The sequence below is a fragment of the Synchiropus splendidus genome, chromosome 7, assembly GCF_027744825.2.
Source record: "Synchiropus splendidus isolate RoL2022-P1 chromosome 7, RoL_Sspl_1.0, whole genome shotgun sequence".
Taxonomy (NCBI): domain Eukaryota; kingdom Metazoa; phylum Chordata; class Actinopteri; order Syngnathiformes; family Callionymidae; genus Synchiropus; species Synchiropus splendidus.
In genome coordinates this window covers 10,198,139-10,486,496 of record NC_071340.1, presented here as the reverse complement: position 1 = coordinate 10,486,496, position 288,358 = coordinate 10,198,139, and the positions used below count along the sequence as shown (strand labels likewise).

The following is a 288,358-nucleotide window of genomic DNA, read 5'->3' as shown; positions in this document are numbered from 1 at the left end:
AATGGGTTTCCTGAAGATGACAGTCTTGCCCATAGGTCAGTCTGAGATGGACTCAGCACATGTTCCACACCACCTCCTACCGACCGTCGCTAGTGGTCGGTTATAAATGTGGGAGCTTTCGCAGTTGAAGTGATGTTTGATTCGAGTTAACGTGTCCTCGTGTCAGGCGCAATACTTCACCATGGACGCCAGATGAGGGCTGGACTCCAAGTGAACCCTTGAATAAATATATGTTAAATAAATTGTGTGTTTCAGGACGAACAAAATCTGTCCCCGTGGTCTCAGAAAACGTTTATTAAGAAGATACATTTGACACAATTTACAGCTTCAATTCTCATCACGTCAGAGTTCCTGTGGGAAAGGCTCACAAAAGGGAAAATAAGCAGATGTCTTCATTATGGGTAAATCATGACTTCATCTGGATGAAGTGAAAAGCAAAGGACAGGAATGTGTAAAAAATGAAATGGGACGGGAGACAGAATTGCGGAGGGAGCGGCACGTCCTCCTCCCCCTCCGTCAGACGTCCAACTGACAGAAATACATTAAGTGCGACGCACTCGCCTTGAAGTTCCTCCCTCAGCAGCTGCTGCCTCAGACACTTTATTGAGTTATCGAACAGAGAATATATATGACAAATGGAGTCAACAGTCTGGGCTTTGCTTTACATCCTTATCCAAACACTTTGTGTTTGCCGGCGGAAATCAAAGTATCAATCTGTTCCCGACTCATGCCTGGATCAATAGCCTGATTTCAGACGCCTTCAGGTGTCCGTCAACACAAAGATTCCGCCGCTTGTTACCAGAGTGAAACTTGCTGTAATTAATCGGGGGACTTGTTTATCATTTGCACATGCACGAGTGATAACACTGTTGATAAGCCGCTCTTCCTGAGATAAACCTCTGAAGGGGCGAACAGAAGGTCAATGGGCTCCAGGGGACACCACAAATAAACAAGATTAAATCCAAAATAATGTGTGGATAATATCAAACGTCCAGGGAATTCACTAGGCCACAATTGTGACATTTCATCAACACGCCCTCATTGATTGGAGGCAGCCTGCATTTGTTTGACGCCTCTGTCTTGAGGGAGCTTTTTTTTGTTTATTATACATTATTACATATAATACAGGTGATAAGCAGTTAGACGGAAAGTCATAAGTGAATGACAGATGTTAAATAACTGGAAGTTGGTTTTATTTAAAAAATAAGTTGTCTGTGTATGTGTTTAAACGTATCTATCCTATGTCTTTGTGGGAACCTTTTGCCGGACCCCCCCATGGTTTAGCTCTGATTTGAGGTTGAAGACTTGAAAATAACTGGGTCATTGTAATTCAGAGTCCTGGTTAAGGTTAGCCATTTTTTTTTTGGATGGTTAGGTTAAGGGTGAGGGGCTGGGGAAAGGGTTATGATAATGAGCGGACCCCACAAGATCATGCGACAAACCAGTGTATGTGTGCTCTGTTTTTAAGTTTTGTGTGGACATTCCATTGACATAATTCTTTCCCGAGCCTCAGGAACCTAACTATCCAAAACAAATGGCTGACCTTAACCAGGACCTAAGCCAAACTTAAATTCAATTCAATAGCCCTGTTATTTTGAAGTTTTAGTCCTGAAATTGAGGCTTAACCTTTCAGGGACCGGCAAAAGGTTACATTTAAAGGTTAAAACACATGCACAGATGAATGTAGAAAATATTTTCGGTAGAACTAGATTTGATATTTTAAATACACACATACATATTTTAAATGTCTTATGATTATTACTATTGTTACAATCATTATTATTATTGTCATTAGTAGTAGTAGTAGTGGTAGAATTTAAAAAAAGTAAAGAAAATTAAAATAAAAAATAAATAGATATTCCATATTTGATGGTTTTCAATGACAATGAAATTATATATATATATATATATATATATATATATATATATATATATATATATATATATATATATATATATATATATATATATATATATATATAAATCGATTTTTCCCATGACAATGAATGGAAAAAGAAATAATGCCTACCCAGCCTTAAAATGGGCTTTTGTAGGAGTGAATGTAGAGTGTCTGCTGCAGGTGCGCTGTTCCTCTATGTGTGTGGCCGCTGCATGTGGGAGGGGTTGCCGAGTGAGTGACGTCTCTCCAGAAGGGAAGAGGTGCCCGGTGCGTGTCCAGCTCTGAATGTGCGCTTCTGTGCAGTTTGGCTGTGACAAAGTCATGAACCAAGTAACGCTCTGTCCCAGACTCGCCTCATCCCTGTCCCAGCTCCAGCCCACAACAGGACATCAAACCCTGGAGTGTGTGCTCCAGCCTCAGAGGTGTGGAGATCGAGCACCTCCCCTGTGACACTCTACCACGGTCCAGTGCGGAGAAAGGAAAGGTTTTACACCTCAATATGAAGAAAAAACAGTCAGTAAATGTTATACACAATGACGCAAAGCGCGTCGTGGGTCAGGTGATCGGTCCGTTCGAAAACCGAGGTGCCACTGTGTATGTATGTACACACACACATATATATATATATATATATATATATATATATATAATCTAAGAAAAACCGCTAAATTTGTCCCTGCTTTACAGTCATTATATAGTGTGACTTCTGTATAAAAATGTTTTTGGAATTCAATTAAATTCTGTCAAGATCAGAGCAATACTGACCTCAACAAAAAACGTCCATAAAGATAAAAATAAATCATTCCTTCGGAATGGTACTGGCTACAGGTATAATTTGACAACATCTAAAATGGTTGGGAATGTTCTATTGGGATTTTGGGATGGTTGGTAGTGCCTCAAAAATGACTCCAACTATCATTCCCCCTCTCTGTGACATCACATTAAATGGAAATGCAGCAAGATATTCGCTCCTAAATGATATTTCCCAAACCATCCTGGGACTGTGTGTTTGTCTCTGCCGTTGTCAGAGCTTTTCCGTTCAGACCAGAAAGATCAGATGAGTCAGCGTGTTGTTTACTGAAGTTGTCGGTGCAACAAGCCTTAGCCTCCGAGTCCCAATGTGCCTCATTAGCCGCTGCCATTTCGGCTCATGTTTCCTTTGTTAATCACCTCAGTCGATCGCCCCGATGCAATCAGCTCAATTTAGTGATCAAGTGAAGAAAGCAGACAAACGGAACTCGGCGGAGTCGTAGACAAGGAACATGCCGGCGACCCAAACTGCCGCTGTGAGTAAATAAACAGAAGGAAAATGGGATCAACAGATGTTTTGTTGGAGCTGTGGTTCCTTGATCTTGTTGAAATGATTTCAGCTGATATCACCTCTTTGAAATGGCGCGGCGAGACAAGAACACGCTGTACATACAGATGGGGCCCTCGAAAGAGTTCTTGCTAAACTGACTGAACAAATGGTTCTCTCATCAAGGTCACTTTTCTTTTATCGCTAACATCGCACCTACAATAACTTTTTTCATCCAGCACAGAATTTTTAAACAGCCGGTTCACAAAACTAGTCTATAACACATTTTTATGGTTTGAAATTCCACATAAAGCAATTTGAGAGTAAGATGTAAAACGTGACATTTTGTATTGGTCCTCAATGGTAGACTCATCTGGGCATGAGCTTCTTTGAAAAGTGTGTCTGACTTTTAAGTCCAGTACAATTACAATTACAATTGGGTCACATCAGAAGTTGGCGCTGGCCAAATTTGACCAAACTGGAAGTACTGTAACCGAGTCGCATGCTGTAACAGTTAGCTGGAATTTCATACTTTCATTTTCAATTGAATTAAGACAGAAAAATCAGCCAAGTGGAAAATGTGCGCCATTTTAAAGAAACCACTTAAGAGGAAGCCACTTAAAGCAAGCGACGACAGTGTCGGTAATGAGTTACATTTCAACTGTGGTCACAATCAGACCGCTAAAATTGTCTTTCGTCAAGTCATTTAAACCACATCTGAGGTCCAGGGCCCTCGAACTCCCCCGAAATATGAGAGTCACAATGCATATTTCCATCTTGATAAATAATGACAGGGCCAGTCCAGTTCAAGTTTCATCTGCTCCATCTCATTCACCAGCAGTTTTCGATCGATCTTTCCATCCCTCCCTCTCCCTGAATGCTATTCGGGGAGTCCATTAAATTCAGTCATTCCAACTTTTTAATGTCATTTATTTTCATTACTGGTCTTGCCGCCAAGTCATCAAACGCAGGAGGGCAACTGATTGCGGTCCGTAATGCGAAGGAGGGTCGGCTTTTGTTGGTTGACCCAGACGAATAAATCCCCAGTTCGGCTTTTACCTGCGAGCTGGTCTCAGTGGCTCATAAGAGTTAAATGCCAAGCTGATGCTGTGTTGTGGAGGCGCAGCAGTCTGTTGGAGGAGGATGCTGAGGACAGCATGAAGAGATGCTGATAACCGCCGAGCCGTTCTTATTGGTGGACGCTTTTATTCTAGAGACAGAACTTTCTTGTATTGGGAAAATGTTCAACAATAGAAATGTTGTGAGTGATCAAAAAGCGAGGAAGTCGCATGACGGAGAGAGTCTGTAAAGAACACAACTTTGTTTTCCTATTGTTTGATCTATCTATCTATCTATCTATCCATCTATCTATCCATCTATCTATCCATCTATCTATCCATCTATCCGTATGTCTGTCTGTCTGTCTGTCTGTCTGTCTGTCTGTCTATCTATCCATCCATCCATCCATCTATCTATACAAGAAGATGAAACACAAGTAGAAAACAATGAAAACATGGAAGAACAGATCTATCTATCTGTCTGTCTGTCTGTCTGTCTGTCTGTCTGTCTGCCTGTCTGTCCGTCCATCCATCCATCCATCCATCCATCCATCTATCTATGTATCAAGCTGCTAGCTTGATAGGAGCTCGCATGCGATCTAGATATCTATGTTGCTAGCTACCTAGCTAGGTAGACCATCCAAGAGTGTGGCCTATCCTGTCCTTCAGGGCATGTGATGTACAAAAAGCGACGCATCCATCTGAGTTCTGAAGTTGAGAGAGTAGTAGGGACATTTTTAGATCTAAAATAGATATATGACAAATCTACAGAGCCTTCTTCATATTGTGCTTTTCACTCACCATTGACAATTTGGGCTGCAGCTCTGAACGTAGCTCCAGTTTATCTCCATGTACACCATCATCCAGCTTGACAACTCAGTGGACCAACTGGTTGTCAGTCAGGCCAACTCGTATCTTTCCACCGTAACTATACCTGTGCAGAGCCAAACACTGGATCTGCTGCCTCCGCTCCACCATAAATCATTCCCTTGTTTTCACCAAAGGTCACCAGACGGGGGGATGTCACCCGCACATGTGATGGACCTCCAGAGGAATCTTAAAGTAAATGTTAATGAGATCCTGAACAACAAATCCAATAGGGTGAAGCATCAGCCAATACTTGACAACAACCCTCCATCATTGGACGCCAACAAGCAAAAAGTTGAAATGCACTACTCTAGGCATTTGTCTCAAAAGTGTGTTCAACCTCCGGATGCACTGTCATTAAACAGTATATTTGTTACAGAGAGATGTTCAGCAGAATTTATTTACCGCGGTCCAAATGAGGAGGAACATCCTGGCACGGGTGCCAAGTCATGTCTGCCCACGGCTGCTGGATTAATGCCTGTCCCTGCCGCCTCAACCCCCGATAAAAACACTTCCACATGAATCACCGTAACAGCTTTAATCAAAAGCCAACAGCCATGAGGTTCGATAAATCCCAACAGAACGCTCCCGAACCCGCTGGTTTTCATAAAGGTGTCTTTCCGTGACAAGAGGACCACAAATCAGCTCGGTGTTTTAGGAACTTTAATTGATAAATCGGCGGGTTATTTGTGTGTGAAATGGTGGCATGACAGAGAATGGTATAACTGGATTTCAACTCTGTTTCACTTGTGAAAAAATATCTGTATGTGACTTCAAGCAGATGTTAGTATTTAAGTCGTGCTGTCAATAGAAGAAAAGAAGAAAAATGCATCTCAATCAATTGCGCTAAAGCTGAGTTTTGCAATTAATGGCAAATTTGTCGCACATTTTGCATCTGTTCTGAAGCTTAAAGGAAGATGTCATCAGCACAAGAGTGGCCACTAATGCCATTTTTTACATTTTTAACATTGTTTACTCCAACAACCCAACATTGCAGATAAGATCATTCTATAGAATAAGCTCAGAGGAAACTAAACAGCATACTGAATGTATAACATTCTGAGCATTAATGGTCCCTCTGGTGTGAATAAAATGGGAAAAATTACCAGTTTAAGTGTAAATACAACTTGCTGAAGTTCGTAGTTAGTGTATCTGATCCCTCAAATTGGAAAAAAAAACATCTTCATGTTGAGTCCTTGTTGAGTTTGTCTCATATTAATAGATAATGGTCTCTCTAGTGTGAATAAAATGGGGGGGAAGGCTAATTTAGAATTTAGAAGAGATACAAAATGTGAGATTATTTGCTATTAACCCTGAGCTAACTCATCTTAAGTGCGATTAATTCAGATTGAAATGTTAAATTATAACAATATACTGTATTAGCAATGCAATGCAGTTGTAAAGTCAAAGAATAAGAGAGGAAAAGTACATAAAGAGAGCGGACAGTTGAAGATGCAATCATCTGCTGAAGTTCCCAGGAAGCCGCGAGATTGTTTACGTTTCTTGGTCACTCGTCCATTTATCCGTTCATTCTTCGTCCACATCAACCTCCCAAAACTTTTGCTAACCATCCCCTTGTTCCAGAGTGACTGGTCTTTCATTAACATTTTGAGCAGTTCTGTTTCAAAATAGACATCAATGTTCAAATCTTATTACTAAAAAAGTCTGGTCTCTGTTCATTACTTATAAGGAGGGGCTGAGGACCAGGGCGGAGTGCGGCCCAGGGCCACACCCGGCTCTTTCACTGTATTTAACCGGCCCTCTAACGGATCATCTAGCTAACTAGCAATTGTATCATTTCACTATTCATTACCAGTTTAAGTGTAAATATTACTTAGGAAAGTATCTCTGATCCCTCAACATGAACTGACAAATCGGAAAAAAGATCTACATGTTAAGTCCATGTTGAGTCTGAGTAACAGCAACCACTACTGCCTCCAGGTGGCCAACAGGAGACGTGACACACTGAGACTTACTAAACTTCTGCCATGTAGTTTAAAAAAAGCAAAAAAGTAAAATAATAATAAAAATAATGGGGCATTATATTATATAAATCTTTGTTTTGTTTTTCATACTTTTTGTGCGTGATTTTCCCTCCAATGTGTAAGAGTGTGTCAAAGCAAAATAGTGACTGCACATTCATATAACTGAGATTGTGCTAAAAAAAAAAAATGGCCCCAAACACGGAAAAACACTTGGACCCCCAAGAACTCCAACCTCAACATTGACATAAAAGATATTGCTTAGGCAAAGAGAGCTGTAGTCAAACTTTAAATTCAAGTCATCGGTAAAGTAACTAAGTTACTTTTTGAGGGGGAATCAGTGAACAGTGGTCGGATTACTTTTTCAAAGTAACTGTGGCAACACTGCGAATCACAACTATGAAGTGACAACGCTCAAGAGAGAGAGACAGAGCTACATTGTACCAAAACACTTTGGCCATGCTGACAACGACTCAACTCTCAGATGTGGTTTCCAAAAGTTGCGGCATATGTGAGAGTCATTTAACCCAAGTACTCCTCCGGCCTTCAACTTACCCTGCTGCAATTGAACCACTCGCTGCTTTTCTTTATTTGGCCCCATATCTGCTTTTGTAGAGACAATTTACTCTTTATTACTGACAACGATATGAGATCATTTAGAGGAAACCATTAACTGTGTTTCTCCTTCATTATGAGGCTTGAAACGCAGACACTGGAATAAATGCGTGCTATTTAAAATGTATTCATGGTGACGTGTGTTGACCTCTCTAGTGATGTGCGTTTGTCTGGCGGTAATGATCTTCTGTAAATGCTTTTCTGGGACACAGGCTCATCGATATGGAGTCAAGCGGCACTCTGTTTGGAAACGTCCTTGTTGCTTTAATAGCAATATTATTTTATAAATTACATTTCGCTGACATGCGAGGAAAAGGAAAGACGCACAGATTCGGTGACACAGTCATTGTCACTGCTGTCACACAGATCCATCAGCACTATTTGTCATTACAGGCATGTTTATGGTAATTGGCTTCGCTCGCCAACCTTGCCGCCATCAAGGCGCCGTGACATGGAACCGCCGATGCCCAGATAGCTTTTTTATGCAAATCGCTCTTCTCCCGTGAGAAATAAGTAAGCATTAGTGACACCAGTTTAAAGGTGAAGCAAATTATTGCCAAGATTCCAAATGATTCTGTCATCTCTCATATTGTCATCACAGACGGGCCGGAGTACGGTGGGATTCAGGAAATTGTGGGAAACAATGTGCTATTAGGACTCTGAAATGTATGACATGCCATTTTCAAAATCAATTTAATGGAACGCTTATTTATGATGTACTAGTTGTTGTCCACGCCTCCCAAAACATTTTTCATTTTCAGGTGGCTGATAACAGCTCAATGTTCACGAAAATAAACAGCTACATTATTCCCATGCGTGAGTCACAGGTGAGTTCACAGACTCTGGAAATGAAATGTGCTCTTAATACTATTGCTGTGCAAGTCAATGTTGACTTGGACTCTAAAAATCTAGCAGTTGATATACATTTGACAAACACTCTTCTTCTTCTTCTTGAGTCTTCAATTATCCTGTGTGTTTTTGGATGGTGAGAGAAAAACAGGGCACTGCAAACCTGGTTCGCTCCTGGTGTCACACTAGAATGACACACAATACAGCAGTGTTTTTCAATCTTTTTCAAGCCACGACACCCTGGGTTCATTGAAAAAATCCCGAGGCACACCACCAAAGGAACCTCGGCCAAAGCGCACTTAAAGTCCTATAGAAAATCCCTATTCATTTGTGAAAAACTATAGCTACTGACACTCGGTTGTTATTTTGCCAGGCTATTTGCAGAAACAAAGTGCAGAGAATGTATTTGTTTCAAATGTGGCCAGAAATGTGTGGGCAATGTGGCAAAATATATCATGATTCATCTATGTATTTACTTGCTTTAAATAACTGTTTTGATTTCATCACTTCTCTTTTGCAGGATTTTATTGTAGTTTTGAGTTTCCAGACAAAACCTTTAGCATTCATTGCCTGAACTTGCTTCATAACAACAATGAATCCTTCGCTCTTCACATTTTGGAGCGCATTTATTTTGTTGTGCATTTAGTTTTTCGCCAACTTTTAAACCACGAAGCAAAGTTTTGAAGTGAGACGTCACGTTAGCTCTGTTAGCTCTGTAAGCTCTGCAGTGTAGACAGTCTTTGGCGTTGCGGGTCCAATAAGGATCACTCCCTCCATGGTTCTGTGGTGAAAGTGTGTGGTCAAGTTAAAGGCGCATCAGGTTTAAAAACAGCAGGAAGTTGTGCATGTGAGCGGCTTCTTCTCTGTGAGTGTGTGCGCAGCACAGCAGCGCTGCTTTGACTGACGGACAGATCAGCACATCAACACACTGCAGCTCTGCAGTCGAGTGTATAGAAAGAATATGAGCGAATCCATGTGATCTCCTCACCTTGGTTTGTCATGATTTAATGTCATCAACTCTATCTCCAGACAAATGAGGTGAAACTGGATCTTTTTCACACCTGACAGTCCCTCACGGCGCACTAGTGTGCCGCGGCACCCCGGTTGAAAAACACTGCAGTACAGTATAGACGTATATAGAATAGGAAATGCTTGATCATTCCCTCAGGCTGATTCACTGCCAGACAAGAACACACAAACTCCACACAGAAAGGACGCAGCCTACAACCCATGAGTTGGCACAAGCAGGAGTCAATGCTGCTGAATGATGTTAATGATGGAGATGACAGAATAGAAGCAGAAGAGAAAGACATTCATGGATGACAAGATAGGATAATGTCGATTGCTGAGGATTCTGACTTGCCATGACTAATACAGGACAAAACCTCTGAGAAAAGCTACAATTATCATAAAATTATAACAAGAATAGCAGTCAGTTCTTGAGCTTCAAGAGACACACATTTCTATTGTTTGCCATGGAACAGAACAGAAGGAAATCCCTCAAATATAGTGAAATATAGTCTGCAAACAAACTCATATTTCGCCATGGCATTGTTATTACAACTCTTCCAACTGAACATTTTGAAAAGTCAATGGACATTATGGTGAATGTACAGGAGGTATGGGAAACTTTGACTGTTCAGGATGTCATTTTTTAACTGTGGTTCATGGAATTCTGAATTTTTGAAGTGTGAATAGCACCATTGGGACTCAGGAACTCTAATGTGTGATTCATGCTATAGCACTGTAAACAATAATAGTAATATTAATGTAACTTTACTTATATAGCCCTTTTAGAAAGCTGTTCACGAAGTGCAGAGCAGCAAAGAATACTGAAGGTGGACAGATAGATTGTCTGTTTTAATCCGAGAGAGCTTCTAATTACGTTGACTGACTTCAGTAAGAACAACATACTGCACTGTTTTGAGCCTGTACAGTATTGTTAAAAAGTAATATGGTACCGTCATCTACGTCCTTAAAGACTTTTAAATCTAGTCACTGCTAAAGTAGGTAAACTGTTCATAACATATTTGAACATCCCTCCTTTTATCTTCTGTTTGACCTCTGCGATCATTATGCCATATGCTGCCTGGTTCAAGGGCGGCTCACTCACCTGCAGCTCATCCTTGATCATGGATTCCACCAAGCCAGTGGAGCTGACCTCAGTGCACATGATCACGTACTGGATGCCAGTTTGAGAGCAGGACCTTTGATTCATCTGGTCCAAAGACAAGAGGTCATCTTTTTTTCTCTCTGTCCAGGAAGTGTGTTTTTGGAGCTCCCTCTGGTGCAGAGTGACTCATTTGAAACAGCAGTCACAGAACTGTGTGACAGAGCCGTCCTCAGGCAGCAGGTCTGCCGACTGATATTGATGAAACACTGACAAGTGCAAGACTTTACAAGCCAAACACCTTATTTTCAAGCAGATATAGAGTTCATTTGGATACCAGCCAGGGGCCTTGCTTCTGGCATGTCAACAGCGTGTTACTGGAGGCAAATTTACGTTCACATAGGCAAAGTTAGGGGGACTGTACAGGGTGCAAAGCGTCATTACCAACAAAGTACAGTAGCTGTTTCCATTAAAGGCTGTTTTGGTCAGCAGCCTCTCTTTATGTACACAATTGTCCCCGTCCAAACAATGTCACCGATCACAGACCTCCATGTGTTCTTTACGATGGCCACTCCTCACTCACATGGCGTAAAATGCTGACGTTGGGAAAGTGGACTTTTGCGTGCTATGCTGACGACAAAGACAGCCGCATATGTGTTTCAATGGATGGCTCCAAAACTGACAGAGCTGCCAGGCACCGTGATTGAAAAACAGGCTTGAAATAGTCATTTACATGTTTTAAGAAATAGAAAAAGGGGTTGCCATCCCATGGCATACCTTAGCCCAATGTGGTTTTTTTTTTCTTTTTTACGTATTGACAATGATCTAATCTGTTCTTCCTGCCACCCTCAGACTCCCTGGATCTTCATTCTTCACCCACTTCCTCCTCATTCACAAACAAGTCTATGACTCACCTCCGTCAGTCTCTATCAACCCCCTCAAGCCTCACCACACCTGTGGTGTTCTATCGCAATGTGACTCCACTTCTGCTCCCTGATGGTGACCTCAGTTGACTAATCTTAAAATAACAGCAATGTTCCATTTGTTTGTGTGTTTAACATCAAAATTGTGGAGGATGAATCGCTCTGAAATATTTGGATCACGTACTGCAAGCCTTGATTCTCTAAAGCCAGAACACAAACATTGCTCACAAAATTGTTTAAAATGTTTCCCGCTACACGGAGTTCATGGTTCAATATGAGAAATTACATACAAGAGCGTTAAAGTGCGGCCACCTTACTAGTGCACTGCCCTCAAACACGACCCTGAGAAGAACAGTGCCAAAAACCAGCCATCATATTAACGCTGAATTTCCGCCTTCACCCAGCGCCGCTGTGTTCCCCTCTGCTTAGGTGTCAGCAGCTTTAATGATTGTGTGATGCAACATGTTGAAATGTCGTTGATACCAAACAAGGCCACACGGAGCGTTCCAAAAAGGTGCGTATAATAAATCCAGCCGCCCGTTTCCAAACTGTTTACAGCAAAGTCATGACAGCAAAGCTATTTTCCAAACAATCCAATTTCACCTCCTCAAACCCAATAACAGCCGAGCAAATATTCCCCTGAACACCACTTTCTGAACACAAACACAGGAGCCATATTTCACCCCGTATCACTCTTATCCCAAATAATTGGACTGGATTTACCAAAGTTTATTCCAGAGAAACAGTTTGGTCGGCAGTGATTCTGCTTCTTCTCGACTGACGGTGTAACAAAATTGTTGTAATTGTGTAAAATATAGATAGGAATGAAGATAATGAATAAGCACTACTAAAACTACATATAATGTTGAGCGATACCTTGAGAAAAACATGTCAAAATTAGATTTTAGTTAGTTTGCAAAGTGTCTTGTACAGCTTCACTTTTACACATGGGCATTGCTCACTGTTGCCCCCTTCAGTAACGGAGGAATTGAACAAAAGTGCTACACTAGTAAGATGAGATGTTTTTTACATTACCGTCTACTAAAATGACTGACTCACATTATCATTTTAGTTCTGAGTCAAGAACTAGACCCCATCTGGCCTCAGACCCTGGTCGTCGGAAGGATCCATTCAACACCAAAGAGTTGCTCTGTCTAACATGTGAAGCAGCAATGAAGTATTGATATGCCTTTTCCCTCTTTACCTACATAGCATGGCTGTTGCCATTGTCATGATGGCAACTACTTTTGTTACCTTGAATCCTGTAATATGAGAATTAATTCCCACCTATTTTCCACCATATATCTGAGGTCGTGGGGGCATCAGTCAGACCCAGACTTCCTTCTTCATCTTCTTCTGCCCTCTTCACCACGACGGTCCGATACAGCGACCGCATCACTGCTGCCGCTGCACCAACTCGTCCATCAATCTCACGCTCCCCTTTTCCCTCACTCAAGAACAGGACCCCGAGATACTTAAACTCCACCACTTGGGGCAAGAACTCTCCACTGACCCGGAGAGAGCAAACCACCTCACTAAGTGACCAACTCTATACAAACTCTATCTGTATTTTTTTTATTTAATCATCAGAATTAGAGATTAATAGAACCAGAGGCAGAGGGTGCCAGTGTTGTGGGTTTGTGCTGGTGACTTGCCGTGACTTGCACCGACCACTTGCGCAGCAGCCTTTTGGTTCTGATATGATTGGCTTGTTTTCAGGTTGTGGTTGGTCCAAAACTTTTTTTGTGTTAGATCTAATGTTTAATATGATGTCTGATGTTGAGACACAAAAACATTGTCTTCAAAACTCAGAGTTCTATTTTGTGAGGAAGGTCCATGTAGAGTAATTGTTCCTTGAAACAAGCTACATGTGCAACATAGCATAAAAGTAGATTTTTTTATTTTTATTCCTCACGGCAATGATGTTTTTCAGCGATATATATATATAATGTGAGAGATGTGTAATGTGCACATAATGGGCAAGGGATCAACCCTCTGCAGAAATGTTGTCCAGCTCTTCTGGAGGTAAATCAATGTGTCCCGCAGTCTGACATGAGGCAGGGGGAGAAGCAGGTGCTCTATGTTGAGTGTCTCCTAGATGATGGAGCTCTTTGCTTCATTGTAAGGAAGAGATCAGAGACAAAACTGTCGCTGCAGAAAGCAACAGTCGGTAGGATGATGACAGACAACGCTAATATTTATTGGGTTTATTCCATTTAGTGCTACAAAGTCTGTTCCCATGTGGATGGTGCACACGCATTCACATGGGACCCAACTGTGTTTTCCTTGTAAACAGGGTAAAACTCAGTTAATGCAGCTCCAAAACCGTAGTGTTTAAACTTTGCTGAGGCCTATCATCAACAAGGAAATGGAAAACCACGAAATGTAATGAGCTAATTATCTGAACATCCCATAGAAAACAATTTAATCACCGGAATAGGGAGTTAAAAAGTAACAGTGCATGTCGCCTCAGCTGGAAATCTCGGGACACTATCCTCTCCATGTCTCTGCTCTCCTCTAAAGATGTTGAAGCACGCTGACCTTTTGCAGCACAATGTGCTAATGACAGCTTCCGTGTCACAACAGTGTTCATGAGCGGCGTAAAGGGACGAACCTGCGGGGAATTAGAGGGAAGATCAGGTGGAGAAATGTTCAGGTGAACGATTATGAGTGGCGTGGAGGCTGATTGGGAAGATGGATTCAGGGAATGACAATCGCTTCTGCGTTTATGAGGGTCACTGGCCCGATTAGAGGAAAGGATGATCCTCATAACAACGACGACACATTTATGCAGATGTTTTCTTGCAGTGACAGAGACTTTATGCAAATGTGGGTGATGATTTGTTTTGACTGATGGTGGGCTTTCAAAACCATTCCTGAAAATTGTGTTTCCTTTGTTACGAAAGGCCGCAGCGTAAACAGATCCCAGTGAATCATCAGCTCTTTTGCATATTCCTCTGTTATTTAATGCGCCCGGGGAAAATGGCTGTCGTCGCCTGCTGCAAGCTCAACACACTGCTGGGTTCCTTAGACTTAAAATGTGGGAAGAAAAAAAAGCCTTGAGTGTCATTTTGATGATATTTGTTTAAAAATGTTCTGAGGTAATCTGATGATGAGTTTTGAAGATCAAATTTTAGAGCAATTTGGCTCTAGAGGATGTTACGATCGTCGCCTCAGAAAGATTCAATAAGACTTGAATAGATTTTTCTTTTCGCTAGATGGTAATAGAGTGAGTACAGCAGGGGTCTCAAGTTTTTAACCCTCAGGCCTTTCCATCGCGGCTTTCTTGATATGAAAATGTAATTTAATTTAGCCAGTGAGCTTGCGTTAAACTGAAATATGCGCGGTCATAAAACCTTCCCTATATGTGTCATTAAAACATACGGCCACATCTGTTGGGCTTCAGCCAGAGTGAAGTCCAACAGGTCCAGTCACTCATCAGTGAACATTATCTGAGCTCCTGTGAGCCGACTGCACAGTGTTGGGTTGGGTTTTTGTAGGGTTTTAGCCAAGACCACGTCGTAGACCAGAGCATACGGAGACCAACACCAAGACCAACAACAATGAGGAATGGGTGACCAAGAGCAAACTGAATACAGCATACAGATGCCTAAGTTTATCAGTCGAATAGACACAGACGTTCATTTCTTACTGGAAAGGAAACAGTTGTTGTTTTCCTAAAATAAATCAGGAAATGAGATGCATTCATTGGAACAAACTACTGTAATTTCTGGACTATAGAGCGCACAGGAATGCCACACCCACTTAAATTTAAGAATGAAAATAAAGCTGCACTGGTCTGTAAACCGTGGGCCTGTAGAAAGGTCAGTGGTGGACTCGGGTTAAAAATGAAAGAGGATCACTTGTAAACTAGTTTTGAGCATCGAGACTGACTCATGAAACAAACTTGGCAATGTTCTGAGCTTGAATCATGAACTCCTCACATCTTATATTTACATTTAAGCGCTCAAATTGCGGTGTTTTCACCTGGGTATCCGAAGTTCCGACACCATAGCCGGTATCAGCTGCTGCTTCTCCTCTCCAGTCCTCCAGGAGATCGGTTCTGTTGGAGGAGTCGGAGTGCATTTTAAGCTCTTCACTGTAGATAAGACGCCTGTGGTGTTATCAGTTTGATGGTACCTCGATTCTCGACCACAATCCGTTCCAGACGGCCGTTTAACAAGCGATTTGTTCGAAATCTGAATCCATTTTCCCCATTACAATGAATGGAAAAAGAAATAACGCGTTCCAAGCCTTAAAATAGGCTTTTGTAGGAGTGAATGTAGAGTGTCTGCTGCAGGTGCGCTGTTCCTCTATGTGTGTGGCCGCTGCATGTGGGAGGGGTTGCCGAGTGAGTGACGTCTCTCCAGAAGTGAAGAGGTGCCCGGTGCGTGTCCAGCTCTGAATGTGCGCTTCTGTGCAGTTTGGCTGTGACAAAGTCATAAACCAAGTAACGCTCTGTCAGAGACTCGCCTCATCCCTGTCTGAGCTCCAGCCGACAACAGGACATCGAACCCTGGAGTGAGCGCTCCAGCCTCGGAGGTGTGGAGAGCGAGCACCTCCCCTGTGACACTCTACCACGGTCCAGTGCGGAGACAGGAAAGGTTTTACACCTCAATATGAAGAAAAAACAGTCAGTAAATGTAGCTAACGGGACACGTCTGCATACAGAGGCTGCGTTATACACAATAACAAAGCGCGTCGTGGGTCAGCTGGTCGGTCCCTGCACGTTATGTTTTTTCCAGCTTTTTTCGGGGGCGTTCTGGATTTTTTTTCGGAATCCAAAGCAAAAAAATCTCGAAAAGAAAAAAGCTTATAGCCCTGAAATTACAATAGTTGTTTTTCCGCGTGGACCTCATTCTCGACTACAGCACCAGTGTTTTGGGTGACTGATGCAACTAAAAAGGTTGATCAATTTTCTTTCCATTTCTCACCAAGAAGATGACAATAGCTTTACATTTGTCCATATTTATAATGTAATTGGTGAATCAAGTATTGTCTGTCTTTATCTTAAACAACATTTAGCAATTAGAAATATAAGTGGAATATCAAGTTAGCATGGTTATTTTTGCACCAAATCTGTTTCTGCTTGCTCAGTGTGGACCTGTTTCGCCAGATGTAAAACATGTAGAACCATTCCAAATGATGTAATCACAGTTAGTATGCATCACTTTGTTGAGCTACCACCCAAAATAACAACGTTACCCAAAACCCTCCTTGAAAATTGAACTGTTCAAAACGAAATATATAAGATTACAAATGAACATTAAAAGAAATCAATCATTTCTTACCCAGGCAATATCCACTCATCCAGAGTCATCCCCAAATGTCCCTTTATGGTGTAGCGTTTTTCTTTCTCAGTCACATCTCACATACTAACAAAGTAGCTCTGCATCTAACTGAAAATGTTTTTAATGTACTCAACTATAGGTTTGCAAAATGGCAGCCACATTCAAACCACTCTTTGCCTCCGACCCCATTAACCAGGACGCCACTATCTCACCAGTAGTCCAGCATCAAGGACTGTTTGAGAAAACAAACTCATACATGGTTTGTGAGGTTGGCTGTCAAGCTAACAAAGCCTCAATTGAACAGTGACAACAGAAAGCTGTTGGACATTGAGGATCACACAGTTCACCCAGAGACAGAAGAAAGAAACAACTTCAATAGATTTGTAAACTGAAAGAAAAAGACAGAGAAAGCACAGCTCTTTTTTTCACTCACATTATGGTTTCCCCAAAGTTGTTTATTTTCTTACATCTGTTATTTTCTTACATCTGACTTCCTCTCTCTTGACTGGATGGACACCCTCACAGCTGGAGTCTACCTCTGTCACACGTATTGAAGTGGAACTTGAACTTGAATCTCTTATTCTGATGGTGCGGCTCTCATGTTTATCATTCCTAGGCCTTATTTTTTTAGTTCTCTTGGTCTTGCCTTCACCTCTGATTTTTGTGTACTTATAATGTTTCTCTCAGTCTTATTACTTCTTTAATGTCACGGCATTTGGAGTTATAATGCTTCCATCATTTCAATTCAAATCTATTTTTGTATCAACTACATTTTTTTTTGCCACTGCAACTGACTCTGTTCCCATTCCTCACATCACACTGAATTTATGTAATTACTAGGGGTGGGATTCGATTAAAGAAAATATTAGTTAATTAGAGAATTTGTGATGAATTCATCTCAATTAATCGCAGTTTAATGGTATAAGAATATTTGCCCCAAGAAGCCACATTTGTCAATTTGAATTAATTTGGTATGTATGAATCAAATGAAGGAGCCATACATACATTTAAACAACTAAATATTGTTTATTTTGCATCAGTTTGACAATAGCACAATAAATCACGATGGTGACTATATACAAGTTTTTATATCACCTTATTTAAACTGAAGCTCTTTTCATGTCTTGAAAATATTTGTATAAGAATTTCAAGTACATTCAGAGTAGTGGAAACCCTGGCCATTGTGTAGTGAAAAACCTCCCTGAACAAAAGCAAACAGATGCTTTAGTTTGCTTTTGTTCAGGGATTCCTCCATGTTTGTTGTTGTTGTTATCATCCTAGCTGCCACGTGTCTTGTGCATCAGTGGGATCAGTGAACCAGGAACTATGGCACTTACAAAGGTTCCCTGTTGTCTGGAGAGTAAAATTTTATTTTATTTTTTTTGTAATAAATTAATCATATTTATAACATGTGTTTTGTAGCTTCTGAAATACCGTTGAGATAATTCATTCAAATGAATGAGAAATGGAGCTCTGAAAAGGAGAGGAATCTTCTTGAGTTGACTTGTTTAGGGTTTATAAAATGTGGCCTGTCTGAGATATGTCATGTCTCTAACATTCTCTAACACGCTGCGATGGGGATGGTCGACGTAGCACCTGGGAAAGTTAGAAGAGCGGGTGAATAGCTTGAGTTCAGAATGAAGAATGAAGAAGAGTGGAATCAGGAGAGGAAAGTGAGGCCCGCCAGAGCGTAAAATTAGCAATTACATTGGGTGTCATCAGTAATGGCTGTTTCAGTCCAGATATAAGGGGGTTAATGTCCAACACTGAGACTGTAATTCAGCCATTACACCTGTGTGTTCAACCAGCCAGTCAGGGGGAGGCTGTGATGGAGCACGGCCGAACGCTGGCATCGCACCAGCACTGATAAGCCAAGATGGCTGCCATCTGCTGGGAAAGTTTTTAGAGGCAGTTCGCTTTTAAGACCCTTATGTTGACCTTGACTGTGAAAGCGCGAACGTGATTTGGAGGACGGCGGGTTGTTTACATGCCGATGCCTTTTCCAATTCCGCTCACCGTGGCGGGCCCAAAGCTGAGATAATGGGCCACTGAATGTGAAATGTGAATCAAAAGGTGTTCGTGGCGTGGGCCTCGCTGGAATTTGTAATTACTGCCATATTATAAATAGACCAAATGAATCCCGTCTCGGGAATGAAATACCAATCACCGCCTTGAATCGCGAAGCCACAACTCACACCTGCAGACTTCCTGGAAGCGCTTCAGTTTCACATTAAGAGAAAACCTCTTGACGATGGCGCGTACGCTTTGGTTTTCCGGGAACTTCCATAAAAAAAAATCACCATCTGCCCTTGGTTTTCACAGGAAGCGCTTTTTAAAACCTGTACGCCTTCATTCATCACCGCCATGCCGCATCCGTCACCGTGGCGACGGAATACAAATGAGGTGGTTGCACACTCAGTGGCCCGCTGTAAATAATTTACTGTTTTGTTTTATTGGAAACAGACACAACATTATCTTCCCCTTGGCCAAGGTCTGCAGACGCATCCATCCCCAACGCTCCTCGTGCACTGAGCTGAATCCAGCTTTATGTGTTTTTATTATATATGATGGCTCTTAGGGCTCTTTCGTGCCCTGGTCACACGCGGCACTGCTGTTAGCTTGATGATGTGATACATCACGGCTCTTCAAAGCCATATGGCGAAAGCCTGGAAATATCAAGACGTATTAGTTGTGATTGCAGAAGCCAGATTTTGCCAATATCGCGTTTGTTGCGATGATTCATTGGCCTCCGAGCGCCGCAGACAGCCGAGCCTCTCGGTTATAGTCATGCACAGATGCATCCAGGCAAACTCTCCGATCCGAGCCACTCCATCTCTGTTCAAGCCCAATTTGGGAAACCTGGCAGGGACGGCTTCCAGGAATTTAAAGTGCAACTCTGAACGTTAATCCTGGTGCCGCGGTTTACTGACAGAGCTGATTATAAAGGCTTTAATTGTCAGCTTTAATTACCAAAGCGTCGCCGGCGGAGTGACGTTTTAAAAACTCTCCGCTCTGCATCTTCCAGCGTGCCAGCTACCAGTAATCGTGACGGCAGTGGGGAGATGGAGAGTTGGCTGATACACCGTGTTAGGCAGGGCACTCACCACTTCATCAAACCTGGCGCCCTAAAACACATCTGTTTTTCTACTTGGAGTGAGGGATGAGCACCGTCACATTGTTTGCTGGTAGAATTACAAAATGGCTGTTGTTTTCTGTAAGTACCAAGTACTATAGACCGCACCGGAATATTAGCCACAGTAAAAGTAAAATAGATAGATAAGCCGCACCGGTCTATAAACTGCAGGTTCAGTGGTGCTCGTGCTTTTAAGCACAGGCTTAGAAATGTTTCTCAAAACTAGTTTTGAAAACGGGGTCCAGCATCAAGAGTGAGGAAATAGCGGAAACAAGCGGTGTAATACAAAGTGTCTTGATTTATCCACGCTGCTCTCACAACAGACAAGCTGCTGCTCTCCAGCCGGGATCAAGTCAGCAGCCAAAACCCCACTCGTATGTGTTCACGTCTGACTTTTGGGCCGAACGCACTTTGTCTCAAGACAGTGTCTCACATCTTTTATTCACATTAAAGCCCTCAAAATGCTGTTTTCGCCTAAAGTTCCAACACCACTGCCGGTCTCAGCTGCTGCTTCTCAATTGCAGACTTACAGGAGATCGACTCTGTTGACGGAGCTCTGGACACGCATCTGAAAATAGAGCATTTTGAGCGCTTTATGGGTAAATAAAAAGCCTCTGATTTCATCGATGTCATCGGCTCTGATTGAGAATTCACCCTGTAAAAATCCATATAATAGCTGCGCTGTTGTATAAGCCATAGGGCTCAGACCGCGAGAAAAAAGTAGCAGCTTATAGTCCGGAAATTACAGTAATACAACACATTTGAGTTGTGGTATAAAGTAGCGGTGGATGCAACCAAATACTTCTGACAGATCTGTAGCTCCTATTCAATACTACCACCCAGGGAAACTGAATGCCAGCTTTTGCTCACTTCTTCTGCAAAGGCTGTGCAAGAAAAACAAGATATGATCATTATTAGCACATTTCAAGTAATGCGGTCCAAAATGAAAGCAATATGTCTTCCATGTGTGTTTTATAGTGGGCACTGAAAGACAAGAAGAAGGTGGTACAGATTAGTTTTTATTAAAATCCCCAGATACAGGTGACCATGAGTCATCTGGAAGTCATATGCTTCCTTACAAAGAGATTGTCCGCTGTGTCAAAAGTGTTCAGTGATAATGCAAAATGAATCTTAGGATTTACAGATATCCCTAAAGTGAACATTAGTATGGACATGAGGACTCATCTTTCCTCTATAAGAGAGAGATAACAAAACACATGACAACTAATTCAGTTGTGTTGAAATGAAACTCAAGATTGTTACAACTATAGGTGGTCATGATTAATCAGCTGGCCAACCTGTCATGGTTCGTGCTTTTACTTTGTCACTTCCTGTGTTCCGGTTCCTTGTTTTCCTGCTTGCTCTCCCACCCCCTCCAGCTTCATGGCAGCGCAGCTGGTTCTCATTCCAATGATTGCCTCTGCAGAGATTTATACACCTGGAAAACCAGCTTGTGCTGCCAGATGATCGTCTTTTGTTTTCATGGTACGTTCTCTTGCGATTGCTCTGTTCGCTTGTGACCCTGTTCATCTCCTCGTCACCTTTGTTTCTCTTCTCACTCTATCTAGCTATCGCTTGCTCCCGGTCTTCAGCGCCGTGTTGGCTTCCTCAAGTGTTTGTTACTCGCTACTTTAGTTCAGCCTGTGTGCTAGTTGTTTCCTCGGTTAGAGAGTTTGTTTTCACCTCTACCGAACGTCTTTAGTTTTGTATTAGCCTCGTGAGAGTTCTATCCGAGTGCATAGTTTTCTGTTGTCCCTGTTTGCAGCGCTGTGTATCTCACGCCTGTTTCCTGTTTCAGGTTTTTCCCTCTCCCTTCGTGTGTTGTCCTCTGCACTCTGCTACTGGTGTCGTCAACTTCCGTTCTCCTTATTGTTCGTGTATTATTTATTTGTTTTAAACTTGGTTCACTGTTAACCTCACTTGTCCGAGTCCTGAGTTCAAAGTCATCTGCTCTCAAAGTCACCTTACCTTAGCAATCATGACACAACCCGCTGTATTATGAACCTTTCAGTATTGTCTCAAGGCCAGAACATTTTACTGCAGTAGATGTTATTTCATGATAAGTGCTTGGAACATGCATTAGAAGAGATACATTTGGGGAATTTAAATCATTAAACATGTCTGTTCAAATGCTTTGGGTTTAGTTTCTATCAAACTAGTCTGTCTGTGTCAGCATCAAAATCTTCTGCTTCACCTTCAGTCTAATGTGTGCTTCTTAGATCTCTGTGTATATGAACATCAGGAAACTGAGTCCACCTGAGAAGCAACTGACAAGAACTTCATCACGTTAGCACGTCCCCATGCTAACGTTGCCCGACCAAGCTTGAACGCACTCCACATCACAAAATGACTAAGAATCCAGAAAAAGCTTCTTGATACCACAAATATGCAATATCATGAAAAGGTTTGATAGGAATCACAAAATGACAATATCATGCCAACATTGTGTGGTAATATCACAGAATAACATGTTAACAATCACAGAATAGCACATTAATATCATAACCTGATAAGAGTATCACAAAAAAATGTTACTGCTAGCGACTCTGATCTTCCATGATCCAGCTCTGCTCCAATTCACGGTATATCCCATCAATGGAAGAAGCTGACTGGGCAATGCTACATATTGTTACTCTCACCTACAGTAGCGCCTGCTGTTGGAGGAACTTAGACATCCAAACATAAAATTGTCTGTGGAATGGAAGTTAAATGTAGAGGAACTGATGAGGTTCATGGATGTGGTAAATGAGGACATGAAGAGGTCATTATGGAGGATGGTTTAAGAAAGGTTTAGAGGTTAACCAACCCACCTAGGTTGAAGGACAATGTCAACAAAGTTGGTCAGAAGAGAGCCTTCCATGAGCTACACAGCATCTAAATCTGTGTCTAGTTAGTTTGAGAATTTGCTTGGGAATGTGTCATGTATAATGCATTCTTTTTCATAGGTTAGCATTCATGTTCGTAGATATGGCCCTATTTTTTCAGCCTCAGTCCAACGCTGGATCATGTGAAATTCATTGGAAATTGGTGATTGAAGCATCTGAAAGTGTACTGAAATGAGGGATGAAACAGGTGTCACATGAACATCTACTCCAGGTCACAGTGACCAGAAGATGTATTCAGTTGATGTCTTAAAGTGGTTGTCTCCTGGATGATCTCCTGGAACCACGAGGAGCTATGGCTCATGATATTCCATTAGGAGAAGTCATACTCAGCAGAATTTCCAAAACTGTATTGTGGTCATAATCTGAAAATGCATCAGTGAGATGCATACACAGGACGAAGCCTGTGTTCAGGTGTGTGTGGCGTCAGATAATTCAGTGCAGTATTAGCGCCTTAAGAACGCAGATAAAATCCTATTTGACAAATGGAGCGTAGCAGGCACAATGTGACATTGGCATCGCCACAGTTAAGATATCGTCTCACAGCTTAAGCCACGCTCTAAATATGAAGTCTTAACTAAATCTCTCAGCTTATCTGATAGCAGACACTTCAGTGAAAGTGCTGCGGCTATGAGTTTTCATCCCCACTGTCGCCCATTTGTTCGGACCACCTTCACTGCACCGGTGACACTCATCCTCTCCTCAGCTGTCCATCTTGCTCCCGCTCTCCTCCCACCGCTTCTTTCCATCCATATTACCATGGTCTACTGCGTCCCATCTCCTGCAGGGATTAGCAGGCTAAACACCGGGAGAGGCTGCGGAACATATGGGAGACGGTCTCTTCTCAGATCGTAAATTCGCCCGTGATTGAGGGGAGTAACAAGGGCCCCTGCTGGGCGCGCAGGAGTTCTGCGGCGCCATACCAGGCAAAATGCCCTCCAACTGACATTAAAGGGACCTTCAGGAGGATTTAGTGTGTCACTCCTCTTCCTGGGACACGATGATAACGCCAGAGATTAACTGTCGAAACCGCGGGGGGGCCCCGGCATCTACACATGCATGGCGAGAGCAGAGAGGCGCGGTCAGCAACACATTTCCCGGTGAGTTACTCCAGCTTCCAGATTATTCCATCTATCATCGGCAGGCCAATTAAGGCTCGCTGAGAAACCAAGGTGGAACCTGTCGAAAGGCGCTTTAATCCTGCTAATGCAAAAACACCATTAGAGATTTTCACAGCGTGTCACATCAGGGCCGAAGTTGAACTGTATTTTTTTCGCATTAACAACACAAGGGAGATCATCAAATTTAGGTTTTTGCAGACACGCAGTCAGTGGCGCGAGGATAATGAGACAGTTTTATAGCTTAAATACACACGGCACATCATCTTCTGCCACTGACCTATGCAGGAGTGAGGACCCAGGAGCTACGAGGGCAGGGCTGGACGACCACCGAGGCCCCGTCATCCACACAAACACTGGGAGGCCATGATGTCATAAAGAAAGCCCTGGATTCTGTTGGTGTTTAGACTGTGTTTTTGCCAGAGAAGTGCAGTGAGAATGAATTTAGAAAGTAGATTCATACATTATTGAGCTCACAGCGTTTCAAAATGAAGTAAACAAGACAGCTGGAGCGTTCCCACCACATCGCATTCATTTTGTATTTAGCAGCACAAGTGACAGTGTGTCGCCGGCCTTCATGTTACTGAGCAATGATCATGGGATGCAACAGACCAGGAGGATGGATTTTCTTGGAGTGTTAAGATGTTGTGAAAGTGCAGGGAGTGCAAGGGAGCCTTAACAGGCAAAACTGTTGCAGTGTTCAGGTAGAGCCTCCCACCTTCACCTCCGCCAAGGAGGTTATGTTTTCAATGGTATTGGTTTGTTTCTGCTTGTAATAACTTATAAAGTTATGAATGGATTCAGATGACAATTTCAGGAAATATGTGAATCAGGACAAGAAACAAGCGATTCAATTTTGGGAGTGAGCCGGATCACTGTGTGGATCCAGAATTCTTTACCAATGGAAGATTTTCTGAGGCCATGTTTGCTATTTTGCGTTTTTTTAACAGATTGTGTAGGCTGCTTGGCAGAGTTCCTCATTCTCTTTGTGCTTTTCTAGCTTATTTATCAATCCTCTCATTCAATACACTCGTCCACTCGTGCCATCTGGGGAAATAGTGAGGGGCACTCAGGCATGATCTAGGACCTCCTCCAGGTGGACATGCCAGGAGAGGACTATGATGTAGTTGGTTGAAAAAAAGGGGAAAAAATTTGCTTTTGTTTTTTTTATTTGTTTTCATTATTTTTATAATATTCCACATCATAAACTGTTCAAAATTTATTTTTTGTTTAAATTGCTTAAAAAATGAACTAAAATAAAATAAAAAATAACTTAATGAATCTGGCTTTTCATCTGTCTGTGATAATATGACTATTAATAGTGTGCCTCAAATGGTGCTTCGGGACTCAAAATATATAGCAACTTTCAAAGGGTCACAGTCCATTTCCTGGACAAATAATACTCTTTTTTTATTTCAGAATTATAAGGGGTAAGATGTGAGTTTTCATTTGGGAGGAGATGGTGGGTCGGTCTCAACAACACATGACAACAAACACATTAAATGTTATGTATGAAACACAAAGACAATAGACTAGGATTTCTGCATTGGTTACTGCCACTGTCCTCAGCAAAAGAGGAGCAAAGGTGGCGTCACCCATTCTTATCACACGTGTTTACGCGTGTATGTAGCGTCTGCGGTAACTTGAGTCACCAAAGGGAAGCGTGCGGTCCAGACTGTCCTCGCAATAAGAATCTCAACCACAAAACTGGCTTTTTCATGTTTCATCTACAAATGAGCCAATTCCTGTGTTGCCAAAGTCGTGCGGTATCTGTCCTGCAGAGCTGATGGACATTGGCCAAGACTTATCAAACTCGGTAAACAGGAGAAGGCAGACGTTACGAATAATACCAAGAGACCGTTGAAGGAAGCAATGTGGATTAATCAATAGCATAATTACAGTGAGGGAAAATCCTCCATGCGTGGTAATGACTGGACTCTGGTGTGTTGTCATCAGTGAAAGTGGGGCTCTGTGACTCCTCTGTTCGAGCCTCTCCACACGGCCGCAGTCAGCAACTGTGCGTGGATTAACAGGGACCATGAGCTGATCTCACAGAGGAAACATGTTCATCAGTTGGATGACCACATGCCAAATGACCAACTCCTGAAGGGCTCCCACTGTCGCACAATAAACAATGCCTGTTTTGTTTCGATGTCTTACCGTCAGAAAAAGATAAGTCACCTTTTTCATTTATTTATTTATTTATTTGCGCCACAACAGATGTGTCCCTTAAACCAGTGATTCTTAACCGTAGGGCCGGGGCCCATGGTTGGGCCTCAAGCGCCTCCTAGAGGGCCACTAAAAGTTTTTTTGTTTCACAACTTTGGGCCGTGAGGCGCTCAGTTTTAATACATGGTGGCAGTAGCGTGTCACTGAATTGACTTGACAGCTGCAAACACCTGTTGAAACAGTTTTGAAAATTAATTTGAACATTTAATGGCAATACTTTTAAAATTTACTTCTATATCTTCTTTGGCGTTTAAATAAAATATTGTAGATAAAATCGTTTTTATTACATGATATTTTGACATGGCTTTATTACATGTATTTTATTCAGAATTTTATTCAGTTTTTCCAATTTTCTCAACAGTTTGCATCAAGTGTTTTTTTTTTTTTTTTCTTTTTTCTAAGTAAATTTGATGAACACGACTCGCTCGTGGTTCTGCTGTTGGTTGGACTTTTCAATGACAAATATCTTTGCGATGATCACATGGTTTCATGTCATTTCACAAGGTTTTGGTTTGTTTGCATGTAAGTCGATTAAATATGGTTGTAGATCACAAATGAAATCCAGAGTGATGATTCATTTCTATTACCCCGGGCCTGCGAAAGGTGGGCCCCAGGATCAAAAAGGTTAAGAACCCCTGCCTTAAACAATCCAGAGTATAAAGCAAATGTATCTAAATAAAGACAAGACACAAACTGAAATGGTTTCATTGGAACAAATGTTTGGTGTCTGACTTGGTCTTGGTCCCGCCCCTCATTGATCTTAACTGAGTCTCTTGTGTCACGGTTGCCTATGAGTGGACCCAGGTGCAGGTATTTGCAGGCTGACAGAAGGCACGGACGACGATTTTAAATTAATAGATTTAATAAAAGACAATTACAATAAACACAGATGACAAAGACAGGAAACTGAAGGTGCCAGAACCAAAACACGAACTGGGAAATACACAGAGGGACAGGGGAAAAATCTGCAACGAAAGAGAGGCAAATTAATACCAAGCCTTCTGAATAGGGAGAACACAAACACGAGGTCCAAAGCGCTACGTTGCGGAGAAGACTCAAACTCACACAAAGGGAAAAAAAACTACAACAATCGATAAATGAAAAGTGAGACTTTAGAACACTCACAAGTGGGCTGGTTAAGGAATAGGAAAAACAGGAGCTGAGTGAGGCGAAAATGAAACTAAGAAAGCTGCTGAAGAGGAATTCAAGCACACAGGAATCTAGAGAAATTCAGAACAACAGAAGAATCAGAATCAGAATCAGAATCAAATTTATTGCCATGGTCAGTGGGGAGCCCACTGACTAGGAAAGTGCCTTGGAATAAAGTGCAACAAAAAACAAATAAAATAAAATAAATAGAATAACATTACAACAAGGCTGTTCATGAATTTAACAATCTGACGGCCGAGGGAAAGAAGCTGTTCCTGTGACGGGAGGTTCTGGTCTGGATGGACCGTAGCCTCCTGCCAGAGGGAAGAGGAACAAACAGTCTATGTCCAGGGTGAGAAGGGTCGGCTCTGATCCGACCTGCACGTCTCTGGGTCCTAGAGGCATACAGGTCATGAAGAGGTGGCAGGCTGCAACCGATCACCTTCTCAGCAGAATGTACGATGCTCTGCAGTCTGCTCTTGTCCCTGGAGGTGGCACTGTTGTACCAGACGGTGATAGAGGAGGTGAGGATGGACTGGATGATGGCCGTGTAGAACTCCACCAGCAACTTCGTCGGCAGTCGTAGTTTTCGTAGCTGCCTCAGAAAGAACATTCTCTGCTGGGCCTTCCTGATGAGGGACCTGATGGTTGGCTCCCATTTGAGGTCCTCAGTGATGGTGGTTCCCAGGAAGCAGAAGGAGTCCACAATAGGAATGGATAAACCAGCCAACATGAGAGGGGACGGAGGAGCTGTTACTCTCCTGAAGTCCATGATCATCTCCACTGTCTTCTGAGCGTTGAGCTCCAGGTTGTTGTGGCTGCACCAGGACACCAGCCGCTCCACCTCCCTCCTGTAAGCCGACTCATCTCCATCTGAGATGAGCCCGATGATGGTGGTGTCGTCCGCAAACTTGATCAGCTTCACGGTCTCGTGGCTGGAGGTGCAGCAGTTAGTGTACAGGGAGAAGAGCCATGGAGAGAGAACACAGCCCTGAGGAGACCCAATGTTGAGGGTCCGAGTGTCAGAGACAGTCATCCCCAGCCGCACACGCTGACTTCGGCTGGTCAGGAAGTCTGTAATCCATCTGCAGAGGGAGTCAGGCACGTCCAGCTGGCGAAGCTTGTCTTCAAGCAGAGTTGGAAGAATTGTATTAAAGGCAGAGCTGAAGTCCACAAACAGGATCCTGGCATAGGTTCCTGGGGAGTCCAGATGCTCCAGAACGAAATGAAGGGCCTGGTTCACCGCATCGTCCACAGATCTGTTGGCTCTGTAGGCAAACTGCAATGAGTCCAGGTGAGAAGCAGTGATGGACTTCAGGTGAGAGAGAACCAGGCGCTCAAAGGACTTCATGACCACAGACGTCAGTGCCACCGGTCTGTAGTCATTCAGTCCAGTGATCCTGGCCTTCTTGGGAACAGGGATGATAGTGGAGGACTTAAAGCAGGCAGGTACATGACAGGACACCAAGGAAGCATTGAAGATGTCCGTGAACACTGGAGCCAGCTCAGCAGCACAATGCTTCAGGATGGCAGGGGAAACTCTGTCCGGACCTGCCGCCTTCCGAAGGTTCAGCCTCCTGAACTGAGTGAGCACGTCCTGCTCCATGATGTCAAGAGAAAGAGGGGGGAGGTGAGGGGGTGGCTCATCAAAAGTGACTGTGATCTTTGCTGTCTCAGTGACATCGTTGGTCTTAGTTGTGTCACTAAGAGACAGCACAGTCCTTTGTTGTAAAGTGGAACATGGGGCTGGAGAGACCACAGAGGTGCTGGGGCAAAATGGCTGCTCAAAGCGACAATAAAAGTTGTTCAGGTCCTGTGCAAGAGTGAGGTTGTTCAGACTGTGGGGGGCACGTGGCTTGTAGTTAGTGACCACCTTGAGCCCTCTCCACACCGCAGCCGAGTCATTGGCTGAGAACTGCTGCGTGAGTTTGTCAGAGTATGCGGCCTTAGCTTTCTTCAGCTCCCTCTGAAACCGATACTTCATCTCTTTGTAGCAGTTCCTGTCCCCACTCTTGCGAGCTGCCTCCTTCTCCCGTCTAATCTGGCTGAGTTTAGCTGTGAACCAAGGTTTGTCATTTGCATAACTCACCTTGGTGCGCGTTGGAACTATGCACTCTTCACAGTAGCTGATCCATGAAGTCACAGTGTCTGTATATTCATCCAGATTATTGGTCGCAATAATCAACAACAGAAACAGAAAAAAGAAAAAAATTAACAACGAGAAAGGTTAGTCTTGGGAGAGTTACCGAATGACACAAAGTGACCATCGAGCAGCTTGCAGACTGGAACCCAGGAGTAGATATCCACGGACGGATTGATGACAGAATGAGTTCCAGCTGCGCTGCCATTAAGCTGGGTGGAAGAAAGAAACGGAAACAACAGAGCACAGGGAAAACGCGGAACAGACAATACACAGAGTGAGTGCACAGAGTGTGAAAATGACATCTCGGGCTCAAAAGAAGTCTCTGCGTGCTCCGGTCTCTATCTCGACTTGTCCCAGGTTAGGTGGTCTTGACTACAGTACATTAATTACCTATATCTATGAATGAACTATTGTAATGTGAATCTAATTATTGTGATTATTGATATCAAAATTATAAATAATTACTATTATTATTTCTCTCAATGAAAACATATGAACTATGTCCTTTGATAATCACAGTATGGTGACATAAGTTTATCAATGTGTCTTATTGTTTACATGTACAAACTGCGCAACCTACTGGTGAGACATGCATCACACCTGATGGGAAAAGCTGGACTCCTGAGGGGTAGAACATTATATATTAAAAAAAAAAAAAAACTAAATAAATGTTATTAATGGCATTTAAAAATATATATTTATTTATTTTTAATAAAAAAAAAAAGTTTCATTGCATCAAATTCATTTTCATCCATCACACAATGGGTTCACACAGTGCAAGTTGCAACCAAACAAAATCACACACAGTCCCAGTGAATTGGAGCTGAAGAGTTTGGTGCACTTCAACTTAATTCAATTTGGAGGCAACTGTTTTTGAATCTCTGGTTGGACACATTAAAACCCTGGATCTGGTCCCTGGGCCTGGAGTTAGACACGTGGTTTACATCAAATGATTGCTTCATGAGTTCCTGACCTTTGCTGAGCCTAATGGTGTTGATGTCCAACAACATGTTAACATTGGTGGAGTAAGTGCGTGCGTTTGATGCACTATTGCTTTATTCAAACAAATATTTTCTTGGGAACCCAAAAGGGGGGGTTAACATCCACCAGTCCACCTTCTTTTCTCAAGACCTGGTGGCCAGATGTTTGCTGTTTTTGTTTGATGAAGATGAAACATACTTCTCAGTCCAGTTGCAGAAGACATGAGATCCGGCTGAGAACTGTCAACGTTGTCTCCAACAAGTTTGGGAAGAAAGCAGTTTGTTTAGCAGTGATTAGAGGACGCCTGGTTACTTTTTCATGAAGATCGACTGAAACTATTTTATGTTTCGCCCCTCAGTAATGACTCAGAGAAGGAGAGATGCCACAATAAAAGTTTGGTGGAGCATCACTCAATGAAGTGGTGCAATAAGACAGAGCTGGAAGGTGTATTCAAAAGATACTTGCATTAGTGAGCAACAGCGCTGCATGCAGATGAAGCTCGTCCCCTCACTAGCTCTCAATTTGTTTTATTTTGACACGGCTCACAAGTGAGGCCACTGGGCAACATCTACTGCTTCTCATTGGATTGTTTCTTTTCACGTTACATTTGTTTGTCGTTGGCATCGCCGCACACTGGCGTTCTCATCACTCACACAGCGGCCGTGGCAGCACTGGCAACCTGCCGATCCTTCAAGGGTCCTCAGCAACCAAACATTTTTTACACCATGTTTTCCCCCCCAAAGACAAAGGCTCTCTTCTTCACCTGTCAACAGAATTATTCAGTCCAGTGTGTGCCGCTCCGATGCAGACTGGTGGTCCTGCTTTCCCACATGGCGCTGTGGGAAGTCTTGAGATTTGTCACAAAGGGGGGCCTGCAAGCTTGCGTGGATTACCTCATGTCTTTGGTCCCTGAAGTGGCCTGTTAGTCTCTCGCTCCCCGGTTCTTCAAAACACACAAGAAGATGGAAAAAGTGAGGCAGGAAGAGTGGCGGAAGAGAAGAAGAGCAGCGGCGAGCGATGGTTAAAGGGCCAGCGGAGCAAAAACATGAAGGAGAAAGAGCATGAAGAGGCTTCTGATGTTCACCATTCATCCAGGTTCCTAATGTTGGGCCAAGGAGGGCAATTAGTGCAGCGGGAGAAAGTAAATGGGTCCTTCACCACTGATTCAAATTAGCCTCCAGGAACACTGAGACTTTGTCTGTCAAATATGTCAAGAGGATTTCAACTAGTACAGTTGGACCCCTTCGACATAACCCATCCTTTAATCCACCTGAGACTGAAGCAAAGCAGATTTAGAAGTAGTTATGAATGAAAGCCTGAATCAAAGAAGTGTGTACAAGAGAAACTGTACAGAGAAAACTGTGCTTCTCTAGAGATACATTTCCTTTCAGGTGTTACTGTTGCAGTGCAATATGGGTCTTGTATTGGGAGAGGTGGGAGGACTTTTTTCTATTGCTTCTTCTCTTAAATAACTTGAATTATTAAATGGAATTACAGTAGCACACCCAATTTTGCCAGCCAAGTCATTTTAAGCGTTGTAAATACTTGTTTAAAGTGGCCCAAAAACTAGATAAAGAAAAAAGCATGGTGACATTGTGATGCATTTATGCTCCCACTACATACTAAGATGTTCTGGTCCTTTTTAAATAATCTTACCGTCTGATCACATACTTGCCTGTGTTCTTCATGTTCATATTACTGTTCACCAATATATCCACCAGGGGGAGCAGCCCAGAGTCAAACACTTATAACAACAACAAACTTCAAAACAAACATGGCAACTTTGGAAGAAGCATTGATAATGTACCGCTTACGCAAAAGAGGAAACATAGGCGGGCATTGTAGGAGGCGTTGAGGCTGTTAAACGTATGGCAACTGAAGGAAGGAGAATTTTCACCATTGCCATGCCTTCTTCGTGTTTCACCTGTCATGATCCGCTTTTTTTTTTCCGTTGACTCCCGTTTCTGTTTGTCCCTCCTTCCTTCCTGTTTGACGGCACATGGCTGATCACCTATGTATAAAAACATGTGCCAGATCGTCTCCTTTGTTCCTGTGGTAAATTGGCTCTCCTCAGTCTCTCTCTACCCACTTTGCTCATTTTTTTTACTCTTTACTCTCTCTGAAACCCTGGTGCCTGAGTTAGTGTTTTCCTGGTTTGTTCTGTGATTTACTATTTCTGTTCATTGTGTTTTTGTCTCTCTGTTCACAGATTTAAGTTTGTTTGACTCTCCCGGTTCGGTGACATTTTCTGTTTGGATTTTTATTCGTGCCTGTTGACTTCTCCCAGTTTGATGGCGCATTCCGTTCTGGTTTTTAATTTTTGTTAATGATTAAATATTGTACCTTCTCATCACGGCTCTTGGGTCCCACTCCGCGTCTTGACTCATATCACTAGAACTACGTATCGAATAAGAACAGCGACACTGCTCCCACGGTTTCGGTGGTACTGTGCCATTTGGTCCATATCTGTATAGTCCGCCCGTATCTGGATCTGTACATAACATTGAGCGCTAATGGACCTTCAGTGTTCAAGCCTCAACAGTCCAGCAAGCAGTAAATATTGGGAATTTATCTGGAATGTTCCTTCAACTTGATGCAGAGGGAATCCAATGGAAGTTGGGAAAATGGGTAAATGTTAGAACTCCAAAATGACATTTCAAAGAGGCATTATCACAAACTGAACTTTGCAAATGCCTTTATGATCCTGAATATGAAAAATAATATGATGAACATTTGAATATGAAAAATAACATGTACAGTAGAGGACTGTTATAAAATACTGTAATAAAACAAATCAAGCTAAAAAAGGAGATATGTGACAATTTTATTCACGATATGAACAATGTATATCAGCTGATAATTCTTAAAGAAGCTAATGTCATTTCAATTTAAAGGAGCTGGAAATGGAAATGTGGAACACTGAACAGAAAACAATAAGTTCCACTGGTGACTAAAATATTTTTGTGGAGCATTACAGTTAGGGTGCGATTTTGAGCAACCCATCTTAACTTTAAATTTAAAAAAAAAATTTAAATGGACAACCTGACGTCCTATTTCACTTTGTTATGGAGTCAGTAGCGTGGAAAACCTCTTCTGCTTCTGCTTGCATGTCAGAAGACTACGCTGCCTGTATCACTTCCTATAAACTGTCACTTGGCACCAGGTGCACTTGTTAAATCCACTTGTTCTTTTCTCGCTCAGTTGTAGCTCCAGAAAGAAGCGCTAATTAAAAAAGAGAAGAAACAGCAACAAAAACAGGGACAATAAAACACTTCGTGAAGTCTGGTGATAACTGTTGAATGCAACCTCCATTAGTTTGGGTTTTCCGAACACACTTTTTGTCATTCGTTACACGGTCAGCGAAAAGCCGAGTGAAGATGATGGTGAGATCCACGCAGCACAAGGTGACGGCATCAAACAGATCACGTGGAGTCAACAGAAACGGTGACTGTGAGATGCTGACTCCACTGAGCTGGCAAATCTTTTTGATCAACATTTGATCCCCGAATTATCTCGGGGATGCTGTGTTAATTCAGATCAGATATGACTGAACAAGTGAGAGTGACAGCGGTGAATGGACTGTTGAAAAGCAAGTCCTTCTGTTGAGTTTTCCGGGGTGGGACCCTTGGTAGGCGACGGTAATAGAAGTGATTTCTTAGCAGTGTTACACAGATAGCAGTTTCACTCAGTGGTGGCACCATGGCCTCAGTTTCTGAGAGCATCAAGCGGTCTCCAGGCGTCAAGTGTTTCAAATCCAAAATGAATTGGAAAAACAGCTAATATCTCACTGGACTGAGTCGCATTGATTTCACCCTGAGCGCTTGGAAACGGAGAGAAAATCACTTTGAAGGCACCGTGAAGTTTCTTTTTAGTACCTTCACCTTGAGGTGTGGAATAATTTCGCCGCCATTTGATGTGTCTTACCTGAAGCGACTGCCTTAAATTGGCTCTGCAGCATGTCGTGGCGATGCATCTTTAAAGAATCTATTAGTTCCAAAACAATTTCCATGGTTTCCTTAATGACTCTTCATCCAGGCAAAATGGAAACAGCAAATGAGTCTTGTACATCTGAATCATGCCTGACGCTTAAGAAATAAAACAAGGAAATTCCTGCATTCGAAATCCTCCTGAGACAATTGTTCCAGTGCACAGTTTTAAGCAATACTTTCCTCTCCACTGAAAACTGTGGAGACTACATTTAGGTGAAAATTCCTGGGTCACTCCATCCATTCTTTCAAGCATTATTCAGCATCAGTCAGGTCGCGGGGGCAGCAGCTAAAGCAAAGAGGTCTTTGACGTCCCTCTCTCCAAACACCACTGGCGTCCCAAATCCACATCTACGTTGTCACTTTTAGTCCATTTCTGAAGTCACAACATAGACATTTGGCTAGAAAAGGGGTCAGTTTCTTCCCAGATCCTCACACCTTTCCAGGGAAAGCTGACGTCAGTCCCCCTGCTTGCCAGTGCAGTTCATTCCAGGACAATCTGAATCCATCATGGCTCCCCGTGAAGGTGTCCTTCGTGTTGTTGTCCTCCTGCTCTCTTTCATGCTGATGTCAGTGATTACACCCTGGTGTTTTTGGGAAGACGCACTCTGCAACTCTGCTCCAAAATCAAGTCTCATGCTTCTGACTGAACACTCATTTATGAGCGCTGTCTTCTATTATTCAAACGCTAAAGTCACACCAACCACTTGGGTGATGTAGACACATTTTGAATATATTTTCCAATAATTTAGGGACAAATTTAATTATTGTGAAGACTAAAATATGTGTATGATCATGAAGTTTTGTTTGCATGTTCTTATTTTTCCCATAGAAAGGAATTGCTGCAGTTTCACCTCAGATAGAAGTACTATTATTTTGCGTTCTGCTCATTCGCCTGTACTTCATGAGCTGTTTCACTATTGTCACCTGCTGGCCACACCCACCCTGCCTCAGCCTCTGGTTCAATTGCTTCACCCACTCCTCTCATTCCCATATTCACCACCAGCAGTCATTTATCTGCCTGTTCTGACCTTGAACTCTGGCCATGACCTATTGATCCTGTTCAGCCCAGTCCAGAAGCATCTGTCCGACGAAGACCAGTACCATTCACCGTCTCGTCCGAGAATCTCTCTCTGCCTTGTTCATCCTCATCCTTCTCAGACTGATAGTCTCGACTTTGACTTTGGACTGTGTAACCCACTCTATGATTCCGATGGCAGGAGTCGTGCCCAAGGGTTCTGGTCAATTGGCCATCAAAGAAAGATGCAGCAGACGCTACTTTCATTTTAGCAACCCCACACTTTCATGTGTTTGACTTTCACAATTTCCATGACTAATGTGAAGATAGATTCCATGACTAAAGAAGATATCGTCTCTGCAAAAGCTGAGCTTATTCCATGATGCAGCAATGTGGAGGAAGCGTGATGGCCGTCTGGTCCCTGTAGGACCATGTCTGAATCTGGTCTGCATTTCTGCAAGTTAGTATAATTCACAGCCAGACTTGTCCTGGACTGTCCTTTGTCACTGGTCCTGTTCATAAATTTTATGAATCGGAGTTGTATCCAAATGGACAGCCTCTTCAGTTTTGAGGTCTCAGGCGCTCATCACTGCTTTTGCAGATGATGTGCTGCTGTTGGCTCCTACAGACCTTCAGTTCTTGCTGGGAATATTGTCAGCTGAATCTGAAGCAGCTGAGATAGAAACCAGCTCCTTTAAGTCCAAGATCCTGGTCCTCATCTGTAAAAGGGTGGAATATCCCGTTCAGGTTGGAGCTGGGCTTCTTCTTCAGACAGAGGAGTGCAAGTATAATGGAGTCTTGTTCACAAGCAAAGGCAAGATTTAGCTTTATAGGACTGTTGTGATGAAGAAAGAGCTGAGCCAAAGGGCAAAGCTCCTACCTTCAGAGGGTTACCAAAAGAGCAAGACCATAGATCAAGTATATATATATATATATATATATATATATATATATATATATATATATATATATATATATATATACACACACCTCACCATGGCTCTTCGAGGGGTGTGTATACCTCTTTGCCGCCCCCCGTCGACCTGCGTCTGGATGAGTGGTAGAAAGATGAATAGCTATACTTTAATACAATAAAAGTGAGCGCCATACTGTATTAGTCTTTAAGGTCTGAGCGGTTACAATATATTCTTTTGCACTGATTTATTCATGAAGCTTCAATCTAAAATATGACTTTCATTTCTGCTTTGCATTCGCGCGAGGACATATTCTTCCTGTGTTCTAATGAATGATATATCTGCCCTTGAGAGGCTGCCAATATTCCAGGATCCACTGGCTGATTTTATGTTTAAATCCCCAAATAAATGCAGAAATCATTGCTCATATACCTGCCGGTCAACACGGCCCAGCTTTTAGCTTTCATTTTATTGGCATTCATTTTTTTGTGTTGGGTTCTCATATCCATATTTATGACCACACATGCATCTGCTAGTCATTGTCGAGCGCCCCCACGTTGCTCAGAAGCTCAGCGAGGCCCAGTCGGTCTTTGGGTGACATCTGCCACCAGCGGAGCATGACTGTGGAGAAATGGCTGAGACTGGAGCGGACCAGCGCAGTGAACACGTCCCATTGATCTACATTTGCCTGACACCGTGACTGACGGAGCCAATCAGACTCTCATGGCCCCTGAGACGGACAGACACTCATTTACAGGTGAGATGCGATTGATTGATGGGCAGACTGTCACCGAGCCGCTGGGGCCTGACAGAACCGTCTCCTCCGAGTGCCTGGGCAATATCATGTTGCTGGATGAGCGTGCCTGAGTGTATGAATGCATGTGTTTCTGAGAGGCGGTCAGGGACCTTACAGATCGCCCGCTGAAGGAGGTGACAGGTGAAGAACCGGGCTGTCAGGTAAAACGCCGCCTGTGCTCAAAGAGCGACAAAATGAAATAACATATCTGGAGGAGACTTTGACAGGTGGCTGGCAGCCCAAAATCACATACAGTAAACACGTATAGAAAGGACAAGCATCGTCTGCATGCTTCCCTGCTCTTATTATGTGCCAGGTCCAATGGGATCTGGTTCAGAACCAAAATTCCACCTCCTTATTTAAACATTTAATTCAGACTCTAAGGGCACTTTCACACTGCAGTGTTCTGTCTTGGGAGCCTGAATCCGAGTCGCCCCCGTTGAGATTCTTCACACCTCTGCCTCACTCCGCGGCGAGCCTCGCTCCGCGTTTTCATTTCTAACTTCGCCCACACGAGGGCAGCAAATACCGGAAGAGGCTTTGTTCGTGTGAATGCGTCATCAGCGATGCGACGGCACAGTTCATGATCAAAACCGGCCTGTAAAGGGTCTGATCGCTGTGTGGGCGGACAATATTGTTCAATAACAACTTCTCAAACTCCCAGAACACTGAGGTGTGTTTGACAAGTTGTTTTTGAACCATATTGTCCGCCCAGACAGCGATCAGACCGTTTACTGGCCGGCAATTATCAGGTTCCTGTGGAGTTGCGCTGGACACGTAGTTTCCGGCATCTAGCGGCATCCAGAGGTGTGAAGCTCGCCACCCACTGAGAGTTTCACGAGACCAAGTGCAGGTCTCCAGCGGGGATCGGGTACGCGGCCAAAACCCGACTCGCTTGTGTTCACATCTCAGACGTCTGAGATGAAAGAGCTTTGTCTCAAGACAGAACCTCCAGTGTGAAAGCACCCTAATTTCTTCTGAGTCCTTCTTTGTGAGCCTCAGAATTTTTAGCACTTGCTACTGTACGCACAGGTTTTAAACCATCTGGAATTTGACACTGAAACATGTGTTGTTTCTGCTACTGTACAAACAATATTTGTCAACTGGAACCCTTGGAATATCATCGATAGCAATGAGCTCATTTGGACAGCAGGTGGCAGTAGAAAGATGAGACTCTTTAGCGCAATACATTCAGTTGGAGATGTTCACTCTGCGAGAGAGTGATGGAGGTCTTCCTTCCTTCTGCTCCTTGTCCCATTATGCTGAAAAAGAAACATCATAAGGCTGCTGATGCCGACTATTGATCACATTGAGCCCAATTTCCAGAATTTACTTAAGATGATCCAAGAAAATGTAACAGCCTCATAAAAATCCATGGAAAAATCTAAGACTACCAAACCATAAACGGTGAAAATGTGAGAATCCCGAGGTGCACAAGTGAGCGGCGCTGTGATCCCCACATTACGTTTTGCATGTTTTCCTAAGTGGGCCCTCTCTTGCAAACCATCTCGCCGTCTCTGCTCCTCGCTGCGGTTCAGAGTGGGACCCAGCCTGGCCATTACTCAAACACAGCCTGTCGGTGCAGATAACACTTGTTTGTTGTTTAACACTGTACAGAGCCGCCTGGAGAGCCAAAATCTGGAAACAGTTTTTATTATCCCCGCTGGTTTCTGAGGGCTTTCACAGTGTCCAAGCGTGCTGCCGTCGACTGACGTCAAGCCTCTGTACCAGTGGTTTTTCTCAAACGTGTGTCACAGAAATGATGTCCTTTAACAGACTGACTTTTTGAGCATAACATGTCCTCCCAGCATCCACTCAAAAATCATGTTTTAAACGCACTTTTTGAGGGTGTGTGTTCATGACCTAAATAAATAACATTTCTATATCTGAATTAATGGAATTTACTATATGCCACACTGTTATTTTTCCTCATTTGCTTGACACTTACTGCCCTCTAGTGGCCATCATATGAACATGAGGACAGCGAGCGATCATTCGTCTGAAAGGCAGACCTCATTGCAAGTGTTAACCTCTTGCACGTTCGCTCGAATTCAGGTCTAATTCGTAATCTCCGTGCATGCAGTGTACATCAGTTTATTATGTGTTGTGTTATGTGTCGTGTGTGGTTTCTGCTCCCTTTTTATATTTCGGCCGAGAATAAATTTAGTGGTGTTTCTGCGTTTGTGTTGTTGTCTTTTGATTTATATCCGCATTTGAGTCTCTGCCATTTGTGTGCTAAACATTTATATTTTGTTGTTTGTTTATATGTCGGTGCCTTTGTTATGTACTTTAATTCTGCGTGATTTGTTTTGTTTGTTGTTTATTTTTTCAATGCAACGCTTTTTGTGTTTTGTGTGTTTTTATGTTTCTAAGTTTTGATTTTAGTTTTTTTGTGTGTGCATATTACATTTAATTGATTTTTATTGCATTATATTATTGTGTTTTCTTGTTACTGTATACATGTTTTGTTATTATTTAATTTTTTTTATTTTTATTAGAGAAGAGTTGTCTTAAATTTCCATAGTGCATTTTTATTATAATTATTATACATATATATATATATATATATATATATATATATATATATATATATATATATATATATATATATATATATATATATATATATATATATATATGTAATGTGCTTTTGCATGTTTTACGATGAGTTGTTTAATTGCGTGTCGTAGAATTTGTATTTTTTAGGTCTCATAGATTTTATTTATTTATTTACGCATTTATTAATCGTATGTTTATATAACGTATAAATACATTTACAAAACTACCTCTGATGAGGCTTAAGTTGCCTGCAAACATGAGCATCAGATTAAATTCAAGTATATGTCGAGATTTTTTAAAAGTCCTGAAATAGGAAGCAACATTATTGACTCAACAAACTTTGGAGGAGGGAATGCTGTCCAAAAAGTCATGTTGTAAGTCTTTTAAAATGGTTTTAAAGCATGTTAATAATAACATTAATGAGTCTGTTTTAAGGCCGCATGCTTTGCCTCACGCAGCCTTTAAAATATTTAGAGTACTGGGTTTCGATTCATTGCCTCACGTCGACCACAAAGCTGAACTTTGGTCAGATTAATGGAATATCTGGTGTTTGTTTGTGACCTCCCTCGTTGGGTGGTCCAGCGCGGCATTGGGAAGTGGGAAAGTCAAGCATGTGGTTTTGGAGTTCCTCGGTCTGCGGACTTGACAGTGCACTGAGTGAGTGTGTGTTATTGATGTGTAGTTTCCGCAGATTCCTGCTGCGGCCAAACATCAACACACCTGTCGAAATAAATACGACACCATCTCTGCGCAGGGATTACGGCAGATTAGAAGAAGACAGTTGTGTTATTTACACACCGTCACATGTATTCTTCTGTCATCGAACCTCACGCGAAAGTCACCCAGGGACAAAACTGAATAGCTGTGAGAAGAAAGAAGGAGCCAAAGACACAGATCGGACCTGGCTTCGTCAGCCGTTCGCCAAAACGCCTCCTGTCAGGAAGTTAAATCTCGCCCTTACGTTGTTTCTTTATTCATGTCTTGGTGCATTAAAGTGATTTCCCGGCCCTTTCAGTAAGTGAGCGAGTCCCTGAATGAGATTCCCACCTTTGGTTTGGCAGCTCCTTGTTCCCCCTGAGCTGAACTGCGAACGACCTCAGCTCCAGATGATACTTAATATAATAAATGGAGTGTCAGCCTGAAGAAAGAAACAAATTGAAAAAGGAAAGAGGATACAAGTTACTAACCCCAATTCTCCCCCAGTGTCTATGGATCATGCTCGGAACCGTTGCTGGCAGGAAAGCTATCTATTCTGCTTAAAATATGAGTGTAAACATCATCAGGGCTGTTATTCCTACTACTGCAGGGTTTATATGGGTGTTATTGTTACGCTGCACATTAGCACTCTTCCAGGCACTGGCGATGATATTTCTTTTTAATGTGGCAAAGAGAAAGCTCTCCCCAAGAGTCGGGACAGTGTGGCGGGTTCCCATGCAGAGAACTGGGTTTTGACGCGACATAAAAAGTGCTGTTGTTTACTAAAACAGGTGTATTTACGATACATGAATAAGAATTCATGTTCACCATGTACTTCAATGACCATCAAACCCATTGATGTCAACGAACTTCTGCATTCTTCTTTGCCGATGTTTCTCCAGGACTGCAGCCTCTTTGAGTTGTTCTCAGGTAAAATGAACACGGTGGCCCAGCAAACAATAAGAGCCACGTGAATAACAGTGACCACGGTTACTAGACGGCTCAAGAAGACAAATCATTGCTTTCACCGGCCAATGATCTGACTTTTAAAATGCATGTAAACAGCTTCGTCCGACAATCTGTCTGTCCGGCCCATTTACAGTAACATACGAATCCTGATCTGGACTGCGCCTTCTGTCCGTGCTCTGCCTTCATTTCATCCGTATTTCCACCAAGTTCAGGGAAACGGGCCAAACGGAGCAGTACCACTGGAATCCGTGGGGGCAGTGTTTCTGTAACTACCCAATACGTAGATCCAATGAGACACTAACAATGGCGGAAATTCTTCGTCCTCCAGTTGCGATATACTTAACAGCCTCACCGACCTCCACCTGCCTCTGTCTTCTTATCAATGCTTTTTCCACCGTCGCCATGTCTGTTTTGTAGTTTGTTGTTGTCATAAACTTTTGACTGTGGGCTGCTCCCCCTGGTGGATATATTGGTGAACAGCAGTACCAACACACGGAACGCATGGAAGCATGTGATCAGTGACGGTAACATTGTATGAGTACAATTTTTTACGTAAAACAATCATAAATGGGCCTTTAGTCTGATGACACGTCACGTACTAGCTTGACAAAGCCTGCATGTAGCCGTTTAGCTTGACTATCATCAGAGTTGGTGATCTGCACCTGCACAAGCTTCAGCTGTCCCATGGAACTAAACACTCCTCTGACATGAAGACACATCATATACATGTGACACATGTGATGACTGCGCCATGACGGTGACAGTGTTGAGCCATCGCTCCTTTAGTTAAACTAGTAGGGCTTCATCACTGCGTGCAGAGACACTCTGAAAGCATCTCATGACCAGTTTGGTGTTTGCATTACTCAATAACTCGATTATCTATTCTAACCTAATCCAATCTCTCCGCCACATGTAAAGCTGGAGAAATGACTGCAGTCGGACTCAACGTCTAAATCGAGCTGTTGCATCAGTCAGGCTATTGTGGAACCATGGTCAGTGATGGCGTTATTTATTTGAATTTTTGAATAGTTTTCAGGGAAGTCCACTTCACCTGAGCCACCTGAGGACCTGCAGAACCACCAGCACCATATCATGCAGAGAAGACAGTGTGTTGGCCTCAAACGTCCTGTGATACATAGTGCACTATGACAACTCGCCACCAATAATTCACATAAGATTGAGATCAGCGTGAAACAGCATTCTTCGGCAGAGAGGTAAATGGGTTGTTAAATATGATTTCATAACAGGACTTGTGAATCATCCATTATTGTCCATCACTAATATTCATTGGTTTGATTTGTGGGGGCAGCTGTTATTACACGATTATTCCTCAAGAGGGCGGCATTATACATCATAAGCAACCAGAAAGTCTTCACGGAAATGCAAATACCACTGTTCTCAAAAGCCAATCCTCATTCCTCTTTTATTGCTGGGTTATTCTTCTCCTAAATTTGTCTCCAAACTTCTCCACTAAACATCAAGCTTCAAGCTTCAATGTATTTTTTTTTTTATGGTCAAGAGTTTTATGGTCAACTTCCAGAACAGATGCATCTTTTTTTGGTTCACAAAACATATTTATAAAATAAAATACTTAAATATGGCCTGATAACAATTGAGTTCCCATAAAAATAAGATGAGGCCTTCACTGTTCAAAATAGATGCTAATCTTAAACCCTCTCATCTCACTGTGAAGGGAAAGTGGCTCTACTTTGAATGCCTGGTGGATGATGGCTTGGCCGCGACTCATGGGTAGGAATTACAGAAAAGGTCAATCACATTTCTATTTTTAAATATCTGAGTACTTCCTTCTCCTGTTAGTGTCTGTTCCTTCTTGTATCAGCTAGAATAAGTTGTTGTGCCAACTTCCTTATTTGTTTCCTAAATAGATAGATAGACAGACAGACAGACAGATAGATAGATAGATAGATAGATAGATAGATGATAGATGGATGGATGGATGGACGGACGGACGGAGGGACGGACGGACGGACGGACAGACAGACAGACAGACAGACAGACAGACAAACAGATAGATAGATAGATGATAGATGGATGGATGGACGGACGGACGGACGGACGGACAGACAGACAGACAGACAGACAGACAGACAGACAGATAGATAGATGATAGATGGATGGATGGATGGATGGATGGATGGATGGACGGACGGACGGACGGACGGACGGACAGACGGACAGACGGACAGACAGACGGACAGACAGACAGACAGACAGACAGATAGATAGATAGATGATAGATGGATGGCTGGACGGACGGACAGACAGACAGACAGACAGACAGACAGACAGACAGATAGATAGATAGACAGACAGACAGGCAGATAGATAGATAGATGATAGATGGATGGATGGATGGACGGACAGACAGACAGACAGACAGACAGACAGACAGATAGATAGATAGATAGATGGATGAATAGATAGACGGACAGACAGACAGATAGACAGACAGACAGACAGACAGACAGACAGACAGATAGATAGATGGATAAATAGACAGACAGACAGACAGACAGACAGACAGACAGACACATAGATAGATCATACCACACATTTTTAATTCCTAAATAACTTTTTAAACACAGAAAAGACTAATAGAAATCAAATAATGTGATCATACAACTCGAATTACAACCAGTATTAGTTCCCAATCTTGTCCTCCAAAGAACCAACAATCATTATAAAGTCATCGCAGCAGCTGAATTATTCATAAACAAACCCACAGTAGCGAGTGAATCAGCCTCCGAGCATCACAGTTTATTATCTTCTGGGAATGGGCCAGGAAGAAATACCCAGAATTCAGATAAGATAATTCAGCTTCGAGTTTGCTCCGAGATGTTTCTCTGATGAATTTCCAGGAAATTACTCACAAAGCCAAATCCATAAATCAATAAATGACGGGCTGTTGTGTTAGCATTCTAAAATACAACCGCCGGTTATCAATTCGTTTTGAGCTAATTAAGTTCTTCATCTTCCTTATGGTCGGCAAATTTCCGGCGACAGGGAGGGAGGGAGGAGGAAGAGACGGAAACATCGGCCGGAAGAGGAAGAGGCCTCGATTTGTTGTTCCACAGCCATGCATCAACACTGAGGGGGATTCTGGGAAACCTGCGACAACAGCAGCATCACACACCTTCAATAACTCCAGATGAAGAGGGTGGCTGGACACCAAAACAACGCGCTTCCAGGAAGAGGGAGAGGAAAACTCATCCATTCTGTTGAGTGGGTTAAACCTTGTATGATTGTTCCTCGAGATCACAATGTGATAGACATCATTATGTTTTTATCTGTGGGAGACTTTTGACAGCCACTGCTGCTTGTGCCTTCAGATGCCCTGCGACAGTGAATGTAATGTGAAATTACTGTTCAAAACTATAACCTATGAGTTTTGGATATCAAAGATTTTCATCATTTTAAAAGGAATTTGCATCATTATTCCTTGGAACTAGGTGCACTCACATGTTATATAAAATAAAAATGTTATTATTCCGTAGTAGCTTGTTGTGGGGACATTTCCTCGGGGTCTGTGTTATAAAAATAGTATAAAGAAATAAAATGAAGCCTCAATAAGATGGGAATACTTGAAAAAAAAAAAAACTTCTGTAACAAGGATAAGGCAAGGCACAATATTAAACGCTGTATGACATGAGTATTATTATTCCATGAAAAAAAGGGGTGCAATATACCTTTTTATTTTTAAATGATTCACAATGTGTGTCATAAATATGGAATATTTAAATGGAAGATTGTTTGGTTATTTCAGTTAACTTGAAGAAATATGCCCAAATATTTAATGCTAAAGTTACTTATCATTACACAACAGTTGTAACAGCTGTGGAGATTGACAAACCAAAATTGACAAATTTTGTTGAAAAAAAAATCAGAATCAGAAAACTTTATGAATCCCATGCTCTGTACAACAACATTGAACAATAAATGAAAAAAAAATATTGTCAATACTCCTAAATTCAACATCAAGTCGTAACTTTGACCCAAGATGGTCTTGAACAGTAAACTAAAAATATTTTTTAAAGCCTCGATTTGACCCCATGAGGACCTCATACAAGTAGGCAAAAGTCTGTAGGTTATATGCGTTCAAGTGCGAAACATGAGGCAAAAGCGATCTAAATGAACAAGTTTGACCAGCAGAGGTCAGTAGAGGACCATAGATCTCAACAAGGTTTCTGCTACTTTTCTGTTGTTGACTATTTCAGGCTGGATCAACGTCCCTTAGTGACTATGCTTTAGTGCTTTTAGAGGTTTCATTACAGTCTTAATAGAGCCAGAATCATTTGTTTCCTAACTAACATTTGCGAGCATGTTACCAAACTGAGGTGGGATGTTTACCTGCACAGCAGCACCTGTTGTTTTGGGTTACATGATCATGACTAGCCGCGTGTTTAGTAAGACGCTTTTGCAACAACAACACTGGACGTGATCGAATGGAGCAGTGCTCTGCACATGACAAGATCACACTGGAAAAAGAGACCAAGGATGTTTCCTATCACGTGTCGCCAGCCGAGCATTAAGAACACGGAGGTCATGAGTTGTTGGCATCTGCGGGAGACTGGTTGAGAGCCGCCTTTGGAAATGTGTCACGCTGCAACACAAAGCTGCATTCCTGCTCAAGTTCAAGACTTTGCATGCAGAGTTATCGGCCAAAATATCCACCGGTGTATCTGCAGATCTTATTTCATACTACTTATGTAACGGTACATTCAGTGCTGCACTACAGCTGCAGTCTAAAGGTCAAGCTCGTGCAGCTCAGTCCCGAAACCAGCCGCAGTTTCTAGTTCAGTATGAGTCTCGATTGTGACTTTACCAAGGAACAGTTCACTATAACACACTCATGACTCTTCTGCATCTCCCTGGGGAAGCACATGCGGCGACATTACTCATGATTTAAATTTTCAGTCACCTTCACAGCCTTAGTTGCTCCCTATCAAATAACCCAAAAGGAGACTCAAAGCTCCAATCAGGTCTTCGGCACATGTAGGTCAAAAGTCTGTATCGACAAGTCGGGCGTAAGTGGAACAGCGCAGGGACAGTTGGCGGCAGAGAGAGAGTGTGAGACGGCAGGAATTCCTTTCATTTCATCGTCTGGACGTAACAGATTTAAATATAAATCCACCTGTTTACATTACGTTCCAGCCAAGGACTGAGAGGACGTGGAGAACTCACTGGAGCAGGAGCTCATCACGAGTCCCGTGGTCACACACTGTAATACTCAGAATATCCATAATGATTGTTGTGAATACTCTCTCCTTGAATGGGATTAGAATTTCATTTCCAAGCACATGAGAATGTAATATTTCTCGGTAGGTGCACTCACTTTCCACTGCAGAGACATGAATGGGTTTGGGTCGCAGTGGAAGCAGGTCAAGCAAAGAGGTCCAGACAAATGTAAATGAAAGCCAACGTGGAGGAACAGTGAGTGGCCCTTCAGAGAGGACCAAGCTTCACATTCCCTCCTGGGGGATTCATGGTTAATCGAGACATAAAGAGCCTGCATAGACTGAATAGTTGATTTCTTGAGGTTCTGACTCCATTTTTTTAAGGCCAGAAAATGTCTTGGTATTTGTTGGTCTTCTGGATTTTATTAGATTAGAATTCAGCATAAATGGCTGTATGCAATTTTACAAACATGAAAGTAAAATGCTTTCGTTTTCTTGAAAAATGGTTCAGTCAAATACAGAAATATGTGACAATATTGTGTGGTTGAATCTCGGGCCACTTTTTACAAACGTAAACATGATGTTTCAGATGGGATCACCACAGAAAGACTGGTCACCAGCAAAATCGTGCTTTTTGCATCTAAATTCGCAAATGATTTCGTCTCATAAAATGCAATGTGATTTCTTTGAAATCACAGGATAAGCTAAGCTAAGATAAGATAAGACTTTATCAATCTCACAAAGGAGAAATTCACTGCTGCAGGAGTTCTTAGAACACAGTGCCGTGCAAAAGTTATGAAAAGAAGTCAGTCATCATCCTAACATAACACGGGGGTGATTTGTACATTTGACTGCATCAGGCGAGGTGTATATGGCGGTGGTTGCTGGTTACAGGTTGTCAGCAGGTCCTGAGGTTACTGCAGTGTTGTACAGTCTGGTGGCAGTGGGGATGAAGGACCTGCGGTTGCGTTACTTCCTGCACTGAGAGTGTCTGAGTCGTCTGCGGAAAGAGCTGCGAAGCTCCTCTACGGTGTGGTGCAGTGGATGAGAGCTGTTGTCCATGTCCTCTCACTCACCTCCTCCACAGAGGCACTGCCCAGGACAGAGCTGACCAGTGATCTCAGTATCTCAGTATCTTCCCGTGTGACACATAGAAGAACGCTGAGGCCACCACAGAGTCATAAAAACTCCTGAGCAGGGGATGACATTTGTGAGTTTTAAAATGGCTCCCGCTCCCCAAAGGTTCACTGTGACTCAGAAAAAAATAAACGTTCTTTCATTTTTAATTTCACCTCTACAAGGGTGAGCTATGATTTCTTGTTCATTTATTTAGTGTTGACATCAGAGGCACAGGTTGACCAACCTATCCAGGATGGGCACAGTTCATTTCCTGTCAGGAGAGGGGAACTGCAGCAGCGTGAAGGAGAGGTGTCGCCGGTGGAGGAGGGAGGGGAGATGAATACATGGAACACAAGGAGAAGTGCAGGACATTCTGACCCAGAGAGAAGCGGCAACAGTAGCAACTGTGTGCGTGTGTGTATGTGAGCACGTGCGTGTGCACGTCCTGGACACGCCAGGAGATCACTGGGGCACAAGTTGGAACACACATAATAAAAACACTGTGGCCAAAACACATGCAAATAGACTTACACAAGCATGGGATGTGCACACGCACTTCCGCGCACGTTGTTAATGTTCACCAAACAGAGCTGTAATGGAAATCAATAGCTTTTAGAAAGCTCTGCAGTCTTATGTGTTTCTCCTCCCTGCGCTGTCCAGGCTCAGATTTGCCTCTTCCCCTGGTCACTGGCTGTTACTGTAACAACTGAATATTACCAGCAACACATTCTTATTCCCGTTCGTCCGACAAGCTATATTTGCTCCGTTGCTGTTCCAAAGAACACTCAAGTATGAATTCAAGCAATGTCAACATGAGTGTTCAATGGTGCCTGAGCTGTTTGCTGGACCAGTTCCTCAAGTTCCAAATAACAAATAAAAAGTAAATAAATCTGAGAACAATGTTTTTATACCTATCTGTCTATATATATATATATATATATATATATATATATATATATATATATATATATATATATATATATATATATATATACATGATCGAATGGATATATATTATTTATTTATTTATTTTAACTCCTATAGGGGTTAAATAATGTGAAGTACAATAACATTTTCTTTTTCCCCAATTCTGTTCCTTTTCACTCATTGGATTTTATCTTATTTTTTAAGTGGACGGATCACTGTATTGAAGTCAGATTTGACTGAGAAAATAAATTTTGTGAAAAACCTTCATGCACGTTTGTCTTGATGGCGAGCGTCGGTGTGAGCATACCAGCGGTGTCCCTGTTGATCCGCTCCACTCTAATAACCACGACATCACATTTGAAAAGCCTGTTAATGTTCTGACCTGAATGCATTTCACATAATGTGGAGCAGTCAGAGACACTCCAGGATGTCTGGCTCGTGAGACGACACGGCTCGTCCCTGTGAGGCCACATGACTCCGGGTTTTAACAGAATTTCAAAGACATTCTCAAAATAGCCTCAGAACAGCACAAGCCATCCAAGTGGGACATGTGATGGCAACACATGTCTGCAGAAAGGTCATCTTTCTCAAAAGCGTTGTCCAATAAAGTTGGGAACATGGCGCAGATGAGCGTGTCTGAGGCGGAACCAGCAACCTGCCTCTGTTTCTAGTCCAACACTGTCTTGTGAGTCCGCCAGTCGCCAACCCTTTTATGAAGCACATCCATTACAACGCAGATGATTCTGTACGTCTACTCTGAACAGATCGTCCCACTTGTGATAAAAGTCACGCCTCGGTGGAGAGCTGAGAACGTCACAGCAGCAGGGTGTTAGTGGTTTGAGACGTCACACTTTCACAGGCACCTTCCACGTGTTGGTGTGTGAGCGACGCTTCCATCACGCATTGCTATCGATTAGCGTACAAGGAAAATGATCGGAATTCCGAGCACATGTCGAAGAGGGAATAATACGCAATTCAAACAGTAGGAAGACAGTGACTGGCGAACAGTCACGGCTGCAGTAGATGAAAGACCTCCGTAACAAGAACAGAAACTATCAGTGGGTGTTCAGATCAAAACATGAGCGAGTTCTGATTTTCATTTGGAGGATTTTAGGAGGAGTTGCATGACAAAATACAACAAATCAAAGTGAGCAGGTACATCAATATCCGTAAAATTCATGATTTATGTTTCATGATACAACAACACTGAACTATGCACAGGTGCGATTAATTCAGAAAACCTATCCCCTCCCAAAAAAGATGGAAAGCTAAGTATTCAGTGCACCTCAGTTAGTAAACAAAACACTTTTATCAGAAAAACAAATGTAACCCTCACCATTTGTCTAGAAATAAATGAATAAATAAATAAAGGTTCATGACTAGTAAACATAGATGAATGAAGGCTGACTAGAAAAGCACTCAGAGAGCACAGACCTGTAGCAAGCAGCTCATTTGTCATCCCATATTCTGACTTTAAATCTAAAATATTAAAATTATTAAAATATCTAAGCATTTCAAAAATAGTTGTCGTCATAAAAGTCGGATAGGATAGCAGGAGGCGATCCACAACACGCTCACACGACCCAGTAAAAACCCTGAGTCGACACAATTTGGTGTCCGCTGATGAAAAATGCCCGACGGCTGACGTCACATCCTGAGAGTTGATATTTCAGAACTTTATAATAAGTTAATGAAACCTCGAATTAAGGTTTTGTGGCACAGGCATTTATATCAGATCATAGTGGTCAAGGTGTTTTTGTTTTGTTTTACTTCCTGGTGTGACGAGGAAGGCATTGTGATTGGCTGACATGCACGGGTGTTGCTTTTATTTGCCATGGCACAAAAATCAACTTCTTAACTACGCGCCACGGAAGATACATATGTACGTTTAAAGCGAATAATGTGCATCAATCACCTCTTCAGGTCCAGGGCTACTTCCTGGTTTAGTGACAACGCGGTACATGTCACCCAAACATGCGTTTATCGTCATATGCCAAACAAAGCATCTGCTAGAAAAATATTGTCTGTTATTGTGCTAATATTCAAGTAACATCCGACTTACGACACAAGCATAAAGCCAAAATGTATTCATGTGTTCCCTTATCCATTAATTTCCCAAAATTTTCCGAGCTATTCTGCCTCCCTGACAGGAAATAGATAAGTCTGAGCAAGAAAGAAAAGCAGCTAACATCTGTTTTCCATCATTAGCATGCTAAATTAGCTTGGAAGCACTTGACATATAAATGTGCCTAGCCAAGTCAGTCTATGTAGCTTGAAATGATCAACGTTTAAAACTTAAAAACAGACTGTTTGTACACAGAACATGCCTCGTAACCGTCAAAATCTATAAACCTGGCAACGCTGTTGCGCGTGCTAGCATATCAACGTGCAATTACACCCATTCAGTTGGTTAAAAAAAGGGGAGTTTCTATTGACATGCTGGTCCATTCAGCAGCACTATAGCTGTCTAGAGAAAAGCTGCACGCTGGACTGTCAATGAGAGGTTAAAGGTCCATCAGTAGCGGGCCAAAGAGTCAACAGGTCAAAGGAAGGTCTCTGTATTGTAATTACGCCGTCCCAAGGGTGGTGTTGGACAGCTGTCCGTCCCAGTGAAGCTGCATTAACCCTGCCCTGCTGACCGGACCTGCAGCAGCAAGAGTGCTAATGGTTAGATAAATGCTGACTGGCTGCTGTCGTACATTGCGCAGTCATGTTTACATGCGCCGCTAATATTAAACTGGCATTACTCTGTTGGTTGTTGAGGTCATGCTGTTTCTGATTCATCAACATGTTTGTTGGCTGTCAGCAGGACTCCAGCGCCTCCCGTCAACATCTACCATGAGGTTCACTGTCAACCGTGTGTGTTTATCTAAATCAAGTTAAGGTACGAAACATTTTGTTCCGCCTGCAGCTCAGCTGATGCAGATTGCTACAGCAGAGTTGAACCCGGCACAAATGTGCGACGCCTTGCGCAGCCTGCCTGAAGACGCTGCAGGTCGGCTGCTTCCATTCTCCAAGCCTCTCCTAAAAATACCATGAAGGCTGAGAAAGTGTGGACCAGCTGTTTGTTTGTTCCTTTGTCTGCGTGAATTATTGCTGCTTTACGTATTGTGCTGGACTGGAAAACCATTAGTTTGTGTATTTCAGAGCCTGCCATCTTTTTAAGAAGCCTGAAACGGCTCTCTGATCTTTAACTTCCTGCATTAGCAGACTTCCTCTCTGACTCCCCCTCCCCTCCCGTCTCTGTGCCCTCACATGCACTCTCAACATTATTGACTGAAGTGAAGGATCTCAAACCATATTGGGTCAAATTGTTTCAAAAATATGCATTTTTGCTATGAACAAGGAGGACAGCAAATATGGGGGCAAACTTGTGCCAACTGGAAACCCACACTATAAAATGTTCATTGCAAGACAGCATGTAATGAGCTTTAAAGGGCTAAGATAGTAAGTTCACGCCAATACTTTTCACTGCAATGTACTGCCAGTACACATACACAAAAGTTGGATTCATATAAAGACCACCGCAGACTACTGGGGCGCTGGACTGTCCCTCTCTGGTGTGCGTGAGATAAAAGCGTTTGGTTTCAGAACATTCAGACCAAAGGCAATTTAAGCTACAAAAGTTGACGTGGAGAGAATATTTGCAATTCAATATATGTAAAAATCTGAACTCAGTCTCAACACATTAACCAATCAGAGTCCAGAGTTTGCAGAGATAAAAGCAGAGAGGGACAATTCAACAAGAAGATGCAGAAAAAGAATGGAAGAGAAACCATTTGAGTCAGTGGCGCCTCAATCCTTTTTTTGCTGTCCATATAGAAGCGTTGTAGATCAGAAGCTATAAGTTGACATTCTAGGAACATTAGTCCCGCCCCAAGCAGATTTCATGACTTTTTAAATGTGACTTGAGAGGTGAGGGGAAGTCGCTCCTGGATGGAAACCTGCAACTACCAAGTGGTATTTGGCGTGTGAATTTTTGGTTATTTACTGATGTATGTTGTTGTAGAGCCCCAGTGATAAATGTTGCAGTGAGGTTGGTTGATTGCTAGCTGTCGAATTATCAATGTCATACAATTACGGTGACCACATGCCCCAGAAATTCTGAACAATCATGTGGAATTACACTGGAGCAGAGTCTGAAGTGAAATGCTGCAGCTGAGGGCTTCCATTGATGACTGTTTTAGGGGTTTGACTCGACTTTAACTTCCTATTTTCATGGCCCAAGCGCCATTCGTGCCGCTTTAGTGCTGTCCTTGTTGTGTCGAGCGGCCTCCTTCACTTGTGTCTTTCCAAGATATACCAGCTGCAAACTGGGAGACTAGCGATCCCAGGTTTACTGGTGGAATGTCCAACACTTTGCTCCTGTTTTAGATCGGAACTGCAGCTGTGGTAAATCGAAGCAAACCATTATCGCATCCTCCAGGCAGAAGTGTAAACAGCGTGTGCTATTTAGTATGTGCATACTAGGATCTTTGTAAATCCCATATGAGTGATCTCTCTGTGTGAGGAATGTGATGTTTAGAAGTAGCTTACCAGCAGTAATAGAGTGATAATTACACATGTTGTGAGGTATGCTTTCGGTGTTGCCTAAAAAGTGAATTGCCTTCTCCACTCGGAGGAAGTTATTGGATTCCAAGTGGAAATGAATGGGCTTTGACGAAAATACAGGTGGGTAACAGTGTCCTCATGTCTGCTTGAATCTGTTGCATAAGCTGGAGTGGTGAGTTTATCTTCTTCCGAATCATAGCCTGGCAGCTGGCAAATTGGTTATTGAGGAAACTTCTTCTTAGGAGAGGGTTCTCAGAGAAATTACTTTTCAATATCAGGAGATGGGGATGAGTCAGATTTGACAGGATGATCTTGCCATTAGTCTAGACAGCCAGACCGGGTCCTGCGTTGAGCTCCTCTTTTGCCGTCATCGTGTCGTTGCAAACATGAGCCGGGGTCTTTGTGCGGCAGGGCGGTGCACCGAAACTGCTGCAGCTGTTGCTTTTCCGCCCCTGAGGGCAGCAGGAGGAGACAGGGGACAGCAGATCTGCCCCAGCTAGCATCATGCCGCTGCTGCTGCTGCTGCTGCTCAGCTCAGGTTTCACAGCCCACACGGCTGAATCACCCATGAGCCACACATGCACGTACCCCCAGCAGTGATTCATAGCTGAACCCCTCGCTTCCCCGGGGAGCAGTGACTCAGGAGGAAGAGAAAGGGGCAGAACACACGGCAGTGAGGAGGGCAGTTGAGTGTAGCGATGAGCAGTTTGGCCTTCAGTGCTTTGAGGAGGCAACGGAATACAAGTTGTTCATGATGCACAATGCCGGCGTTAGTCACCGTGGCAACTGTTCTACGGCGCTCCATTGACGAGCATTGGTGGCAGCCTGAGTGCATCATTGTCTCCACACTTGTTTTTGCTGTGAATGAAAGCCTGCAGCAGCACTGCCGAGCTCGTGGGCTGGTCAGAATATTATCAAACATTATTATCACAAACCCATTAGATATCAAAGGACAGCTTCAGCCATCAGCGTTCACCTGGAGAGGGACTTTACTGTCTGCAGACACATCACTTCATAACTTTTGACTGAAGAGTGTGAAGAGCAACAACAGTAGACATGATGTTTTATCTCACAACAATGACTACAAACATGGAAGACAACAGCCCGATGAAGGAATCATGGTTGACAGAGGCTTGGTTCCATGTCACGAGTCGCAATGGACAAATAACCTTTTGCGAATTTGTTGATACCTTCGAAGGCAACATCAATCCTTGTGGAAGCGAGTGATACGGCTCGAGCAGATACACTTCAGTAGCGTGACAGAGTTGTCTACGTGCATCCATCAATTCTCCTCAAAGAGAGGTTGTTGGGGCAATGACTGAAACCTGCTCCTGGTCAGACACCTCCTCTCAGAACGCCCGTGCATAAGGCGTCCTCATGAGGTGCAAAGGTGACATCAATGTGGCGAGCAAATCCTGGCACACCCTGCAGGGAACACTGACTCGGGCCCTTTCAATCTCAAACCATATTGGGGGAAATTGTTATAAATAAATATGCATTTTGGTGTGTGTGATAAAAGCATTTGGTTTCAGAACATTCAGACCAAAGGCAATTGAAGCTACATGCTTTGGGTCTGCCCAAAGCCTGTGACAATAAGGCTTCTGGCTCAGCTCAGTAAATGTGTGTATTGAGTTTATCAAACTCTCAATGCTGAAAGTTGAATTCATTATGTCAAAATAATGTTAAGTTATAGACTGTTAGTGAAGAAATCAAGCGACAAAAGAGGTGTTTTTTCTCAGAAAGATCCCCTTTAATGTGTGCACTCTTTGGAAATTTGTGATATTTTACTCGAGAAACAACTACATACAAACAGCTACACACCTCATCTATTCATTTATAAGAACAGTACCAAGCTTCCCTTCATTAGCTCAGTGGATGTGACCTTTGCAGACAGAGAAGCGGGTGAGTCAGACTGTGTGAGTGCAGCACCTTCACACACACCCGCTGCACAGTTGAGAGAAGGGGAGAAAACCTCACAGCAGTCGAGAACATGACTCATCGACCTCAGGAGCTTTCAAATGTTGTTCATGAGGGTGGCAGGTAGGAGTGTGTGTCGGCGTGTGTGGTATCATGTGTAGCGCCCTGCAGTGTGAGTGTCTGCGTCTTCGCGCGTCACTGACAGTCCTGCATAAGTTATGTTATCTGAGGTGGCTAAAAATGCTATATCCTGGAGAAGCATTTGAATCTGGCCACTGGTGCTTTGAAGAAATGAAAGCATCTCCGATTTGTAGTCGCAAAAGCAGAGACAAAAGCTTGTACAGAAGTGAAGAGGCAGGTCAAACTCAGGGAATGGGGGAAACTCTATTTCCTGGCAAACCTGTGAAAAGCTTTGCTAACTTTAACAGGAGGATGAGGGTAGTATTTACTATATTTTCATCATCACCACCAGGTCCGTGAGTAGAGATTCCAGTCCAAAGCTTGCATTGTTGCAAAGGGTCTGTGAGAGTTTCTTCAGTAATGCGGTAGTTGTGTCCAGGTGACAACAGAGCTGAGCCAAAGGGAAAAAATCTTCAATGTTCTCACCACATATGCCAATGGCAGCCACTTATAGAAACATGTACCAGCTCCAAACCCAAGACAGACAAACAAGAAAACAGCAGAGAACATGCACATGAGGTTTGTGCGCTACACTACAGCAGCATAACAATATGAATGTGAATATCAATGTGAAACAGTCACACTTAATCTAATCGGTGAACTTGCACTATCATTGTTAACTTGACACTTATGATGTTGTTGTTTTAGTTGTATTTTATATATGGTTTAATGTTGTATATGTCACTGCACGGCTTAATGACATTTCAGCCTTCTGTATGCAATGCACATGGCAGAATCGTCAATAAAAGCTACCATTACCTTCTTACTTTTACCTACTTTTACATGAGAGTATGGCCATAGATATGTGTTTTTTAAGCAGATCAGTTGCCACATGCTCCATCAACACTGCCAAGGAGCGATTAGATTCAAGTTTGACCTATTTGTAAAAGTTGTAGTTCTGCAGAAGAAATAGAGACACTACACTGTACATATGTTCAGATGGTTCTTATATTTTATTCTATTATACTGTGAGCACTTAGTGCATATTAGTATGTTATGTTAGTGTGGTATTTTATTTTTTATTTGGTATGTTTTTCTGAGTAACATATTTTATTCTCTTTATTTAATTATTCCTCTTTTATCTTGAGTAGGAGTTTTCTTAACAAAACGCAATTTAAATAAAGTCATTCTGATTCTGATTCTGATTCTGACTAAACAGGCGTTTTGAATTCATCCTCTCTGGGACCCGAAAGTAGCAGCTCCATTGACTGACCCAACTGGATTTGTGTGGATGAAAGGCCTTTCTGTTTCAGAACCTGTGAGGACCTATGTTTGATTTGTCCCTTGAATGCTTCAGTATTCCCGAGTAAGCGCTGGAAGAGTCTTCTGCGTGGAGCAAAGTCTCTGCCACTCCTCTTAGCCCCAACAAAAGGAAGAAAATGGATCTGCAGAGACAACAGATCAACACAGAACTGTCCATGAAATATAGATTATCTTTAATAATTGAAACACATCAATCGCTGCTGAGCGATTGCTGCTTTTTATTTCAACACTTTTATTGACCGACAAGTTACGAAGCGCTGCAAGTATTGATCTCACATTCCCTGTTGGCATGTATTTCACACGGAAATATTTGTACGATAACTTGAGAGAAACTGAACAATAACAGCGCTAGTAGGTTGAAATTGGTGGCTACACTTGCTGCTTAACCGCAATCAGTGCAGCTCAAAATGTTATCAGAAATGAGGACCTCATTCGTTCAGAGTGAAATGTGTTGCCTTGATGCATTTACCCTCACTGTGGTTACCAGAATGTCACTGCAACGGAGTTTCCTTCTGCGGAGGACGGCTCTTGTGTTGTTGTGAACTGGTTCTCACACAGCGAGAGTGAAGCGTCTTCTTGTCATGGAATCGATCTGAAGTCACGCCGTCTCTTGCTCTGGCTTGCAAGTGTTTTAGCAGTGAGATCACTCTCTTAAGAGACGACAAAATGAAAGCGTTAGATCAAAAGGCATGATCAAGTGCAAGTGTTTCTTTATTTTGGGTCGTTTAAAGTCATCTCAAAAGCCACTCCTTGTGCTGCTAAAACGTGATTTGAGTCTGGGCTTCATGTCTGACGCCAAACAGCCCGGAGGTCAATATTGGCTTAACCCTGTTAACAGACTATGATGACCTCCGACCCAGTCAGAGAATCGGCTTGATCTTCTTCTATGGAACACAGAAAACTCTTCCGTGAGCGAGTTCCCCTCTTCCTCCTCCAGCCAGAGTGGTCGTGGCCGTGACGTGGCAGGAAGTGAGAGAGCGATTCCTGATAACTATCACACAGGAAACTCTTTTGTCTCCGGGGTTATCGGGCCCACTGCAGAGGAGGTGACGTGCGCGGCTGTAGACAGAAAACCCGTTTCACTCTCGTTTGTTTCCAACCCAAAAGAACCCAGAAAGAAACAAGCTAGCGTGGAAAAAAGTTCAGATAAGGTTGAGGAATCCCCGTCGATCTGTAGCCCAGAATTGATAAAAGTCACACTCTTAATAGCAGTTTGGCACGAGCTCAAAGAAATGATCCTGCTGGTTGAAGTGAGGCATCCCACTAACATGAAGCGCCATGTGTCATGAGACGGTTTATGAGCCAGACATTCCCAGCATTCCTCATGCCTTTAGTTCGCCGTCTCTCCATCAGTGTTCCCTTTGATTGTTAAAACTTAAACCTGGATTTCTTTTATCTCCCCGTGGACGCTCATTGTCCTCTTGTGTTTGGGAGGTTGAAATTCCAGACGTAGCATGTCAGCGCTCACATCAAAGAATGAGTCATGGCTCCACTGTAAGCAACAGTAAGAGTGGCCTTAAACAACGTCTGGCGGAAAGTTCGGCCCTTTTCACTGGTGCTAAATGAAGTATGATGTTATCTCAACATATGCTGGAGTCAAATTATGGGAGTTGAAATCCTGATTATACACCAAAACCACATTGAATAAACACATCTTTAATAGTGCCGAGCAGCCAGGGCCCAGGGGGAGAAGCTATGCAGCCTGAAACTGTTGAATTGACAACAAACAATCCGAGCTTGAGTTCTTGTTTCGCTGACTAATAATAGTGTTTGAGTATTCCAATTCCCATTTTACTGCTAATGGTAACAAGCTAGCTATACTCATGCATTTATTTTATCAACTTGGGAAAGTAATTTCTTAAGACACTATGTAAGACCCATATCAATGCAAAATACGTCCCTTCCTCAGATAAAAATCCTTAATAATAATAATAATAATAATAATAGCCTTATGCTTGTGAAGGTCTCATTTTCTGTCACCCAATAATGACACAGCAAGTAAAGTCTTAGTCTCTAATGGGAGTCCGTGGTGTGGACTGCCTACTGTCACTTTTTGTTTCACGTTTCGCGACCACATCTCCATGAAATTTTAAAGAAGAATGTCAAAATCGCTTGAAATGCAGGAGAAATGCGAAGTGGCGTGTGTGTAAGTCAACCTGCATTTGCATGAGCGTTGGCAGCCACACATACAATCGAATCGGTGAAATAGTACTCTGATTCTTCAAGGTCATATTACGTTGAGATCTGAACTTTGGTGCAATTTTCAACAAAGTGAGGCTTTTAGTAGTTACTGAACGTAGCTTTGAAAGGGAAAGAAAGCAGTTTGCTTCACGGCTGGAACCCACTAAAGTTGGTTTGATCGCACGATTTGGATAACGTCACCAGTGGGCGTGTCATTTTCAACGGTCGCGTCTGCAAAGTTTATTTGCCAATACACACACACCAGTTACCCACCAGATGCCGTCAACGTAATGATGTCTGTCGTCACCAAAAGTCATGGCACATAAATCCGGTGGGTTGTTTGCACTTTACTGCAGCATCCCACTTTAGTTGCACACACACACACACACAGTCCACAGGACTATCTTCAGTAAGCCAACAATTGCTCTCTTTAACTGCCCATTTAGCACCAAGTATCGTGTAATGTTGCAAGCAACTGGAGCAGTCGCTGTGTGGTGCCTCCGCCGGTGGTGAAAATCTCAGCGGGATTGTGGCGCTTCAGCTGCATTTACGGCATTGGTGGAAACAACGAATCAACTTTTCAAAATATGACTTTTGTAACATTAAATATGAGCAAAAGGAAGGGCAGAACAAAATTCTCACTCGTGCAAAATGAAGTATTTTCTCTTGAAAGATTTTGACGTGTAGATTAGAATGTATGTCGATGGACCCCACACCTCCAGCTGTGGCCAAGCAAAAACTGCTGCTGAATTGTGGGTGAATTTCACTGACAAATATCACCAACTAACAGGTGGAGTTCACTGCAGTTGTTTTGCAAACTTGCGTTGCGGTTTCTTCAACAGTGAGAGGAAGCCCCTTGTTGAAGCAGGTGCTTGCCTGCTGCTCTGGTCGGGAATACCAGACATATATTAGATAATTTTCAAGTGTTGTTTGCACGCCGTCTTCTGAGAGCATTTTACAGCGGCTGTGGGGTTTTTTCTTCATCATTTTAAAGCAGGAAAATACTCATTGAAGTCATCTACTCTAAAGTCCTTCAAAGGAGAATAAGCAGTCTCTGGCTGCAACGTTCTCCAGGTGGTCCAGACACTGACCACAGTCTCCATTAGTGAGCTTCCATTAGACAACACAATATCTTTGATCACCATGGTGGGCCCATGTGAAGGGCCTCCGCGGAGGAATTGTCCTTCCACTGGATCTCTGGTTTAACCGCTTGCATGAGACATCTGCTTGAATTAAATACACTAGACTGAGCTTTTCAAGGATGCAGTCTTGAAGACAATGACTCACGTTGAGAAAGTTTAAATCAGAACACGTCCGATCAACCAAACTTGGCGTCTCAAGACCTCCCCAAATACAAGTGTCGCCAGGTGTGCCCGGTCTTGCCAGACCATTTTATACTCACTAAGTGAAGTGTTGATCTGACGCACAGAAGAAAACTTCCAGTATCAGCTGCTGCTGTCACGCTAATGAAATTGAGTTGTAAGACCACAAGAGAGGATCTGCTGACTCGGTTTTACCCTTCGAGCTGTGGCAGGTGGCTGGCTAATCCCATTTGCAGCAATTGTCCATCAAATCTACCAAAGTAGAAGGAGATGGAAAGATGGAGGAAAGACTGGAGCAAAAGTTGAGGGCTCAGCATAATGGTATGTCATTTACAGTCTTTTCCATTCATGTGTTAGTACAAAGGAGGGGGGCAGGGGAACAACAGGAAGAGATGTGCGAGCTCATACAAGTTCGAAAAGAATGCATTTTTTTGAGCATATAATTATGGAAAATATAGAGATGAGGGTTGGACCAAAACATTGGTCTAAAAATGTCCATTAAGTGGCCAAAATGTGACGTGTCCATGAGAAATTGTTTCATGTGATGATAGCTTTAGATCATCATCGATTTAAGAAGAGAACAAGCCTGAAGAAAACAGGTCTGAGATGGTTTGTGACCTGAGATGACTCTGACTGCCGGTTTAAGGAGATTCTCCTGCCTTCAGTGTCCATCATTATACAAGGAGTCTTGTTTACTCGGGTAGCTCACCTCAAAGAAGGTGAATGAATGCAAGCGTGTTTTCACACACCAGCTGCCCTAAACAGTAGCAGATAAAGAACTGGGATTTAAGGCATTGATGAAAATGGATTAATTTCAAGAGAGACTGAGAAAAGACGCTCGCTGAGCTCATTGGAAAAACATCTATATTGATGAAAACGATTAAATATGTTTATGGTCACAGACATGGTGTGGCACTTCATGTTCCTCTGTTTTGACATCAGAAAATGCATCATAAAGTATATGTAGCACTGAGGTAGTAAAGATAATAGAATGATCTAAGGGTGAGTTTTCAGTTGTAACGTCGTATATATAGGAAGAATCAACGGCAAAGTGCAAGGGAGTGTGTCCGCGCTGACAACCTGGCTTGGTACCAACAAATAGAACCAAGAAATATAGATGAAGAAAGAGCTGAACGAAACAACAAACAAACCCGATTTATCAGTCGATTGTCAGTTCTATTCTCACTAATGGCTTTGACTGTAAGCGACTGAAATAAGCGTTCTCCGGCTGGACATCCGTAGGTTGAGGTGCTCAGTCATCTGTTAGAGACTCAGCATATAACTGCTATTCATACCCAAGGGAGGCCAGTTCAGTGGCTTGGGCTTCTTTTTAGGAAGCTTTGCTGGTGAGGTCCTCTGGCCATGTCCAGCTGGGAGGAGGCCAGGGCAACATGGAGAGGCAGCTTTGCAGGTGGCCGTTGAGCTGGAGGACGTTTCTGCAGGGAGGAAAGTCACATCCTCTTTGCTCCGGAGGCCGTAAACTAAACTCAGATAACCAGTGAAAGACGGCTGGATGAGAACCTCCAGAACAGATGCATGTTTAACAATGACTCGAAAAAAAGTAAAGTAGGCAATATTGCAACATGTTCTCAACAGTTTTGTATGGGGGGGTTCAAAACAAACACACATATTGTGACCGACCTCATTCACTGCCTGACTTGAATTAGGCTCATTGTGGGTGCACTTTCTTTGGAAGCGTGCACAGACCTCCATTCTTTATCCACGTGTTGATCATGGTTTCTCTCCAAAAGCGGGTCTGCAGAGCACGCTCGGCGCGGTCAACATGGCGACTCAAAAGTCACTCATTCCTGCACACAGAAATCTATGCAACTGTTATTCATGGAGTCATTTATGCAACAGCAAGACATGCGCCTCATTCCCATCATCCTTCTGGGGTGTTCCAGAACATGCACGGTAAACAAGGCATGGTTGTGTAAGTTCTCACTTATTAAAAAGGGCACTGCCCCGAGTGCACAGGCTCTTAAAATAAAGCTTTAGCTGTGCACACGGACAGCTGAGGGCACTTTATCACTGCAGCTTAGAACTCCTCTTCAAGCAGTCTCCACCGGCGGCCGACTGACTCCCTCTTTATTCCTTGTTGTTCGCGTGGAATTCCACATGACACGATCCATCCTGTGTTTTTGTCTTTGTACATTTAATCTGCAGCTGAGCACTGGGTGTCTGCCCACATGCCTGTCTGCATGTACGGGCCCTTTTGTAGCGCCCAGTTTGGAACAACAGATTCGCTAGTGCAGTGACGCCGTGTTTATGCTGTCCATGTTGAAGCATTGTGTGGTGCGAGGGGGGGACTGGGTAACTCACCCACATGTCTGGTGCTTTGGAGACTCACTGCTGTAACTGGCAATTCATCCTTCACACACCCGCAAACAGACTGTTCAGAAACACACCCTCAGACAGATGGCGAACACGCACACCCACAACTGAATTTCCATTCACTTGCTCACGTATCTTCGATGTATTCCGTTTAGCTGGGAAAAAAATGGTTCAATTGTGAACGGAAATACAACAAATTATATGGTTTTTACATGTATACTCATCATCTGCTGCGCAAAAATACGAGCGGTTCAGGCTCCACCCTGCATGGCTTCTTGGAGTGAGTAGCACAACTGTCATGTTAGTCACTAAATGACACACTCATCAGATCTGGGCTTTGTTGAAACACAAAACCAAACTTTAAAAAGGGAACAAATGCAGACAAACAGTCATATAGTTAAGTAGGTGATAACAGTGCAGAAGTAGAGCCTCTATTTACCCAACAATTACAGCTCAGCGAGAGGCTGCACCTTCAATTTCTTTTGTTGTCATCTGCAACACTGCAGCTGAAGATGCACGGTGAGTTCTGTCAGATCACACAGCAGAGCGGAGCCTCAAGCATGACTTGTGCTGCATAACCACAGATCACATGAGCTGTTCTTCCCACCAGCACTGGCCCAGACTGACTCGAACTGCACCCACTTTGGAAGCACAGATATCCAGAAATGGAAACCACAAGATAAAGTCAGCCCGAAATAGACTGGAAAGTCTCTTTAAAAAGAAACCCAGCATCCGTAAATAGATCTTTCCAGGTGAGGGCAGCGCAAATCTTTTATGAATAGCACAAAGGGGAGAACGAAGAGGCTGCTGAAGGGATGTTTACGGCGCCGTCATCCACTTAAAGAAGCACAACTTCTTTCTTTAGATGGCCTACATTGAAGTGGTCCAGCAGACAGATAATCCCCTGCATTCAGGTGAGAGGTAGCTTAGATCTCTGGGTTCTCCTCAGCAGGAGCTTATTTTAACCTGCAGAGGGGGGAGATGTCAGCGTGCGCACGTAACTGCAGGAGGTAACTCTGCAGGCAGGAAGTGTCTCACTGGACTCACACAGAGACAGGGACAGCAATTTAGCTTCTGCTTCATACTGGACAGTTCTATTCAAAAGACATGCACACATGAAGCAAGTGTGCTTGCACCCCATCGACGCCTTTGTTTTGAGAATGATTTGAGCACAAATCTAAAAATGGAATCATCTTACAAATCTTTTTTAGTCATGGTTATTTTTTTTTCTTTCAGTCACGAATACTGACTAGTACATGCATAATTATTTTGCTCATGTTTGCCAAGTTTTGACAGTTTTTTTAATTCTGTCCAACACTTCTACGTATCAGTGTCATGGTTGCAGCTGTACAGTTGTAGCTCAACCGACCCCATCCATCCCTTCTTACCTCCTCATTCTTACAGTTTTGCAATAGAAGGGGACAAAAGTAATGGTTCTATGTGTTTAGCAGTAAAGTTGGGAAATACAGTGGTACCTCGGTTTTCCAATGTCCCGGAATTCAAACATATCGGAGTTCGAACAAAAATTTTGACATTTTTTTTGCTTCGGATTTTGAACGAAAATCCAGAACTCGGACGCCACTGAAAAAAGCTGGAAAAAACGTGCGCAGACCGATCAGCTGACCAACGACGCGCTTTGTTATTGTGTATAACGCAGCCTCTGTATGCAGACGTGTCCCGTTAGCTACATTTACTGACTGTTTTTTTTTAAAGGTGTAAAACCTTTCCTGTCTCCGCACTGGACCGTGGTAGAGTGTCACAGGGGAGGTGCTCGCTCTCCACACCTCCGAGGCTGGAGCGCTCACTCCAGGGTTTGATGTCCTGTTGGAGCTGGGACAGGGATGAGGCGAGTCTGGGACAGAGCGTTACTTGGTTTATGACTTTGTCACAGCCAAACTGCACAGAAGCGCACATTCAGAGCTGGACACGCACCGGGCACCTCTTCACTTCTGGAGAGACGTCACTCACTCGGCAACCCCTCCCACATGCAGCGGCCACACACATAGAGGAACAGCGCACCTGCAGCAGACACTCTACATTCACTCCTACAAAAGACTATTTTAAGGCTTGGAACGCATTATTTCTTTTTCCATTCATTGTCATGGGAAAAATCGATTCAGATTTCAAACAAATCGCTTGTCGAACGGCCGTCTGGAACGGATTGTGGTCAAGAACCGAGGTACCACTGTACCAAACTTTGTTTCATAAGGCCTCCGGTTAAAACTTATAACTTCTGCAGCACTCCCAATTTGAAGTGCAGCAAAAGAGAGCATGCCGGTGAGTCGGAAGGGGATTCAGTGAAAGATGGAGAGCGGGTGGATGTTTGTGCCTGTGTCCCTTATGTTCCAACGGTGAAGTCGTAATGAATAGATAGGCTGATACAGCACTGTTCTGTACTTTTATTTCCTGTACCATCGACTACCCCTGCAACACTAAATATGCAATCTATTTTCATTCACTCATTTTATCAACTGATTATTTGTGGTACTTTGCAGGTCACCTTAAATGACTTTCTCGACTAAAGACAGTACTTCGAGCCTTGACACGCCTCACTCCATAGGTAGCCATCGACCGAGTCTCTTTCACAGCAGTTGCATAAATCATTTTAAAGCACTATACATCTCTGTCGCCTGCTTCCTGTGCTTTGTTCTGCACTTTCATGAAAAGGCCTTGTGAGGGTTTACTACCTCAGTCAACCTTGACTCGTATGAATGCAGAGAAAAAAAGTTTCAGTTGCATTTATTAGATCTGTTTATCAGCTACTTGCGTGTGTGTGTGTGGACGTTGGGCTGGCAGGGAACTAGACTCTTCTCTTGCACTTCTCACTCTGCTCTGCCCCTTTCGTTTTCCCTGCTTTCTGTCAACCTCCATCCTGGGCTTATCGTTGCCTCTTATTTACATCTACATTGTTCACGTGCAGTCGGCCATGTGAAGCGGCTGTTTAGCACGTCTCTGTTGCATCCTGCAGTTAATCCACTTTATTCTATAACACTTCCCTTCCTTGGCTCGTACTTGCACGTCCGCACTCGGTGGTGCTGACGCGAAGGTTTCTGCATGAGCGCGGCACACTTGAGTGGTGAGTTTCGACCCGCTGTTCTCTGACAAGGCAATTCTCCCCTGCCGTCTATTTTGGGTGACACACATGCAACACCTTTGTATCGGCGGATGTGGGTCAAATCAAATGTCTGTATTAAATCGAGGTCAGTTGGACAGTTATGTGCTGGCCCAGATATCTTAACCTACATCCCCTCTTTTGTGTTGTTGGTGGGAAAACAGAGAAAGGTGGAGGAAGCCGTCTTTGTCTGTTCTACTCTACTGACCCCGAGGAGGTAAAGCGAAGATCCATAGAAGCATATTATGTGACAGGGCAAATCTGTATTTTTCCATTTGGATTTAAAGGAGTGACATAGGAGGAGAAGTCGTACATTTTAATATAGTGCGACTGTGCCACATTAACGCTCATTCTCTGGCGTAACATAACGCAGAGCACATATGGCTAGACAGATAAATGCATGAACTGAGACGCAACATACGTCTCATCTGACATTAAATCAGACATTCACATGTCATCCATTGCCTTGTATGTCAAACAGCGCAAAGTCACCAGCTCAATAATTACATGTGCCAGTACACAGAGTTGCTCGTGATGTGCTTCAGTGGCGTCAAGAGGCAGCTTTAAGTGCCATTCAAGGCCATTGATTTGACTAGCAGTAACTGAGTCGAGTTAAAAGCTGTCTCCACAAAGACATGGAGATAAGTATGGCCTTTCATTCGGTTGCAAAGGTTCTGAAGTTGACCTCATTTGGAGGTGATTGAATTTAAAAGCCAAATATAGAAGCACTGATTCGTGAGAGTCTGCAGCGAGTCTTACCAGCTAGCCGGGCTCCAAGGAGCTCAGTGTTCTACAGGTCGCTTGACTTGGATGTTCACATCAAAGTGCCCTTTTCTGAGGAGGTTGTGGGCATCAACATGGCATTGGTCTGACGTCATACATCATCATATCCATGGCAACAATGAAAAACATCTCACGTTCTGTGATGTTCTTGGTCAACAGAGTCAAGTTTGTTGGCTAAAATAAGAACCACCGATTTCAATGATTTTAAGGAAGATCTTGTGCACCACTTAAGTTAAAAAACATTTACTCATTTTTTTCATTTTTTTAAAACAATAATAATTCTAGTTACAACCCCTCCCACATGCAGCGGCCACACACATAGAGGAACAGCGCACCTGCAGCAGACACTCTACATTCACTCCTACAAAAGACTATTTTAAGGCTTGGAACGCATTAGTTCTTTTTCCATTCATTGCAATGGGAAATATCGATTCAGATTTCGACCAATTCGCTTCGCGAACCGCCGTCTGGAACGGATTGTGGTCGAGAACTGAGGTACCACTGCATTAGTAATTATTAAGTTATGGGTTTTGGTACTTTTCCAGCATATTTTTACATATTTAAGTCTTATAATTTCACAATATATTTTTACACAATTTTATTTTTTACTATTTTTATAGAAACATAAGTTAAACTTCAGCTTCTCAGCATGTGGTCCCTCTGCACCCATGATATACTTAATAAGCGAATAACACCCTTTACTTTTAGTAGAGTTTCTAAGTGCTATCGATCATTGAACGTTTTTATTTGCTCGTAATGTTAAACACAGCGCTCGTGGGCCTTGTTAGGATGAGCCTTGAAAGAGACCCCCTCCCCACCCAGTTAGCACTCATTCTTCTCTGATGCCAGGCCGAGTAGTAAGAAGTTTTCGGAGGCCCTGTAATAAAGAGCAGCAGTAATTAGAGAGGAGGGCGCCTTAAAGAAGTTGAATTGTCTTTTATGGAGGTTCAAAGCCGATGCCAGACAGCTGCGGAGAGCATCAGTCGCAGAGGGATTTAAGCTTTTACAAGTTTCTTTATTTGCCGATTTTCATTGGGCCGCATGAGAAACAGACCGTATGTTGCTCTCACTTTAGTGTTAATGAAGAGTGGGGTGAAGCTGCGCTCACTACACACTCAGAAACATACACGTGAGTTTGTCCCGTCTTTCACATGTGCAGAAGTCGCATGTGTGCAGTGGCGGTTTTCTGTTTACTAGAAAAATCAAAGCTCAGTGTTTTTTGCTTCCACTGGCCTGGAAAAAAAGCAGAGCGGTGTCATTGTGAGAGCTCTGCTCAGGTTCAGCGGAAGATCTAATAGAGGTTTGCTCTCAAAACAGTCCTGAAGGTCAGCAATTCCCTTGTTAGGTATTATTAGAACGTGCAGGATGAACACACAAGATACAAGCCGCAATTGCACGCAATTGGGCCACATGACATCTGTGAGAGCTGCTGGTTTTCTCTCTAAGAATACAACTTTTTCAGCTTGACAATAAACAACTAACTAATAAATGAGCTGAATTTGCTTTGAAGTTGGTGACCTGGCACGTCTGCTTCTGTTATTAATGCGTCGGCTGTTGGAAAAAAAACAGCTAGATATGTCAGTCTTTTAAAACGTCATTGGCTTTCCACTGATTCTAAAAATATCCGTTTTGAGCAACAAGTGGATTTGCCCGTTTTTTTTTCTAACCTCATTCATGACGTCCCGAGATCTTTGGTGGAAAAAAAATAAAAGGGCACAATGACCACTTTGTTTGTTTGCCGTGTCTATTTGTGTCACCAGTTGCTAAAAACGGATCTGCCTCTCCAAAAATAGCCGGTAAACCGTAAACAATAGCGGCCGTACAGGCTGTTATTACGGCGCTCAGCGTTACTAAGATTACAGGAGTGGAGCAGAGCCCGAGAGGCTTTACTGTCGCTGACGTGGAGCCTGTGGTGATCGTGACTCTGCAAGAAGGGAGAAAAAAAAACACTCCGCTACACAATCTACACCTGACCTTGGAGCAGCAGCAGGATAAGTTTAAACAGGGAGAGTTATATCAGATACCAGCTGCCGATGTGGGCTCACAAGTAAAGTCTGAGATGTGATCAAGTTAGTTGGTGTTGAAAACATACGTACTATAAACATAACTTCACTGCCACTGCAAACACTGGCTTTTCTTAATAACAATTTAGTTATTAACAAGTTCTTTCTTCGTGAATTATATAGCAGTGGTGACCAAAGTCAGGCCTGCAGGCCATTTATGGCCCTCGATCAGCCAACGACCAGTCAACTTCAACTTATGAATGATTTTTTTTTTTTTTTTTTGTGAAGATCCCTGATTCAAAGTCCCACAGAACCCGGAACCATGTTGACCGATCATAATTTATGAAGACAGAGACCCGTCCAGATGAGTGTTTCAGTCACCATATCCAGTTTGGCAGGTCAGTAGTGTTTTGAAAACGCTGATGCTCCAACGCTCTCCCCGAAGGTCATGACTTCAAAACGATACAATGTAGAGTACATTCAGCAACAGCTGTTCAGCCTATTGTAAATATGAACACAAGGTTTTGAGCTACTCTTTCATTAAAGTGACTAGCAAACAATGAACATGTTGGCATAAGAGAAACACACGTCTCACACATTCGATTTGTTTTGCTACTCTGCTGACTGTTATGCATACGCTTCTGAATTTGTTGTCAGAGCACTGCAGCACCAACTACAGGCCTGGCATATGTACTACATTTTCTTATATCAGTTTCAGTGGATTTGTGTGGATGCCTGAAAAATTTTTGGACTGCTTTTTTCAGGTTATTGCGACTCTTACACCTGTGACTGAGAGAATTGACACAATATCTGCATGTTTGAAAAGTTTAATTTTGAAAAATTCAAATGTTTATTCAGCTCCCAGGTAATTTCATTGTCTGAATACCATGTGACTATGAGGTACGAAAGATATTTTGGTGTTTTGTTTATTCCAAAAAAAAATGTACTTTTGCTGCTTTCATTATGTGTAGTTGAGGTGCATTTAATCTATATTTATAAACTGGTAGAATTGACTCCTCGTGCCTTCACTCCCTGAGATGAATTGAGTGTATATTGCAGCATATTAAATATCTAGGCTAGGAACTTAAAGAGGACGGGGATCTGCAAGAGGTTTTTACTTGTAGCACATGACACATATACAAGCTCATTACACATGACAAAGTTACAGTACATTTTTCACGTGAGTATAAAGAGAGTGTTTATGCTCATTGCTTTCCAGTGACATAGACAGGTCCTACATCCACATGCGAGGTAACCTCCCCCTGTTCTTTCAACTCCAGCCGCCTTCCGTTGGATCGAACCCACCGCCCTCCTTTGTTCTCAGCTTAGCGCCTCGCGCCTCTGATCATTTGACCCCACATACAGATGAGCTTCTGGAGAAGAGCTGAATTAATACGCCTTCAAAAAAAAACCCACAGCAGAATTATCCTTTTTACAATCCACTGTGTTGTTTTTTTTAGCGCTGTATTTGACTCAATCCTTGATTAATGAGTTCATAGGCATATGGGCACTCAGATCAGGGAGCAAACACGATAAACACACAGGCCTGGATTAGAACACAGGAGGTGGGGCTGCCATTGTGGGAGCATTATTGCTCATTAAAACATATTCTGGACAGGGATTTCAGAGATGTCCAGGGGGATTTTCACAGTGATTAAAGCTTTCCAGATGTTCACAACATTGTGCCGCCGATCAATGACAAAACAACTGACGGCCTCCGGAGCTATAATGCCAGAAGTATGGCGAGAGTCGCATTAAAGCATGACGCATGAGCTGCTTTTATCTGGGGAAAAAGAATCCACATTTAAGTTACATTAAAAAGAAATGTTCCACGCCACTAGGATAAGTTGGCAGCAAAGCTTTCTGAGCACATCAGCAGTGGCACCACAACAAATGATCCAATACCAATAGAGAACTACAGATGTAGCTTTCTGGAACTGATATATTAGTTCAAATGACAGACCCTTCTAAAGTTACTTGATTCTAGCGCAGGATACGTTCAAGATCCTCTGCAAAAACTGAAAATCCATATACCTGAAGACTTAAACTCAACTCTGTGGTTCAGCAGCATGGCAGAAGAATATGTTTGTCTCAAAGATGAAGCCATGCCAGTTGAATTTCAGTGGTACCAAGAAACTCCAAATGCCTCTGCTTCCTGCATCTGTGTTACTGTATATATTTATAATAATTTCTGTGCTGTTCATGATATTTTAAAGGGCTTTAAAAACAGCCCATACTACCGAAATAAAATGTAAAATTATTGTGAGAGAATTTGAGTCATACAAATAAATATTCTGTGGAAATGTCTTTTCAGTTGTTACACACTCAGTTACATACTTCCATGTCCGCACATGCACTCAGGACTTTTTACCGTTGCCCTCTGATACTCTTGTCTGTTCAAAGAAAACAACGTGCAGCTCTTTTTCTAGATGAACTCACTGACACCGACAACCAACTGCAAGTCAAGTTGAAGATCTGAGGCCTGGCCTGCTTTCATCTCTGCAGACAGGTGGGAGATAGAGGGCGAGACGATAGGAAGTGAAGCAGTAAGAGGGTGAGGTGTGGCTCTCAGAATTGCAGTTCCAACTGCAACAATGCAAACGCTAATATGGCTATATGGCTATTGTACACTTATTGTACACTGTGAATTCAACGTGGAACAATGCATCAACATTAAATCTGGACCACATTGTTTCTTTCATCTTTCTTATTTCCTTCTCTTTCTTCTCCCCACTAGTACCGTCCAAAATATTTGCATGCATTTCCTTTTATGCCATTCGACACCCTTTTTCTCCTGACATTTGCCTGACATGTGGCCTGAGGGTGTGAACCTATTTGCTCTCCAGGAATGGAGGGAAGAAAAGTGTAAAAGATTTCAACAATTTTGAGTAATAAAACATTACATCTGTACATTTATTTATTTAATTTAATTTAATTTACTGTGAGGGTTTGCTCTCCAGACAACAGGGAACCTTTGTAAGTGCAGGAGTTCTGGTCCACTGATCACACTGATGCACAAGACACACAGCTAGGATGATAACAGCAACAACAAACATGGAGGAATCCCTGAACAAAAGCAAACAAAAGCATCTGTTTGCTTTTGTTCAGGGCGGTTTTTCGCTACACAACGGCCAGGGTTTCCACTACTCTGAATGTACTTGAAATTCTTATAAAATTTAAATTCTTATGCAGATATTTTCAAAACATTAAAAGAGCTTTAGTTATAATAAGGTGAAATAAAAACTTGAATATAGACACCATCGTGATTTATTGTGCTATTGTCAAACTGGTGCAAAATAAACAAATACCCGTGATATATATATATATATATATATATATATATATATATATATATATATATATATATATATATATATATATATATATATATATATTTAGTTCCTTTCCTGTGCTAAAAGGAACTAAAATAATATTCAGATCAAATAGGGAAAGAGATATTTAAGAGGCAATTGTTAACACGCAAGCCCTGATCCGAAAGGTCAAGGGCCAAGGATTATATTTTCCTCAAAGAAACTCTTGGGCAGTAAAAACCAGGTCAGTGTGTCGACCGCCATCCAACATTGCTTCCTTTGTGTGCCGCAGCCTCAAAAGTCGAGTTGTGGCCGAATGACTGAAGGCCCCTCTCTCTTAGCCAGCCAGCTGGTGACAACTCACGTCTCATTAACGCTCACGCAACAGGTGATAGCACAGCTGCTCAAATGTGAATACATCTGTCACAGCAGTCAGCACAGGGGCCCAGGGATGGTAGAGTACAGGCAATTATTACCTTTTCATTCTCAGGTCTTATCTAAACATGAATCACTTCAAGTGCATCATGGACTGTGCAGTGTGTGTTCGACATTGACATGTCAGCATGGGAGAGTACAGCAGCACTATCCATTCAAACCTCCACACATCGTTTCTCATGTCTGCTTCCCTCTTTCGTGCCAGCTAACACTTTTACTGCGACTGCCAGCGCCGATAACGAGAGCACTTCCTCCTTAGCCAAGATTGATGGTCGTCTATCAGGTCCTCTGACCAACGGCAGCAGAGGGTGCAGGTCAGAGGTCAAAACAAGAGAGATAACCACCTGCTGGAGCAGTTCAGTGCCTCTTCATATGTCACATGGGGTGGCTGCGTATGTGTTTTTCACTTCAGGAAACTCTATGAGGGTCTTTGTTTTGCTGGAGCAAAAACAGGCCAGCAGATGTTTCTCGAGAACGAACAACTTGGTAAAAAAAAAAAAAAAGAAATTGGGAACAAGGTTGAACTTCTTAGAAGCGCGGAGGGTCTGAAAGTGAAGGGGGCCGCAGCGGGTGCAGGTTTTACATCGGACCAAACAAGATCACACGGTTTGACCAATCCTTATTACCAAACATTTGCAAACTAGTTAGAGGAAATTGTGAACAGAAAATCTTCCAACTTGTGCATCACATTAGAAGCCGACCACCACCTTTACGTCAGCTCCACCCGCTCCACCTGTAGAAGAAAAAGAAGCAACGACATCCATCCACACGCCCGGATCAACACAGGAAGAAGGTGTGGCGCTTTAGATTGAGGGTTAGAAAATAAGAGACGTGATGGAGCTCCTGTGGAGAGTCAACAAAAGAGAACAGACCCCACTTTGTCAAGGCAAACAATCAAGCGAACACCTCTGTGGGTGAATTTACAAGCAGTTCAAGTGTTAATCGGCTTCGGGAATCCCGTGTAGAATCTCAGCCACGGGATGGAACAACTCGTCCATCAGCTTTCTGTCTTTTAGACACGCATTTGCAACATAGAACGGGACTTTGCTTTAGGGAACATAACATGAAACTGAAACTGTGAGGAAGAAAATTGCTCGGGAGGTAGTTTCCCAAATATAAGATTCACTTCTCCAGCTTCATGACTCATGCAGTCGAGTTCTGGGTATTTTTTGCAAATAGTTATATGTTGTTAATGTGCTGGGTAATTTATCAGTGTTTATGTTATCTTATATACCACAGCTGGGCAATAAAAAAGAGGCACATTATAAACTGTCATGCCAAAAGAAAGATAGCAATGGCCATCAAATAATCAACAATGGCCAACAACATACTTAACACAAGTAACAAGAAAAAAATGGACGCAAAAGATGAAATGTAAGTAAGAATATTGATATATGCAAATAAGCTGTGAAACCTATGATATAATTTGTATGCATTCATGTATAAACATAAAAATAAATGTTACAAAATATGACCAAATGTGTCATTATATATAATGTTATTATATTAAAAAATATACTTTCAATTTGCTTTCAATGTATTTTAGAGGAACAGGAAATACGCACAAAAATGTTAAATGAAAACAAGAAACACAAGACAAATTTTCGTCATAAAACATTGAACGTTGAACTAGTGATGGCTAAAAAAGAAAAATGACTACGTATGAGCTGTATAGTTTTCATTTGATCTCATGAGTGCAGAGTATTTTTTTGGTTTTTTGTTTACACTTATAGAGACTCATTTGCAGATTGTATTATAAATTGCAAATTACTTAAAGTCTCTTTCACAGGCAGCATTTGTCAGTGAACCAATACCATGTGCACCACATTATGCAATGTGACATTATAACCAAAACACCCATGACGAAGGCGACTAAATAAGATGGACAAAAAAGTTCAACAAACTTCAGGATAGAAGCACCAAAAACGTTCTGTGCATTTTATGCAAGGGTGTTCACTCATCACTGGACCACCCAGATGATTCAGCTCATGTGTATAGATTCAGCTTAAAATTGATCTTTCTGAAGTCAAATACTTTTTACCATAGTCCCTCAATATATTGGGTGACAAGGGAAATGATATAAAACATTGAATAAACACACAAAAATAATAAATAAAAATGCTTTATGTTGTGCAAAGGTGGACCATGTTTTCCAGTGAACTACCCCTGCTGGAGCTATTCAGTCCTAAAACGTCAGATGACATTCATGACTGTGGATGTGGCAAGGTGGCCTCCATTTATCCTTCATTCTGACCTAATTCCTAACTTAAAGTATTTACCCGAATGCTACACTCCTGACTTTATCCACACCCTAGTGAGTCACTGTGCGGCTGTAAGGTCTGCCACATGCTGAGGCGCCCAAAAATTGTGTTTAACATGATGAGCCACACAGGGCTCTGTAAGGGACGTGACTGATCACTAGATGATATGATGTATATTTTGCCACATCAGCACTCAGGTGTCAACATTTTTGCCGTCACAGTTATCCACAGAAATAAAGGCTGACATTATGAAGCACTGTTTAAATTCCCCGCGCTGAACTGAGGCCACACAGCTCAACTCACTGGTGTTTATCCTCCAGGGTGTGTGTTCACTAAGATAAAGAGCGGGATTAATAGCCTGGTCAGTGTTATTCAAACGTGACTCCTCGAAGGCAGCAAGCGGGACGGCAACAGCGCCGACTCATCCGCGCTGCGCTGCCAGCTTTTCAGAAGCTCATCAGAGTGAGTGTGCGCTGAGGTGCTGTTGGTGTGAAACACTGAGAAATCATCTCAGCGGTTTCACTTAAGGGGATTTACCGTCGAAGGGATTTTATTCACTCTCAACTGAAAGTTATGTGAAGCAAGCTGTGCAGATGGAATGCCGGTAAAAGTGTAAACATCTGAGTGGTAAATGCTTGAAGCTGCCAGTGCGAGACTCCTGCATTATTAATAGCCCTGCTCTCACCAACAGCTCTGCTCACAGCACTTTCTGTCCTGCCACTGCGCTGGACCTCAACTGCCAAATGTGTTACCAGATGAAAAGATAGCTGAGGTTCTCAAACTATTTCAACAGCTCGCCAGCCCCAGGTGACCTTGAGCCAAACTCCTTGACATCGTCCTCACAAGAATGTAATGTTTTACTCGGCTTGGGCTTTTGAGGTGAGGTTACATACCAGTGATTCCACTCATTTTGAGGCTCACACATGTGAGCGCTGAGGGAATCCCACGGGTCAGCTCTTTTGGTGAGCACTAAATGCTCACACTGACAGCTGCAGACACAAGTGTGCCGTGCTCAGCAAACCTGCTGTGGGACATCAAAACTAGCCCAAAAGAGCGTTTTGCCCATCAACACACAATTGTCTTCCACATGTTGATATGGGGTGACACGCTCACATTTGACAATGTCGCGACCTTACATTGGACCACAGAGGGATGTAACATTGACCAACAAAGTCGTGGTTCATGGTTCAACCAGCAGGATACTTGTCTCAAGTGTGGAAGTTTCACATTTGCAGGTAAGGTGAGGATGAGCCATTCTCACTCCTGTACAATCACATATTGACTACAAGACTTTTGTTACTTGGGTCACATATCCATGATGATCCTTTCCGTCCATTGTTCATGCAAAATCCAGTGTTCTCCGTTGCGTCAAATGTTTTCCCCTCCTGTGGTATTTAACATTCGAAAAGAACAGTTGGACACAGTTACCTCTTGTTTCCACACTTCCAATTCTAGCTAGTATATATATATATATATATATATATATATATATATATATATATATATATATATATATATATATATATATATATGTATATATATATATATATATATATATAGTACCATATGTGTTCAAGTTGTTGGTGCCATGAGTGAAGCTCCCGATCACACAAGGTACAATATAACAAGTAGCATGTTATTGTGTTTCAACAGAGGAACCTTGAGTCCCACCCCACTCCATAACCCAACTGCTTTTGTTTTTTCCATGTTTAAGCGCTAGCAAAATGTGACTGGAGGGAAACATGATTCAATTGAAAACCTAATGGATCAACATGCAACGCAGAACACCGACTTTTGCATCAGCATTGGGCCAAAAGGACCACTGGACAGTCGTCAATATGTGACACCTTAGAATGGAGAATGAGTGCATTCGAGATCACCAGATCGAATCTGTGAGCAATGCATTGTGGTAAATCGGAGTGTCCAGAATCATGCAGTTAAACTCCAACATCAGCACAGATGCTGCCATCCATTTCTAGAGAGAGAGTCCTGACAGCAAGGCAGGTTAGCCAGGCACCTGCAGTGGCTTCTGACTTCTGCTTGGCTCCTAAGATAGAGAGTGGACAGAGACACCACCAGCTCAGTTAGTCAGAGTTGAAGAGTTTTCATTTATGAGCTAAAGGTCGTGACTATCTCCCTGCCACCTCAACATCACCAGAGATGGTTGATAAAATGCACGTGTTCTTTTGTTTCCATTAAAGCCAAGGGATTTGTGAAGTTCTGGACGTCCCTGTGTGTCTTGGTTAAACTCTGATTGTGAAGTCTGTCAGGATCGACACACAGCTTGTGTTTCTTTAGAACTGCCATGGCATTTCTCCATTTTTGGACTCATACTTCAGTCAGTCTGTTCAATTTGCCAAGTCCTCAGGTGAAAAGCATTGTTTGCTTTATGTATGATGAGGAACTATAGAGCAACATGTGAGACATACATAGCGTCAGTTAACCACCGCTTAGTCCTGTTGAGGGTTGCAGGGAGTGTTTGAGCCTAACCCCCTGGTCTCTGACTACACCCTGGACAGGTCCATCGCAGGGTCATGTGAGACATGTTCCCTTAATATGCCCATCTATTGTGCGTCGCAGCAATCCTCACATGATCAAGTGACCTGGAGAATCCAGCTGCCGCAGAGACATTACGCTCTAAAACACAACAAGGTGCCAAGCAGGAAGTTCGGTGTAGCTTCAACACTTGGGTAATAGCACACATATATATATATATATATATATATGTGTGTGTGTGTGTGTGAAACTAAGGGGTCAGAGCTCGGCACTTGAAACTTTGACAGACGGCAACATTAATAAGAGGCTGTCAGAGTTGTTTTTCTAGGATAAAACAAGAAATCACATCTTGGAAGAGGGAACCTCCCGGAATTTACATATCTCCAGCAGTAATGAATGTTCCTCTTAAATGTCCAACAAGGTTTAAGCAGCAGACACATGTCGCCCGTAAGGACGTACCAAATGGCATATGAACTAAATTTCCCATGCCACAGTTGCCATATGGTTGTCACAGGCCGCTCTCCGAATAATAACACACGCAGCTTTGTTCCACCTTGCGCTCAGTGTTAATAATCCGCAGAACATTGCGGTGCTCAGATAATTTGGCTTTGTTGTGCAAATGGATACAGTAAGCAAGGGATTTGTCCGTTCATTACAATCTGTGGGGCATAGACTTGTAACGCTCTGACTAGAAAACATCGCAGCCGGCGCAAAAACCATTTTCTCACCGTGTATGGACGTTAATAAGGGTCATCCGTCATTACTGAAATGACTCCAGAAGTCTTTTTTTTTCAATATGTTTAAAAGAAATGTCTTGAATGCTGCGGCACAACGGAGAAACCGCTGGCTCTCGGGTTAATTCCGGCATCGTCAACTTAAGCCACGGTGCGTTAATCTCAACACATTCATTATCTCCTTCCCTCGTGTTCCGCAAAGAGATTACAATTTGAAAAACAATGGGGTGTTTCAGAAAGCATTAGAAGACAATCTCTTGTTCTACTGAGGTGATTTGCTGAGACAAAAGAAAAGCTGGGAGTTACAATAACATCACACTAATGCCAAGACTTTCCGCGCTGATCCGGCTCCACCTTCGGCTGATAAAAGGCTGCAGCTGGAAGAAGGAAAATATTTACTGCGTTTATCGTGACGTCATATATCACTTCCATATGGTCATCTCGAAGATGGGGGGGCTTGTTAATATAGTAATCCTGCAGCGGGAGATTAGTTAACGTTTAAATTCCTTCTGCTGTTAAACTGCTCCGGGACCGAGACGGTGGCATGAGAGCGGGCGAAACAGTGGCATGAGCCAGATTTACTGGCTCAGATGATGTGTAGAGTGTGTACAGAGTATCACAAATCATTTGCAGCCAATGTTGTGCCTGGCGTGTCCCACTGGCAGTTTAAATAACACTGACTCAAATGCACGTACAAATACACATTCATAAATCCACAGGGGGCCGCTCAACCGCTGGCTCTCGCTGTGAAAAACATCCCAGGAGGATTTTCCTGAGCACTGATCCCCTGAGATTGTGACAATATGTAAACATGTGTATCGGGATGAATTGCTCTGTTTTTTTGTTTTCGGGGATGGACTGCCCATGCCCATTCTTGTTGACAGCAACGGGCCCGTTTAAAGGCAGCTGCATTCATTTATGGATTTCTTGAATATGCGGAGCAGCGCCAGGGGATTACCGCAAAGTCCACTGTGTTTAAAAATACAATAATAATTATGTTTGGTTTTTTTCAGACATGTGAGAACACGCTGCCTTTATCCATGTATCACAGAGTCACAAAACAAGCACAAACGTTGTCAGAGGAGACTTTCACAGGGTTGTCAGGGTCATTATTTATGTGCATTCATGTGTCTTTTTTATTTAGAATGAGTAGCTTTGATCAAAAAAAACTTTTTTTATTGGTCATATTTAGCTAAAGTGGCCGCCGCGCTGAAAAAGCTCCATTCAGACTCCAAAAATGGACAATGTCAAACCAACCCACAACCTTTGTCTATGACAACTAAGTGGAACAAGAATCACCATAACATTCTGAGAAGCGTAGAAACCAAAGCGCATCAACCCGTGATTTGTTTTGGCTCTATATAAACACTAAATTACATGATGTCATTCGCCATTTATTTATTTTATCGGGACATACCATTACTTTGTCACAATTGAAATGTACCGGGGTTTTTTTCTTCTTCTTCTTCATACCTTAAAGGTGTTCATTTGTCTTTTACTATGTGGGAGAGACATGGAATACATTCCATGGACACCTTTATTCACTGTAGAGAAGGACACAGACTCGAAGCTCCCCATAGCCTCAAATGTACCATCCTTGTCATCGGCTCTGAAAACGGTCAGGGCTGGCAAACATGAATGTATCATCTTCAGTATGGAAGATCAAAAATCTTTCTGTGTGGGGAGAGCCGATGACGCCTGACTTAAACTGTCTTCGTGTGGTCTCTGACAGTTTAAAAAAAAATTGGTGATGGGACTTTAACGCATTAGAATATTTAAGCATTTAATCGTTTTAATTGAATTTAATTTAATGTAACAGTTGACTCTCCAGACAACAGGGAACCTTTGTAAGTGCCGTAGTTCCTGGTCCACTGATCACACTGATGCACAAGACACACAGCTAGGATGATAACAACAACAACAAACTTGAAGGAATCCGCTGAGAATACGTGACTTGGACTTATGGGGCGTGTAATGGCAGGCAGTTTGCACTGTTTATTTGTTTCGTAGTTTCACTGTTCATTCAATTGTGCACTTCATACTTTATGTCACGACATAAGTATGTCGATTGGATGAATGCGTCGTGTAATATGTACGTGCTTTTCTGTTTATTATTCTGTAGTTTTCACGGTGCAAACAGACAATAAAAGCACCAGTATTTAAACTCAACGTCTGTCGCGATTATTCCAACAGGCCGCTAAGTTTCATTTTAAGACAAATATTTTCAAGAGCTTTAGTTTAAATAAGGTGATTTCCGTTGACTGCTTTCGTCACTCAGGTAATTTCCAGCATCTTGAGTTGCCTCAGGCCTAATTTCATGCCTTTAGCCAACTAGAGATATCGGAGAGAAAATCCACCCCTCCAGGCAGTCTAATGCCCGGGGCCAAAGCCTGGGTCGCTCGTGGTCACAGCTCATATATTTGAGCCAAACGGACTTAGTCCTGGAACATTGTGTGAAAACCCTCAAGCATAAAACAAATAAATGCAACTGCATTTGAGAAGTACTTCCTTCAAGTCTGCCAGTGCAGCAGTGGAGGTACAGTATCACCAAGCAGAAGACCAGACGTCCTTCACACAGATTTGCAAACCAAACATATAGACTCCAACTGAAGTACTTCTGACTGAAGACTGTTCTTGCACCTTCCCTTACATGGTAAGGTAATATTAGGTAGATAACTGTTAAACATGGACGAACATGTTGAGCTCTAACATCCCTAGCACAGTTACTAAACAATAGTTACTCCTCATGACTCAGTGTTCCTTGTTGTCCCTCAAAAGTACAACGTCCGTAAATCCATTTCCAGCAAACTCATCACGTGCCCCAGATTGCAGAGGCAGCCTGTTGAGCTTCGGCAGCACTCTGCTCACAAACACGAGCCTCCGCTGCTGATGTAACAAACGGCAACACTGATCAAACACATCTGTCCGAGGCAGCGAAGTCCAGGGGCAAACCCCCGCTCTGTCCCGTCCTGTGTGGGTACTGAGAGCATTGCCAGTAATAAGACATCGATTTGTGAGACTGCTTGTCCTTGGGTGGGCCTCACACAGAGGCTTGACCGATGTCCTCTGGCTAGTCAGCTGGTAAACAGCCTTGTGTTTCAGAGGAGCAAGGTCAACTTTACTCAGTTGTAGATGCATAGTTCTTTCCCTTCGTACGTCAGAGCACAGAGGTTCACCTCTGTTTCAGGGTTAGGCTGGCCTGAGGAGGTCCCCCCAGTGGAGCAGGTCTCGGTCACTGTGTGCGGGGGGTTGAAGAACCTCCCTTTCCTTGGGCATATCTCCCACATCTTGGTTCCTATACGGGCTTTTGCAACAGTGCTTTTCCTTCCTCCTTCTCTTATCTTCACTTCACGCCATGATGCCCTGTTACCACGATCAGCAGAGATTGTACAGTTCAGTGGTGGCATCACATGTGACCACAGGGCTTATAACAGCATATGCGAGTCATGCTATTAGCGTGCTGTGTGTGGTCATGTGACGAGTGGGTGGTTGCATGGTGTGACAGCAGTATGAGGCAGCAGATAGTGGGTGATGGTCACAACCATATAAGAGATGCCAGTGAGAGACTATCATGGCATCAAGGACCGACTAGTTCATAAACGTCTACATTGCTACAAACAGTTTGGTTCAGTTTGACCACATTCATTTCTACGTTTTTACTCTTAAACAAATGATCTCCCTGAAACAAGCTCTCACAGTCAGGAGCAGCAGACTCGGTGCCATTAAGCTTGATGTTATCTGCAGCCTAAAAATAATCTTGAATGAGGATGAGTCTTGCGCTGACTTCATGTTCCGGTCTTTGTCCTTGCACACACTTCCTTAACTGTACAATCAAATGATCTGGACAGAACAAGAGAAGAACATTGGCACTGTCAAAAATAATCTGCTGATTTGGTTCCGGCACTTTCAGTGGCATTTCACACATTAAGAGACACGTGCTGAATGGAGGTGGAAAATGCAGAATTGAAGTCACGCAGCGAGGGACACGCGGGTGTTGTTGGAAGACCCGGGTTTTACTTTCATTTGTGACACGTACGATACATCTACAGTCAGTCCAGACTTAGTCATCCTGAAGTCAGGCTTGTGAAACTCAGTGACTTCAGGGGGAAAAATGTTTCACCCGCTCCAGTCTGAACAGAGAATAAGAATTGAAACTAAATAATGTGCTGACAGTCCTTTTTTTCTTGACTTGTTTTAGCATAAGACTGTGTCAAAATACCAAATTACTCAGCCTCATAACTCACAGTGTATTTTTTCCTTGAAGCAGAAACACCAATCTGCTTTCAATAAATTCCCTCCCTCCTGTATATTGACAATTGTTGAATCTCAGTTTTTTTTTGAAGGCGTGTTGAATGGCATGGTTTGAATGGCATGAATTTAATGTTAAGCCAAAAATAAGGATTTAAAACTCATGACTGGGCAGGCCATATTCGGCCCGCCGGCCTTGAGTTTGAACCATGCTACCAGAAGGTCATTAGCCAACTCCATAGTTCAGTGTAACTGACAGTTATGCAGTAATTCTGAGCTGAATGTTTACACTTCCACAGGTTTCCATGTTGTTGTAGATCGTTTCACATGCCCTGCTTCGCCTCAAGTGAAGAGCCCTCGAGGTCATTTTGACCCGGCCTTATGTCACCAATACAACACAGGGTCAAAACTCCCTGAACTCTTGGCACATTTCTTCCTCTCCTACTCGCATTAGAAGAGTCGCAATATGTTGAGACGGTTGTTATCTCTGCGTGTGGCACAACTGTTGACACAGATTTGCCGTCCATATTGCAGTCTGTTGCCCTACATTATACTGCACTCTCTCTGAACCACCCTTTCAGTCTGAATGATCTAGTCTCTTTTGTCGGTCCTGATCTTTGCAGTACAAAGTACAATTCTTATTCTTTTTATTTCCTTTGGGCTTTTATCAACATGTTGAATCTGGATAACAGATCAGCGCGGATGCCATGTGACAGTTTGGAGATCACTCTGTCTCTCTCCGTGCGCGTACTGAGCATGCCCAGACGAGGGATCCAGCAGCGTGTCAAACAAACAGCATGATGCATCCCCGTGCTCCTATTACGTTACACAACCTCTGATCGCAGTCAAATGGTACACAGAGAACAGGCAACAGGAAAACGTGCTGAGTTCTGTAACGCTGCGGTCGCCCCATCTGCAGTGCCCTCTTATCACCGAGTCGATGCATTCACCTGCAATAACAGGTGAAAGGCGTCACGTTCTTGTGACGCATTTGCTGCCTGACAATAGTCCAGCAGAGGCAAATGTTACGTAAATGTCCAGACATCAAATCTTGACAGAATCTAACAGATTTAATATCTGCCACTGTCTTTTACGCTCTGTTTTTATTCTTTGAATAGGAGAACTGCGGATGTTCATGCATTTTAGCCTTTGAAGAACTTATAAATGTGTTAATCTTAGTTCTGTGTGACAACACTTCTGCTTGAAATAAGCGTAACTTTTAAATTAATTGTATTATTATTATTATTATTTTATTTTATTTTTTTTAATTTTTTTTTATTAAATCTAGTTATTTTCTTCCCATAAGATAAATGATCCAGCTTTGCCATGTTTTTACAAGGTTTTTGTTAATAGTTTTTCATGATGTTTTTACAGCCCATGTTAGTGAAAGCCATCTGTAGCTATTGCTAACTACAATGTGCCATTGTGCCCCCTTATGTTAGTGACTTATGAAAGACTGATAGAGAAAAACGGTCTAGATTCCATGAGTAGGCCCCAAACATAAATCATACAGTACCACGCTGAACATGAATTGCTGAAAGGCACTGCTTGGCGAGACCTTCAAGTCTCTTAGATCCCACCATTTTTAACCTATTAGACCTCCAATAACACATCAAGGATGCTTGGACATCCGTGACCCTGTTGGCAGGAGAGTTTGTTTTCTTTGTCTGGACCACCTCGGATAAACAACAAGAGCTATAGTTTGGGTTCTCTACAGATGACAGGAAGAATATTCTGCAGGTGGCCTTTATGTTATGGCTGATCGTTGTACATCAAGATAAAGATAAAAAGGCGTCTGTCGGTGGCAGATATGTCCTTACATGGAAACTCTATTCAGCTTTCTATGAAAACTCACAGCTCATACAGTTGAATAGCCACCTCCAAGGTTCTTTCCCCAAGTACTGTTTTAACTGGGCTTGAAATTTTATCACAGTATTTGTGGACATACTTTTATTTCTGAAGACCTGGGACATTGTTATGAGCCTCTTTTAGGAAAGGATTGTTTTTGTTCATTGCCACATAAGTCGCTGGAGTGAGAAATATAACGGAAGCAGAGCAAAAAAACACTTAAGATCTGCAAAGGAATGGAGTAAAGCTCTACTTCTGAGGAAGACACACCTTCAACCCTGACTTAAGTATGTTCGCTTGAGGAAGTACTCTCTCCAAAAGACCAAAGTGAATGGAATTTGAGTGGCCTACACAAAGCTCTGACTTAAATCCCACTGACAATATGTTGGCTCGCCTAAAGAAGAAGGTCCATACGATGTAAGTGTCCATAATAACACTGCGATGCCCAAAAAGAACTGTTTTTGATTCGCTATTTTTGGTACAGCCTCAGCAAAGTTGTGGTTAGGATCAAAGGCCACACTCAATACAAGTTGTAGGAGTATCAGAAAGTCAAAGAAAGGGAAAGTCAAACAAACAAAGCCTGTTCCTGACTCACAATACACAGTGCTGTGCATCATTCACTATCAAAAAACAAAGAACAACAGATACAAGAACTTGTTTATCCTCTGCATGTGTGAGATAAAAGTCAGGTTGAATATCAAATTCATAAAGTTGCCAGTAATACATGACATCATTTACTTCCAGCACTATCTGTTATCAGGCAGAACAGGACGGATAGTCACCACAGAGATAGGTACAACAGAACCAGCAGTCAGAGAAGCCTCGGTCCTCCTAACGTGGACTGTCTCAGCGTGTCATCTCCTTATATGAATCAGTCATTATCAGCTCTGAGTCTCAGACAAGAGCCCATTCTTCGTGCGTCTTAGAGCTCGCTTGTTACAGACACTCACAGCCTGTACAGACTCTCCTCCCGTTTTGCGGCGGAGATGAGATTAAACGACACGTGTTTATTCTGTTATATCAGCGAAGGATCACCAGGCTCATTGGCTTGGAATGCTTGCTTTGGTATCGTGGATTTTCAAAACACTGGCCAACTTTTGAGGACACAATGCATGTTCTTTATGGACGAACACCAGTACAAGGAGTAAAAGTAGATTAAGAGATCTATGTGCAGATATCCAACGTCTAATATGAAGACATTGAATTTAATGTAATGTCTTCAATTACAGTGTACTTGCATATATGAGTCATTTGACCTTGGTAGGTGCATTGATGCCAAGAAGTTATCAATAGATAGATGGATGGATGGATGGATAGATGTACTTAAATTGAAGTCATAGTCGCAATATTGAGTCAGCTCAGACTGGAGTCCTAAGACAAGCTAAACCAATATTCATAATGTAGCCACTGCCCAAAGAGTCTGCTGAGACGTGTGGTGAGAAACAACTCACTGTCATGTGATTTTTTTTTTTTCGTTTTCCAGTTTCTTTCTTTCTGAACACGGGCTAGAAGTTTGTGTCCTATTTAGTTCTCAAAAAGTTACACAGTGCATTAAAAAAAATCCGGCAAATGCATTAACACACAGCTGATGATCCATCAAAGCACTCAAAAACAAAAACAGTGCTGAACTAAAATGACAACTTGCATTTGGAAGTCTGTACAACCGCTTCAGAAAATTTAATACAACATTTCAAAGAACAACAGAATCAGACATCAAAAATCTCTATATATTTATTTAGTTGTTGTTCAACAACATATTTTACTTTGCCATATTGTAACTAACAAAACTGGTATTTGAAAACTGCTGAATTCTTTGGTGTGCAAACAGTTGCACATACACAGTGACAGCTGCACCCAAAACCACCAAGCGAGCATTGCAAATGTCCACGCTAAACTGAAAGACCCCTTAAGTCATTTTTCCTCCTCCAGAAGAACCTTCTTGACCCTACAGAGGTGAGATAATGCCCCTCCTGTTCCCGACTGTCAAACTGTCCTTTGCTCCAAAGCCGCTGGAGGATGGGGGCTCGCAGTCCTTGCGTTTTGTTGCACATCTATCACCAACTGTACAAAAACCACTAGAAACCAGATCCTCGGTCGGGCAGCTGTCGCGTGCAGCTGGTAACTGGAGACGTGGCCCTCCAAGAAGCTTTTAATTCCGCACATGTGGCACTACCTGTCCGGCGTGGATATGAAGATTTTATGTGCCGGGAGCAGCTGTTGACGCTCGTACCATCCATGAAGGGCTCATTTTTTTGAATATAAGTCTCCGCTCAGTCCTCCATTGATAGGGGGCATGTCAGGGGTATGAAGAATGGTTCAAATGTAAATCTGTCACCTAAAGCAAGCCTGTGTTTATGAAACTTTACCAGCAACTGCTGCCACACAGTAAACCCTCCGGAGACTCTGCACAGGAGGGTTTCGTGACCCTGCGCTCGTGGGGTGTTGACAGGACAGGAGCACAAAACAACACCCTAAAAAACACTTGCAAGAAATGCTTTGTAAACACAAATATTACCACATATTTAGATTATTCACAGAGCAAAAAAATACCCTTTCAACATCTGAAAATGTTACCAAGTTACCGAAACAAAAGATAAGGACTTTAAATTGTCTTATGAAATCCAGTCCTTTTGAGTAGATCACTGTGTTTACAGAGCATGTAAGTGTCACTTCAAGACGTCATACATCTTCCCAATATACACGTTTTTTTTCACAATATTTTAAAATTAACAGTCACCCACTGCTGGATGTGGATTTGTTTATGGAGCCTACACATGCTGCTTCACTCATGCAGATAGTAACCAGTTTGATAACAATGAATTTACTGGTCATGGCACATGGGGTAGGCAGTGGCATCAGCCCGGACACGGAGTGATGCTCGGATCGAGTGTACAAGGGGCGTTGACCCACTCCATGATCAACATAAAGTAGCCTTTTCTATCTGAATTATAGTTCATTCAGAGCAGCCAGAATCAGGTCATTTCACTCTGAACCTTTTTTCATGATGCATTTTCATCCATATCAGTCTCTTTTTTCCCGAATGGACTCGTCCGTCGAACTGTAACTGATGCATTGTCCCTCTAGGAATCGAAGACTCAGAGTCACTGGAAGCAAATTCATGACCTGCTGCTTGATAAATGAGTGTGTCCACCAAATGTCAGCAGGTTTCTCTGCAGTATGTGTCCAGTTCCCACATAGCATCTTGGTGTCATGTGTTGCACGGGTCAGTCATGAACAGAGGAGAATGAAAGAAATACATCATTCATCAGACCAGGCCATCTTTGCCTCACGTTCAGTGGCCCAGTTCTGAGCTCACCTGGTACTTGACTTGCTTGACTCCAGCAGCAGATTGACACAAGCAAGTCTTCACACCACGACATAGAAAAGGGGCTTGTCGAATAAAGACAAACCTTCCACTAACTTTTTTTTATTAAGCAGCTGAATGTTTGAAAGACGAGTTTGCTGTTAGATAAATATGCTGCCCGTCTCACCTAGACTGCATTCTCCTCTTCACCTCCCTTGATCGCTGACTGTAATGACATATTATTACCAAGTAGTTCTGCATCTTTAGAGGGTAATGTATAAAATGACAACTTTTCTTTTTTAATATCATGCAGTGACCACTAGCAACATTTACTTTGCTGAGGATCTAAACGTTGGACACTTGTCTGGCTGAGATATTTTGGTCCCTAAACTCTTTGAGGTGGCAGCCTTTGCTGTTGATGTGTTCTGACACTGATGAGTCAGCGGTTTATTCAAGTCTTCTCTGATACAAATATATCTTGTTGAATTCATAGGCGATTAGTGGGAGGACAGCGATGTGCAGCCTTAAGCACTTTCACTGCTTCTAGCTAAGGACATTTTCCTGGAAAGCAAGGCCCCGAGGAGACGACAGAGAAGGAAACCATATCCTCCCTGTTGCTCCACAGAGCAGTGAGCGTTCTCCTGTTTACACAGAAGAACGTTCAAGTGTGTTTTTAGAAGCTGCTTTCTCCACCTCGTCCCTCACCTCCTCTGGTTATAATGCCCACACTTATTGCTGTATTCGTAAAGACTTGACGCTTGCCAAGATGTCTCTGCAGAAAAGCTGCACGAGGCTCAAGGCCTGCCTGTAGTAGATTCAGGTTACCTCAGTCCAAGTTTAGTCTCCTGCAGCAACCCTAAAATAAGAGCCTCTGCAGGACCTGGGTTTGGGATGGACTTGATTTTGCTACATTTTAGCATTTGTTTGCTAGCAAATGGTTGCAGAATTGATGTTTCATATAAAGCATGTGACTGTATTTGTGTGCTTTACGTGTCTGCTCTGTTCGCTGCTATCACTTGACGCTTCCTGGATACCACCGTGTTTCATTATTTGCTCACCGTTGTCCACTTGCCATATGTGGTGGAATATCCTGGTGCATTCAAACTTTGCACATTTGGTTTGAAGATGATGTTTGTCACGTGTGAGTCTAAATGAGGATGGTTTCATCTTTGTTAAACCAGTGTTGGAGAGCGACCACGGGATGCGCCGGAAATAAATCCAGATCTATCTTTCTCTCTGCATAGAAAGCAAACCAGAGAGTGATATGCAGTATTGAAGTTGTATTTAGCAACGTCTATGTTTATCGGTCATCAGTCTATCAAACAGATATAACTGACATAGCTTCCCTCTCATAGCCGTTCAGCCGACCTCATTCCACTTTCCTTCCAACTCACACTGTAGTTGTCTCTATTTCATTTTTTTTTTTTCATTTTTTCGAATGAATGGAAGCTCTTTGATCCACCTCAAGAGTATTTTTTTTTTTGGAGGAAAAATATGCGCCGCTCTAATTTGATTAATCCGCGACTTAAAGTATCGTTTGATAAAGGATTGCTCTACATCTCTTTGTTGTCTCTCCACTCAAGGGAAGATCTCACAAGAGCTCCGATGCATCTATATCCAAAGGATACAATGACAGAGCCGCGCTCAAACAAAAGCACTGTACTCTCCTGCGGATGACACCAGATCACTGGAGTTATTTTAACTCACTCATCTCTTCAACAAAGAGCGAAAACTCCCAAGCAAACCATCAAAGGACTTGATCTTAAGATCCCATTTTTCTCTTTTCTCTCAGACTTCAAAGCCCTTCAAACATCCTTGCCCTCTTCTCCTGAACAAAAAGACGGGAAGAAGAAAAGGGCTTGCTGTGGGGCAGCTGACAGGACGGTGAAAACAGTCAGGAAACATGAACACAACTCTTAATAGCTCAGCTGGATCTGCGGACAGTGCGCATGCCAGCCTTCTTTTTTTATGCTGCAAAGGTGACAGCATGGTGAGTCAGCTTGGACTTTCCAGCTTCGCGCTACAACTCAGCGTACTTTTCCCGGCACCTGCTGCAAATTCATGCGCAACACAAGGGCAAACTTCACACACGCAGTCGATATCTCTCCTCTCTCCTTGAGCTCTTGCCTGCAGCAGAGGTTGCTAACCTGTGCATAAAGTCAATACAAGTGGAATCTCCCCGGGGTTACGGATTAGTTTGCCTCCATGACCACCTCATGTCACAGAAGAGTGTGAGGCTGCTCTCTCTTCTTTTTTTTCCCTCTTCGTCTCAGTTTTCCGGGGCATGGCTCAGGTCCCGGACAGGTCGAGTGTACTGTTACTTGGGTGTGAGAGTGTGTCTGCGCCCGCTGCAGTTTGACACATGAGCTCGAAGTTTACCTGAGAAATACTGAGTGTTTCTTAGATATGGCAGAGTAAACAAGGTCTCCAACCAAGCAACCCAAAGCAAACTCCCGAGGTTAAAGAGATCAGGTTGAACACTCTGAAGAAATGACTGGTCTCTTGCTGCCACGATGCAAAAGCAGCAATGCACGTCTCCATGTTGCCCGAGGAAAAAAGACGTTCAGTCTGTACTTTTAACAGCGCACACATGCGACATTATATAACCGACGACTCTCTTCAGACGAATGCATTTGTATTCTATTCCTCACCCCGGGCACATCGCAACACTTTTCCCCTCTAATGACACACAAATGATGCACCTGTCTTGGTGGCTGCGTTCTCTTTGTAGAACGTTTTTACAAGGATGTTGAAAGGCTGCCTCCGGGCGCAGTAAACCTGTTAGCACGTCAACTTTCTGTGCAGGCTTCTTTGAACACTTGTGCCATCTTTGGAAAGGGCATGAGCATGAGGTCGATGTCATGGACATGGCAGCTGATATGGCTGTTATCAGGCAGTTTTCATATTACGTGGCACCCATTCATATGGGCCAATGGCAACACACTGTCAGTCCTGGAGGTTCTTTTTATTCTTTGCCCGAAAAAGTGCTCTAAAAGTCAAAGAATTTTCCATGGTCAGAAGAAATAATAATGATAATAATCATAAATATATACCATTGTCATGTAATAATCGTCTTATTATGCTTCATGTTGCGATTCCCTTTTTGCTACACTATTGGTGATTATTGTGAAAACTCCGCAATGAGACAAGTATTTGAGAGGAATATCATTTATCATCCATTGTTTATGGTGACTTCAGAAGTGTGTACTGAACCGATGGTAGGCCTTCGGGTCACACAGTGCCCCTGGAGTCACTGGCAGTTGCTATAAAAGGTTGGTGACCCCTGATCTAGTAACTGGTTTGCTAGTTAGCACGATGGGTAGCAGACCGAACCCCCTGCCATTCAAAGGTCAGCGAAGCCTTAAGTGAGATGTGCCACAGTTTTTAATAACTGTGCGTTGAAGTTACCGATGCAGCAAAATAATAATAATGCAAGTTTACAGGTTCGCACACTGCCGGACGTTTTTTTTTAAATGCGATTTTTCCTTTTGTCTTACAATTCTTGGAAGCATACAGATGTGTTGTTTCATGATTCAGACGAAAGCTAATCCCATACATGCAGGTTGACTTTGTTGTGGAGGTCAGGTCATTTTTGGATTTTCAAGAAGCTTGAAACTTTTATATTTTTTTCTGTAGCAGAAGAAAGTATGTCAATAGATTGACATACTTAATGTATCATAATATATCCTATCGCCACGAGTGTATCTGAATACATACCGTGACACCAGTAAATAAAGAGAACAGTTTTGGTTGTTTGTTTGTTATAAATCAGAAGATAATCATAGGTTGGTCAGGTATGTGACCAACCTTTTATGAAGCACAGATGACATGAATCTTGGAGAAGAGTGCCTCTTTTTCTGTGACCCATAGTTCATATCATTTCTTTATATACGCCTCATTGATCTTCTCAGTTGGAAACTGGTGATCTGAAGTGGTGTTTCAAAATGTGGGGGACGATGTTCGTAAAACATAGGTGGGAGTAGATGAGGGTCAAAATGAGAGCAATGCAAAGGTGGAGTAAGGAGGCAGGGGTAAAGTGTAAGACAGAACCTTAGAAATGGAGACACCAAGTCGGAAATGACAGGTGAGAGCAAGGAGGATGAAGAGGATGCTGACTAGCCACAGCACAACCAGAAGGAAAAAAGTCAAAATACTGAGAAGAGCTTAAGACCTGAAGTAGTGTGGAGGGACAACATCTTGTTTATGAACAGCAATAATCGTAATAAACAAACCAAAAGAAGGTGTGGATCAGTTTCCTTGCCATCCAAGACCTAAATCAGTCCATCAATATTTAGACCGATGAACTAAACTGGTAGACGCTCGGTGCTTAATCCACATGGCCAACCATATTGGGCGTCACAATTTAAATAAAGCCCCCTAAACAGATGCTCCAAAAAAGATTTACGATCTCACCAGTTTGACTTCAACAAACACATTGGTATATGTAAAGTGACTGTACAATACCTGCATGTTTTTCTATTTTATTTGACATCTATAAATGAGAATCATATGCCATAAAACGCACACTTAAAAAGAGTTGCTTGTTGCAGCATATCAGGCAAATATAACCATCACTCAATCCCTCCTCTATTTAAAGGCTTTGCCAGTCAGCATCTATTCATAAACACAGGCAGTCACAACAACACACACCTCTACAGGACAGACGGGTTCTGTCGTCAACACTGTTGCTGTAAATAACAGGTCAAAAAGCGTGAATCAGTCTGGCTCTTCAGGTGGTGTCAGCTGAACCGGGTGCTCGGCAGGTAGGAGCAGGCGCTGCGTCAGATACCGGGGTCGACAGATTGTTATCAGAGATGCAGCCGCTCGCGCTGTTGATGGTGCAAACAGTAAAAACTCAGGCAACAAAGTGAACGATGGGACTGAAAGTTTATCTACGCACAGGGGGCTGCATCCATATGCTCCCATGTTTGCAGGTACAACAGCCGAAGTGTGCGTGTGGTGTTTAGTAACATTATAGGGATCTTATCTGCTTGTCTGGACCACGTCGCTAGTGAGATCCTCCAGGTGAAGATTTACACTTTCGTTTGAAATCCACCTCTTTTGTCAGGCTCGGCCTCGAGCACTGGTAAAATCTGAAAGTGGCGCTTGTTAAAACTTAGCAGCTGCTAAGTGCTGAATGCAATTCATCGCAAGTATAATTGAATATTTCAGTGTTACACATCAGCTTTAATGTAAAGGGTCATGTTGGAATTCATGTGTTTGTTGTCAGGAGACCGCATGCCAGCAATGTTGATGTTTTGTCGTGGTTTGGCTGAGGAACTTCTAATGCAAGACATTTGAACCAAGATTGTTTTCGTCTCACTGAGTGTTGAAGCAGACCAGTATGTGGAGAAACAACACCAGCTGAGAGGATTTACGCACCATCACATCTCCAAGAAAAAGGTTTGCCTGTGCTTGCACTGATCGCAGAGTAAGACTGTAAGATCGTAAAACCCCAGAGGCAAAGATTTAGAAGCTCATTTCCCTTCCAGCCGTTGAAATGTTTCAAATCATTGACCCTTTACCAGGAAAGGACAACAATGCAATGCTACAATTGATCTTTATTATTTAGGTTATGGATGTCTGAGGAGCATCCACAGAGGGCCAACATGAATGACACCCAAAGGGATGACTGCCAACTGCACTGCCTGATTTGTTTTAGCCCAATACACTAAGTGCAAAAATGCTTGAACTGGAGCACCACACCGAGAGTAATATTATTCAGAAAACTACTACTACTACAACTGGCAGGTAAAAATATTGAAAAATATTCAATATTAAATAGCAACTATCTTCAGAATTAGCTTGGAGGAATTGTTTTTTTGGAAGATTGTTAATGAGTCTGGATTATTGATGAACCACAAATGAAATAATGGGCCTCATGGAACACAATCACGAGCTGCAGATGGCCCCGAACCGGACCTTGGACATTCCTGCTTTAGGTAAATCGAGAGCACAAAAAAGTGTCGTAATATTCCCATACCACCATGTTGGCGATTAAAAATAATATTCATAACCATGCACATTAAACTTCACTTTTGACAAAGGCAAATCATACCGATAAGTTGTGATGGTAGCTGCATAGAGAGCAGCCAGTCCAAACTACTAAGCACAACTCATGACAGCAAGTGTCTTGTAACCGTCAGGGGATTACTCCACTGATCAGATTAAAGAGTCTGCCTCAGTCACGCTCCTCCATCATGTTCACTTCTGACACATTCACCCACTGCGCTATTGTCCCACTGGATGTCTGCAAAAAAAAAAAAAAATCAAATTTCAATATATAAAGATTCTTTTGGCAGATTATCAAGTCTGCAACAAACAAAGAGTAAACACGAGGTAAACAAAGAGTCTGCAACCGTCAGCCTTAAAAGTGGAGCATCCCTCATCCCAATTAAGTGTTGCTCCTTGGTTGTCATGGGAGACAATGATGCCGCGAATGGAGCTGTCAGTCTGAATCAGACTGACACGTTGCCTCGGCAACAAGGTCAGTGGGTTTGCGGCGGAGGATGTAAAGCAGTGGGAGGAGGAGGACAGAAGTGTGGAGGTTGTAACTTGAGTCCAGATCCAAGAATCAGCTGGGCGTCAGTGTCCATGCAGACAGCCGTGTGAAGGATGAGAGACCCCACATGACAGGCCCCGAACCTCAACTATAAATGAAGAGGAGAAAAGCACGCAACCTTTTAGTTTACTCTTTCTTCCACTGAGGATCCTGCTGCTCCAAGCAAGAAACATCCTTCTCGAATTCATTAACATAATATTAATAATAATAATATATATAGGCTGGATTTTTGGCTGGGTAAAGGGTCAAATGGAAGGAGGGTGGATTTACACTACAAAAAAATTAATAAAAAACTTTATTTTCAATGAGTCTCAACACTGATGATCCTGATATGATTTCAGTAAAAATAAACGTTAGATAAGCATTTAAAGGTCAAAGGTGTGTGCTCAAGGGAATCGCCGCAGAATTCTTTGTATTCACATATTTACTTGTTTTTCAACCATAATTGCAGTGCAAGGATCCTGTTGTTTCAAAGACCCGAATGACTCCATTGTGTCAACAAACTGCCGTTGCCATGGCAATGCATCATGTTAAACAAACTGACAGAGATGAAAACAGGGTAATAAAAGCGAAGCGTGCGCCTGCCCTCTTTTCCTTTCACCTAAAATGCTCTTTTGATTTGCGGCAACATTTGTGTGAAGCGTGCCACTCCTCGTGTCTTGGCCCAAATCCAGCCCCTCCGCTTTACAAGTCTTTTGTCTTCTGCGTGCAGAGGCTCTGACAGAAACCAAAAAAAAAAGTGGCCCCTCTTTTCTTCATAGCAGGCGATTTGAAAGGAGCTGGCTCGGATATCTTTTACAGGCCGGACTAACAGCTGTCGCTAAGCCAGTCGAGCTGGCCTCCACTCGGCACCCAGTGGGGACTCTTGGTGTCTCCATCCTGCTGTCTGGCCCATCCCTGGCTGGCGCTGCCTTTCCTGACTGTTCCTGAATGATACTTCATGTGCGACTGAAATGTTTTGGAAATGAAAGTGCCAAAACCAGACAGGAGCAGCGCAATGACAACAAAGAGCCGCGGAGGTCTACATTCATTAAGTAAAGGGCCACACGTCTCCTACCATGCGCAAAAAAAGACCCCACCCCCGCACCCACCTTTTAATCTGCAGTGTTTTACCCTGAGGGGCCTGAGGCTGGGGCAGCTGCTACTGATGGAACCATGGAGCCAGCTGTCCACACACACACTCACACACAGACACACACCAACCCTCTCATTCATTTGGGACAATGGGGCCAGGGCAGAAGTGTGCGTGTCTCCTGGTTTTCGGAGTGTGCCTTGATAGTGGGGAGGGGGGCTCCGCAGTCAGTAAAGTGGTTTTTATGTTCGTTTTGTGTCTCCGCAACAGTTGGCAGCACGCGTGTCAATGACACGGCGCTTTGCTTTATTGTCCATGAAGTGAGGTCCGGGGTGACCGGGAACAAATATACTTGACACACAACATGTTGTGTGTACATACAGGAATTAAGAATCACAATAGCTAAGATTATAGGCAATGCCTTCCTGATATGACTAATAAAAATGAGATGTTCTTATAGTGATATTCATACAGAGATGTGTTTCAAAACAAAAACAAGAGTCAGCACAGGACCACCCCAAGTTGGTACTAGATCTGGGGGAGTGAGCTAGGACCTACTGGCCAGGACCAGGAACAAGACACCCATTTGTGGGACAGTGTCCACAGTAGGTATGCACCCTAAAAAAAGTAGGCAAGAGAAGAGATAAAAACTATTAAACATATTTAAGCAGCAAAGTCTCATTGCAAAATATTCTGGTGTAAAGAAGTTTAGTCATAAAAAGTCGTAATATTAGTTAATAAATAAAAATATCAACGCTCTCTGCAGCCCTCAGACATCCAGGTCCACAGATATGGGCCGTAATAGCTAAAAGGATTTCTCAATATGTTCTTGTTTAAACCGTGGGAGCAAAAACCCTTTGCGATACAGTCATGATGTTTATGTCTTCAGTGGCAGACACGGCTCTGCTAACAGGGTTTGCTGCTCTTCATGAACCTCTCCGTGTGGTCACCTGGTGGGTCTTCATTCGGTTGGCAGCTTGCTGACTGACACAGTTCGCCTTTTTGGTTTGAACAGTTCTGTAAATTATTCACGCGCGTACCTTAAACCAACAGCCCATTTTCAGTAAATCCGACATTGTACTGGGAGACAAAAACAAAAACATTAGCTGGGTCTGTTTGAAGATTTCATCACCCTGCTGCAATCGGGGGCTGATTCCAGCTGAAATCCTCTTCAAACACACGTTTCTGGAACTCACAGGTTGTATTGCAATGCTGTTCAAATCTTGCATAATGTGAAAACTTGCAGCCGTTCAAAAACAACATGTCAGTGTTTTCATTCCTTGGACTCTGATTGGTTAATCTCTATCTCCAACTGCAACTCAGTTACCGACTCTGGTGAGCTTGTCTGTGATTGGCTCTGCTCCCGATTGCACGCAGCTTCAGCGCGCCGGATTGGCTGAAACCCCAGCAGGGCTTCAGCTGTGATTTGCTGTGTGTTGTCCAAACAGGGCAGCTGCTTTGGTGCCAGAGTGAAAGCGGGTCTGTGTGTTTGTACGGAGGCTGATGCGCATGAGTGGGTGCATAAGGTGGGATAGGTGTGTAGTTACAAACTGAAAGGCCATATGGCTGATGACACATACACACACACACCTGACGGGTGCCTCACACCTGCTGTGCCTTCTATGGCTGAGTAAGATCCAGATCAAAAGGAAACAAGCCCCCGGGGACCGGCGCGCGCGTGCGTCTGTGTTTGAAGAGACATTCATCGCTTCTGAATCGCAGCCAACAAAGCGTGCGTGTGAATGAGAGACGACTCACGTCTGGTCGGGCTGAGATGAAAACGCAGAGGCAAGGGAGAAGAATGTAGTAAGAGTTGTGCACACATGCACCACACACACACACACACATGAACCAACACTGGATGCAGACTCGTGAGGCCCACCTACCTGGACAGACAGGAGGACTGGTGGGTGAGTGAAGGTTGCACGAAGGAGTGACATGACCAGCTGCATTTTATGTTGTGTGGGCTGTTCGGAGTGAGTTGGTGTGCTACCTACATGGCAACAAAGAAAGAACATCAGATGGGCAGAAATATTCAAGAAGTGGAGTGAACAAACGTGGGACGAAAATAACAGATCAAGAGCGTTATTCATTGACATCGCTGTATTTAGCAGAGAAAGACAAACCCATGGCATAGAAGAATCTGTTGGGCTGCTCCCCACAGGATATATGCGGACACCAGTACTAGCTGGGTTGCAGATAAAATTAAAGCGTTTCCTTCAAATGTTTGATTTACGTATGTTCTGTTTCAGTATTTCGGTACGTTCTTCTAGGCTCACTGGGGTCATAGGTCCAAGAGAACCCAGACATCCATTCACTGGAAACTCCTTCGGCTCTTCTGGGGAAATGTGGAGGCATTCCCGGTCTCTCCATAGTACCACAGGTTTGCCCCAGGACATCCTCCCAATTGGACATGTCCAGAGGACCTCACCAGGAGAACATACCCGAGTCTGGCTTCTCTTATGCTACATCCACATTAAGACCCATATTTTCCTAACCGATCAAACGAGTGTTTAAAAATGAATCAGTTGAAAACTGCCTAAAATGACACGGTAGATATGGCAGGCCTGTCAAGGGTGCTGTGATGTTCAAACTATCTTGGGACAGAGAAGACGGCACATGAGGCTTACGCGCCATGTTAGCATCGTAGCATAAACAAATTGAACGTACAAACAGACTTTGAGCTTTTGTTACATAGAAACTATAAATGGGCAGAGAAACAAGAGACGTGTTTTTCATGTTTGCGACTCAACATGTAACACCAGATTGACTCAACCAGTCGCCGCCGATGATGACGTTGGATCATATGGCAACGGTAAGGGGACCAATAACCAACGGAGCACAATGACATCGATGGCTGATGTGACGATAGCTTTTTCATTTAGCATTACTTTTCTATTTGTAAGCTCAAACGCTTGTGTGTATTCTGTGTCACACACTACGTTTCATATGCTGTTCGTCCTGCTATTTTCCTGTCATTGACAGAAGCACTTTCCACTAAATTCATGCTGAGCTGGAATGAATTGGAATCTTTTGAAGTTATGCTAAATCATTGCTTCTCCGTCAGTTGTGCTGATGTCAGCAAGTCCATCCAAGTACAAGCCACGTAAAAACATTTGTATTTTTGCATGCATGTAGTGCGCACACTAATGTGTTGTTGATGATGAAAAATCCCACCTCATTTTACAGTGGATTGAATTCAACATGCACAGTGTAAGTTTGACGTCATCATCAATGGTCACCCCTGACCATTGGTGGACCATGTGGTGCCTGCACCAGCCAGGGAGGGAGCTGTGACAATTTCCAGCTGTGTTCAGGTTCGGCTTTGTTGGTGCTCAGAGATACAGAACAGTGGCTTGAAATATTAAAGTTGTGTCTGTGACCGGCTTCTCTGTGGAGTGCTTGAACTCTTACTGTCCGCGGCAGGTCTGAGTTCACAATGATCTTCTGCTGCTCATTATAATTACACAGCTTTTGTGTTAATATTTACAATAAGCTGAACAGTTGTTACCGACCCTGTAGCCCCTGGGAAGTGATGACTTTCGGGGAGAGAGTGACATCATTGTGTTCATGTTGTGGATCTGTTATAGGCATGGAGACTCATATCCGGCCTTTTCAAATCACTCACTTTCAAAAAGTATTGGATGCAGCCACTGAAAACACCGGATCCATGTGGATGAAAGGCCCAGCCAACACTCAACTTGTTCCGTCTCCGTGGGAGAGGGCCTTCACGTGGAGATTCTACTTTGAGACTCCACCTGATGGCTGAGAGAGTCCAGCCCACCTACAGAGAAAGTTCCGGCCGCTTGTATCCATGACCATGTTTTTTTCAGTCATCATCCGAAGCTTGTGCTTACTGGTGATGTAGGAACTGTCTCTTCAAAAGTGTGCAGAATAAGTACAGTTCTTTCACAAAGCACTTTTACTCTGCCGTCGTTTCAGCCCTTTTTTTTTGCTTCTTTAGTTTTTGTTACATCAGAGTCCGCCAGTTTCAAACAAAACTAATGTTAAATATGGAAGTTTTTTCACAGAAAACATAACTGAATAACTAAATCCATATACAGTTAGACTAGAAAAGTAAAAATTAGGGCTTTTCTATTGGCATGATAAGGGACTGGAAATCCTCCTTAGAGAGTACAGTGTCATGTTTCGTTTCTCTTGTGCTATCATTTTGTTATTTCCTGTGTTCCGGTGTATCGTTTCCGTTTCTTTCTCTTTCTTCAGCTTCACAGCAGCGCAGCTGGATCCCATTCTGCTGATCAGACTCCACTGATTTCCAGTCTGCGCTGCCAGATGGTTGCTTCGCGTCCTCACGGTAAACTCTCCTTCGACCCTCCATTCTTTCGTGCTCCTGTTGTATATTTCTACATTCCGTGCGTACTTGATCGTCTTTCTGCCACCTCCTTAGTTTGTTCTCCTCGCTCAGTTTTCTGTTTCTCTCTTCCCACTATTTGATAGTGTATGAGATCTTTGTACAACGCACCTTTTGTTTTTCCACTCGTCACAGTTATTTCCTCGTGTGTGTGTAGAACCACCACCGAGCGCTTTGTGTTATATGAGCCTCTTGAGTTAATTTCCGAGTGTGTTTGCGTTGTCCCCGTTAGTTAGGCTTTATTATAATTCGCCTCTTTTCTGTTCCAGGTTTTTCCCCTGCCCTTGACTGTATTTCCCATTCCGTGTTCAGCGTTCCTGTTGTGTTCTTGTGTAACTGTGAATAAACCTTGTTAAATCTGCCCTCAATCTCCCAAGTCTTTTGTCGGCCTGCAACCATTCAGCAATTGGGTCTGATCCCATGGACAGCCATGACATATAGAGTGGTAACTATGAGAGGTGCATATGGCTGCAGTCATGAAATGACAAGGAGGAAAAAACATTTGAAATGTAACAATTATGAAAAGCAAGAAATGAAACCAGCTGGAGCAAGCGTGAAACACAGTGAATGGAACAATGGCAGGAAGGGAAATACACAATAAGAGAATGCTCACAGGGTAATGAATGGGCATTGGTTGAAAGACGAAGAGAGCCCATTAATAAAACAGCATCTCCACCCCTCACTTTCCCCGCACACATGGCTCCAGTGTTGGACACACATACGCAGTTGCAGCGCCCCACACAAAGACCAGATTCTCCCACTTCACCCACAAAGGCCACAGGGTTCGTCTTTGTCAGCCTCCGAGTCAGACGTCAACGAGTCTCGCTCTGAGGGTGTGAGGGTGAAGATAAAACTTCCACCCCTGTGTGTATCTGCAAGTCAGTGACCTCCCACACCGAGACACTGCACAGTGGAGATAGTGAAGTCAACGCCATCCTGGCTGCATGTAGAAGCAGTTGTTGAGCCGTGTGAGCAGGAGAACCACAAGCTTTTGTTCAGCTGGGCTCCATGCCTGTGGACCACTCATTTGTTTACAACACTGGTTCAGTGTGCAGCAGTTGCTGGGTAGAGTGGAAGAGTCAGCGCAGTTCAGGGTGGTTGGCTGCTCCCTTTTCTTTGTCACCAGCAAGCATCTGCTGAGATCAGACAAAGAAAGAGTTGCTTTTCGAGTGACAAAAATATCAGGATTATATTTGCCTCTATAAGCCGCCTGAAAAATAATACCGCTGCTTGCAAGTGATTAAATATAGGTGGCGTGTTTTAAGAGCAAGCAGGTGAATTACTGGTCGGATTAGGTGAAGAGGTCGCCCTGGATTACAGAGGATCGGTAAAGATGAGACGCGGCCCACACGGTGAAGAAACGCACGACAAAAACACTCCTGATGAGGAGCTACAGTTTGCTCGCTGCAGCTGCATCCTGTGTGGCAGAAAACACATGGCTGCGACTGCGCCTCCTTCACGCTCTGACAAACACTGACACATGCAGAGAAAACAAGAGGACAGCAGTCACACTTACACTCTTTGCCATGTTTACAGCTCTGTCAATATCAGGGCTTTAGCGGAGTTTACATGTCATCCCTGGATCTGTGTGGCCTTCCTCAGGTGCCCTGGTGTCACCTCGCAGTTAGACGTCCTGAACCCCAAGTTTATCCTCGCGCATTCCACAAGGGTCTCAGCCCCCGAGTGACCTGTGCTGCTGACTGTGAACAAAGCAGAGCTATCATATGACACCCAGAATCAATAATGATTCACTGGAATATATTGATCATCTTTTTTCCAATACTTTGCGACCCGTATTTACAGTACAGGGGATTCATCAGTCCGAGATCTGTCTGCAGTTGCAGTTGTTTTTCTGATCCTGAGCAGGTGAGAGGGCGGACGGAGAGGTCAGAAGCCTCCACTAAAACACTACTTTGAAGAGGCGCTGGTCCAACATGAAGCCAGCTTTTGATGCGGCGATAGAACAAAGGCTTTCCTTTGACAAAGCTATGAACTGATTTGCATATATTGTTTCCATTGAGTGTGGTTGTGAAATTGTCTTCCAATTTCAAACTTGACAAAAATGACTTTTATATTGTTCCATAATATACTCTATATCCATCTAATCCTACAAGTATTCCATGCATCAATAACAAATATTCACTCTAGCAGCAGTGCATGGCAAAGCATCCAAGTGGTCTTCTCACTGTCATGCGAGGCCATGGCATAGTTTTGAGTGACTCTCACTCATTTTAATAAACATTCAATAAGTCGTACACCAAACCAGCGCTGCAACATTGTTCACTTATATCACTGGTTGTGTCCTTTTTTTTGTTTTGTTTTGTTTTTAATATGCATGCACATGATGTGTCGTGAATGGAAAGTTTTCTCTTTTTTTGTTGTTCTTTTTGTTTGTTTTTTAATTCCACCACTTGTTCAGGTGTTACTATACTCTGCATAGCTGAAGAAAGAGGCAGCGCTGCACCAGTGAACCTGCTCTGTGTTTGGGCAGGGGCGACTCTCTCTGCATGCAGACAGGGTTTGAATGTTTTTGATTGAATGAAGGTTAAAGGAGGCAATATGAAATCTGCATCACACCTCATGGGCCACATAAAAGCCTCCAGTTTGACACTCATGCCTTAAACAATATCTTTTTTTCAACGTTTGTCCCGCCCACCTCGGTTCAAAAAATAGAATTCTTGCATGGTTCAAACTGATCAGAGAAATAATTTGTCTTAGATCCACTGAAATTCATGACTCCAAACTAGACATATTCAATGGGCCACACTCATGCATTGTCCACTGCGTTGTGTGTTTGACAGCATTAGTGGGCATCGCACCGAGGTCCAAATATAGCTCTTGAGTGAAGCTACAGTTGAGTTGAGTTTGGAGCATTTGTCCGATCAAAACAACTTGCACAGCATACCTGAACTGGCAGCAGTCCAAAATATTAGCAGCAGCACATGATGGATGTGCACAAACACCCGGGGGGACCGGGTTGCACAAACAGCCCTAAGGTCAAGATGAGACTGAATGAGAACATTTTCAGCTCAGAAAACACACTCCAGCCTTTTCTTGAAGCGATTAGACTGGTGACTTATAATGGGATTAGCGCCATGCGTTGGTTTGAGCGGCGTGTTATTCCCGACAGTGTTGCCCATCTCCTCCTGCGCCCCTTGATGAATTCAGCAACACACATGTCATAATCTGTGCGCTCTCATTGGCTGCCCTTGTTTCCAAAGCAATAGCGGAATGCCGGGTGTGTAAGCAAGCGCCGCCCCTTTCAGGAAGCAGCTGCATGTAAACAAACCCAGCATGCGCGACACCGTGGGCTCCGTCTGACTCTGTGGCAAACAGTGACAATCACACTCTGGCTTCAAGGGCCTTGTACATATGTAGGTCAGCCTTATTGTGTAGCACTGAATCATTAGAGTCAAGCCTACACTTTAAATGGGTAACTGCCAGTTACTGTGGGAATTAAAATGCTGTTTGGAACTGGGGGAATCTTGTCTTGGGTCAAAGGTTACATCATGCTTATATATATATATATATATATATATATATATATATATATATATATATATATATATATAGTGGAGAAATATGCCAAAAACAAAGTATCACCATGCTTTTCATTTTTATTTTTATTTTTATTCATTTATTTATGTATTTTTTGTCACATTGATTCCCCGTATTTCAGTGGAGAAATATGCCAAAAACAAAGTATCACCATGCTTTTCATTTTTATTTTTATTTTTATTCATTTATTTATGTATTTTTTGTCACATTGATTCCCCGTATTTCAGTGGAGAAATATGCCAATAACAAAATATCACCATACTTTTTATTTGTATTTTCATTTGTATTTATATATTCATGTATTTTTATTTTTATTTTGTGACATTGACTTTGACTTTGAACCTGAAATGTTTACCCACAAAAGATACCATGAATCATAATAGATGGGAAACATTAACTTTTGTCCTGCAACTGCAGAAGACAAGAAAAAATTCTGAACTAATTTTAAAAGGGATAATATCAAATATGTATGTGCAAACTATTTCCTCAGCGAAAGACTGTTGTTTCCATGAAAACTTGCAGCATGTGATTCACCAGTCAACACTGTCCCAGGTGGATCTCTGCAGGAGTCACTTGTTCTTCAGCACTAAACTCCAAAATGGCCAAAACTCCTGGCCTGCTGACGAAAACAAAAGGGTGCGGAAAGGCCAGGGATAACAAGGTTATTAAAGAACATATCGGCAAATAAACACATGGAAAACAGCGCTGAAAATACCCTTGCAGAGAAACACCTATCCCATTGAGCAAGACTTTCCATTCACCAATCAGATTTCTGTTACCAGCAGCAACAGCCCCTGTTTATGCCTGCGCAGAGCTAATCCTGCCTCCTCATTGGCTGGGAGCGGCGGCTGGGAGCTTCCCCCTCTCCCATGTCCTCATGCCTGCTCCATTCCTGCAGATTAAGCAACACCGGCAAAACAAAAAGCTTATTTTTGTTTTTCAGCAAACACTGTGGACACACATAGATATTGCCAGGATGGAGCTATACATTTCCTGTGGTAAACAAAGCATCCAAGTTCAACTCAGAGCCTGTTGCCATGCACATGCGCCTGTCAGTGTGTTACTAGGTTAAGAACCGCATGTTGCTATGAGAAGAAAAAACACACATTGCAAGGAAGAGGGGCAATTGCATCAGTCCGCGGAGAAGACCTTGAAAACACCCCCCCCTCCTCTGCAGCATGTGTGAAATTCTAATCACAATTCAAGCGCTCTGCTGGCGGCTGAAATGCAGCACACGTGGCTCTGTAGAAGTTGAGTTGCACTGCGGTTACTCCATGAGTGTTCAGAGACAGCGGTACTGCTCCTCTATTATGAGAAGTAGCTGGGAACGCAGCCAGCTGACTTCTGTTTTGATCACTTCTGTTGTTCAAACAGTGCCACCCATTATATAAGACACACGAGGAGACACAGTCCAGCAGGTTGCGCAATCGCACGGCAGTTCAAGGAGCAAAACTTGTTTTCGCCACTTAAGAAAGCTAAAAACATGACGTTGCCGCTGAGGTTATCTCCTGTTATCTTGCGTTGGAGAGCATACATTAGCTTTCAAAGCAACCTGTTTGTGTACGAGCAAACCTGTTATTGCAGGCTGCTGCATCATTGTGTCGCCAATAACCATGACCTGTAATCCCGTGACGTCTCCAGCAAACTTTGCACGCTCCTGTTTGGCTATCACTTTCTCCCTCTACTACAGCAGTGCGGGATTCCCTCCAGGTTTCAGTGAGCATGTTGCCAGTCTGGCTGCAACACCATGTTGCTGCGCAGTCTGACTTTGGCAAAGAGAGGGGAAAAAAAGGCTGCCTTGGCATTTTCAAACCTATTGGTCTAGTTTTTGTATCGAGGCAAATAAATCACAATTCCACCACGCTGTATGGAAAACAAAAGCTAGCATTCTCATGTGTCTCGAAATAGCCTTTTGTTCATTTGTCATCATGCTTTGTTGGTTGAAGCTGGTTCAATTGACCGCACCCAGAGCTACAGTATTGGGATGAGTTAGAGAGGAGTGTCAAGGCTGGGCTCTCAAACACGTCGGGGCCAAAAGGTCGAGCGTGTGCTTCTGCCTATTGTTCATTATCTTATATTGACATGTCTGCGTTTCAATGGAGTCCAATGTTCACTCGCCGGCCACTTAAAATGAAATGACCGGCCAGATTTGGCCCCTGGGCCTTAGGTTTAATGCAGGTGTTTGCAAGATCTAATGTTATGTTATGGAAGTCATGTTATCGACAGCGTTGTTTTGTCTATCAGTCAGTGTTCAAAATAACGTGAAATGTTATGGACAGATTTGGATGAAAGTTGAGATGGGACAAGGGACAAATGAGTCAATTTTGGGAGAGATTCAGATCACACATAGATATAGAATAAATTTCAAGGTCATTTTCAACAATCTCACCCTGGTCTGTTCGATTATCAGTCAGGGAATTCTTTTTTAGTTCCTTAAAGGATTCTTTATTGCCGGAGATTTGCACTCTCTGAGTGCTTTTTGTTTGTTTGTATGTTTGTGGGTTGTTTGGTTTTTGCTTTATTTATTTATTTGTTTGTTGTTGTTGTCCATGCAAGCTTTTATTGTGTATTGTATCTTTTCTTTGGCTTCTTTTCGGTACAATATCTATGCATGCAGAAATGTGGCTCAACTCAAAGCCTCTGACTGAACCCCTTGTCTTTAACAATGAAAACGCTTTTATTAATAAATCAGATCCAAAGACGACCTTGTGGGCATTAATTGAAGTGAGATCATGAACGTTATAATCTTCATTTTTTGAGAATTTTTAAAATGATGGGGAAAGGCTGAGGGCTGAGAGTGGCTGCTTCTATTTCAGTCACCACTTCTTAAGCATTTAAAGAATCTTACACATCGGTCAGCGTAATGGCATTTGGGATTTGCACCCTCCACTTCTCCGCAGCGTCTCTCCTGTGACATGAACTGAGTCACCAGCGTCTGCATGCCGATCCAGAGAGTCTGTCCTGTGAAGATAAGGCGTGGAACTTCTCACATTTTTTTAGTCGGACTTCATGATGTCTGTGAGTTTCTCTGGCTGTTTCCAGTGATTTACAGTGAGTTCAAGTCCCCTCCTGAGCGAGCGGCCCAGGCTCCGCTCCAACCTTGCAGGCCGTGTGAGGGGATTCCTGGCGTGGCTTCAGGTCCATGTGCACCAGGAAGGCTGAGCGCAGCTATGTCAGTAATGTGTGGGGCTGCCAAGTGTGCAGGCTACTCCCCATATTTGGCGAGTGGCGACCATTGCCCCACCTCAGCCTGTCTGCCATCAGCAGCACAATAAAGAAGAAACTATGAGCAGAATGAAGAGGCGTGGAAAACCGAGGAGGGACGAGACATCAGATGCATTCCTATGTTCATTTAAGGAAATTTGTTGCATAACCACTGGATAAAATCGGAGTCTTCTCATCTCATGCATCTCATTTTCCTTGGTAATCGGTCTCAGGTCGATCGGCCGTCTCCCTCCCTCACTCTCCATGTCCTGATTTGATCCTTGACACTTTGCTGTGCAGCTTACGTAAAGACATAAGCTCACCGCCTGATTCCACCAGCGCGGTGTGAACTCGCAGAGTTGTAGTTCGCCTTTTCCCCGGCTGTTTGTATTTTGGACACAATGTGTGGAGGGTCAAATGAGGTCTCCTCCTTCAAGACAACAGCCAGAATCAGATCTGCGCCGGCAGCGGTGTGTCTGAAGCATATGGGGTCGCACTCATTCATCAGAAATACGGACAGAAAAGTAAGAATGAATCACATTTCATGGGGATACAGTACAGCAGAGTGATGCAATTACAGGGCAATGTCTGCAGACACATCTGACTCCAAGCATCGACGAGAACTGATGTCTCTGAATATTACAGAACAAGCTATTTGTGGGCGACAAGAACAACTGCGCACACAGTGTGACGTTTCTTTATCTCCTTTATCTTCTTCAATACAGTCAATTGGCGTCAGAAGTGGGATGATGACCTGAATCACCAGAAGCTTTTTTTTATGTGCCGCGTCGCCTTTGTGTCAACGTGCAGCACTGAAGGCTGCCTATAGTTTCCCCAACACCAATATGTTACGACATGGGACTGAGGCTGTCTTGTTCCCGCCAAGGTCTGGGTTCGGTTATCAGTCAAGGAATTCATTTTTAGTTCCTCAGAGGATTCTTTATTGCCGGAGATTTACACTCTCTGAGTGCTTTTTGTTAATTTGTATGTTTGTGGGTTGTTTGGGTTTTTCTTTTTTTTGTTGTTGTTGTTGTTGTTGTCCTCAAACTTTAAAAGCTCATCTTATCGTGTATTGTTTTTTCGGTACAAGCCTTCTCTCTCCAGTTACTCTGGTCGGAGCAACACGCGGGTATGGGACAGAGCAAGCGTCCTCCAAGAAGCCCACATGACTTCAACAACTCAACAACTTCCATGAGACTAGATTTTTTTTAGTGCTTGTTATTCTTATATTTCTCACATCTCATGAAACTGTATTTTCATTCCTCGATTTGTTCGACACCAAGTTGAACAACTGGGTTTACTGGGAAAAAATTGTATGTGCAGACTGAGACAAAATGGAAGAGATCCATCATCGCAACACTTCAAACATTTCCACACCAGTGAATTGGAAGTAATAAAACACCATTGGCCAGATCTCGCTTCCCTGACCTTCTCTCTATGGGATTATGGTGAAGATATCGTGGATCGAATAACAGTACAGGACATTGCTGACTTGAAGAGAAAGATTTCTGATGCTGTTGAAAGCATTCCACAGAAAACGGGGCAAGAAATGGAGTACTGTCTCGCCTCATGCATGTAATGTTGCCCATATAAAGGAGTGTTAAATGCGGTTTAAATGCAAGTTTGCAAGTTCTGATGTGAAAATATTTGGTCATTTAATTTGCAACTTTGACAAACATAAGCATCTGAACCAACACAGATGAGAAATAGTCAACAAAATAAATATATTGAATTGCTCCTTAGTGAAAAATATTGACACAGAAGAATAGTTGTGTTCTGAAGGCGACTGACATCAGGGAGAGCAAACTGTGAGATGACCTCATCGGCAATGACCTGCTGTGTCACCCTACCCCTCTGAGGACGCTGAGGATCAGGTGTTTGCCTTCCCCTTGCACACAGCTGTTTCCCACTGATTACAGCTTCTGCAGAAGCATTACATGGGAGTTTCTAGGTGAGCGTCATGTGATCTCATCCTCGCACCTGCACAAGTGAGAGCCATACATCACCTGTGACCAAACCACAGCCACTGCTGCTGATACACAGTGTGTGTTGGAGGGAAATCACCTGCTGTGAGGAGAAATCCCCTGACGTGTAAGTCAAAGAACTGGCGCGTCACCAGGTATCCAAGTGTTGAGCTCATTTCAAGTCGCTCCACAGAGTGACATGCGCCCGGGATTAGAGACGTCTAAAACCGTCTCACCCGCCCTGTTGAAGGCCCGCCAGAGCCAGCTGGGTCATGAGCTCACGGTACCATTCGGGCAGTTTCGAGAGCGAGAGAGAGAGAAGGAGAGAGTGGTACTGTGAAGGCTGGCTGCCAGCTCATGCTGTAATCTCATCTTGCTCGCAGTGCTTACTGTAAGTGAGCTGGAGCCGCGGAAGCACTGCACCGACCACAGTTCCCAGTGAAAGTAATGGATCTGGGAAAAGAGGAGTATCACACTACATCCAGCTTCAGAGATGTGACCGGTTAAATCTGGGAAGCTAAACAAATAAGTAGCAATGTACTGTAAGTGTTTTAATGTAACGATACCACACAGCATCAGTAATGGTGGACAATGTATGGAATGATGAGTTCCATTTAATAACACGCTAAATATTGTGTTGCAATAGACTTTCTGCCCTTTTTGTCAGTATAAATACCAGACATGTATTCACAATGTTTTTATGCATTGATTTCTTTGTAGAATGTGGATTTTAATCTTGCAAACCCTGTAGGATCTAATCTGAGGTATATATATATATATATATATATATATATATATATATATATATATTTTTTTTTTTTTTTTTTTTTTTTTTTTCCTTGTCCTCAGATTAAAAAAAAAAAGCATTGCTGTACAGTCACTTCAAGAACACAGTATCTTGTGTCAATGTAGCGTAAACTATCCACGTGACCTGACTACTTCTTAAAGGATCCCTATTGTGCATGTCTTTTTTCCAATAGTCAAATCTCACATGCTTAACAGTAGCAGTAACATCCAAATAAAATTTCTATTTCCAAAGTCCGAGCTAGCTAAACTTTGAAAAACTGCTGTATCATGCTGTACACTGACATAGCAACGCAGAGTGCAAAAATGGGCAATGAGCCAAGCCCGGTTCTAACGGATCAGAAATATGAATCTCACCTTAGAGCAGCTTCAATAAACCTGTTTGCTAATGCACATGACATTCACAACGTCTTGGTAAGACATTTGTTGCTGCATTTCAACACGCAAGTCAGTGTACGGCCAAAACCACATGACATCAAAGTAAAAATGAGGTGACATTTCATCTTGTTTTACGCTGACTCTTAAAACGTGGAAAGCAAAAATTTTTTAAAAAAAGGCCGTCTCTATGGAACAAAATAAAAATACGAAACAATAAATAGTGGAGTCCTTGGAATTTCTAGAAAGTCAAGATACACATCAGCACAGTTCCAACTGAGTGTGACGCTGGAATGGAAGCAATAAAAACAAAGAGCAGTAAAGCAGCTCTGAATCCCTGCGGAGGCTACGACGCAAATTGAGACATCAACTGACGCTGCTGAGATAAATCGATGACTCAGCTGTGCTGTGCACTGAGCTCATCCTCGGATATGAGGCAAGTAAATAAAGCTGCAGGCTTTTGGAAGTGGACTGAACCAGCATCTTTACTGCGTGCTTGTGTGGGTCCGAGCACTCCGGGTTTCCTCCCACAGTCCGAAAACATACAGTGTTGTACAGACGTAAGAGTCATTGTCACTTCTGATAAGTAGATAGAAATGAATCGGCTGCTGTTTCTACGGCAGTGTGTCGAAAAAAAAATGTAAAAATGTGAGAACACCTGGTTGACTGAAAAGCACAGAGTTTTGATGCGACAAGAACAACTGTAGCAGTGTCATTAACGTTTGCTGATGAGATCTGAACTATGAAAACAGTAAATGTGGAATACATATTAGTCATCATGAGTCAAAGTGACAAACCTGAAGACTCTGCCTCTGTATTTCTGCCAATGCATCAGCATATTTTTAAGCTAGAAAGTTGAAAGCTATATGTGACCCGGTGAGACGGACAAACAGACGATGCAAGTGAGACTAAAAAGATAGATAAAAAGATCTGTCAGCAGGTTGAAATGGAAGTAGCCTGGTTGCCAACACGGCCCACATGAGGTAGAGATCCGACCAACAAGTAGCAACACTGTTGAGCTACACGCAGCGGTGAGTCAGCAGATAGTCACACACAATACAAATCAAGATAATGACCCACAATAGAAAGGTGGAGCAACAACAGAGCAGCGTGGAGGAGGTTCGAAGAGTGAAAGCTGAGGGAGAGAAGCCTCCCCGGAACATCGCGCCGCGCACAGGCGCTTGTCAGCAAAGGCAATTGAACTTTGGCATGAGTCAGCACTTTAGCAGACAGCGCTCGCTTGGCAAGGGATTCTAAAATAACAGCGGTCGGCCACGCGTTTCGCCAGAGCTATTATTGTCCGCCAAACGTGCCGTGTTCACCTAAAAACTAGCCTCCAGCAAAACCCTCACAGGTAAAAAAGTGCAGCACAAGAGATGTAGCAGCAAGGGAGAGAGATATAGCCAAGCTTTTAGGCATCATCAGAAGGGATAGTCACTGGAGGGGTGGATAGTTTGAGCCTCGGATAATATCTGGCGGCCATTATTGAAGGTAGGCGTGTTCCCAAGCCAGAGCAGAGATGAAACAAGATCACCTGTAGATGCTGAACCTGCCCCACTTCAAGTGCTTGTTGAAGTTCAGCTCCCATCACTCACAGTCTTCCCTTATTTTAACCATTTACACCTGTGATCTTGTTCTTTTGGCTGTGACTCAAACCCCTAAATTCAAAAGATGCAGAGTCTAGTGAGGACCTCAGTCTTCTCCTGGAGTGGTTGGGCAAACTGAGGCCTGGAACCAAAGGTGAAGGGCTGGTCCAACTACATTCCTTTCATCACCGTTAGTCATAAACAAGAAACAACGTTTCTCCGCAGGGAGTCCTTTTTTTCTACTAACCTGGGGCGCCATGCGCAGAATAGCTGGTTTGTCACGCTGCTTAAGTTGTTTCTGGCATCTAATGTACAGACGCCTGGGGCAAATACATGTTTGTACCCAGTGCTGAGAGCATCGCAAGCTGAAGTGCAGCTGTCTTGGTCCACAGCTCTTGCGCTGTCATTACATGACTTTGTCTTGAGTTGAAATCCCCACTGTGAAGCCTTTAGAGTACATAGACTTCATCCCTCTGTTAGCCTTGGTATACCTCAGTACTCACCCAGAAGATCTGAAGGCTTCTGGACAGTGGAAAAGCAGCACTTCTTTGCTGTGACTGCTGCCCCCACGACCTGACTTCAGCTACCCGGTGGAAGATGGATAGGTGCATTTCTCAACCTCACTCTCCTATGTTCTCTGACTCAAGGTTCAGTTTGACGCCTGCTTGGACTGAGTTGGTTTTTGAAGTTTGCTTGTCCATGCTTTTTTTTAAATACTGGCTGAAATATTGACAGGCTGTCTGCATGCTGTAGCAATTAAACTGTTGTTTGTTTGAGTCTCACATCCTCCATCCTTCTTTGTTCCTCTCACAAAAACAAACGTAAGTCAGGAAGATGTGGGCCAGGATTCCCTCCCTCCCTGTCTGTCTCACTTCTTGATCTAGATCTCTTGCTCAGACTCATGCAGACAGTCTGGACTTTTGCTGCAGGCTTCGAGCTGTGGAGCAACACAGGGAAATGCTATTTCTGTGTGGGGGGGGGGAGAAATCCATACAAACAACAGCAGCTGACAGAAGGAGTGTTTTCCTCCGCAGACATCCACCTGCAGCCAGAGAAACAGAGCAAGCATCCACACTGATCTTGACATGACTTACTCCATTTACTCTAGATATTTACGGTCAACAGCCACACAGTGACACCAACTCCATCCTGAAAGTAGGTCAAAAAGATTCAACAGTGCATTTCGTGCTAAGTCGCAATGAAGCATATTCACTAAAAACACATTGTGTTTCTCAATTTGAGAAAAATTGCTCTCTTATCTGCGACTTATCAAGGCAGATAAAGAGGCTGCTACTGGAGGCTGTTATGAGGACAGTGCTTCGCTGACCTGTATACAGCAGGACATAAAGTGCTGAGTGTTTATGGGGTTTCAGATATTCGGAAACCGACAGTGTAACAGTTTTGACTCTAATTTTATTTTTGTTTTACCTGTTTCTAACCTTATTTCGATCAAAGTTTTTTTTTAATAAGTTAGATGAACATAAAAGCAACTGTGTTTGATTCAACTACTTAAATAATACTAGTAAATCTAGGTGTGGCCAAACTACTATGCAGGTAAGGTAAGGTAAGTAGCATGAAAGCCTCCTCCTTATTCCAGCTCTGGGTTGATTAAAACATTTCTCAGAAAAACTTTATGAGTAAGTGTTTTCTCTTTATTTATTTAAACTTCGAGTGAGTCTAACTATTTGACTAAATGGCTCAGGGTAAGACGAGGTGGCAAAATGGTGAACTCTTATTGAGGAGAGACTGTGACTGTGTAGTGGTTGAAATCAAGCAGTGGTGTTTTACAAGGAAGGACAAGTACATCTAGGTTTTTGACAGGAAAAATATGGCATCTCAGGTTCTCATCAAATAATATTCCAAAGACAAACTGTGGAAGCGACATACAGATGTTGTCAGAGGTTTTTGGACCCTCTTCTTAAAAAAAATAAAAATAAATGAAATAGTTGCCTTCCTTCAAAAGCCTACGGCAGAGTTTTGCTTAATAATTCTAGTAACAATTATTATCATTTATTGAGTGTGCTTCTTGGAAACAGCTGGACCCTCATGCAGTCACTTGAGAGGTCACCTGAGATCTTGAAGATATTTGCCAATATTTACAATTAATACCATATTATTTAAAGAAAATTAAGTACTAAATCATTTTTTTTTTTTACGTATACATGTATTTCCATCCTTTAGAAAGAGTCAATGTCACATCATTCGTTATTTGTATTTGGTCAAAATGCAGCCATTTTTTTCCTTTCATTTCCCTTATTAAAACTTTCCTTCTGACTCCAAACTTTCCAATAAAAGTTGTTCATTACATCTGCGTATTTTAGATGAATATTTACACTAGACTGTATGTCCCACCTGTTGCCCCTAATACCTTACTATCCCCTAACAGATCATCAATAGATTTGAAGGCTTTATTTTCATTTAGTGACGATGAGTAAACATCCCAGGTTGAATTCTTTACATCCATGATACGTGTGATTTTATTAATAATTTTCATCAGGATATTCAGTAGGTCATAAAATGGTCAGTTATTGTATTTAAAAGGTTTTCTACTTTTCAATAATCTTTGAGTAAAGTTCAATCCACCTCTGTGTGTTTGCGCAAGCTTCAGCAGTGTATTCCTGGAAGACAGCACAACACTATGTTAAGCATGCTTGCTCCCCAGCTAAGTTTCCTTTCCTGCTTTGCTGGCAAAAAAGTGTGTCAACACAACCTCCTGTTCCTGGTGGGGTGCACAAATGCCTTAGCTCAGCACTGACAGAGCGAGTGCAGGGAACACAGCTACTCCTTCCCCGGCTCCGGCTCAGGCGGCTGCACTTGTGCAAGACGTCACATAAGAGAGCCGGTGCATAACAGGTCAGAGCACATGTCAGACACAGCGCAGAGGGAGAAAGGACTTCACGGACAAAGGGACGGATGCAGTTCAAGTATTTATTCAGTACGGTACAATTCAAAATCAATGTTGCATTGTTTTGACATCAGTCCAAGAAGACGCGTGCAGCTTGTCATGTCCAGTCTGCAGCAGGAAAGAAATGTCCAAGAGTTCCTATATCCTCAGTGTTGAGGATGACACCACCTTGCACACCTTCTTAAGTCCATCTGGAGAGCTTGTGAGCGCCACACGGGTCAACACCTCTCTCTCTTCTTCTCCCAGCTCCTTATCAGTGTCCATCGGGCCACCGAGTCCAACACACTCCTCAGTGCAGAGCCACTTGGAGGGTGCACCCTTGCCGGAGGGGGCTTCCACAGCCTTCGAGCCTCTTAATCCACACAAGTGAGGCCAGAACTTGAAGCCTTGACTTTCTTTTTTCTTTTTCCCATCAAAGTGTGTAGGTCCAGCTTCAGCGCTCGGGGAGAGTGATCGTGGGCACCCACTCGTACATGCTGCGGCTCTCCTCGCAGAACAAGCTCAGCTTGTCAAGAGCAGGGTCTTTCCACGGGTTTGCACTGGGGCTCTGGAGGGAGACAGGAGATGCATGAGATGAGATGAGATTCCCGGTCAGCCATCAGAGAATGAAGCAGAAGGGTGAGTGGAACTTACCGTGACCAGAATGCAGTGGGCATCTTTGGGCTCACCGGTGCTGTCAGCGCCCACCAGCGCCGCCAGCCTGTCGATGTCATTCACACGCACCACGTTGATGTCATTGTCAAAGCAGAAAGCCTGGATGAGAGTGAAGTGGATCTGAAGCGCGATGTCACACTCGTACTCCTCATCCGTGGCCAGGACGCAGAACGCCACACTGTCTGGGTCGCTGCACAGACGGAGCAAAGAGTCAGTCACCTCACCTCAAAGCTTGGAATCACAACAGCAGCTCGCGTTCCTCTTCACTTACGCGTCAGTACGTTTAGCATTTCTCGCAACAAACAAGTCAAGTCAAGTCAGTGCAACACTTACACATTCATGACTTTAGCAGACTCGTACACCCCGACGGTGAGGTACTCTTGTTTCCTCGCAGCCTTCAGCAGCTCCTCCAGCGCTGCTCCTGCACTTTGCACCCTAAACAAAAGAAGGCACCGTTAGTTCCACTGCGCACGCTCGCGCTTGACGTCTACCAGACGAGCGCAGTCGAAACTGCACCGCACAAAAGCGCAATATTCACCTGCTGTCCGAAGCTTCCATCGCGCCGTCCTGTCCGCGGATCTCCTCCAGAGTCATAGTTAGTAATCCAAGAGCGGGCTCGGAGTCGTGATCGTGCGTCTGTCGAGCGAATCGAGAGTCTGAGTCCTGAGCGCGCCGCGGGAGATCTTATAGCTTCCCACCAGGGGCGGGGCTTTCGCCTACGATTGGCTCGGAGCTGCGCGGATGAGGGAAGCAAAAGTCCCCGGCAGGTTGTTGACAAGCCCACGTGGGGGTGAGATTACAACCTTTTCAAGAAATCCCCCCTCCCCACGCTCACCCACGGCCCCGAAACACGCACTGACACATCACCAATAACGCGTCAACAAACAAGGTGAAATATCACCTTCATTTTCCAAATGTTATTGTGTGCGGTTTGTACATCAATCATTATTTTTGAGCCAGCATTGAATCGCTCAGAGTGTTTTGCATTCTTTTCCTCTAAAATTGTGTTTGAAATATGATAATCTTGTCATTATTTTGTGGTTGAAATACCGGATATGTAAGTTCACAAAGTTACAAACAACAGGCAGGTGGTCACAATATTATGGTTGCGTTGTTTTTGTTCCTAAAATCTACTGAATAAATTCGTGGTTTCGCCTCCTGCTTGTTGACATCGGAAAAATTCTCACAGCCGGTGGACTTTCCCAGAGTCCGATTAGTAAATACTGTCTTTCCGCTTGCGCTGGAGGCCGGGAGCGCGCATGCGCGGCTTATTCAACCACCTGAGCTCTTTACCGTAAGTCCACGAACTCACTTCCTGATGCGTTGACGGTGGTGGGAGGTAGGGAGGGGGGGTCGTGACACGCGCCGCTGAAAAGACCCTTTAATTGCCTCTCTCGCCTCGACGCGTGTCTGCTGAAGAAAAGAGTGTGGGGCAACAATGCATCCCCTCCCAAACAAAAAAGCGCCTGGTCCGTGCGTGTCCATTCATCTACCTTTGCGGCAGATGCGCGACAGATGCGCGTCCCCCTCCCTACCCCCGCGCTGACACGTGCCATAGCCAACTTATCTTATCTCATTATTTGTTTACATTCAGCCTCGATGACTTTACACAGTAGTCCAGTTGGGACCTGAAAACAAATCATAAACTATATAACAAGGGCAGGACGCTATTGCTTTCACCCAGTTCCTGTCTCAGTCTCTGGAGCGAGTGAACTTTCCGTCTTCATAATGGGATAAATGTTGCTGCATGTGGCATGCTGTCCTTAACTCTGACTGGCTAGGTCTGACTGAGGAATGTGAAGACGTCCCAGATCCAGAGTCCACTTGACAGTGAAGTGCTGGAATCGGACAAAAAAAATCAATTTTCAATTCAATTTTTAACTCACTCTAAATTTGTTTCCAATTTATTTTATAGCTTTTTACACCTATTAGAGAAGCTTGGATTTGCCCCCCAAGAAACGCGTTTTATCTTCATCAAATGAGTCACTTGTATTGTATAGTAGACGTTGTTATTGAGTGCGAATGTTATTGCCAATAGCCTGCATGAAGTGCAGCGGGTCATGAGCAGCAACCTTTACTGAAGCCTGATCTAAAGTCGCCCCCTGCCGGTCATTTCTAAGCAGCGCTCTCACGAGCTCGATGAACTTGTCGAGGCTTGTCGAGGTGACGGTGACTCACGCCTCACGCCAGTAAACGCCAACTCGCTTATTCCCCGCGCAGATGTGACCTAAGAGGCGGTGACTGGAAGAGTATTTTTAGGCATCAAAATACGAAGTGACCCACGACTTGGGAGTGTATTTACTATTTAGATACATTTTAAATTCATTGGAAGTAGCCATTGCATTATGACCTCTTGACAACTGTGGTGTAGCTGCATTTATAATATATTATATTTAAATCTGCTCTCTATTGTAGCCTGAGTTGGGGAGACAAGTGAAGTCACTTGGCACTGACTGTGGCAACTTGGTGTAGTGTCGCCCCCTATCGGTAAGCCGTTCTTGCATGTTGGGACTTGCCCATGACTTGCCCTTCTGATATCCCCCTCATCCCATTTATGTTATTTCCCCAGTAATGCAGGGCTCAAACGTCCGTACTGGAATACAAGCCATTACATTACGACCACCTGTCCTCACCCTCTTTGGCTGCAGCTCTTGTGGGGAATTCCTCGTCTGCAGAGGTCAAGTGAAAACAACTCAAACAAACTCCGATCCATATATAAAAAAATTTTATTATCGTACGTCCCGGCACATCTTTGACATAAAGAATTCCACTGTACAGAAGAGCTACAATCATTTAGGATTATTTACAATTGATTATTTTCTCTTTACAGCGCATCACCTTCAATGACAACATTAAAAATAATGTTTCTTGTCAAATATAACAAAGACCAATTTCATACACATAAAAGTATTAACACAATTAAAAGAACAAAAATGCCTCACTGCCAAAACAGGTCATTACATTTTTGAGCATGTTCCACTGCCACGTCAACTTCTGTAACGGAATCAATACCCTTCTCACAAGTGCTGGGGATCTTCCCGAAGGTATGAAACGGGAAATGAGAATATCTGACGGGATATTTTAACAAGTAACGACGGCTTGCAGCTGTGACGTTTTCTATTTCTTGCATTAACACGTTAATTTTGCTTGGCTGTACCACATAAAAACGAAGCATTCCTGATCAAAACAAGCGCAGGCGCCCTTGTTACAAGGGAAATAGCAAACTCACGAGTCATCTAAAACGGCCAAATGTCCTGCAATGGCTATTAGCACTACGGTGATCAAGCAGAATGAGTATAAAGCAGCCTAATTTTTCTCTGTGCAAATAATGTCGATGCTTGACTACTGAAGAACGTGTTCCCCATGGGAGTATTTCACATCTAAGTCACTCATCTGGGTGTTTTTAAACATCACAAACTCCCCCTGAATTTTTGTTGAATTACAGCAATAATACCCTCAAGTAATCCACGTGGCATTCTATTGGTCAATTTGAAGTTGAAACTTCCGCGAGTAGACTTTGATTTTTGAGTAAAGTGCAAATAGAGTTACAGTAGAACAGCACAGGGCTGTTATTCTTCCTGCATTGTCCCTTCCCATTAAAAGCTTGCCTTGATTACCCAAATCTAATATGGCTCCCTCTGGTGGTTAAAAATGAAAACGCCCCTCACTACATCTCATCTGATCGATGCTGCTGCAATATCACAGACGGAGGGCTTCGTTCTGTCCATGCGTCCTTTGAGCCAGTGACATCAAAGGCCACAGCAGACGCCACAACAGAATCCACAGTGCCATCCGGTACCACTCCTCCTCCGCCTCCTCCTCCAGCATCGGCTGAGCTTGGCTTGATGTCTGCAGCCTGGCCAGGGTTGGGGAAGTCTGCCGAAGAGTTGCCGTTGACGCCGGTTTCTGAGTCGGGTTGCTGGAGCCTTTCGTAGTCAGGGGTGTGGTTGTTTTGGCCGCCGGCAAAGATGGCTTTATTGTTCTCCACCTCTGCTTGCAGCCCCAAAAGAAGCTGCTCCTCTTCTTCTGACTCCAAGTAAATGTTGGCATCGGTGCTGTCGGGAGGCAGCGAGCGAAGCGTCCTGGAGATGACTGCAAGCACACAGAGAGCACAGAGAAAGGTAAGTACAACTTCGGGGAGAAGGCACAGCAAAAAGCTACGGAAATTCACAAGCATTCATGACACGTATGGACCAGTCACTGAACATGAAGTGTTATGGTCCATCATTTTTAAAGAACGGACAGACTGCTTAATGGTCGACAAAGGTGAACATGTCTGGAAAGCGCCATCTGGTGGATGAAAGCAGAAAACTCTGGGGAAAAGACACTAAGACAGGAGCTTTATAGTACTGTAGTGTTCCTGAAGGGCATATTAGAAAACACTGGTGAAAGCACAAGGGCTATAAATGGATGGATGGATGGATGAAAACTGCACATAGAGTTGGACAGAACAAGGGATGCAGTGGGTCACAACCCCGGCCAAAATGACCCGTCGGCTCCGTCCTTAGGCTGCGCAGAACACACCCACTGGTGCACTGTATGGTGTGTACTGGAATTACACTGCACATCACAGGAGTTCAACTTAAGCAAAGTTTTTAGCATATCTGGAGTTTGACTCGATATAAGCTTTGTCTTTCAAGTCACTGATACAATTCAGATGACCAGATTGCAAAGCCGTGAGGTGTGAATTGGTCCATGGGCTGCTTCTTGTCCATTTCTGGTGGAGCGACGTAGAAAGCAGATCGCGATGAGATGAGTGTGCGTAAGTCTAAGGTGTTCTTCATGTCCGACCTGATGTTCATGTGTCTACAGTAATCCAACAGCGAGTTGAAAAGTAAACACTTCAACATCTTATCAAGTGCAACATGTTCACCATCTAATGATGAAGACCAGTCTGGCAGACATATTGTGAATTAATACATTTTCTGAAAGTTTTAGCATATAGTTTAGAGGCAGCAGGCCATGTGAAATAACAGTTGTTGCAAATTCATGTGGATGGGTAACTAAACTTTCCTGCAGTGCAGTGAGCAGATGATGAGCAGCCACTTTCTCTGACATGATTCATCATTTGGTTGATGTTTTGATGTTACAAAACAGTATTCACCGAGAGAGAACTCACTTGAGGAGGGTGTGTAGAGCTCCTTCTGCTCTGGGTTGTTGCCAAAGGGATTGACTGACGGGAAGATAATGAGGCAGAAGGAGAGCAGGAACACCTGCAGGATCAAAGAAAAGAGACATTTGCAAGGTGTTCCGAGAAACACAAAACAAAGAATGTTCTGGCCTCGTACCAGAACACAAGTGCTGGTGGTGCTGGCCTTCATCGTCGACATCTTCACAATAGACTGGAGTTTACGTAGTTGTTCGATCAAAGAGCTGAGAACAAAGAGAAAAATGTTTGCTTTTCCTCCTTCGTGTTTATGCGGAGGAGAAGCTCTTACATGTTCTGCTTCTGAAGCATTTGGACCTTCTTCTGCAGCTCCAGGTTGTGGGCAGTGCAGATGGCGACTCTGTGGACAGCACAAAGTGTTCAAGGATGAAAAATCGTGGTAAACATCTCTGGTAGATCGCCATGAATGGATCGTCATCCAGTTTCTCAATTGAACACGGACTTGCCAGCTTCTTGGATGCACCTCTCCTCCCTAAACAGCAGAGGTCGCCGTGTTCTGAATTTGACTGAAGACTTGCCAGTCCAAAACAATGCATTCTGTCGCCTGACACTAATATTGAGTGGATTTATAGAACTAAACTATCACACTCTTTGTTTGTTGGAGTTTTTGACAACTTTCACTGGGGATCGTGGAATCTATTTGTAGCATTAGCCAACAAGCTAACTGGTTCAACATGACATCAGTTCCAGCAACTCGATCTCAGTGTGTTGAGTGAAGACTATTCTTACAGTGCAGTTATATTCATTTTATTACATTTACCTTCCTGTTACATTGTTCTACATTTGTTGAGTGGAGATGTTCTTTGTTTAATTGGCAATTGTTTTGTTTTAATTCCCTTTGTTGTTTGTGTCACACTGTAGTTGAATGTGTTGATGCTTTGCACATTTCTTCAATGTCTTTAATGTTTATCTTTAAAGTTACTTTGCTGCAAAGAAAAGATAATTTTTTAAATTTGCGCATAATCTGGAACATCTGTTTTTCATCCACTTACAGAAAAGCTTTAAGGTGTTTCCATTATTTTGTCCAACCCCTGTATATAGTAAGACTCACTTGGCTGGACTCACCTGTTTTCCAGTCCGTCAACATACACCTTCTTCTTCTTGCGGCTCTCCTGAGCAGACTGTTTGTTGCGGATCTTCCTCCGCACTCTCTTCAGGGTTCTTTCCTCGGCCTGTTACACAGAAAACAGTTTTGTGTGACTGGAGAAAACTGGGAAACTCGATATAACTGAGCCGCAGCATGTCTTACCTTTGTGAGGGGCATGTGCGTGGGAATTGTTACTCCTTCTTTAGCCAGCAGACGCTTCTCCTCCTCAGAAAGAACGATCTCCTTGAACTGAAACTGAAGGAGGACGACAGCTCTACTCGACTGGCATTTCTCATGCACAATGCAACATAGTGTTTTTTAAACAATATTTATAGTGAACAAACCAAGACAGAAAGAGAAAAGGAAGCGCAGATTAGAACACTAACCAGTTCTGTTTTGCCGGTGTGGACTGTTGAATCTTCGATGGCCAAAGTGCAAGGCAGCTCACTATCAAGATCCTCCTCCTCCATTGCTTCGCTCACCAGGTCATCTGAAAGTTCAACAGCTGACATTAATTCTTCTTTAAAGCCACGTTAAAAGAGACTGGTCTGGCATGCACATACCAAGATCGATGAAGACGTCAGTATCAGGTTGTTCTGCTCTCACGCTCTGCAGCAGATCATGATCCTGGGACCCACTCTGCAGGAGTGAATAACAGTGGTCCGCCTGGACGGTTAGCGCCTCCAGACTCTCTGTGGGCTGCTCTGTGGAGACCTGGCCCACGTCTGAGGGCTCCGGGCTCGGGTGGGAGTAGCAAGGACTGGGCACGATGTCACTGTCGCTGCCTTGGGGACTTAAGCATCCAGCTGGATTGTTATTGTTTCCAGCTCCAGTGCTGCTGTCGTCAGAGATACCACTGTCACTGCCCAGCGGGGAATGAGAGGGACAGCTGCCCTCGAATTTGTCTTCCTCTTCAAGCAAGCTGGAGAGAAAATCCTCCGTGTCCATGCCGGTGAGCATCTGCCACACAACCCAAACACAGACCAACCATTATGCTGTGTTAAATGGTAAATTACAATTATGTTCAACGGATGTACTTGATTATGGTACCACTATTATCAATTTGTTTTGTTTTATTGCTAGTTTTGACCATTTAAACAATAGTCCTGCAACTGCAATGCAACAAAGAGAATACATTTAAACTATACAGTTGACAAGAAGACAAACATTTTTTCAGCCCAGACTGCAAACAAGGCTTAAAAAGTGACAGTTGAGGATATGTAAACACACTAGATCCTGATACTTCTCACTATATACACAGAACAAACCTCTCGCTCACAAATCTATCTCTGTTAATGAGGAAGCACGCAAGAGAGTGGCAGCTAGGTACATGTGTACATCTCAGTTGTATCATAATATTAATTCAAATGTTACCATTCTATGAATAAATACATTTTTGCAATCTTACATCCTGCTCAGACAGCCACGACTCAATCAGTCCATTGCTACCCGGAAAGAGTTCCGTAGAACCATCCTGTCCACCTTGGAACAGAAGCCCCAGCAGGTCTGTTCCATCCATGTCTGGTAGTTCGTTGAGGGCTGACATCTGGAACAAAAGGACATCTTCAAATGCTTGGCATGTAATGCATTTTACACTTCGCCATCTTCTGGTGCCATTTCTAATCGTCGTAATGGCCATCGTATTAATGTTGTTTACTACCTCCCAATGTAAAAAATGTGGATTGGGATTGAGCGGTGGTAAGTATGTGGTTGTAAGTTGTGATTAAAAACACAAACTGGGCCAACAGTGAAGGTCAAAAACAACATTACACACAAAGCTTGTCAAAGACCTGCCTGCCATTGTGTAATCACCCAAATATCCCAGCAACATGTTTCCTGATTGTACTCTTTTATTGTACACAGAACTCTTCACACAACATGAACAAATCTTGAAATAAGACCTGCTATCATGGCACAGAAGCCGAGCAAAGGTAAACGCATCTCTTTCAGAGTTTGGTGCCTACAGAAACACAATAAAGGTTTCATTCACAATATCGCTTTTTAAAGATTGCACAGTAAAGTCATATACTCCAAATTGATTACTTGCCACTTTCAAAACTCCATCAAGTGTCCATTCAAGACAAGTACCAAGTCAGTCCTGTCACGTGAGTAAATAGCCCAATATTGCATCACCGCCACGCTTCAAGCATGACATCATGCCAAACACAGCCCCGCCCCCACATGCCTTTGTCATGGGACACGAAGACAGGATCAAATATCAAAACAAAAACATCTTTTATGTAACTATCAAAATGATAAGACCACACTATGTTACTCGTTAAATGTATCTTTTTTACTGTGCAACTTGTGGACAACACACACATAAGAAATACTATGCTAATTTATTCAATGACCTACTTTTCAAGGCGCAGTGCAGATTACTTTTTTAATGTAAACAGGACGCATTTATGAGTGTGTTATGAGCAAATAAGCAACGAAGATAAGCTCTTTGTCCATAGGCGGTCGCCTCCTTTGAACAATAGCCATGTTTAAAACGTTAACGGTGAAAAGGGCGTGGACCATGTGAACGTTAGAGTAAAAGCACACACTCAGTAAAGGTCGTTATGCGCTAAAAGCCTTACCATAAGATGACAGAAGGCGTGAATCCACAATACAAGTGGCTCTCGTTTGACTCGTCTTCGTGTGAAGCTCCTCTCGGTGAGACTCTGCTGCAACACACCACCGTCACAGCACTTCCTGCTGAAACCACCTTCCAACGAGGCAGAAAATGCGTCATCACGCACAGCCGGATGTGAGAGCGTAACATTTCGCAAGGGCGTCTGGGAAAGTGAGTCTGATAGATGACAGCAGCCTTCACCTGGCTTGTTCACTGGTAACCTTCACTCACACATACGTCACATTTGGTTGTAATGAGCAGCGAACCTATGTATTTTTATACCTATTTAGTTTGAGAATCCGTCTCTCAACTCAAGGTTTTAAAACCTCTTTAAAGATTGTGAGTTCTTTTATTCTAAAGCGATGACTCTCATCACTTACCAGAAGGTGACAGGTCAACTTTATATGACTGGTATGACCAACTTATGACACCCTCAAGAAGCGTTGATCAGTGAAAATAAAACGTCCTGATGGTTGTTGGTTTTAGCAGCATCATACAATTTATTAGCTCTTCATTAGCCACAGAGAAATGAGGTTACAATTAAAAATCCACGATCATTCCATTGGACAAAAATCTAGTAGCCATGTCATTCTCTGATGTCACTGTTACAAAATTGTCCTGAATATATCCAGAAATATTTTCTTTTTTACTGCTACATCCGAATGTTTTATTGCTTTCAAGACCGTAGTAGATTAGAGATGACGTCCTCTTGTTTTTAAGGAACTCCCAATATATGTTAGCGTCATAGTCGAGGCGATCAAAGTCACACTGAGAGCTCCTCTTCAATGTAGTCACGAGGAACATTATTCAGAATATTCAAGCCTTAAATTCCAAAAATAAAAGATTATTTTCAAAGCCAGGTGGAGACAGTCACAGAATCACACAGAGTTTGGATGTGTGGCGTAAACTTCTATACGCCTTTAGACGCTCCTTTTTTCTTTTTGTCGGTCCCACCACTTGTGCCATCACTGGCAGGCTGACGACAGCGCGTCTCCTGTGAGACCTGTGCAGCAGAATCCTATAGACACCAGTGATGGAGCTTCTGCAGTCTTTCCCCTGGTTGTTTACAATATGCTCTGCAGTGATTCCTAAATTTTCCAGCGCTGTTTTGACCTCCATCCCCTCCTCTCCCAGGCCAGATATATCTGTCTCCGCGAGGTGGGATGGGTCCAGTTGAAAGGGCTCCATAGCCCGCGGGAAATCCACAGGCGTCAGCCACTCGCAGCCCATCATCTGCTCGACAGTGCAGCGGTCCGACGGCATCGGCTGGAGGATTCCCCTGATCAGTCTCTGGCACGGCTCGGGCACCGAGGCGGGCAGAGTGAAGGCTCCTTCCAAGATGCACCGCTTCAGTTTGGCCACCGTCTCTGCTCTAAAGGGCATGGTTCCCGTCACCATGAAGAAGAGCATCACCCCCAGGGCCCAGACGTCCACAAAGACGCCGATGTAGTGTTCGTCACGGAAAAGCTCCGGGGCTGCGTACGGCGGGGAGCCGCAGAATGTGTTGAGGGTCTGTTCGCGGTTGCTGAGAGTGCTGAAGCCAAAGTCGCCCACTTTAACACAGGAGCTGCTGGTGTAGAAGACATTCTCAGCCTTTAGGTCCCGGTGGATGATGTTGTTTTGGTGCTGTGGGCAAACAAATATATAGAGCAGATAGCAGATAACAGGATAAAAGCAAGACCCCTAAACATGATACACCTTTAGATCCTTTTGTTCAATGAGTCTTAAATAAATTAAAAAAAACTTTTATTTCCTGTTTTACGGGACAATAATATACAATGTGAAATTATACCAAATAACAGGAAAGTAATAAGACACTCAGTCAGTAAACACTTACCATGTGATGAACAGCAGAGAGAATTTGTGCAAAGACAATCTTGGCTTCATTGTCAGACAATTTCCCTTCAGTGGTTATTTTCGTGTAAAGCTCTCCTCCACCAGCGTACTCCATCACCAGGTGTAACCGTGACAACGTCTCCACCACCTGTAAGGAGACAGAGAACAAGTCCTTGTTCAGTTCTGGCTCCAATGTTTCACCACAGATTCTTGGCAGACAACAAATCATGTCTTCTGATTCAGCCAGCCTTATTTGCTTGCTGTTTTTATAAACTGCCTTCAGCCACCAGCTCATCACATTCAATTATCACCACCACTAAAATGTTTTGTTAAAAATAATAATAATAGATTGTGGAGGTTGTAGTTCTGTCTCCCATCAATTCCGACTCCAGCTAAGGATAGCTCATAACACCTGTCCCACATCTGTTAAGTAAATTAACCAAACCCTTTTACAGCCGGCTCCTGCTTGTGACCTCTTGACCCCATCTCAAGCGTTAACCCTACTTAGATATCTCTGCGCAGTTTGCACTGGCTGTTGAGTTCGAGAATTGTCTCATCACTTGAACACAGTCTTGTATACAGGCTACATGGAAAAATCCTCAGAGGGTCTAAGTGAAGTCTGACAAACCTCATAGAGGCGTATGATGTTCGGATGGTGGAGCTTCTCCATGCTGGAGATTTCTCTGGAGAGCAGTCGCTGGGTCTTTTGGTCGAACTTAGTTTTGTCAAGTATCTTTATGGCCACTTTATCTGGAAAAGACAAAAGCAAAAGTTTGTGCGCAGAAATAAAAAAAGGTTTGAAGCAAATAAATGTAACTATTATGTAATAATCAACATTGCCTACCACCGAAACACTCTCCTATCACAAGCTGCATCTGGACACAGCATTTCAGCGCACACAGCGATTACCTCTGAGGTGACTACCCCGAGGCTCTGGATAATTTGATGTCTGCCCTCAGGAACCAATTTTGCTGATTATGTTCACCGGCAGGGAGTGAAATTGGTCGCCAGGAAATTTGCTTTCATAAACCATTACCACCAAACAGTGTTGTTCCATTCATAAAGGCGCTGACTATTTAACCAGGTAAGGACCATGCTAATGCAGACAAGTGACTGTATGAATATGAAAGTTAAACAGCGTGCTCTTGACTATGAATAATGAAAGCCGTTGCTTATTGAGAGCTCAGGTAACTCAAGCCACAAACTTCAAACAGTGTTGAGATATCTGATGGTGTATCAGCATGCATTATTCAGGCAGGCATTTAGAGCTCTCTTAGCCGTGACACCACTTTCCATAAAATGCATGACGGACTATGTTGTTGTGAAGGTCGAACAGCACACTTTCCACCCGGCAGACACATGTTGTAATGACAGCAGCCAGGGAGAACACGGTATCCAACAGACGGACTTCTGTCTATATTAAGCATCAGTGTGAAGAGGGGCAGCTTCAGCTGTCACCAAGGAAACTGGAGATCCCTAATCAATCCATCTGCTCAAGGGCAGGAGACAGTGTGTCTCCTTGTGTTGGAGTCAGCACCCAGACAAGGAGCCCATCACCTTTTAGTCTTAGTCCAAGTATCGCAGTGAACTTTACATTTGTCTTAATAACTAGAGCAGAATGCACAGACCACACATCAAAGTAGTTTTTGTACCTTTGGTGAGAGCGTGGATTCCTAGTTTGACGTGGGAGAAATTCCCACAGCCAATTTCACCTCGGATTTTGTAGAAGCCGATCCTCCTGCCCACTGTCAGCTCACGGACAACCCTGCCAACACAGCCACGACAAAGTCTTCAGTCTCATGCTCCATGTGTGCCGTTTCACAAGAACCTAGATAATATGGAATAAGAAAGTAGGGCCCACCTCTCGTCCTGGCACATATCAAGGTTGAGTCTTTCCAAGGGAGTAAGGCGGCGAACGATAGCTCCCTCATCATCGGTGTTGATGTCGGAGCTGTCCTGTCGGCTCCAGCGCGTGAACCTCGAGCCGGCAGTCGGTCCAGATGTTCCGCTGACGGAGTCCCCGGCAGAGTCAGAGGATTCCCTGGTGTCCGCTCTGGCACCTGTGCCAACCCTGGAGCCCACAGGGGCCCCTGATCCCTTGGAGCCAGCGGTCCCTCCTCCAGTCTCCGCCTCTTCTGGGCTGCTCTCCACGGGGCAGACCGCAGTCATCCCGGCAGTGGCTCACTTCATGACTGGTACTGCCGCAGATCTGCCAAAAAGGTCAGACAATTGAATGAGCTGGACTGGAGAAAACCTAAGTGAGTATACATCCTAGTCTGTTTAGCGCATTTTCAAGTAGTTTCTCTGAGTTCAGGACTATTCACCTAAAAGTAACCACTCAAAGTGCTTTACAAGTCAGTCATGAGAAGAAATACAGGGCGAGAAATGGCATGACATGACACTATAGGGGCGACTGTAAAACATAATGTTTTTTTTTTTGGTTCATTGGATTTGGAAAAGAGAAACACCACAGTGCGCAACCACTTGCATGGACAATTCAATGCGGGGAAACACCAAAGGAAGGATGAAGAGATGCACAACAACAACAGCGCTCTCACATTTAAGGGAGAAGATGAGGAAAAAATTGTGAGCTATAAATATAAAAAAAGAAATAAGAAGAGAAAACAAAACAAAATAAGGGTAAACGGAGTCTAAAACCATAGCATATTTATATATGCATATTTAAGAATAGGGATGGTCATTTTATAAACCTAAACTCAAAATAAACTTTGATACATGACGCCAACATGCACTGGAGGTTTTTCTTCTTTGGGTGGTGAAACTTTAATAACAGGCAACAAACTGGATCCTTGACTCGCTCTGCAATGACGCCTCATTCCAATTTAGGTTAATGTATTTTGCATGTGTTCTTCAACCATAACCGATTTGTCTTTTGTATATTCCGAACAAGAAAACAAGATCAGTCACTATCATTGTTGAGCTTGTCTTTATTTCACTTCCTCTCTGCCCAGCATAGGTGGACTTTTGTTATTTATCATCGTTCAAAGCGTCCGTTTCCCCTCCCTGGCTGCTGTTCTTAAGGTTCCTCATGTGAGTCAGATTGTTGCGTGCAAGACTCCACTTCTTAATGACACTTTTCCGGGAAGGGCACAGACTTAGCCAAACAAAGCAAACCATTACGACCACTTACCTTCAGAGAGTTGACCTCGACGGGTGAAGAATCCTGCAGGTCCCGCTCAAAACATCACATCTGCAACAAGCAGCAAAAATCAGTGTCCTTCCGCTAAAAACACATTTCATCACAAGCTTCACCTTAGGAGCCACTGAGGGGAGGATAATCAGATTCGGAGGGTTTCATCTGGTTGATTAAAAACCAGAGAACATTTGCGCGAGCAGGATCAGTTAAATCAGGTTTTGACAGAGTCCAGCGTTCTCTGGGCTGCCAGCATGACGGTCGGAGCAGCTTTTATGAGCTTCTCTCGGTCTCCACGGTATTAATAGGGCCGCAGGTTGAGGAGGAGGGTGAAGACAGGGTAAAGGGGGGGCAGGGTGAAAGGATGGAGGTCGAACAGCTGACAGTGTCAGGGCCAAACCATCGGAAGTGAAGTCACAACAATCCACAATAAACAAGTAGAATTAAACAATGACTTTCAAGACCACTTTGGGCAAATTTTTCTCATTATTATTACAGAAAAAACGTTTAAATCTTCAATGTCAAACAACAGAAAACTAAAATAAATAAATAAAAGCAACTTTTTTGTTTGCTTTCTGTACATAATAAGACTGCATCTGTACCAAGGACCCCCTGCAAACGCAACACTTACTGCTAAGTTAATTTTGGAAACACCAGTGTTCAAACTTCTGAGACCGCTAAAGGATTTTACGCATAAAAGACATCGCTTCATAAGCTACAGCTTTCAAAAGAGATACTAACCATATGTTTTGTCCAAAATAAATGGAGCACCAGCATTGGCACTTAAGATTTTCGGCAATTATTTATCCTTATTACGCTGCTTCATTTTGTGTAGCACTAGTCCAGGGTGAGGACGGGCGCTAGCTTGTGTGGTTGCCATGTTGACCGACATAAACAAATGAGACAGCCTCATTACTCTTTCGCAGCGTGATGCAGGAAATCTCTAGCAGCCTAAGAGCGTGTGTTTGACTGTGTCCGTGAGTGTAATAAGGTGATAACAACGCGCCTAACAAGGTACCACACACAAAGGACATGAGATAATAGGAACCACCATTCATTCGGCATGAAATCAAAAGTGGTCTGCACTGTGTCGTGTTTGCTTTAGACTGGAATTAGTTTAAAAATACTAGTAAGGTGATTATACTAGTATTCTAACAGTGTACTTAGGGACAGTGTTTTGTAAGTGTCAGCAATACTAAGGGTACAATGACTAGTCTTCACTAGGTTTCATGCGTGGATGTTTTGTCAATCTTGTTTCCATGCATCCGCAAAATAACACACTGCGCAGAAAGACAAGGACTGGCTGAGTATCCAGGACCATAGCAACCCAAAACATCAAAAGTAAGTGAGACGCAACACTTGCCAAATATACCTTTGAGACCATATTTGGAGCTTTAAAATCCAAAGTTGCAACTTAACAACTGACATATACTGTAATTTCTGGACAATAGAGCGGCATGAAGCTCGCTTTAACATAAAAGTCCATTTATTAGCCGATTCGCAGTTTAAGCCGCAGGTTAAGAGCAAGAAAAAAAATTGCGTGTTGCAGCAAACATCAAGCATCTTTGTAAACGTGCGCAACAAAACACTGTTTGTTGTCAATATTCTAGTTGTCATATCTGACAGACACACCACCAAAAACGGCAAATCAGATCTTCATCATCTGATCATGTGCAGTCTGCGGCAGAGAGCAAACAGGAAACAAACCACAACAAACCCAGGCGGTCACTTAGGAACTAAGTCAGAGTGAAGACGAAAAAGTGGGACAGAGCGAGAAGTAAAACAAAGGAAAGATTTATTTGTCTGAGTAAGGATCGATACAATTGTCGTGCTATTTCTGTCATTAAAAATCTGTTGAAATTGTTGATAGAAACAGTGTTTTACTGCCCTTTGACAGATTGTCCTGTGGATGCTGGAAACAACAGCGGAGCAAAAGACAGTCACTTGTGAGACCTGAGCATCTTTTGTTAGACCCTTTCAGTCATTCAGCCTCTCAGCCTTCAAACACCTTCCCGCTAATCACACATGAATATCTCAGCATTGATCTTGGGAGACCAAAAAGGACCAGATTTCCAGAAGAGGGCTTCACTTTCCAGCTCAAAGCGGCGAGCGCTGAATACCAGGCCTTTTATGTGACTAAACAGAAAGACGAAAAGGAAAGCAGAGAGTGATATCAACAGATCAGAGCAGGAAAACAAGACTTGTTTTTGGCTGATGTGATCATCATATATTGAAAGTACAAGTATATTGTGTTATTGGAATGTATGAATGTTGCATGCTAGTTCCATGCCTCTCCTCCACTGTGAAGTGCACCTGGTTGCTCGGAGATGGGCACTGAGCCGCGTGCGTTTGTTTGTCTTGTCTCACAGCAGAGGATTAGCAGCTGCTAGGTGAACTGGTGGATTAAACAAGTCAAACATAGGCAGCAGAAGCTTTTGGTACACCACAAAGAGTTTCAGCAGCAGAGCAATGTTTCTTCTTTCAAATCATACAAAGGATTGTGGACTTTACATTATTTATTTGACTAACTCTTATGATTGAACACTAGGGACAAGAGAAAGTCCTCAATTAACCGATGGTTTTGTGGGTTTCCTCGAAGCATGGGGAGATCCATCATGTGTGGAACTATGGGGCCAAACCCAGCCCACCAGAAAGGCACAAAAAGATTTTAAATCAAATTTGTGAAAGTGAACCAAATGCTTCATTACCAACCAAGTGTATGGATATCAGGACCAACTACGATCAGTCTCCCAACTTTGCCCCACGACAAGTGAGCCACTGTTATAAATATCAAGGATTCATCTGAAAAATTCCTAAAAAAAAAATATGTAGGTGAAAATGAAGTTTATTGAATGAATATTTGTGCTTCAAGAAGAAAATCAGACTGTCTGTTAGAGTCACAGGTGACAATGCCTGTGTTAGCCTTTCTGTGTTAGTTATCATTTACAGACTGCTGAATAAATATGATGCTGTTTAGGCTCGGACTGGTTTAACAATATTGATCCCTGATTCGGATAGTGACGGAGCTGAACAGATTGATACCAAAAGCAGAACAACAGGCAGTTGTTGCGTCTCATCCTGTTACCCAGTGAGTTTCAGCAACGCTGAGAGTCTACCAAGCTGACTCTGAGTCGAGGATTTTTTTCTCTTAAAATAATTTCGATTTTAATATTTTAACTCATGGAATGATTTTGGGAATAACTTTAATGTCTGACTTCAGTCCCGAGGTTATAGCTGAAGGCCAACTGAATTGGGGAAATTACACATTCCGATGATAGAAATGCTTCACCAATGTATACATATATACTATATATACTATATTTAGAAGCTTTACTGAGGCGGAACCAGCTCAGAAAGAGCTCTGTCCTGGCACACCCTGAACAGCTTCCAGCCAGTGGCACAATTTCACATGAAAACATGTTCAATGTGACCTAATAACTGCGGTTATGAAATGATGTCACATGAACAACATCGATTCTGGGGAAACCACTTGAGATTGTTTTCAACTAGGGAATCCTTCATCAGCAAACACTCGCACCTAAGTCACAGCGGATGATTTACTCACCAGAACTTAAATCATTTCAGTCTCTTGAGGAAACGAAGTGTGGAGCTGATACACTCAGCAGCTGAGCACGCTACTTGCATCAGCAGCCTCTTCACACACTCCAACAACGGAAAAACCTAAGAGGCTATCCACGGCAGCTGCGCTCAGTTCAGCCAAACCAGTCAACGTTTCCACTCTGAGAGCACAAATTCATCTGGAAAAGAGCTTTTCTGTCTCAGTGAGCTTTTAATTTCCGAGCGTCTCCACCCTGGTCCTGCCTCCATTTGGATCGCACCCTCTTTGGTAACGCATCCAAGCACACAGACCACGCTGCACAAACACACACGTTGGTGGACTTGCACAAGTGCATGTGTGCACAAAAGTGCTCGGACACACAAAGCGCTCCAGTGTGTTAATTGAGATGCACGACTGACAAGGATAAAGAGCTTAGCAGTGAAAGAGAGGGTAACAATGAGGACTATAGGCCCCCTGGACCAGAGAGCCAGACCCCCCTACAGAGGAATCTATAGAGCAAACCTTTTACTCTGACCTCTAAATACCATTTAAAACATAAACAACCCAAGTTCGATCAGACAATTCAAAATTAGAGAAAAAATAACGGCCTCAAAGCTCTGGATTTGTTTCTACACCCAGGTTTACGCAACACCTCATGGCGTCGCCACATCTTAAATGTCACAATGATGATTTTTTAAAAGCTGAACTGTCACGTGAGCAAACATATTCAAATGTAGTGGAAAAAATCCAAACAAACGGAAAACGTATCATGGAAGGGGACATGACTATGGTGGGGCTGACTTTGAAATGGAGTATTGTGAAACAGACCGATCGTGCCAAATCAATGACATTGCAGACACACACGAGAATTGACATTGATGACATGTTTGACTACCTTTTAGCTTTTTAATTTTGTCACTTTTTGGAAGCATCAGTTGTCAAACAAATAAAGTTGAACAGCTGAGAAATAGCTCATCTTTTAAAAAAAAAAATTTGTGACTGGAGTTACACTGGCTTCTAGTACATCATGACCTTGTCAAGGTGATATTAAACTATATTGCTGAGTAATAAAAGACACCGCAACACAAATGATTTTTGCCAAACTGATGTTTCATTGATTTGACTGATCTTTATGGAATGTTGATTCATATCTACGAGCTAAAGGTCTTAACAAACTTGCTACACTAAACCCAACGAGCACTTATTCAAATCTATTGGGTTGGTTCTCCAAATAAGAACTGTTTTCAAAGGAGGACTCTGAAAACAGTCTGTTCTTAATTCAGAATTAGAACCAGGAGCAGATTCAGTTGCTGACTGGGATCCTTCGAGGTAGATGAGTTCAAAGACTGAACCTCACATGAAGAGAATAACTACTCGAGACAGCGCAACACAACAGTATGGATAATAAAGTATTAAAGGCACATGCACGGCACAGAAGGCAGTGGTAGAGAAAAACAAGGAGATGTTCCGTTGCCTTTGAGCAGAGTAGACTTTGAGACCAAGGAGTTTGGTGAACCACATTATCCTTTTATGCATAATGATCATGCACATGGTTGGCCACTTATATGTGTTATATAAAACCACAAGATCATTCTGAGGAATTTGGGCAATGGATATGACTGCGATCCATATCCACCTGCTTATGCAGATGTAGGACTCGTTCTCATGAACCAGTTCAATTCTGTTTTAGTTCCAAACGTCCCTAAAAAACAGGAACTAATGTAGACTTGGTACGTGCTACAGGAAGAGGTGGTCAAGTTAAATGGGAACTAACGGGTTTATTACAACAGGCTGGGATGGAGGAGGAGGAGGCAACCCGATTTTAAGAAGGAAAAAGCGCTTCCCTAACTCTCACATCTATTTAGTAGTTGACTACAGATGAGCTTCTACACACTAGCGCTTGTAAATATGTAACAGACGAGACTGTTATTCGAGGCTGATACAGTGTGACATGGATGCATCAGCGCAACAAGTGCAGCCTCCAGCTCATTCCTCAGTCTCATGAGAGCAGCAGCTTCTCAATCAAGGTCAGCTCCATGAGGTCACAAAATACAGAATTCACACAAGAACGGAGAGACGTTTTTTCGTTTCACGACAATCGAAACGGACCCGGTTCAGTGCACTCGCGCTCTCAACTGATTTGTCTGTAACGCCTTCTCCAAACCGGGCCATAAATAGCCCCCTCGCCTCTCGCCGCCATCCTCTAAAAACTACATTAGACAACAACATCCAGTTGGGTTTCGACTCTTACTGTGGGGAATCAGTCCGTGGCCCCTCAGCGGGCAGCGCTACTCATGTTTTCGCGGAGACATCTCTTCGGGTGACCGGCGACATTGAGCTCTCCGCTGCTTCTGTTGCTGCTGCTGCTACCCGGTTGCGACGGGAATCCGCGTGATTGGCAGCGGAACAAACCAATCAGGGGTGGGATGCGAGAGCCACAAGGAGGCTGTCAGCCAATCAGAAGCAAGAACTACAGCGCCTGCAGCAGGATCAACGAAGCTAAGCAGCATCAATTATCTGATACCTGTCACGCGTCAACGACAGTGGTCTTCTGCACCGGCCAATAACGTGATAGTAACAAAGTACTTAAGTACAGAACAACAAAATAAGGTAACCCACACATACACACATTGTTAGATTAACTATGTAATTCATTCACTTTTGCAACTTTACTTTTGTTACAAATGAAATTAAATATCCATTAAATAAAAAAAGGGTAAAAGGGAAGTTTCGAATTGGTGTCACACAAACAAATGTTTGAAAGTGCTGCTAGATTGAGTTGGGAATGTTTAAATCGCATCTAACCCTTCTCTGTGTGGAAACAAGGTCAACAAGTATAGATCATTTATTGAAACTCATGATGGGAAAAGGAACATTTCTAAAAAGTAAAAGTGCCACAGAGGGAAAGGAAACAAAATACATTATGTACAATGTGAACAAAAGCATCTGAAATAAATTAAGTGCCAACAATGTAAGCTGTCAAAATATAAGCTGCAGTGGGAACATGTTGCTTCCAATACATTCAGCGCCTTCATACACTCATACAACCACAGTTTCGATATCGTCCATAGCTGTTGCTACGTCCTCCTCCACTTCCACCTGAGAGTTCAGCACCTGTTGTCCTTCGACTTCGCCCGTCGTGACATGCACGACTTGGATCTGTAAGCCAGCCTGCTTCAGCCGCTCCACGTCCTCCTCACACATCCCGGCCACTGCCCCCTCGTCCAGCACCACCGTCGTGGTCGCCCCCATTTCTATCAAGTCCACGGGCTCCACAGTTACGTGCTCCACATGGATTCCTTCTTCCACCAGCACAGTTTCCGCTGCTGCTAGATTCTGGACTGCGATGGAGGCCGGAGAGTCGATCACCAGCTCGTCTGTCGATTTACTGTCCTCAATTGAGTGAACGTCTTTAAGATGGGATTTGAGTTCCTTGGCGTTGGTGAACCACATGTCACACATGGTGCAGTGATTGGGCTTGACTCCAGTGTGGCTCACGAGATGGTCCTTGAACTGGTCCCAGATGTTGAAGACACTGTTGCACACCTGGGAGGGAAAATAATCGGATTCACTTAAAAAAAAATGCACATGATCATCAGTAATTACTCATCTCTTACTGAAAGAGCCATTTAACTTTAGGAAGTGGCATCATATTAGGTCACTAAAAATAAGTACGTGTTTATCATGCTTTCGTGCAGATAAAACAAGCAAGAGTGCTACTCTCACTAAGTCTTCCTCCACATGGAAAGTGTGCTTCTATTTTGTTCCGCGGACAAAGTGTACCTGGCATTCGTAGAGTTTCTTGCGGCCTTTCTTGGCACCGGCGCCGTTCTGACAGGCTGCCATATGGCACTTCAATGTGCTGTTCCTGGCAAAACGCTCCCGACAATCTGGACACTCGAATGGTTTTTCCCCTACAAACGGAACACACAACGTCAGTGGTATGACTCCATGTATGCTTGGACAACACCGACTGTCGATCTCTCACCTGTGTGCTTCCGGAGATGCTCTTTGAAGTGACCAAAGTGGTCAAAGCACTTCTTGCAGTACTCACAAACGTGCACTTTCTTTTGAGGCTTGTGCGACAGCAGCTCCATGTCATAGTGGAACGTGTTGATGTGCTGTTTGTAGGCACCTTCCCGTAGGTACGTCTTCCCGCAGTGCTTGCACACGTACCGCTTCTCCAGCAAGCCTGTGTGTGTTTTCATGTGCTGCTTCAGCTGCTGGTATATTTGGAAGGTGCGGCCGCACTTCTCGCAGGGAAATAAGCCGTTGACCTGGGACATCTGGACGTCCATGAAATCCATGTCATCCATCGCCTTGGGGGTAGTCTCCGTCTCCTCCTGGTAAACGACCTCCTGCACGAGCATGCAAAATGTCAACCATAGAATGTAGTCAAAAAGCGCATGTTTTTTATTTATTCATTCCCAATAGTAGTGCTTAAAAACAGGATGCTGTATTGTTGTTTTACTACTGTACGATGACCATATTTTACAGACTATAAGCTGCTGCCCTGCTCCCAAAGTTTCACTCGCGGCTTACTGCATATTCAGGTGCGATTTGTACATACTAAAATATATAACTTTTGCAACAGAAGATGCTGACACTGAACTTTTCTGGGAATACTACTTTACATCACAGGAACCTAAAATAAAATAAACTACTTTCATTTGAACAACATTAAACAAGTGAATGCATTCCTCACCTGCAGGGATGGTTCCCCTTGCTCATACTTGCTGGTTATATCAGCCAGCAAAGCCAAAGCCGAATCATCCGACTGGTTGCTCCGGGCCATATCAACCACCTCCACCAACTCTGGTGCCACTTCAATGGCATTTTCTTCAACTACCTGAATTTCCACCTGCAGAGCGGTGAACAGAGAGAAGATGTGAATGAGAGCAGTGTTTTTCTTTTTCATTTTCATTTTGAGAGAAGTGACGACTGAAAATAACAAACCTGTTCAGCTTCCACTGAGGGCAGAGTTTCTGTAATCACATTTGATGTCTCAGCAATCTTCCGTTTTTTACTTTGAGTTACAGCTGGCTGCTTGCCATTCATCCTGCATGACAAATGATGGTTTGTTTTGTAAAAAGACAAAATATCTGTCATACAATGAATAGCATCGTTGTCCATGTCAAGGTTCTGAACATGCAGTACAAAATGATGTAATATTGTTCACAAAGTTGGTCCTGCAGGAGGTTTTCACACTGCTTTTTCACGAGGTTTTCACGAGCTATGTCCTTTTTTTTGCTACTCAACTGAGGGTAGTAAGAAGTCATCAGCCTGGTGACACTGTGGTCGTGAGCCCTTGCCTTGGCTAAGGAAGTTGAGCAGAGGCCTCTAACGGAAGATGCAAAAAAAAAAAAAAAAAAGGCCAGCTTCCTCCACTCAAAGAACCTTTTTAGTTTGAGGAACGATTTGTAGGAAGCACTTCATTCTAAAAACCAGTATCCCCTTTGAGGGCGGTTTCACACTGCAGATTCTGTCTCCGGTGGCCTTAGTTCGATTCGCCCCCTGCTGTGCAGCCTTGCACCTCTGCGCCTCAGGCGATGTCCATTTTTTCCTTCTCAGCTGGCAGCACTCTGCGTAAAATAGCTGGTTTGCGAGCCATGACAAAGCACATCTCAAGGAAGTCGTCATCAGCCGCGCGACAACCTATTTGCCGCCATCAGCTTAGACCACCTTATTTCTCTGTCACTTCTCAACACTACGAGTCATCGTCACACCTCAGATATTGACTAATGACAGACACATTTGTGCACGTTCGCACAGACACTAATGGCAGGGTAGAAGGGTCACCGCAGTATAAATTGTCAGCGATTATTGAGTTCATGTTGCCTGCAACATTAGAATTTGCCTCAAATCAAAGAGTGATTTTGTATTTAATACTAGTAAAATGAAGACAGCAGAGTTCTGTGTGTAGTCAGCTGAAACCCCCAGAAAAAAAGCTTTTTAAAAATCTATGTTTAATCTGATTCACCACAGAGCATCCGTTGACTCTTGGCTCCCCAGACTTCGATGAATAATACATGAAATACACAAAGCAAGTTCAATTTAGGTCATAACAACGCCAACCAACTACCTTTAAATCATGTTGACCCTGGAGCTGATGAGCCGAGTCTGAGGACTGTGACTGGAAACTCATGGGCATTGAATAAATCCCAAACTACTCAGTCTTGACACTACTAATATCATCATTGAGAGTTTCATGTTTTAAAATATCGTGTCAGCCTTCACAGGAGGTGTGAAGGGGAGTCCATGTTTGCATTAGGACTCATTTCATGGTAATATATGGTCATATTTGTACACAATTCAAACGTCCGTTTGCACTTCGGAATATAGACACTTCAAAACAATGAGTGGAGAGGTTTAGTCCACAGCACATTTGTCTTACTTGTCATCCAGGGCCTTTATAGCTTCCTGCATCTGCAAATACTCAGCAGCCTTCCAGACATCAAGGGCTTCTTCTTTCTCCACTACAGCCAGCGTGGCGGTGTAGGTGAACTCAAGCAGCTGTCGGAAAGCCATGTTGCTCACTCCTGCAGCGACAAAGCTTTCTTTACACAACATTTTTCATACATATCTTTACAGTTAAAAAAAACTACAATCAGATCAGTTACTTGTAGTAAGGAAAAAACATTTACAAATGACATTAATGAAAGCCGCACACATTAAATCCAACATTTTTTTTGGTTTAATGCTGTCATGAAAAATGTACTCCGAGAATATCAGAGGAGAGTTAAATTTAAGTAAATTATTTAATGTAATGCAACTCTGGATAATATTCTAATGAATCAGGGTCCCATTTACAGAATGAGAAATAACCATATTAAAAAATGTATACGGTATTTTCATTACTTCACTACTTAATTGAAACTGTTTGAAGTACGCTTAAGCATTTAAGGTCACTGCGTCATCTTTTTGAATACTTTAAATTGCAGTACCAGCTGCCAAGAGGTAACTAAACATTGAAACACCCCGTAGCCTTCAGTGATAACAAAACACTGTGCATTTGAATGCGATCATGACCACAATAATACATCAATTTATTTTCAACAAATAACACAAGTGGAGTGGCGCCTTGAAAAAAAGTAAGCTAACTTTTCTCAGCCGTATCTCTTGAGAGGATTTTTTTAATACCTTCAATCTCCACCATTGGCTCCTGGGTGAACTCTTGAAAGAAGTTGTAGAAGAACTGACTGCAGGCCGCCAGAACAGCTTTGTGAGCTCTGAAATGGTGTCCTACAAGAGTAAACATCAGAATAAATGTAGAAGGCTCAGATAGATACTGACAGTGTGGCCAAATTACCATCCACGATGAGAGTGATGTCCGTGAATCGGTCGAGCTGCCGTTGTTCATTGAGCTTTTCCATCATGACTTTGTAATGAGCCAGATACTCCCTTCCCAACACCACCTCAGCCGCCATCGCTCCACTGATCCTTTGCTGGAAAAAACAAGTCCAGGAACGAATGAAACACCGAAATTGTTTAGACAGACACAACTTCAATATCTTGGAATTTAGAAGCGGCCTGTCAAAATCTATTAAGTGGTGTAACATATTCTAAAATTGTTTAGCAGCCAAATGTCCATTATTGAAAAGAAATCTTCAGCACTGGTACATTACAGTCCATTTCAGGGTGAAGACAATAAGTGCAAAGCTTAGAGTTCACTGTATTCCATTGCTGAGGTAAACTTTTAAACAGACCATCTCTTGGGGGTGTGACAGCACAGGAAATAAACTAAGAATGAAGTCAGGATGTATGTGTGAATGCGAGTGAAGGAGGGGGAACAGCAGATGTAGGGATTAAAAATAAAGGTGATAGAATCTTTCATCCTGAGAATCAGAATCAGGAGCCCTACTCTGCAAACGTGTACCAGATTAATTTAATGCACAAAATCGTTCTTAAAAACACAACCGTTCTAACGGGGCAAAAGTAACTCTAGGTCGCGCAGGTGACATCTGTGGGGTCAACTGACATAAAAGTAAAAGGGGGAGGTAGTTCATACGAAAAGTAGAGTTACAAGTGATGCTGACGTAGGGTTAATATCAGAAAAGAGCAGATCAGAGGAAGAGCTCATGTGGAGAAATATAAAGTTAATTCAGTTGCAATTGTCTTGGTGTGCGTCTTCACTCTCCAACCTTGCTAAGTAATCGAATACATACATGGTAACATAACTTAGAGCACGTAAGGACATACGGGCAATACAGGTGTAGTGTGAAGGTCGACGCCTATGTAGAAAAACATTCAGAAACCATGGTCCACAACAACAACAACACACGTCAGATTCAAGATTCGCTTACGAGAACATTAGCACGTAGCTTGTTAGCTTCCACCATAAGCCCACATCTCTTTCACAAGGTGGCCTCATGAACAGTATTCACAGACAGCACACGGTCCTCCTGTGACTTACCCATGAGAAGCATAGGAAGCCATTTATCCCTACGATGGTTTTGGACAGAAAAGCGCAGAATAAGACCCCAACATGTGACAAGTAACGGCCCTCTTAGCAGGCTCGCCATTTCGCGGACGGTAAGCAACACTACGTCATCAACCCGCGCATTAAAATACACTTTTCCCGGTCCGATTTTTCAAATGTAGCACCAGCAGGTGACAACGCGCACCGACAAACCCAGACATACACACCTGCAGTTGAGCAAAGATCTGCCAAAGAGTTGTTACTCGATGGTATTTCTTCCGACTCTTCTAGAGCGGCTGCTACAAAAGGGCGGTCGTACAAAGCTCGTTCCTCGGTTTCCCAGAATTCGTTGCAAACTCGAGGACGCCCCGCGTCGTTGCTTAGTGACAGCGGCGCGTGAGGATGTTTAACGTTTCAGCACGGAAAGAACGTATTTCCTAGAATACGGTTAGAGTCATATGAAGATCTCGTTAAAGTTAACAGCGTGTTTTTATTCGCCTTTTGATATAAATAATACGTGTAGTTGCAAATTTTCGTTAACTTATCTTCAAATTTAATGATGCACATTTTATATATATTTTTCATATATTTATTGTAATTTAATTGTTTAATCTAAATTGGTTTGGACACTTGTTTGCATATAAGGTTAGAGGTACAAATGTTAGTGACCAATTACATTGGCTTTTTGCTGCTTTATGTCTTTTAAAATTCTTATTGACAAAATGATTTATCTCTTTTGTATGACAAGATGACTGCCATCATTTTTGCTAGGTGTATGCTTCACGCCACGCTGTTTATGTATGAATGAATAACCAACACTTATTTAAGAAAATAAAAAATGACTTGCTTTGAATGTCCATGATAATTTGATTTCCTCTTGTTAAATGTCAGAGACAAATAGAAATATTCAACAGAATTTTAACATGTCACAAACTCGTGTGACATATATTTCGGTGCATGCAGGTCAGTTTGACCGAAACCAAACCAGATATTTCCTGTCAGTGATTCACAAGGAAGCAAGTTCTGGTTGAACATTGTGTTGGATCAGCTGATAGTAGCACCACCAGCACCAGACGTTAGGAAAGGATTAACACGGGTTCTGTTGATGCTTGTATAGCTGGGATTCAATGAATCCGCTGCAGCGCTTCACTGACTTTTAAGACATTGATTAACCCAGTCTCTTGGCAACAGCCTTCAGAGTGAGAAGAAATGAGTTCACTTTGCTTCAAACTTTGGACGTTTTTATTGCTTGCTCTGCATTTTACAAACTGCCCATTAAACCAGATGAAAATGATGCCACTAGAGCAAGTATATGTAACAGTTTCAAGCCTTGATGCTTGTTATCAGATGCATGAAAGTCCTATTACAAAAGAGGTCACAACCCTCTTATCTGCTGGAGATATGGAGATGAAGGTGAGATTGCACATATAAAGTTTTCATTTCATTGTTGTCTATGTTGTTAGCGACAGTGTTCTCTTATCACCTCTGAATGGCCTCTTTGTCAGTTGAAACTGACTCTGTCGTTGTAGCACTTCGTTGTTCACAGTGAAAACATCAGGACTAATTTGATCAAACCAAAAGGTTGTTTTGTAGAACTAGATCCATGATAATATTGTACAATGTTTTATGTTATGCAGTGCAACCTTGACATATTTTGGAGTAAAACAATACAACAAAGTATTGTTCGAGCATGGCTGACATTAACTGCTAAAAGAAATGCATTGCGCCATTTTGTATAAACTAGGTCATGTTATTCAGTAGTTGGCAGATCAGAGTGAATGATGAGGAAATTCTGCTTGTTTTTGTGGATTCTCTGAAGCGAAGTGCTGTCCCACCCCACGTCCTCTTTCACTCCTACTAAATAAGGCAGATGTTTGCAGATGTTGCAGACTCAGCTGTGCACTGACATGCTGCATGTCAAAGTCAGTAAAAGCTTTAAAGATTACACGCTGGGAAAGTGACCTCTAAACTACTAAAGATATGCTGTTATGTCGAGTCTGCAGATTTTTCTGGAGACCCAACATGTTCCGCGTTGAACTTTACCCTCCTTCCAGACAGCAAAACAACACCCTCGGTATAAAAGGGGCATGGAGGAGGAGGCTGTTTATTCCAAGAGCTGCAGCAAAGCTGAGCACAACTGAGGACAGAGACTTTTTGACTTAAAGGTGAGAAAGCTTTTCACACTTTTATGCAAATCCACAGACCTGAAATGGTTTTGTATTTGGAATGTAATGGATTTTAGAAGGCAACTTAAGCTATGTTGCAACCTGTGGTTCTGTTTTTAATGTTTATTCGACAGAACTGACATTTCCAAACCAAATTCAACTGCCAGTAATATTTACATTCAACTGTGCTGCATTTTTGTAAGATAGTGTAGCTATAAAAGATGACCGCACTTTGACCTTTTGTGCTTTCGTGAACGCAGATTGACTCGTGTTTTTCTTTTTTTTTGCTCCCCCATGTTCTCTCCTGCACCGCCCACCTTCCCTCCCCTCCCTCTTCGACGACCACCAGACTGGGGCAGAGAGGCGGAGGCGCAGGGATGTGGGCCAGCGTGGGCCTGCTCCTCACTCTCTGCCTGCTCCAAGGGGGGGCGGCAGAGAGTGAGGGCGGCGGGTCTCGCTGCTTGCAGGCGCCAGATTGGAAGATAGGAGAAGTGGATCCCATGAAGGAGGCGGTGGGGAAGGTGACAGTGGTGGCGCTGCTACAGGCGAGCTGACTTTTCTGCTTGGTGCAGGCGTCCAGGTACCAGACTCAAGTGTTGCTGCTAAAATAAATCTATGCGCATCTTTACATGAAGGAAAAGAACGTTTAAAAATGCATTCGTATATGTATTTAAAAAATTTTTTTTGTCAATATCAGTTGAATGAGTCCACATGGCACTATTTTAACTTTGCTTCAGGGCAATAAAGTTCCATAGAATAAAGAATAAATGATGAATGACCACATGAATGTCACACTACCGCACATTCCTCATGCTCTTGTGTTCTTGTCTGCCTCTCTTGGTAGAATGGATGGCCTGCGCCAGAAGCTGGAGAGCCAGGGTCTGAAGGACGTGACCTACATGGTTGTCAACCACCATGGGAAGCAAGCTCAGCAACTTCACCCCATGCTGAGGAAGTGGCTTTCCCAAAACATCACCCTGTACAAACAGGAAGTGGGGCAGAAGGATGTCTGGCAGACGCTGAGTGGAGAGAAAGATGACTTTCTCGTTTATGACAGGTTGGTCACTGGGTGGATTACGATCATAGATCGTGGAAGACTGACTTGACATTTCCTGTGACCTGCAGGTGTGGCCGACTCACCCGGCAGATTTCCCTCCCGTACTCCATCATCGGACATGGCCACATCGAGGGGGCCATCAGGGAAGCTTACTGCAGTGGCGTGTGTGGAGCCTGCAGCCATGAGGTCAGTCAACATCACCATGCATCATTTGCCATGTACAGTTATCACTCATAACCCACTGAACGCTCTCTGCAACCCCGGTCCTAAGCATTAGTTGGGTCAAGCTCAGGAATGTTGGTGTCAATAAACAGCTTTTAAAAAGAATAAAATTAAAATGTATCACTCCATTCACCACTCCTAGCACAGCTTCCATAATGCACTGCAACGGTTGATGTAAACTAGCTTTTATTACATTATTATATGTCATAAAGTTCATTCTTTTTTTCCTCACATACCCCTGCAGCCTGCCGAGACTCAACAGGAGTGTCAGTCAAAACCAACAGAGCAGCCCAACGTTCCAGTCCCACCAGTGGAGCCGCACGGTCACCATCACGGGCACCATCACGGGCATCACCACGGTCATGGACACCATGGAAACCACCAAGGCTCTCATGGTGTCGGCCATGGCGGTCATCGCCACAGTGGTCAGGGACAAACAGGTGTAGGACAGCAGGTGGTGTTCAACCCAGATCTTTTCCACATGCAGGACGGGCCTCAGGAGGCTCAGGGAGCACAGGTCATGCAGCGCCCCTGAGTGTCCGACACGGCCAGGTGAAAGTTGAAGCACAGCTGACAGTGGTCACCGGGGTCAGACACTGACCCGGCTCCACGGTCCAGCTGATGCTGACACTGACGACAGCTGTTTGGCAACGCGGAGAGTGAGCAGTCGCCTGGTCTCTGACACTGCAGCGGGGCACTTCCTGCCTCCTGACAGTGACACGGACTGGCGGTGGATGAGGTCAGTCTCGTCAGAGAGAGTTGACAGTGACGTTCACCTCCTGCTGCCTGACAGCAGCCTGAGCCAGCCCCGTGAGCCTGAGCCCCGGGTGTGGTGAGCTGAGCCTGAGATCAGATCTAAGCTGGTTCTGAGGCCGGCCACCAAGCCTGGCGAGAGGTTCATTGGTTACCAACAAGTATTACTCTGGGAGAGGGTGAGGCGCTCGCTGACAGACACTAAAACCATCGTGTCAGAACCAGTCCGCGATCACGTCATCCTCTCTCAGGAGTGTGCTGTTTCTCATGCTCCTGAGCTCCGCCCACCACTCACATCCCTCCATCGTTTATGAAAGCAGCCGCAGAAACTACGCTCTAGTGGCGTCTGTTGGAAGTCCCGCTGGAGAGATAGGAGGGTGCTGCTCAGGAGCATGGCAAACTATGGAAAGATGGAGACAAAAAAAGAGATAAAAAAAAAAAACAACACTTGCTGTTGCTCATTTTTGATTATGACAACCAAATGATGAGAACATTTAAAAACAACATGTTCGAGCTGGGCCTTTAATAAGGTGATTCAACTTCCTATTTTCAGGGCAGCAACGTCTTGCCAATGAGCATAAAATAACTCCACCATGCTGTTGCTTTGTTTTATGCCTAACACACAAGTGACGTCGTCATTTTATATACGCCACATACGCTTACATACAATGTGTAAAATGCAAGTCATTACCATGGTTCATGAGCACATAAAATAAATTTTTTTAAACTGAAATACTTATTTTTAGCCACTTATAATGCTTGATGCCATGTTTCTGTAATTTTTTGACTAAAGTGTGTTTTGTTGAAATGGAAGGCGTTGGAAGGAGATTGACTGTGGGAATACACTCTGTGCTTCATGACGGTTTCTGTGGGAAGAATATTTGGACCCTGAAACTTGATACCCGCACAGAACTGTGTTGTGTTGTTGTGAAAGAAGATTGCGCAATAAAAAGAATCAAACGGCTGCTTTGTGTGTTTTGTTCAAGTGACACCTTCGGAAACAATTCTTTATAATTCTTTTAGTTTTAAACTATTTCGGAATAAGGAAAACTATATAAAAACGTAAGACCAAACTGAATGAACACACAATAATTGAACACTGCAGTTTTTTTTTCTGAAATACCCACATCACTTGTAAGAAACTATTAATTTAATTTACCATTTGCTCAAAGTTGTTTTATTAAAAGGTAACCAACAGGCAGTGAAAATAAATCAAATGAACAGAAGGATATGAGACAGCTTTAAACAAAGCTTTTAAAATGTAAAACAATTCTCTATCTTTCTTCATTGCATCATAATAACATCACGTACAACGAACATAGATGTTTGTTCAATAAAGTCGAGTCACATCGACTGAAGCCATTTTTGCTAACTGACTCACCTTTAGCTCTGATGCTAATAAATTGAAACGTAAACGCGCGTTAATGTTGAGATTTTTGCGTCAGCAGATGGCACTAAAGGTCTGCAAAACGGTTCCCATCTTTTTGACTCCCACGGTTAAAAAATAAATACATAAAGCCACTGTATTTAACGTGCAATATGAATGAGAAAAATTGTATCTTTTACAAACGTGGCAATTATTATTATTATTAGACTTTTGAAATTCTTTCATCATTCGATTACGATTGAAAATCCAGTTAGCACAAGACTCCTAGCAGAACTTTCAACCCATAAATGGTTATAAAGAGAAAACTAGAATATCCTGTCTGTCTTTCAGAACTGGTAACTGTTATGAATTGAATTCTTGACAACAATAATGACAAATATAGCATTAACAAAAGAATATTATCTACTAAGAATTATGACATGTTAGAATAATTTTGACAACTTTGTTTTGAGCTCTTTCTTATACATTTAAGAACGTGTTTTTTGAAGGGAAAAAAAAAAGCATAATTGAGTGTTGAATATTTGATCAATAAGATATAACTCGTGGACCCAGCGAAGTGACCTGAAAGCAGAGTGACTTTGCATCACCAGTCAGACAGGCTGATAAACAAGCCAACAGCCTGGTATTGAATTAAGAGACCATTTTCAAGCCAAAATCCACAGACAGCCATGTTTGTTTGCAGAGTTTTGGCATGGAATTGGCCTCATATTGAGTCATCACTTGGGTCAATGCCAGCGTTTTGACAGAGGTAGAAGGAACCTTTTGAAGTCTCTTAACAGCCGCTTAATTCGACTCTAGACTCGGTGCCTTGGTGCATCTCTCTGACAGTGACTCTGAAAAGGTCAATGAGCTGGTGAGGGTAATGAAGGAGGCTGAGCCGGGCGGCCTGTGTGTGTGGGCGTAATTGAGCTTAAGATCCAATACAGGGGAACAGTGACTTATGGGTAATTACCTGCAATGTCCTGAGATGGAGAGCTGTGAGTGGCTGACTGGCTGATTCAATCAGCCCCCCGAGTGCTGCGGTACACAGCCTCCGTCTTAATTGTCCGATATGTTTTCCACTGGACGCACAACTCTTCCTGCAGCCCTCTCCTCTGCAGGGCTGTAACTCAGATATGAACCTGTTGACACTGAGAGCCTCTCTGTTGCCCGGGAAAACGTTCTCAGCCCCCGCATTTGTCCGAGTCGATACTCGCATACGAACAGACGACGGACAGGATTGAGATCTGCAGGTCTTGGCTGGGTGTCTTGCACAATAGACTGCTGAAGCTCAACGGTCGTATGAGGCGAGACAGACTTCAAATTTGTGAATGGATACGGTGGTAATCTGATCAGCAGCATCTTAACAAGCCACTCGCACTATTCCAAACAGACCGTAACACAGCTTGAACACTGCAAATTCACTGCCGTGTAATTTTTCCAAACACGAGACTAGCTGAAATAAACTTGCTCCTCATGTATGGCATTGGGTACCTGCCATTATTAGCCAGGAAAGTGGGCTCAGTGGAGGCCTCCTGCCTTCACACTGGACTCACTTAGGAGGACCGGCTTCCAAATGACAAGTCCAACTGGGAGGAAGGCCAAGGACACAGGGAAGCTTAAGGCTGACCTGGAAAACTGTGGCATCCCCCCGGCAGGCTCCTGAGGACCATTAAAAGGGATAAACCAACAGTAAAGCCAAAGTGGATGTAACTCCAGCTCTACGAGTAAATGCAAAGCTGTTCGCCCTGCTGGGCCTTCACTCTGAAGCTGAATTTCAAAAAGGGATGATGCATAGTAGCAGAGGCTTCAACCACGGTTGGCCTCAACAGAGGGCGCCCCCTGGAAACTATAGCAATAAGATGAAGCCGCCTTTACATTAGCTTTCATCAGGAATTGATGTATAAATAGAGTCTGGAAGAGGATTGGCTTCAGTTGTCTGATACAGCAACTGGAAGTCTGAGAAACTAACACCCTTTTGTCATGCCAATTTTGATCTAATCTCTCAACAGTGACTTTAACATCGGCGTTGCAAAGCATGTTAGTTCTGTTCATCGACTTCCTGGATAATGGACAGGTCAACATATGACGTTTGCTCCAGTTGCTCCAGTTCAGTGAACAGTGAACATGTTTTCAGTACAACTCTAGGTTTGAAGGGAACAGGGCTCCTTCCTGTGTGGAGTTCATGTCTACTACTTTTGTTGGTATGGGTTTCCTCAGGCCTCTCCGGTTTCTTCCCTGTGGTTATTTCATTTCCTTCTTCTTCACCATGTGCCAGCAGGACCTCCACCCGAACCTATCATCCTCCATAGTCATATCTATCCTCTTCATGTCCTCTATACTGGTATGTCCATCTCCAGTGTACGTCCAACGCTTCTATTGTCCAAAACATCTTGCCTCCCAAACTCCACCCTTATCTTATCCTCTCTCTCACTCTCAACTCCACCTCCCCTTTCTCACTTTTGCTGTCAACCGTAGATCATCTGTTTCACCATGCCTTCACTCTCCTCTTCTTCTGCTTTACTCTCCGCACCATTGAGCTCAACTGGTGACTCTAGAAGAGAGGTGGGCCAACACATTTCGTAAAGGGCCACACAATATTCTGCGATGCATGTGAGGAGCCATTAAGTCAAAAGACAGAACCGAAGAGTCATTTTTAATGTAAGTGAAATGTTTGAGATATGAAAAGAAGTGGATTTACACCATGCCATTATGGGATTGAAATGTGTTGGTGCATGTACATTCAGTTAAAAACTATATATAGCATGAATAATTTTTATAAATCATTTTCACTAGCAGTGGGAGAAGAAAAGCAGACGTTATTTAGAATAGAAATAGTATTGAATGATGCAAAGAGTACAATTGCTCTGGTAGTTTCCCATTATCTTTAAAATGAATGAATGATGGAGCAGAGACAAGAAGGTGGACTGCAGCGAGCTGGGATTCTTGTTGAAGGTTTCGGTATGAAATATAAAAAATACCGAGTGCACCGTTCAGCTGCTGCAATATACTTTTATTGTGTAACTTTTTTGAAAGGCCATCCATTACACCGATACAATACGAATAAGAAGATAAGGTCATCACAGATTACAACCCTCCGAGGAGACAGCAGGCAGCAGAGCTGACGATCAGGGGCTCACAAGCAATAGCACTGCTGTTTAGTTATTTTATTTATTTTTTTACTACATCCACGTCCAAATCCAGGCTTGAATCGATAAACATATATATTGTAGCTGACTTCATAAGACACACAAAGCAGCTGTAGATAAACAGACTTCAACCACTGACCATCAGCACTGTGAAGAGATTTGACACTTTTAAAGAGGACAAATTAAAAATAGATAGTAACATAATTTTTGCTGGGGATTCATTTGTTCACAATTATAATCCGTCATGATTTAACATAGATCAAAGAGAAACAGGCTTGCGTCTCAACGTTGCAATTTTTGAACAACTTTTAATGGGAATATAAAGTACATACATCAGTGTGCCGTCTGTTATAAATTGAATAATACAAATATAAACACACGTAACCCTCCATGGCACTAGACATGACCACGAGGCAAACATTCCACGGAAAGAAATTAGCTTATTGAGACCAAAGAATGCTCATTGACTGTGTCACTGCGCTGAATTATAAAACCTACATGTACTACTGCTAACACCGACTGCAGAAGGAAAATCATTCACATACATGTACAACATATGAAAACAGGTACAAAGTGCTTCCTCTAAAGTGTCTGTAACATTTCAGAACCTGGGAGAGTAAGTTAAATCAATGTGGCAAACTAACATGAAGCAAAATGGGGAAGAGAAGGACCTCCAAATTTCCCATGCCGACATAGTTGAAAAGAAAATTCAGTTCATACTGTAGTTCCATATTCCAGTTTATGCAAAGCTAGCATTGCTTAACACACACCATCTGTTTAAGTGCCCCATATTGTCCTTAAAACACAGTAATTCTGAGGGGAAAATAAAATGAAAATAATTATACAGAATATTAGTGTTAGGTGAGTTTTTTTAAACAGTGCTGTAATATTCAACGCTAAAAATAGTTACATAACTCTTTTGTATTCACAGTCACAAAACAAATGGCCTCTGGTGCGTTCAATGACCTCATCATTCGACACTGTAAACATCACATACCTGATCAAGCGGAAAACTAAACTGTAGTTACATTTATAATTCACAAGAGGGTCAATTGTTGTGTTACCAATTAGAAAAAAGGCTCCATCTAGGTCATCTATTTCATATTTGCTTGCTATTTGCTCTTCACAGGACTGAGTCAAAGAGAAGAGCTCGACCAGTGTTTGTCTGTCTTTATTCCATCTCAGAGGCAGTGTGTGAGTCGTCTGTAGTGTGTCACCGACACATGGAAATTAAAGCTCAACGTGCTGTACACAATAATGCCGTGGCAGCTCATTGTAAACCGGACGCTACATGTGTTGTTGTATAAAGAACATGAATGTGTACACTTTGCTCTTCACATCGATCACGACGACCTTTCATCGAGACGGTCCTTTTGACAAAAGTAATTTATGACAAACTTTTTTTTTACTAACTGTAATTTAAACTTTTAAAATAGTGAATTGGATAACTTGTACTGTATTAGCCAAACGTACGTGGGCTTATCAAATGATTACTACAAACGCTAGTAGATAAGCTACTTACTTTTATCTTGGCACAAGCTGAGTCACAAAAATATCAAACAATGGATTAGCTATGGCATATTATCACCAAGAAACAGCTCATCCATGTACTTGTATTTTCTTTCCACAGTAACAGCCCACGTTAATGAGTCCCCCAAGATTTGCTTTTTTACCTAGACTATTTCATTTAAAAAATGTAATTACAAAAAAAAACATGAAGAACAAATGAATTACATTTCATTAAAACTAGTGTCATGACAGAATAACACGTATCTCCATCTGATTCTGGAGCTATTGGCAGATGCTCGGCTTCCATCTGTCACCAGATTTGTCCATAAAATCCCTATTAAAATACCTTTTTGTAGCCAAGTTACCATCCTGTTACAAAACCACCAACGGTAGAAAAATAAATTTTCACAACTTTTGAACATACAACTCTTCCCCTGTACATTTTTTTATACATCTGAAGTCAAGTTTGAATTATTTAAAAGCTCGGAAACACATAGCGCTGACATATAAAAAGACTACTGCTAATAAACATGCTCCAGTCACTGTCCCTGATATACATGATATTTCTTGCGTGAGTATTGAGCAGAAGATAAATTGTCTTGAGCTCACTGGTGTGCTGTTGAGCAAGGCACTTTTGTTTTCACCAACTGAGACAAAAGCTCTTTCGTCTCCCCCGAATTAAAACAATTTTGAATGTGCCCGAAACTTGGATCCTGGCAGCTCCATACAGACGTTTCATATAAAAATATATCTCTATTAAAATACTGATGATGCAAGAGTGGATGAAAATTGGCTACACTACCAAGCATATGGCATTGACTTCATTGTAATTGTTTTCCTTTTTTTTGCCAGGTTTTGGTGCGAAATATTTATTTAAAATCGAAGAAGACGGTAGAAAATCAACGGTTCTGGTGGTTAGTATGTGTAGTCCTTCAGATTTATAGGAATTATTTAGGGCAGTTTAAACCTTTGTGCATTATGATTGATGTTTCTATTTGGGACTCTAATTTTCATTACTCTACATTCAAATAAATGTTGCTGTTAAAAAAAAAAATCAGCTCATTTCATTTGTTAACAATTCCAAGACATAAACCTTAAAATATTCAGAAGAAGTTGCTAGTTGGTTTTGCTTTTGTCAGTCTGTACACAAAAAACACTAAACATTGAGATTAATGTGTGGAGAAAAAAACAGGATTGAAAAAAGGATTTGGATTTTCCAAAGAAAAGAAAAAGTGCTTTATGGAAAATATTTTGGGGTATTTATATTTATTGGTATTTAAGAACAATCGTTAAAAGGGTTAAACAATGACTGTAGATTAAAATAAAAATCAAAAAAATAACTACAATTTTAATGACTATTCTATTGAAAACGACACATTATTTGAGTGTGATAAAACAAGTTTACATTTAAAGTCTGAAAGGTTTCATCCCTCTCAGCTAGGCAAGAGTTATTTTAAAGAATTACGCAACAAAAAAACCCTAACAATTGTTTCATTTTAGTGTCAGTTTTTGAACATTTCTGTTCACCATAACTGGGGTCGAGAACTGATTAATACATATATTTAAAATATATGTATTTATATATTTTTTCACAAACATAGTAATATACATGGGCTTTTGATTCATAAATGTTCTTCAAATAATGAATGTAATTCATAAAATACATACTTTTTTCATCCTTTGACATGAATATTTTGATGAATTTTGCAAAGATTAGTTTCATTAAATAAAAAAACAAAACAATAAAGCAGTTTCACACCGAACAGGACCTCAGGCATCATCATACCCTCTCATATATTAAGACTTTATAAAGCTGGTGCATATTTGGCAAAAAGATCCAAGGCAGGCGAGCGGATTCTGACTGAATCGATTTTGTCAATATGTGTGCGTTTGGTTTGTATTTCACAGTCAGCATTGAAGAGTAAACTTCTGATATCAGCCAAGATACGATTTGGTGAATGAAGAAGAGATTAGTAAACGTCTTCGAAACATGCTGTATTGTTGAGTTTCTCTGAGCTGAAAATGTTTTCTTGGCAAACTGGACAAACCCTGGACGGACTGACTCTATCCAAACCTCGTAGCAATTCACATTTACTTTCTGCACCCACTGAAGAAGAACCAGGAGTTCTGGAGGTTTTCTGGGCTTCAGCAGAAATCAAGTGGACTCAGTCAGACTCCTCCCCTTCAGGGTGACAGGTTCCCAAACAATTCTGGGGTGACGTAACCCACAGGCATCACGGGAACGGCCTTGATGGGTTGCTGTGGCAGGCAGAGGGGCGGAGCCTGGATGGGTGGTGGGTTCAGCAGCAGGCTGTTCTGAGAGTCAACCTCTTGTACCACTGTGTAGTCTGCAACAGGAGCAATGAGCTGTGGCGAGTCGGGAGGGATGTAGGGTGATTGATGCTCCTCCGCTGGAGACTCCGCCGGCGGTATGGATTGATAGCCTGTGTGGGGCGTGGTGGGACTCTGGGAATTGATGACCTGTTCTGCGTTGCTCTCTGAAGTGTATCCACTTCCCTCAGGGTCAACAACCAGCAGATGAAAATGCAGCGCCGACGGGTCATTTTCACACTCGATCTCCTGACATCTTTTTTTTATCTTCTCCTCCCCCTCACCTGTGGTCACAGTGTTCTCCTGGATCTTCTGCTGCTGGCCTGGAGACAGAACCACGCCACCAGAGGGCATGACGTTGCTGACCTGGGCGTAAAAGTCTGTGTTGACCCATGTCTGAGGACCCGGTGGAGTCTGGTTCTCATTTCGGTCTTGCTCATATGTCGGGTCCGAGACGGACTCCCTTTCCTCTGCTTGGCCCGGCAGCAGCGTGGCCATGAGCATCAGTGTATCCTGATCCGGCAGATCCGGGTCATAGCAGCTGGCCCGACCTGAGTCGGTGCTAGGAAAGCTATAAGATGACAAGTAAAACCTCATCAATATCCAAGTTCTTATCTGCATATCCTTAGACTAGAGATAAGAGTGCATTATGATGCAACACATTCTCATATTAAAGTCTGATAATATTTCTGTAACCATGTAGGAGTGTAACATTCAATTACATTTTATGCATAGTGACAGTACCTGCTGGAGTTGGAGCAGGCTGCGTGGTTGTGGTGGCCGACGGGTTGGGACAGACCCAACAGCTTTTGGGTGTCTGAGCCTGTGCTCTCCTTCTCCAAAGCTTCTGGATCATCCAAATCCACCTCGATGAACTCAACCCAGGGCTCGTCCTGGTAGAAGTCCGGAGTGTACGTGGACAGGCCGCCCATACCGCCACCACTCAGGATTAAATTCAGCTCTTCCAGCTTGCCTTTCTGAGAACAAGAGAACATTATATTTAACACCGCACCGTACTTCAGAACCAGAAACAACAGCACGTCGCCATGTGTAGTGTGATCGGTTCCTTCGCCTCGTCCAGCTTCAACTCTCAGTCTTTGTTCGCTCTAGTGGCTCTCTGCTCTTGTTTACTCCAATAACACACAGACAAGTGCCTCTTTATGTTTTTATGGATTTATATCACCGCCAACGCGTCACATGGATGGATCCTTTTATTTGTGTTTAACAAGAGCGCAGTGTGTTTTGGATTCATATTTACTGTTCACCCACAGCACAATAGGTTCCTACTGAAAGATTCAAATCACACCTCTTCATCTACAGCGATGCTGTCCTAGTACTTTGTGCATACATTTATTCACTTCAAGAATAGGCGGAAAAAAATGATGCAAAATGCGTGTTTTACTAATATTTTTTGATTTCCCCCCATATAAAAAAATCCAAGATCAACTAATTTAATGTTAATTTGAATTTCCTTTTTTTCCAGACACCGACAGCTCTTTCCCCTCCGCGAAATTCTACTCAAATATATGCCTACATTTATGTGCACGGAAAGCACAAATTGCTGCCACTCACAAAGTCAACAGCAAATGTCTCAGCTCGGGTTCAAGCACTGTAGTCTCCAGCTAAATTCTTCAGCGAGACAAAGAACACTCCAGTTCAACCAGACGTTTTCGCTTGTGGAAGTATTCTCATATTCTGAGGAATTAGGACATTAACCTTTCAAGTGGGAGCAAAACAAGTGAGTTGCAAGGTCAAGCTGAAGTGTTACTGTGTGTGAGATCACTCTACGTCTATTTTACTTCTGAACGAGTCAATCGCAGGACAGTAACAAAAGAGTCTTATTTACCTTCAACATTTCAGAGTCGATGCCCTTGATTTTCGGAGCTGGAACAGGCGGCAACAGAACCATCATTAACCTGAAATTCAATCACGATTTGGAAATGAGGGAAGTGAAGAATACATTCCATAAAAAATGTTTTTTTCTTACCTATGTTGCTGTGAGACAGCGATCAACATGATGAGCACGAGAATCACCACCAAGCCAAATATTAGAATTAGAGTGAAGGAATATGTCGACTCTGGAAGAGAAGAAAAACACAATTTGGGATGACTACTTTTTTTTAATCAGGTGAAGCAAAAACATGACAGTATCATCCCACCTTTCCCAAAACTATCTGAGACTTCGATGAAGATGGACTCGCTGAAGTCTCCAAATTTAACGAAGGCGTGCATCCTTGAGCGGACGTGAACTTCATATTCAGTGCCGACTCGCAGCCCGTAGATGGGTTGATGGGTGTGGGGCTGGATCTCCAGCTGGAGACACAACAAAGGTCATTCAGAGATGGCTGTTCCATCTCAAGGGCGCACACAGCCAAGCAGCCACCCTCACAAGATTTACTTTTATACAGTATATTTGGGGTGTATATTTCCAGATGATTCACCTCTTACATTGACTTTCTCTTTCTACTGTTTCTTGTTTTCAAATAACCAAGGTTTACTTTTTTTAATCTCTAGCTCCATTAGTTAAAATGATGGTGGGCATTTACCTGTCAGTCAGTTGAACAAGATCAGGTGAATGGGACGGTTGACAGTAGGATGGGGAACACATGATTATATATTGGGGATGCTGTGGATCAATATCTAGACCCACCAACATTTAAGAAGTCAGGAAACAAACTTCACCTCGTCCAGCTTCAACTCTCAGTCTTTGTTCGCTCTAGTGGCTCTCTGCTCCCGTTTACTCCAACAACACACACGTGTCTCTTTACGTTTTTATGGATCTATATCACCGCTAAAACGTCACATGGATGGATCCTTTTATTTGTGTTTAACAAGAGCGCAGTGTGTTTTGGATTCATATTTACTGTTCACCCACAGCACAACAGGTTCCTATTGAAAGATTGAAATGACACCTCTTCATCTTCAGTGATGCCGTCCAAGCACTTCAAGAATAGGTGGAAAAAAATGGTGTTCTAATGCAAAATATGTGTTTTACTAATATGGTCCCCCCCCATAAAAAATCCAAACATAACAAATTTAATGTTAATTACGAATTATGTTTGGAAAGAAACACCATTGTTTTTCCGGTTTTTCAGACACTGACAGCTCTTTCCCCTCCGTCTGAGAAATTGCAGTCAAATATGTGCGTCAATCAATCAAGTACTCTCTGTAGGGAGAGTGCTCTCCTTCTTCTTCGCTTACTGTGTGTGCTGTACGAGCCAGGAAGCTACACCTGCTGTCCCACTGAGATCATTACTATCGCCAATATTTCAAATTGATAGGTAAAATAAATGAGAGTCAATGTTTCTCTTTCAGCGACTTTTTTGGTCTTCTTTTTTTACATCCAGCTTTTCTCATGAACTTCATTTTGCTATAGCTGACTTTTGTGTGACATTTGTTCCAATTTATTTGTCGACTCCAGTTCTATAATTCTAACACTCATTAAGTGGAGGAGGTCGTTTTATAATTTTAAAAAGCACACAGGAAATTAAAATCATGCTCAAATGGCAGTGAGAGAAATTATGCCAATAAACATGAGCCGTGCCAAAATATTTGATGATCATATTGAACAAGCAGGCGAAGGCACTTGCTGTTCCTGAGTTCATTAAGTTTATGTACAAACAGTCATTGTTCATATTAGCTATCCCTGAATTTATAATGCTAAGTTGATAGATCATTTTTAGATTAACTTGATGTGCTTCTACCATGTGCACGAGAATGTGACATTCAGGGTTTGAGGTCACGTTTTGCTGCTATCACGCAGCCATGAGTGGCAGCAATGAATGTAGGCCTATACACAGCCTTTTGACCTCTGACCCATCCTTCCTTGCTTTCTCTTCCTCCACAGAGCCAATGTTTTTCTCCCAAGAGGCCTCGCTTCAGCTTCCAAAGCCTGACCAACAAAGCTGCAAGGATTCCTTGCTCCCAGAGTTCAGGGGGAGGGGAGAGGAAACACGAGACAGTGTGATCTGCCTTCCATTTACTTTTAACCGAGTGTTTGTGCAAGCTCCAGGCTCAGAGGCACTTTGTCGTCTTTATAGGTGTGCACTGACGTACAGAGCGTCAGCAGAGGGAATGAGAGAGAGAAGAAATTTCAGCATGAGATCTTACGGCCTTCCAGTTTGGGGAGTTTTTCTCTCGGTACTGAAGCTCATACTGGAGGCGTATCCAACCGGCTTTGACATCCGCGGAGGGTGGCGCCTCCCAGCTCACCATGACATCAGAGCTCCTTCCAGAGGGGCTCATATTCAGCTGGGTCCAGTTAAGAGACACTGGGGGGTCAGGACGGACTGAAAAGAAGAAAAAAGTTCCTGAATTATGGAGCAAAAACAGCAGAGTAATATCGATTCAATTCAAAAGCATTTTGTGTTTGACAATAATTCGACATTAAATCATGCAAATGGCAGCACAAATATTTAATTGAACATGGCAAACAACAGCGTAGCAAGTGTCAACGGAAACAGTGAGCACGCAAGGAACAATTACGAAGTAGGGAATGATTATTTTAACAGTCGGGGATGATGAATAAGATAACAAATTGGGATACAAGTCTGTTTGTCATTCAATCAAACACAACAAACAACACTTTGAGGTGTGTCGTGCAAATGACAATGAGATTCAAACTCAAGACTATTGACGTTATTGGAGAGACAACATACAGTAAGCTTCCTCACAGTCATCGCCTCAAGAAGGGAATTTTCCAGAAATGATTTTACAACAATATGTTTCCGGAGCTGTGCCACTTGCAGAGATTCTGAATAGTTTGTGATTCATATGAATACATCTCAACCACTTTTCCTCTCTTTAATATTTTTCATTCAATATACCTTTTGGATGTTGCATCTCGCAGAAATTTCACAAACGCGAAACACAGTTCAGATCAGCTGACATCCAGCAACATTATCTGCCCTCTAATGTGTTTCACCTTCAGCTCAGAGATGATCATGCAACATCGAGGTAAAAATGCATCAGTTATTAACTAACATTTGGCTACAGAACAAAACAGCATCATTTTCAGGAATCTTATCTGCGTGGTGGGTTATTTACACAGATTTGATATGGCTTGATCAATTTAAAAAACAAATGGCTCCAGCTGTTCATGGTGTGAGAAAATAGGATCAATTTATGCTGGAAAATCATGTAAACAAAGTGTTTAGCCGCAATTTGCTTCGGTGACAGCATTTACTCTCCTGCAGTGTTTCTGGTTCTGGCAGGAAAGAAACCTGTCAGCTGCTGCTGGAGCGTGACATTGGTGAGGAACGCCTCTTTAAAATATATACAGTGTATGTATTTTTTTGCTTTGACGTTGCAACTTTGTTCATTTGGACGACCAAAGGGCCAGATCATGAATTATTATATCATCTCATGATGTAATAGGGCTGTTGTGCTGCTAATGTACCTGCAAAATAAAAAATGGCAGAGAATCCAGTTAAAAAGAAAGCAAAGCTAAGTGGGAAAAATGTCATCAAAGACTCTTTGCCTCATATGCAGGTATGGTGGATCCATAAGCAAACAGGACCACCTTGACTGGAGTTATCATTCGCATGTCAATTTCAATGGTACTTCTAAACAGTGATTTCAGAAGCAAAAAAGTGGAAGAACTTCTGCAAGTGTTTGTTTCTGATTCCCAAACAAGTGGGTTTTTCTGTGTGGAATTGTAGTGGTGGAGCTCAGTTGAAATTCTATGGGGAAAAAAGCTGATGTTCCGATATTCCCCTCCTCTAGATGCTTTCAAATACATAAAGTGATTAAATATAATGCATAAAAATGAATACAAACCAATATTTTCCACAGTGAAACAGTCTTCCTCGTTGAAATACGTGACATTTTGGCCACGCAGCTGGAGGCAGTATGGGACCCAGATGGACGTGTGGTTTGAATCGAAGTAGCACTCTCTGTGAGCGGGGCTGTAGTCTGGACACTCTTTCCACTCAATGGAAGAGGAGCTGCTTTGTTGACAACAGCGACAACACATTAGGAGAGGTCACAACAGTGTTTCTCTTTTTTTCCTACCATGATTCAGAGACTCACTCTTTCTTGAAGTAGTAAACTTTCAGATCCTCAAGAGAGGACAGGTTCTGCAGGCTTCCTGGACTCCACCAGCAGCGAAAGGTCTCCTGGTTCCTTGACACGCACTCAGTGAAATGAGGCTCGAGGGGATCTGGAGACACAAGGACATGTAATGATCAGAAGCAGGACAAACAGCAAGGTGGCAGGTGATCGATGAGGTTTTCCACCACGGGTGAAGCTGCAGAGGTTTGATGAATCAATGCAACTGTGTGGATAAATTGCAACTTGTGACACCAGAGATCATAAAAAAAGTAATAACTCTAAAGTATAATAAAAAAGTAATGAAAGTCTTCTTTTTAATAATCAATGGCCGGCCCATCATATTTTTCAGTCAGGAGCTGCATGTTTCACTAGACACCTGATTTGTTGCTGCTAATTCATTTACAGTCATTTTCTGGTTTTTATAGTTTTTACTTTTTCAACGGTCAATTACTATCCTTTTTTGATGGTTTTATGATAATTGGGGGCGCATCGACGGAAACAAATTATTTTGATCTGACACTAAATGAATGATACATCATTATTATAAATACAACATTTCTCAACAAATTGAATGACATTTCTCCTACACTATTTTGCCATTTTATCAATTCAAAAACGACAGCCTAAACAGCAACTGTTATTGGAAGGAATTGTATCATTTTCCTTCAAAACAAAATAAAAACATCCAGGTGGAAAAAAGGAGCAGTGAAAGTCCTCCTCACTGATGGCTCAAAAAATTGCTTGTTTTTTTCTGCTGAAAAAGGAAAAACAGGGGAAAACCTTTCTGCTGTCGGGAAACGTGGCTCAGTTTATGTAAATTTGTGGCTCTTGTGCGAATGTGTCGGGGGGAGAAACAACACGCCCACATAAATTGCATCATATTTCACTCACCATGCCTTTACGACCTACAGATCTATCAGCAATAATTTCACACAGCACGCTCTACAAGCGGCCCTGACTCAGCCTTTATCCCCCTCCCCGGGTGCCCCGTCATCACCAATCCCCACTCTGCTACCTTTGCTCCTGGGCCAGTTTTTTCATTTTACTGAGGGTCCCAGGGTTTGGTGCAGCCATAAATAAGCGGTTGAAGGTATCATCGATTTTTGCAGCACAGCACATCAACATGCTTCACGACCCAAGCCAGCTCATGGCAGACTTGGTGAAAACAACCTTCAAAACATAACCCTCTTTACCTCCGATATATTTCAAGACATTCTTCCACGTCAAACTCTCATTCCCACCCATCATCTTCGACACGCTGTCCAGCAGAGCTTTGCTATTTTAGCTCAGCCTCCCTCCCCCATCAAACAAATTCCAGCCGCCACCATCAAAGAGATTTCTGCTGGAGCAGAGGTAGATGAAGCACTTGTAGCTACAACAGGACGGATGACAAAGAAAACTAAATAAACTCAAGGGCACTGGGTCCAAACACTGCCTGAATTCACACAAACGCACATTGTTTCTAAACTTTCCTTCGGATTTTAAATGTCAGCTGAGCAACACAAATTTTGTTGAATTGCTTTACTTGAATGTCAGACTTTTAAAAAATACTTTGTTTGACAGAAGGGAAGGGTTGAGCAGCGACTGGTGAAATTTCAAGCACTTGCAAACATCTAACACAAACTAACATGCCGGAGCCAACTCAACCGTAAAGACCCGCACAGACATGCAGCAGTACTGCTTAAAATTATTCACAACGCTGGCAAATTCTGACTTTAAGTTACTTTTACTTCTTTCTCTTGATGGGTTTTTGAAAAAGATTTTTTCTTTTTTTTTTAAGAAAGATTTTTTCTGACTATGTCAAAAAAGTTTGACAGAAGGGAAGGGTGGAGCAGCGACTGGTGAAACTTCAAGCACTTGCAAACAACATCTAACAAGAACTAATATGCTGCTGCCAACTGGACCGTAAAGACCCGCACAGACATGCTGCAGATGATTCTGCAAATTCTGACTTTAAATACTTTTTTAAAGTACCTAAGTTTTCTCTTGATTGGAAGATAATGAGATTATGAACAAGAGGGGTCACTGTGGGAAAAAATAGAAAAGCTATAATTGGCTCTTGGGATCAAACGGCAACTATAAATACTAACAAGCATCTCCCCTGACATGATCGTGATGAGCTCCAAATCATTCAGGTAGGAAGGACTTGCCATTACGTGCCCTGATTTCAGGCTCCCTCCACTGATTCTAGGACATGGCTTGTAAAGAGGACGAATCATTTTGGACCAGCCAGTTTTTGCTTAACTGTCAATAAATGATGATTTTTTTTTTCTTCGCAATGATGCGTCTTGTAAATTGTTTATCTTCAGGGAGATAAATGTTAACTGCCTCACATTCAAGTGCACGAAGGCTTTCAATGAGCTCTGCACTGAAGCAGAGACTGACTTGGAGGCGGTCTTATGGTCTTGGACTTGGTCTTATATTGGAGGCATGATGTGTGTTCAGAACATGGCCAGTTTGTTTTCATCATTAATCAGTCTCGATGTTAGGTCCGTTTTCAAAACGTGCTTACTAGTCTGGAAATTACGGTAAACACAAAATCTGTAGGAATTAAATAAATGAGTAATACATGTTCGTGAATGACTAAAATCCACTGGCATATCAAATAGACAAGCCATATATTAACCACATTTGTCTTTGTATGGCACAGTGTAGAGGTATTGAGGGAGTAGGAGCAAACTAAACATCACCCGGTGTTACGATCTCCTCGTCCAGAACTTAACGCTACACTTGCGAATAGTGGAACAGATTGGTTAAGCTCCAACTGACAAAACTGACGAGTGGCAACTTTTTACAGAAAGGGCCTAGTCTTTAACTTACAAAATATCACGCTCGCTGGCAGATCCATTGATGTTTATTTTCCAAACAAGCTCCTGATCATCTGCCATTTTTTTCCTTCATTTGGATTTCAGTGATGAGTGGACGAGCGCACATACTGGTCGGGGCTAACAAGCAAGACCCAAAGAAATCTGCTAGCAGCACTAACATGCTGCACAGTAGAAGCTACTTCCTGTCAGCCTCAATACTCATGTTACCATTCAAGCGATTTATCGCTCAGCCCTAGTTACCCCACATTCATTTGGGGCACTAGTCTCCTACTGTGCCTCCTATTTGGTGCAGAAGACTGTGATCACCCCATTCTGTGGGGTAGACCAACCTATAGAATAAACAATCCAGTCTAAGACCGATGCTCTCTTCAACACTGTACAATCCCACCATAAACACACGTGTCAGCAGGACAGCTCACCAGCCAAAGGGCAACATCTTAGTGATCGGGCGTCAGATAATTTTGTTCCAGGGCTTCCCATCATGCTTTCTCCACATAGTTATATGTTACAGCTCAGGAAAGCTCCATCTAGTGCGTACCTGGAAGCCAAATGATCAACAGTTGAAAAGCTTCAGGCTGGAAGAGAAGATCTAATTGTGTTTATCCTGGGAGTCTATATGTATCTGCTGGTCCCTCTGGACACGGCAGCTCGGGCTGATAAGGTCCTGCAGGGGAGCTAGGAAACCACTAATCAGCCTCAACGCCTGCTCTGACCATTAAGCTTAAAGCTCCACTAAAAAGCCTGAATGGAGCCCTCCACTCTCATTTGCAGCGCAAGCGGGTAAACAACCTCGAAAAAAGGCAGTCAGGCTTTATCAGTTTCCATAATGTGAGGCGGTTGATGGTCAACGAAGGAGGGAAGTGACGCCATAAAACACCTCTTCCAACTCATTAGGGACATTTCAGCCAGGTTGGCAATGCTTCAAAGAGTATAGTGAAGTGTCTGCTACAAAAGTAGTGATTATGAATTCACTGACTAGAATAAATGCTATCTGATGCAACAAAGTTCTGGCAAAGACTAAGACCCCCAACCTGTGTGCCGCAGTCATAAGAGCTAGCTCCTAAACTAAGCTGCAAACCAGTCCGGCCACATCTACGAGTGTTTGCCTTTGCAAACAAGAGACTCGCCCCCTGCGAGACATTCTCTGCGCGTTTCCACAACATAACCAAGTGCCATATTAACTTTCTAACAGCAGCACCTTGGCAGCTGAGAACAAAAACAAATCAAACAAGAATATAGCTTAAATGACTGCTACGGCTGTTGACACAAAACGATCCCGAGGATTCACTCTACTTTATGCTTGAAGAAGAATCGATCAAATCATAGCACTATTAAAACTTATGACAGGGTACTTTCATAGTCACTGTAGTCACCATGATACTGCGAAGCACCACTGAGGGTGACAAACTGTCCCTTGGCTCTTGTCGTTCTCAAATGTCTGAATAAATTTACAAACCCTTCACATCCTAATTGGTACCACCGCGGTACGATGCGTGACAGATACCAATCTTGTCATTTGAATATAAATAAGCATTTAATAAGTGTGTGCTTGGACATGTTTTGTGGCTTCAATATTTGCTTGATGGAGGGCGTGTTTGCATCAGCAGCGGTGAAGATGATGCCTGAAGCTCTGAGTGCGTTTCTGTTGGCCACACACAGAAACTGGCAGCACAGACTGATTGTCAGTCTTTAAATGCCTGATCCCAAATTGTATCTACTCTGTCCTCGGATAAACTGCATGGGCATGTGCCACCAGTCCTCGTGTGTCTCTATTATAGAGAGGTATGATTAAATGGTAAGAAAGTGTTTTGAAATACAAGCAGCATTCAACTGACTCTCCAAATACTGCCCTTCTACATACAATGACAATGGCTCTAATCCCAGTTTTTGGACTCAATATCATACACACACAAATTGAGTTCAGTACAGAGTAAATATTGAAGGAAGTACAAGGTACTAACAAAATAAAAGAATATGGTTGCCATCCAAATAAAGCTTGCACAGTTTGCAATGCGATTGCATTTCACAAAAACATCCTGTTCTGATTCTGACTGATGACGGTGACGACTGGAAAACGCGCTGACTCAAAATATAGAAGCTTGAAACTGACATTTTGAAAACAATCTTAAAAACTGAGAATCATAGCGATCGAACGAGACAGAAAAAAATATTGTTCATTTTTTTCTGCCGCATCACCCAGCCCTATCGGGGGGTCCCCTCCTTCTTAAACTATAAAAACAATCGATTTTCACATACACTGTGTGGCGTCTCGCAATCAATTGAAACTTGACCCTCAGTGCAAGATTTTGAAAGGCACGTTCTGATAACGGAACACATCCAGTGGAAACCTTAAAATGAGCCAAAAAAGTTCTGTTCTGCCCAAGAATAGTCACTTTAGGATGTCAGCATGAAGGTAGCTACATCTACAGGTAGTATGAAAAAGTTTGAAACACTGTCTCAAAATTCAGAGCTAGCTCAGATGGTTGCGGAAACAAGTTGAGATTCCTGAACTAAAGTGAATGACAGTGGTCAAAGGTTTGATTTGACACTACTCTCCATTTCATCAACTACACTTAACACCAATCTTGGTTCTGCAGTGTATTCAACCATGAAACTGACAGCTTTATAGTTAAAAAATGTTGGCTCCATAATACACTCGCTGTAACTCCAAGCAGTACAACGTCCACAATTCATGTTTTCCTTTCCTCACAGCATATAAGCGGATGCAGTAAGGTAAAGATCCTTAACTTAGATGTTTGTTTTTCAGGAAAAGAAACTCCCAATGGAGCGAGACAGAAAAGACTACAGGCCACAGCAATCAAGAAGTAGGGCAGAAGAGAGCGGGAGAAAGGTGAGGGACTGCAACAAGATACAAACAAGAGTATGTAAACAGGTGATATAAATAACCGCTAATGCGAACACACACTTCCACGGGTAAAGATCTGGGAACACTAGTGTGTCAAAACAATAGCAGAATAAGTGACAATTATTTCTTTACAAGAACATCAATGGTTTAAATATCTGCTTCACTGAAGGTCACACAATCAATAAAGGTTTTGAAGTCTGGTGGTGCTTAACCTGGCGGTGACCGAGAGGGATTATCATGATCTAAGCAATTTATTAAACTGAACTAATGATGTTAATCTCTTCTAATGCCACCAGTCTGCAGGTTTAGGCGTCGTGTGAGAGCGAGAGCATGAGTATCGCGGAGTGACAGTGCCTGGGTTAGACCAAGGCCGCTTGTGAATATGGAATTTCATTCTCTTCTCAAATCATTCCAAAATGGTCACAAGCTTTTACGTTTTCAACGCAACCAAATGTCTGTTTGAAAGTAGTTCTCAAAAAATGTTTTAAATCAAGACCAAAGGTGAAGATATTTTGAACTAAAATGAAAAATGGGGCAGACGTGGCAACATTTTGGTTGTTAGTGTCATGACGGAGTCTGCAGTCAGAAGTGTTTCCACAGTAACTTCGTAAAAAAGTAATCTGATTACTGACTACTTATTACTCACTCAAAAAGTAAATTAGTTCCTTAACTGATTACCTTAATTTAAAAGGAGTTAAGTTGCAAGTTACTTCTACTACTTTGAGTTACATTTGGCTGCAGCTACAGCCCTTAAAACGTAAACATTTCAAACATTTCCTTTCGGCCCCTGGGAGCAGTAGCTGCACTTAAGTGATTAGATTGCGGGCAAATATGTGCTTTTTAGTGTTGGAAGAATTTCTTTTCAACTTTGGAGAGACGGCAGAACAGCACATCAGTACTATCTCTTCCAGCACAAAATGTTAGAAACATCATCCAGAAAGGGTGGATGGTTGAATTTATCAAGTGTCATTTTACTCTGCCTATCAAGGTGATTTAAAAACTATAGTGTTTTCAGTCCACACCTTCAACACCTTTTTTCGCTTTCTTAAGTTAGTCATTGCGCATCCATGGACTTTGTATGTGAAATATTGCAATCTGTAACACACTTCATAGTAGGGGCAGTATTGTCATCGGAAAACATTCATCGCCCTCCACACTCCTCTGTTGTTTACTTCTGTGTCACTGGCAGCTTGACACGTGGGCTGACCAGCGGAAGAAAGCAATCTATCTTTATATTTGCTATCAGGAAAAAGTAACGCACAGTGACTAGGAAAAGTAACTTTACTCTGGTTGCTGGTTTTGAAACAGTGGCATCACTGGCAGTCAGACACTGCCACCAGTCTGAGCCAGCAGCCCTTTGGCTGGGTAAGTGTGGTCCATGAAAAGAACCACTAGACGAATGTCATTCAACTTTGACCTTTACAACCAGCGAACCTAACTTGACTGCACCTACACATGAGTCAATGTCAACATCTTCTATGTGATGCTGTTAACTTGCCCTACCAGTTTTGCTCATCCTAATAATGTATGTCTGTAATTGCCTTTGTTCCTACAGATAACAGCCACATGCTGTGCAGACAGATAAAAAACATACATATAAATAACACAGAATGATTATATCAGAGGACCAGTTTCTTCAAAACTCAACCAAATATTATATTTTTGTTCCTAAAAAAAAAAAAAAAAAAAGTAGTAAGAAAGACGACAGTCCAGAAAATCTTACTTATGTCGAGGTAAGTCATTCTTCTTCTAAAAATCATCAATAAAAATCAAAGCTACACAGACCTGCCTCTGACTGATATAAGCATGTTCTCCACTCACTGTTTCTGATTCTGGGATTTTAAAAAATGAAATAAATTTAACAAAAAAAAATGAAAATGAGCGAAAGAAATGCATTTGTTTCCAGATGAAGCTGAAGTAAAATGTTGTCATATTATATTTAATTTTATCATCCACCGAGTAATTTTCCTAGATCATTTCCAGATAAACCTTCATAACCGTAAAGTCATAACCGTATTGTTGAATCCTATTTCTAAGTTTTCTCGAAAATGAGGGATGAAATGTTCAATCAGAGTCTCACCGAGTCGTCAAAAGTTGATTTAAACTTGACATCTCATTAGCATTAAATGTGCTTTGACTGTTGCAGTTCATTATCGGACTTGTAGCAAGAGTGGTGGGAATTCTTTATATTTACATGGTTTCAGGACACAATAACTTTCCCTCCAGACTGCAGCTCCCTACAGCTATAGGCAAGTCTCTCTGATCTGTGATTGATTCAAAGGAGTTAGATCCCACGCAAAACTTTGCTCACACAGCATTTGCAGGGTATTTTGCTTCTCCAGTTCCTTGCTATCCCTCATGAGGCCCCAGCAAACACACCCAGATATTACTGAGTGTGCAAACCAAGTAGACCACCTTGGTGGTCTGAAGGAAGCAAAAAAAAAAAAACTGGATCCGAATGAAGATAAGCATCATCATGACGCATATACATAGAGGCAGCTCAAGAGGTGAAGTGAGAATCCACAAGAAAGTGATTCCAAAACACACATCGGCGTGAGGGGATTCAGCGAGTTAAATATCAAATATAACAGTGGTAGAGATCCAGGAAAATTTGTGACAAACTTAACTGGCAGACCAGTTAGATCATGAGACTTCAAAATGCTGTCTGTCTGCAGGCTTATCAGGGAGACAAAGTAAACCTCAAGAGGTCGATAGACACTCAGACAGCAAATACAGATTACCTTTACAGTTATTGCCTTTCTTTTTATACACAAACCATGGGAAGATGAGCGACGGAGACGGACAAGAAAAAAGTTTCTGCCCCAAAGGTCGAGACAATGAAACAGAAAGAGAACATAAAGCACAGCCTGTAGCTCATTAGGAACATTTGTTATTCATCGACTCAACAAAAGGATGGTTGAGCTCTGACTTCACACTAGTGGGTTCAACAGTCTTGTAATTACCGGCAACATAAGAGGATGGAACATCTCAGGTTAATTATATCTTAAACAAAGCTCAATTCCTTGCTTTTTTTTTAGTCGGCCCAAAACCTCTGAGACTGAATGGATGGCTTTATGTCGCCCGAGTTTCAAGACAAACCACAGTTCTCCAACCCGAGTATCACTCATGTACATGCAGCGCATCATACTGTAGGACTTCTTCTGACAGTTTTTTGACAGGTTGGAACCAAGAAAACGGCAGAGAATAACTGCAATGGACCAAATAAAAAAACAAACCATGACAGTGCTGTATAAAAGGAAAGGTTTACACAGCAGAAGTCTTTGTTTTGTTCATTATTTTCTGAAGGCAACAAACCTCTCAATCAAGCTTGGTCTGTTTTTGTGTCTGCAGCATTCTTTCACCTCATTATTTCAGATGGTTCAGTGACAGCTCGACAAGCTTGGCTGTATATCCTGCATCATTCCGTCCCTGGACTTTGACCGAAAGCCCTCAGCCATGTATTTGCCGTGCTCATTATTGATCCCCTGACTGTTTGACCAGACAAAGCTGGTGAGTGCTTGATCATGTATCAGGTTCAACATGAGTGTAGCGTGTTGAAACAGACATGCAACAGCTGTGTCATGACAGTTATGCAAAAAAGTTTTTTTTTTCTGTCAAGAATTTTCAGTACCAACCTGGTGTGGTCATGTGATCCCAGTCCCTGAGGAACGCAGCTCCTGGTGTGGACAGCGAGGACATGAGGACCATCAACAGGAAGCAGTGCAGTGAGACCGGCATGTCGCTGCAGAGGGACACAGGCAGATACTGAAGTGAGACTTGATGGTGGCAACTATTAAAAGCTCTCCATGATGGCACGCTGCAGTGAAAAACATTCCCTTCCTCTCTTTTCCTTCCGGTCTTTTTCTTCTCTTCTTCTTTCTCCCGGGCTTGTGAGCATGAATTGTGGCTGCCATTTATTTTCAGCTGGAGTATGTGAAACCCAACACGAGACAGTGAATCATTAATTATCCTGCCAAGTTGAGGCGCCTGCAAGTGGAAGTTGACTGCAATTGAGTTTTCTCCTCTGTGAGTTCTTTGCACCACACCATCTCTAAATTTTGGATGAAGACAATTAAAATGTTTTTTTTAAATATTTTTTTTTGAGACAATGATTCCTTAAGAGTTTCAAGCAGAGGCTCCTACCACCGTTCTTGAAAAAGGCAGTGTCTACTGTCTGTTAAAATGTCGATAAAATTAGGATTTCATAGTATTGAGTATGATTTCATAGGTATTTAATGTGCTGCCTTGGTTGAATTACTCTCAGGTAATAGTTCTTAAATTTGTGTTAGATTTATAGATGTCCATTTTGCTATTTAATTTAAGATTGTCTGAACCTTGCCTTTTGACGACATTTTCGGACAAGCAACGGTGTAATAAAAAAAATAATTAATTGATAAACAATAATAATAACCAATTAGACCGGTACATTAAAATTAGTTTTGACTCTTTCATTATTTGTAGAAAAAACACAACCACAAGGTCACACTTTGCCCATATTTCCCATTGAAATTGTTTTAAAATGAATGATCTTTGTTTGTTTTTTTCTATGTTCACTTATAATATGTAATTAGTAATCCAACAAAAGTGCTCACACATGTTCTGAAACAATGAATTACTGTTAATTTAATATGCAACTGTCTGTTTAATATGCAGAGTACCTTGTCTTGTGTTAAAATTAATATGATAAACCAAATATGAATTATTTCATACCTTACAGACTGGAGTAAAAATGTCTGAAACTTCAGTCCACAAAAAAAAGCTTCATCTTGTAATCAAAAATAAGTGGGTTTTGATTTGTTAAAAAATCAACGCTGTTTTTTATTTAACTGAAATCACATGTTTCTAGGTTGTTTTAGTTGAAACACTACTGCTGTGTTTTTTGGGGGGGAAATATAAATATAGGCTAAACCTTGTCCGCACCCTTGGCTATTTACAGCTCGGTCTCCACAACTTCTCTGCATGAGCAAGAACCCCACCAGGAGGTTTCATCCCAGGGGGACAGCAGTGCCTCAATGTTCTGCCAACTTTTGGTGTTGCTTCAGGACATTGAACAAGAATGAAGTGTACTTGGACACCACACTACACAGCACTGTAAGGGTTCAGTCTTTTACGGACAACAGGAGAATTACTGCAAGGCACTTTCTAAGCGACTACAACTGTGAGACTGTGACACAAAAAAATAAAAAGCGGAGCTATGCATGACAACACCACAATACTGGCTAAGATATGAGGATGTTTTAATCTGTTCCCACCACTTTTCACTGCTTCTGGAAATATCCACACAGAGAAAATCAATCAACAAGGTCCTGCCGCGTTATGACCTTGAAAACAAAAGATCCAAGACGAATTATTGATTTAGTCAATACTAGCATCATTCTAATTAAGATCAATGCCAACCTAAGATTCTGTCCAACTACCTAAGGACACCTGAATTGTTAAAGACCAAAATGAGCTGTAACATTGGAACTTTGGAAGAAGCCTAACTGAGATAGTAAAAACATGGCAGCGGAAATGGTGAGAAGAACCTTGGATTTACCTGTGGTCTTCAGTACACCCAAAACCACCTAAAATGACTCAGGTCAATGCCAGGAAGCTTCCTCCACTGAATCTCAGATAGATGACAAGCACGTCGCCAATAAGAAAGCCAATTTCAGACACGAGCACCAAACATATTCTAATCTTTCAGACAATGGGTTTGGTGTTATGTTGAACCTGAGTGGTCTTGAACACAAGCAAACCAGACTTCAGCTCCAGACTTTAGTGCATGTAAAGTGGTGGATTTTGTCCTGGATTTCTCTAAACAGACGCACAGCGGGGGTGGGTGAAATTTCATCCAGGGGCAACTTGGTTTCAAGGGGACCAAGCTGTGTCCAGTCTTTCATCCAAAGTAATCAAATGTCTCGCACTAATACAGAAACTTCAAGTCAAAATCTAATTTTAAATGTTTCGAATTTCAAAGGCTTAAGAGGTTAAGGTTTGCAAAATGGCTGCCTTGCCTCTCTTAGTGTCGTCAAACTGATTTGACTCCAAAATGGATGAAAAATTTCACATGACGGTGAAGGTGATGTTTTGTATTGCCAACACTGTAGCGTTACGAACTGTGTTATTTTCTTCAATAACGTGTAATCTAATGAATTACTTTACCTGTCGTTGCAATGCAGTGGCCCTTACTATGAATGTGAAGTGATGTGCTACAACAATTTGGTAGAATGAAGCGCAAGGTTCCAGGTTTTTTGGCCACACATCGCTGCTTGGACAGAGCCAGGGTGGGGATGACAAACCTGTTGTAAATGCAATGGTGACTGGCTCGGTGGGCGAAAAAAATACCTGGCAACCCATCCCAGATCTCACATCAGCGATGGCAGATGGAAGTTGAAATCAACTAAATCTGAGTCAGTTTATAAACTGTAATATTGTTCAGAAAAGTAGCCATGTTTGAAATGCATAAAAGGTGACAAAACTCATTGGTGAGTGAAATGCCACATTCATATGTCAGCTGTGTGCAATGCATGGTATAGAGAGGGAAGGTCCGGACTCCTGAATGTCTGTTTGTGAGCACAGAGATTCCAGAGGCCAAGTCAGGCCAGCTCTTATACAATGCATGAATTCATATCAGAGGGACACCAGGCTGCAGACATGAAATATAGACTGCAGTTGTGGTCAGTTGTCAAAATGACCATGCATTATGCTTTATATTTCAGTACATACTGTCAATTACTTGAACATTTAACCACCACTCTTTCTGACCATGACTATATTAAGTTTTGTTTTGTTCCATACAACTAAATCCGACATTCCTGGCTTGGTAGGAGAATCCAACAGCTATAAAAAGCTGCAACGATTGACAATCGTTTTTCACTCCACCAAGTCTTAACATTTTTCTGTCGGGCAGGCAGCTTAAGCCGGTCATAAAAGAGGACGGCCCATCTTGGCTGGTTCTCTCTTTAAACAGTCAAGGGCCAAGTGGTCTGCAAAGATTCAAATCTTCGACAAACAAACAACACGCCCTTTGTATTTCTGCTACACATTCGAGATTCGCAATCCAACACTGCATGGAAGAGTGGGAGAAGAGAAGAAGACGTCATACGAGAGAACTACAAGTTTTTGGCAGCAAGGACAAAAGAACAGTTGAAAACAACCGAGGACATTAGTGGGCGCTCAAGCTTTGAGAAAATGTGTTCAAATATAGTAGACAGAACGATGTAAAATACTCTAAGGGAGTGGGAGACGACCGTGAGGCTGACTTCTGCATCAACATAGGACTCAAATGTCCAATCAGACCCCAAGTGAGCAGAAATGAACATGGTTCAGTCAAGTGTCTAAATGAATGTGAGCAGGTCTGTGCCACATATCTGAAGAGAGTTTAGAGTTCTAGAGAGACGGTGCGAATTGAAGGTGAGGGGGTGAATGATGGGTCAGTCGGGAGGTGTCAGTGTTTCATAAACAAATCATGGTAGAAGAGAAAGGAATTATGCAATAATAAGAGGAAAACCAGCAATGAGGTGTTCAGGATGTTCGGCTTGTAGCAGTTCCTGCACCTCAAAATGAGACATCTTTGGAAATCCTTTCCTCTTAACAAAACAAGAGCTGATCTGAGGTCTGGTCAGCTGGCAGATTTAAGCAGGGCCGACTTCCCTCTCCCCACAAACCTCCTCCTGCTCTTCTAGGGGGGATACCAGAGCACTCCCAGGTCAACTGGGAGGCATGATGATCTCTCCTGGCTTGGCCTTGGGACCTCCTCCCATTCCTACAACACCTCACCAGAGAGGACACTAGCAAAAGAAACTAGCAGCAAAAACAACAACATCCATCACTCCATCCGTGTTCTCATTTTCAGAGGCTTTTCAGAGCAGCCTGTTTCTTCCATTACCGCTCTTCGACACGTTTAAACTCACTTTGGCACCTCCGTCGCTTCTGCTCTTTTCCTGTTTCCTTCTAATTCAATGAAAAGCAAATTGATCGGTTCAGCCCATCCTTGCTCTGAAGCAAAAACACCTCTGGGGGGAAAAAAGCAATTCGGTGGAAATGTATGTAACAGGTCATTGGAAAGTGTAAACTCTGGTGTGAATGAAAAGGCAGCTCAATATCCAGGTATCAAAGAAAGGTGCATTCATAAAGTTATATTTAGCAAATAGTGAGTACATTATTTAGTGTTAATGTCAAGGATAAAGTAAAAATACAATGAAAAATTTGCTGATTTTTATTTGTATAAAAAACAATGATACATAGTAAAAACATACAAAAACATCATGAACCATCTTAAATCTACCACAAAAACAAATGCATTTCTGATCACTGCAAAAGTCAAACTTCCAAAATTTGTTTTGTTCTGTTGTTCTCTCTGCCTGACTGAGTGATGTGGACTCAGACTAATCGCTATCATCCGTCGTGCGATTTCGCAAACATTGGGACATAATTTATTGAACTTTGAGTTTCCCAATAATCATGTCAGACAAACCTCATGCAAGTCCAAGGTCCACAGTCAACCTTAAAATTACACAAGAATCATCACCTTTTCTGGCCGTTATCACCCAGTCCCTTTATTTTAAATAAACAGGATTTTGAGCAAACAAACAGCAGACATGATCGAGCGCGTCCAACCAGACCCTGCAGCAGAGAAGTCAATAAAAAGCAGAACTTGAATCTCATGTTTTTTTTTCCCAGATCTTTTCGAAAGGCACGGCAACACAGACCTGAAATACATTTTAATCCTGTGCACGTCTGTGCGCACACAAGCATTCACATTTGGCCACTGGATGTCTCCGATGTCTGCTACTCCTGTTTCATAAGAGAGAGTGGAAAAGTCGGAGTCAGCACGCTGGCATGAGAACAGCCCTGCTGGAAACAGATCAGGAGACACATCTGCAAACCCCCCTTCACTGTCCTTGTGTGTTTGTGTGTGGAAGTGCGAGAGAGGGTTTGTGTGTGTGCACGTGTGTACAACAAGTGTGTGCACCAGAGGGTGAGAAGGAGAAACTTTGCACACAGTGATACTGTGCTGTTTTCGCTGCAACAGCATTCCTTGCTAAGTGTACGTGCACGCAGCAACATGCATCGGAGAGATGTAAATTCACTTAACTGCTGTTGGGATGAACTTCATAATTATATAACTTTTCAACCACCTCGGCTGCAGGGATTTGCATAAATGCAGTTGTGGACACTTTACAAGAGTTCCAATATTTTCATTCGCATGTTTTGCTAACTAAAGTGCTGTGCAGAGCCATAGTGGTCCTTACCTGCCAAAATGTGGTCTGAAGAAGGACGGTAATGAGCACATGTGCAACAATGGGCTGGATGTAGTGATGTAGCCAGATCTAATCAAAAATCAACTGCAGCAACAATTTAGCTATTGACTACAGTGAGTCACAGTTCTCCGCTTTAAGTCCTATGGACACCTCTGCACCATGGACCACAGGGCAATGGGCTGGGGGCTCCACAACCTTCACATTCTGAACATTCAGACAGGATTTGATGGTGGGGTTTTTTTTATGTTGGTTCATCGCTGTTTTGTCATTGGCTGCTTTTGATAAAGACAGTCAAATAAAATAAACAACTTAAAAGTTTTGGGCAGAAAACTAGGGGTGCATGGTATGGACTGGTTCAGTTAGAGGTTAGATTAAATGGGACGTGACGAATTAGGCCCACGGTCAAGATTTAGCCGGTAAAAGCGACACAGCATTTCAGCAACGGATGACGGTATACATTTTCTTTAAGTGGAAAAATGTCGTTTAACAGTTTCCATTTCAATTCATATAGCATGATATATATAGCATATATATAGCACGTCACCGTGCTCATCAGTGGGTAGCAGCTTGGACATCTGCATATAAACACGCCATAGCAGACAAGGGTTAAACACTGGTCAACCATTTTGGATTTGAAAAAATTCAAGACAAGGATCTAGGAAGAGCTGCCAAGTAGAACACTATCATTGCAGAACTACTACAAACCTAAGAACCCACTCGGCAAGGTATATCACACTGCACTGCTAACAAATGCATAAAAATAAATGAAATCTCACTGGAGTCACTGACTTTACCAGCTGATGCTTCACGGGCCATCAAGATAACAGAAGCCAGCGCAACTTTTGTATTGTGAAGATTTACGTCGGCACTCGGTAGTAGGAAACAAAGTCTTCAAATGGCCGGTTCAGGAGCTCAAACCATACTGTGACATGCAGTAATATGAACATTGGAGTAAGACTGTTACACCTTGGATGTATTGATAAGTGAAAGTTGGTGCTTTAATGAAAATGCATTCAGCAGAGAGTCACTTGAACACATATGACGGCAACTGCACACTTGACAGGGAGTGATGTCTCATGTGCTACACACCACCAAGGTCTTACACTCACCAAAAGATAAAGTCACAGTCTTGAGTTACGTGAATGTTATGGTTATAAAAAATGCATTTTATATTTTGTGACCGGTCATGAGTGTGGGTCTTAAAGGTCAGGAACGTGTTTTGTGTGCTCCCTGAAGAATCTGCACTCCTAGGGAAACATCTGTATTGAGACTGGTGTGGGACATGTGATGCCTTGAACAATGACAGCTTGTTGTGAACGGGGTGTCAGGTATAAAGTGGGTGGATAAGTTCTGTCTTGTGTCTTCCAGTGTACTTCACATTCAGTGTGTGAAAACTTCAAGCGGTGCGGTGAGTCTTCTGTGTATTTCTATTCCTACTAATTCTCACGTGGCAGGAGTGGAGCCAAAAAAGATTTTGGGAGCAAGTCAGGGAATGCACTGTGAGACTAAGCAAAATTTAACGTTCACACCTACTTATACTGAGACATTTACCATACGCAATGTGAGTTTTAGGCCATGGCGCACAGCCCTTCCTTACCAGTCACTTTACTACGCACAATGAATTTATTAATGAATTTAAACAAGTCTGTGGGAACACAGGTGACCGGTATGGCATAATGCACGGCAAAGTCCTTTGCATTACCCATCTATGTCCACTGTCACTATACTTCCTCTTCAGCCATTTTAGCTGGCTTTTGGAGATTCCCATCAATCAAATCAGCCTTCCCACCCAACTCATCCTCCCTAGTCACAGCTATATTCTACACATCCTTCTGTACCACATCCATGACGTTCATTTATCTGGTAACTCCATGGAGCTCTGCGACACAAACACGGAAGGAGATATCCACCAAGTCTACCATAAAAACAGCACACGCAATATCAACATTGTGAAAGAGGTCCCTCACATTCTCCATCCCTCCATGAAGCTAGTCGTCGTGTTTCAATTCCATCTCTTGTTTCAGCATTGAGCATTGAGAGAACATTTCTTGTTGGTCATTGAAATCGTGGAAAAAGTTTCTCACATAATAAACTTAAACTGTAACTTGGCAAAAACCTGCTGACAGACCTTGAGAAGGACTTGACTTTGAAAACCTACAGACGTCATGGCAACTAGACACCAGAGCTCTTCAATGGGCACCTTTCTAAACCAAATTCCACTTCTACCGTTTTGTTTTATCCCTCTTACCAGAGAACACCCAGTGAGGAAAACTAGATCAATATGAATGAATGATTTTGTTGCTTAAAAAAAAAAGACACGACCAATCCGTATGAGACTCATATTAAATGACTGCAGTGTGAAGAGAAAGCGGCAGGTCCGGGTGACCGGCTCAATCAGCGGAGCAAAACTCATTCAAATGAAATAAACACATTGGTGATCTTCCACTCATCTGATCTGCGTCTGTCTGTACCAGTCAGATTTGTGCGTGTGTTTCATACCACTGGGCACCTCAGCTCAAAGCACAGAACAAGCACACATTTGAGCACCTTCTTGCACCTGCAGCAGTTAACACGGAGGTGCCAACTTATAGAAACGCTGGCAGGGCGGTGGGTCATCGTGCAAGTTAGTCTTTAGTAGTTTCACCCTCCTCCAAAAAATGGATATTAAATTGATAAGAAAATCTGGATTTTGTTTTTAGTTAAAATCGCCCAGCATCATGAATGTCATCATGAACGCCAGTTTGCTTGCTTTGTTTTGTTTTAATGCTCAAATCCTCCTGATGCATTCCTCATCTGGATTTAACCCTCTGTTCTGACAACTCAACTCTCAGATATGAATAGAACAAAGCAGACAGGTTATCTCGTTGCGCCAGCATCATTGTCGTCAAAATTATCTGCCTCAAAGAATCTTTAAATGACAGACAAATTAAAATTAAACAATAACCTGAGCTGTCAGCTAGTTCAGAACAGCATGTTAACCACGGTGAGAAACAGAGGGGAAGACTAATGGAAGGAGCGATTTGTCTATTGAGACAACCTAATGGATGTTCTTACGGCTGTCGGATACAAAAAGCTGCAGCAGCGTCGATGTTCCATTGTTGGAAACACTTCAACAGGGGCTAAAACACAGTCTGTCGTGAACCTGACCAGGACTTTAAAGCAAAAGTGGTTTTGCACGTGAATCTTGAAGAAAATTGCACATTTGAGATCAGAGAAGCAGTGATGCATACATTTGAAACTATGATGTATTGTACGATGAAGGAAGATTTCACAAGGCACGTCACGCAATTAAGACATGCTATCTAAATTCAGAGCTCACTTCCTGCTTTATACAAGGTGCAAACAGCAAACCATCAACTGATCACAGCGTTTCCCCTGGGTTTTTGGGCTTGGAGGGGAGGGACCCAGCAACCGGTCGATGTCAGCTATGGTGACTGTTGTAGTAGTTTATAAACATTCAAACTAATGATGGGAAATTTACATAATTCACATTGAGGAATGGAAAATGTATGAAATGAAAAAACAGTCATCCTTCCAACCCTCCATTATATATATATATCAAATTCATACATTTTACCGTGATCCTTCTCGAAATATGTGCACATGCAGCGAGGTTTATTGTTTATTATTCAAAATTAAATGCAAGTCAAAGTCTTTTGACATTTCGCTGGAATAGCTCTTACTTTCCTATGTAAGCGATTATCTCACAATAGCAACTTGATCAAAATCGCAGCCAGTTCGGCAGCTCATTTGACGAAGAGCCGCATGAAAGTGGGGAAAGAGCTGCATCATCTGGTAAACAGATGATGATGTACCCGGCACCTAACCAATAATGGTTTGGTAACCGTGTCTGGCCCGGAGAAAGATGCAAGGGCTGTGTCTTCCAACAAGTCTGGTGTAAGACAAACAAACAAGACTCTAGTCTATTCGTCGTCAATAACAGGGTGATCAATTGTTCTGTGGCTGACTAGTTTGCAAGATGTTTTTTCTAAATCTTTCTGTTCCATTCTAGCTTGGGGACTGCATTTTCAGAAGTCAGTGTACAGAGCTTGACTGATGTCATTCAGTTCTCTTGAGAAGAAAGCCGTTCACCTAAATTGAATCTTCATCGCTCCATGTGCAGTGAGGCCCATGTGTTGCTTGACAGTTGAGTTTGGGTCAGAATTTTCGTAGTGCATAATTTCTATGACTGAGGAGAAGAAAATACGTTCTGGAGCAACAGCATGAATAAAACTCAAGGCATGGGGGCCAAATCTGGCCCTTCATTTTGTTTCATGCAGCATTTTATGACATGTGAGAGGACATCTTAATCTACAAACAAATAAAAAGCAGCTAGTAGGGAAATTGATGCAGGTCAGCTACAAGCTACTAAAACATACAATTTAATGTGTTTTTTAAACAGATATTTTCAAAATGTAAAATATTTCAAATTCAATATTTAAAATTTTAAATTGTTTTATTCTGCATTCTATTTGTTTTGGACACGTCACACACAAACGGCAACAGAAAAATTCGAGTCACCAATTAATCTGCACGTTTTTAGCGTATGGGAGGAAACTGGAGGGAACCCAATGCAATCTCCAAACAGAGAGGACTCAGGTTTGCTTCAAACCTACACTTCCCAAAATAGGAATTCAAAGTGGCAACCGAAGACCTTTCAATAGATCCCTTCAATAGCTGTAATGTGTAGTCAAACGCGTGGACTCTAAATTACAAGATCATATACACCTAAAAGTCGGTACGTTGCCGGCCACCCGCCTTAGAACAAAAATGGTCAAGTGGGAAATTGATGAATCTAAACCCGTAGGTATTTAAATATAGCGAGTATGCTCAGTTACTCTCTTCATGAGATTTTTTTTTTTATCAGAACTATATTACCTACCTTAGAGATTGGCATTATATAGCACCTGACAAACATACTTAAATTATACCACATATAACTGGATATCAGCACACTGCCAGTCAAGTTAAGAAGAAGTCAAGAACATCACTGAGATGTCACCCTAAAAAGGCTGACAGAAGATTACTACCCCGCTGCAGCTTTGGAGACGTGCTCCAGTTAGCCAGGGTGAGCCAGCAGTGACCCGGAGTCCAGTTATGTCTCCTCACAAAATGCTGAACTGTTATTTCACCGTGATAAGAAAACAAAACAAAACAAAAAAAAATATATAGGTATATATAATATATAATATATATTTTAATTGGTGTGCAGTGGGTTATAACAAGACAAGGATATATTAAATCAAATTTCACTAAATTACTATGACATATTCAAATCATTTTTGGAAATCAGAGAGAAAATTGCAGATGAAAACAATTATTTTTCCTGTGCAACAGATGAAGCGTGTTCCAAATGTTACACATACATATTATAATGTGTTTCAAAGATTCAAATATGTTAAATTAAATTGACAAAAACAATGCGTCAGTACACAAATGACAAAATCGCCATTTCACAGTGGCCAAAAATAATTTAGTTTAGAGCTTGAATATAAACTGAACTGACAAAAGTCACATGCTGCCACACTGGGGTCTAAAATAATCTCGAGGAATTAAACAGCATGTTGAGAAAGAGGGGCTCGAAAAAGCAGGCACGTCATTTAAACCCAATGAAGCTCTTGCAACACCACGTTGCGTCAAAAAAAATTACAGACATGTGAGCGGTTTAAAGATGATATTTAGCAGGTACAGCGCATACGTGGACGGTAAATAGCCCCGCGAAGTAGCTCGGCTTCGGCGAAGTTTCCCGAAGGTCCACGAGTTTATAAATGGAGTTTGGGAGGAAATTCTCCCGTCTTATCAACTCAACTTCAACAGTCCAATAACAAACACTTACTTTTCTCAAAGTGTCGTCCCGGAAAACTGCACAGATTGACTTCTCAGAAGTTTGTCATCTGCTGGTTCTTCACGTTCTCCGCGAGCTCGAGCTTCGTCTTCACGCAGACATGGACTTGTCCCGGAGCGGGCTTTCCTCTCTCCTATCTGGACATACAGGTGGTCATTTAGTCCCGTTGAAGAGCTTCACGCACACTGGTGCAGAAACACACTCCATATATATCGCGTGTTTGTGTGTGTGAGAGAGAGAGAGTGTGTGGCGGTGAAGCGCCCTCGTCTGCCAACAGCCGAACCTGATGCTAGTGAAGCTGCCGGAGGAAACTTCCAAAATAAAATCCTCACGGACGCTCCGGAAACATAATCTAAGTACCATTATTACATTGAATTACATGGTATACATACGCCAAACCTATTACATATATTTTTTAAAGCGACATCTTAAAAACCGAAGTCCCAAATCCCGATTACAACCCATACTAAAAAATCACTTTCGCCTTGTTTTATTTATTTAAACATAGTTCTTATTTCACGTTTCAGGATTACAACAACGACTTATAATACCACCTACTTTGAGTGTCCACTGCTTGTCTACGAGTCCACATTGTGATGACAAACACAAACATCTACCGTTCTCTCCGTCAAGTTTCAGTTAATGAGACCACACACGCTTCTTTCTTCACCTCAACATCTATCATTTACGTTCACAACGTTTTCTTAACACTTGGATTTCCAGTAAATATGAAAGCTTTACTTCACTTCACTTCAACTACAACCTTTTATACTACTGTCGCTGCTACATTTGAGAGTCACTATCGGTGAAATACTTATTAAAGTAGATGAAGCCAAATTTTATTGATAATTCCGGGAGATGTTTGGATTGGATTGATCACGTGGAGGGTCCACTGGAGCGGTGACGTTGGAGGAGGCTCGGTCTTCTTCAGCTGTCCTGGGTGCACACCCCTACACCCCAAAACCATCAATTACAACGGAGGGACCGCCCCAACACGTGAGGGGAGGGTCGCAGCGCGGGAGTTCGCTGGTGGTGCATGTTCCGTGTGCACAGGGATGTGTACTTTTCGAACGTCAGTCATTAAAGTATCGTCAAGATCCACTGTTTTTCAGTCCAGTCCATAATAGAAAGTAATTTGAAATCCGAAAAAGCACATTTTCAGTTTGTTCCTGACAAAAAATTAAACAAAACACCTCTGTTAATAGATTTTAAAGTAGACATTAATAGCAGACGTGGAAATAAGTTAACTGAATACATGAAAATAAGATTATTAGCTCCAACATCATCAGACTAATATGGATAAATAGTAACAATTTAGGGACGCAGTGAACGACTTTTTAGTTTTTGCGTATCAAAGCGACTGACACCTAAAGGTCATAGTCTGCATTGCAACTTCATTGATTTAACAGGAAATAATGAAAGGCAAAAGGATGTGAGTCAGTAATAAATATAAGGAACACTTTTGAAGAAACTATGAGTTTGATTGTCCATGAAAAACAAAATGAAAACAAAAACGAAACAGAAGGTTGGTCTGGATAATTATATTAGTTGTTTTGCCGCGTCATTTGTGCAGCAGAAACACTTAATGTGTTTGTCAATTGGTTTCTGAGTGAGCCTTGTGATTGGGTGAAAATGGGGGCGTCTATTGAATTAGTTCCTCTGTTATGGAATACTTATTCCTGTGATTGTGTGCTACGTCTGATCATGTGAATCTCTGTTGGATTGAGGCTGACAACAGAACAATGCATCTGACCCACACTAATGGGTTCAGTTCAAGTCCTCCACTGCAGCTACACCCTCGAACACCACAGTCTTTTTGTCAACAGCAGCCAGTGCTCAGATAATTTCCAGGGTATAGCATAAAGCACTTTGCATTTTGCATTTAAAAGACCTACACTCATACTCACAAAGATTCAAAAAAACAATTATAATAATAATAAATGACCCACCCCACAATACATAATGACTTATTTATCTGTAAGTGTTTGATGACTTTTAATTTTAATTTTATCATTTTTATACATTTTTAATGTTTTGCTTAATTATCATGTTGGTGATCTATTTTGTTTTTCTGCATGTGATTGTTTAGTTTCCTTTCCCACACAAAACCCACACGGCCTTCCTGATATCAGCCTCGGCCACCTGCCCATGAACCTCACTCCTATAGACCAAAACCTCGACTCCTCACTTTCTTTTGACCCTCGCATTAAAAAGACAGTCCAGTAACTGTTTCCTCCAGCTCAAAACAATCTCTAAAATCAAACCCGTGCTCTCACATGCTGACTTAGAAAAGCCTGTTGATGCGTTCATATTCGCTAACTGTCATCACTGGCATCAACAAGAAGTTTCAGTTGGTTCAGAACTCAGCAGCGAAGCTTGTAACTGGTTCTAACTGATGGAACCCCACTGCTAGCTTCACGGCACGAGATCCAGGATCCTCAGGTGGATCCTTGCTGGTTACCCTTAAGTCAAGGTTGATATATAGGGGAAACTGTACCTTCTCCATCAGGGTTTTGTCTTCTGCTTTCATTGATATGATCTACAACCATATTCAGGTCATTGGGCAGGTATACACAAGTGCATTGGTAGGCACTTTATTCTTTGCACGTTCTTGCTTATTCTGTGAAGACTGTGTATGTTGAAAAGTGCTGTGTATGTTAAGTTTTATTATTTTATTATACACTATGTAGATAAGTTACGCTCTTGCACTTTGTGCTTCCGAATCACAAACAGTTCTGTCTGGAGTCATAAATGACCTTCATCTTATCATGGTCCGAGTGCTTGAAACGTCTGTTTAAAGTCCAAAAGGCTGTGATGTCGGTTTCACTTTGGGCTCTTCAGTGATTTCAATTTTGATTCCTGATCTCTTCTCTGCCTGTGGCAAGGCCTGAAAATACTTCAGCCTGTCACGTAGGCTCCATTCACATGTTCAGTCCGTCTTTGACTGAGGCTTTATTGGACAGATATCTTTTTTTGTAGGTCAGGTCCACACCTTGATTTCTTTGTGTTGGCTCAAAGAAAGTCACGGCCACGAGGGAATATTGTTTCCAAGAAATGTTGTACAGGGACAGCAACAATAGCTAGTTCAGTAGGAGGTGGGTGTCATCCACACAATAGGTGGGAACTGAGGTTCAGTCGCCAAACATTGTGAGGCACATGCATGCGACCCAAGAGTCAAATTAATTGTCCGTTCATTGTGATGTTCAGAGGTCAGAGGGGGACTTGTCCTGGGATTTAAATAAAAAAACTGGTTTACCTTCGTATCTAGAACAGCAGTGTTTAAATATGTGAGCTAGAGTGCTCCGATCTCACAGCAGGGGTCAGTGGTCACTAACCATATGTCTTGGCTGCTCATAACCTTGTCACTGGTCCACGGCTTTTCCTCCCGTTGGACAGCTGCTTTGTTCAACCACATAATAGTAACCAGTCGCTAACTTCTCTAACCCAAACACAAACTACCAACGTTATTTCTTGGAACTGACTGGCTCCTTTACTCTGGTGGACTGAATCACCTGAGAGAAAACAAGACTTCGGTAGGCTTGATTGCCTTCTCCAAGAATATCCCAAACTAATTTCCGTGACATCCAGATGCCTCCATGGACACAGCAAACGTTCAACAGAAAATATGCCGCAATCACGAAGACTCTGCACTTGACATGTGGTTGGACTTAATTAGGTTATTTCCTGGAGATTTGATGGGGGGGAAGACTAAATAACAGTCAGACGCAGCAGTTGTATTTTGTAAATCACGTTTGGTTTGAGCTTAAACACTTAGCTCGTTCTCATATTTAAATACATTTTGCCCTTAAAAGTTTCCTGCCTACACATGGATTGCAGTGTTAATAAAGATATAACACGTAAGAGAAGAGTTGCGGAGGAGAGGCAAGCAAATGGCACATTTCTTCCGCCCACTCGTGCATTATTATTGATCTAAATACGCGCCTTAACATTAGGACTGTGGACACAAACTCGATCATCCATTAATTAAACAAATGAATGGACCATAATAAAGATCAAGAGGACTGGGACGCACCCTTCCGAAGCAAATCGTAGCTTACCCAAAATGGAAGCCCAGTTCCCACCAGCTTGGCTTGTACATTTTGATCTTGAACAAATGGTTTAGTGCATCAATGCATAAACACAAAGCATAAAGGCAAAGTTGACTTTTTCCGGGCGTTTTTTATGATGAAGCTTGCCAGGGTGTCCTCCACCTCTAGCCCTATGAGATTTTAAAAAAGTCTGACTGTCTGCGATGCATTTTTTTGTATTAAATGACAAAAAGTTGTATTCCCTTCTCATTTACTAAAAATGTTGGGCACATAACAAGTTCTCTCTTTTCCTCTAAATGATTGCGCTGATCCGTGATTCCGGATATAATAGAAGAGTGTCCTTAATGTTCCCCCTGAAGTCACCATTAATGAGTTTAACCCCATCTCCGTCGGAAGTGTGGTGATCCACAATTACGTTCACAACCTGTTCTCAATTAGATTAAAGCAGCCGCCCACAGGCGCAAAACAAACAGAACCTGACAATCAAGTTTACTTCTCCGTGCTCTTTAAACGACTAACTTGAGCACTTAAAAAAAAAACAACAACCACTTTTTCCAGGCATATAGAATCTTTGGTGTACCTAGCTAAACAGCAGGGGGTTGGTGGGCCTGACACTGAGATGTTGGGAGGAAATTGAAGTGAATTGCACAGATGGATAGGATGCGTACTCTCCACCAAGTAGCAGCATGAGAGTGCTGCCATGTGCAAAACAACACAATTAAGAGGGATGCTGAGGCTTATCAGCGAACGCGTCATGCAAATTGTGCTGTTAATGTGGAATACAAATGAGGAAGTTAGCTGTAATGAGAAGACGAGGGTGAAGAGAGTGGGGTAAATCAACATTAATGGAGAGCAGGGATGACCTGAACAGGAGACGTCTGAAGAGTAGCTGACTGGAGAGCTGTCTGGTTGATGGATAAAGCGAGAGGATCAAGTGATCGAACCCCTGAGCCATTGCGCGCTAATATGGGGTCCTTAGTGTCATTGATTCTCTCATCCAAAGAAGCTGATGTAGAGATGTCATGGCGTCTCCAAGGTTGGTCTGCCCTGCGCTGCCTCCAGCTGGACTAAACCCCTGAAGTAAATGAGAATTCATGAACAGCATCATGAACAGCATGACGCCATGCAGTGGGCATGTATACACTGCCATTCTGTCACGATTTAAGTCTCAGAATCAGTCACCAGAATACCCATAAACGCCCATAAATACTTCAAGTTTCATCCTCATGACATCACATTCTTAAGGCCCCTGGAGGCGCCAGAAGACCAAAGACAACTGGAAGTTTCATCCTCATTCACTCAAACCAATGAATTTGCGACCCTCCTCTGTCCATGCTCAAATCAAATGAGGTTGCTGTGGTTTTGACAGGAAAGAGCAGGGAGCGTATGATTCAAATTCGCAGTTTTCACTGACTTCTCTGTGCCTGTTCACCTCACCAGTGAGATAGATTCTGTCTGTCACTTTAGCATCACTGGAGAAATTTCTCTAAGAAGACAGCGGAGGGAAGAGTGTGGCTAGGTTTTTGTTTTTAAAAAGTCATCACAACATATGTTAGATTAAAGCAGAGGCCGGTGCGATCCACACTGGCACAAAGAGATTGTTTCATTGGTTATGAAAGATTAGTGCTGTCTTGATATCTTTTCAATAAAGATCAGCTTTTAAACACAACAACTTTCTTACCATCATAATTGTAGACTAGGGGTCATAAGTCTATCAGATACTGTCATGTAATCCATAATTCCAGATTTTGTGTCAAAACTGTCGTTAGTTTTGGCTGCTTTTGTTCCCTGCACCATTTTAAAAATCAACCAATGAGGACAGCTAAACTCTGAGTTTCACAAGGTTCTATTTTTAGTCCCGTCTCATTGCCAGTGTACATGCTACTGCTAGCTAAATCATCCAGCTCCACGACATATCTGGATATGCAGCAACCTTCTTTGAAAGGGAGCATTATTTGATGCACGACATTGCACAACGTGAAGGACAGTAAATGAGACTGCACTGATGGACGGAAAACTTTCAGGAACGGTTCAGGATAGAAACACAGAAATGTTGTTCTGTGTGCTTCATGCAGCAAAGAGGTCCCACATCACTGGAGAACTTCCACCCTGATGTTTAAATTTCTGCGTACAGATTTAACTTGGATCATTCTGGTGTCAAATATTGAAACGTATATAATGATTTTAATGATGTTAAAAATCTAAAAATCTAACATGCACATTATGGAAATCATGATGTTGGTATCCTAAAAACAGTAAAACATCCTTCAGTGAATGGACACCTAACAGTTGTTTCTGGTGTGGAAACTAAAACAAAATAATAAAAAAATGGATGGATCTAGATCCTTTTTTTTTTAGCACAAAATCAAACACTGACAGATGAACAGAGCAGTAATCCCACAAAATCTCATCTTTAAAAACAGGGAGCATGAACCTTTAAGAACTCAGGAACCCTTACACATCTGCAAGGACTGTAAGTAGTTTTCTAAAATAAGCACATGAGAACATTACCAGATAATTGGTGCATACCATGGACATTACCAATAAAAAAATCCTCTGCGGTGAAGAGGAACATTATCTTGTCATGAAACACAAAGTGGGCAGAGAGTTGTCTGAACCGCTCTCTCTTGTGTTCTGGTTAAGCAACAGATTTCAGCACAGCTGGTCACTTGGTTCACTATATTCCATTGTGATAATAATCACTAAGAGAACACAGTACATTGCTATTGCAAAATGTATCACTAATAAAGAGAAAGTATAATGCTTGCCACATGTACATATAATTTAAATACACAATTTAAAGGAGGTTTACAATCAATACATTTGCTGGTTATTTTATGCAGTTTTGTTATAAAACAGATCAGTGGTGTGTGAATAGACAAAAGTATAGGATATAATATACATATTAAAACATAACATTACAGAGAAATAAAAATTGAAAAATAATTATTTATTTTTCTTTATTGCTCATGTGCAAAATAATTCCAGATACAAATGTATGAAGCAAAATGTATCACAGGACGTCATATTACGGTAGCTCTTCACAGGCAATAAATAATGTATTACGGTTTTGGTTCATTCGCACGAGAACTATCTCCCTCTAGACGTTAACTCCTGAGCACCTGAGCAGCCATGAGATCCCATCCAGCAGACCCGACAGTGTCTCTGCTACTGTGTCCTGCACCTAAAGCAGAAAGAGAGGGTGAAGAACGGGACTTTTACAAAATACAACAAGAAGCATTTCGTTTCCCTACCATCCAGGGATTGTCCAGCTGAGACAGACCGAGCCTTCGAGCCATGTCAATGCAGTAAATTCGACCCGTTTTAGAGGTGCTACTGGACACTAAACTCGGCGGCTCTTCAGTGGAGATGCAGGAGAGGACCAGCAAAGGTCGAGGGGCCGAGTCGCGGACATTCCTTAGCACAGCCTGGATCTGAGGGAGCTCAGATGCTCGTTCATCTGCGAAAGACATGGTTTTAAGTACCGGTGAATAAATGAGTTCTGATGCAACACTCACCTCTCCATGGCTCAGCGTTGGCCACATAGATGAAACCATTCACCACCTCACACACCTGCTGAAGCTGAGGTGCCGGACTGTAGACTGGACGACCCACACTGTCATTTCCTTCGCATATGAAGAGTTTATCACTTAAATACTGCTTCTGCATTTTGGCTCGTTCCCTCTCTGCCCTGCAGACGTGAACATGCATCAAGAAATTGCAGTCATCTGACTGAAAATAAATGTTAATTTAAACAGAAAAATTAAAGGCCAAAACTTTTAAATAAGTTACTCAATAACACAAGAAAAAATGGAGGGGAAAACATAGCAGGGACAGAGGGAACAAAGTAAAAATATCATCAATAAAACCAAAACCAAAATATGCTTCATATAGTATAGGAACATAAAGCTTAAAAAAATACAGAAAGCACCAGTTTCTCATCAATGACAGATTAGCAGTTACTTTAACTTTTTTTTACTTTAATCTGCCTTTTATATGATGTAATCTCAACACACACTCTATTTCTTGTTGACTTTTCCTCATTCCTAATAAACCAGAGACAGGATCCCACTCTACAAGTGAGCGAGTGAACTCCCACTGGACACCCCTGTGACTTTCGAAATAAAGCAGATGATGTGTCTAACTTTGCTAGAATATTGTTTAAGCACATTGTCTCTGTTAACTGTAAATTAATCAGTAATAACAATGAAAATTACATCCTCAGTCTAGAATAGTTTGCAGCAAGGTTGAATTACATTGACTTATAGTCAGAATTGGCTGAAATTTCAACTTTGTTCCAATGTTGATGGTCATTTCAATGTCTGTTATGTGAGGAATGAATGGTTGTCAGCTTAGAGCTCAATGGTCAAATACAATAAAAATAATAAAAAAAAAACGGTTATTGACCTTTTTCGCCATAGTAGGGAAGGCAGACTTTATTTACTTACTTACCTATTTGTTGAATAAAGGGTTAAAATGTTGAATTTGTGCCGCTCTTTGTAGACATAGCTAATCCCAGAACCGATGCCTAGATTTAAAGAGAAAGTGAGTAGTCAATGCTCCCCCCTACTGGCCAAAACACCCTACTGCACCACGTTTGATAAAGTTAAGACTCAAGTAGCTCTGACCGTTAATCTGCCTGTGAGGAGTGCCGGACACGGGGAGAATATGAGGGGAGTGCATGAGCGTGGTGACCAGAGAGACGTCCAGCTGCTCCATGCCTGGGCCGAACATGGCAAATCGGGGTTCAGTCGCTGGTACCAACGACTGCAGGAATGATGTCAGGATCTGATATGTGGGGCGTGATGGAAGCCATCTTTGTCTGCAGGAAGGGCAGGCCCTCAGGTACCTGTGGGATGGACATTCAACAATGTATACACCGTATGTATAACTTTAAGACTACAAGTCAATACTCACTCAGCCATGTAGTCAGGTTTGGCTGTTGTCTCTGTGTCGTCTTCTGAGTCGCCATCCTTGATCAGTGGTGCATCCAGGGACTCCAGCTGGGGCATGGTCATGTGATCGATGGAAGTCCAGGTTGGCATGTCCCGCAGCAAGAAGAACCTCCACAACAGTGGGTCTCGAACCATCGCCCTCCAGTACCGGCTAGATGCACCCAGACGACAGATGTCCACGGGTGACAGGAAGGTCATGATCATGAACTGCAGATCTACCTTCAGGAGGAAGAGGTTTCTGAATCAAAACTAAGCTCAGCTACTGCAAAAGTATTCCAGTTTCTCTTCTCAGATCACTAGCGCTTATTCATGCGCCAACTTTTACATATACAAATTTCGTTCATATATATATATATATATATATATATATATATGTAATATAACTAAAGTTTGATATATAAAACTACAAACATACAAAATATACATACAAAATATATATTATTTTGGACATATAGTTTTGGTTTTATGGAAACAGGAGGCCTCAGACTGAAATTTCGTTGCCATAATACAGTGACATGTTTTTGGGCAATGACAATAAAGAAAGTCTACTTCGGTTACTACAGACGTAGGCTTCCTGTTTAAGGTTGTTTTAATACTTTATAAAATTCTAAATAAGCAGCTCCTATAGAGCCTCCTATTGTGAGGGGGTCTAACTTTAATGTTTTCAGTTCTCAACAAAACATACAGTAGGGATAAGCTCTCTCTCCTCTTTTAGCTACTGTGGCCCACACCTGAAGAACCCATTACTACATACTCACTCAAGTTTCACTTGACTTCCTTGAATTATTAAAGTTCTGATTGTTCTTGTTGTCCACCACAGCCACTTTCAGACACGAAATGTTTCGTTTATCCGCGGAGTCTTCGTTGAAATCACGTGACAGCACGAAATCGTCAACACTGATTTAACAAATACCGGAGCTTTCATATTGAAACATCCGGATCATCCTGTCATTATACCACGATTCATGGAAATACGGTCGTCTCGATTGGTCTCACCGGTAAGATGTCCAATAACCCCAGCTGTGAAGTCTCCTCCGATGAATCCAAATCCGCTTCATCCTCGCCACCTTTTCCGCTTGAAGGAAAATATTTTTCCCTAAAGCGTCTTAAACTCCGAATGACGACAGACTGACTCAGGGGATCGACTTCTGCTGACATTTTCGACACAACAAATGAGCGAAAGTATTTTGAACCCAGGTTCACTTCCTTGTTGCTGGAAGCAGCGGGGGATCATGGGAATTGCAGTTCATACACCCTGCGCTCAAAAAAACAAAAAACGATGTTTCATAAAACAACGCAGGTGTTTATTGTCAACAATGACATTAAAAAACAGGTCGACTTCTTTAATCAGTCATCATAAAGTAATAAAAGTGGCAAAAAGAAAATGGAGCTTGCAATAGGTGGGAGTACATGTGAGTGCTGTCGATACCTGAACATGAAGTACATTTCGGATGTGAACCTTTTGTTTTTAGTGCCACTTGAAATGATGCGTATGCAAGATGATCATATATTTAAAGCATAAACAATATGGCAACAAAGCAATAAATAAAATGTAGCTGTGCAACGCTTCATATCCAGCCGGATTACTTTCAACTAATCTTATGGAAAAAAAAATACTTTTTTTGTTAATTATTATTTTATATTAATATCAATGTTATTATAACACATTCTTAGCGTTAAACAAGTGCCCCAGCCAACAGTCTGGAATCAAGGTTACTGCTTTTTCAGCAGAACAGGGTGATAAAAAGGAAAAAGACAGCATCCTCAGCTCGCCCTGTCACTTCTACAATTTCACCATATTCGGATAGGGTGGTTTGGCATGAGATGAGGTCGCCTGATGGCACCCAACATTCTTCACTCATCTCGTCCGACAACAACGTTCCAAAACTTGCTTTTATGAATGTAAGGTTGCCACGCTGAATACTGATCGTACATCTGTGCTTGGAGGGCAACACAGATTCAGTTTGGCTCACTGTAAGATACTCAGGATTTCCTTGGCGTTCTCTGTGTTCCAGCCCTGGCCATGCAGAGGACCCTCACAAGCCAACACATATTTGTTTAGGATTTGTGTCCCAATGTCCCGAAAATGGAGGCGGTCTTCTTTATGATCCATATTCTCAGCACTGCAGTCTTCATACTTCACAGCCCAAAAGCACATTTCCCCAATGTACATCATTGTTAGGAGGTGCGTGTCTGAGAAGATGCCTGTCAAGAACATAAAAACAACACAAGTCAATGCCCAGACCATAATCATACTGGTCCCTCTCTCTGGTACTGTAGTATTTGTGTACTTTTGTGCCGGAGTCAAGAAAAGTGTTGGCATTCTTGGTGAAGTTGAATAGAAAGTCGGGTTCTCAATTTGGAAAAGTACCTTCAGAAAGGAAGTTTGCTGTGGCAGTATCATGTAGCACCACGCCGTCGTTGAGCTTCACTGAATTCCTCACCTGCAGCATTCGCATTAGGTAGCGCACACCTTCCTGGATACACTGGAAAGAGACATCAACAAGAGAAATAAACTATCTGCACTGAAACAAAAGTGACTTTTGAGCACACAATTTGGAGATTTTAATGAAGCATAATTATACATCTTATTTGTGCTGTCTGGTACCTTAAGAAACGTATCTTTATTTTTCTTAATCCACTGCTTCCGTTGATGCAGGGTGTGGCAGTACATGTAGAGAAGAGCGCCACGTCTCCAATAAAGGCATTCTAACAGCTCAAGGCCCAACATGGACTGCACCTTTGGTTGAATGAATAAAATAAACAGTGCCGTACAGACTTGTGAGCAAAATAGGAATCGGTCAAGAAATGAACATGTTCAACTTGCACTACAAATACAGTGCACCTCTTGTGCAGGTGCGAGCCTCCCAGCCAAAACTTCAGGCTCTGTCAGGTCTTGGAGTAGCTGCTGGATTTTAAAAGGTGAGCAGTCCTCGGGGAACTCCTGGTCTACCAGTTTATTCTCTTCATAAAATGTGATGTCGAGGACCACCTGAGAGTAGAGCAAACATGAACATACAGGTACTTCCTTCAATAACTATTATGCAATTTTAAACAGCTAAACAGGGTTTGGGTCGAGGATTTGATTCATTACAGATCACCGTATTCAACAAAAGCAACTCTAAACACACAAAAAGCTGGACTTTCTGGGAAACGTGTAGGTTGAAACAAAAGTTCTTCCAAAATGCTCAAACACCGCAATATATAGAGAAATATATTTGTTGACATTAGCAAATATGAAATATAAATGCCGGCGCAATAAAACTGAATAATAATACTGAATCAGAACTCTAAAATAGAGAACAGCACCGAACCATTCACCATTACACCCCATTAATTTCCACAACCCAATGAAAATATAGGTATTGATTCACATATTCAAACTAGTCTGACAGTGTCTCCACATCTAGCCACCATCAAATTTTGGGTGTGATCTAGGTGGCTGTCTTATTTAAAAAAAGTGAACTTTTTCTCGATAATTGTTTTCTTAATCACTGAAAAACTCTGGAGGCCAAAGGGTTATGATGATGTAGTCTCATCTTTTCTATGACTGAAACAGCTGCAACCCGGTAGCATGTCTTTTATAAAAGTGAAAGTGAACGCGTTGGTGATACCACTCTGTGTCCTTGGGTTGACATAATCTTTTTGAAATCGAAATTATTTCAAACGTTATGCCACAGCCCAGCCTTAACCCCTAACGTGTCCAGATCTAGCAGGATTGTAAGGAACATTGAGTATTTTGTAACCCCAGCAAACATGAAACCAACATGTCTATTGCCACCTACCTCGGTGGTTCCTCAACCAAAACGTGATGCAAAGATGTACGGCTTTTACACAACAGAGCCGCAGATCAATATAGGCTCCAGGGCTGACACCAGACCATCATAAATTATTCATCATGTGCACCCAGATTCACGGTTATCTCAATAGGGCCTCAGTAATACATGTCATAAGCAGTATTTTTTCAGTACCAAATCACCAAGAAATGAGGGCCATGATGTCTTTACTTGAGTATACATCAGGTCCGTGACAAGGCAGCTCTAAATGTTTTGCCCATCAGGTGGAAAGACATCTAGATGAAGAAGACAATAGGGAGAACTGTTTGAAAAAGAAAGTACCTGGGTGTAGTCCTGAAGAATCTTGGACAGGTTGTTACCATCTCCTCCCTGTCTATAGTAACTTTTCAGTTTGTCGAGAATGGTGGAAGCATTTTGAAGGTAGTCATCATCTGAGGAAAAAAGTTTTGTTTCAGCAATACGTTTTCAACAATAACCTTATTGGTTAGACTTGGGACTGACGACAGCACCACCAAAATAAACGACATATGTTAGCTGTCATTAGCCAACAAGCGGCTAACGCATAATTCGTTCGCATCAAAATCACAATTTGGTAATGGATGGAATCACATTCTAGTCCTACATTGCATCGATGTGTGCGCAAATCCCACTGTACTCCACAGAGGCCGTTCTGATTTATTTGGCTGATGCTTGTGGTTGCAACTTGCAATAGCTAGCTGAGTAGCTAATAGACTGGTTCTATGATAAACCAAGACGACGCAGCCAAGGAGCCCATGTGTATGAGGTGAATATCCTGCAACGATACCTTGTTTTTCTGCTTTGAGGGTGGAACACTTGATATCTAACTCAAATATCCGTCTCTCCAACTCGAACCCCTGTCGCCTGTAGTCGTCGGCCATGACTGGATCTGCTGCTCACAGTATTAGTCACGTGAGGCAGGGATTAGTCACGTGTTAAGATACGTCATTCTACGCTTTCGTAAACACACCAGTATTTTTCTTATAGCGGCGCTTGTTTTGGCCTAATTAAAAATATGATTACAAGTTTAAAATTTGTATCTATATATATATAACAATTGTTACTTTTGGTGTTGTTTATAGTTGTGTAAAAAATCACGAGAAAAAATATGAAAAATATTAATCTCATAAAATAATCATCAAAACAAATAAAGATGAATAGCAGAAGACTCATTTTCTAATAAGTTCTAATAAGTAAATGGCTCCTCATGTCCCATGTCTCCACTAGTTTTGTGTTTTATTTTACATGTGAGACGAATAAAGGCCCCTTCTATATATGTCACACTTGCCTGAGTTGTGCCTTTCACTATTACATTCACTATCAAGAGGTCCAGCACAAGATAGAAAAGAAAGCTCAAATCTTGATATTATATCTCTTTTGTCTGTTTCTGCATCAACAACTGTAAAACCTTCTTTTGAATTCTGTCATACCACATTTTTCTATCCATATCAAACTTTTGTTTCTATCATTCTGTCACTCCTATTTAACAATTTATTTTTCAAATATCTTGATGATGCAGCGTACAATTATAGTGTGTATTTCATTTGTAATCTAGGTTTGGCTAAATATTTTAATAGTCCTGATAATGACAGAAAATACTCTGACTTATGTTTTCCAGCGATACTTACCAGACTGCTATTATTGTCAAATGCTTTTGCTGCTGGTTCCACCTTGAAAGACATTTTAACAAATAAAGGCAAAGTTAAGAGGCTAAAAATAAAGTCATCATCAAGACATTTTTTTTTCTAATGTCGCAAATTATATTTCTGTCCTATCTGCTGTCATAAATTATATTTCTGTTCTATTTTAATTTTCTATTTTCTATTGATCTCTGAATGTATACATCCACTTCATACACTGTCATTCTGTTGCACTGACGCATTGAAAGCCAAAGCAAAACATGGGAAATGCCCCTATTTGTACATGCCACGGTTAAATGGCTTGTGCAGGTTGTCATTCATTGTTGCACGGCATCCATGCATTCACCTGCTCAGTTAAGGTTGAGACCCGGGGCGTCAGCAAACAAAACCTCAGGCGTTTCTTTCTGTCACTTGTGAACAAGACTCCAAGATGCTTACATTTCATAACCCAAGGTAGGCTCTGATCTCCAACCTGGACAGGACATTTCACCCATTTTTGACTAAACCATGACCGTCATTATTGCACTACATAATATCTTTTTTGATGGTATTTTAAATAATGTACAATATAAATTCGATCTTCTTATCCGACGTAAACATTGCGGTAGGAGGCGCACGTTTTCAAAATAAATCGTCTTTCTAAACGATTGTACTGAAAACAGTTAAGTAGTTTAATATTACTTACGGCAATGTGAGATAGCCAGGTTGTGTATGGGTGTCATGTGACTCAAAATAAACCTGTTTATAAGCCACGATTTACATTCCTTCCTTTATTCTGAAAGGCCCATCTGATTTTTTTTTTGCGTCACGTTACCGTAATACCCCGAGTAGTCGGCCAACTGACGTCGCTACCGCTCCCCCAGTCAGTCAGTCACTCGTGTGGGATTCAGAAACATGGCCGCTGTGAAAGCTCTGTGCAGAGTAGATACTTTATTGTTTAAACATGTTTCAGGTCAAGGCAGAATTAAAATAAGCGTCGGCCACAATCCTTTGAGCAAGGTTAGTATGAATGCAATATTTGCTATTGGAGTTCATGCTAAGCTATTCGTTTACGTGGAGCTGTGGGAAATGTAGAGGTCGTATTACATCAAGTGCTACATTTGGTTTGTCGATGTATACTGTTTATCATTGGTTTATGTAGGTAATTCGGCTGCTGCCATCTGTCTAAAATATATCACGCTTTCCTAATTTTCATTGTATAATTTTGCTAGTTTGCAGCCTACCATGAAATGGAGAGTTACTTTTGCAGTCGCGATTGTTTAAAGTTAGGCTTGTAATGTGTTCATTCAAAGGTGATACCTGAATACAAATATTCTGCCTTGCAGATTTTTCACCCGAATTACACCGTCATGATGTTTTAAAAATGTATCTATACATTTGTTAAAAAAAGGAAGAATAAAATTATGTCTGCGTAGTGTTGTATTTACAGTTCAAACAATTCAGTTTACACGTCAAAGACACTGAAGAGCCTCAGGCAGTAATTTAAAATTCATTTAACGACTAACATTGATTTTTGCATTTTTGTGTAATGTGATTCCTTGTATTTTCTTTAAATGAATGTAAGCCAAAACAGTTCCCCAGTCTGTTGCAGTATTAGTTCATCCTGACGGCATGTGTTTTCCACGCGGGAGTGAATCAAATGGATTGTCACAACTAAACGTGGTATCAGGCTGATAGTGTCTGCTACAATATTTGTGTTCCATATTGTTGCTGGGGTCTATTAAAATAAAATTCTGGTCTCTCCAGGTATGTGGCTGCTACTTATCGACCTCCAGTCAGAGAAGTGCAAAGTTCTACTCTGATCCCACAGAGGCGGTGAAGGACATCCCGAATGGGGCAACGGTGCTTGTGGGAGGTAAGATGCACACGAGTGACTTGGTCAGTTGTTGCATTCTTTTTTATTTCTTTTTTACATGTACCTGTTTTTTATGTTTTGTCAAAATTAACTAGCTCGTAGATCTTTGAATAAAAGGTGAAAAGAGATTAATCGCTTTGCTACAATGTTATGAAACTTTGTTTTCTTCTTTGTGGAAGCAGGCATTTCGTAGTTAAGTGGTTGATATCAGTGTGTCAATTTGCTTATGGGTCTGATAAAATGCAATACAAATTTACTGGTATCAAGGTATTCAGATAAGACCAGATAACACTTTATTGTGTCATCCTCGCAGTGGCATCAGTACAAGAATAGCGAGCAGAACTCTTATGTTAAATCCTTCACCCACAGAACAGAAAACTTGCCAGTGTTTTGTTGTTTGCTTGTGTGGATTGGACACACTATGGAGTTAGTGTCTGCCTGCCTGTTTTATTTATAGCAAAGTCAGCTGAAACATTATTCAACATTTTCCACTCGCTGTGTGAGGGCACTCTCACGCTGAGAATGGCTCTCAGTCATGTGCAATTACGCTTTTGTTTTTACTTGGGAAGTGAAGTTTTTCTTTGAAAAGTTTTGATCAATCTGTTTATATATGTGTGTACCAGCAACACTTCTTCTCGCAGTAGTTTCATTATAAAACATGTATATTTTACTTATGTTACTTGTTAAAGCAAAATGCTGATATAATCCCTCAATAATTAACACAACTTGATGAAGCAAATATAAGTAAAAAAACCAAAAATAAATAAACACTAATGTCTTAGGCCTAAAATAGAAGATTAATGGAATAAAAAATGTGTTCAATGAAAGTGCAGTGATAAATCAACATTTATATTTTAAAGTTTGGATCAAAAATGGTGGTTTGCACTGGTTTAATTCCCTCATGTCATAAATGTCATAAAGTTTCAAGACCGTCAAAAACCAAATGATACACTATTACATGCAGGAAGTGCATGACCCTTCATGATTGGCTGTCAGAGCTGGTGAAGCTCCAGATCAAACTTCAATTCTTAGAAGTGTCAACAACCACGAGTCATGTGGTATGTTAATCCAGAACCCCAAGGTGACTATTGCAAATACACGGTGACGTGCAACTCGAGTATTTATGCATCATATCTCAAACATGTGAGGTCACATGCGACCTGATTGTTTGAACTGTCAACATTTTGTAGAGCACTTACAATCTTTGATCTCTAACCCCACTTGTATTCAGGCAAGGCAGTGTTGCAGCTGGCGAGGGCTTTAAAAACCTTCCAAAAGTGCGGGACTCATTATAGGACAGCGTTTTTCCTGAGCTGCAGCATGTTTGGGAGAGCGTGACCTTGCCCTGGTACCTTAGTAGGCTCGTTTAGATTTAATATTCAGTCATCCATATTTCAAGTGATACATTTGGAGAGATGTTAAAGAATCTGCTATTTAATGGAAAACAAAAGAATAAAAAATAAACTTGCACATTTACTTGTCACAAAGTGTCAACTGAATATCCAGGTAGCAGTGAAAAAAATATTCTGGTCACCCTGGTTGCTTGCATCTGTATAGTAGGGATAGTTTGGATATTGACCAAATGTACTTGTGACTTTTGACAGAAGTGGTATTCAAGAGTATTATTTTCACTGCTCATGAGAATTTTCTCAAGATGTTGGAGACGAGAAAAAAGAGTGAACCTTTTCACTGTTATGTTCAAATTGGTCGCTGGGCTAGTATATAGTGTTTTTCATAGCCTTTTCTACTTTCCTATAACCTTTTCGTGTTTCCCACAGGGTTTGGATTGTGTGGAATACCGGAGAATCTCATCAACAGTTTGCTGAAAACAGGCGTGAAGGATCTCACTGCTGTCAGCAACAATGCAGGGTACGTCCGTACTCGACAGGTTTCCTCGTCAATATTTGAAATGAGTTGTTTAACATTTAGAATATCTTAATCCTGGTGATTATGATCGATTACATTACATGTGTACTAACACAGATGCCATTTACTTTGTTATTTAAATACTGTCATCAGTGTAAAGAGTGTCACAAGATGAGTACAGTATGTCTTGCACTTGTCCACTTTGATTTGTTGGACAGCTTTAGTTTTACTGCCGTCTACGTCATGCACATGTGGGATGTGTTGAAAATAATAGCTATAAGAAAATAGGGAAAATGAAAATGAGGTGTTATAAGAAACATATTAATGTATTAAGGTTTTACCTAGCAGGGTGTCTGGGTGACCTTAGTGTTGTCACAAAGACCAAAACTTTTCTCCAAAGTGAAGCAAGTGCAGCAAGTGTAGAAATGGCTATGAAAAAGCCTGATGTATTAGTTGACTGAAAAGTAAATATATGATGATTTGGCAAATAGTTGTTTTTGTTTGAGTAAATTTTGCAACTTTGACTGGTTATATGTGCCTTATGCTGTTTTGAAAGTAACTGTGTTACACTGGGCCTCACTTGTCATCTGTTTTTGATTTTAAGTGCACGCATGAACAGTGTCCTCAGAGTCTGATGTTTCTCTTCATAATATGAAGAAGAAAAAGAATGAAGAAGATTGTTGTTGTTAAAAAGTTGTATGAAAAACTTGAAAATAACCATAAAAAGAGAATGAAAAAAACATAAATATATGGCAGCGAGACAGGTTTTCCATGGAGCTTTCACCCCACCCCTCAAAAAAAAAAAAAAAAAAAAGACAATCAAGAAGCGATAGAGAAACAATGGAAGGAAGGAATTTAGTTGAATGACTTAGGGGAAATGTTAAATTGAGGTAATGACAATTTCCACAGGTATCTGTATTTCAGATTACACTGGGATTTGTACGCTTTTATGGAGTAATTGGTGTTCATCACGCCAAAATAAAGATCAAACGAATTAAATTGCGAGTTGTATGCAGGAGGACATGTTGAAGTAGGGAGGCAAACTGCATGCTAGTTTTTGGCGGTGTGAGAAACGAGGTTAGTTATGGGGAAGAATTGAAAATACTCCCATGCCCCATACACAATCCCAAGCCATAGAAAATGGCAAATGCAAATGGGGGAATTACTCAATGATACACGTGCGTACCAAAAAAAAGCAATGACCACCATCAACCTACACCATGTAAATAGATAAATAACGGAATTAGAGTTTGAAAAAGCAATTAAAAATGAAATGGTAAAGAATAGAGAAAGTAGTTTCCGCTGGTTAATGTGTGATCAACCCCAAACAGTTTCCTGTTACTCAGTAACATTTGTGAAACTTAAGACCTTTTGTCTCAAAGAATAATAAATGTTTCACTACAGCGGCTTTAAGAGAAGGAGGAACAATTGGTGTTTTGTTTGGTAACTGAAAATGCACCTTTTGTATTTGTACCTGTTTCAGGATTCACAGCAGTATTCATTTTCTGAAGGTTATCGTCAAACATTTGCAAGTGTCTGGAATCATCTATGATGTTGATGTGTGAAAGGAGAGAGCTGGGAGTCAAAGCATGTTTGTGTGGAGGGTAGAGACTGTTGTACGAAGTGTCGGAGGTACCAGGTGGCTGGAGAAAACATAGAGAACCGGTGAGGTCTAAATTGAGGAGGGAGGCCAACCAAAATACAGAGATTGTATCCGTCATTGTCCACTAGGTGGCAGGGCAGTGAAGGCTTTTAGAAGGTGCATCTTCGTATGTTTTTGTTGGCTAAATGGTTGGAAAAGAAATATTTGAGCTTCAGCCTAATAAGGTCATGAAGTTTGTGAAAGGATGAAGTTATTTTTACTTTTATATCCTGGAGTATTCATGCCTCTGAAAAGGACCAGTCCCCCAATTGCAGTAGAACTAAATAATTGTCACTGACTCAAATCGTAAATGCCTAGCCACTTGAAAGTCTTTTTTATCACATGCTACTAACATGTGTAACTTTGTCTCATTACTTACAGGGTTATAATTAATTGTTATTTGTTGCATTTTAATATTGATACCAGAATGACCAAATTTAAGTTGAATCTCTTTACATACACTTAAACATCAGGGTGGAAGTGCTGCAGATATAAGTGAACAGAAATCATCAGACCTATATGCTGCGCAAAGTAAAGGTTGTTATTTTTTTCTTCCTAAACAAATCTTGTATTGAATGTTGTTGAATTTTCCCACTGTGGGACTAATAAAGGCCATCTAATGTATAATTCATCAAAAATACGTTAATGAAGAGTTAACAAAGTTTGAGAAGAAGCAGATACTGCCCAAAAACACACATAGATATCAACCAGGTTAAAAATCAAACTACTTTTAAAGATCAAACTCTAGTAACTGGCGTACAAGAGTCACTGTGTCACTGTGAAATGTTGATCCACCCAAGCCTCTCTTTGCTTTCAGTTTGCAAGAATTCACAAATGTATTCTTGCCTCAGTAAAAAAATATCTAAATCTTGTTAAACAGTTAAATAAAAGCACCCCATATTTCAAAGGTTTCTTGGGATTTGGTTTCTGAATATCTTATTTTCTCTATTTAGAGGCAGGACATGATGTCTCTGAGCTATTGAGTGTGTAGGCGGGGCAGCATCCTTCCACCTGAGCAGCATCGCCCTGTGGGCCAAGAGTGCACAAGAAGAAAGTAGAAGTCGATTATTAGATGATACATATTTTATCTCCCCAGTAAAGCCAAACAGAGCTATAAGGGGACTTATTAGTGTTATCTCAATATCAAGAAAATTGTCAGTCCAGAATCCATTCAGGCTTGGACACATCTAGAACATGTGGCCTCAGTAGCCTTCTATGGTCTCAGATTTGTCTGATCTCTGGATACAGTATGTGCATGAAGGTTTGACTTTTAAATAGTTTGAAACACTGCATTATTGTTTTGTGTTTTTGTTCCCAGAGTGGATAACTTTGGTCTTGGGCTGCTTCTGAAGACCAAGCAGATCAAGAGGATGATCGCCTCGTATGTCGGGGAGAATGCTGAGTTTGAGCGACAGTATCTTTCTGGAGAGCTGGAGGTGGAATTGACGCCACAAGTGAGTTTAAAGTATCGATACACTAGTCACACTGCATTCTGAGTCTTAACGCACTTTGATGCTAGTGAACAGGGTCCTGTTTCACTTCTAGGGCACTCTGGCAGAAAGAATCAGGGCAGGGGGCGCTGGGATCCCAGCTTTCTTCACAGCTACTGGATATGGCACGCTCATCCACCAGGGAGGATCCCCCATTAAGTACAACAAAGACGGCAGCATTTGCATTGCCAGCGAGAAGAGAGCGGTACAGTTTCATGTTAAATTTCCAGATAAGTTTGTTCTGTTCCCACGTCTAGATGGAATCTGATTTTTTGTTTCTCGTTCTGTGTTGTGTTCAGGAGCAGGAGTTTAATGGCAGACACTACATTATGGAGAAGGCCATCACCGGTGACTTCGCTCTGATTAAAGCTTGGAAGGCTGACAAGGCGGGAAACATTGTTTTCAGGTAATGACTGATGTGGAATAAAGAATAAAATAATCAAACCAGCTCTACACATTGAACAAAAAAACGTCCTAAATTCAAGTCTGCAGCCTTATTGTGTTTACACAACACGTTGATTATTGTCGGGAGTCATGTGAGACCAGGCGTTTTTAGTCTGACCTTGAGTGCTTCAATGTGGTTCAGTCTTCACTGTCTCTTTCAAATGGACTTCAGTGTGCTATTCACAATATCATATTTTAAAAGACATTTATTCACATACTGTATATGTTTTTTAATATGGTGTCCTCTTCCTCTGTGAATCAAAGCAAAATCTATTGCTCAACGTATGAAGCATTTGAAATTGAGTCTTTATGTAATTTAATTTCAAAAGTACAATTTGAAATTAAATGAAATATGCTTTTTTTGTCTGCATCGTGGATAATGTCAATCACTGTCACTAACATGAAACGAAATAATGCATGTTTGTTCTCCAGTGCTAATTCAAACATTCTCAAAAGAAAAGTCAGTATAATTAATTCGAAATTCAGTATAATTTTTACATGAATATGAGTTGCTTTGAAAGTTCTTGTAATACACCAAATCACCACTGGAGAGCAATGCGGTCTTTTAAACTGAAAGTCCTAAGTTTCCAAAGCCAGCACATGCCCCAGCCAAAAATAGACCGGGTAAAAGTATATTTTTTGCATTTCAGGAAAACAGCCAGAAACTTCAACCAGCCCATGTGCAAGGCTGCCAAAACCACCGTCATTGAGGTATGCACCCTCCCAAATTTGCATGCTTATCATCACTGCTGTGTGAACATTTCTATCTAACAGCAGAAATTTTAAATCCAGTTTAAGCCTCACTTTGATGCTTTCATGCCTTATCTCGACTTTTACTTTCCATGAATTTGGGTGTCATTCAGTTTGAATTCGTCTCGCGTATATGTAATGACATCCACACTTTTTACAAGTATTGGAGTTCATTTTATACCCTATTTATGCCATACCTGCCTTATATAAATGATGCCTCCACATTGTTCTCAGCTGAGAGAATTTTCCTCCTTCACAAAGAAGTGCTACCATTACTTTTTGTCTTTATTTATATGCGTCATATCACCACACGCAGAGCTTCACACCTCCTGTATGGTCACAGTTGCCATCTTTGAGGCAACAACAATGTGGGGAAATATGATAAAACAGAAATATACTGCTTGTTAAAGGTCATTGAAAACACTTCTATTGTGCAGAGAGACACACATTATATTGTCTATAAATGTTGGAGGATCAGTGCTTAGTACTGGACCTGAGGGGATGGCATCAGAAAGGTGTGTCATTTTTTTTCTTTTTTTTTTTTTGACTGCAGACCTGCCAGGGAGCACATGCTGATCCCAGCTTACTGCCAAATAGTCCGACACTGGGCGCGTGATTTTAAATAAATGAGGTTTATTAATCCAAGATGCATTCCGTTATTGTTCGTGGTTTAGCTCTAATGCCTGTGTGCTCATTTTCTCCCCACTTATGGCTGAGGACTGGGGCTAAATACTGTAATTAAATTAAATTGAAGTGGAGCATCATGGTGGGGCGTCGCTGTCATCTCTCTCACTGTGGGGTACTCCAAGGGGTACAGGAAATTTGAAAAAGGGGAAAAAAAAACGTTTGAACTCTTGTTGATGTCCAGTATTACTTCTCGGTGTAAGTGGTAAAATTGTTGACACATGGTTGCCGCAATACCAGAATTCTCATGTATTTATAATCTCTGTACTTCACCATCTGTTTGCACTCAATTTCAATTGCTGAGAGCTAACTTTACAGTCATGAAAAAACAGCAGTGGCCAATAGCCTCCAAGTTTATAAAAACAAATGGTGCCATTCTAATGATTGTGGCCATGGTAACAATGACAGACAATTTGACATTAACAATTGAACAGTAGTGATGTGGCACCTTCAAGTATAAATCATCGAAATGTCCTTAAAGGGGCACTTCAGATTCAGTTTTTTGTTTTGCACATATTTTCACATGACTAAAACCTCCATAGTTTTATTGGATACCATAAACTTGCAGCATTGAAAAAGGACATGAATATTTATGTGAATAACTGCTTCTCAAAGACAAAAACAAGAACTTAGTGTCTGTTGTGTTTTACATCATGCTTGTGGAGATGCCATTCTCCATCACAGGCATGACATCTCATGGATTTTTAAACCTCTTATGTTCAGCTTATTGGCCTCGTTTGAATATGAGCCATATTTTCTTGTCTGTCCAAAATATTGTCATTTTTGGCTATGTCAGTCTGTGAATCTCCATCTGCTCCTCCTTGTCAGAACCCTCCTCAGACACTGACACGTTGAAGGATGAGTAAATCTAAAATATTAGTGCTAATAACATGAGCTCACAGGTCGTCAGAGAGCATGTCATGTGGTGGAAGCGACCGAGTGATAGAAGCCTTTGCCACTGCAAACATAGTGAGCTGACCCTCTGGTCCTGATAACGTGTATTCAGCTAAGAATAATATTAACACATTAACACATTTTTCTTGTTGATTAATTGTCAGACAAATTATTGGCGATAAACAATATTATTATCAGTATTTTTAAACCACCAATTTAATGATAGTTTAACAATTATCTGTATTATTATGGATTTTGTACCGTGGTATCAGTTCTGGTGGCAAACCCACCTGAGATGTTGTATGCCAGCACTGATGATAACCCCCCGGGCACAAGTTGGTGATCAAGTTAGTTGATGTTTGTAGCTGTGATTTGACAAGTATTTTCATTTTGTTGCAATGTTCAGCCATACATTGAAGCTTTGTTTGTCCACCACAGCAATTCATATTTGCAATTGTTTTGTCACAGTCCTCTTTTTAAATCTGCATTGATTTATTTATTTGTGATGGTGCGTACATGAAACACTCCTGGCGTACTTTCATATGTATATGTCGGAGTCTGCGGCATGTTCCCACTCTGAACCCCATTTTAACCTTCCCTGATGTGGGCAGTGAGGAAGCTAAGTAAATGGACAGTGCATCCCATAGAAATCTGATGCTGTGAATGGTGGACTACAAAATAATCATGGTGTAAAAAATATTCCTGAATCGTCTCAGGCAAATATCCTACTGGAATGGAACTTGTTCCATTGTCTTTTTTGTGAAAAATCCAGGTCAAAGTGACTGTGTTACAGCTGCCCACTGGAATGTGAATGTGTGACATTAGATTGGTATTTAAAGGTGAGATGAGAACCCATCCACCACAAGGTCACATCATCTTTCTTTCTCCCACATTATAGCATACTGCATTTTCCTGTTACCGCGAAGCCCATGGTTGAAAATAGACCAATTTTAAAACTGTGACAGCAGTGGAGCAGAAACGGTCTTCAAGGATTGAAGTGACATGAGTGACAATGCAGTCCTGCTTAGAGAGCTTGAATTCGAGATGAAAGCGTAATTTGTTGGCTTTAATATAAACCCGTCTTTTTGAAAATTGTTGCACCCGTGTATTTTTTAGTGAGTGAGGCAGATAAGACAAATTGGTTCACACTTTTCAAAAATGTGACGATTTCATTTGACAGGTAAATGAAGTCGATCTTAACTCCCCAGGTGCATTTTGGAGATCCATTAAATTGCAGGTGAGAGAACAATTTGACAAGAAGATCCTGAGTCAAAGCTTAAAAAAAGTAACTAGTGAAGTTGGTCTATGAGTTTTCAAATGCCTTTACCATAGTGCTTGAAGTGAATCTACTCTTATTCACATTTCTGTGAGGATGAGATGTAGCAACTACCGACATGGTTAACACTGTAATAACAGGTTTGGTTGTATAGTTCTGACAGAAATGTCAACAGCAGTAACAATATTTAAGATGACCTTATTTAATCTCAAATTTTGTGTACATGCCTCATCGAGCCAGAAAATCATAAGTATTTAGTGAATTTACTGGTAAAAGAAGTTACAGCCCGTCACAAGTCATGGACTTGTTTACTGGATATATACATTAACCAGCGAATAGGCTTGAGTTAACGTACTGAAAGTATTGTGTATGGGCAGATAATTTTGTCAATATCAAACAAGTATAGTGCAGTATATATGTATTTATAGCTTAGAATGTGATTGATAATAACTTCAGTCTCAGATAATTCCTAAAAATCCAAACTCAAAATTTGATATATATATATACATATATAAAAAGCACTTTCTTATGCATCTAATGCGCTAAAAATATTTGTCATATATGACATGTTGGGTCACATATGAGCATCATGTGTAACAGCCCTGCTTGACAACAGAGTGACGGGTCGTTATGGAGAACCCATTAGGAACCTTTTTATTTGCAACAGCCTGGCAATTACCGTCACTGTGAAAACAAATTTATCTTTAGGATTCAGTGCACAGCCAGTCATAAATCCAAGGCGCTGTCAATAAGTGGATTGGATCATGTGTTTTTGTGGCCACCCATTTAAATTGCTGTGAGATGGCCACTCAGACCAGTCTGGGAGCCACTGAGACAAAACACTTTGTGTGTGCCTCTGACGGGTTTCTTTCATCAAGAACTGGGAATGATACAAGATGGTCTGGGTGTTAGTTCTGGTGAGGCGCACATGCACATTAATAACACGTGTGCAAATAGAAAGATTAATCACTAGTTGCTGTTTATATATATGAAGAGTGATGGGGTGAAACTGTCACAATAATGATAGCGTTATTATTGTGACAGTTTCACAATGCGCCTCTCTAATAGGTGAGGCCAGAAATTGCACTTTTACAGCACTTATTATGGCAGTAACATACGCTAAAAAAACTCATCTTCTTGTATGTCAATTATCTGATGTATGAAAGCACATGTTGGAAGCTTTTCCTTTACTGCACATTTCAAGGTCTTTTAAAATGTTTTTGAACATTGTTATTTCACATTATCTTGCTGTTTCATGATATTGGGTGTTTTGCAGAACCACCCGGATGATAGGTGAGAGCTTGAGGGACCAGCTGACCACTGTAGAGGTGGTGGTCAGCTGATGCTACTCTTGCTGGGTGGAATGGAAAGCAAGGCTCTTGTTAGTTTTCTGGTCGACCATATTCAGCATGTTTATTTATACTAACTTCAGTTGATGTACATCATGTCTCTCTACCGATATGTACTATAGAAATTAAAGCTGTGATATTGAACCAAAGTGATCCATCCTTGTAAGATTTGTCTCTGTGGGGAATACAGGGGGCTTGAGCCTATCCCATCTTGTGACCAGAGGTGCTGGCGCAGGTCAAAGACCTGCCATTCATGCGCTCATTCAATCCTACCCACAGAGGATATGTTAAGCTAAATCCCCCTTCTCTCCTTGATCTGTATAATAGTATCATCCCATGTAGTGTGCCAATTCTTCTGTATTCATTCTCTTCTTTAAAAAAGCAAAAACAAATTTCCATTACAAGGCAGAGGTGCCAAAAATGAGATAATACAAAGCACTTTGAAAATTACCAGATCATCACCATCCCCGGCTACGGTTGCTAGGCAACCAAAGCCTGCTATTCAATTGTTGAACGTTTCAGCCTATCCTGTAGGCCCAGTTTTATTCCCTTATCACAGGTAGAGTGAAAGGCCCCGATGCATTGTGGGATACAACCCACCAGAGACGCGATCAAAGCTTTTTGCCGCTGCTCAATCATCGGTCATAGTACATGAGTTTATCTGGGATTGTTCTCGACTGCAAAGCTTTGCAGCTGTTTGAGTGGGAGTGAGCACGACCCAGCAGGCGTGCTGCTAGTGAATCAATGTAAACAATTTTATTTAGTTTTGTCAGACCCTGGGGTCGACTCTGATGTCAACGTAATCCAGTGGGGATTAAACAATGACTTTTCATGGTGTATTAGTGCTCAATCAGTGGCAAAAATAAGTGAGTCTTATTCTACAGCTCTCCTCATGATTTAATAGACAATGATTGCAAACTGCTTTTTTAAATTCATAAATGGCTGCTCAGTTGCGTTTGAAGGTCTACCACTGTTGGCACTGTGACAGTCCTTTGTTGAGTTACTTTAATGGTGTTTTGTTTCATGACTAAAAGTGGTGTGCAGACTGATTCTACTGCGGTGCTTTATGTCCTCTGAGGTGGACTGACACTAACTGGAATTTCGGTTTTGATGTGGTGTGCTGCTAAACAGTGTTTGGGATTTGATAACACGATGGGAACGTCAGTTATTCCTAGCTGTTTTGAAATGGTTTAGCCATCATATTATGCCTTGAATGATGTAGCCAGTTCACTACCATTTAATTTGGGTTATCAGTCATGAGAAAACATGAGAAAAGAAAGCAAGTTACGTGATGGCTATTTGCGGTATCTTGATAGCTGTGACAATATGACTGTGGGTTAATGAAGACTATACAGAAACAAGACATCAGTGAAATTGGCATGTGCAAGACCACCTGTCAGTAAAATGTTGTTGTGAAGTTGTTTGTTTTCACGACTCTCGACGACTGATGGTGTTACTCCAGAGTCTGCAATCTCAGCGGAAATATACTGAACAGGCACCTTGATAACAGAACATGTTAGCAACAGCAATGTGGTTCATATACACTTGTTTTTTGACTGGCTGCTCAGTTGTGTATGTTTCTGTACTCATCCGTGACGGAATTCTCACAAATAGCGAAAATAAACTTGAATGCAAACGCTTTGAAAAAGGCAGAACATTTGCAAAAAAAGTTTTTCCGCTTTGAAGAGGTTGACATGTCTTTGTATCTGTAAAAGGAAATTACGACTTTTTGCTATGGCAACATGTTTTGCAGATACAGCAATGACTGGACGGGACATCATGTCACATGTATACGCTGTGGTCCAGAAAATGGCGGCTGAGATATGTTTGTCGGGGAACAAGGAAACGGAAACTAAAAAATGGACATCAGGAATCTGTCCGCGATCAGATGTTGAGCGTAGTTAAAACAGTGTCAAAACAGTTGGATGGAAACCTGACTACTGACGGAGCTTTGAAGTACAGGACGAGCAGAGGAAATAGATAATATATAATATCTTGATCTGGGAAAAAAAAAAAGGTTTCGGATACCCTCAACATTTGACACAATCTCATGTATGGTGTGGCTGCAATATACAGACACAAATACAAGTGACGTTTTTTTAGTTAAAAAAAACTAACGAAACTAAATTCTTGACACTTCCAATGTCTATTCTCAGCATTGTCAACAAATAACAGATAATGTATTAAAACTGAACAAAAAATAAACCATCACATCATCAAATTATTATTAAGTAGCCCTGCCATTAGGACACAGTAGAATGGGTGTCTGAAAACTTATTTCCACCAATGTACATATGGCAAAGATGTAACATTCTGTTCTAATGGGAATTTAGTATTGAGAATTTTGCAACGTGGCTGCTGTTTCTCTAAACATCTGCTCAGTGACAGCTGCCTAAATAACAAGTGAACATTCTTGTCTAAACTCACTTCAACCTCATGATTGCGCACTGTTCAACAAGCGCTCACTAGCTAAGTTTCATCATTTTTAATCGGTTAATTAAAATCCCCAATGTCCCTATCATCACCTGCCTGAAGAGGTTCACTGTCAAGCCTTGTCCAGATTATGTTTAGTTCCTGTGGTCCTTGGGGTTATTTTATTTCTATTTAATTTAAAATATTTTTGTGTAACATTAAATGTATGACCTTTATACCCAGTGTTAAATCTTAAATCTTAGAATATGTCCATCACCCATTTTTTCCCCCACAGAAATATTCATATTCATTAATAATGTTTATTCTTATTGAGTCCAGTTTAATCTTTGAATAAATATTGTTGTTTTTCTTACAATAAATCAGTCATTTCTTAAATATTCATTTATATTTTTTTCAAAACTGAAAGCACGAAACTCGCATTTATGGGAAAAGGGTATTGCTTCTTTTGAAAATGTGTTGTGTGGTGGTGAAATTTTAATGATTCCGTTTTACAATACTGAGTGGAGAGTAAATATAGAAACTGGAGCACAGGCCATTGAGTTGAGCCAGGAAATGTGAAGACATCTTGCTCATCATATGCACAAACAGAATGTTTGAAGTAACAAATGCGTTTGTCAGATGTTGTTGACTATAAGTTAAAAGTTCCTCATTGGTTTTCTATTATCCTCCACCTGGCCACATTGCAGCGAAGCTCAAGTGTTGTTTGAAATGTCACCACAGCTTCTCGAGCTGGGATGTAGCTTGTGAATGCTAAGGGGAAAAATATATAATTTCAGTCTCTGCAGTGATTTGAGTGGTTTGCATTGGCTCACTGTCTGCCATTTTCTTGGATACCATAATGACTGTCATAAAGTGCGTCGGCCTCCACATAGAGGAAACAGATTGACTGTGTCGTCGTTGTGCTGGGTTACAACATGGAGCTGGTGCTGAGCCCTCAAAGTGGCAGCAGAGCGGTGGCCAAGTGCCCACACAGACGTGGCGAGGACGATGGAGTGACTATAAATACACAGAGTAATGAGAGTGTGGTGTCACCATCTATCTCATTCCTGGCCGCCTACTGGCACAGTCTTCTCTTTCTGAATGGTGTGCTTCAGAACTCGCAAAATAAAATGCATAGCTTGTTTTCAGCTCAGAGTATCTTCTCACTTATGTTTTTAGGACATACATTTATTAAAGTTTTACATTGAATTTAAGTGGGGATCCTTAATCTCACACTGAAAACAAAGTGTCACCTCAGTTCAGTTTCCACCCAGCATGTGCGGATATTCTGATGCGCCCAAAATATTAGAGACATTCCCAACATAGAAATACTCCGCCCTCTTCTTGTTGAATATAGCGCTGCATAAAGACCTAAACAACCCAACATGACGCCTCTGAATCATCATGCCACCAGTTTAAAATAACCGGGGAACCAGATGGGAGTAAATATAATTTGTTGCTCAAAAATGACTGAATTTTTCCAGTCAATACCATGAGGCTTAAACTTATCTGCTCTGCCCTGTTTTGCACTTCAACCAGAGCTGATCTCATCTATGATGACGAGTCCATATTTAAATATGGTTGTAATTAAAATCTAAAATGGTCCCACAAATTGGGATTCATTTCCATAATTTAATTAAAATTCTAATCATGGATGTCATATCAGCCCTCCTGAATTATTGCTCTAATTCTTGCCTTGGGAATTTTTAACAAATCCATCAGACTGAATTAAATAATGGTTTCCATGTAGCCATGATGTTCATCTCTATGAAAAGACATTCACTCCATAACATTGCTTGATCTTTGTTCTTTTAAAAATGGATTTGCACTAGAAAGCTTCTTCAAATGATATGATCATGGCACATGATCACAGCGAGGCATATATCTTAGTTTTAGAATATTGCACAGTTGGATTTGTACTGTAGATTTGGGCCAAACTGAAATATATATGTATAAATGTATGAGAACTGTAATTTAATGCTACTGTGGACCAATTCTAAGGGAATGAAAGATGCCATCCCTGTAATTGGTTTTGGACTCGTCCAGCAGAGGAGATAAAATTACAAAATGTCAAGTTTTATGGTCCAGAATCACACTTTAAATGAATGGATTGGCTCTCAAATGTCATCCAGACCCCATGCGATGGACCATTTTAATCTGTGTTAATCTCACCAAGGATTTTGAGATGACTGTGTTTGCCACATTTGCCTCATTCTTCTCTTTGGCACTCTTGCTGGAAGGATTGTACCAATCTCTTTGAGAAGAACAGGGTTTGACAAAGCTCAGTGCCTAAAAAAGCAGAGAATATTTCTCTCTGTCTCTCTCTCAAAAAAAAAAAAGAAAGCTGCCATGTCCCCAGAGGGTGCTTTCATTCTCTGTGTTGTCCTGCCAGCTCACTTCATGCCTCGCACTTTTCCCATTGATGTAAAAATCTCTCGGAAGATGCTGGGACACGATTGCTTTCAGGTCGCTCCACGCACACCTGCTCATTTGCGTCCCACCATCATTGTATGTTTCATCCTTCCTTGAACCTTGTGTCTGAACGACATCTGAGCAATGTTGCTAGGGATGCATCACCTGGATTAAAGGAACACACACCGCCCATTTAAATTGTATGAGCTCTTTCCTCATCATATTTAATTGAAGTGTTAAAACGGATTAATTTTCTCTGTGAAGAACGTAAAATGGTGATGTGACCTATTGGCATGGAAATAGTAACAATAGTAATAAGCACCTGGTATTAATCAGTATACTCATTTCTGTTGTTGCGTTATTGTTTGATATGTATTCATCTGTGGTTTTGAAAAGGTGGGTGTAGCAAGCTAGCTTATGCTGTGTGCGGGAAGAGAGGACTTTAGTACTTTCATGTATTCTGTAAGCATGGAGAAGTTTATGAGTTCATTCTTGTTGATATGGATTGTGTCAATACTCACCGTGACTCAGTCACTCCAACAGTGTCTTACTTCTACTATCATCATTATCTACTATATTCATGCTGTCCTGATCCTCAAAGCTCTACCGGGTCGATCGCAATGGCACCGTTAGATGAGTCTGGATTAATCTATTATCTGTTACAGTGCTTTCAAATTCATTTATTTAATGTTAGTTAGTCGCTCAGTGTCTTTTTGTCGCCATCACTGTCAACAATAAACTCCGTTATGGTGACCTGAACAGTTCCCATGAAGCTTTGCTGCCCAGTCAACCCATCACAATGGTTGATCGGTGGAATATGGAATTTTGGTGCAAACAAGCTTATTGTCACCGTAATTGAGCTCAGCTGTACGGAAGCTTCGGTGGTAGCGGAGAATTGACTGTGCATTTGAGCGCTTTAATGTCAATGTAATTTCATTGGCCTGATGTGACAAGTCGAATTTAAATGTCGCCATGATGTGCGTTTTGAGTTTGTTTTCATTACCAGTCTTGATGTTGGGCCACGTCAGAAGCTACGTCATGTATCCTCGCGACTTTTTAGTCGGTGAGCGTAAATCGCTGACCTTTCTACAGCACAGACGCATCTTGTAGGTCAGTGAAAAATATGAACAAATGTGACATATGGATTCATGCAGTAGCAACTGTGACCATGCAACCTCCTGTTGGTAAAGTTTATGCGAAGAAATGATAAGGCATATTCACCTTTTGTTTTATTATTAAAAAAAGTGGCTTAGGTTTAATTACATGTAATTTAATATTGTCAGTATTTTTTACATTTCAGCGGGTCTGCGGTGCTTTGTGTATTGTGCCTTAGGGACCATAATGTTTTTTGCGTTTTTATCATTGGTAGATCTTTGTGACTTGGTCATTTATAAGTAGCTTGCGAGCTGAAAAAGGCTGCCCACCCATTCTATAGAACAAACAAACCCTGTCAGCCAGCTATTTGCTACCAAAATACTTATGCTACTTCTGATGTTTTGAACTTCATTTGTTTCCCTGTGGTGAGACACGAGTAAATAGAAAAAGCTGTCGTTGCGAAAAGACAGGATTCAGTGCAGGAGTAAGAATAGCAAATAAGCTTAACGTCATTGAGTCCTTGTCACAGTAGACAGCTGGAACTCTGACTGCCAATAGAAATGAGCGCTCTTCTTTTTGGTTGTTTACTCCAGGAATCTTTATTTACCTTTAGTTTTCAAATGCTGCTGTTGCTACTCTCCGGTACGTCAATCTTATGAACTCTGTAGCTTACATGCAAAAAGATATAAAGACCAAAAATTGACCAAGTAATTCTTTGCTGTTGTTCTTTTAAATTTATTTTGATATTGGGTGTAATCCAGGCCAAAATGACTTATTGTTTTTTTTTTTAACAACCCATCCTATCCATGAACCCAGATATCTGCAGTTTTGCTGCTGCGTCAAACAAGGTGTGTAGCCTCATATTTTATCTTTCTTTAATTATTTTAATATTCATGCCATGTCGCACGTTTATATATGGCGTTAAAAGCGCAATGGTTTAATAAAACAAAAGCAGAGCACATCTTCATAGGTGTGGTGTTTTTAGGTGTAGCATTAAGCAGTTCACATCGCTAAACATTATCTGCAACTGGTATGGTATACGCCGATTCTCAAGGCTGTGGTATCGGCTGGAAAATAGTGGTGTCAAAAAAGAAAAAAAAAAAGACAAAAAACAAAGCCCTCAAATCCCTGAGTAGAAGCTGCACACAAAAGCTACAAATTCTCTTTATTTTGGCTCCCTTTCATGTAGCGTACAGTGCTTTTAATTAAACACATGCTTCAGGGTGCCGTAGGGAGCAGCTGCAGTTAGCATTGATGCTGCCAGACTGTTTGAATGAAGTCCAATCAATGACAGGAGTGGTCAGGTGCAAGTGGCAGTAAAAGAAAACACAGGCAGCAACAAAAAGACAAATCATTTAGGGATGTGAGGGAATGAAAGACAGGAAGGATGATGTTCTGATGTCTTGAACCGTGTTGCAGAGAGTGTTGGCAATTGTTTTTCTAAATGTCATCATCGAGATTTCTCTTTAACAAATATTAATCTTGTAATGGGGATTTGTTTATATGATCCTAGCTTTAAGGATAACCATATCTTAAGCTGATCCTCCTGGTGTGCAGTATTTTTAGGATGCTACATTGTGAACTATATCATGCTTGATGAGGATGTCTATGCAAATCATCATCTTTTGAAAAGACAGATCGAGCCCCCCGGAGAACGTGTGGGCGGATTTGTGGAACCGCGGCATCCACTAGCACCTACAATCGCTTCTTCCATGGCTGGATTTTCACTGTGGTGCTGGAGAGTTTTTTTTTTTTTTTTTTTGCTTTAACCAGAACAAACAGATTTCTACTCTTTTTACGGTCCATAATGGCCCAGCCTCACCTCAAGCCTGCGTATCCATGACAACGCAAAGATCCACTCTTAGCCAGTGACTCCTCTCAGTCAGCATGTGAGACAGTCGAGGTTTTCGGTTCAATTGGCTCTGAAGAACTAACTGTTATTAACATCAATATTGCAAATATGTATCACATAAGGTGTAGAGGGGGAGGTGTGGTCAGCTGAAAGTCCCTTTATTGATGACAGAGTTTCTGAAGTGTCTGAACTTACCTTTAGCCTTACACAGGCAAGAGGGTGGTCATGGTTGACACTTCTCTTGCAAAAATACGGATTCAAAGATGTTGGCTCCCTGGATAACAGCAACTGAAACACATGAAGCTGCATGTCTCTGAGTTTATGCTGTAGGCTGAGGTTTTGTCTGTCTCATGTTACTGTTAGCAGAGTGGAGCAGCTGCATTATTTGTGGGATTTCTATCGCAGTCATGTTGACCCGACTGCTTAAATCAATAGGCATCTCCATCTGTGTCTTGTTTGTCGGACCGAAAATAACCCAATATATACACTCCTCTGCTGCTGCTGTCTCTGGACATCTTGTACGTAGGTAGACAATGTCTCTCACTGGAGCGTGTGTTTTCTGTCGTGATCCAGCAACTACCTTCTATCAATTTCGGCGCAATGAGGAAAAACAAAAGCGAATCTGTGATGCTGTGTAGGTCTATTGTGGTACATTTCAAATATGCTGACTTGAAGTAAAATCAATGTTTACAAGTTTGTGAATTATTCCTCAAAGCGAATCACTTCTTTTCGTAGTCTCAGTTACACACACAACCTTTGCCTGCTTAGCTCTCTTTCTTCTCTTTCTACGTTGTGGGCATAGAGAACATTGTGCTTCATGTCCTTTTGCAAGTGGTGCTGTCTTTCCACTGGTGGGTTGAGCTGTGTGACTCGTTTTAACTATTATAATCATTGTGATCTAAACCAAATTAAAAGGTTTAACAGTAGCACAAAAGACTCTTGAACAGGGCTTTTAAATGCAACTCTAAATGTATAGATATTGCAGGAAGGAGTTCAGTTTTTCTAATGCGACTGAGGTGAGATGTATTCCCCATGTTCCATCAAATATTGAACATATTGTGGTTATTTTTATTTTTTTAAATTATTTAACTTTTTTTTATTTTTATTGATGCACATATAAAATTAAATTATTATTAGTATCACAAACGTCTGTGAAGCACACCATGGAAAACTTTGATTGCACACATGTAACAATATGAAAAAAAAAAATGTTTGTAAGTGCAGGAGTTCCTGGTCACACTGATGCACAAGACACATCGCAGCTAGGATGATAACAACAACAAACATGGAGGATTCCCTGAACAAAAGCAAACAAAAGCAATCTGTTTGCTTTTGTTCAGGGATGTTTTTCGCTACACAATGGTCAGGGTTTTCACTACTCTGAATGTACTTGAAATTCTGATAAAACTGAAATTCATATACAAATATTTTCAAGACATTAAAAGAGCTTCAGTTTAAATAAGGTGATATAAAAACTTGACTATAGCCACCATCGTGATTTATTGTGCTATTGTCAAACTGATGCAAAATAAACAATATTTTGTTTAAATGTATGAATGGGTCCATCATTTGATTGTAAAATTAAAAGACAGATAATTATTTTTAATGACGAGCATGTGGAATAGTGAGAATGGTTTTGATACGACACAATTCAACATCAACATGAGCAGCAAGAATACTTGCAGCACCAGTTTCATAGGTTTATCTAAATTAACTAAATATTCTGGTTTGTGTCCTCTGTTCAGGTGGAGGAGGTGGTTGATGTTGGAACTTTTGCTGCAGAAGACATCCACATTCCCAGCATCTACGTCCACAGAGTGGTCCAGGGAGCCGGTTATGAAAAACGCATTGAGGTAAAAAAAAAAAAGCACTGAAATGAAAAGATATGACCCAAGATGGATGTGCTCCAGAGGTCTCTGTTACAGGTTATATTTATATTTGGTCAGGCCTGAATCACCATATCAAGTGTTGCTGTAGTCAGTAGATTCAAATGTAGATTTGTATGAACTATCGATCATGTCTTTTGCTGGAAGCTCATGACTATGCATTACAGTATTAGCTAATTATTATTTTTAGGGTTAAGGTTAACCTTGTATGCCCAAGTTTTACCATGATTTAGAGTTTATTCACGCGGCCAAAGGTATTATTACCATTCAGTCTAATCTAATCCTCCTCACTGCATTATGACAGAATATTAGAAAAAAAAAAGATGCACATCACTGTACTCCACATAGCTTTGTTATCGAATTAATCAGCCCCCAGAAGTGCAGTTGCTCAGCTTCAATCCTCCTGGCAATACTCAAAAGATGCTCTCGATGCTTGTAAGTCTGGCAGCTACTATTTTATTTAACCTCAAGATGATAAACTAAGTGCTCTTGCCATTCTTGCCTACCTCTGCTCTGCTAATTACACAATTTAAGCAATGCCATGCCAAATATTTTGTTGCCATTTATTCCACACCGTACTCCCTGACAGCATTTTCAAATAAATACCTCCTCTGTTACAAGCAAAAGCAGAGACGTTATATACTTTCGACAACACGTCATGTGTCTAACTGATCTGAAAATATAACAACACAGCAGGCACTAATGCAATTCGACTACCTAATTCAAAGTTTAGTTATTAGACATTGATGTCATTGCAGTAAAGAAGGCGAGTAGAAGGTCATTCATATTTCTCTAACACCAGTTTTGTTTTGACTTGGTGACACTTAAGTCAATGATTTTGATCTTTGATGGTAACTTGGCTTACACAAAATGGTTTCAAATTTTATTCAAACTGTTAACAGAGAACACCAGTTATCTAAAGGTACCCTCTGAAAGTGATATCTCAGTACAACAAATGGGGAAAAACAAACTACGACTACACTGAAAGGAAACATAGCGCAGGAAAGCCAGAGCACTGACTTAACTTTGGGCGCCCAAGGTTTTTCAATGAAATATTCAACTTTTACTATTTCAGAAGTCTGTTGCTTGAAAATTGTATTATTGTAAGGAATAATACACCACCCGTTTTCCAGTGTGCGCTGCCTGTCACAAGAAGCAGCATCACTCTCTGTCATACAGTAAGCAGTAAGTAAGTAGAGTGGAAATCTGAATATTCCTGAACATGAACATTAATCTTTTCTTCTTCTTTCCTTCTTTTCCAACTGGATATAGTCCAAAACTGTGATACAAACACGCCCACAAATGTTGTCCAGGTTGTAGTTACAGGTGTCCGCCATCTTCTTGTGTGAAGTACTAACTATATCAGCCTCCATTTTTGGAGCTGGACTGTTTAAATACCGTGATGCTGCCAGTTGCAATTTTGCAATTTTGACGCCCAAGTTCAAGTCCCCTCAGTGTGAGGTTGAGGAAGGATTTGCAGGAACACAAATATTGTTTACCAATAGCTTTATAACTAAAGACCTTTGATAGGTCGAGAGAAGTAATGTGAACAAGTCTCTAGACAAATAGAAGAAATACCTTTGCTTAGCTCAGACAGCAAAACATCTCGAGGCAGAAATCCTACACTGGAACCCCATGACATTAAATCTTGTTGCGCTGGCATGATGTGGGCTTTCCAGTCAGCAGGGACTGGGAAATTGCGTTATATTGCTTATTGATGCCAAAATGAGGCACTGCCTCGAGAACACATATTTAATTCATCCAAAGAGTCTAGACTGAGTGGTCTTTTCTCATTTTGTTGTTATTATATTTGTCAACTGTTCAACACTCCCCAGTGAGTTAAAAGGAGATGAGTTTGACTGGTGACCATGCCAAAACTTGAGGACGCAAATCTTGTTGCTTTCTCAGCAGTGTATGCAGGCACAACTTGTATTACAAGCATTATTTTTTAATTAGAGTTAACTCTGATTGTTCCTAGAAACGCACAGTGAAGAAAGGTCAGGAGGAGAAGCCAAAACCCAAGAAGGACTCGGACATCGTCAGAGAGCGGATCATCCGACGTGCTGCCTTGGAATTTGAGGATGGGATGTACGGTATCCTTTTACAAGGATTTTACAAACTAACAAGATAGTTGAGTCCGGCTGATCCTAATCAATATTGTGTTTTACATCTTCAAAGTATAACCATATTGATCAGGCACCCTGGTGAGTTGTGCAACAGTATTTGTTTGCTGCTGAGGTCAGTATAATAGACTCTTGAACTTTAGAAGGGGGCTGTGGTTTTTCAAAAGGCGCGCATGTGGAGGTTTGGGATCCCAGTCTGTGTTTTTGTCTTTTAAACACTTTTATGAGGCACCATTAGCATTTCAATGAGCAGACACAGGCGCCACTTAAAAAAGCAGCATCTTTACTGTCTCCGCATTATACGTGGGCAGCTATTAGCAGGTTTTTAGGTCTTTTTATTGTTATTCTTGGTCTCAACAGTCCCTAAGAAGTGAGTGTATGTAGCATGCTTTATTTATTTTTGGTGAATAAGGAAGTGAACAAAATGTGACATTCATTTCAGCGTTGTCAATCTTAGTCATTTTTCTGGGGTAACTATGTTTGCATCCCACTCACCTGTGTTTGTCTGCGGTCAAAGTGATTGTCGTCCTTAACAATGAAGCCGTCAGCTAATCTAGGTATTGGCATCCCCATGCTGGCCAGCAATTTCATCAAACCTGACATCACTGTACACCTCCAGAGTGAAAATGGAATTTTAGGACTGGTAAGATACCCGCCGAACATTTCCATCCCTGCAGGTTTCCCTCCTTTCATACTCCACAATGCCCTCTAATGAGCCGCTCATTTTCTGTCTTCAGTCGTTGTGTGGAGATACTTTTTAAACAGCGGTGAAATACTTTAAAGCCCATTAAAGCCCTATAAGTAGGCGGCCGAATGAATGTGTATAAACTTGACTGATATTGAAGTTGGATCCTGCATTTGAAATGCGCTAGGTTTGTTATGTAACAGACAGTGGAAGTTTGACACTCTCTCTTCTGCTTTTTTTTTTTTTTTTTTTTTTTTGGTCCACGCAGTCATTATTTTGGTGGAACTTTCACAAAGACTGCTGTCTCTGCAGCAGCCATAGAAAGAGTTTCCAATCAGATGTGTTGACAGCAGTGTAGGCGTCTATGCTAATGCTCAAAAATGTTTTTAATCACCTTTGCCGGCACTGCCAGAGGTTTCCCCTTTCTCTTCTCTCCTCCTTTCTTTTGTCCTCTTTGAAATGATTGCTCATTTTGCTGAATACAGAGAGAATCAATACTTCATCTAATCATAGAAATCATCACTCTGTCATGCTCAGTCTTGCCTGAGTGTGTGTGCGCATTATTTATTTGCTTTTCCTTCCCTTGCAGGGCCCGTACCCCTCAGAAGATGAAGTGGATGCAGACCTGATCAACGCTGGTGAGGGGTTAGATATTGACATAGTTTAGTTTGTCAGCAGAAGTGTAAAGATTTCCAAGCCATCATTCCCACCTGCATTATTATGTATTTTTTAACCCAATATTATTGCTCTACATTTATACACTTATATATGTAATTTGACACTGCATTTGAAATATCATTAATTGCAATGAGCTCAATGGAACAACTAGTGGCAGCAGTGATTCGGAACTCACTGACACAACAAACTCTACATTCCACACAGATCCGGATACAACATACTGTATTTCTGCATGTTTTCTCAATGCTTGCAGATATGGATCAAGCAGAACAATGCACTACCATCACAACAACCTTGGGGGCAATGGTGCTGTTACTGCCTGATGCTTAGCTCTATTGAGATACGAAGAAGACATAAATTCTCTGTTCCTCCAGTTATGATATATTTAATGTCCTCACCGACCTCGCCCCCTCCAATGTTGCCTCCGTTTTCCCCTTTTCAGAGCCCCCATGTTTGTTTTGGAGTGTTATTGTCATAAACTGCGGGCTTCCCCCGGTGGATATATCGGTGCTTTGCAATACCAATACAAAGAACGGATCGAAGCATGTGATCACTGATGGTTACATTGTTTGAAACAGACGGCACAAATCCGTACATGAAGGGAGCCTAAATAGGCCTTGAGTGCACACAGGCAATGGAGCTCAAGCTTTAGCTTTTTTTGACACCACAGTGTGAGGGATCCTCAAGAGACTCATGTATCCAGATGGTAAACCAGAACACCACCAAAATGTATTGATCCGTTCCTTACTTCCTCATTAAAATATCCTGAAATTTTCATTGAAATCCATTCTTAAGTTAAGTATGTTTGATAATATATATAAAATAAATGAAATTGCATGGTGCATTTAGATAAGGTGTCTTTTTTTATTTGTTCACCTTTCACTGTCACTTCCAACACTGAGATTCACTGAAATTTGTCAATTTCATAAAAATATATTTGGTACAATTTTGTTGATCTGCTCAGCAGATAGTTTTAGGCATTATGTGCATCTACTTGTAAATCAGCATTAAGTGAGTCACTAAATCAGTCTTCTGTCCTAAGGTAATGATAGTGATTCTCTTTTGCAGGAAAGGAGACTGTGACGGTTCTGCCTGGTGCCGCCTATTTCTCCAGTGATGAGTCATTTGCCATGATCCGGGGGTAAAGCCTTAACTCCACAAAGTCTGAATATACGATGCACGCAATTCATTTGTTCGACTGACTGACAGTTTAAATTCTAACAGAAATATCCTATTTTTACGATGCCCACAATTTGTAACCCTCGGCTATTAACACATGACGGTTCCGCAATCAGTTCAGACAGCAGCCTTGACAATACCCCCAAAGACCCTGCTCCTCATTGATTTGCCAGCTGTCTAAGATTGCCCAGCCGTCCTCCCTGCAGCCACGGCTCTGTTTGTCCACCCAGTGGAAATCAAATAACACTCATAAATAATGCTTAAAGCCATACTGGCAGCCAACAAATTGAGCCAGCTTTGTCTTTATATTTTGTTCGACAAAACAGTAAACTGCATTTGTTTTTTCCATGTCCTAAACTTTGAAACCATTTTTCTTTTTGTACTCAAACCTTCAATACATTTATATGAATTAATTATTTTATTATCGGGTCAGCTGGCCAGTTTTCTATCATTATATAAATCGAAAATTAAAAAAGCAGCGATATGGGAAGCATTTATGGTGGATCATGTCTCTCTTTTTGCTGCCGAGAGTCATTCTACCATCCGTAGCAAATGATTTGGCGAGGCATCTTGCATGCAAGGGCTCCACCAGAGCATGTACAGCTGGGACAGAAAAACTGGCCGTATGTTGTAGAGCCTGACTCAGAGCCGGCTGACGTGTCTGGAGTAGGAAAGTTCAGAAAATTTGGAAAACCAAAATAAGGCCTTCAGCCATTTTTTGACTAATACAATTCCATGGAGCACAAAACATTGGCATAGCTGTTCATATACTTTCAGATTATATTTAGGTGACACCTTGTGAGCACCTGACGAACACAGTTTCAAGTAGCTCTTGAAGTGGAGCAGAGTCTGTATTCGGTGTGCCTCACTAACTGCGCAATTTACCTCTCTCAGCATTCAGTTTAATGCTGTTGAACATTACGGAGACTCACTTGCTTTGCTTTGCATACATTCTTGAGGCTGAGCCGCACAGTTAGGTCAAATGTCCAGTTCATAATCTCCATCTCCAACCACCCAAAAAGAACCTTGCCACAATGTGTCAAACTGTCAAGGCTCTCTCTGACAGCAAATAGATCCCAGTTGTCAACCTCTCGCTACTGACTTTGACCTTAGTTGTGGAGAATGTTCTGCCATCTGATAAAAAAAAACAAAAACAAAACAATAATAATAATAAAAATCCACCCATTTGATATCTTTCATGTTTCCCTTGATAGTCCGGTAATTCTGGTACTGAAAACAGTACTTGAATATAATACATAAATTGGAAGTAATATGGAAACTGGAGCAGAAAATCCCATACCCCCAGGGTAATTATGCACGAATGCATATGCAGTTTGAAAAGAAAATAGCTATTCCTCGAGATTTGTTATGAAGTGATGTAAAATACAAGTTTGCCAGAAGCACTTCAGTCAAATTACACATCTGATCTCTAGAAACAAATAGTGCACAGAACCACAATCATGATTGCGATGATGAAAGTCTCGGCGCTGCCGCAGCGTGTTCTGTTACTCGAAAGTGTGTCATTAAAATCAGTGGCACGCACACTGTTATTACATTACATTAGCTCGGATGTGCAGTCGTGAAGAAAAGGGATCTGCAGTGGGATTTCAACTGCCATCATTTTTACTGTTGAAAGTTGGGCGGCAGTGGAGCCTTGATTTGAACTCTTCAGCTGAGTTCATGCCATTATTACCGATCAATTTTCATCAGTTTGGACCATGAACTGCGGGTTATGAAAGAACAAAGGATAAAATTGATTTAATGCAAATCGTTCTGAGGTGGAACATTAAAGCGATGTTAAAGCTTGCGATGTACCATCGTCAATGTACCTTTTTTTTTTGACAGACACTCATAGACAGTCTTCGCATGTGGATAAATGAAACCTGCGCAGGAAACAAATTGCTTCTGAACAAATCAAACTTTGATATAGAAAGATATGTTCTGGATCTCTGGCCTTCTCTGCCAAATGAGGATGTTATCTGAGAGGAAAGTTTCTGCTCATGAAACATTGTACTTGCTGGACCACATTGGACCACTATCCTCGGGTGCTGCTTATTTCCATATCAGTCGATTGTGGGTATCTTTCCTGCAACGACTAGCAACATGGGACTCCTCTATTTTTTTTTCTGACACTTATAATCATGGCACACACCACAGATCACTATATCGTCAGCACACATCATAGCATCATAGTCCACGGAGACTCCTCCCTAACCTCATCTTATAGTGCATATTTGACTGCTGATGCCTGATTTAATCCCACTCTGACCTCCAAGCCCTCAATTACTCCTACAGTACACCTCACCACTGTCCTCAAACATGTCCTGCCCAGCACATACTTAGGGTGCTCCTGACTTCTACATACTATACCACATGCCCTCTCTGCAAAAGTCTTTTTTTTTTAACAAAAGAGTTACTTCAATGAAATCACAATAGCCTCTGCAACTTTTGCTCTGGCACTGAAGTGAGTTGATAGCTGTGTAATCCTGCTTGTCTCCTTTTCTTCAGGGGTCACGTCAACCTGACAATGCTGGGAGCCATGCAAGTGTCAAAACATGGAGATCTGGCCAACTGGATGATTCCGGTATGTTTTTATTTGAATGGTACTTCAAATTCTCTCCCCCGAGACAAGGAAAAAAACGGTCAATGTCTGTCAATGTCAGCATTCAATGTCTGTGTTATTTCTGGTTTAATATGTGGACTGGCAGTTCGAGACACTGGACAGTGCATCACAGGCCACAGGAAAATTAGCTTTCTTTTCAGTTTGGTGAGTGCCAGTAGAGATCCTAAAAATGCCAGAAAAGAGCCTTGTTGGCTAAACTAGTTTCAGGGGCTGCATGTCTCTTGAGTGTTTCAAATTGTTGTGTATAAGGTTTGTTGAATAATTCTTGCTAAATGACTCATGATGTCAATTGCTCTTTTACTAATGGAAATGAAGGTCAAGAGTCGATTAAAAGGCTTGTTCACCATGTAGGCGGAGTCCGGCTCTGATGTTGTGTTTCTAGCATGCAGATAGCTTAGGGACGACAAGATACTGCTTTCTCATTTGAAATGTACCACCTCCTCCAAAGCTTACAGAAATGAAATTCTGGGTGCTTTGTTTAATTACTTTGCGTTTGATATTGACAGCGCCAATGCCTTTATTCATCCCGCAATAGATCAGGTTATAAGATGAGTAGACAACAATAGGGTTTGTGGGGTTTTGAAGCCATGCGGGGGGGGAAGTGCTGTGAATACGCATGAGTGAAACTGCGCTTTGAGCTCCTTAATGTGAATACATTTCCTATCGGGGTATCTTTGATGTCAGAGTGGAAAAACTGCAATGCATTGTGGGAGTTTAGGTCAACTGGAAAGTTTGTTTTCAACACTGTTGCCAGCTCAAAGTGCTGTTTGTTCATAAAATTTGTCTGTCGAACTCTGCACATTTGCTGTGTAACACTCGTTGGTGTGTGCATTTTATGACTGCAAGTTTGGTTATATGGGATCTGATTTAAAGCATGTGTTACGCTATTTTATAAGTAGCACATAGTAATGTCAGTTGTGTTAGCTATGCTAGCTAGTTTAGGGCAAAAAGCAGATCAAGTAAATTGTCTCTCTTTACTCATTGAAGATTAATTTGGAGTTCGTTGAATATTTTTTAACATCTCAAGTTCATGTCATTTAAACAATTCGTGTTATGCTGCTTCACAAGTGTCACAACAACAGCGCTCACGTTAGCACCTGTAGGTAAAGGCTACAAAAAGAGCCAGAAGTCAATCATCTCTCTTCACTCACAAGAGATTTATTTTGAGTTTGTGGATTGTTTTAATCAAAAATTACATCAAACCATATATTGTGCACTTTCATCATTGTTATCAATCAACGATAAAGCCTTCCTTCTCGACTCATTCATTCTAGTTTACAGCATAGTTCACCTCATACAGATCAATTCCATCAATTTTTCCGAGGTACCAAGCCTTTGGATGTGGGCGCAACTTATGTGAATGCAAGTTAATTGAAATACGTTTTAAGAGTGTTTTAAAAGTGGAGGTGTTCCAGAGTTGAGGAGCCCTGACAGAAAATGCTTACTTAAGTCTTGACTTAGTGGCATCAAGTGGGGACCCACTTGAGGCTCCTGGCGGGCTTGTAGGGGGTCTGCATTTCTCCATTATAGTAGGGGACCAAGCCAAGACAGACTGATGCCTAAGTGGGGGTCTTTGCTGAGCAGTCTTTCGGAAGCTTGTCGGGGGTCTTTTATTGCAGGCAGGAAGTGATTGTTTATACCAGGTTGGTATCAGAAACCAAAGATGTAGCTTCAGTCAGTTCAACGATCTGGAACTGGACCCAAGTGCGGAAACGGAATGTGTGGAATTTACTCTGTGATGAACTATAAGGAAGCAGTTTGTCTTGGAGGGATGAATGCAGAAGGCCCGAGGGTATTCAGCTTGGAGAGGGTGCAGAAAAGGGTGGCAAGAGTGGGGAAAAAGAAGAGTGTAAAACCAAGCAGCTTTAAGCTGCGATGGATGATGGGCCACCTGATTGGTGAAGCTGTTGGGTTGGAACAAAAACCTGCAACTGGTTTGACATCCCGGATTTAAACACTTGTCCTTTCATGACATTTCCTGCTGAGGCAAGAATCATTGTCAACTTCGGGGTTGCTATTGTCTTTGGGGTTACTCAAAGATGTTGCTTTGTCAGGCCTTTGTTCACAATCGCTTCCTGCAGAGTCAATCCCTACCTGGTTGACAAGGCAGAGATTTGTAATAAACCGCTCCTCCCATAGAATTATGAAAGCAATTTGCTTAATGGCTTCCCATCAAAACTAAAATGCCACCTTCAAGTGCCTGATGTTCAAGTCTGAATGAGCTGGTTTCAACCGTAACTGGTTGAACGGGTCAAGTGACACATTAAGCTAAGCCTTAAGCAGCTCACTGCACATAAGAATAGTGTGAGGTGTTGATTAAATGTATTCTGTGTCATTTATTTTGCCTTAACCTCAGCAGTCATAATTGTTTGTCTGAGATGAACACTAATTATCAGCTGCTTAATTAAGCCTGTAACGCAGACGCTGCCATCCTGTCACCAAGCTTTCATTTAAAAGCCGCTGGTTTATCGCGTTCAACCATTCAACTGCTGGGCAGTTTGTTCAGCATAAACACACACACAGACACACATGCATTGTCCGCAGTGCGGCGTCAGTCTTCATTATTCCTGCCTTTGAAAGAATGTATGTGGAGAATTGCAACCATGTGTAATAATGGAAATGATTCGCCAACTAAAGATGGGCATGCGGCGTGAAATTGGAAATGTTTCATGTCGGAGTCTGGGATGTTGTACACTTAGTGTGATTATGTCGATTTTCAATCGTTTTAATATGCAAAATTGCAGATGAGCATTTTCCAGTCGAGGGCTTTGATATGCTTTCATGTTTCCTCATGGCCCTGAACTGCCATAAAAACAATCGATGGGGAGGGAGATTGGGGTAATAAACAGATATGTCTGCCGTGCGATCGTGCGGCTGTATTAATCTGCCAACATTATTATTGCAGCTCTGTTTTAAAGTCAAACTGGGATTAATACATTTCCTCACTTAAGTGTAAAACCCAAGGATTATTCCTTATTAATCCTTATTAAACAGAAGTGGATGAAGTGAATGGATGAAGACTATCTGAAAAAGCAGTGGGTTAAAAAATGACTTGTATAATTTACAGGATAATTTAGGATGCTGTCTGACTGCTAAGCGACTGACTATTAAAATGCAGTTAGCCCATGATCAGGCCAGATGGCAGCTTCAGAGAAGGAGCGAGTCAATAGCAAACGTCACATATCCCATAGATTTGATTCATTTGTTGAAGCAGGCTTGGATACTTTTCTCTCTTTCTTACCCAAGTTAATCAAATGTGCCCAAAAAATGCAAAGCTCATTAATAAACTCCTCCGCTTAGTATTGTTTTAACTAAGAGTTGCATAACAAATGCAAGTTCTGTATTGAAAGCGACACATTCTCGGATTGACAACAATCGTCTTGCTAGGAAATGCTGCTATGAAGCATTACATCACCTCAATGAAACTGTTGGCTCATTTCCTCTCTTAAGGACGGTGTTGGAAAATATCCTACCTCAATTGAGATAGTAAATTATCTGTGAGAAATGTGGAGAACCCTGACAAAAACCAAGTTTTCAAATAAACTCTCTCTGTTGACCTGATCTTAATTTGAGCAAAGCTTGTGGAACTGAATGAAGACCTTTGTCTGATCGTAATTTGTGCTGGCATATATCGTGTACAAGTTTCGGAGTCGTACAAGCGCCAGGTGAATTATGCGCTCCAAAGCTTATCAGTAAGACCTGACGATCGGACGTTCTAGGAGCAGAGATTGAAGTTACTGAAGAGTAATGTGGATGCTCCCTTCTCTTGATTCATTATTCTGTTTATCTTCATGACAGAGGAAGTTTTTGAAAAAGTTCCCAATACAGATTTTGGGCTCATTGTCTGCCCGCCAGGCAGCTACTCTTCCCCATGCTCCAACAACAGATGGCGGGCATCCAAGCAATTTGCCATCCGTCGCTATGTTATTAAATTGAGAGCCATTCCTATATACCATTGGAGACTTCCCTGAGAAGATAGCAGCCAAAGGAAGGTGCCATTTGGTAGGTGGGAACTGGGAGTCGGGGGTTATTTTCTGTGGATTTGCTGCCGCTTCAAGTCAGCGCATGTGGAAAATGTATTCTGTTTCCATGGCAACACACACAAAAAAAATGCCAGCAACCCCTAAGCCTGCAACACATGCAGCGCATGACAAGTTGTCTCGTGGTGATTTTAGTGCAGTAGAGTATTTTGGAACTTCAGTAGAACTTCCTGCTTAGATGACCTCAACAGCTTAAGCATTTGAGCGGTATTGTTTTTGGTCAAGGTTATAGTCTGGTTCGCATTTTAAAGATAATAGCACTCTAACATGGGGGAGAAATGGCTTGCTTTATTCCTCATCGTCGTATCGTGGTTATATAATTTTATCTCTTTCACTTAAAAATGGCTTTGTGTATGCCTGTATTTTCTTTGCCTCTCCTGATACAGCCATTCCGTGCGCTGGATTAGCATCCATTTCGTTGCCGTTCCACATGATGTCTTAACAAATGTTAATAGCGAAAGCCTCGACGCTGTTTGAGCTCGACGATGCCATTGTCTCTGCCATCCCGCGTTATGATACGTGTCATCTCAGCAGCCTGTCATAGGAAAAGGTCTTGTGCAATGGTGGTTCTGCATCAGCGATCCCGCCTCCTGCAGTCCTACACATTACCTTTCATTTTTAAAGCCATTATATGAATAGATGTTCCACGACTAACATTCTCTCTGATATCTACTTAATTCGCGTACATATAAGCTTCCCAAATTGACAAGTCTCTGTAAATGAGAAACGGGTGATGCAAGAGAGCAAGCGTCATTCGTCATGAAAGTATAATCCTGGCAGCTTTTTTTGTTTTTCTTCAGATCGTGCATGAAGCAACACCTTTCTTTATGTTACTTCGGTAATTGAATCTCATAATTTGTTGAATTAACTAGTGCAAAATTGTCATTGAAAAGAGCATTTGTGCAAATTGTTGAAATGAAGTCTGCGCTGTGAAGAAATTAAAAGCCGAGTCGAGACTCCGCCGAAGCACCGAGGTAATTATCTTCAAAGCTCGATAAATAAAGGACTGAATTGCTTGCCTCCGTCTGTGGACATTATTATTATTATAATAATGTATTTGTTCTCTTTGATAATTCTCTCGCAATAACTCGGGTCACTAGTGGATTTTTCTTTTTCATTTATGCCCATTTTGACATTTTAATTTCATGTGGAAAGCTCTCATTTGAGAGTTCAGTTGTTGACAATTTCCTGATTTGACTCTTGGTATTTCTTCTTACCTTCTTCTTGATCCCCCCTTCATATTTCTTTATAATTACTGCCAAGTTAGTTTTAATGAAATGAGCGTGTAGTCCGTCATTATAGTTACCAGGTAATAATTTTCTGTACGATGTTCTGTGATAATCACTGGGATACAGTTAGACAGATGTTAAAGACTAAACTTGAACTACATCATGTACTATAATAGGTAGTCAGATGATACATGTCATTGGAAATAAATGTAACATGGATATTATTTTAATTTTTTTGCATACTGCATTGGGAAAGAATGCAGACTGAAATTGTTGGGTTTTGCACCTGAATTAAGAAGAAAGGATGAAAAAAAACTTTCTTTTTTGTTTCAGATGTGTTTTTAATACTCTATGTCTGCAATGTGAATAAAATGTCATCGAGGTGCGCTTGGTGACAGTAATCTTGCGATGGCTTTCGGCTGTCTATTCAGCTCATTTAAATTTGTGACCTGATTGGTTCTCTGGGACCAAACTCCAAAACTGGAGGTCAAATTCAATCTAGCAAATTCCACCATAGTTGACGTGACGGAGAGGACAGACATACTACAGTACGTACGCATTGAGCAGTCCCCGTCTAGCACTCCTATTGCAGGAAATGTGAATCTAGATTAAGTACGATGTTGGTGTCCAACAACCGCTTTACCATCTTGCTTCAAATTTTTATTGTTTTTAATCTCCATTTGCAAGAAAACTGTCCATGGAATGGCAAGGCATGAACACTGTCACCTTTATGTGTCTTGATTTGTGGTGCTTTTAGGGCGGTTTCACACTGTCCCGGGTGGCCTTAGCCCAATTCGCCACCCTGTCCTTTTTTCCTCCTCAGCAGGCAGCGCTCTGCACAAAATAGCTGGTTTGTGACCCACGATGACAAGGAAGAAATGAATAGTCTGGTGATCTTCAGTAAAAATCAGCGTCTTCCTCCGCTGCATTTCATTGAGATCACAGCAGTGAAAACAATTACCGTATAGTGCAGCATTATTCATTTAAGCAAAGCTGTCTGTCAGTAAAATCAGGTGTTTGTCAGCCTAATAAAGGGAAAACACGTGAGTTATCAAATATCCGCACACATGAGTCCCAGTACGCTGCGTTCCTCCACAACACCAATTTCTTGCAGTTCCCGGCTGCACACCTCTGTGTTGAGGGAGTTTGCGAAGTTGTTTTTGAACAAAGTTGACAGCGATCAGACCCATTGCTGCCCGGCATTTATCATGTTTGTGTGGAGTCCAGATGTACACGTAGTTTACGGCATCTAACGGCGAATCACCTGAGGCAAGAACCTCACCACCTTTCCCAAGACAAGGTGCAGCTCTCAAGTCCGCGGCCAGAACCTCACTCGCTTGTGTTCACATCTCTTCTTACGCACTTTGTCTCAAGATAGAGTGTGAAACGGTCCTTAAAATCACTATTAAATTTTAATTTAGACTTAAGCAAAGTTGTGTATTTTAGACTTTGGTGGGCCACATAAAATGACTTGGCAGACATTATTTCGATATTGCTGTATATATGTCCTAAAGCAACAATAAAAGGATTTTACCATGTTGTGGAAATCTATTACAGTTATTGGCTGTATATTCATAAAGCAGTTTTTATACATAACACAGTGCATGCCATTAGGAGTCATACCAATACCAAAACTCATTGACAACTCACATTAGACTTTGCATGTAGCAAGGATTGAACACCACTCTGTCTTGTGCAGTCATGGTCTGGTTTGCCAGCTGCTGAATCCTTAATATTAAAGATGTTACGACGTCCATTTCCCTCCTGAACAGCCACCGCGTTTTGTCGGGCTCTTATAATCAAAGTGTCAGGTGCTAATCTTTTTGATGGGGGTTCAACCTTGAATATACTCTTTTTAATATACTCTAATCAAAGGAGACTTGCCTGGAGCTATTTATCAGTCCAAATAAAATACAATTAACGCTCATTCATCGTTTTCTTTCACAATAGAACATGTGACCTTCACCAAATGCCAGGGATGTTCACAGAGAGATTCCGCGTGGTGCTTTAGCTCCAGCCCGTTTTCACCTCCAGGACCATAGGTGGCACTCTAACAGTTGCACGCACACAGAGTGATTCATTATTCTAACAGGACCAAAAGTGTGATGTTTTTTTCTCTGGGGAATGAACACACTGTCACATTCATTGAAGTGTAATTGTAATGTAATTCGGTTCAGTAAATATTCCTCTAAATTACACATAACCACTGGTACACCATTTCCATCCTTCCAGCGTTTCCTGTTGATATCTTTCCCACCCAGCTTGCCCTCCCCCCCCGCCTCAGAGGGAGTCTGCATTTTTACGATGCACCACATTTGGCATATACATCTTCTGTTTATGGAGCAGAGAGAACAAAGCTCGCATGATTGATGAGCAAATGGGATTTTAATTTGGTTACTCAGCCTTCACCCTGGGGCCGTATCTGCTTGTCAGCCTCTCTATTTGGAAACCTGCATTTCTGAAAACATTTAGGGCTTCAAGGTATTTTTAGCCACCCAGCAGGTCTGCAGGAGCGATTTTCTGTCCTCTCATGTGAACATGTTTATGTATTGGGGTCTAATTTAAGTGCGTTTGTTTAAGGTTATGACTGCAGAGACAAATAATGAGGCAGCTTTCAAAGCTTTCTGTTCTTCTATGTCTCTGACTGAATTAAGTGATTTTAGAAGGACATGACTGAGAATCTGGATTTCTTTTGGTTTTGTTTTGCATTTTGTTTTTTCACACCAGATATTGTTTTCCTGTCTTTGCTCTGAGTGCTGCACGTGGACATTGTGTTTTTGTTTAACTGCCAACCAAACAAACAGCTATTCACTGAGTATTCAGAGCTTCATAATGGCATTATCATTCAAATGAACTGCAGATTTGTATAATTCTTGCAACCAGCTGACAAGCCGAGCAATGAAGTTACAATGCTGAGAAATGTTTGCCTTTAAAGCACTCAGCTTTGATCACTCAGTAATTGTCATTCTTCGCGTGTTTCGTAATTCCTGTGGCACGACTCTTTGAAGCGCACATTGTGGTGCTGCAGCCAGTTTCGGTGGCAAACACTGCAGTCGGTGCTGCTGTGTTGCTTAAGTATAAAGATGATCAATTTGTTTTGGGTTCAAGCTTAACTAAAACTGAATAAAAGTCAAACATTAGAATTAATTTCATTGTAATGATTGATGAACCACAGCGCCGTGTTCATGTTGCCGTGTTTCATCTGCCGACGTCCAAGTGAATTTGCCTGATGCTAGTTGAGAAGCTCAACTTCTAGGTTGGACCAACTGCCTAAGAGAAACTTGAACTGACCGAGTTGCCTGCCGTCTTAATTTACTAGCATTGTGTGGTATATTATGATACATGTCCATGTATTTCAAATTTTGCAGGGTAAAATGGTGAAGGGAATGGGTGGAGCCATGGACTTGGTGGCGAGCGCTGGAACTAAGGTTGTGGTGACTATGGAACACTCAGCAAAGGTAAGCCCTGTGTCATACGGTAACCCAGTGATTTTCCAAAGACAGTAACTCGGCTTCAATGTCTAGTCTGTCAGGGTTGTCATGATACTAAAATTGCAAACAACATTGACAGCATTTTCTATGCAGCCCGGATAAAAAAAAAAAAGACAAACGGTTAAAAATAATAATTAAAATCAGAAATTGAAAACATATTAACAAGACTGTCACCTTTTCACCAAGTTGAAAAAATCTAGACAGCTGAAACAGAAATTATCGATGTATAAGTTATGGGTGCTTGAGCCTCACAGATGCTACAGCTCTATTAATAGTCAAAGCTTCAGGAAAGCTGCAGTGGTAGAGTTGGCTGTTAGGGTTTAGTTATAATTCCGATTCTCTGCTTCAGTCTGCATGTTTATATGAAACATGTTTGATGTTGGTAGCTGCAAATGATGCAACTTTTGACACATTCTCGTGGGCCACCTGTTTAATCCAGTCAGGTAGATAATAATGAATGGGTGCTTTACTAACCTGTTGGAATTTGTCATTGTGGCCAGAGTGCCAGTGTCTTTAAAATATTTTCGCGGCTATCAAATTTTCTCAAGGGGGTGCATCCAGGCATTCCTGCTGTCAGCTGATGATGTCTGATACTGTATGTTTATTTTTTTTCCATTATTATTTAAAAAATGGCAGTATACATCTGTTGCAACCCATTGTTGATGTCAACTCATCTTAGATGCAATGTATGTAGTGTGCTCACGGTGTGTTGCTTTTATGGTGACATCGCCCTAAAATATACATCATCAGTGCATGTAACGTATAAAAAACTGTTCATGTTCTTCATTTTTATCATACGTTTTTGTATCTTCGTCTATTGTATTTAATGTTGCAATTATTTTTTCCCTCCTAGTTCATTTCTATTTTATCAAACACTTTCAAAACATTTGAGGACTGTTTGTTTGTGTGTTCAATATAAAAAACAGTAGTAGTATATACCGATGTAATGGTATGAAAAGTTAACGTCACGGTTATCGTGAGCAAAATTGTCATTATCGTGGTGTTGTTGTAATGTAGTCAAAAATAGTACTTTAACACAATGAAATCACTTTAGTGCGTTTTATTTACTAAAAAGAAATGTTGTGTTTAGAACAACACTAACTAAGCAGGCAAATCAAATAAAGCACACTATGTCTTGTCAAAATAAATAGGGTATTGCTTTTACAAATTGAATATAAATTTAAGAAAAGCGCAATGGAATGTAAACATATGGAGAACAGAAATGCCTGCAGTATGATTTGTGTCACTGTTGAGGATGAAGAAGCAGCTCCCAGCATCAGTGGGTCTGATGCTGCACGTCAGGTCATGATATTGCATTTGACATGTGAATCAACGGAGGCGAGGTTATTGTTTCAAAACCATATATTTGACTAATGTAACGCCGGCAATGCTGCGGGCTCCCTCTCCCTTGCTTGTCACGGCAGCACTCTGCTCTACATTCACCCCATCCATAGAATGAAAGCCTTTAAAACAACACACAGATTTACATGATATTTCTATTAAGTCAACTACATACTGTATATTTGACCGATTCAATAACCTAAATGCCACCCACGTTTGATGTGCTCAATTTGCAGATGCATCCTTCCTGCGGGAGAAAACTGTAAAACCGTTCACTTCTATTACGGGTTCCAACTGACTCCCGACACTAAAATATTAGTTCCTGCTTTTTCAATGTTGAGAACTACGTTTTTTTTTTTTTTGTTTTGTTTTTAAGAGACAGTAATACTAGAGATTGTAGATTTCAGCGTTTATACCGGTAAGCTTTACATCCCAAATTGAGTTGTGTTGTTGGTGAGGGCCGCATGGTCGAGTTGAAGCCCTCTTTATTTCTGTTATATTTTTCTACCAGATGCAAATGGATTTGTTTGGGAATCGGCTGATTAGTCAACATGGCGGTCGTATCCCATGGGTGTTTCCTGACTTAAGCAGCCAGTGTTACTATTTATCTGGCTGGCTGTAGGTCCACAGCCATTTGATGCAAGGGCAGTGTGAGATACTGTATTCATACAAGCACACTGTGTTGCTAATGGGAGCCTGTCTGGCACCCATTTAAAGTCCAGATGGTACAACAGGTGAGCTGGAATTCATTGCCTCCGGCAGGCTGTCATTCATGATGTGTGCACGCGCCGTGATAGGTAGCTCTCCACAGCATTTGAATGTGCGCATTTCGTTATAGATCGCGCCTGGATGTACTCGCGCATACACATGAAACACAAGCACCTTTGGGGCTGTGATTACTCTGCATCATCACATGAATACTAAAATGTAAAGCCTTACGATGCAATACTAGTGATTTTGACCTTTACTTGAGGGTTTCATGAAAGCACTCATCTCTTTTTTTCAGGGGGGGAAACACAAGATTTTGGACACGTGCAGCCTACCTCTGACAGGAAAGGAGTGTGTGGACCGCATTATCACCGAAAAGGTCTGTATTTTTTCTTGGTTCGTTCATTTTATTATAGCTATTGAACTGATTTTCACCACCTTTTATTTATTTATTTTCTATAGCTGCAATGTCCTGTTTTAGAAACATGCTCCTGCTCATGTTGTACTGTCATCTGGCTGTTCTGTCAACAAGCCTGTCACACCACCTTAAGCTGCATATGAGAATGATGTCACACACAAATTTGGGTCGCGACCAAACACCAATGCAAGTCAGGAATAAATGCTTTTCAGAAACAAGCCAATGGTAATGATGATATTTTGTGGGGAACCCCCCAGCACTTATTTCTTCCTGGATATTTTATCCCTGACAAGCTCTACATTCAGTGAAGGGAAAATTGGCGAACTTTGTATGTGGTTTTGCTCGAGCGAGCATTTAAGCTCCTGATTTATCACCATTTTCAAATGCACTTTGTTTAAGTAGAATTGTTTTATGAATTCCATAGACCCTTGTTTTGTCTTTCAGTCTGATAAAATCCAGACCTTCTAAATCAAACTGTGGCTTTCTCTCCTTAACTCCCCAAGTCGCTTATCTGCTCCACTGCTTTTGTTGTGACTACGCAGCGTTCATATGGAGCAGATTTCTGTCAACATTTATGAAGGTTAAAGCCCTTCCAACCGCTTGCTCCCCTTTTTTTCCACTTTGCTTGTTTCATTGCCTCTGATTTCTTTTCAGCAGCCCACAACACTACTGACTATAGTAACTTCCTGCTTCTTTACAATTTAGTTTTGCATCAAAGTGCTTTGTCCGAATGCTTTGATTTTCCATAATCTGTCTTTCAGTCTGGAAGCTCTTCAAAAATACTGACACATGATTGTCAGTTTGTCAGGCTCTCAAATAATGCCATCATCTTCAGTTTTGGCAGCTTTGGTGTTTCTCTCACCTCTCTTTGTGTTTTCGTTATGATCCATATTTCACAGCAGTAGATGTGATTTTCATGCTGGATAAAATTATTCATATCAACTTTAGCTTTTTTTTTTTTTCACAAATTCCAACATTATCTAACACAAAGAGGAATTACTTGCTCAAGCTAATAATAAAAACTATTATTGTTTGTCCAAGTATAGCTGATCAAAAGGCTGCTTCCAAAACTGTTTTCTTGATCCATTCATAGATGCATTGACATTTGAAATTTTGATTCAACCATTGACATTTATTGAAGTTCCTCATTAAGAATACTATTTAAATGGTTGATTCTTCACATAGCTGTTATAGGAACTTCATCATAACATTGTTATTATGGCGTTTAACGTGCCATTTTTCACTCCTTGTGATACTAATATATTCAGACTCTCTTGTGATCATCGAAGTAATTGTCCTTAAAGGTCCACGTTGTGCGTATTTCAGTGGCTCCCACTGGAGCTCTCTTGTAAGTTTCTGTTCCGACATCACCTCCCCCATTCTGTGTGTTCAACACAGGGGCCTTATATCCACAAAATAAATGGACTAAACCGCCTTTCTTAACCTAGCAACACGTTCTAGCTGAGGATATTACATTATTCAGTTATTCACACCAGTGTTTTGTGTTGTATTGGCCGCTTCAGCCCCTGTGGCAGGCGCTGCCTGAAGACTCACAGTTATTAAGAATGAGTTGACTGGCCATGTCACATGGAGTAAACATGGACGTGGACGCAAAAAGCAGCCTAGACATGTGAAGACGATGGGACCAGGTGTGTGCATGGACACCGACCTGATCAATAATCTGTGTAATATAGCTCCAACTGAGCAAGACAACTATGATCAGGCATTTATTCCAATTGCAGCAGTCCTTGTAACAGTAGCATTTCTAGATTGACTCCCTGTCAGCCAGCCAGAGAAGAGCTGCTGGACTGTGACTGACATGTTCACCCTCCTATAGTAGGTGGCAAGCTAACCAGTGATTTGGTTTGAGTTACTTGTGTTCCTCATCCCACGTTGCAGCGCCTCAGCCAAAACCAATTTGTTCTCATTAGCGAACAGCACAGTCAATATTTGGGCTGCGGGAATGTGTTACAGTGGAAGTGGCCCAGAGTATAGACGTCGGCTGAAGGAAATGAGAGCCTGAGACGTGAGGGCAGAAGCTAACTTTAATAAGCCTGGTGATGTCCATCTTAATTTCATTTTCTGCTGGTCACTGTCTGGTAAGATTTATGTCTCTGTCCTAATGTTATTCCAAGATGCGAGCTCATGTCGCAACCCCACAAACAAAGCCATTACTGGTTTGAAAAGAGTCAGAATGCAGCGTGTCTGCTAAATGTTAATGATCGTAGCGCATTAAATGAGAATCATCACGCCATTGGAAAAAATTGTCTCTTTTAAAAGATGAACTCTCAGGTGATCAAATGTATTGAAACAAAGTGGAAACATCGAAACAAACGGATGGCACAAATGGTCTTGAATGTTATGGTACTGGGCGTGTTTTTCAAGGGAAAATGCTGAAAGAAACATCACAGTGACTGAAGTCCGCGGAATTCAAGTCACGCATTCTGGCTGGGCTGCAGATTGGAGAGAGATTTACTTCACTAACATCTTTATTGTCACCATTTCCGACAATATCCAAACTTTCCCCTTTGATTCATTGTGTCCTATATTGTCTTTATTGGCAGCGTTCAATTCTCTGTTTTGTTTTAGTGTTTTTTCGGGTGCTGCTCCACCACTGTTTTGTATGCAATGGTTTTATTCAAAGTGTGGTATCTACAAGACCAAAGCAAGTTTTGAGGAGCATTTATTGATTTAGATTTGCATGATCAGAAACCTTCTGAAGTCGTAAAAAAGCCCCAAAGCATTGTAACAACACCATCAAAATATTGTTGAAATATTGGGATTGAAATAAAATATATTGGGTTTTTTTCAAATGAGTATAGAAGCTCTATAACTCACATAATATTTTGATAAGGTTGTTGTATTTTCTGTGTATTTTCTATCGGTCTGATGGTAGTTTATTAGTATTTTCACACTTAGGTTTCATAATCACTCAAATGTTCAGTAGGATAATAAACCTGTACTTTCACTTGTGACATTTGGAATTGAAAGTTAAAGTTACATTTTCTGGTGAGGTTTTTAAGAAAAAAGAAGAAAAAGTAGCCTTCAAGTAGTTTTGTACATTGTATTTTTTTTCCTTGCCTGGAGGCGTTCATCTGGCACGGTCCAGTGCAGACAGCTTCCAACAATTACGTTAATGAGGTTGGTGACTTTCGGAGCTGAGAACAGGATATAAATACAGCGAGCTGATCTAATGGATTTGAACCCAACCTTGTGCGGAAGGTCCCCAACACGCTGTTGTAGGTCACCAGCATGGCTGCCTATCGATGATGAATCGCCAAAACACATATGCACGGAGAGGTATGAGAAGTCATCTTGTGTGCGTTCTGTTTCAAATTTAATATGAGATGAAAGTGATTATTTAATCGGTTGTTGATCTTTGTGCAGGGATGAAATTATATGTATCCGCCATCGTAAACATGACGCATCAGTGTCATAATGATGATATTTATTTTACATAACGACTTGCGACACTTTGGTTGCAAATCAAAAACCTGTTACCCATATCTTGTTGTTATTTCTGACGTTCCATCTGTCTTGTAATAATGGAATGAGAGCTCTGCCTGCTGCCACGCCAGTGTGCGCGCATGTGTGTGTGCGCGTGTGTGTGTGAACGCAAGTGTGGATCTAATGAGCTGCGAATCCTGACGGGCTTTATCGGAATATGAATGTGATTCATCCGGCATTGGCAACACGTGGCGCCACGTTAAGCTCTTGGTCACAGTTTTTAAAAGTGAATTAATGTCATGCGCCGTGTTTATCGGACCGTTGTGTTCAGGGCAGGGCGTTTTTACTTGACACCTTAATGGTGTGACTCTTGACAGCCTGGCTGTTTGCATCTAAGCCATGAATCTTTGCCTGGAATAATCTGAAGAGACTCATTCAGTCATTCACACTGAGGCCATTGTAATGAAGTTTACATTTGTAGTGAGTGACTGAAGGACGTCTGCTGCCTTGGGAGGTTAATTCTAGCTTTTCTTCAGTGGTTTATCCAGACGTTTTGCTTTGCTCATTCAACGGCAGCAAAGAGGTGAAGACTGCCTTTGTGAGGTGTTCACCGGCCAGACTTTGTGATGTAGCCTGTACTTCTACCGTACTGTGGTTCTACTCTGAGTCTCTACTGGATGACGACGCTCTTCTCCCAAACTTTATGGGAGAGTCCCAACACCGTTCACAGAAAACTCCTGTAGTGACTAGCATCTATGAAACCTCATGACCCTGGTGTGGAAACGTGGGATAAATTGATCATAATAATAGTTTAAATTCATTTAATAACTTTTTAAAACTACAGTCGTCATCAAAAGCAATACCAGCAATAATGTTAGGTGGAAACATAGAGCAATAACTCCAGCAGCAGCCTTGCAGTTGTGAGGTAATTGTGTTGCGCTTCTGTCCTCCTCAAGCATCTCGTGCTCCCTCTCAGGAGTGGAACCTTTGCTGACCTTGACTGCAGCCATTAAGTTTAATTTGCTTCCATGTTCAGTTGCTACTGGAGCAGAGGTCAAGAGAGAATTGAAGCCCCCCTGCTGCCTCTACTACCATCCAACATCCTCACACAATTAAAGCGCTGACTCTTGCAGCCATGTGTCGTCTCTCTGTCGACACGTGTCTCACTTCATCTTCCTGCTTCTTTTCGCCAGGCCGTGTTTGATGTGGATAAGACAAAAGGCCTGACTCTGATCGAGATTTGGGAGGGGCTCACTCCCGAGGATATCAAGGCCTGCACTGGAGCTCCCTTTGAGGCAAGTCATTTCTCACGTTACGCTCAATCTAGTACCGCAGCAGCTTCTCCAAGTGTTTTTTTGGTTCCTATTTCATCAGATGACAGCAGAACGGTGGTGTACACCGAGAGTTATAACATTATGACCTCCTTATCTTGACACCATGTGTTGGTGCTGTTGAGCGTAACGGCTTCTTTAAAGGGGCCGTATTTATGGGGTAAAATAGTGCCATCTTACACTGCTAGTGGGAAAAAAAAAGAATGTATATATTTATTTTTACATCCATTTCTTTTTCTGCCTGACAGTTTCAATGTTTGTCTTTCCACTTCTCTGCGAGGCATTTGCATTTGCTTCCCTAGAAAACTCCAATTTAAAAAAAGGCAGAAAAAAATAGATAAAATACGATTTTGCTGTGCAATTCCCAATGTTCCCTTTCCAATTCTGTTTTTTTTCAGCCTGAAGTTTTTTTTGTACGTTTTTATTCCTTCCCATTCTCTAAGCCGGAACTATTCTGGTCCCACGCATATTTTTTTACCTTCTGTAACCAAATATCACAAACTCAATAAAAATGCAAATGTATTTTAGATTAAATTAGATGAGGTGGCCTTTATTAGTCCCAGCAGCAGCAGCATGACAACTCAACACAGACATACCAAAGACATTAAATGTATTCAACAAAGATGTCACATCAAAGATGTCCAAAAAGCATCAGCTTTAAAAAAGAAATTGAAGTCAGTAGTTATCAAACGAAACAAGACAAGTAAATAATATCCTTAATGTATAAATATCATGACGAAATAATTAAAAAATAAATAGTAGTAACAGGTTAATAGATAATACATAGATAATAATAATGAGATTCAAAAAAATATTTAGAAATAGATAGAGAATAAATCAGTAAACCAATGATCAACAATGTTAACTTTTTGGTGAACTGATGTTTGTTTCAATTTTGGGGTTAAAGTTAAAATCTTAAGTTGAACGAATCAAATAAAATGTAATGTCAACATAAACATTCTTTCACATTCCAGGATGTGTTGTATGTAGATTTTAAAATGAAACTTCTGAATTCGAGTCAGTCTTTCTTTAAAGCCTTATTTTTGTTGCCCGTGTTGTTAAGAGAATATAACCTCAACGCTGATGTTGATATGAACACGTCTTTCTTCTCTTCCAGGTGTCTCCAGATCTGAAGCCCATGCAGCAAATCTAAGGAGGAATAAAAGAGAAGCTTGTCAGTCTTGTGTTTTTGAATGTAGACAGTAACTGTGTAGTCCTCAGCAGTTAAATCAGCAGGTACCTTTGGTCTCCTAACAGAGAAGCCTGATTCAACTTGTCTTACTCTCTACCTGTTAGATGAATTCCTAAAGTGTCGGTCTGATTGTTCTTTAGAAAAAGAATTCAGGAAAAGAAGGCGGCCATGTTGGACATTTTGTTTTGTCTTTAAAATATGATCGATGCTCCAACACTGGAGTGAAAAGAGTGACTTCAGACATGCATGCAGTCCTCGCAGCAGCTTTTGCTTCTTGGCACTTGAATGGGATCTCAATAAAACTGTAACTCTGTCTGTACAAAAACTGGACAAAACATGGACAAACTCAATGCCTTTCTAATTTTGTCAAACATACAATAAAACTGGTCGAATCATATTTTGAACATTTAGACTGATGTTGTCCGTTGCTGACTGTAATCTGATGTATGGATTTGAATATTCCAAAAATTTGTTTTATTACCAAAATTCAATGAAGCGGGTGATCTAACATAATCAAACTGGTCATTTGTTGTTATTATTATATATTATTGGCAAGCAAATTTTGTTAGATTTTTTTTCATTTCCTCTCTTCTGACTTATATTTTATTTTGATTTAAATTTTTAATTCATTTTATTCTTTCATTTCTGTGAAAATAATAATAATATATGAACTACTTTCCTTTGCTGGTTCATTCAAAGAGCAGTTATGCCTTTTGGCTGATGTGTGCTGGTCTAATGTGCGCTTTTCTAGGTCCAGTTAGTTTACGTGGTGAGTCCCCCACTTTGAGAGCATCAACCGCCCGCCCGTGGGTTCGGCTTTCTATAAATGGGGCCATGAAGGTGGGCTCACGCTGACACTCTTAATGTGATTTCTTACCCGAGTGGAGAGGCTTCGTCGTCACCTGGGGGCAGTGACATAACTGGAGCGTTCACCCGATGGCCTCTGGTGGTGGTGGGGGTGAGGGGCTCAGGGAGATCAAGTGGGTTGGATCATCAAGCAGGAAAGTGCAAGAAAGTGACAGCAGAAGTTGCCACCGGCTGTTGATGTTATTCCAACACATCCCTTCACGATTAGAGACCCTAAGTATTTGAACCTTTATCACTGCCGGAGGCTGCTTATGTTGTAAGCATGGGGGAAATGGGTTTGTTGAAATGATGAGTGGGCGGATTTCCTTCACTTCACATGTGAGTTAAAGTCATGATTCGTTTCCCTGCCACACACGTGGTGCCCTTTTTAAGCAGGACTTGGAGAAAAAAACCCTTTCTTTCATGGAGATATGCGACTGTTGGATGCAGATGTTTATTTAAAAAAATATTTTGGGGGGATTGTCATCCACATATTTGTGGATCCTGGACTGATGCAGCCCTGGTGAGAAAGCAAACGCCTGCAGACTCATATCCAAACAGTTAATTTAACATGTTGAAATGAGTCAGTGACTCACTGTCAAATCCTTCACTGAGTCACTCGCATGCGCCTCATGGCCATTCGCGCACCTCTGACCTGCTCCAGAATGAATTCCTAATAAATATGAGTCATATCTTTAGAGAGCCAAAAGAGTATTTGCTGTCCATCTTTGTGCTAAAATGAGTTGAAGTTCCGCACAAGCGCATGGCGCGGATGAACAGTTCAGGTCTGAATTGCTGCGTTCTGATGTAATTCATCTCGGTGGGTGTGGACGTCTCGCTGCTGCGGGTGTGTGAGGGGGAGCCAGAGAGAGAGAGAGTGGAGTAGAGGAAGAGAGGAGCTCAGGCTGCCATCAGTCTCTGCTCCAGGAGCTGCAGGTATTGCTCGGCGGCAGCGGCAGCATGGCTTCGTCTCACGGGAGAAGTGACATGCGCTTCGCGGACTGGATGGCGAGTCTCCCGCAGAGCATGCACACGATCCCCCTCACCAACTTGGCCATCCCCGGTAGGTGCCGTCCGCGACACGCGATCGTGCACGCGCGAGCTCTTTGTGCGCACCGCGGCGAGCGCTTCGTCAACTTTCACTCCACCTTCTTCCACCAACATTCAAATCGCGGGAGTTTCTCCGCGAGGATCGGAGAACCTGTTGCGCACCTGTCGTTTAAAGATGTGCAACAGCTCAACGCGTCTCTTTTTTTAAGCCCCGATTCCGCGGAGGAGAGGAGATGCGAGATGGTTCCACAAATGGTCCGTTTAACCAATGAATGAGCGGAGCTGGAACTCCATTCACACTGTCGGTGCACGAGCCCACCACTCACTCACTCATCTGACTGATGTCATGGATCGTCTGAGGCCAGTTAACTACACACCTACACCAGCGCGTCTTCACTCTTCCTTTTGTCGAATATCCGCCCCCCAAATCTCGTCCTTTTTTTTAGTTTTTTTTTTTTTTTATACATATTCATGTAAACCAGATTTTCCAAAATCTTTTTTTTTTTTTTTTTACTATCCCATGTTATCATTTTAGTAGAGTTGGGAACTGAGGTTCTCATGTTCTCATTTTTTTCCCCCCTTATGAATGTGCAGCAAAGACTGTGTGTGAGTGTCAGTGCACCCGGTGTGAAACAATCTTAAGACTGTGCCAAATATTCCAAGATGAACTGTGTTGTTCATCTTACTTTGTTACAGGTTTGGTGTTATTTCATTCACAGTGGAACAGCTGCTCCTTCTAAAAGGAGCTTCTTACTGTTCCGGGGACATTGCATGCTTCCTCCAGACAGTTTCTGTGGAAGTGAAGTCTGGGCCTCTTTGATTGGGCTGCTGCCCCCCCGCCCATTCCCTCAAAAGTTGCTGATTTATTCCCAGATGAACGAACGCCGCGGCTCTGTCTGTTCTTTAACAAAGCAAGCTGTTACGCTGTGTTTCAATGAGCTGCCAAGTAAACAGCTCCTTTTGCTGTATCAAAATACCTGAATAATGAATTGGACCAGTGGTGTGTACAAAACGGCAGCAGCCACTGAGCCTCAATATTCATTGTAAGGCAGGAAAAGCTTGTTGTTTTAGACCACAATTGTATCATGCTGAGGCACCGTGGCAGCTCGCTCCGTCTCATTTCATTAGCTATCATTACTTCACGCTTGACCCCCGAGGCGACGCTCCTTCCATCTGCAGATTCCTTTAACTGCTTCCCAATCTGTGCATTTCCGTATTATTGTTTGTTAAAATAACCTCGACGCAGCAGCGATAGATGCCCCCCTCCCTCACGTTGACTGTGTAAATGAAGATGAAGGTTCCACTTGATGATTAAAGTAGAATCTTGCGTCTGCTTTTCCTCTCAAAATTCATGTTTGCCCCCACCTTCATCTGCAAAGGTCATTTTTCCTAGTATTTCTTAAAGATAGTAAATATGAATACTGTTCGCGCCGCACCTCTACGTCCTCCATACTCCAGCATTTGAAGATATGGCACAGCTAAAAATCTCTACAGTCTCATCCTTATGTGATGTGAGTTTGATGTTGGTCCATTGTCAAACTGAAGGCTCGGGAGCCATAGATGGCCCGCCAAGTCATTTTATGTGGCCGATGGCAGCGTTCACGTTTGGTCATGCAACTGCCTGGAAATTTTATTTGAATGAATCTGAAAACCTCCAAAAAAGGAAAGGTTGATATTTGTGAAATGAGCTGGTGGTCATTCACGGAGATGGATAAGTGCAACTGATATTCTGTTGAGACTTGTAGTTCCTCTCTAGTGGGGGAGTGAGCCAACGAGCGCCTTATATTGAAACAGTACATTTATTCAATTAATCTATGCAAACGGTCATTTGTTTTCTCCACTTTCGATGAGGGTCACAAAGTCTTTTAGGAGCATTAGCCACCAAACTAAGTGGTTCGGACGTGGCATGATGTCGGCACGTCTCAATCTTAGTTTGCTCAGTGGAGATTGTCATTACACTCAACAAAAACAAGGCATAAAGAAAAACTTGTAGTTATTCTTATGTGACAAAATGGTGGGACAATCCAAAAATAGCAGGAAAACTGTATCGATAAGGTGACTTGAGTGTGTGAGCAATAGCATCCATTTCAAAGCAAAAGTAATTGAGTCATGGTAGAAAGAACATAATGGGGGTCGATGGTCCAAGTTCATAAACTTCAATAACACATGTCCACCATTAGCATTACGTGGCGCGGTACACGGACCACATGGACATCACCCGGTTGTCCCATTCCTCCTGCAGAGCCACTTGAAGTTGGCAGCCATTCTGGGGAACTCGCCTATCCAGAACATCCTGTAGGTGTTCAATAGGTGACATGTCTAGTGAATACAGTGGCCATTTGAGGGCAGGAATACCACGCGATGTGCAGGCAAGCATTATAACACAGCATCACACTAGCGGCACCATGAGCCGCCCACTGTAGAACACTGACATCAGCATAAGGTTCCTGAGTGTCTGCACTAAAATCCGCCTGTCGAGCAGGCCAACAGTGTCATCAGCAGTTCTGGTCGCTGGACGGATCACGGAGGAGCTGGACCTGCATGTACCTGTCCTGAGCGGTGGCGGGGCGGCCATGTCGTTCCAGTCTCTCGGAAACAAGTCCGCTCACGGCCGACGGAGGAATGTGTTGCTACAGCACTAATGCTCAACCTAGCAGTCAGCATGCGACTGGCACACTCCCTCATGATTTGTGTGGCATATTGACAAGGGACAAAACTTTGGTGTATCCTTCTATTGACCAGACCATAAGGAGTGTCTGTGTACTGGTCGCACACATTGGCCACCACTCTGCCATGCTCCATGAGTCTCTGACTGTAGTCAATAGGAGTGGCCAAGTGACACAAGTCCACTACTACTTCTGTAATTTTCCATTGCAGATACTTAACAAAACAATCTCTAAAAAGTGGAACTCAAACGATGGAGAAAAATATTGTCAACTTTTTTTTCCACATCGCCCAGTCCTGGCGTCTAGCATTATGGAGTTCGACCGTTTTTACTGTCTTTAAGTTTGAGAGCTAAGAAAGTTGAAAGCCTGGAACCTCCTGAAGGCTCAGGCTCAGCTGGTTGTTTCTGAGCTCACCGGATCTGCCAGTGCTGATTTTAACCAGTTTTAAAGTTGTGAAATTGATAGAACTGTTTTGGCAGACCTCTGCCAAGCAGCTTGTTTCGTGTGATTTTCTCCCAATATTTTGGTCACTGGTTTATTTTATCCATGTAATAAGCAATTAGCATCAGAAAATATTATATATAAATTTCAAATTCAATTGCGCTGAAGCAGGTGGCAGTAGTACAAGAACCAGATGGGACTCCAGAACACCATCTGAATCATCTGCTCCCTGATCCATTGACAATATCCCCTGATAATGTTGTTGAAACTTTTCAAGTTATTTTGCAAACTCGCAGTGAACAATCGATGGTCGGACAACTAGCAAAACCGTAGCTTGAGCTTAGAGACAATATTAATGCTTCAAGGTTTCCTGGTGGGTTAAGACAAGCTGATTCCAAACTTTCTAACACCATTTGCAGTTTGCCTGGAATACTTCCTCTTATAAATGGTTTACTTTGAGGCTTACAGCGGTTTGTTGCTAGGCTTACTCGTGCTAGCTCGACCACTCCTGAAACAGAGAGAGACACTCAGCAGTTTACTTTCCAAGCCATTTATCAGGCTGTCATTTTTACGTGCAAAGAGCCAAAATACTGGGGCAGCCTACATGATCTCTTTATCTGCGGCCACGTGGTTCTATTCAGAGTCTGGTTCCTTTCAACAGAGAACCTCACGTCAGTGTCTGTCGTCTCATCTCACATCAGAGTGGAAAGAGTCTTTGTTCGTCCAAAATTTATCTAGGGCAGCAGGAAAACAACACACGAAATCTGTCTCAATTATGTGGGAACATCGCTCTGACTGCCAAATGGATTTATGGACGTTTTGTGTACGTTCTTGCTGCGCGTGCTTCATCCCCCGAACGAGAGGAGCTTAGAATTAAGCGTCTCGATGTATATGATGCCTATAAGAGCCTGCTGCTGCTTTTGACAGGTTTGAATTATCTCGCGTTGATGCTCTTGGCAGAATTGAAGGGAATTTAACATGCAATCGTGTTTCGTAACTTGTGCAAAATTCAACCCCTGCGGAACAGAAATACCTTCAAAATGGGATGCCATTGAAACATTCTTATTTCCCGCAGGATCCTTCCCTATATCTACCGTGCCAGTCAATGATCCATCAATGGAAAAACAAACAAACATCTGAAGCTTCTGTGTAAGAAAAAAAAAATCTAAGATCTAGGACCATGTGTCCGGAGGATGCAGGTGAGACTCGGGTGTCTCCCAACTAGGGTTAGGCCAGTGGCCTCAAACTTGATCGACTGTGGGGTGAGTGAGAGTGAGGTGGTTTTTGCCGCACACTGTTGGTTGCTGTGTTCCTCTTTAGCATGTAGTTGAAGCCATGTAGACGTTAACCATTGATGAACACCAATAGATCAGGTTCCATTAAAGAAGCCAGCGTCGGATAAGTGACATGCAGTTGTCTTTAAATACTGTGATTCACATAACAACACAGCCCCACAAATGTTTATCATACTCATGACGGCAGTTGTGAATCGCCTCTACATATTTTGAGATGTCCCAGCATGCATTGCAGGGTTGGCTGAAGGGCCAGGTATGATGACCAGGCTTATAGCTAGAGGGCGTCTTGGGCGTCCGGCGGATGCCCTGGACTGCAAGACATGAAAAAAACGGACGCCCATTTCCTCAGCGGGACGCCCTAAATGTATTATCAGTTCCTGTACAAAATGGTACTTTGACCAAATATGATCCAAATTCGTAGATTCTCGAACCTACCGCTATCGTATTTTTGGAATCGCGGTCGGCATATACGTTTACGTTTTTTTTTGTTGGTAAGTCGCGACACCCACGGCATGAAAGTTGAGAGTCGTTCACAAAACTAACTCATTGCTTTCTAATCGGAGGAATATTTAGCGCTCCAGAGGAGTTCACAGAAAACGGAATGCAGTATAAAATATTATTATTTTATACTGTATAAACTTACAAGGTTTCAGAAGCTGAGATGTATTGCAAAAATAATGCAAAAAAAATACAATTGTGTGATGACCGACTTATCTTGACATAACAAAGATTGTTTCCTCATGACAAGCAATAATTATCTTTCGTTTTACATAACAGGATTCTTGTCTTCATGAAATAACGTTGAAGAAAAAGTAGAAAAGTGAATAAAACTTGACGAACCGTATTTTCCGGATTATAAATCACACTTTTCTCCTGGTGTGGCTGGTCCTGCCACTTATATATATATGTAATTTCACATGTTCTTAAATATTATTTCCCATGACTGGGATGAGTAAAGAGTAAACCTTGTCTAGTGTAGAGCCACAAGAGGGCACTTCAAGCCTGTTTCTAGTGTTTTGGCCCTGCAACTTTTTTTTAATTGCTTTTCGTCATCCTCCTTGTTTAGGTTTGTCATGCTGTTGTGTACGAGAATAACAGTTGATATGTTACGTCAACATACCAGACCTAACAACCCCAACTGGATGGGCGTGTAGTCAATCAAAAAGTGATCTGACAGAGAAACAAGGAAGCGAAGGGGGGAGTTTTGACTTTAACTCAATTGATGACAATAAAAACACAAGCTTTTAACATGTTATGAGAGTTAAATCTCCACTCCCATCTGCAGCGGTCCTCACACAGTCCATTCCTTGGGACGGGATGATCGCACTTTAGTTCCGCGAGCATGTAGATATTATGATGTTTTGGGGATTTTTCCATTTCCAAACAGCAGGCTTACAGTTTGAAAATACAGTCATCTTTTTGTGTTTTGTGAAAGACTAGGCTGCGCAAATACATTTCTGATATACTACTTTAAAACTGAGTCCAATAACAGCCTTCATTTTTATGATTTACAAATTACATGTTTACTGAATTTTTTTTTTTCTTTATCAATTTCAAGTTTTTCATCCATGCTGCATGAGCGCTTACATTCTGGAGTAGACTTACAAAACTTTCAATTCTGTTTGCACGTGAAAGTCAAAAGAACATTTGTCACTTGCGTATAAAATGAAATGGAATTCATGTGAGACTGTTCATGCTAGATTGTCCCAAAACTTGATGTTTTGGATGAGCCCCACCGTAGCACACCGCAGCAGCTTAAGGAAGATCTAATGTCTTGTAATTGTTTTGAGCCAATGCTGTAAATTGCCATTGGAGTGTATGTATTATGGAGTTGTTTCTGTTGACGCTATGGTGGCCATAGTGGACACATCAAACTTCAGTTACTACTGAGTTGTTTTGAAGAGTGACAGCGACTCCAAGTGTTTCCCTCTGATACTCTGTAATGAAGACACGAGCTCATTGAGTCCTGGAACTCTATGTGATCCATGATATTCTGCTGGGTCAAAGGTGTGTTGATTATTTTGGCTCCGTGTGTGACTCAAACCCCACAGCAGGCTGATTAATGGCGTCGAGCGCTCTGCTGACCTCCGCCAGTTGTTCGCCGGCCAATAAGTCACGAGGAGTAGGAGGGCTGGAAATGAAGAGGGAATAGCTGCCGATTAGATGATGCGCATCATCAAGGGATGGGATGCTACTGTGGCTTCAAACAGCCCATGTTGTTAGATCTGCCTGGCTGCGTTTTTTCTTTGTCTGTCGGAGGCGGTCAGTGAAGGTGTGCAGCCTGAGATACTGTGGATCTGTTTCATGTGCTGGCGTTGCTGCGAAACACGCTTCACCGCTGAGACAATTGCTCCGCGAGTAATAACGTCTCTTTGTGTGGAGAATGCCTCATTTTCAGCCTGAATGAAGGCTGTGTTGAGGTTACTGAGTATATTCGATTGTTCACAGATGCTTCTGTGCGGATGCTTATTGTTCCTGTCGGGAAATTTAATCAAGGATCGCGACTAGCTTCTGAATATCAAATATATTTTCATATAGCATGTGGTGATGTTTGCGGTGGCACATTTGTCACGCGAGAGTCACCCACAACTTTCTGCACCACGTGGTTGCTATCCAAACAACTTCAGTCAAGTTGTTGTGGACCGCTAGATGTGTTGCAAAGTTACGAACGGATATTAATAATGTTATTGGAAAACTGACAATGGGCCAAGGAACTGGTGATGACATTTTGGTGGCGTCACGGACTGCCATCATGTCAGCCTGACTGGCTTTCGTCTTCTGCTTGTGTGAGCACCGGCATGTGGGGAGTTTCCTGCTATTTTAGTCAACATGAACTGAAGTGTGACTCGTGACTGTCTGTCAAGCAGGACTCCACTTTTTAAGGGAGACCGTTGAGGAGTGTGAAAGATGTACGATGCATTTGTCGTCGCCCCTGTTACCCTCACTCTTCACCGGCACCGAAGTTTGGGGTGTTAGCATACTATTTATGCAAGCTTTTGTGTCTGTATTTTGTCTGCAAACCGTGGTACAGTATTATCTACTACTTTAATACTTTCAATCTCCACCACAAGCAGCATACATCAGCTGATCAGACGACCATCTGCAGTCTCACACGGGTGGATCTCATCAAATCTCAACTGTTGAGAGTTTATTGTGTCAAAAGCACAATTCAAACCACCGTCATGAACCACACTGGAATGGCCAGGTGCGGTGCTCTGGTATCGGTTTCATAGGGCGCAGAGCTGCAGCCCATGCTGTGAGATTTCCCTCTTGCTCTCACAGTAATAAGCAAATAACCGCAAAACATTCTCTTTTATTATGAAACTTTACTGGATTCACGTGACTTTTCCAAAGCTGATTTCCTTTTTGCAGCTCCGAACAACATAGAATCCTTGCCGAATTGAAGGACTGCAGCAGCAGTGCAGTAACATTTCAGCGCCAACAACTTCTGATAAAATTCAACTTCGTATGCAGTCGAAGTACATTAGTGTGTTTTGGTTGACCGGGGAATCCATTGGTGTTCCTTGAGAAGAGCAAGGGGAGGTTTTCAGTCTGGGCCCTGGAAGATGGATGGACAGTAAACCTATCATTTTTCTATTCTCTTCATGAGTAGTGGTTCACTTCACAACAGTAAAGCCAGGTATCTTCATGCACTGGGGATCATGCCTCTTGCTTTCTCTGCTACACATCACTGTGAGATGGTGAAAGTCAAACATAACTGCTGAAGCAAGCATTAAATTTATCTTTGCAAACGCCCATCATGGACCAAAGTGGAGCTGAGCTTGCAGCTGATAATGAGGACTTCCCTCGGCGTCTGGGGCCAATTAGGTGGAAGTTAATTGTGGCATTTGGCAAGTCAGCGACTCAAGTTTTTCATTTGCACTGAGGGCGAGATGTGCAGACAGTTCTTTTGGAGCACCTTTTGTTTAAATCAAAGCAAACTCCTGTCCCTCTCGGGCTGGGCGAGTCCAACTCTTCCAGAGAGCGCTGCAGTGGCTGCAGGGCTCTGTTCCCACCCATCTTGCCCTCGCTGCTTCTCAGCACTGTAGTCACTGGATTTTCAGTCTGCTTGTTTCAGCTGGCACCTGGTTGGTTGAACTGTGTGCGCGTGATTGGTCGGAACAAATACCCGCACCGACTGCGACCTTTTCTGGAGCAGCGTAGTGACCCCTGCTTAAGGCCTTTCCCCTTGTGAGTAGGTCAAGGTGAGATAAAAATGCAGCCATAGAAATATGGGTCAGAAAGTCTTCCTTTCTTCCTGTACAGATCAGACCAGACGCACTTATCCTTGATGGCATAAGTGACTAGATAATTATGAAGTGCCAGATTTGCATTAATGGACTCCAGGGAGGAATGTGCTACCCGTCCATTGACTGTAAAAGCACAACTTCGTGCCCGAGTTAAGAAATGAATGGCAGGGAGAGAAGAAGGGATGAAGGTAATTGTCTTATTCTCAGAGGGAATGAAAACTAATCCATTACTGGGGACGGCCAGCTACTCTTCCCTCAGGCTGAGCAGAAAAGACGTAGCCAGAACTTTTATCTGGGAATCAGTCTCCCGACTCGATCACCGTGCTGCCACTTAAGCTCTGAACAGAGAGGATTAATGGTGTCGGAACCAACAATGGCCTTGTGGTGAATGGCAGGAAATGGTTTGTCTAAAAGGTTGGAAATGGAAAGCAGAGGAAGACGGTCTAATGTTGTGTTGTCAGTTTAGTAATAGCAGCAATATGTAACTGTGAAGTGTCTGAGGAATGACGGCTGTGAATCACTGGGGAGCGAGAGTCTGGTGGACTTAAGTTGGGTGGAATTCAGACGGACTGTGGGATTCTCAAGCAGAATGGATGGAGGACAATTGATCTCTGACAGCGAAACAGAACCTCAACTTCTTCCTTCCAACCGATCTTATTGTGCATCACCTCTCTTTGCCTTGCGTATCATCTCATACCTCACCTTTCGTGATGATGATCCTTCAGCAGAACATATTTCAGGCTTACTGGCTGATATTACGTGGTCAGTAATCTGCACATCATGTAAGTACCAAACCTGTCACTCAGTAAAGACCTCAGTATGAGTCTTGACGGCCTTGTTTTGGGGCTGTCGTCCCGAAGAAGTGAGACTTGTGTCAAACAAGACCAGCAGGTCTCCAACTTATCTCCCACTACAGTGATGGTCTGTTCCGTCCATCTTGTCAGCTGGTTGGCTTGTTGCTGGCAGTGTGTGGACGGCATCACAGCTATGAGTGGGACTCACTGAAGCTCACGTTTGGGCAGGTGACGCTTGTGCGGGCCTCAGACCAACGTCCTACTCAAAGCACATCCACTATTGCTAACCTTGGCAACCTCCCTGAGCAGCACGTTGTTATGTCAGCATGCTGCAACTATGGCGTTTCACTTGCCCTCATCTGCTGCTCAGGTTGCTTTTTTTTTTTGCAAACCCAAGTGTGAGAAGATGATCTTGCTGACAACAATACAAAATTAGGGAGTGAAATGAGTCTTGTCAGTTGTTTTTAAACTGCTAACAGGTGTTGCAGGGCAGGGCAGAGGGGGGCGCAAGGGTGGAACCAGCCACCGACGGGACTCCTTTATCTCGTAGGCTCCATCGTGCAATGAAGTCCAGCCACGCCTGGAGAGATGTGCACTCAGAGCTAAGCGGCGATGATGATGGCCACTTGATCCGAGTGAGAAACCACAGTCGTTGGTTGGAAAACAGACAAATTGTGTTTGGAAATGAGTTTGTCGAGGAGCTTATTCCTGCAGCTGGTATTTAGATGGCACAAAGGAAGACAAATGGTCAGTAATTTTTCCCTCTGCAGTGCGTCTGGGCTTTTTCTCAGATATTTGGCTGAATTTGTTTGGCGCGAGAGGCCATTGTCCTGGGATGTCTTCCTGGTGTCCTGCACTAAGATTGGAACAGATGAGAAACACGATGCATTTGTGTATTTTCCTCATGTTTGTTACCTGTCCTCAGATTAGTTGGGCTGTTCATTCAACACCAGCACTTGGTGTTGAGTGCCCTCCTCTATGAAGTGCCCTCCGACGGCATTTGAAGTGACACTTCACAACATTACGCTTTACGCGTGACGTGATCACGTAAAGACAAAGTCATTGGCTGCGGTGCTGCATTTTGTTTCCTGCATATCGAGTGTTGGAGATGTTTTGGAAATGCTAGCTCCAACGTTTTTGCAACCTCTTGCGCCGTTGCTGATAACCTCACTTGGTTTTGTGAACCAATGGAGAAGAAATGGGCGGAGCCAAAGCCAGCTTCGTCGCTATGTTGCGGTGATAGATCTGTTAGAAGTATGGGGATGTTAACGTTAGGGGGATGTTGTTTGTTAAGAAGAAATAAAAACACACTGTTGTACACAAATGCTGTATTGTTTATGTTGTCGGACACGGTTGACCATTTGGGTCGCTAACGTGTGATGCGAGAGAAAGTCAACAAACGGAAGAGTAGTCCTTGTTACTAAAATGTCTCTGTTAAAGTGCTTTGGTTTCCTGGAAATCTATCCACACTTCATATTCCCACTTTGTTTCAAGTCAGCTCCGGAGCTCCCTCGGTTTAAACGGATCATTTCAAGTGGTGAACGGCGAGTGCCCTCAGTCTGAACATTAACATTGTGAACACACAAAACCGAATGTTAGGGTCAAGAACGAGTGTTTGGGTGAGAAATGGGAGACAGCCTAAGAGTTATGCATAAGTGCCAGTCCCTGGTGTCCTATCTCTCGCCTTGTACCACTGGGATGGAATAAACAGCGTATATTTAATGAAGTTACTAGCAACTAAATATGTGTGATCAATGAAAGATTGTTTTTTTAGGTCGCCATCTGTTCATTTCTCTTCCACTTTTCAGGTGTTTTCTCCTGTGAACCTCCGAAAACGATTAGGTCTGGATTAACCGAGCGGTGGCTTCATCACTCCTGGTGGTTAATTGAATTTCCAGCGGCAACACATTTATCTTGGTGACAAACGTCAACAAAACTCTCTGTCTCGCTCGGCGTGGGTGTCTGTGCGCGTGTTTTATGGGGATGACAATATGGCAGATGAGAAAGACGGTGAGAAGAAGGAAAAAAAAGGCTTTGGAGAACACAACACCGAAAACTAGAGCAGAACTTCACTGGATATCGCATCGTCTTTCTGGGAAATTTCAAAGGCAGGAAAGTGCGGATGTGGCTCCAGTTTGAAATGATGTGGGCATTTCGTCTCTGTTTCTCTGATGAATCTCACAGGCGTCGCAGTGTACTCTGACTGTAGAGGAAAGTGCCTGCAGCTTGTCTTTTTCTTTTCCTTCCTCCAGACAGCTCTGCTGAAATGGGCGAACAGGAAGCAGACATTACCCAAAACAAAGCCTCATCATTACTATCATGACGCTGAGTGACACGGCTCACATGGGCTCAGCTTGTTATTGCAATTATCCGTCTGACTCTTGTCCTCCTGCTGCTCTGCTTTCTGCTCTGGACTCCTGGCTGCAGGATAGTGGCCACTCATGCTAAGAGCCTGTAATGTAGTCAATGAGGAATATAAGAATCCTGTGTCTTTGAAGTACGTTTTCCTCATTTTTCTATTAAATGTAAATGTAAAAACACGGAAGAATCTTCTCAGAAGAACGTAACAGAGGTCTTCTTCCTCCTCCACCTCAACCTATCATGATCACACCTATTGTTTTCATGTCCTCACTCACCGCTTCCGTTCACCTCATACACTAGGTCTTCCTCTTCTTCTGTCTCCAACATTCCTGATCTTTTCTCCCCACGTGTCCAAGCCATCTGGCCTCCCTAATTGGTCCTCTCCGCGGGAGCTGTCCCTCTGACACACACACATTTCTCTCACTTCTTTTCATCCACATCAATTTTAAAGGAGCCTAATTGAAACGCTAACTTTCAAAAATCTGAAAACAAAATTGGAAGTTTCTAAATATGGATTTATTCCCTCCTATTTTTGGGAGAACCTCCTTCAGAGGCAGTTGCTAAAGTGTGCGGTTACTGTACGTCAACCTAAAGAGTAGCTTGGAGCTCCGAGGAGCAGCGAGGGATTTTGTCCTTCACACTCCATTTGCGTTTCATTAAATATTTTCTCACACTTTCAAATGAATTCATGTCGCCCTCGAGACATGGCACATAAACAGCGTGACGATTTCGTCACATGAATCAATAATTAGTCTTTTTCCCGATGTGCGGAGGTGTTTTCCCGCCAATGTTTCTATACGTGTTCCATGGCAGTGCTGCTGGAGTTGTTAAACTGGTGTTATTTTAGCTTTCATCTTGACATAGCGTGGTTTAACACGCTGCCCTGATGCGTTTAAATTATTCACAAATGTGCGTCATTGAAATTCAGCTTTTATTGTGAGCTGTTGGCTCTGTAGCTCAGCCTGTGGGTTAGGTTTCCTCTGTGTACTCCAGTTTCCATCCACCCCACGGGAACTCCTCTACTCCTCCCCCATCTGATCTGTGTTTACGCGAGTGACAGTTACCACAAGATAAGTTCTTAGTTCTCCACCAGATGGCGCTAACAACATGCCAATCCATCCGCTAACTTCTACAGTGGAGCAACTCTGGACTTTTCCCAAAGCACCTTTCAACTGGCTCCTCTCAAGGAACAATTCTGCTCTGAGTCTGTCCTGGGTGACCAAACCTCTTGTCCTGTCTCTGAGACACTCATGAAAGTTCATTTTGGCTCTGAGATCTTGTTCTGACAGCGACGACTCACAGGTGAGGATATGCACTTAGTCATTTCGTCCCAGTGCGATGGACTTCATGGGAAACATTTCCTTCCAGCTCATCACCTGGAATCCAAACAGGTCGGCAATGATGTGCGACATTATTCCTCGCTCTGGGTTTTCAAATCTGAGTCATCATCCCAAGCTGGTGACCATAACTGTTGGAACATGGACGATAAGGACCTCGTGTTTTGGCTCAGCTCCTTCTCTATGATGGAAGAATGAAGAAGCTGTGTAAACAATGGAGGATGTTTTCATGAGAGGTCTGAAACTGGCCAGTGCTCCTGCATGTCCTGGAACGTGTTATCAAACGCTGACAGAAAAGATAGGAACGCTAACAATAAGTAACCAACAAGTGAGATATTCTTAAAGTCTTAACACAGACATAAAGAGCTTTCACGGTTCTGATTCTGGAATTGATGCTGTGATGCATGTTCTGCACATGGAAGTGAAGTCAAGGGGACGAGTGAATATCGGCCGATATTCTGAGAGCATGTGTTGCAAAGCATGCAATGACTTTTTCTGATGAGGAGGAGGAATAGAAGACGGCTATCAAAAATGACACGCCCACCGATGATGTCACGGCTCGTGAGCTCAAACCAACTTTTCGGGTTCCAAACCAATGTTTTCCCTGCCTGTAGATGGCGCCTGGGCCAAAAGCAGTCCAGGACCCAGACCGTGCTGTTGTGAAAGGCCTCTTTGTATCTGACTTAACTAACTCTGCAGCTTCATATGAGGGGGAGTCTGTTGCTTTCCCGGTAAATGTTGGTTCCTCTCACTTGTTTTGCATCAAAACTGGCATAGTTTTGTGATTTTGATCAGTCGATCGTGATGGTGTTTTCATGCCCATATCAGTGTCTGTCACTCAGCCTTCAGATTAATACCTCAAACTGATTGCACGGTATTATTTGGAAGATGTGCTGACATGATTAGTAGCCCATGAGAGTAGATAATAAAATAAAATAAAATAAAATACAATTGTGACCTGTAGAATGTATTCATATTTCCATTGGAGATCTTTGCAGAATGCTATGCAATGCAATTACATGAAGAGTTGAAAAAGAAAAGTCTAAGTTGGGGGTCACCAACTTGAATCAAGTGAACGCCTCGATGCCCACACACTCACACACACACACACACACACAGTGTAGTCGCACCATCTTTGTGGGGAACTCTTATTGCCATAATGCTTTCCCCAGCGTCTCATCCTTAACCTAGCCATCCAAAACAAATGGCTAAACTTAACCAGGACTCTGAACCAGACTTAAAACTAACTATAATGAGCTTGTAGTTTTGATGTTTTCATCCTCAAATTGAGGCTTGACCTTGCACAGGTCTCCTTAACTAAATCTACACTCAGACAAAAGTGCACAAAACTAAACCATATATGAGAAGTTTTCTGAATGGTATGTAACTCAATGATTTAAACTCGTCTTTTTGAGAAAATCTGGATGTATTTTTACTTTTTGTCTGAGTGTTGATTGTAGTTAAGGAGACCTGTGTTTGAGGGATCTGGCAACTGGGCCCCACAAAGGCATAAGGGGTGTTGGACCTCATTAGGATAGACATGCTGAAACACACGCACATACAGTCATGCTCCCCTTAAAACGGCGTACCGATAAACGGATACACCCAATTAGATGATTCATCCTCAAAACTCATAACCTCCTGACCCCCAACTTCCCACCCCGGTAGTGGTGGGAGTGCTAACACAGTACCATTTCATTTTATCTTCTCATCTCTGTTGCTACCCAAACTTGCTGCAGCAGATTACCAGATAGTGATGGAGGACGTACATAAGAAGTGCATGACTGGAGATCCTTGATGGACTGACGGGTTGCACGTTGCTTGATGTTGTTGATGCTCGCTCTTGTGTTTTCAGTGAATCCTTGCACCAAGAAGAGAGCTGAATCCAGGATAAGGAAAACAAGAGCAGTATTGTCTTCTATGTAGAGTCGGCTGTTGCAGCTGGTTAAGGTCATGCTCTGCCATGCTGTGACCGCAGCGGTACGTCGCCCCCTGTAGAGCTGCTGCTTGCTGCTCTGCCTCGGGATTCAGCTGTCAACTCTGTTTATGGTCATTGTCTAATGAAGGAGCAACTGTGCTTGTGTGCGTCGAAGGTTGTTGTTATGATAAAGCAAGGGTGGAAATAGATTGAAATAATGAGATCAGAATTAGCGTCTGTCTTCTGTATATATGCACAAATGCTGAATGTATTTGTCAACACATGACAGACCTGGAAGATGAGTCCAAACACTATATACGTTTATTTCTGCCTCAGCAAATCACATATATCTCATAGGTTGTTTGAAAGAGGTATTTGGTTTTTAGTCGAAGTAAAAAAGGTCTTTTTTTTCCATCTGTTCAAGTGCAATTCAAGCGGCACCTTTCAGTATGTCTGCTGGTACGATGTGTTCTCTATTCATCCCGCAGCGCCCAGGTGGGTGTCATGTGTTTCAGAAACAAGTGGCAGCTCTATCCATTCATTTCCTTTTGTCTTTTATCCCCCTTTATGTTGACAACACTACACCGACCTTGTACACATTTTATCCCCAGATGACATTTGGAGTTTCATTTGTGGGTTGTGTGAACAATAGATTTGATTCTCTGGCGTGAAAGAGATGGAACATTCATTTTAAAGTCTTTGGTTTTTGGTTTTAAATTCTGTCTTACCACTTTGTCTTCCGTAGTTGACAAATACAGTACATTACTCTTTTACCCAGTTCATTCGAGTACAGATTATTATACCTCTCTTGTTCATGGACCCCGCAAAGGATCATGGGCTCCAAGACACACCACCTTCTAGACAGTAAATGAGGAAGTGCATTTTTGGCTGTGAGAGAGGGACATGTATTTGTGTGTTTTTCTCAGAAGCCATGACATTGGGGGTTTCTGCAGATGACTTTTATGCCCCCATCAGAATCTGCGAATCCAGTTTCTGCTGGAGTTGCCTTCACTGACTGATGCTTTAGCTACGTGCACACCTTCTGGAATGAGTTCCATTTTTTCAAATCGCACACCAGTGCCAGTCAAGTTGGAGTTGAAGTAATAGCTCATCCGGGAAATCAGACGAAATAAGTGAAGTGCATCCAATCAATTTACAAAATGAAAAAAGTATTTTTAGACAATGGATCGCATATAACTCTGGGAAGTCAATAGCTACAGCACCACATGAGCACCGGACCTGCCTCACCTCACTTGCTTATTTGACACCATGAGATTGATGATGAGCCCAGACTCATCCCGCACCGGCATAAAACAGATCTGGTTTGAATGAGGATGGATTTGAATGAGGTTTGGTGTGAGCCCAGGGTGACCTGTCCGGTTCATGTGTAGAAATACAGCCACACATTATTTACCAAGAAGACAGTCCATTTTGTCAGGTTATCATATGTTTCTCTGCTGCATTTCTGAGATCATTTTTGGTAAGCTGCAACCAGACCGGAGTCACTTTTGCACTCCATGTCTTTCGATGCAAAACAGAGCGCTGCAAGCACTTTGCAAACATGAGCGAAATATAATGTGGTCGGAGCCGACATTTGAACTTGCATGAAATTGCTCAACCAGCTCGCAGTTTTTTTTCTAGGCCCAACAATCAGTTCTCGCTTGGACAAATGAATGCTAACTGTGAGACAGGGATTAACAAAGATTCACATTAAGGTCAATTAACTGCGTTTACCATGACAAGCCCGATTAGCACAGTAAATGAGTGCGGCCGCAAACCACTCCAGACCAGCAGAAGCCACTTCACCGTGCCAACACTGAAGCCTACGTCCAGGATCTGACCCAAGAAATCAATACGCTACAATGTATGGAAAGCCTTCTAATTCTCAGTGGATTTAGATATGATGCCGCCCCCCCCAATGCATCGCCATGACAACCAAGCGCACCAAGAGAAAAGGCCAAATGTTGCTGGTTAATAGTTTCCCTTTGACAGATAATTTGACAGCCTCATTAAAGCTGATCAGAGGTTCCTTGTTGCCCTGTGGAAAATATGTACCACTCACGTGCTGACATTTACAGGGTGGTCAAAGACACTATATGGCTGTTTTTCAGTCGATAATTCATCTAGCATTCTGGAGTGACCTGAGTCAGTCCCTGTTGAAATACGACTGAGCGACTCAGTGTTATGGAGCACAAAATCGGCGTGTTGTCGAGTAAAGTTTGTGAAATAACCCGCCGTCATATGGTGATGTCGCACATCCAAGGAGAGTTTTTTTTGGTGTGTTGGCTTTAGGCTGTGAAAACAGTGGTTGCCCCAGAGAATTGGGCCATTTCCCAAGTGGAGTCATCTCTTGTGGTATTCTTCACAAATGAGGGAAGGATGTGAGTGTGAGGTCAGCTGATGGATCAGTGGATGGATAGGTGAGGAGTCTGCCCTGCTTTCGAAAGAGCCAGGCCACAAGGCCCAAGTGTTATTAGATATGGTCATATCCGGGCTGATTGAATGTTGATGCATTGGAGTAAAGCATGATGTTCCAAGTTGAGACGTGTGGGAGAGGATCATGAGAGCTTGTTGGTGGTAAATATAGCACTTTACGTCCCTCCAAATAGGCACCAGGACTGAAACACGCGATGATTCGAAGTCTTGGCCATGTCAAGTGACACAGAGCAAAAGGACCCCCATGGTGAAGGTGGAACATGTGCTTCAAATGAAAGTCTAAGGCATGAACATGCTGTCACTTTTGATGTGAATCCCCTGGGCATCTTTGCTTTTTGGTGCCTAAGCTTGGTCATATGGGAGATGCTTGCCGTGGGGGCAGCAATTCCTTATCTTCAGGCAGACTTCAGACACACTGGATAGGTTGTGTTACTCAGTTGTCGTAGGAACACCACAGGTTGTTGGAGGTTTCTGAAGTGAGCAAAGTCTTTGTCTCTCAATGGAAGGAAAGATGGATGGATGGTCTTGGGAGGGATATATCAGGCGCCAAATGAGCTCCAAAATATGCTGCTGAAGTGGTTAACAAGGTCATGATGTCGAGAAGACTCATACCTTAGCTTGGTATACTCTTTCCACTATCCTTCTCTGACATGTTCAGGGCTTGAAATTTGGAGGGTCAAACAGTCATGTTCACAACTACAGAACGTCTACAGTAAATGATGTGCAGTCATGCACATTGTGGTAGCTATAGAAACATCTGTAATCGTATTCTTTTCAGTTGACCTGGCCTCGAGGCACACACTCTTTCACGCGTTCCACCCTCTTGGCTATGAACCAATTTGAGGGTCTATGAAAAGAGATGCATCTTGGGTTGTGTCTCTGACACTGGTCAGGAGTCTCCTGCTCTCTTCTCACGAGCATTCACTAACCAGTGTCTATGTTTGGGTCTGCTGCAGGTTCCCATGACTCCTTCAGCTTTTACATCGACGAAGCTTCTCCGGTGGGTCCCGAGCAGCCAGAGACCGTCCAGAACTTTGTGTCCGTGTTCGGGACTGTTGCCAAAAAGCTAATGAGGAAATGGCTAGCCACGCAGACGATGAACTTCAACAGTCAGCTTGAGGCGGGAATCCGTTTCTTTGACCTGCGCATCTCCACCAAACCCAGGGATCCTGACAACGAGCTCTTCTTCGCCCACGGACTCTTCAGTGCAACGGTCAGTGCAGACGCTGCAGAGTTCAGATTTGGTTTCGCTCCTTCTGTGTCAGCCCACATATTCAACCTTTATTAACACCGAAGTTGACTTTACATGCATCATGATGCCATGTTTTGTCAATTGTTCGTATCAGCCCGATTCTGCTTGCTCCCTCTCATTTTGCTGTGATCTTTTATGAACATTTCTAGCTTCTCAGAGCACAGGAGTAAGCATTGTGTTGATTCTGGGATGACCCCTAATCTAATGTACCAAGCCCCTTGGTAAAGGTCAACGCCCTCCGGTGGTCTAAAATGAGATGTTAAACGTATTACTACAGTTATTCCGACGTCTAGAATGTTCTGTTGAATAACCCAGTTCAAACATGTGTTTCTAAAGGTCAGAGAAGGCCTGGAGCAGATCAGTAACTTCCTGTCGTCTCACGCCAGAGAGGTGATCTTCCTGGACTTTAACCACTTCTACGGAGTCCAGAATCTGCACCATGAGAAGCTGGTGGCCATGTTGAAGGAGGTTTTTGGAGACAAGCTGTGTCCAGTGGTCTTCGCTCAGGAGGTAAAGAGAACTGCATAGCTTGTTGGCACTGATATTTCCCCCTCATTTGCTGGTCTAAACTGAGCGTCAATAAGTAATGCAGTTTGGTCGTGTCACCCCCTGAGACCCTCACTCACTTAGGGCACATCCCTGAGGGTCGGCTTGCAAACATTGGGCCAGGAGATGGAGCTGCGTGGGTTGCAGAGACATAGAGCAACAGTCTGCAGTTCTGACTCCACCACCACCAGTGGCCCGATGAGACAGATGATTGTAAACATGGGAATGAATTCTTTGACTTTCTGCAGCAGAATTCCATTTAACTTTGATCTATGAATAATTTTCTTTGGTAGATGAGAAAAAAACAAGTATTTAATTTTTCCCATTTACTTTTTTCATGAGAGAAATGCTTCCTCATTTATTATATTTATTATATTTTCAGTTGATATGACAGGAACACAGTTATTCACATCTACTGTAGGATGAAAACAGACACAGAGACTTGTCCATTTTATTTCTCTCACATTCATTTCCCCCCCACACTAACTAGGCTCATGGGTTGCCTTGGTGATTTCTACCTGTAACATTAAAGCATAGTTTTATATCATGACTCAAGTGCTCCATTTGACACTGTTTGAACACACAGTGTTCTTTAGTTAAAGACCTGGCATTCACATCTAAACAGTGTCCTATGGTACCATGGTGAGTGGTGCAGTCAATACTGCAGACCTGTAGACTTGCGTTTCTCTTCATGGCAAAAAAAAGGGACGAGGAAAGAGTATGCTGAATTGACTTGTGAGATGTTATAAGCAGTTGGCTGTCAGCTAACTTTCCTGAGGATGTTGAGATAATCTGTGAATGACATGTTTGACAAATTTTGTATTGTACAATTGCTCTGAACTCCTCCTATGTTGGTCCCTCTGTACACAGTACTGAAAATGATGAAAAGCATTCAATGAAATTTGGATGACTGTAATTGAAGGAATCCTAAAACTCATCTCTCTCTGCTCACTGATGCACGTTGTGTCTTTCTTATCGAAAAAGCACCAACATGAAAGTGTTTCATTTGAAGGCAGTGTTGAGTGTTTTTTTTTTTTTGGCTTTGTAAATCTGAGGAGAAATATTGCTGCAGTAAGTTCAATAATCCGCCTTCAACCGATTTTTATGTTCATGCATCCTCTTCTTGCTTCTGACGCCACACAAAGAAACATGCTCTTCTTGGTGGCTAATCTCTTAAACCACCTTGTTTATGTCGCTCAAATACACCCAGCTGCTCGCTGATCTGTCGGAGTGGATCGGCGTCTGAACGCAGGCCTCTGTCCTCAGGTGACCCTCCAGTATCTCTGGGAGAAGGAGTTCCAGGTCCTGGTCTTCTACCACCACCCCATGGCTCTGGAGGTGCCCTTCCTGTGGCCGGGACAGATGATGCCAGCGCCGTGGGCCAACACCACCGACCCAGAGAAGCTGGTCCAGTTCCTGCAGGCTTCAGTCACGGACCGCAGGTCGGACGCCACATCAATTTTACCGTGCGGGTGCAACACATGAGGATAATGGAACAAAATGTCTGCCCTTTATGAGCCGGTCACGCTTTCATTCTTGCAGATATCATTACCTTTCATGTTTTATTAGCCCGACCGGTCACTGAGTCGCCTTTTGCCCTCGGTGCTGACCCTAATATCATCATTCCACCAGCGCAAATGAATCAAGTGAAATATACCATAAAACCTTGAGCTGTTTGGGTAAAACCAGCACACAGGTGATAAACTACTGGTGCCACTGAGTAAAGCCCATTACAAGTATTAATAAAAACACATAATATTTCAACTGTAAAATTGGTGTTGAATTATATGGATAAAAATACACAAAAGATAACAGTCAACTGTTGACCAAAGTGAACTAATGTTCTGTCCCTGCAGGAGGAAGGGGACTTTCTTCGTGTCCCAGGTGGTTCTGACCCCAAAGGCCAGCACAGTGATGAAGGGCGTGGCCAGTGGACTGAGAGAGACAATCACGGAGCGGTACGTCAAATGTAATAGCTTGGTTATTATCATGTGATCTGGCTCACACCCACCATCTTCTCCCACAGACCATCAATATGTGTAGATTGAGTGGTGGCGCTAAGCTGTGTGTGGATAGGGGTGTGTGTGTGTGTGTGTGTGAGAGTGACGGTCTGTTCAAATAGTGTTCTGCTCTAAAGTGGTCCAATTTGTAAAACCAAATGAACAAAAGCCTGGCTATAATTCATGAAGACCCCCATAAAATGATTTCATTCTTAGAGAAACTTGGGCGTCTGTTCCAAACTGACTGAGGATTTTATTTTTCAGTGAACAAAATAGTTTCTACACTGAAAGTGACGGGTCATTGCCACCACACGTCCTCTGAGAAATGTGATTCATCCGTCCACAATTATATTCTTTTGGATCCGACAGATTTCTTTTGGCTTCTGTCATGAACCCAGTCCTCATATTCTTTGAAGTGGTGCCACACATCATAGTCAACGTTTCTCATCTTCTCCCCTCCTCCCACATTTGAGACCCCCATTTTCAATAATAGTTCCCTTTTTTCCTTATTTACCGCCAGCTTTTTTTCTATTTCCTCTTATCAGCCGTTTGTTAAAAAGCCTCTGCGGCCATGAATTATTCATTTGATAGCCGCGCTATCAGCCCTCCTCACCAGGCATTTGGTGACTTTGATGTCAGCATCCGTCAAATTCCATCCTCCCGTTTTGCCACGCAGCCCTTGACTGCTGGGTAAAGGCAGAGCAAGAAAAGCAGGAGATGCTAGTAGAGTTTGGCCGTTTGGTATAAACCCTCTGCTCACATCTCCATACGCAGATAGACGAGCAACAACAGACCAACCAAGTCGTGTCTCTGTTCACAGCATGTTGCTAAAAAGAGCTGAGAGAATGAAGGGCGTTGGGCGACATGTTTGAGGTACTAGCTCCACAAGGGTTCTAACTGATGAACATTGAAGTCAGCTAATCCAGGGTCAAAGCGGCGGAAGCTGACTTGCTCTGTAAACCACTGACCAAAAAAATCCAGGCGAAGAGGAAGTCCACTAAAATGCTAATACAGTGGTACCTCGGTTCTCGACCACTGATACCCGTTCGAGAAGCGATTTGTTTGAAATCTGAATCGATTTTTCCCATTACAATGAATGGAAAAAGAATGAATGCGTTCCAAGGCTTAAAATAGTCTTTTGTAGGAGTGAATGTAGAGTGTCTGCTGCAGGTGCGCTGTTCCTCTATGTGTGTGGCCGCTGCATGTGGGAGGGGTTGCTGAGTGAGTGACATCTCTCCAGAAGTGAAGAGGTGTCCGGTGCGTGTCCAGCTCTGAATGTGCGCTTCTGTGCAGTTTGGCTGTGACAAAGTCATAAACCAAGTAACGCTCTGTCCCAGACTCGCCTCATCCTTGTCCCAGCTCCAGGGTTTGAGCACCTCCCCTGTGACACGGTCCAGTGTGGAGACAGGAAATGTTTTACACCTCAATATGAAGAAAAAACAGTCAGTAAATGTAGCTAACAGGACACGTCGGCATACAGAGGCTGCGTTATACACAATAACAAAGGGCGTCGTGGGTCAGCTGATCGGTCCGCACACGTTATGTTTTTTCCGGCTTTTTTCGGGGCGTTTGAGTTCAGGATTTTCGTTCGAAATCCGAAGCAAAAAAATCTCGAAATCTTCCAATTTGTTCGAAGTCCGGGACGTTCGAAAACCGAGGTACCACTGTATTATGACAAACAAAAAACATGGCAATCACATGAAGATGTCAAATAAAGCAACACAGATACTGTCCCCGATACTCCCGCATGTAGAACCATACCTGACACAGACTGTATGTCAGTGGAAACAGGTCGGTGTGGACTCACTACTGGTCATTCCCAACCACCACAACCTTCCCTCAGGAGCCTGGTTGAATGCCTCCTTTTCATTTATGAAAATAAAAAGCTTTGCAAATGCCTCGGTGTGCATTTATTATTTCAAGTACATATGCCATTGAAACACCCTCTGCAGCACTTGAAAGCTTCAATGAGTAAGTTATTGTTTTTGATCATGACCCTGGACTTTCACTCCATGGAGAGCATCTCTGGACCTGACCATACAGATATTTTTACATGTTTTTATCACAAACAGAGTAATGTAAGGGTAATGGCTACTACGGTCAGTGGACAGTAAGACAGACAAAAAGTGAGTTGTCGGGTCTAAAGTTTGGCGAACATTGACATGGCAGATTTGTGAGGCAGCTGCATATTATGTATATGAAAACGGAAAAAAGAGTTTGACACCGCCGTCTGTGTATCCATCACGTCTGCTTAGAGAGGGGTGAATTGCAGGCCCCACTAAGTCCCCTGAGCTGATCTTTAATGTCACTTTGTTTTGTTGATGTATTTCCCCCCTCTATGTGTGTGTATGTAAAATCTGAGCTCTGATTGGTTGAAGCGCTTAGTTTTGATTCTTGAAGTTCAGCGTCTGATGTGACAATTCCCGCCTGAAAGGTGTTGCTTAAAACGCCCGGTTGTTGCACGTCTCCATTGACTTCAGTGGCTTGGTGTGACCGCACCTTAAGATTGTTACCGCGTGAGGAACATGTCCCGATCCCTGCAGTCTGTCTCCGACAAGCTGCTTCACACCACCATCGCGCGTCCTCGTGTTAAACCCGCCGGCCGTGGCTGGACTCCTCTCCTCCGACTTCATCATCTCTTCCGCTCTCTCTCTCTCTCTCAGAGCTTTGCCTGGAATGATGCAGTGGATCAGATCACAGAGACCCGGGGAGAGCGGCATCAACATCATCACAGCCGACTTCGTGGAGCTCGGCGAGTTCATCAGCGCCGTCATCACCCTCAACTATCACCTGGACGAAGACGACGACGACGCCACCTGAGAGCGTGCGGCGGTGTCTCTGAAGGGTTCTGGTCTGTGGTTCTTTCATACCTGCATTTCTTTCAAGAAGGAGAGCAACGTTGCTCCTGTCTCTTTATTTCGGGCTCTGGTGGAACGAGAAATCAACTTTTCTTTTAGTTTTTTAGAAGATATGTTCCGGTTTGCAGCGTTGGTGCACTGAGAATGAGGTTTTTTTTTTTTGAGGTTTTATATTTTTGGGACCAAATGTTTCTGCTCGGCCACGCAAATGCTTCTTTTGTCCGCCGCATGTTCTCGAGCCGCTAAATGTGACGTTGCACTATTGTTTCCAATCGATCCCTGTCCTGTTCGACTCGAGAGGCTTCACGATAATCTTTAAGATATGCACCTCCAGCACCTAAAAAAACAATCTTCTGCTAATAGTTTCTGTCCGAGTCAGCGGGCAGCGCTGTCATTGATCCCTCACGTGTACAGATGTGTCTGTGGTGGATCAATATTTCTTCCCAGAACATGTAAAGACCAGGGCTGCTCATAAAGCATGATCAGAAAGTGTGTGAGCACAGGAGTCACACATGAGCTGTTTTATTTTTTGTTGTTTTTGCTCATACTTGCTCCGTCAATATATATTACAAGCCTTTATCCCGCATTAAATAAGAGTATGATTATTGATTTTAATGTTGTCTGTGTGTATCTTTAATGCCAAGATGCTTTTTGTTGTGCTTCTCTCCTTCCGCTTCCACTGGCTACTGTTCCATCATCCTCCCTTTTGCCTTTCTGTTACACTCTCACCACTTGTCTTAAACACATGACAGTGCTACGGCGACAAGTTATCCTGAAATACTAAGCAGATGCTTATTTCATGTTGAATTCCTACAAAATTAATCCTTTTTCAGATGAAGGCCGAGGTTCCGTGGGCTGAATACGGTACCTCCTGTCGTCTGACTCTGCCTGCTGAAGTTTGAAATTCCACGTTTCAGGAGTTAAAATGTAGATTAAGTTCACTTGTGGATTGGCCACTAACCACCCAGATCCATCAGGAAGAGATTTTACATGTCCAGCTTCAGTGCAGAAGGAAGACAGTTTAGTGAGAGTGATGTCCGTATGGGAACGTGTTGGTGGTGACGGAGGGTCAAGTCAAACAGGATGTAATTCAAGTTTCACTCGGGGATACGAACAGTGGTTACGTTTGCCATGGAACACATTGTAGTGAAAGCTCACTGCCTCTTGTTTGTGCCATACTTTTCACTTGAAGTCAGCCCTCAGCATGGCTCCCAAGAAGGTGGAACTGGATAGCATCATCCGATATCAGCTGGAATGATGAGGAAACTAGTCGCTAAATATGAGGACAGTGTTTGTTCTATAGTTGACAGAACGCTGTTCGTCGTCTCAAATTATTTTTGCTCAATTTCTACAAGGTGACCTGCGTAGCCAGCTGTTTATTTTGACTTGATTGATAATGCAGTTTAAATGAGAAAAAAAATTGGGCCTCGTAGCCAGAGGTGGAAATAGAGCTTTTGGCTGAGCGCCAGAAAAACAAAACAAAACTGTTGATGCTTTCTGTTTAGTTCCGTATATATCTGTTATGTATCCCCATATTATACTAACACTGCGCACCTGACCTGTGTTCTAGAATTTGGCCACCTGTGTGACTGAGCTTGGCACCTCTGCTTTATTCCCAAAGGATCAATGATGAATTAGCAATATACAACTGAAGTGAAGTATGCACGGATGAGGAGTTCCGTAACACATGCTGTCTATTATTCTGAGGAGAGGAGACAGTGAAAACAGATGTGTTCATCCGTCATACAGAGATCAAGGCAGGCGAAGAGGAGAGTGCAGACAGGGTGGAACAGGGCTGCCTCTCTGGGGGCATCTTTGATGGACGCTGGGGTGAATGTGTGGTACGTTTTAGAGCGAGGTTCTCATGAGGAGTGGCTATGCAAACAAGTATACATGAAGAATTATTGAGATACTGTTATGGGGATGTTTGAACACAGGGTGAACCAGTGTTGGACCAAGAATGATGTAGATCCAGGTTGAGGTAGAAGAGGATCAGGTAGGTCATTGAGGACATGAAGAGGGAAGAGGCCCATTGATCCCCCCTTACGTACGAAATTGTACCAGTCCATTTTAAATAATGTTACCATCACTGATCACATGCTTCCATGCATTATTTACTTTGGTATTGCGGTTCAGCAATATATCCACCAGGGGGAGCAGCTTAGAGTCAAAACTTTGTAACGACAAACTCCAAAACAAACATGGCAACCGTGTATTGATAACGTATCTCTTACACAAAAGACCAACGCAAAGGCAGCATTGTAGGAGGCGGAGGTCAGGGAGACTGTTAAATGTACCGCAGGACAAAGAATTACCGCCATTTTGTATGTCTTCTTTGTGTCTCATTCGAGCTACGTATCGGGTAGCAACAGCAACACTGCCCCTTGTGGTTTCCGGTGGTACTGCTCCATTTGGTCCGTATCTGTAAGCTCAGTGGAAACGTGTAGGAATACGGATGAAATGATCGCAGCGCACGGACAGACGGCTCTGCATAAATGGGTCTTAAGGAGGACAGTGAAGATTGGTGGGTGACGAAGAATTGTGCCACTAACAAATGAGCAGGTAATGAATGCTCTAAGTCTTACCACCAGAACAAACGGGTGTAAGTCACTGTCGGCGCTCAGAACCCAGAGACTTTGCTGCTGGAGTGCGTCTGTTAGTAGGTGCTGAGTCGTGAGAGCCAAGTCTATATATACACACATATATCTGGTAACAAGAGACAACCCGCTGTCTGTTCATCCTCTGCTGAGAACTTGCCCTCCAATGGACCTCGAGTTACTGCTGCTCTGCACATGGGATGACTCATCATTAAAAGATGGCTCATGTCAGTTTGGATTTCATAATCACACTTATGTTTTATTTATCGAGTCAAGATATATAGTCGAGGAGTCGAGAGGCGAGAAATGTTTATCGTCTAAGCGCGCAAATCATTTTTGGGGGGGTGTTGAAGGGCATTGCGGTAAACAAAATCTAATTTTATACCCGAAACGCTGTTTTTATTTCACACTTGTGCACGTTGCCCACGCCTGTGAGGAGTGTGGTCTTTTCCTGTCGAGAATGTACGGCCGTCTGGTGGTGTCAGCTTCAACGGGAAGCTTTTGTGAATGTATGCGTCTTGTGTTCGTCTTCTGTGATGGAGCAACTGAGTTTTGGTTTAATAGCTGTTTTCTTTCCTGTGTCACAATATGGTGGAGAGTTTGTACATAACTGCCGATGAATTGTAAAGTCACCTCGCAGGGTTGTCGATCGACTTCAACGTTCGACTGGACGGCAACTGTTCTTTCTTTCTTATAAGCATGGGTGGACACCTTTTTTTTATTCTTCCAGTGTGTGTTGCATCACGGAAATCAGATCAGGAGTGAGACTTCTGACACTGTTGTTCTGTCTTCTCTGGTCCGACTGTTGATTCTTTCTGAGTCTCTATCGCTGTTGTAAGGTTCCAACGTTAATGATGATGACACTGTTTTAAATAAAGCTTCTCTGCGTCGTGCGTGACTGATGGCTGTGATGTCATTTCCTGCTGCCGTTCATTGTGTCAAAGCCACGAGGCCGCCAGTTTAAACTCCTCCTAAGCTCCTCCATTATTATTATTATTATTATTATTATTCATGTTTATAGCATTACAATTGATCATATCATTTTTGTATTTTTAAAGTAATATAATTAAGTTGATTGAAACATAGGAATTGTATTTTTTATTTTTCACATTTTTATTTTTTTTATATATGTTTTGTTGTGTTGAAAATAATATTTATCTAAAACTTGTTCTTTTTTATTACCTAACTCAATGACTTAAACCTTAATTTTTCTTGCCCCTCAACTATTAATGTATTATAACAGTAATTTACAATATAAAAGTTTTTGTTGTGCATATCTCCACCATGTATTTATGATTTTCAGTCACAGCTTGTGTCTGTGTCATTTTCTGATATATAGCAGCATGAATGCAAACATTTTTGTGCATACTACAAAATCTAATACTTAAAATTTAAATAGTTTGATAGTTAATACTTTCTTTTGTCCTTAAAGAAAGTCATATTATAAACAAGCACATGCCTCATGATGAACTAAAAACAAGCTCCAGAAGGTACATTTGCTGGTTAGTAAGACTATGACGCCTATATACATGAAGACATGGCAGAGTTTTTAAAGATCATCTCACATAAGCAGATACATAAGTACTTGGGATTAATAGGAATCAATTTTCTCAAACTCTTTCATCAATATTTTTCATTATAATGTTTTTCACAATCGATTGCGACACATTTTTTTTCCTTTCAAATGCCTTTAAAGCTCTTCAGAGGTTAACATCAGACCGTCTTTATTATCTTCAGCAAGCATCAGAAGATCTCAGCCTCTCTGTCCTGAGAGTCCGGCAGCCCAGACGACAACAGTAATCTGGATGCTTTTATTGAGGTCCTTATTTGTTTGGTAGCTAGTCAACGTTTGTGAATGTTGTCGACTGTAGAAACAAGGATTTAACCAAGTGGTAAAAGTGAAGCCGTTACCTTTTGGCTCAGCTCTTTCCTCACCTCAAGAGCCCTGTCGTTCACATGCTCCACCCTTCCCTCACTCATAAACAATCCCCCATCACACCTGAACCTTGGAAGGTGTTCTCCTCCAACACAGAGTGAGAATCAGGGTCACCGATTTAGAGGATCCATTTTTCATCCCGACGGCTTCTTATTGAGCTGCAAATCCTATCCTTTCCCTTAGTTTTTGACTGTCTCACTGATAGTTTTCACTTCTGTGTGTGTCTTTTCCAGGACAGCAGCGCTCGTATAAAAACAATGTGATTTCATTGGAGACAGCGTCACAGAAATAGTTCTCAGTGTCAGGGTGAGATGTGCACCTTTCAACCAGACATGTTTTGACATTGGCTGCCAGTGGAGTGAAGCATCCTAAATTTCTCCAGTTACCACGGAGATGAGAACGATGGTGGGTAGGCGGGGGCACCGCAGTGACCTCGCCGAGACTTTGTTTTCTAACTCATCTTCAAATTTAAAGTCAGTTTGTAGACAGGTTCTATTTTCAGTCCTCCACTTCGCTGCGAAGGAGATGTTGTCGGGACCCTTGTGCTCAAAACAGATCTGATGACAGCCATATCTCAGTGGAATCACATTCACCATTGACCTGTGAACCTGCCACACTTGCTGCTACTCTTCCATCACAGACCATCCGCACTTCTACCCTGCCTCAACCCCACCAACCCCTTCATCTCTGACCCTGACTCCCCCTGCTACTTTGCTCACTGCTTTGCAGCTTCTCCTCAACCTCTCTATTTCTCTCAATAAAAAAAGACTATGTCATCAGCAAACATCATTATCCATCAACTGCTCTCCAGACCTTGCCTGTCTGGCTCTCTGTCCTTCAACATAGCAAGCGGAGAGTGCCCTCGACTTCAACCCCTCTCGCCTGCCTACAGCCCAACACTCCTGTCTCTCTGTACACAAACATGTCCTGCACCACGCACGTCTATATATATATACCACCTATGATCCTTGGACGTAAACATTCATGTCATGTCTTCATCATTTCAGCCTGTTAAGACTCGGACGCCTGTCGGGCAGATGGCGCTCCATGAAGTCATGAGGCCTGCAGCAGCAGCGGCGCTAATGGAAGGCTCGGTCTGATGGTCCTCTCTGAGCTTGGGGCAGTCAGACGTATAGTTGCTGAGTCATTGACAGAACTTACATGGCTGTAGCGAAATTACAGGTCCTTAATGCACATATTTATCATGGACGCAGCTTTCATCCTTCTGGTCAGACAAGTTATACTTACAGTGTTACAGGCTTCTAAACCCGAGGATTTTCTTCCTGAAAGGCGTCTTGCTGCAGAACCACCAGGAGCGTCTGCCCAAGAGATTCCCCATCCCAAGCACTAACCCTGGCCCGTAATGTGGACCCAACGTTTTAGTTTTAGTCCTATTTTTATTTGGAATCCAATAATAATAATAATAATAATGGTTATATTTATTTTTTTGACAGGTTTCTATGTGTAATTGATACAACTTTTCAGTCACAATTTCAGAATTATCAGTAAAACAGAAATTTGGCTGAAACTAGTCTTAACTGAACCTCAGATTTTTGGGTGACAAATATGATTTCCAACTCCATTGTCCACAGTCTATGTATCCTTCACTGGACCTCCTTATTTTGTATGTGAACAATGTAAAGGTGCTCTGTGAAAAACAACCTCTGAACTATGATGCTGGGTGATTCTACAGTTGTACAGCACCTAGTGACAATCTTGTGTTGCTTTTTAAGTGCTTTATAAATAAATATACTATGGTATGGTTGGTCAAAGGTGCCAAAATAGAAATTCCAAGATAGACAGTTACAGTCACCTTGTAATGGATTCCACCCTGAGCTACTGCATCAGGAAACATATTTTCAACATTTTTTATTTTCAATACAAGTTATTTATTTGTTGTATATACAGTATTTTTGTGATTATTTACAAAAAACTATATTTAAAAACTCACTGAGTGGTATAAATGGCTCTTGTTTGTGTGTGTGTATATGTGTACATATTCTGTGTGGAAGGAGAGATGCTTTGGTTTTTTTAACCTTTGACCTCTGGGCCCCATGTCAGGACCCAGCCAACAACATCAGGCGGTGATATGAGAACATATTGATCGCAGTAATAAGCTGACTGTCCACACAAAAGCATCGTGCCGTTGTTAGTTGGTTGTTCTGGGTGATAAAGCGAAAGAGTACACGTGCTTGTCGTGGCGGGTGTCGAGGTACAAGCTGTGATCATTGGTGGCTGCTTCAAGGGAATGTTTTGTTCTTGTCTTTTCAAGCAGCAAATTGCTTCACAGTGGGCTTTCCTGAACACAACAGTTGGTGATGGTCGGCGCTGATGTCTGTCTTTTACTTTCTCAGAACGAACGACTCATTTCCTTTTACTCATTGAAGACATGAATATCTGACGCTCAGTTCAGCTTCACCATCACTTGACCTTGGAAAAAAAACATCTCTCCATGCGGATGTTTTCACTGCTGAGGAACTGCAAATGCGCTTAGTACCGAGGACTCAGGAATGTTTTCAGGAGGTGGCCTTGGCTAGTGAAATCTCTGCGATGGATCGGTCATCTGTGTGTCTATATTTCATATCCTTCACTTTTACCTTCAATAACTTGTTCAGTTGCTATTAAACACCAGAAAGCAATTTCCTCCAAATACTGCAACTTTTCTCTTCCCAAATTCGCTGCATTACGCTTCGGAAATGCGGTTTTTTATCATCCCCCAGACAACGCGGTGAAACCTGAAGTTGAGCCGCGCATTACTCTGACATGTGGACAGGAGACTCTTGTTTATTTTTAGGAGCAATCAGCGCTCGACCTAATCTGCCCCTCGGCTGGTGGAGACACTTCAGCCGCCGCGCCGACTCAGCAGCGTGGCCTCTTCAGCTGTCGGTGCATGATAAATCTGCACCGCCGCCTGGAAATGACTGCAGATTTATGCCTGCTATTAGATGGAAACAAACATTGGGAGATTTGACAGTTGGGGAAATTATACTTCGACCTTTGGTACCTGGTGTTCATATTTACCAACACACACACACACCAGGAGCCACAATGGAGGGACTTGGAGCGTCGAGGAGAAACTCTGACTCTACATGATGTGATGAGTTCTGTCACGGCTGGCTCCTCTCCAGGTGCTGAAGCCGTCTCATCTTTTCCTCCAATCGCTTCTGCTTCTTTTCAGAGCTGCTTAAAAAATATATACATATGTAAATCAATGCAAAGACAGTCAGTGTCAGCAACTTTCATTTTAATGGCTCATGATGTGGTTTGGTAAAGGTGTGTTTGGTGCATTCTAAAATCCGACTTTAGTCTTTGAAATGTTGATCCATACTTGAAATGAAAAAAGATATAATAATATTATAAAGTGCAAAAAGGTGATACAAAAGAGTGTGAAAACAATGTGCAAGAAAATGCAGATTCAAGGACAGAAAATCATGCCAACCAAATTTTTTTCAGGGATGAATTTTACGTTTTTATTGCCACAGGGAGAAAGGACCTCCTGTGGCGCTCAGTCTTTGAGTTGCGTAGTCTCAGTCTGTAGGTACGTGTGCTACTGTATTGGACCAGGAGCTGATGGAGGAGGTGGGTGATGTTGTCCAGGATGCTCCTTAGTTTCAGGAGCATCCTTCTCTCCATAAGCGTCTCCAAGGAGTCCAGTTTCACCCCCACCACATCACCAGCTTTGAGTGTGTTGAGTCTGTTAGTGTCCGCCACCGTTAATCTGCGCCCCAGCAAACCACAGTGAACACAATTGCACTGGACACCACTGACTCATAAAACATCCTCAGCCTTGTCTCGCAGACGTTGAAGGACCTGAGCCTCCTCAGGAAGAAGAGACGACTCTGACCTTTTTGTAAAGGGCCTCAGTGTTCCGAGCCCAGTTCAGTTTATTGTCTATGAGGACCCCAAGATATTTACAGTCCTCAACCATATCAACATTGACCTCCCGGGTGGGTCACAGGAGACTTGGTCCTCCTTAGGTCCACCACCAGTTCTTTGGACTTTGCCACATTGAGCTGCAGATGGTTCAGCTCACACCAAGCAACAAAGTTCTCCACCACATAGCCCAACCGATAGTTGAAGTCTGTAGTGTAAATGGTGAAGAGGAATGGAGAGAGAACAGTTCCCTGTGGTGCCTCGGTATTACTAACTACTGTGTCCGACACACAGCCCTGCAGGCGCATCTACTATGGTCTGGAGAAATCAAAAGGCATGATTCTCACCAAACTGGCAGGTTGGTCCAGGTGAGTGTAGGCCCGATTCAGCAGGTAGATGATGGCATCTTCTACTCCCAGGTGGGGCTGGTAGGCGAACTGGAGGGGGTCCAGAGATGCTGTGACCATGGGCCGGAGCTGACTGAGAATCAGGCGCTCCAGGGTCTTCATGACACGTGAAAGATAGATGATAGAGGCTGCAGGCCAAGTTCTTTTACTGTATTTTGCAGACATTGCTTTAACTTTTATGTTAGAACCTAAGAAAGTGAGAAAAGGCCTGCTGTCTCATGAAAAGATATTCGATATACCTACTCACGATTGAGGGGAAAACAGCGATCTGGCGAAGGATAAGCGTTTTCTGTGAGTGATATTAAACAATTTTGTGGACTGCTGTGAAGGAAGTGTGTGCTGGAGATTTCCGGAGGATGAAAAAAATGGATAAACAATTGGATATACAACACATACATATGGTCAGTTAACCAGTCGTGTCCAGGGTCGGGGGGGCAGCAGGAGCCCATCCCAACGGTCATAGCGTTATACATTTAGACTGATTTAACATGACTCTTTTTTATTATTGCTGGACCCATAAACATGCATAATGAATTGTTGCACTGTCGGATAAATGATAGTCATAAATGAATCCCTCACGGCTCATCGACTGAGGAACATTCGAATTTCTAGACCTCTGTCGCCCTCCAGTGGTTTGTTGCCGAACTACACAGTATACTTCAAGACAGCCTCCGTCACTCATAATAATATTAATATTATTAATAATAATAATAATAATAATGATGAATGAATTACTTTAAAACGAATGATTCACACTTGAACTGAAGTAAATGGCCCTGTCAGATACCAAAATACATTTGGGCAGAAATGATGAGATGGTGACTTTTTTTCTCAAAAATGTAAGACGGAAGGGCAAGAAGGTGAATGCGAGGGCGGTGACCTGAGTTTATCCAGTGGGCCGGCTCTGCCAGAAAGAGAGTTCGCACCAGACGAAATGGAGAAGCACTCAATACCAGCAGTTCACGAAGAGGCCACAGTTTGATTGAAGTACTCATATTCGCCACTAGATGTCTCTAAAACTGACGGTGGAACTAAAACGCCAGTGTTTGAACACAGTGTTACAAAAGGCTCGTGCCCAGTGCAGGGTAGTTTCACGTGAGCTCAAGAGGTTTTCCACTTTTGAAAATGATCATTTATGGCGCTGAATGAATTATGGCTCAACCATGTATTCACTACCTCTGCAGCTAGATTGGAATTTCTAGATCTCTGTCGCCCCTCAGTGGTTTGTAGCCGAACTACACTATGTGCTTCAACAGGCATTTCAGCCTCTGTCACCTCGACCTGTCTTGATCATCTTCCCTCGTCTCACATCCTCGTGTCGTCTTTACTGCATCCACGCAGCTCGAAGGTTCCTCATCTTCCTTCTCCGCCATTCTCAGTTCAATGCTGTCTCTCCTCTCCATGTTGGCAACCAAGCCTTCCCCACTTTTCCCTATTGCATCTTCAGCTCTGCATTTTCAAAACTCTCGACCACAATCCGTTCCAGACGGCCGTTGCAGAAGCGATTTGTTCGAAATCTGAATGGATTTTTCCCATTACAATGAATGGAAAAAGAAATTCCAAGGCTTAAAATAGGCTTTTGTAGGAGTGAATGTAGAGTGTCTGCTGCAGGTGCGCTGTTCCTCTATGTGTGTGGCCGCTGCATGTGGGAGGGGTTGCCGAGTGAGTGACGTCTCTCCAGAAGTGAAGAGGTGCCCGGTGCGTGTCCAGCTCTGAATGTGCGCTTCTGTGCAGTTTGGCTGTGACAAAGTCATAAACCAAGTAACGCTCTGTCCCAGACTCGCCTCATCCCTGTCCCAGCTCCAGCCCACAACAGGACATCAAACCCTGGAGTGAGCGCTCCAGCCTCGGAGGTGTGGAGAGCGAGCACCTCCCCTGTGACACTCTACCACGGTCCAGTGAGGAGACAGGAAAGGTTTTACACCTCAATATGAAGAAAAAACAGTCAGTAAATGTAGCTAACGGGACACGTCTGCATTCAGAGGCTGCGTTATACACAATAACAAAGCACGTTGTTTGTCCCGCTTTTTTCAGGGGCGTTCGAGTTCTGGATTTTTGTTCGAAATCTGAAGAAAAAAATCACAAAATTTTTGTTCGAACTCGGATTTGTTCGAATTCTGGGACGTTTGAACACCAAGGTACCACTGTATTTTTAGACATTGCTCTTTCAAATCACAACATTTTGGACAAAAACGCACCTGGCCAGCAACTTATCAATTGACTTTGTATGGTGTCCTGCTTGTTCGGCACTGTGCAACAACAGTCTCTGACTATTGGATCGCAAAGGACTTTACACACTGAAATTGAGGTTGTGCACACAAGTCTGCTTATTTTTCCCTATTTGGGCAGCAGAAAAACATTGAGCAATAAAATAACAATCACCGCAATGTTGCAATCGAGTCCCCCGAGCTGCTCCAGTCAGAGCAGAAGTGTCTGTGCGCCGGAGCCCATCATGACTGTAAGTACTCGACTCTTTCATGTGCAAAACTTGATGCTTTGGTGATGATGTTTTCTGTGTCTCTGAAGTATTTTGCCAGCGTCCTGACATGGCTGCTGCCTCTTCTCATCCTGAGAGGGTAATCACAGTTTGGTAGCCTCTCAAGAAATCACAGTGTTCATTCTGAGTTCTCTTGAAGGTCATGTGACCAGAGGCAGGACTGTGAGTGGGGACCGTATGGAGAGTGGTCTGAATGTGACAGTTGCACCAAACTCCAGGTTAGTAAAGTTTCAGATGGAGACATTTCACACTTTTTAAAAAAAAATATTATATGGAGTTGAGTCCTTCTAAGGAAATGAACTGCCTCAATTGGACTTTGTGGTGCAACAGACATGCACTAGTTGAATTACTAAATCAATAGCTTGGTTTTTATTGCTTCATGAATGCAAACTCGCCGCTTAGTTCACCTAGTGGAAGGGCCTGCTCTGCTACAGTAGAGTCTGTTCTCACCAGTCTGAACGGAGGACTTTGTACCCGCTGTCAATAAGGTGGGAATGAAGCGTCAGTTTGAGTGAAACAAACTCTACATTATAAAGCGAACAAATGTATTGCTCTTTTCGGGATCACCATTTCACTTGTCATCTAAATGGCTGACTCTGTATTTTGCTGTTCCAGTCGAGAAGCAGAAGCTTTGCCGTTTACGCCCACTTTGGAGGAAGCGCCTGCTCAGGGAATCACGTTGAAACCCAAGAATGTGAAACCACACAGGTCTGCCCTTTGCAGGGTGGGTGTGGGAACAGGTTTCGCTGTCCGTCAAAAGGTGAGTTTATTTATTTATTTAGTTGAATATCTGTTTTAATATAAATTCATCTGCTGTGCAGGAACCTGCATCGGCCAGAACCTGGTGTGCAACGGGGACGGAGACTGTAATGGGAACGGAGACGAGACCGTGTGCAGTCCGACAAGAAAATATATGATATGCAGAACAGACAAGATGCTACCGCACATTGAATATTTTGGACTCGGGCAAGTCACCTACCATTTGCTTAGAAACTTAGAGATGTGCTCTGATCACTGTGGTCCTGGGCAGGTTTGATACGTTGAAGGGTGAGAGGAGTGCGGCGGGAGTTTTCAACATCAAAAGCTTTGGGGGCCAATGCCGCAGTGTCTTTAGCCCGATGCACCGCGGGGTCTTCAGACTGCCTCTGAGCATCAAGCAGTTCAGGCCACTGGTTTGTCAACACTCATTCTTACCTTAGTTGACACTGTCGACTTTGATCTTCCCATTTAGTTTTCAGTATGTGGCCCTTCCACCGTTCCCATATGTCGGTTTTCACACTGATGACAATGCCTTTTCCTTCAGAGGGAACCTGAGAAGGACTTCAGTTTCAAGGTCTATGCTAGTAAATGGCACTTTGCTAAAGAGATGGTTCGCAATTCCTCATTCATTTTGTCCAGCTACCAAAACTTCCCCTTCGATCAGATCCCCTTGCTGTCAGCGGTGAGCAAGAGATTCACATCTAGCCAGACAGAGACATCTTTACTGACGACACACGTCTTTCCACAGGGACACAAGTTGATGGTTGTACAGAAGGACATTTCCCTGCTCAAGATTTCAACTGCCTCGCCTGAATATTTGATACTAGAAGAGGAGCTCTGGAGGGCGCTGTCCAGGCTCCCTGCGTCTTACAACTACCCGGCCTACAGACGCCTTGTGGAGTACTTTGGAACGCACTACGTGTCTGAGGGAAGTCTGGGAGGCTCCTACAAGGGCATTTTTGTAATAGACCAGGAGAAGGAAAAACTGAGTGAGTAAAACTTTGTCAAGCATGAAAGAATGAGTCAGAGAAGAATGAGTCATTTTAGTGGAGCGACTTTTGAATTTCAATATGAGGTGGAAAGGAGAGTTTGGTGACTTGGATGCTCCACTCAGATGAAGCTAGATAGAAGGATGGTGGTGCTCTCACGACTGCACACTGAGCCTCTTTGGGTGTTCACATGCAGCACACTGAGAAGTGATTTGAAATATTTGCTCAGAGCGCATTGTACCGCACAGTTTTGACTCTTTCTGTCCTGAAGGCCAGCAGCACTTTGAGTGTGACAGTGTGGCAGTCACCCCCGATACCCTCGGACAACAACCACAAGGTCTCTCAATCGTTTCTTTGTTTGATCCAACCGACAGTCGGACAACGTATTCACGGCCTGCTTTGCTTTACCCCCCAAAGTACCAAATTTTAGGATTAAGCGAACAGAAGTGCTCGGAGGTGACATGCAGTGGTTGGCACCGCTGAGTAGGGCGGATCCTTTGCAGTCCAACCTCTGTGACCTTTTCATGAAGTGGGAAGCATCTATAGTAAACAGTCCTGAGCTTGTTCAGAAAAAGGTAATCGTCGATCACCCTTGCAAAACAGACGGTTTCCTCTTCCAACCGGTCGAGTGCAGCGTCTTCATTGGTCCCACATTGTGATGCGTGTCTTTATGTTGATGGTGTGCCCGGGCAGCTGCGGCCGCTGTGGGAGCTGGTGAAGGAGGTGCCCTGCGCTGGCCTGAAGAGGCTTCACCTGCGCAGAGCCACTGAACAGTATGTCAGCGAGCACGACGTCTGCCACTGTCCGCCCTGCAGGAACAACGGCTTGGCTGTCATGGTGAAACAAGTGTGCCGTTGCATCTGTAAGCCTGGCACATCTGGACGGGCCTGCGAGAATGGCGCCGACATCGAGGGTCAGTCAGGCGACACTGGGAATCGGATTCATCACTTCATCCATCATTCCTGACGCTGCGTTCTCCGCTCTCAGGTGTGACCGATGGCCGCTGGTCATGCTGGTCAGCTTGGACGTGCACTGGGGGTCAGAGGTCACGACAGCGCACCTGTACAAACCCTGCGCCTCAGAATGGAGGCCAAGAATGTGTCGGCGAAAGCACCGAGACCTCAGACTGTGAGGAGAATGCAATGGAATACTTGAAGTCAGTGAACCTTTCTACTTGTAATTGGGCATCAGTGGAACATATTATTTACATTTGACCTCTTTAGAACCGTAGAGCCTGAGTGTTTCGATCCAAGTGTTCCACCAGTGGCAAAGTGCGGACCTCCTCCAGCTCTCATCAACGGATATGTCCTGGTAAACCTGGGTAGTTTCTGCCTTCACAGCATCATGGCGCCAATATCTGAGCCGTTTCTCTCCACAGGAACCGAAGGACGCCTACGTTGTGGGCAGTAAGGTCAAATATGAGTGCACCGCTGGACTGGACTATCATGGCGCAGAGTTGGAGTGCACCACCAATCAAACCTGGTCGCACGAAGCTGGACTGTGTTCAGGTGAACTGGGACTCATCATTCCACATGCTCGCGATAATCATAGCGCACACGTAATCGCGTTTCTTTCATCACATGTTGTTAGCGGTTAGCACCTTCCCACGCTCCTTCGCTCTTCACTCTGACTTGTCTCTTAAACCAGTCATTCTTAACCATAGGGCTGAGGCCCATGCTAGCGCCCCCTAGACGCTCAGTTTTAATACATAAGCCACGTATGGTGGCAGTAGTGTGTCACTGAATTGACTTGACACCTGCACATTTGTGATAGTTACCAACTCTGGAGAAGTTCTCGAAAAGAAAAAAATGATAAAGAAAGTGATGGGGCCCCCAACAGGAAACACTGTTCTGTTCCACCTGTTGGAGGTTTTTAAAAATAATTTAACATTTTATTTACATTTACATTTTACTTATCTTCTATGAAAAAGACAATATTTTATGATATTTAGACGTTGTTATATTATATTAATTTTACAGAATTTCATTCATGACAAACAGTTTTTCCAATTTTCTCAAACAGTTTGCATCAAGGGTATTTTTTTCCTGCTTTTTTCTGTAGTAAATTTGATGAACATGACTTTTCCATGACAAATATCTTTGCGCTGATCACATGGTTTCATGTCATTTCACAAGGTTTGGGTTTTGTTTACAAGTACGCTTATTGAACAGAAATGTAACAGTAACAAATCAGTTCTATTCCTTGAATGGGCCCCGGACCCATTTGTTCTGGAAAAGGTGGGCCCCGAGATCAAAAAGGTTCAAGAACACCCGCCTTAAACCATACATACCACTGAGCAAATGCCAATTCTCTGCCTGTTGTGCCTTCACAGTGGGCCGTGTGTTTGGACCTCGGCAATGAGTTCCATCTGGACCAGCTCTGTGTGAGCTGTGGAAGACACCTAACAGGGGAAGATGTCAACGACAACGGATCTGTCGTCGCCATGAAAGTGAAGCGCCATGTGAAGGAGACACAATGCATCATGCTCATGAATCATGACTCAGAATTACTCCGGTCCCACGGTGTCCCGTGTCTAATCCACTGATCTTTAATGGTACTAACCAGCAATATGGTCAAACAATAAACAACAGCAAATATAAACCGATGTCTGCTTCACTGCATTTTGCCATCTAATAAAAGTTTTGAAAAAGAAAGTGAGGAGAACGAGAAGACGGATTGTGGCCCACTCAAGCCATCACTGTTTCGGGGAAGACAAGTATGGGTCCCAGATCATGATTTGGACCCTCTGCATTCTGCCTCAGCAAACTTGACAGCCATGTTTGTAGTGACAGAGAGACTGTACAGCTGGTTATGCCCTTCACCAGCCAGTGCCAGGCTGATGCTACTTGGCCTGAGGAGACTCCTGCACTGCGGTCGATGTGACAGTCCATTATGAGGTTGCAGATCTCCTCAGGAACAGTAAGAGGTTTTCAAGTGTGTGGCCGAGAGGCTTGGACAGGTATCAAGGTTTTTATTACAGTGTGCCGTGGCGAGTGTTTATATGTGTTTTCAAGAGGTTTTCTGGAATGTGTTCGCTGAAGACTTTGATATGTGGAGCACTAAATTTGCATTTGTGGAAAATAAAGTTAATAAATGGGTTTTCCTCGGTAGGTTCATCGCATGTGTGGTCAGAGGGTTGTGCTCATGTATATGATGAGAGGTGGACGAATTACTCTTAAATGTTGAGCAAAACCCAAAATAAAGTAATGAAAACATAAAAAAGTAAAGTAACATGACCCCCATCAACTGTTGTGCTTCAGTAAAACTCGAATTGTATGACATGTCAAATGTAACTAAAAGTGAAAGTACAGTGGCTGAGAAGTGCAGAACACGTTTACAAACAGCGAAATACATTTCAAACACATTTACTCAAACTCTGGGGACGCATTTACAAATGTGGAAAATACACCTACAAACTCAGCAAAAAAAAAAAAAAAAGCTCAAGAAGTGTAAATTTGTTTGAAATGTAAATGTGTTTCACTATTTGTAAATGTGTTCCAAGAGTTTTTATATGAAGTCATGTGAAAGAACATTCCAACGGAATCACTTTCATGATACAATATATGTGAGAAATTGTGAAGCTTGTCGCCATCCAGTGGTGTAAATGTGAACTGCAAGTCAAAAATACTCGCACAGTCCGAATAAATTTCAATAACAAAAGTTTTATTAACAATGTAAAATGATCTATATCACCTTTGACCTTTGACTATCTCTGTCTGACCCGCACATGGATGATCAATATTAACTATCATTGACACATGCTGCACTTCCCGGAGTTACAGAACTCTGAACAGAACCCATCGATGGATGCTATATACACATCTAACGTCTCAGTTAATAGATAGATGCCGTGTGCAAAGAAGTTTTCGACTGTATGTTCCATTTCAAGTTGTAAAGAGAAAGAAGTTGGGAACAGGTTTTTGGTTCATGGAAGACTAAATCAAGTACATTTAGTAGGAGAAACATTAAGAAACGAAAACCAGGGACGGTAATATACATCAGACTGACGCTGCACGAACCTCTCATCGAGACAAACAAAGGTCTTTACCAGCACCTCCCTCCACACGTTTCATCACATGAATCCGGACGAACAAACATGTAAATTCCCTTTTTTAGACATGAATCCACATTTTCGATCATGATAATCAAACACTGACGTCTACTGAGTGTCCTTGCATTCTCCTCTGATCTCAGCTACCCGAAAAGGTAGGGGAAACCTGTCTGTAAAGTATCTTAAAATATATGTTGAGGACTTCAGTCTTCATCATAACAATTCTCGGTATTCCAAAAATAAAAATAGAAAATGGGCAGCTTTTGGAAAGGAACGTGTAAGAGATAGATTTCTTTCTTTTTCTTTTTTTGGAAAATGGCAGTAAGAGATCGGTGGGAGACACGCGCGGTGAAGGACGGTGGGTGATGGTGTCTTTGATGTTGCCTTTACCACTCAAAGGCGTCGCCCTTAGCTGGTAACCAGGCAACAGAGTCCAAAGAACCGTCTCTTCCTCTGTCGGACCAGCGGGTAGGGAGTCAGGTTCAGCAGACTGCTGTCATCTGGGAAGGAGAGCAGACAACATTCGGAGGCTGAAACTTTGGAATGTAATACACCGATATTGTTTCATGGTCCACTAGCTTGTGCTGTTCCCAGTGGAGACGATGTGAACCAGCATGTGATGTTGAAGGTCAAAAGTGTCTTGTGTTTATGTATCTACTGAAGGCATTTCAGGAAACAGATGATGGGACAAGGAACGTGATAGAACTTGTAGGTTATGCCTCAGGTTCAGAGACTACACAGTGGTGCTGTGAAGAAATCGAGAAACAGTCTGCAGTCTGCAAAAGAAACTTATTCTCCATACATGTTTAGTTTAGATCGAACAGCAAAGCAGGCAGCAGAGGCAGTTCAAGACTTTACAAAGCTCTGTTCACCAGCAACCTCAGGTTCCAGTGGCCCTCAGAGGACATGAAGCAATTCTGAAGAACTTCATCAATCACTCTGAGAACGGATAAATATTTTTTAATTTCCTTTAAGTTCTTAAATATCCAGCATCTCTAAATGTATAATTTGACTTCAATATAAAGTTAAACAGTGTCAGTTTACCTCATATATGTGAAGATGATCCAAACATCCCACACATATTTTTAATATATTCAACATAAAAGTTAAGTTAAATATGGATTGAACAATTGAAAGGCTTTTTATTTGCACTCAATGTCAATACCAATATCCCATCACTGTTTTTAAACCATTATAAACTATTACAGGAAATGCTAGCATGCTGTTACAGTGCACCCGGTCACAAACCTACATGGTCCTTGAATAGCAGAAGTTTTACCAGTTTGATTGTATCCTATATTTATAACTATATACTACAAACTGAATCTGAGATCTTAGAATCTATTTCCAAGAGAACCTTTTTTTGCTTGCTGTGGAGACACATATCTGAGTGCAGAGAGAATACAGCTGTGTAGATTCCAGTGAGGAGGCTTTACAAAGGATGACACTGGAGGTCGTCCTGCCTGCATGTCTGTTACCTTGGTTCTTCAGTGGTAAAGGCATGGTCTCCCTGAGTTTACTGAGAAGGTTCTTCATTTCCCTCATGTCCCTGCAGAACACAGACCTTCATTAAGACTCAAGTGGATATCTGACAGATATATAGAACAACCATGTTAGAGAGGACAGTCGAGTCAATGTCCTGACTAATACTTCACAGGAGTCTTGATGGAGATCACCTACTTTTCTATGTTTTCTATGTCAGTAGCCACCAGCCAGCAGAGCTGTGGGCAGTCAGTGGGGGAGGACGACGTGTCCTCCAGGATGGGGATGTCAGAGCTCTCCTCGCACTTACTGTCCAGCACAGGAGGGGCGCAGGCGTCTTTACCTGCAGGACAAACACAAGGCAGGTTTGCGTGTGCATCCATGCAGAAGCTGGACCTGGCCCAGTGCTGGAGTTACCTTTCCTGTGCAGCTGCAGGGAACCCAGCAGGCAGACGGACTTCAGCATCTCAGTGATGTACATCTCCAAACAGCACTGCAGCTGGATGAAGAGCCGGCAGATCTCCGGGTGGATCTCCCCGTCCTCGGGTCTGAAACAACAATGGAGTGGCTCAGCAATGTGTAGGGAAGGGGCACTGTGGGCCGTGAGGTCAGAAGGTCTTCCACAGAGCACTTAGGGACGACAGCCACTCACTCGCACTACATTTGGAGCCAACAGTTAACATCTGTATGCATTGCAAGAGTGGCCGGAAGAAACCCACAGGAGGGACTGAGTGCTGCCCCAAGCTAGAATCCCAGCCGCACTCCACTATTCCTCCTCAGTTTCTTCTTCAATAAGAAAGCACATTTATTGCAACTTATTTCTTGCTTTTCCGAATAAATCTTTTTTTTTCGGACTAGTTAACTTTCATACTTTATTATACATGATTTCTTTTCCAAAAATAAAATAAAAAAGAAAGATATGAAACATGGAAATTTCAGTCTCTACACCAAAGGTTCTCAAGAGGTGGTCCGCGGGCAGCACAATAACAATCAGTGCGGTTTAAAGAATTCAAACGGTCCCTGAAAGCAAGAGCTTTGTAGTGGTGTACGGCATGAGCATGCATATTGACAGTAAAAAAATAGCCACACTGATTCAGCAGTTCACTGAAAGGGTGCGGTGCAAACAGAGTGGTCTTGCAGCGTGATTTATGGAATGTTTGTAAGGTCAAAAATGAGTTGGAACTATTTTATTTTGTGTTGTTTCACTCAGAACTATGTAGCCACTCAGTGACAGAGAGACCACCCGGCTGCTCGGTCCCACCCAGTTAAAAACAACAGGTCATAGCCCTTATCAGTAGATAGAAAAAATGAATAATAGTAATCCAGAAGTGAAAGTTGGTAGAAGAATAAAAGAACACTTTATGCTTATAGAGGTTGTTTTAAAGTTCTTATCATGTTTACCATATTCTAATTTTTTGTTGCATTTTTTTCCCCCACTTAAACTGGCGTTCATAAGTCGGTCACTGCGATGACGATTGTGTTGAAAATAACTTACAGACTGAGATTTTCAGGACTTGTGTGAAATGCAACAAGGAACTTTTTTTTGTTTTTAGATTTTTACATTGGGGTCATTTCTGGTATGAGTGCCAGATTGATATTTGGATCCAGGATTTTTCTTTTTGTGAAGGATGTTTTTGGGGTGGACTGAAGCTGTGTGACAGAGGTTTATGTTCTCTGAGTGCTTTTCTAATATTTGTCCCCTGTTTTGAGTGGTGCAAAGTATGTAGCATGTCGTCTGAACCTAACCTCAATGAATGGCCCTTAGACTTGTTGGACAAATTCACGGTGGCCCTTTCACATTTGCATCCAGATATCCCTGCTCTACAACTCGACCAAATAATAACAAAAGTCATTATTTTCACCACATAGTGCGACAGGTTCACACCACAGCCAGCTGCTTTCCCTCCCTCACCTTTAGCTCCGCCCACAATGTCATGCGACAGCCTGCGTTGAACCTGTATGCAAGCTAATATTGCAAAAAGTTTTGAGCAGATACCAGTGACAATTTAAGAAGATGCTGACGATGGAATGGGCCTTACATTTGGGTGATGCTCTAGAGAGGTCCACTGGTCTTTGCTGTCACACTTAGACCAGTGATTCTTAACCACAGGGTCGGGGCCCATGGTTGGGCTGCGAGCGCCTCAGAAAAGTTTTTTTGTTTTACACCTCTGGACCATGAGGGCCGCCAGAGGGTCAATTTTAATACATTAGCCACATATGGTGGCAGTAGTGTGTCACTGAATTGACTTGACAGCTGCAAATCTGTGACAGTAAACAACTACGGAGAAGTTATTGAAAAAAAAAAAATGATAAAGAAAGTGATGGCGGCCCCCCAACAGTAAAAACTGTTCATGAAAGCAACTGTGGCAATACTTTCATTTACACTTACTTATATCTTCTTCGGACTTTAAATAAAATACACTATTTTTATGTTATGATATTTGGACATGGTTTTATTATATTTACTTTATTCAGAAATTTATTCAGTTTTTCAGATTTTTTTTCTCTAGTTTCTATGACAAATATCTTTGCGATGATCACATGGTTTCACGTCATTTCACAAGGTTTTGGTTTGTTCATGTGTAAGTAGATTAAACGTGGTTGTTGATCAGAAATGAAATCAAGAGCAATGAATCAGTTCTATTACTTGAATGGGCCCCGGGTCCATTTGTGCGGGGAAAGGTGGGCCCCCGAGACCAAAAAGATTCAGAACCCGTGACTTAGACAACACAGATCAGACTTCTGCTAGTTTGTGGCGCCCTCTAATGTATAGTCTTATTTGTAGTCTCTGGATGCCTGATATCAAGATAGTGGTTGTAAATAAATACGATTTATTTAGTAGAGTTGTTGTTCGTGACTAGCAGGAAAGCCACGTCATGCTTCCCCACCTGTGCACCATATATATATATATATATACACAAATAAATCTGTGTCACTCGTGTTGAACTGTCTCCATGTGTGTGAGCAGAGAGCTCTGAGCGTCTCTATCACTCACCAGCTGACCACTTCATGAGACACCGCAGAAGTGCCACATAAATCTGCTGTTTACAGGAAATCTGCAGCAGGTGACATTCAGTGGGTGTAGAATCAGCAGGGACAGTCACAGCAAGCCAAACGTGTGAAACTTGCACCTGCCGCAAATGTTTCTTCGCCCGGTTCTCTTGCTTTTCTGTCACAGTGCTTCTGCGGCGCAGCTGCCATCAATGACTATCCTGCTTATCAGCTTTCCTCTGGCACATGAGAGCGGCCTCGCTCCTCTCAGACCGTTCAGACACACTGGCTTTATTTGATTAAAGGGGGATGATTTGTGCCGTCTAATTCCAGCTCTGTGTCTCCACCGGAGGAGAAGTGGCTGTGAAATGGCCTGCGGAGCTTTCAGAGGAGGCGGCGCACAGATGATGACGGCGGTGTTGATTCTCTTTTTCCGTTAAGCCGCTCAATCTCTATTTCTAGGTGAGACGGGGAAGAAAAGGAGCTGAAGATTTGAATGGGAAATAAGACGTGTTTACATCAAGAGCACGGCTAATAACTAGCAGTAATATTAGGAATTACTTCGATGCTCTGGTTTGATGGTGCCACATTTACTTCGGATTAT

General features: G+C 42.3%; 12 protein-coding genes and 1 long non-coding RNA gene across 18 annotated transcripts in view; 5 read left to right on the top strand and 8 right to left on the bottom strand.

Annotated features, from left to right (window-relative positions):
- Window positions 1–113,400: 113,400 nt before the first annotated feature.
- Window positions 113,401–114,722, bottom strand: gadd45ga (growth arrest and DNA-damage-inducible, gamma a). Its single transcript, XM_053870858.1, has 4 exons — window positions 114,584–114,722; window positions 114,379–114,480; window positions 114,025–114,235; window positions 113,401–113,938 (listed from the first exon to the last, which is right to left on the bottom strand). The coding sequence occupies exons 1-4, from the start codon at window positions 114,637–114,639 to the stop codon at window positions 113,825–113,827; spliced, it is 483 nt and encodes a 160-aa protein (XP_053726833.1). The 5' UTR covers window positions 114,640–114,722; the 3' UTR covers window positions 113,401–113,824.
- A 2,033-nt stretch (window positions 114,723–116,755) lies between these two features.
- creb3l3l (cAMP responsive element binding protein 3-like 3 like) lies at window positions 116,756–123,037 on the bottom strand. The gene is made up of 10 exons (XM_053871154.1): window positions 122,882–123,037; window positions 121,708–121,845; window positions 120,863–121,259; window positions 120,686–120,789; window positions 120,462–120,554; window positions 120,278–120,384; window positions 119,484–119,552; window positions 119,334–119,418; window positions 119,165–119,258; window positions 116,756–118,137 (listed from the first exon to the last, which is right to left on the bottom strand). Exons 1-10 carry the CDS (start codon window positions 122,882–122,884, stop codon window positions 117,713–117,715), a joined length of 1,515 nt encoding a protein of 504 aa, XP_053727129.1. The 5' UTR covers window positions 122,885–123,037; the 3' UTR covers window positions 116,756–117,712.
- A 109-nt stretch (window positions 123,038–123,146) lies between these two features.
- Window positions 123,147–133,809, bottom strand: nim1ka (NIM1 serine/threonine protein kinase a). The gene is made up of 7 exons (XM_053871155.1): window positions 133,717–133,809; window positions 127,904–127,963; window positions 126,614–126,961; window positions 126,405–126,517; window positions 125,381–125,502; window positions 124,754–124,900; window positions 123,147–124,542 (listed from the first exon to the last, which is right to left on the bottom strand). The coding sequence occupies exons 3-7, from the start codon at window positions 126,919–126,921 to the stop codon at window positions 123,787–123,789; spliced, it is 1,446 nt and encodes a 481-aa protein (XP_053727130.1). The 5' UTR covers window positions 126,922–126,961; window positions 127,904–127,963; window positions 133,717–133,809; the 3' UTR covers window positions 123,147–123,786.
- A 378-nt stretch (window positions 133,810–134,187) lies between these two features.
- znf131 (zinc finger protein 131) lies at window positions 134,188–140,245 on the bottom strand. 3 transcript variants are annotated; one of them, XM_053871339.1, is made up of 9 exons: window positions 140,112–140,245; window positions 138,775–138,910; window positions 138,606–138,707; window positions 137,860–138,004; window positions 136,422–136,524; window positions 136,171–136,326; window positions 135,454–135,823; window positions 135,249–135,379; window positions 134,188–135,011 (listed from the first exon to the last, which is right to left on the bottom strand). In XM_053871339.1, the coding sequence occupies exons 2-9, from the start codon at window positions 138,890–138,892 to the stop codon at window positions 134,505–134,507; spliced, it is 1,632 nt and encodes a 543-aa protein (XP_053727314.1). In that variant the 5' UTR covers window positions 138,893–138,910; window positions 140,112–140,245; the 3' UTR covers window positions 134,188–134,504. The 3 variants fall into 3 exon arrangements, with proteins under 3 accessions (XP_053727314.1, XP_053727315.1, XP_053727316.1); XM_053871340.1 differs by lacking the exon at window positions 140,112–140,245 and adding an exon at window positions 139,879–140,027; XM_053871341.1 differs by lacking the exon at window positions 140,112–140,245 and having other exon boundaries at window positions 138,606–138,694; window positions 138,775–138,908.
- LOC128762820 (uncharacterized) lies at window positions 135,536–137,779 on the top strand. Its single transcript, XR_008415584.1, has 3 exons — window positions 135,536–135,811; window positions 135,963–136,018; window positions 136,177–137,779. It is a non-coding gene; the product is annotated as an uncharacterized LOC128762820 (long non-coding RNA).
- Window positions 140,246–141,922: 1,677 nt separating the features above from the next.
- On the top strand, window positions 141,923–145,045 carry selenop (selenoprotein P). The gene is made up of 5 exons (XM_053871342.1): window positions 141,923–142,049; window positions 142,399–142,629; window positions 142,894–143,106; window positions 143,175–143,292; window positions 143,573–145,045. The coding sequence occupies exons 2-5, from the start codon at window positions 142,427–142,429 to the stop codon at window positions 143,861–143,863; spliced, it is 825 nt and encodes a 274-aa protein (XP_053727317.1). The 5' UTR covers window positions 141,923–142,049; window positions 142,399–142,426; the 3' UTR covers window positions 143,864–145,045.
- Window positions 145,046–148,439: 3,394 nt separating this feature from the next.
- On the bottom strand, window positions 148,440–179,548 carry ghra (growth hormone receptor a). 2 transcript variants are annotated; one of them, XM_053870230.1, is made up of 10 exons: window positions 179,263–179,548; window positions 167,817–167,923; window positions 158,467–158,596; window positions 158,215–158,384; window positions 156,547–156,725; window positions 154,596–154,749; window positions 154,424–154,514; window positions 154,283–154,352; window positions 153,181–153,413; window positions 148,440–153,007 (listed from the first exon to the last, which is right to left on the bottom strand). In XM_053870230.1, exons 2-10 carry the CDS (start codon window positions 167,917–167,919, stop codon window positions 152,290–152,292), a joined length of 1,848 nt encoding a protein of 615 aa, XP_053726205.1. In that variant the 5' UTR covers window positions 167,920–167,923; window positions 179,263–179,548; the 3' UTR covers window positions 148,440–152,289. The 2 variants fall into 2 exon arrangements, with proteins under 2 accessions (XP_053726205.1, XP_053726206.1); XM_053870231.1 differs by having other exon boundaries at window positions 158,215–158,381.
- Window positions 179,549–185,571: 6,023 nt separating this feature from the next.
- fbxo4 (F-box protein 4) lies at window positions 185,572–189,472 on the bottom strand. Of its 2 annotated transcripts, none has more exons than XM_053871102.1 (7): window positions 189,272–189,472; window positions 188,238–188,494; window positions 187,949–188,169; window positions 187,773–187,848; window positions 186,839–187,011; window positions 186,575–186,780; window positions 185,572–186,504 (listed from the first exon to the last, which is right to left on the bottom strand). In XM_053871102.1, exons 1-7 carry the CDS (start codon window positions 189,431–189,433, stop codon window positions 186,421–186,423), a joined length of 1,179 nt encoding a protein of 392 aa, XP_053727077.1. In that variant the 5' UTR covers window positions 189,434–189,472; the 3' UTR covers window positions 185,572–186,420. The 2 variants fall into 2 exon arrangements, with proteins under 2 accessions (XP_053727077.1, XP_053727078.1); XM_053871103.1 differs by having other exon boundaries at window positions 188,238–188,490; window positions 189,272–189,418.
- An 85-nt stretch (window positions 189,473–189,557) lies between these two features.
- rimoc1 (rab7a interacting mon1-ccz1 complex subunit 1) lies at window positions 189,558–194,466 on the bottom strand. Of its 2 annotated transcripts, none has more exons than XM_053870347.1 (6): window positions 194,416–194,466; window positions 192,394–192,503; window positions 191,121–191,267; window positions 190,884–191,015; window positions 190,647–190,761; window positions 189,558–190,480 (listed from the first exon to the last, which is right to left on the bottom strand). In XM_053870347.1, exons 1-6 carry the CDS (start codon window positions 194,450–194,452, stop codon window positions 190,245–190,247), a joined length of 777 nt encoding a protein of 258 aa, XP_053726322.1. In that variant the 5' UTR covers window positions 194,453–194,466; the 3' UTR covers window positions 189,558–190,244. The 2 variants fall into 2 exon arrangements, with proteins under 2 accessions (XP_053726322.1, XP_053726321.1); XM_053870346.1 differs by lacking the exon at window positions 194,416–194,466 and adding an exon at window positions 192,878–193,029.
- Window positions 194,467–194,559: 93 nt separating this feature from the next.
- On the top strand, window positions 194,560–240,644 carry oxct1a (3-oxoacid CoA transferase 1a). Its single transcript, XM_053870345.1, has 17 exons — window positions 194,560–194,729; window positions 195,477–195,585; window positions 197,364–197,454; window positions 200,412–200,547; window positions 200,639–200,788; window positions 200,883–200,989; window positions 201,678–201,738; window positions 215,497–215,604; window positions 217,616–217,730; window positions 218,309–218,403; window positions 219,035–219,083; window positions 220,192–220,264; window positions 222,811–222,886; window positions 231,563–231,652; window positions 234,033–234,113; window positions 238,793–238,894; window positions 240,048–240,644. The coding sequence occupies exons 1-17, from the start codon at window positions 194,625–194,627 to the stop codon at window positions 240,081–240,083; spliced, it is 1,584 nt and encodes a 527-aa protein (XP_053726320.1). The 5' UTR covers window positions 194,560–194,624; the 3' UTR covers window positions 240,084–240,644.
- Window positions 240,645–241,859: 1,215 nt separating this feature from the next.
- Window positions 241,860–269,652, top strand: plcxd3 (phosphatidylinositol-specific phospholipase C, X domain containing 3). The gene is made up of 6 exons (XM_053871660.1): window positions 241,860–242,031; window positions 260,473–260,729; window positions 261,105–261,278; window positions 262,581–262,756; window positions 263,171–263,272; window positions 265,978–269,652. The coding sequence occupies exons 1-6, from the start codon at window positions 241,929–241,931 to the stop codon at window positions 266,132–266,134; spliced, it is 969 nt and encodes a 322-aa protein (XP_053727635.1). The 5' UTR covers window positions 241,860–241,928; the 3' UTR covers window positions 266,135–269,652.
- Window positions 269,653–277,344: 7,692 nt separating this feature from the next.
- c7a (complement component 7a) lies at window positions 277,345–281,831 on the top strand. Its single transcript, XM_053871659.1, has 15 exons — window positions 277,345–277,443; window positions 277,512–277,561; window positions 277,622–277,700; window positions 278,098–278,242; window positions 278,304–278,448; window positions 278,513–278,654; window positions 278,786–278,923; window positions 278,990–279,230; window positions 279,502–279,567; window positions 279,648–279,805; window positions 279,924–280,143; window positions 280,218–280,386; window positions 280,454–280,541; window positions 280,609–280,738; window positions 281,563–281,831. The coding sequence occupies exons 1-15, from the start codon at window positions 277,372–277,374 to the stop codon at window positions 281,589–281,591; spliced, it is 1,872 nt and encodes a 623-aa protein (XP_053727634.1). The 5' UTR covers window positions 277,345–277,371; the 3' UTR covers window positions 281,592–281,831.
- A 1,088-nt stretch (window positions 281,832–282,919) lies between these two features.
- Window positions 282,920–288,358, bottom strand: part of rgs7bpa (regulator of G protein signaling 7 binding protein a) — a 9,655-nt gene continuing 4,216 nt past the window's right edge. Inside the window, exons 3-6 of the mRNA XM_053871809.1 lie at window positions 285,181–285,311; window positions 284,962–285,106; window positions 284,760–284,830; window positions 282,920–283,781 (exon numbers count right to left, since the gene is read on the bottom strand). Of these exons, the coding sequence (XP_053727784.1) occupies window positions 283,690–283,781; window positions 284,760–284,830; window positions 284,962–285,106; window positions 285,181–285,311 (439 nt within the window). The 3' untranslated portion in view covers window positions 282,920–283,689. The remainder of the gene's footprint in view (window positions 283,782–284,759; window positions 284,831–284,961; window positions 285,107–285,180; window positions 285,312–288,358) is intronic.

Coding starts and splice junctions, on each gene's coding strand:
- gadd45ga (XM_053870858.1), bottom strand. CDS start 114,639: ATGACTCTGGAGGAGATCCGCGGACAGGACGGCGCGATGGAAGCTTCG. Junction 114,481..114,583: donor ATGGAAGCTTCGGACAGCAG/GTGAATATTGCG, acceptor TCTTTTGTTTAG/GGTGCAAAGTGCAGGAGCAG. Junction 114,236..114,378: donor TCTGCTAAAGTCATGAATGT/GTAAGTGTTGCA, acceptor CCGTCTGTGCAG/CGACCCAGACAGTGTGGCGT.
- fbxo4 (XM_053871102.1), bottom strand. CDS start 189,433: ATGTCAGCAGAAGTCGATCCCCTGAGTCAGTCTGTCGTCATTCGGAGT. Junction 187,012..187,772: donor ACCCTTTATTCAACAAATAG/GTAAGTAAGTAA, acceptor TCACGTCTGCAG/GGCAGAGAGGGAACGAGCCA. Junction 186,505..186,574: donor AGCTGGACAATCCCTGGATG/GTAGGGAAACGA, acceptor TTTCTGCTTTAG/GTGCAGGACACAGTAGCAGA.
- nim1ka (XM_053871155.1), bottom strand. CDS start 126,921: ATGACTGCGGTCTGCCCCGTGGAGAGCAGCCCAGAAGAGGCGGAGACT. Junction 125,503..126,404: donor AATCCACGCTCTCACCAAAG/GTACAAAAACTA, acceptor TGTCTTTTCCAG/ATAAAGTGGCCATAAAGATA. Junction 124,543..124,753: donor TCTCTGCTGTTCATCACATG/GTAAGTGTTTAC, acceptor GTTTGCCCACAG/CACCAAAACAACATCATCCA.
- creb3l3l (XM_053871154.1), bottom strand. Junction 121,260..121,707: donor CGTGGCTGTCTGAGCAGGAT/GTAAGATTGCAA, acceptor GTTGTGTGGCAG/ATGCTCACCGGCATGGACAC. Junction 120,385..120,461: donor CGCACATGCCCCTCACAAAG/GTAAGACATGCT, acceptor TCTGTGTAACAG/GCCGAGGAAAGAACCCTGAA.
- plcxd3 (XM_053871660.1), top strand. CDS start 241,929: ATGGCTTCGTCTCACGGGAGAAGTGACATGCGCTTCGCGGACTGGATG. Junction 260,730..261,104: donor ACGGACTCTTCAGTGCAACG/GTCAGTGCAGAC, acceptor GTGTTTCTAAAG/GTCAGAGAAGGCCTGGAGCA. Junction 261,279..262,580: donor CAGTGGTCTTCGCTCAGGAG/GTAAAGAGAACT, acceptor CTCTGTCCTCAG/GTGACCCTCCAGTATCTCTG.
- oxct1a (XM_053870345.1), top strand. CDS start 194,625: ATGGCCGCTGTGAAAGCTCTGTGCAGAGTAGATACTTTATTGTTTAAA. Junction 201,739..215,496: donor CCAAAACCACCGTCATTGAG/GTATGCACCCTC, acceptor TCCTCTGTTCAG/GTGGAGGAGGTGGTTGATGT. Junction 220,265..222,810: donor TCATTTGCCATGATCCGGGG/GTAAAGCCTTAA, acceptor CCTTTTCTTCAG/GGGTCACGTCAACCTGACAA.
- rimoc1 (XM_053870346.1), bottom strand. CDS start 192,971: ATGGCCGACGACTACAGGCGACAGGGGTTCGAGTTGGAGAGACGGATA. Junction 192,504..192,877: donor CCTCAAAGCAGAAAAACAAG/GTATCGTTGCAG, acceptor TTTTTTCCTCAG/ATGATGACTACCTTCAAAAT. Junction 191,016..191,120: donor GGCTCGCACCTGCACAAGAG/GTGCACTGTATT, acceptor ATTCAACCAAAG/GTGCAGTCCATGTTGGGCCT.
- ghra (XM_053870230.1), bottom strand. CDS start 167,919: ATGCCGGTCTCACTGCACTGCTTCCTGTTGATGGTCCTCATGTCCTCG. Junction 158,385..158,466: donor GTTTACTACTTCAAGAAAGA/GTGAGTCTCTGA, acceptor TTGTCAACAAAG/CAGCTCCTCTTCCATTGAGT. Junction 153,008..153,180: donor GCCTGCTCCAACTCCAGCAG/GTACTGTCACTA, acceptor GTCATCTTATAG/CTTTCCTAGCACCGACTCAG.
- znf131 (XM_053871339.1), bottom strand. CDS start 138,892: ATGGCGGCTGAGGTGGTGTTGGGAAGGGAGTATCTGGCTCATTACAAA. Junction 136,525..137,859: donor ATAAAGGCCCTGGATGACAA/GTAAGACAAATG, acceptor TTTGTCATGCAG/GATGAATGGCAAGCAGCCAG. Junction 135,012..135,248: donor AGAAACTCTACGAATGCCAG/GTACACTTTGTC, acceptor TTTCCCTCCCAG/GTGTGCAACAGTGTCTTCAA.
- c7a (XM_053871659.1), top strand. CDS start 277,372: ATGTTGCAATCGAGTCCCCCGAGCTGCTCCAGTCAGAGCAGAAGTGTC. Junction 277,444..277,511: donor CGCCGGAGCCCATCATGACT/GTAAGTACTCGA, acceptor GTGTCTCTGAAG/TATTTTGCCAGCGTCCTGAC. Junction 278,655..278,785: donor TCAAGCAGTTCAGGCCACTG/GTTTGTCAACAC, acceptor CTTTTCCTTCAG/AGGGAACCTGAGAAGGACTT.